Source organism: Copadichromis virginalis, linkage group LG20 (assembly GCF_057382275.1).
Source record: "Copadichromis virginalis isolate Kocher_CV1m ecotype Utaka linkage group LG20, C_Virginalis_male_GT1.1, whole genome shotgun sequence".
NCBI classification, from domain to species: Eukaryota; Metazoa; Chordata; class Actinopteri; order Cichliformes; family Cichlidae; genus Copadichromis; species Copadichromis virginalis.
The window spans coordinates 8,523,468-8,767,990 of NC_140637.1; the positions used below are offsets into that span (position 1 = coordinate 8,523,468).

The 244,523-nt window shown below is 39.8% G+C and overlaps 9 protein-coding genes and 1 non-coding gene across 18 annotated transcripts; 1 reads left to right on the forward strand and 9 right to left on the reverse strand.

Annotated features, from left to right (window-relative positions):
• Window positions 1-69,675: 69,675 nt before the first annotated feature.
• On the reverse strand, window positions 69,676-77,732 carry apeh2 (acylaminoacyl-peptide hydrolase 2). Of its 3 annotated transcripts, XM_085443964.1 has the most exons (21): window positions 77,357-77,732; window positions 76,049-76,184; window positions 75,696-75,771; window positions 75,537-75,612; window positions 75,275-75,387; window positions 75,028-75,162; window positions 74,806-74,897; window positions 74,582-74,619; window positions 74,373-74,494; window positions 74,211-74,271; window positions 73,890-73,984; window positions 73,666-73,717; window positions 72,995-73,101; window positions 72,729-72,861; window positions 72,563-72,646; window positions 72,374-72,454; window positions 71,139-71,227; window positions 70,735-70,928; window positions 70,535-70,637; window positions 70,106-70,212; window positions 69,676-69,991 (listed from the first exon to the last, which is right to left on the reverse strand). In XM_085443964.1, the coding sequence occupies exons 1-21, from the start codon at window positions 77,472-77,474 to the stop codon at window positions 69,892-69,894; spliced, it is 2,112 nt and encodes a 703-aa protein (XP_085300090.1). In that variant the 5' UTR covers window positions 77,475-77,732; the 3' UTR covers window positions 69,676-69,891. The 3 variants fall into 3 exon arrangements, with proteins under 3 accessions (XP_085300090.1, XP_085300092.1, XP_085300091.1); XM_085443966.1 differs by lacking the exon at window positions 69,676-69,991 and having other exon boundaries at window positions 70,124-70,212; window positions 70,826-70,928; XM_085443965.1 differs by lacking the exon at window positions 69,676-69,991 and having other exon boundaries at window positions 70,145-70,637; window positions 70,826-70,928.
• Window positions 77,733-78,220: 488 nt separating this feature from the next.
• On the reverse strand, window positions 78,221-87,830 carry ifrd2 (interferon-related developmental regulator 2). 2 transcript variants are annotated; one of them, XM_085443967.1, is made up of 13 exons: window positions 87,348-87,830; window positions 86,708-86,764; window positions 82,736-82,852; window positions 82,467-82,551; window positions 82,207-82,331; window positions 81,842-81,999; window positions 81,565-81,618; window positions 81,266-81,444; window positions 81,024-81,132; window positions 80,782-80,916; window positions 80,512-80,640; window positions 79,601-79,693; window positions 78,221-79,479 (listed from the first exon to the last, which is right to left on the reverse strand). In XM_085443967.1, the coding sequence occupies exons 1-13, from the start codon at window positions 87,388-87,390 to the stop codon at window positions 79,399-79,401; spliced, it is 1,365 nt and encodes a 454-aa protein (XP_085300093.1). In that variant the 5' UTR covers window positions 87,391-87,830; the 3' UTR covers window positions 78,221-79,398. The 2 variants fall into 2 exon arrangements, with proteins under 2 accessions (XP_085300093.1, XP_085300094.1); XM_085443968.1 differs by lacking the exon at window positions 86,708-86,764.
• A 531-nt stretch (window positions 87,831-88,361) lies between these two features.
• On the reverse strand, window positions 88,362-99,513 carry amt (aminomethyltransferase). Of its 2 annotated transcripts, none has more exons than XM_085444143.1 (9): window positions 99,111-99,513; window positions 97,655-97,822; window positions 97,296-97,376; window positions 93,486-93,617; window positions 93,328-93,406; window positions 92,894-93,039; window positions 90,811-90,991; window positions 90,268-90,423; window positions 88,362-89,919 (listed from the first exon to the last, which is right to left on the reverse strand). In XM_085444143.1, the coding sequence occupies exons 1-9, from the start codon at window positions 99,246-99,248 to the stop codon at window positions 89,744-89,746; spliced, it is 1,257 nt and encodes a 418-aa protein (XP_085300269.1). In that variant the 5' UTR covers window positions 99,249-99,513; the 3' UTR covers window positions 88,362-89,743. The 2 variants fall into 2 exon arrangements, with proteins under 2 accessions (XP_085300269.1, XP_085300270.1); XM_085444144.1 differs by lacking the exon at window positions 99,111-99,513 and adding an exon at window positions 98,299-99,076.
• Window positions 99,514-100,470: 957 nt separating this feature from the next.
• Window positions 100,471-104,567, forward strand: LOC146684297 (uncharacterized). Its single transcript, XM_085443837.1, has 4 exons — window positions 100,471-100,824; window positions 102,799-102,944; window positions 103,021-103,239; window positions 103,322-104,567. The coding sequence occupies exons 2-4, from the start codon at window positions 102,809-102,811 to the stop codon at window positions 103,462-103,464; spliced, it is 498 nt and encodes a 165-aa protein (XP_085299963.1). The 5' UTR covers window positions 100,471-100,824; window positions 102,799-102,808; the 3' UTR covers window positions 103,465-104,567.
• Window positions 104,568-104,632: 65 nt separating this feature from the next.
• Window positions 104,633-114,940, reverse strand: hyal3 (hyaluronidase 3). Of its 2 annotated transcripts, none has more exons than XM_085443833.1 (7): window positions 114,877-114,940; window positions 108,330-108,620; window positions 106,373-106,808; window positions 106,103-106,250; window positions 105,806-105,932; window positions 105,616-105,705; window positions 104,633-105,533 (listed from the first exon to the last, which is right to left on the reverse strand). In XM_085443833.1, exons 2-7 carry the CDS (start codon window positions 108,591-108,593, stop codon window positions 105,273-105,275), a joined length of 1,326 nt encoding a protein of 441 aa, XP_085299959.1. In that variant the 5' UTR covers window positions 108,594-108,620; window positions 114,877-114,940; the 3' UTR covers window positions 104,633-105,272. The 2 variants fall into 2 exon arrangements, with proteins under 2 accessions (XP_085299959.1, XP_085299960.1); XM_085443834.1 differs by lacking the exon at window positions 114,877-114,940 and adding an exon at window positions 112,360-112,446.
• naa80 (N-alpha-acetyltransferase 80, NatH catalytic subunit) lies at window positions 109,742-114,940 on the reverse strand. Its single transcript, XM_085443836.1, has 2 exons — window positions 114,877-114,940; window positions 109,742-111,334 (listed from the first exon to the last, which is right to left on the reverse strand). Coding segments are annotated over exons 1-2 (837 nt in total). The 5' UTR covers window positions 114,879-114,940; the 3' UTR covers window positions 109,742-110,499.
• Window positions 113,585-113,698, reverse strand: LOC146684300 (U5 spliceosomal RNA). The gene has a single exon (XR_014917348.1). It is a non-coding gene; the product is annotated as a U5 spliceosomal RNA (small nuclear RNA).
• Window positions 114,941-115,611: 671 nt separating the features above from the next.
• Window positions 115,612-164,414, reverse strand: prkar2aa (protein kinase, cAMP-dependent, regulatory, type II, alpha A). Of its 3 annotated transcripts, none has more exons than XM_085443650.1 (11): window positions 164,351-164,414; window positions 161,827-162,098; window positions 131,088-131,123; window positions 125,298-125,434; window positions 124,606-124,712; window positions 119,974-120,115; window positions 119,415-119,516; window positions 119,111-119,185; window positions 118,942-119,007; window positions 118,480-118,618; window positions 115,612-116,976 (listed from the first exon to the last, which is right to left on the reverse strand). In XM_085443650.1, exons 2-11 carry the CDS (start codon window positions 162,071-162,073, stop codon window positions 116,852-116,854), a joined length of 1,176 nt encoding a protein of 391 aa, XP_085299776.1. In that variant the 5' UTR covers window positions 162,074-162,098; window positions 164,351-164,414; the 3' UTR covers window positions 115,612-116,851. The 3 variants fall into 3 exon arrangements, with proteins under 3 accessions (XP_085299776.1, XP_085299778.1, XP_085299775.1); XM_085443652.1 differs by lacking the exon at window positions 164,351-164,414 and adding an exon at window positions 162,895-163,556 and having other exon boundaries at window positions 161,827-162,094; XM_085443649.1 differs by lacking the exon at window positions 164,351-164,414 and adding an exon at window positions 162,895-163,555.
• A 2,459-nt stretch (window positions 164,415-166,873) lies between these two features.
• Window positions 166,874-216,915, reverse strand: mgll (monoglyceride lipase). Of its 2 annotated transcripts, XM_085443654.1 has the most exons (8): window positions 216,686-216,915; window positions 214,594-214,729; window positions 202,952-203,058; window positions 194,921-195,057; window positions 181,663-181,773; window positions 181,134-181,223; window positions 175,260-175,475; window positions 166,874-173,538 (listed from the first exon to the last, which is right to left on the reverse strand). In XM_085443654.1, exons 2-8 carry the CDS (start codon window positions 214,719-214,721, stop codon window positions 173,407-173,409), a joined length of 921 nt encoding a protein of 306 aa, XP_085299780.1. In that variant the 5' UTR covers window positions 214,722-214,729; window positions 216,686-216,915; the 3' UTR covers window positions 166,874-173,406. The 2 variants fall into 2 exon arrangements, with proteins under 2 accessions (XP_085299780.1, XP_085299779.1); XM_085443653.1 differs by lacking the exon at window positions 216,686-216,915 and having other exon boundaries at window positions 214,594-215,444.
• A 2,196-nt stretch (window positions 216,916-219,111) lies between these two features.
• On the reverse strand, window positions 219,112-242,306 carry slc26a6.2 (solute carrier family 26 member 6, tandem duplicate 2). The gene is made up of 20 exons (XM_085443372.1): window positions 241,969-242,306; window positions 241,656-241,785; window positions 240,146-240,285; window positions 239,866-239,976; window positions 238,604-238,779; window positions 237,911-238,075; window positions 237,621-237,773; window positions 236,338-236,420; window positions 236,026-236,173; window positions 235,829-235,942; window positions 234,549-234,626; window positions 233,842-233,937; window positions 230,432-230,538; window positions 229,892-229,961; window positions 228,544-228,636; window positions 226,011-226,133; window positions 225,714-225,860; window positions 225,428-225,482; window positions 222,810-222,946; window positions 219,112-219,763 (listed from the first exon to the last, which is right to left on the reverse strand). Exons 2-20 carry the CDS (start codon window positions 241,781-241,783, stop codon window positions 219,740-219,742), a joined length of 2,148 nt encoding a protein of 715 aa, XP_085299498.1. The 5' UTR covers window positions 241,784-241,785; window positions 241,969-242,306; the 3' UTR covers window positions 219,112-219,739.
• Between the last annotated feature and the right edge of the window lie 2,217 nt (window positions 242,307-244,523).

The following is a 244,523-nucleotide window of genomic DNA, read 5'->3' on the forward strand; positions in this document are numbered from 1 at the left end:
CTTGTTATGTTGTGGCTCATGTCATGATTTCAGATGATGAGATTAAGTTAAAATAAACCCAAATATGCTCTCTCAGAAGGCTTTTAAAAATATTTGGTGAAATTCTGGTAATAACGAGCCCAGGCTCATTTTAAATCTCAACACGATTGTGCAAATCAGCCACTGCCATCACTTAAACCCTTGGGAATTTTTCGTTATCTCCAGTCCTCGCTGTCTAACACTTATGGAAGATGCACACGTCGGTGTTGTCTAATCGCTAAATTGTTAGTGGAAAGAATCTCAGGGGCACAATGATAAATATAGAGGAGGAAGAGAAACTAAGTAATACTCTTTTTTTTGTTAACCATTGAGTCTACACTTAAAGTTAATGATGTACTTATACAACAACCGCACTCCTCACTAAAGCCCTGTTTTAATATTTATATCAAGGTAAAAACCAGAGAGGAAAGAGAAAGGGAAAACATCCTGAGTGGAAACCTACATCTCATGGGACATACTGACAAAAAAACATGGACTAATTCACTGTATTTATAATCAGGCTCCAGACAGTTGGATGCAGCATGGTATCAGTGTGTGTGTGTGTGTGTGTGTGTGTGTGTGTGTGTGTGTGTCTGTCTACGTCTGTATTAGTTATGTAGACACTGGCAATATGGGCATTCCCACTTACACCTGGAGACACAAGCCCACACATAAAGTATGCACACAAATACACACTCTCATTAACACACACACACAAACACCTGCTGATGGTACATTCATCTACGCACAACTGCATGCAAACAACCTCACACAACACACACACAAACACGCTGTGCAGTCTGTCTGGCGTCTAGCTGGCACCATTCGGACAGCCATCTCTAGAGGCTGCTTACATAGCCAATCACAACTGCCAGTCAGCAGCTTTCATTATCACACACATGTAATACACACATGGCAGGTCCTTAGAGAGTCCACACTGGGGGAACAAGTGTGTATACACATGTTTTTGTGGGTACTCAAATGCAAATCTGCAAATCAGTTTGTCGAATAAAACGAAACAAATTAGACAACAAAACACAACCGAGTGTGATGTGATAATGAGGCAATGCAATCACAGAAAACTGACAAATGCTAAAGATTATAATGATGTGGTATCAACAGATGTGCCCCCATTAGCTGATGCTGATTTTGTCTTTCTACTGTAATCAGTTTTAATGCAGCTGCGCTGAGTTTAACTAAGTGTTTCTACTTTTTAGACAGAAACCAGCAGCCTGGACAACAGTTCATTTTATACATTAAATCTTAAACACCAGCCAGAATTTCATCATTACCTTTATAGGATTAGCAAAGACTTGTTTGTTTTCAGGTAAGTACATCGCTTGATTAACAGATTCAGTTCGTCACATTTAATAAAAACATTTACTTGGACTACAGGATGAACTAATTAACCCTGTAAAGGCTGACCCATTAAATAATTTATAGAAATTCTTTTGGTGTATATTTATAATTTGCATTTACGATTTTGAATTTGTTTCATATAATTTTGTCGTTGCTACATTCTGTATTTTTTTTTTTTTTTTTTTAGTTTATTGCGTAGAAATGGATTGTACAATTTATTTCGGGTTTTCAGAGAAAAACAAATCACAGTGATGTCTCAAAAACTGACATAAACTCCTGTATCAAATATGATACATTTGGCATTATAGGGTTAAAACCTGCTAGTCAAAGATCACTGTTGCCTCATAATTCAATCAGTCATAATCTAATGACAAAATCTTGCAAAAATAAATAAATAAATAGTAAATTAGATCAAATGAAGAAAATTTAGATGAGCGAAGATATTTTGCTGAGGGTTTCATGAGGGTTGAAGGTCAGTGTCACTGTGGGGCAAATGTTGACCTCATTTCTTTGAAAGTACACAATATTAAACTCCTTTAAAATGTTTACAACATGTGCTTTATGAGGCCAGAAAGATATTGATGTAAAGATTTGGGCAGGAATTTTTGTTAACCATGTTTCACTTCAAGTTTTTGTTTGTTTGTTTGTTTCTTGTCTTTTCATCCTTGTTAGTTTGCAGTTTCCCTTGAAAACGGATCATACAAAACTCAAGTGAAATTTTGATTTAAAGAACAATTATAACTGTGCCATTTATAATTTTGTGTAGATATTTCAAAACATGTTTGCTATTGTGCAATGAACTAATAGCATGTACAAAACTGTAACTGTTTCTCCTCATGCACACCCGAGGTTTGAGTCCACTTGGTTCTGCAATAAAATAATCTTGTTTATGTCATTCGGTAAGACAGCAGATGGTCTGTACTCTCAACAAAGGATGAAACCTGCCCTGGTAATTGTTCCTTTCTATATCAAAACTATAAAAAATATCTCACAATTAATGGTGTTTAACAAATAAATGTACCCATAAGATAGATGACTGAAAATATAGTGCAAATACACAGTAACAATTCTCCCTGCTAAGTTACAGTAAAGATCTGGTAGCGTTTTACTGTGATTTTACAGTGTGCCTACTGTAAACTACAGTAGCATTATCTTCATGTGTAAACAGCACAGTACTATATATTGTGCCATTTATGAATAAAAGCTGTACAAAATAATGCTGTCTGCTGTTTAGTGGGATTATAGTCATGCTGTTATTTGATTGTTACTACAATAATCTGCGTCTCCTCACCTATGGAGCATGAATTCAGTGTCTGACCCTGAAGATGAACACTAGCCAGACTTAACTAATCACTACAGGAGTGTCAGTCATGTTGGACTGTTCCTAGCTAAAGCTTTGCACTGTTTGGGATCTGACTGGAAATCACATCACACTGACAGAGCAACCAAGGTTTAAGCACATCAAAAAGTTTAATATTTACATAACCATAAAAATGTACATTTGCCAGAGAAATGATACAGTATTGTACCAAAGACATTAGCTTTTACAGCAACTTACTGTTTTCAATAACAATTAATTAGCAGCATTTTTCTTGCTGGCATTTTTAACCTCTTTTTGGATTTCTTTAATTCCCTGCTTCCTTTCCTTTCTTTTGATCATACCAGCAGCTGCATGTTTTTGAGTTCTACATTAATTGATATAGGATGTCAGACATCATCAATACCACCACAACAGAGTCCCCCATATTTTTTTTCCACTGCAACAAAAGATACACAAACAGACACACACACACTGAAGATCAGCTCTCCCGCTCATCTTTTCCCTCTTCTAGCTCAAATCATTTGTTTGCTTGGATCATTAGTTTTTGCCGGTGCCTTTTGAAATTTGTGGCTTATAATTTATTTATCAGTTATTGATTCCTTCTACAGCAGCCCACTCTCGCGCACATATCAGCTTCAGCCCCTTTCTCCCCCGCCAAGCCTTTTCTTTCATACAGAAACAGATGTGCAAAGTAAAGCGAATTCTCCTGTGTCTTTGTGTTTCTGTCTCTTACTCTTTCATTCTCTCGTTCTCAGACTCACACACAGACTCGTGCTTGACCCTTTCCTTGGTCACAGCTAACGTTTACTCAGAGAAGATTGTGGTTTTTCTTTAGGTTTCTCCTGCCTTTATCTAAAATTGCTTTCTCCATTCCAATCTTCTCACCTTTGGCTCTCATTCACCCCACCCTTTTTTGCCCTCCTTCTTCCTCCTTATTTAACCATTTACGTTCATATTTTGACTTCACCTGCCTCCTCTCTAGCTCCCCTTCTCCCACTGCTTCCCACTACCTCCCTAATCCCCCCCTCTGCCTCCACTTGTTTGGTTCATTTACTCCTCTATCAATCTATCCTCAGTCCTATTTTTCACTGCTACACACCTCCAAGCCAATATTTACTCTTTACAGAATTTTCCAAAATGCTGAAAATTTACGTTTCCCTCATTTGCACCGTTCCCTCCCTTTTCTACCCTCTCTTTCTCTTACCCCCCACCAAAGGTTGCCCTTGCACCATTCCCTCCCTCCCTTCCTCTATCCCTCAGTCTCTATTCTCTGTCTGTTCAAGGCCTGTTTTAACAAAGTCAGTCTCCTCCCAGGTCAGCCCTTTGTCAATACTGACGTCTGGCCTGCAGAACAGAGACAAACATGCACACTGAGACTCATGTGTGCTCAAACACACAGACGCATGCATTTATAAACATGCGCCGGAGAGTACACATGGCTCTCTATAAAGGTCTCAGCCTCCTGTGTCTTTTGTCATGTCCTCTAATCGCTGGGTTTAGTTTTTAATACTCGCTTTCAATTAGACTGGAGGGAGGGGAGCAGCATTGACAATTGAAATTCACCAAAGAAATGTACATTTAGAGAAGCATCTCAAGATTAACTGCAATTCAATATGAATACATACTCTTCATTGTTATTAAAACCAGCCCATATAACCGTGTCTTGAATCTGAAGTTTATATTTGATTTTATTGAAAGGTACTGATATTGCCTGTGTGATGCACTGTCAGCCTGTGCAGGCTGTAGCATGTTTCTAGCCCAGTCACAGATCAGATAGTCCACAGCCTCCTGTGACCCTGAATTGTACGTGTATCTATGGATAGATGATATTGTGAATCGATCATCTTTGTGACACTTTATTCAAACAAATAAAAAATAAAATTGACAAAAGCAAAAAAAGTGCTTTTTAATTCTTCAAATTAAAATTAAAAGAAACTGGAATATTAAAAAAAAACAAATACAGTGACTTCATGACAACGACTGAAAAAAGGAAATAGATTCTAATCCTAAAACCAATTAAAGTTGAAGGTTTAAGTCTGAGACTACTGAAGAGTGAAAAAATTCTTCCAATGTGAATAATTAGAATTCATTCTTAGGGAAATACAGGAAATACAGAAAGCTGGTCTAACAAATAAGTGAATTCCAGTGTAATTTTAAATTCTTAAAACCTGTCACAATGTTTAAAATAATTCTGGCAATGAGAAAGAATATAGCACATACGTAACAGAACATGAACAAACTGTTTTAATGCAATTCATTAATGGACCTTTGCTTTTTTGTTTAAGTTTGTCTCTCTTTTCTCTTCTTTTTCTGCCCCGTTCTCCCAAAGCAGCACTCTTGCCCAAATAAATATTTCACATCCAAAAGTTAAAAAGGCCTGTTACTTTACACTTCAAAGACCCCAATGTATGTATCCCTCCTACACACACACACACATACACACACTAAATACTGACCAGGCAGAGGTGAAGGCAGATACACACACCCCATTAATGATTCATGTCATGAGGATGAGAAGAGCTGATAGATTCTGCTCTCCAAAAAACTCCTGTAGCTCCATACTTAGCCAAAAGATATCTCAGAGGGTCTCATATATATATTTATGTATATCTAACATGAGACCGTGCATCATCAAAATATTAACCATCACATCTAATGGCTGGATTACATTTGATAGGCGAGGAGCATAAAATTTTAATTTCTTTAACCAAATTTAAAAATAGATCATAGAAGGCTTTTACAGTAGTTGAATCAACATGTGTAAATGGAAATAGATTTTTTAGATTATTAAGAAAAATAAAGTAACTGACTATATTTAGGACTGAGGAAAATAGAAGTTATATTATAAAAGTTCAGGATGTACTTCTTTTTTACACGGTATACTTATATAAAACTCATCTTGACACCAGCAGACACTAAGATTGACCATATTTATAACTTCAGTGATTCTTTTCTTAGGGTGAGGTGAGGTGTTGTGTGGTATATATTAGAGATGGCACGATACCACTTTTTTATGTCCGATACTGATACCGATATCATAAATTTGGATATCTGCCGATACCGATATGAATCCGATATAGTGTTTTTTAATCAACAAAACTGTTTTTTAAATATCTTGCTGCATTTTGTATAAGTTCATACTCAAGTTTAAAACAACAACTACACTAAAGCTATTCTGTTATACCTGTATGCAAAAAAAAATATTTCATAGTTCAGCAATACTGATCAATCTAATAAACTTAAACCTACACCATCCTCCCTATTCTGGTATTTTAAAGAGTACTTAGCATAAATATTAAGCAACCTAACTATAGCTTACTAGGGTATATATATATATATTAGACTTAATAGTTACTATATACAGTAATGGACTTCTATTCATTTTGCATCAAATTAAAACTTTGGCTGTCAGATAATTATTTATTAAAAGCTAGACATTTTAAATGAGAATAAGAAAGAAAAGTATGTCTTTGTGCCCCCTTTTCCCTGTTAATGCCCCTGGCTAAACTTTGCTAGATCCGCCCCTGCACAGTTACCAGCCGTCAGCTACGTAGAAAAAGATCCTCGAGTAGAAAGTAATATTAAATAAATTCTAACAACAGCTTATCGAGCTTAAACGTGCTGCTGTTGTTCAGCCGCTGGTTTTCTCTTTCTGGTGCAAAGTGGGCCAAAAGCAAACTAGAGACACGGACTCGCGACAGAAAAGCCGATCAGCTGATCGTTAAGCAGTTTCATGATTGAAGTAGCAGCAGGAGAGGCAGTCGTTTGTTAAGCTTAACGCAGGAATGCTTTACAAACATTCAGAGATGGACTTACACACTTGCTTTACTTCTCTCGGGGATAACTTTGTCGGAGATGAAATGCTGGGTTGCTAGCGAAGCTCCAAATGCTATCCAGACCACCGACAGGTCCCGCATGCCACAGCCGCTCTATCACGTGATGCATACTGCTCCGACTGCTAACGTTCTGAGGTGAGTTACGGCGTGTTGCAAGTTTTGTGAGGTGCTTTCGTGATATTTAATGGATCGGATTACATTTTTTATTTTTCTCCGATATCCGATCCAGTAATTTAGGTCAGTATCGGACCGATACCGATACGTAATATCGGATCGGTCCATCTCTAGTATATATACACACACACGCAATTAGCTATTAATGTGAGCCAAACAACAGCTAAATGATAACATTAGCACGCTAACATGCTTAAAATGCAAAATCAATACCATAACGTTACTGCTGTTCCCCATCTGAGTTTGCATGTTAGCACCAGTGATGGGAATAACGGCGTTACTAATGGCGTTACTTTTTTCAGTAACGAGTAATCTAACTAATTACTATTCCTATCGTTACAACGCCGTTACAGTTACTAACAAGAAAACGCGGTCCGTTACTATTTTGCTACAAACAGACGGTTGAAGCTGTGTTCAGCTTATATCAGTTGCACGGAAGTAGCTGTCAGTAATCTGAACGCTACAGTTTTAAGCAGCTGGACGCGCTCCCACGGACGGTAATCACGATCACTTTCTAGCACAACACCTGGGCAAAACAATCGCATGAGTGCTGCTGTTTGACTGAGGAAGAATAAAGTAGTTGTGGTAAGCCAGTCACATGACCACTTAAAGAAAAAGCAACAAGGTGATATATACCAGTTTTTAAATTGTGTTGATAGGCCACGTAAAACCAGAGTCATGATAAACAATATATAGTTTTGTCTTGTTTACTGTCTAAGGACAGCGCTAGCAAGCACTCTCTGCTTATGAGCAAAGAACCAAAAAATAACGGGGTTTAGGTTTTAAAACATAACTTTTTTTAGGAGTGACGGAGAGAGAGAGAGCAGAAAAGGAGAGAGAGAGTTTTGAGATGTGAGAGATTTGTGACGTTTAGCATGTTTGGGGTGTGTAGTTAATGTGTTGTCTTGTGTAGTTAGTGTGTAGTGTTGTGGATAGTTTTGTGTTGTGTGTCAGAACAATGAGGCAACTGCTGTCTCCAGGTAGAAAAAGGAGTGATACACCTGCTGCTGTCAGACCTGCAGGTATCAGCCTGTGATGTTCTCCTTTATAGTGGACAGAAATTCTTTTTTTGGAGTGGCACAAATAATTTGTGTGGCATCTTATTTAATGCAGAACAGCTGATTGTTCTGTAAATAGTTTGAAATGGTTATTTAAAAAATCAAGGTAAAAGGTTAATGGATGCAAATAACTTTGTTGTTTGCAAAACTTGTGCATTTTAAAATTGACAATTTATATTTGCATTTAAAGTTATGAAATGTGATTCATTAAACGTGTTTGTGGTTGTTACAGTAAAACATATAACTTTTTCTACTCTGATTCAATGTTTTTTGTCTGATTTTAGATCAATTGTGTTAATACAGTATGTCAAAATGAAAACATAACTGTAAATTTAGACACGTGAGGTTGTGCTGAAAAGAATGACACCAAAAAAGGCAAAGTAAATAGGTTTTAAAGGTGAAATGTGGAGGGAAAATCAAAAGTAGTGAAAAATGGCCAATTATACCCTGGACCCCAGAGAGTTAAACGTTTTTTTAATGTAACGCAATAGTTACTTTTGAAGTAATTAATTACTTTTAGAATACTGTAACTCAGTTACTAACTCAGTTACTTTGAAAAAGTAACTAGTAACTATAATTAATTACTTTTTCAAAGTAACTTGTCCACCACTGGTTATAACCAGGGTGATGTCACATGTTTGGTATGTTTCATGAAGCAAAGCACTGAACAAACTGAAATAAATAAATTCATAACTTGATGAGGATCTACATGGACCATTATAGTATCACCAGGTTCATGAGTAACAATCAGTTAAAGAGTTAGTAACATATCTAGATGATGACAAGCGATATAGAAGTATGAATCGATCATATCAGCAGAGTAAAAAGAAAATATTCAGACGCAGTGTCATGTTAATTTTATCTGACAGTAAACTGGCCTTCAGTTTCTTACAGAAGAGTTGTTTTCTTGCCATTCAAGACTTGAACAATCAGTCATTTCAGCAACAGCTGCAATTGTTTTCATATGGTGGCTTTTAAACCTCTCTAACCGTTTATTTTCAGAGGATTTGTGGCCTTTTTTTATGTCTTCTCTGAAGAGGCCAGGGTGTTTTTAAAGAACGCAAGGAAAAAACACTGAGAACACTGAGGTATTCTCCTGTAATCTGTAAGTGTACATTATAAAATAGCTCTTGATGAGTGTGTGTGTGTGTCTGTGTGTGCGTTCTCACACATATCAAGCAGGTGCATCTGCAGTGCTTAACAACAGTCGACCAGCCGTCTGTCAGAGCCTTTGTAGGCAGATAGAATGAACCAGAACGCACTGGTGTGTTAGACCCATCAAAGTCTGCTAACAGTGGACCTAAAAATCATTTTACTGCTCTGGAGAGCACACAGCAGCTTTGATGGGAAAACCACCTGACCGCTGCACTGCATGTGTGTGTGAGTATTGCAGGCCTCCGTATGAGTGACAGGTGGCCAACAGGAAAGTATGCGCATGGTTAGACATATGGAAATTGTATTTTTTTTGGGGGGAGGGGGGGTAGACTGCATGCTTGTATGATGTTGATGTAAACCTTCGTGTATGTGTGTGTGTTGCTGTGTGTGGTACTGTTGTCCTGCAGTCTGTGTAATTGCTTGGCTGGGAAACCCTTGACTTTTTGACATTTGAGCCCACAGATTTCTCTCTCTCTCTCTCTCTCTCTGAGCTCTGAAAGAGTGAGTCGTGAAAGAGAAATGTACAGAACAAAGAGACAGAAGAAGAAGCTGGGAAAAATTAAAATGGGAGGATGATAAGAAGAAAAAGAGAGGACAAAGTGTTCCCTGTGCTCCCTTATGAATTCCAGAGTTCTGGGCGATTCTCCCAGGATTGGGGGTCAACCAAGTTACCAGAACCGAGAGCCAGGACAGGACTGAATGACAATGAAGCTTAGGGGAAAATACACACTGCCAGAGCACATTAGGTCCAAAGCGCCAGAGCTGAGACAATATTTTGAGGTGAATGGCTTTGGAATGCGGTGGCACAGTCCCATGAACGGAGGAGCTCCCATAAACAGGAGGAGCAGACAGGTGAAAGATATATGGAAAAAGGAGAAGGGAAAAAAAAACAAATGCTTGTGAGCTTCATCAATTTCAGAAGAATGCATTACTGCTGCACAAAATCAGAAAAAAGATTCACATCAAATGTGCCAGCCTCATTTTATTTCTAACCCTCTCATTGTGCCTTTGTCCAGACCTTTAAGTAATGACAGGAATTCAGAATTGTCCAAAGGTAAACACACTTGACTGATCATTCTTCATTCCCGCCATAGTTCACTGCACAGGGCCCCTTTAATTAGATAAACTGCCTGTCCAAGCAGTGAAATTGGTAGCTACTGTATCTAAACGTCACCCCCCCCCCCCAGTCACCAGCTCCTCTCCTCTTGCTTTCTCATTTTTCTTTATTGGTACTCTGTCAAGTTTTCTGTGCAGTGTGTAGTCTAACACCTCATTTCTTACACGTTACCCTCTTCAGGAAAGTCTCTCAGGGATCAACAGAGTTTAAGTTTAGCTTAAATCATGCAATAATTACAGTGGCAAAGAAAAAAAGACAGGTAATGGTATTATACGTAGAATTACACAGGGAGGAGGTCACGGTTGATGGATGGTTGAACATAAAAATAAACTCCAACACAGGACATCACTGTTCATTTTCTGTTTACTGGAATCATTTACCACAATCATTGTCCAATTGTAACACTATATGTACTGTTTTGTTTTTTTAAAATGTACCAACTATAACTGACCCACATATATAATCACTCCTCTCTTAGCGAGTTCTGCTTTGGCTATCTGACTTTTCCAGCTCTGTTAAACTGGTTGGCTCTTTCCATCACGGTACACCTCTTTATCTCTACCACTCCTATCCATCCATCACTGGCGCCATCTTTTTCCTTCCACTACTGACTACTTGCCTTCCTTAGACCATCTGTTTTCCAAAGTCCTTATTAGTGCATTTTGACTTCAAATCAAATAACGTTCTAATAATTTCAGAAGAAAATTTGCTTCTATTTTTCTCTAAATATTTCTTTTTTGAACTTTTGTTTTCCCAGACCCATTGTCTTAAGTCTTTCATTAATTATACATGTATTTTACAGGCTGAAAAGTTCTTTTCATTTGAACGCTGTTTTTATTTTTAACTACAAATAAGTAAAAGATGCGGAATGTGTTTTACAGACACATGATGTCCATACTCAGCAAGGAGCTTTTTCTTTTTTTTTTAATTTACGTGGTTTGTGCTACTCTGACGCTTTTTTTTAATCAAATGAGACATCTGTGAGTAAAACTCTTCATTTTGTCACTTTGCACATGGATAATTGTACTTGTCTTGTAGAGACAAATATTACACGGCAGTATTTGCAGCCCTCTTTTGCACACCTTAATTTTGTGCTGGTTTTTTTTACATTTAACTTCCTTCTTTCCTTCTACCTCCAAGTAGGACACTGACCTTACTGGCAGTGCAACATGATCCTAAGGCAGTCTTTCCTAAGGCCTTTTTTCTTTCCTTTCTTCTTGTAGCCTTGAGTTGCTTTCCTCTCCTGATCTCTTTGATTTGCTCATACATCGTGAGTGAGATAGAAATCAACGAAACTCAATATTAAGTGAGAGTCAGAGGGAGGAAGAGCATACGAGCATATCATCCAAACTTTCTTTTGATGCTCGGGGTTTACAGCTCTCTATGCAGCTATGACCTTTTCAGTAACACAGTTACCAGTATTCAAACTGTAAGTAACCTTCTTTCATTGTAATGACAAATCCCACAGCCATGTACAACATTTCTACACCTACATGTATTAAAAAAACAAGATAAAACAAGACAATTTAGCTATTTGGGTGTGAAAAGTCTGTTTTGTATGCAAGAGTCATACCTTTTCTATCAAACTGAACCCATGGTTGCGTGTCGCTTGGCCACCAGATTGGTCCCAAATTTAAGCAAAGACACATCTGCATCTATAAAAATGTTTCAGCACTTCTTTCAATGAAAATTGATACCATGTGGCACCAATTTCCAAATGTGTAGAGGGTTAACGGTTAAAAAAAAAACCTCATTCATCCCTGCACATACATTTCTGTGAAAATTGGTCACAATCGCCATTAAAGCTGCAAGCGGCGATGAATGGGTCTTTGTAAGGTGGAGCATGCCACTGCGCACCACACTTCCGTGGAGCAGCAATTATAAGACCTGAACTCTTATGGGAAGGTGGACTAATGAGTTACATACCACTACTTGCATCTACAATATGTTAAATGCTCAGTATGTGATGTTGCCATGTGAACCCCATGTAAATCATATGATGTGAATGTGCAGATGCATGAGAAATCACACTATGCATTTAAGTTATAACACCTTCCTGTTTTATGATAAAAGACAGTTTTTATACAGCAACAGATTTCAATAAAACTGATGGTGAAAGTGAAAGCCTGAAGTTTGGAAATCACACAGTTGCAGCCAGTACTTGTAAACCAGCACATGTGCAAGACCTATAACCTATAATTCTTCATCACTTCTGACAAAAACATTTCTTGACCTCTGAAATGCACAAACAGTAAAACTGTATGTGTGTGTACGTTTCTTGTTGAGGAGTGCTGCTATTAGTTTCCATATCACTGCTTCCTGTGTAAGGTCTCTTTGACCTTTTCAGAGGCCAAGTGCCCAAGTCTTTCTTTATGTGTGTGTGTGTGTGTGTGTGTGTGTGTGTGTGTGCGTGCGTGCGTGCGTGCGTGCGTGCGTGCGTGCGTGTGCGTGTGTGTGCTGTACCCACAGTGTCACAGCATACCTCTGTTAGGACAGGACAAAGAGATAAGTCTGGCGCTCACAGACTAAATACACTCGTCTACTCTGTGGGAAACAAGTGTGTGTGTGTGTGTGTGTGTGTGTGTGTGTGTGTGTGTGTGTGTGTGTGTGTGTGTGTGTGTGTGTGTGTGTGTGTGTGTGTGTTTGATTTTATGCCAATGTTGTTTTGTTTTTTTCAACAAAGTGTATTTATGGGTTTGATCATTGAATGTCCTCACACACATACTTGTCATCTCTACTTTCTTTGTGTGTCACATTCTTTAAGAGCGATTGTCTGGATGTGTGTTAATATGTGTATGTTCTTCAGTTTAACTCAAGGACGCTTAAATGCTGATAAGTTGCATGGCACAACAGACGCACATGTAGGAACCATGGGAGCAGTCAGCCAAGATGTCTCACACGCTAACAGATAAACATACCTATATATACACATACACTCGCACACACACAGAAACTGACTCCTATTATTGTTATAAAATAGGCCGCTACTGGAAACTGAAGACAAATGAACATGATGTGGAAGATGAGGTGCAACAGCAATAAACAGTAGAAAGCAGTTAATGTCTGAATACACACCACAAACACACACATTAGGTGACATTCTCCTTTTCCCTTCCCTCTCTGTTAATTCACTCTCCTCTCTGTCTCTGTCCTGTCCTTGTCTTTTATGTTTCCCTCTGTTCTGTCTTCTCTCATACCACTTTCTCCGTCACTTTCTCTCTCACTCTCCTGTCCTTGGCTCTCATCCCTTGATCCCTGTTCTGTCTGCTCCTATTATCATCCGTAGCTTTTTTCCTTTTTTTGTATCTGTGTGCCTTTCCTGCTTTATCTCCAGATACAACTGCCATCCTCTAAGAGGCTTCACCGCACTGTGTGCTGATTTATTACAGGAACAAAGGTTTGTGTAGATGTATGCGTGACTGTGGAAAAATCTTTGGGTTTCATTCATTTAATAAAATAAATAAATAGCGAGAAATAGGTGTTGGAGGAGAAAACACAAGGCACACAGCAGAAATGAGACAGAACAGTTTCATTAAACTGAAAGACTTCACTAAAAGATTAAAGGAAAAATCTTTGTTATCAGGAAGGTTAAGATCTTGAGTACACACCCCATAAATCTAAAATGTTTTTGTATTTTATGTTCAGTGTATTAATATTCACAACTGGATGTTTAATTTTTTCTCTTCATTTTCTCTGACTGCCACGCCCATCCTTACAGTTACACGAGCTTAACTAAACCTAACCAAATTAACAAGATTGGGGCTCACTTAAGTTTGACTTGTTAAATGTTCTGCATATGTGTTAAAGCTTTTAAAGCTTTAAAAACTGAATTACATTGTTCACAAAATAACAAAAAACATTTAATTTAATTTAATTTAAATTGAATTAAATTAAATGGTTTAAGCTCGAACAGTCAGGTAGATGTACATTAGGTGTCTATTCTTCACATGCAGGATTTCCTTCTATCTAAATTTTCTAATCTGACTGTTTTTTTTGTTTTGTTTTTTAAAGTAACATTTTTTCAGCTTCTCCCTTATTCACAGACTTCACCACACAGGTGGCATGTTTTACTTGGCAGGTTTTTTTTTTATTTTGAACATGACCACAGTTTTTTTTTAAACTATGTTAAGTAAATAAATCAATCATTTGGATTTAGCACGTCACCAGAAATAGCAGATCAATTTTGGAAAAATGGAAAAGTACCTAGTTCCACCCTCTCAGCTGTGAAGGTTTTTTGCTTTTCTTTATTTTAGCAACAAACTAACATTTTACTTTTTTTTGGTCCTTTTGTTTCTTTCATTGAATATTTTGTTTGTCATTTTCCTCAGTAATGAAAACAATATTTAATGCTTGGCTTTGAAATTGAAGGACAGACAAGTTAAAGTGATTTGTTGAACAATTTTGACAGAAGACATATGGAAGACAGTGAAAGACAGGAAAACAAAATATGGAAAATAGAGGGAATATCCTTTAATAGGATACATACAAAGGCTACATACATGCCAAGCTATAAATAAATAAAGAATAAACACGGATTCACACAATCCTTAAAACAAATGAACTAAAAACAACAACAGAAAGGCAGCTGGATGAAGGGATTGAATGGGAGCGCTGGGGGGAAAGGAAGAAGGTACAGTAAATGCTGGGTGGGAGTGTGAGGAGATAGCAGCAAGGGTAGGCTGAATGGGTTTTAGGGAGGATGGGAGAATATGAATGTGTGCAAAGGGGATAAGAAAGTGACCCAAAGGGGAAGAATGGATGCCAGATGGATCAGCTGAGCGATTGGGACAGAAAGCGATAGAGAACAGGGAGACGATAGAGGAGAGACAAATAGATGCAAAGGTACCGGGGATGGGTATCGACACTGGTGAAGACTGTGAACTTGTGCCAGACATGATTAAAGTCTCGGCCAAAAACCCTTAAGCATGGGTAAAACTCTTTGCTGAAGTCTGTGCGCTAAAGGGATGAGTGGGTGGGTTAGCAGGATAAAGAGTAAAAAGAGAGAAGACGAGCAAGAAGGTGAGAATCCTCTCGGGGGGCAAAATAGGCTTATGTAAGGCCGAGAGACATACGAGAGTCATCACTATTTACTTCTGTTTAAATGCACATGTACACACATGCAGACCCACTGACACACCGGCCAACGTCCCAGACATTTCCCCTAAGTATATGAACACAATGACACATTCAGACAAAGGCCAGGGTCTGAGGAATGCACTCTTTGTGAACAGAAATGCTGATACAGAGAGACAGACAAGAACTAGAATATAAATCCACAGCAAGATAATAAGAGGGATAATGCGATAATAACAAGGGAACAAGAAGTCCATGGAGATTAACATTAAAATGCAGCCTTTGGTCAGGAATTTGGTGCTCCATCAGATAACTGGCTGAAGATAAAGATATTCAAAGGCCAGAAAATGTTGAATAATACATGTGAAGGTTAACAACTCGGTCGTGTAGAAGAAGAAGGTATACCACTGTTGTTAGGAGGAAACATAAAGTCTTTTTAAAGAATTTCTGCAACACCGCTGATATCACTCCACAAAGTGGTCAGCCAAAAACCAGAGCATATTGGTATTATATGCCCTGGGTATTAGTTATATACTAGTTATTTATTTTTGACTAGGATTTGAAGTAAAAAAAAAATGGCTTCCTTGTTTAAATTCTTACTAATGGTCCTACCTGATTTCCTCACAGGCACAGCCGATTTGACAGGGGAAACAGAGCTGTTGTTAAATCGTTAATCCCGTCGTAAACTGGCACACCTGCAGAAGCCTTAGCGAGAGAGAAAGAAAAGAGCCAGAGAAAGGGAAAAAGAGAAAAAAAATGCGGGTGTAGCTGTTAAGACCAGGTCTTAATGATGGGCTTTGAATCCTGCAAAATCCCACAAAAATTCACCAGATTGCAGCAACTAAATCTCTAGCACAGTCCTCATCTGCGCCATAGATTATGCCTGCAGTCTAACTACATGCGTAAAGTTTCGGCGACGGTTCAAAAGCACAAATTTTGTTTGACAGTTTTTAAGGAACACATATTTGATTTAACAGAATTTGACTGAAACTGTTTATTTAGTTAAAAGGCAGCTATACAACAAAATATACAAGCCAGCGAGCACTGCGACGTTCCAACAGAACATTTCCATCAGAGACAAACAAACACCGACATCTTTTAAACATCAAATTTCAAACACAAACACGCTGCCATCTGAACAGCAGACCCTCACAGAGCCTAAAATTAGCCACAACAGGAGTGAATGATGTCACTCCTCGTACATCAGGGAACGCTGTTCATTAGTTACTGAGCCCATGTGGAGCACTGTGAATAACATGAGAAGCTAGATGATGATTATCAGAAATGGCCATCACATCCATTCACTCACTTTCTTCATATATATATATATCCTTTTTCTCTGTCACGCACTCACAGACTATATTTATCTTATCCAAAGGCTGGTAGATGGAAAGATAGCAAAGAGCAAATGCATGAAATTATAACAGAAAGAGGTTGTTGTGATGAATAGCAGTGAGCTCACCCATTTACTTTTGTGAACAGTGAAGTCACCGGTGAAACACAACTGTCAGCTGATGACAAAATAACCACGTCTCGTGGCGAATGACAAAGTAACACCCAAGATGAATTAAAGGTGTGAGCCTGTGAGGAAGGAAGTAATTATTCTGAACTGGTAATTTTGGACAATACAGTCTCTTGCTCTTGTAAACATGATGACTTACTAAAGCTACCAAACAATTTCAGTTTGATTACGAGGGAAGCCGGAGATAAGGGTCCTACGAATTTCTCATATAAATTCCCATCTCTCACATTATCCCGCATTTCGGAGTAATCTGGGCCGCGTATTAACCAGAGCCGCCCACTTCATTTGTGACCCATGAGACCATCATTTCTGCCATATGACCTCAGCAAATGGAGAAAAGAATGATTCTGTCAAGGCTCGGCTGTGTGGCAGGCAGGAGGAGGACCCAAACGCAAAACTCACAGACACGGGGATGAACTCAAAATCACAGCTTTAATGCTGGAATGGCAGAACACAGGAAATACAAAACTAAACTGGGAAAAGTAAACTGACATACGCAGAGAGACACAGGGAGATCCACACAACATGAGGGACGACGTCACGCTGAACAGAGGGAGACGCAGACAGAAATACACAGAGGGTTAACGAGGGGAGTGGGAACACACGGGGAACACAGGTGACACTGATAACCATAACGAGACAGGGCGGGGTGAACTGAACACTGACGGGAGAGGTGAAACAGGAAGTACAGGAGGAGAGAGAGCACGAGTAGAACACCAACGTAACAGGCAGGGGAGACATGGAATAAACACGAAAGGGGACGAGGGCTCATAAATACATAGAGGGCACACAGGGGGAAGAGAGAGCACGGGGAGAACTTAGACATAAAGGGCAGGGGAAGCATGGAATAAAATACAAACATACAAGGAAACTAAGAACACTGGGCCAACATGGCCCAGGACCATGACAGATTCATTTCAAGACATCCAAAGGGTCTTTCTGTCTTCTTCTATAATTCTCTCAAAGTCGCTCTTTTGCTGGTTGCATCCTGTCACGGAGAGAGAAGAGTGTGCGTCCTTGTGCATATGTGTCATATACGCTCACCACATAAAGGTGAAAGCAGCTTTCAATTCTAAAATTGAATTCCAGATGAGAGATTTGTAACAGCTTAACAAGACCTCATAACAGCCATTTCCTTTCGGAGTTTGATGGGCCAGAAAATTTGATCCAGACCCAACCAAACACCAACACCTCCTGTATGAACCTATGTGGCAGCATACCGCTTTTAATGAGCCCTATCCAAAGGAATAATTTCCAATTAGTGTCATAATAATACTTTTTTATTATCTCAGCATGGCAAGATCATCACGTTAGTTCGATAGCCTGACTGCAGTGTCTTTTAGCAGCAATGGCAGAAAGAAAGAAAGTAAGAAATAAAGCAGTTAAACAGCTTTTGTGCAACAAAGAATTGGGTTCTCACTAATTGGCATTGCATGATATTAAACTCTGACACAAAGCCTCAGAGATAACAAACAGTGGGGGGTACCTAAAAAGTGAGAGTTCCTTCAAAGCTTAACTTCAACAATTATGTCATCGAAACCGCTTAATTAGAAGGAAAAAGCATGAATAAACCACAAATGCCATTATAACTATTCCCTGACGAAAAATTGTGTGAGGACTCCACTGTATAAGGCGTGATCTAAAACTTATGAGACTCTAGTCATAAAAATACTACAGCTTATTTAAGTTTAGACGATCTCCTCTTCAATCCTGTCTTTTAGAGCACCTCTGGGACACTTGGGTGTCCCAGACACAGTCGAGCAGCAGAGGGTTTCTGCTGTGGTGGCCTCCAGCTTGCACTGAGGTAGGTCGCAACTGAATGTAAAGTGGCAGGAAGGAGAGTTAGCACCTCCAGTTCTGATTCCGGTTCTCAGCTGGAAAAGGGTGGAGGTCCCATTTTGGATATATGATGAGTTGGTCTTCCAAGTGGAGGAATTTAAATATGTCAGAGTCTTGTTCCCAAGTGAAGAGAGAGTGGAACAGGAGACTGACAGAGGGATTGATGCACTGCTAGCTGCTATGCACATGCTGTAGTGATCTGTTATGGCATACGAGAAAGATGCAAAGCTGTTGATTTACCAGCCGATCTATGCTCCAACCCTCATCTATGGTCACAAGCTCTCAGAGGTTGGAAAGCTGTGGAAATGAGCTTCCTCCAAACGGTGTTTATATTCTCCCTTAGAAACAGAGTGGAGAGCTCAGTCACTTGGGAGGGACTGATACTGGAGCTGCTACTTCTCTACATGAAAAGGAGCCAGGAGGCATCCTGGTCAGCTGCCTGAACCACCTCAACTGGCTACTGACGTAGTTCAACAGCCAGTGCAGGCATCAGACCGGGATAGTTCCTGGATGCCTCCTAAATGAGGTGTTTTGACGATGTCCTTCCAGTAGGAGGCCCCAGGGCAGACTCAAGGCCAGCTTGTGTATCCCTGTGTCTCCATGTTATATTGTCTGCTATCATACCAGTATAAATTTTCATGTGATATAAAAAAGACATATCGGAGTTTCATTGCTTTGGTTGTTAAGTGATGATATCCCAACCCTGCTTCTGGGTCCAAGGTACTACTGGGTTCATTGAGGCAGTTGTCTTTTTAATGCGTTGTAATTCTTTGTATTGTGTTTTATTGATTATAAACAAGCCTCTAAAATTACTCAGTGGTTATTGTCTGCCTCTCTGGCTTTTTATTAGCACTATTCCCGTCCAACACTACTGCAAACCTCATTTTTCAAAAGCTTAAGGTGTACCTACAGCACATCAGTTCATAGTTTAGCAAACATCAAATATCTGAACACTGCAGGAAATAATCACTCTGAGGCTCACTAGGATTTCAATTGAGAGATGAAGCTCAGGATTACAGATTTTTCATACGCAGCAGCATACTAAAGACTCATGATGAATAGTTTGATCTGTTTCCTCTTCCTGCCATATGATTGAATTTTCTCTGTCGACTGGGGAACCTCAAATTAACTTTTATTGAGGGGAAAAAATAACACTTCATCTTCACTGTGCTAATGCTTCACTGTATATTACCACAGCTATAGCTCAGTCGGTAGCCACCAGGTAATTTTGATATGTCAGCTGGCCCAACTTCAGTAATTCTACAGATACTGCTTGTGTTTGTTTTACACCCTTATTAATGTCGAACGTGATAGCAAAGCTGTATATTTTAGCGTTTTAGAAATATTTTAGTCAGAATACAGCACATCATCTTTAGATGGAAACTAGCGAGCTAACCTCTAAGTCAGTTAAACCTTGTAAATCCTGTTTTTCAAAGATTCTTGGATGTTAAACTTTATTGAAACACCTGTGAGCACAGCCACACTGATCCTGTAATTGGAGACTAAAAAGACCGTTTTTGACTCTCAGTGATGCCACAGTGTTTGTTTGATTTTGGAAAGTGAAGGAGCGTTTGGACCCGGAAATGGCTAATGATGTCAAAATTAAGAAGCAGATAGAAACACCATGCATTTACATTCCCTAGTTCACTAAACAACCAGATAAGCCCAGACACATGCGAGAGCAGGAGCAACATGTTAGCCACCGATGAGGATTTAGCATCTATAGTGAAAAGTAAGCTAGTTAAATAACCTGCAATAAAGCACCGTACTTTGAAAAATCTGAAATAAATCTGAAAAAGGCTGTTATCACTAAAAACAGAAACAAGCATATTTCAACACTTAGGGTAAAAAAAAACAAAAAATAGATGAGTGCAGTCAAGCTACGAAGAACGAGTTGCTAGCAGCTGCCAATATGTGTCGTAAGACAGAAAGAGCAATCAGTGGATGGAAATTACAGCACTGTAATACTATTGCTGGCACCTTGTTTCCGTAGATTAACACTTTGTAAAGAAGGATGAAAAAAAACCTCATTTATTTACCCTCATAAATGCAGTTATTGTCATTACAGCAAAATGTCTTGAAATATTGTGACATAATATCGAAAGTATACCAACAGTGCGTGGTCATAATGGGACTTCCACAGAGCGACCTGAACACAGCACCACAGTCCTTGAAGTGGTCAAAAGGTGCAGAAAGATTGTTTTTCTTTTTAATTGGTGAAACTTTTGAATCGCACTTCTTCAGACTTGATGATCAAAATGTAACATTTAAGTAGGTTTAAGGAATGGATGTTTAGAACAGAGATAACAAGTTATGTGTCTTACGTGCACGTTGGTTTTCTCACATCAAACATTTTAGCTAGAGTTACAATTAAGCTGAGTTTTTTTTTAATTCCCATTTTCTCTTATCAGCCCGTCTTCTCCCACCATGTGTCCTAAGAATAGCCTCTCTGTCCTCATCTCCCCCTGTCATTTCAAATTGTTGCAACTTTCTTTTGTTCTCTTTAACTTCTCGCCTTGCTTTCTCGCTTGCACCTTTAAAAAAAAAAGAAGGTGCAAGCGTGCCTTTCCTTCCCTGCTGGTTTCATTCTTTCTTTGATTACCCTGCATGGCAAGTTTTTTTTTTTCCTTCTTTTATTTTCTTTGATCTTTACCTGCTAATCTCTTCCAGAGGGGATATGCTGGCTGTTTTTTCACAGTTTGAGATCTGGATTTTGGATTAAATTCTCCTAGCCTAGTGTGATTCAGCAGGTAGGGAGAGCATCAACATTGGCCAGCGCCTGCTCTTCATGCCGTGTGGCTGAAATTTGAAACACGGGCTGAGCATTCATCCAAAAGCTGTAATAAAAACAGATGGAATTGGTTATGTCTGAGTAATTATTGCCTGTGGTGGTTTAAAGTCCAGCTGGAGAAATCACGCAGTAATGTGAAGTTCTTAGAGAAAGATACAATAACTTGCTAAGTAATTTACTATTTTTGTACTTCAGGTTAACACATAAAAGCAAATAATTAAAGCATCAAGGCAATACAAGTGATGATTTTCCTCATTTATATAACTCAAACATATAAATAGCAAAGGTCAGAGGTCAAATGATCTGTTTTTAGCCAAATCTCCATCTGAACATTTTCCTGATCATAGCTTCAGTGTAGCGTGCTTGTGCCTCCAGTGTTTTAGGTTCTGTATTTGATCTGCTGCTTTGCTCCACCTGTTCTTCTTGATCTCAGCTGTTAACTTCAAAACTTGTCTGTTCTTTTACAGTCTGGTTTTTCCCAGTGGGGCTGTTCTTTGGATGCTTGTGTTTGGTTTAATTCTGTTCAGTTTTGTTAGTCTTATTTACTGAAAATATTCTGTGGTAAAACAAAGGTTGCTCTTTATGATCTTGGATTGTTTCCTCAGCATAGACAGCCTATAAATTACGAAATGCTTACAGCTCCTTGCCAAGGACAAATCATTTGGATCTTCTTTTTTGGTAAATGGTAAATGGACTGGTTCTTATAGAGCTCCTTTCTATTCTTACTGAGCCCTCACGCACTTTTGGCCACCTGCACTGTGTTACCTGAAAAACCGAACATTAAAAAGTACTACAATGCAAAGCAAAATAAATATCAATTTAACTTTGAAGGTCCTCATCTATGCGTGCTTTGCCAGCTTGTTCCATACTGTTAGCTGCTATGTTTAGCTGATCCTGTTCTGGAGAAATTTCACAGTCAGCAACCTTTCACTAACCTTTCTCCTCCCTGTTTCATCCGACCGGCTCTTTTCCTGGTATCTTCCCATCAGGGAAGCCACTTTGTCTTTGCCAGTATTTTCCATGATGTGAGCAGTGCTGCTCTCCTCTGGAAACTACTCACTCAGCATCCTCTGCCTCACCCTTCTTTCACCCCGTCTCACCGAGCGGTGGAAACGAAATAATTAAAGCAACTGTAGTTGGGGATATTTTTGGCATTTTGGTCTTTTTGGTCAATTTTAACTGCTTGTGGAATATCTCAAATTTAGCGTGACAACAGTGTAAATTACTATAAATGTTGGGTCTGTGTTTCCACAAGCCCCGCTAGTTTAGAGACTTATTCATCATGAAGAAAACAAGTCATAACAGAACATCTTCAACCCGCTAGCGAGGAAAGTCTTTGGTCAAGAACCAGCTCTTGGAGCTCACGCTCCTAACCTGTTTCCAGCCCAAAGTCCTTCAAAGAGCAGCTCGCTGGCAGCTATTTATTGACAACTGTTACAATACACAATACAACACAAGCACCTCCCACCGTAAAACCCCCAATGGTTCTAAGACAAGGCACTATGTGTGTGTATGTGTAAGCATCTGTATGCATGTGCAAGAACGTGCGTGTGTGTGTGTGTGTGTGTGTGTGTGTGTGTGTGTGTGTGTGTGTGTGTGTGTGTGTTTGAGTGAGTGTGTGAGAATGTGTGTCTCTCTGTGTGCGTGACTTCCAACTGTTTCTAACAACATCCTTAGTCATAGAATGGTAATCTCCCCCACACCCAATATATGGTTCAATTTCTGTATTGGTTCACCAATACAGAAATTGCACAACTGCACAACACAGTGAAGCCATACAAAGGGCAGGAAGCTTACCAAACATCAAACAGAATCTTCACAAGGGATGTGTCTACAATAATCCTCCCCCAGCACAGAGTGGCTGGAGAGGTGGTCAGAGACGAAGGAATGTCTTGATCCTATAGATTGAACTAAGAGGTTACAAATTTAAGAAGCACAATGACAACATTCAACAATTAGACTTAACAATAAACTACAAGTTTGCGGATGTTACAGCTCAGAGCTAATGAGGATTACAAGAGACAGTTTAATGTGTGAAAGCCTCTAACAGGGGTAGGCAACTCCAGGCCTCGAGTGCCGGTGTCCTGGAGGTTTTAGATGTGTCCATGATCCATCACAGCTGATTTAAAGGGCTAAATGACTCCTCAACATTTCTTGAAGTTCTCCAGAGGCCTGGTAATGAACTAATCATTTGATTCAGGTGTGTTAACCCAGGGTGCGATCTAAAACCTGCAGGACACCAGCACTCGAGGCCTGGAGTTGCCTACCCCTGGCCTATAACGAAGTAGTTCTCTTGTGGAACTTTAGATGAATCATTCATGGATTACTGGGTGTAACATACTATAAATCTCCACTTATAAGGAAATCATCCAACTGTAACTACCTGTCTCCAACTGACAAATGCGCAGTAAATGTACATGACATTGTAAGATGACCTTAACCCTCACCCTAATCTGTTGTAGTACAGTGGTATTTCACACTCCAGTAACTGGAGAACCAGAACTTGTCCAGTCAGCAGCTTCAACAAAACCTGTTTTTTTAAAAGAATATATGAATGTTTCCCTACTTCCTCCTGAAAGTGTGTGTAATCATACGTACATTTGTGCACGTATACACAAAAGTCTGTGTCCTGTGTCCCCTCCATCACTTACAGATTCTCTTCTCCAGTGAGCTGAGCCCAGCCCAGCCCTACCAGGGAGTTCACCCCCCACCCCTCACTCTTTCCTGTGCAAAGTGTCTCTCTGTTCTGCATATTTAACTTTGCAGATGTTTTGGCCGAAGTCGGGTATTCCATCATTATGCTTTTCTTGGATCTTTATTTTCAACCTGTTAAGCTCGTTCCTTGTTTTTTTTTTTTTCTTCTGTCATTTTTTCCATTTCTTTCTCCTCTTTTCTTCCATCAGGCTAAAGCTACACTGAACATAGTGAGAGCTTCGGGTGCCACTTGCCACACTTGGCCTCAAACTGCTGTTTAGGCTCACAAATCAAAGTGATTGGTTTAAAAGTTGCGTCCTCGTGTTGTTTTAAACATGACAGATCGTGAGTGATTTATAATAGCCACATGCTTTTGCCTGTGTCTGACACCCTGTGATTCTGCCATCAAATCCTGCTTTTTCTTTTGTAGCACAGCATAACACGAACAAAGTACCGTGGTGAAGAAACTGTAATGACAATTTCCCGAGAATACCATGAAGGGTTCCCGAAGTATGAATCAGCCTTTCCTGTCCTTTATTTTTTTCGTCTGTCTGGTTTCTTATGCTCTCTCCTTCTTTGGTCAACCTTCCAGAGTTCATGTTTTTCTGTTTATTTTTCTCGCTTTAACTCGATGCATCACTGTTATCATTCTTAACCTGTTAAAACAGCGAGAGACAAATACAGACATGACCTCAGTCTTCTTTCTCTTCTCTCTTCTCTGTTTGTTCCTTTTTCCAACAACCTGGTTCCCATTAATCTGACTTAACTTTATGATAACACTTTTTCCCCCCAACCTATCACTTAAAATTAACACATATGCCATCCTTGGTTCTTACAGGGTGTCGGTTTGAGTGTTGCCAGTTGTTTGATGGTGTTTTTTTAATTTGCTCTCACCTTATAAACGTTGTTTCCAAATCCTTATAATTTTCAAGCACGTCTCTGTTAAACCTGCATTTACTGGCATAGCACATCCACCACCCCCCATGACTAAAGCGTGCCTGTTCCACCCATTAACAACAATGGTAATATTTCCCCTTTCTGTGAATTTCCCCAAATTCTTTTTCTTCCATTTCTGTCATATTTTCCTTTGTTCACCCCAGATACATCTATTTGAGTTTGACCAGTGACCATGTGTTGACTATTACAGGAGTGAGTCATGTCCATTTGGTTCCATAGTAAAAAACTCATTTTTAAATGGGTGAATTATGAGTCCTAAAGTTACAGGGATATAGTCAGTTTAAACTTCGGGGCTCTCTGGAGTATGAAAAATTCAGTGCTGAAATCAGGCCCTTGGATGGATGGATGGATGGATGGATGGATGGACTAAAAGACATAAAATGTAACTGAAACTATGAGATTTAAAAAGGAAAAACAAACAGACTCATGAAAAACCCCAATATTAGATGCTATTCACTTGTGACACGCTTGGTTTTGACTATATCACAGCAGTTTGTGATGCACTTGTGACCCGTTGATTTGCATTACTTGATAGCATTTTCTCGTGGATTTTTTGTGTTCTTCAAATTTCCCAAATGCAATTTTTCACCAGGCCGCTCCTACATGTTCTTATCAAACGGCATGAAAAAGTCTGCATTTGGAGGCGTGGTGGGGCAGTAAGTCCTGTTAACTTTTATGCCTTCGAGTTAGCCTATTAAGCCCCAACGCCTAACCGATCTCCTGCCTTTTGCCCCCGTATCTGTGGGCATTGGGGCTTAAGAGGTTGAATTGAATTAATTTGTGTTCAGTTTTAACAATGAACAGATAATGAGGAAGACAACGACGGCCAGTGCCCAACACCTGCTTCAGGCTCAGCAAGGAGGGAAGACAGAACTCTGGGTTTGTTAAACCAAAACATCTGTTTCAGTTAACTCTCCAATAAAGAGTTTTTCTCACCTCAGGGTTAACAAACTTAGAGGTTTGACTAAACACCACACCTCTTGTTAAAAAGCGTGCTACAGTGTGGATGTAATAATAAGCATGAGGCTTTAAAAAGCACATGCTTGCTGCCTGATTTGAAAGCTTGCCTGAGTGCGCACACACATGCAGACACACTCATGTATGTGATAACTGAATATTTTATGCCGAGAGAATTCTTTCCTGCAAAAATCCACGTGTGCATTTACAACTGAACAACGACCCCTGACATTCAACAAACAATCTTACAAATAAATAATTCCATCTCGACTTCAGAGAGAGTGAGCATGTGTGTGTGTGTATGTGTGTGTGTGTTGGCTCTGCAGCAATTTTAATCCTGTTTCCTTTCCCTTCGATAAGGGTGACTTCCTTGCTGTATTGCCCTCAGCCCAGTTTCACATTTTCCCCGTTTTCAGCTCTGAAATCACTTGTTCATTGCACCTCTAACCCCACTCTTACTTCCACGAGTCCCATTTGACTCTTTCAGCTGTACAGGTTTGAAAAACTTCTTTTTACTTCTACTTTCCATTCCATCATTCAGCCTGTAACCTGCTACCCTTTCAATGATGTATACTCCTGTATCTCTACCACTTCCACATTCAAGGCCAAGGCTATATTTGTGCTGCATGTAGAGCAGACATAAATTAATTATTAAATCACATTAATACACGGGAATGGTGGATACATGTTTGACTGCCCACGTCTCATTTGATAAATTCATCTTTTTTAAGGCTCTCTTTTCCGTGAGGCTTTAAAGTTGGACTGCCACTCACTTTGCAACTACATGATTAGCAATGACTAGCAGAAGAGGAAACCTCGAGTAAACTCTGACTGGAAATCAGAAACAAAAAGAAGGCGCTGGTTTGCTTTAAGTTTTTTGTAACGGTGTAGTGGAGACAACCTCCGTCTGCCTCTGTTGCTACAAAACGTTTCACATAATTGACCTTGAATAGAGACACTGCTGCAGTGAGAGCGCTAACACAGACATATATATAAGCAGGTGTCCACAATGCATGCGTGCTCAGTAATGTTCATTCAGTGTTAACTGCCCATCGCAAAGAGAATGAATGACCTGTGCAGGTGTAGATATTCAGACCACACACGATGTATTTGGGAAGATGAAGTACTAAATTGTGTGTTTTCTTAAAATAGAAGACTAGAAGAGGATTTACTGCAACATTAATGTCAATAATCAAAGGACTCAATGTGTAGTTTTCAGATGTAATTATTTTTTTAACCATTAGCACACAAAACAGGTCGCAGTGACCTGCTAGAAAGAAATATTTTAGATGGAAAGTTACATATTACAGAGAGAAGGAAACAAAGTCAGCACTTAAAGTAGGCTGAACAACACGAAGAAAACTTTACGTTTAGATCCAAATGTAAAGTCCGAAAGTCTAGTTCATAACAAAGGATTAAATGTGATTAATCAGATCCGAATTCTTACAGGCAACAGGCAAAACTGTTGCAGGCACAGAGCTAAATACATAGATACCAAGAACGAGACTAAGGGGAAGGACAGCACCATCTATGCACGCAAGTAATCGGGAATTGGGAACAGAAGGGAAATGACACAGCTAAACTGAATCAAGACAATCACAGGGGAGGAAGTACAACTCAGAACAAGACACTCTTGTGTCAAACTATCAAAGTTAAACCTTAAATAACCCAGAAGATAACCTGTAAACACAGAGACAAGGAACTCACAGTAAAACATAATACCGAGGAATATGTGGGAGGCAGAAAACATAATTAAATAAAGGAAAAAAACTGTGAAGTATTACCAGAACCAAAATAAAACCAACAAAAGAATCAAACCCTCAAACCCCATAAGAGTGTGAACTATAAATATTAGAATAAAGACAAACAGCAAGCCAGACTCAGATATTTTAGCTGAGGACACAAACTGAAAAAAAGACCAATCCCATCACATGTGCATAATGCTCATACAGGAGGAGGAGGTCCACCAAAATCTCCCTGAACCTGTCTAGTACAAGCTCAAGCACCAATGGCAGCAGCAGTAATCATATCTATAGTAATACAGATTAATCAATTACATTAATGTGTAATGTTTTAATATAGTAATCTAGCAACTGGTGTCAATACAATTAGCCATTGTGTATCAAAATATACAAAAATGTTGTGTTTGTTTTATTTGAATTCATTTATTTGTTTTTAAATTTTCCCTTGTATTCAGTATGACGCTCCGGTTGAGACTGACCAGTTAAAAACGGTGAGTATTAACTGCTGTAGGGAAATCAGACAAAAGAGAAAATACTCTAAGTAATTTTCTATTCAAGGCTGTATTGTTAAATCTCCTTCATCCAGACAAGCTGCACTGTATTTGTTTCAGCAGTTTCTTTGTTAGAGAAGAAAGAAAGAAGTCAATGAAGGTTTTTATTTAGAGTGAAGCCAAGCAGGCACTTGTGACCTAATGTGCCCTCCACTGTAGGCTAAATGGTACTGAAGGAGTCTTTGAATTATTCTCCTACTCAGGCAGCCTCAGAAGTAAAAATACCGCATACCAGGAGCGCTAAATAGCCAACCAGCTCATCCATTTTTGAAACTGGAAGCAATTTCAAGGATGCGATTTGTCAGGATCTACGTGTGGTCGATAACCATCTGCTTGCCCTGTGCTCCTGTTGTGTAGCATTCGGGGGAGGTCTGACCCTGAGCTCCTGCTCTCACCCGTTAAACACACATCTCTGATTCTCCTTTATCACACGCTGTTTTCCTCTCCTGTCGTCGCTTTCGCCTCTCCACTCTCTCTTTTCTGTTTTGCTATTCAGTCTGCAGTTCTGCTCGGCTAAGTTTCCTTTCCAAACAAACAGCGTTCATTTCTGCAAAGAACCTTCGCCTATTCAAGGTGTGTGTGCACCCTGCTGTGTGTATGCCTGAGAGAGGAAGAGAGCAGTGAACCGCAAATGGCTCACAATATGTCCAATTAGTAAAAGCTACACCTGCGTGCATTCATGCTTTCATTGTTAATGTTTTTGTGATTATTTTACAGCAAAACAGCATTTCTGATCCTTTTAGGATGCCAACCCCTACTGTTTATAGACTGAAGTCTTAAACACAGATGCTTTAAAGGAGCAGGTGAAGATTCAGAACTCAGATTCACTGGAAGTGATTGCATTACACCACACACTGAATTCCTGGGTAACAGATGGAGAAGCTCAAACCTGAAGTTGAGCTAAACTCTTGTGAAGTTCTGACCGAGCCTTCAGTGAGGTCCAGTGAGAAGAAGCGGCCCGTTCTCATTTAAAAAACATCTATTGGTGGGCAATATAGTAGCAATACTACACCAAAAAAATTAATAAATACTGAACCACCGATAGAACATACCGTAGTATTATCACAGACGACATGATACAGCTACTATGATGCTTTTTAAGGGAAAGTCACGGCGCACTGGTGAGCTAAACCACTGCCATATGGACACTGAAGGACCCTATGTCCTCAACACATTGCTTAAACATCATTTTTCTTTCAACATGCAAAGTATGGCTCTGCAGGTTTGACCTGCAATAAATGTAACCAACTGTATTTAAGTATCAAAGGCTTACCAAGCAGCAAAAAGAAAGAGATGGTAAAAAAACAAAAGAAAATAGAGCAGACTGCCACCCTCCTAATACCTGCTGTACTGGCTACAACATCACAAGAAATTCCAGAGCACTCTTCTCTTTTTCTTTTTTTTAATAACATTTAAAATGCCTTTGTTCTCACGGCACAGTCACCTGGAAGAAGTCCAACACATTTTGATGTACAAGCTTCCATCAGGGAGTTAAACAGATTTCATTAAAGCACTGGAAACCTTCTAGTGGCGTTCTATTAATACCACCTAGAGTTAAAGTGGAATATTCCACCAGTGATGCTCCCCAGTAAGAATCTTCAAAACCATATGGAAAGAGGCCTCTGGTCAATTCCAAAAGCTAGGTAGTGTCTATTTCAACTGGTGGAACATCACTGGAAAAGAACCATTGTTTCATGATGAAAGCTTGCACGACAAAACACTCTGAAGGTTTTTAGCTTAAACATGAACATGCCATTAGAATAAAGGTGCCTCCTTAAATCTCACTAATAATGTTAATTAGGATCAGATCTGATTAAAGGATCCTCAAGAGGTGGATGGGCAGGATGAGGCACCACAGGCAGGTTTGTGTTATATACCACAGTGAAAAGATAACAGAGCAACGGCCACCTAATAAATAGGCTCCCTCTTCAGGTTCTTGGGGGCTATCTTTTTGTGATGATTATGTTCTGAACCATCATTTTAAACTGATCTAAGTTCACTAAGGAGAGATCACTTGGAAGAATTTGAAGCTGATTTATTGAGATAAAGAAATTAATGTATGACCCATGATGGCAGAACAGGATCCCAGCGGTGATAGGATTTAGGACAGAATCCCCTGGAGTCTAAATGTTGTTGGTGGTGAAGATGAAGACTGAGGAGGTGAGGTGGAGGTGGAGATGGGTAGGAGGTGCGTTGCACAAACAAGAGTCTGAAAGGGAGAATGACAGAGAGCACAGATTTAAACCATGGAAAGTGGAGGCTGATTGGCCCAAAGAAGGCGAACAGCAAGATGATTGGACAAGAGTAATGATGACAGTATTGAGATTGACAGCGTGGGAAAGAGGTAGGGATGTAGAGAACAGAAAAGCAGCCTAACGCCCAGGAAAGCAGGCGGATGAGTCATTACAGATCTTCTTTATTGATCTTACACATAAATGGAAAACTGTATCAAGCTAGAAAACATCTTCTGAATACAAAGAAATGCTTATCTTCCCTCCACATTCCAGCTGTGTGCCACACATCTTTTGTTGTCAGGGAAAGAAACACACCCAAAGGATTCACCTGTGCATCTTTAATTACAGCTCCTCTAGTCAGCCTTCTCTCTCCGCTGACCCCCAGATATATGTTTAGGAACGGATACATCCTTTAACATGGGGTACTGAGGTTTATTACTGAGGAGTATGCACTGGACGCAAATTGTAAAGCTCAGAAAAGCCCAGAAGCCCACTCTTTCTGTCACAGAACCTTTTTCTCAGAGCATTTTCTTCTCACAAAATCTGTATGAGTACCAGTTCCCAATGAAGCGTTGTACTCTGTCTCCTTTGATATTTAAGGTCAATATTTGTGAAGATGGGAGATTGCTGAACGCTATCATTAGTACCACATCAAAAAATACAGCCTCCCTTGCATTTGCATTGCAGTGGTCTAAAATTTCAAGGACAATAAGTATGTAAGAGCAAAGAGGAAAGAGTTGGAAAGAATCTGACAATCTGAATGTTATACGTTTAAATGATATCCTGATTTCCTAAGCAAGAAACCACACACTCACTGGTAAGTCTGGTTTGGTTTGGCATCACTCCTTATGACTTTAAATATAGGTCAGGCACTTCTAGCAGAGTCAGCACTGAGTTCGCTCTATCCCACACACACACACACACACACACACACACACACACACACACACGCACAAAGATTTCTGGACCTAATGGCGATGGAGTGGACAGGCCCTCCTGTGTAAACATGTGTCACGAAGCACTTTACATCAAGATTCATGTCAGGTTATTTTTCCTCCTATACTTTTCTCGCACTGCGACAGCTCGCTGTACACAAAGAGTCCTGCTGGCCTGGCAGGATTAAGCACCGAGGGATTTGAGTAAGCTTAGTTATTTCTATAAGAACTCCAGAAAAGTTGTGTGATTACCTGATTGGAAACTACTTTTTAGGCCAAACAAAAACAGCCAAAATGTCATTTTCCAGGTGTGCATGTGACGGTTCTGGCAACAGTCTATGAATCAAAATGTCACTCTCTCCAACATGGGTGTGTTTCTCTTGTGTGAGCATTCATCCAAGCTGGCTATGACCTCTAATGCAGACTCTTCTGTAGGCTCGGCTCTGATTAACACTGACTATTCTGAACTGTCTACTTTGACTAGGAAGTTGCTGGTTGTTGTTTTCACTTTTTTATTGCAACTCATAATTAACCCAATCCTTTTCTCTCACATATTATGGCTCCGTCATACTGTAGTAAAAATAGGAACTAGGAAAAATGGGTGGTTGCACATGTCAGTAAACTGCCCCGGGCTGCACTGATGCACCTGTGATGTGTCTCTTTGCAACAGTGGACTTTACTCAGCTGGTTGTATTCAGGTTATACTCCTATATAAAAGCAAGGTTACCAAGTGCCTTTGTCATTTTGCAGCAACAACATTACTCTTTGTGGAGGAATTTAACAATTGCTGTCTCAAATCTGGTTCTGGCTGAATTTCAGTTTAATGTTATCATTTGTTATCATTTTATAACAATATTAGCATGTTTACACACACCTTCAGCTGTCTGTGTGCAGCAACAAATGATTTTTAATTCTAAAAGTGTCACAGTTCAACTTTCCTCAACCATCAAGAGTCCCCTGTCTGAACTTTGAAACTAAAACTATAGTTTTACTTTTCCTGCTCTCATTTCCTCTCCCTCTGCTTCCACCGCTTTCCTTTATTTTCTTTCTTTTCCCTTACTATAAACCCCAAGGTCAGTCGGCCCAGCCTTTCAAAAATGACAGACGGAAACAAAATGGAGTAAGGGAAAAAAATGAAAAAGAAGGAGGCACAGAACATCAGATGAATACAGGAGCATTTTGGGGTATAGCCTGGATTAAAGAATAAGAATCAATATAGAATTAATAGGGAGACACATACACTCACTCTAAGGAAAGCAAATATGTACATATCCATCCATCCATCCATCCATACACTTCCGCTTATTCTTATCAGGATCATGGGGGCGTTAAGCCCTAACCCCTATCCTAGTTACCTTAGGGCGACACGCAGGTACACGGTGGACAGATGATATATACAAATATATCCATCCATTCGCTTCCGCTTATCCTTTTCAGGGTCGCGGGGGGCACTGGAGCCTATCCCAGCTGTCATAGGGCGAGAGGCAGGGTACACCCTGGACAGGTCGCCAGTCTGTCACAGGGCTAACACACAGGGACAGACAACCATTCGCACTCACGTTCACTCGCACATTCACACCTAGTGGCAATTTGGATTATCCAATTAACCTATCCCCACAAGCTGCATGTCTTTGGACGGTGGGAGGAAGCCGGAGTACCCGGAGGGAACCCACGCAAACACGGGGAGAACATGCAAACTCCACACAGAAAGACCCCGGCCTGATGGTGGAATTGAACTCAGGACCTTCTTGCTGTGCGGCAACAGTGCTAACCACCGTGCCACCGTGCTGCCTTATATATATATATATATACAAATATATTTCAATAAAATATTTGAAGTAATTAAGCAATATGTCATTTCAGTTATCATATCATTCATACCAGTTCTGTACAGAAAGACTTCTACATGTGTAACCAAACATGCTGCAACATGTATGTGCGTGTGTGTGTGTGTGTGTGTGTGTGTGTGTGTGTGCAATGGCTATACGTTTTAGCATTTGTACAGTATGTGAGCATGTGTTTAGGCACCTTTGTGTTTATGAGAATGAGCATATCTTTGCCTGTGTATACCTGCATAAGACAGGGCCCCTCCTATTTTTCGATGACCCTGTTCAGATACACCCTCTTACTCATCCAACTTCTTTTGCTGTGGAATGAACCGGGCAGAGTCATGAGGCTCCATAAACCTGTCATCACTGACAGTACTATAAATCCCACTGCAGTATTGGGGGGGGGGGGGGGGGTTGAAAATAATTGATAGCAGTGATGTAGTTCTTGCTCAAGTACATTAACTTAAAATCTGCATGTGTAATCACAGCCAAGATGTGTCAGGCAACAAACCAATGAGCAGATTGTTTTGGAAATAAAAGATGTAGCAGAAACTGTAGTAAGACAGAGAGAAGCATATCACGTTTTGAGATGAAGTAAATCACCTCTGTTACTTTCAGATTGTGGTTTTACTTTTAGTTTAAAAGATGAATTGGAAGTACGTTAAGAGTTCATCCTGATGCTTTTGTAAGGCACATGTATGGCACAAGCAGATATGACTACTGGTTTAGAGTTGTTTCTAAAGAAAAGACACAAAAGTCACCTCTTAGATACACTGAGTTAACACAGCTATTTAGTTTTTTTTCTGCCTATAATTCTGTAAGAAACTAACAGACACACATAATTAAATAATTGATTTCTATTTCTAGAAATCTCTCAGGCTATGATGGACTTTAAAAAAAAAACCGCTTGACTGGGTGCAAAACACATTAAAATAGTAAACATGTGATGTCAGACTCCTGGGGCCCGTTCTTCGTACGTCGCTCACTACATCCAAGATCAAATGACACATCCAAGACCAAACCATCGCGCTAACCGTGAGCTCGCTAATCCGGTTCCCCGAACACACCTGCTGTTGACGATTAGTACAGCTGGACGCAGTAATGTGACATCACTGGGTGTCGTAAAAGGGGCTACGCATCGATAGTGGAAACATTGATCGGCAACCCTCTGATTAGTCGGCGAAAATGTCGACGGAGCGCGCTCGGCTCGGTATTTTTCGGCAGCAGAGCAAGAACTCTTGAGTGAGGGATTTCAGGAGTTTCAGAGTTTAATCAGAACGCAAGGGAACACTGCAAAGGCTGCAAAAGCAAGGAGAGAGGGCTGGCAGAAAGTTGCTGACAAATTAAACTCGTAAGTAATTTAATAATAACAATAATAATGGAGTGGATTTATATAGCACTTTTCAAGGCACCCAAAGCGCTTTACAATGCCACTATTCAGTCACTCACATTCACACACTGGTGGAGGCAGCTACGGTTGTAGCCACAGCTGCCCTGGGGCAGACTGACAGAAGCCAGGCTGCCATATTGCGCCATCGGCCCCTCTGGCCAACACCAGTAGGCGGTAGGGTAGATTTATCATATCACACTATATTACCCAATATTATATTACATTATATTATATTATAATATGTTATATTATATCCCCTTTCACATTAGAGCCACAACAGGACCCACTAGAACATGGGAACAGGTAAAAGTGAAATATAAGAATATTCTACAGAATGGTAATATTTATCACTTATATTGCTTTTCGTCTCTTGGAAAGAGACCCTGAAATAATCTGTTTGTTCATAACAGCAACCAAGAAAAGGGCAGAGCAAAAAAAAAAGACAGGTGGTGGTCCTGCACCCCCTCGTCAACAAGTTGGTTAAGTAAATAATATCCTCACGGGAAAATCGATATCTCTCTATGAGCACACTGTCGCGCTGAGCTAAAGGATCCTGTCTGTCCCGCAATATACGCTGGATTCTGAAAACTCTCCTTATCAATCTTGCACCTTCCGCAATGGGTGGCTCGCGTATACGGACAGGACATGGCTGCGACAGGCTTCCCAAATCCACCTTCGCTTTTATAGCCGTGGTCTCTCATCTTGATTACACAAAGTAATTTGCAATTGCTACTCTGAAATATGAATTACATCTGTAATAATCACATACATGTGATAGAATGTTAATAGTACATTTCCCTTTTTTAGGAAATGACCTGTATGTATCTGTGTGAAATCAATAAATGGATCAAGTGCTGCATTGTCTTTAGTTACATTGATGTTATTTATTTATGGTGAAACAGTGGTGGAATATCGTTGTTGCTTTCGTATAAATGAAGCGGACATACCTGCGTGGCCGCGATCTAATCCTGTTTATATAAAGTAAACCTGCTCCCGAGCAGGTTTACGCTTACGGCTCTGTTGCTATGACAGCAAGTCCCGAGGGTGTGAACAGTTGGTCACTGTAAGTATTTGCTATTAGTCTCCAACAGAAAAAACTTTCAATGTCATTACTGCACAAAAACTAGTTTGTCATTGTCATAGCATCCTGTTTTTATTCTTGTGTGAGTTGGACAAAAGTCCAGGACATCAGAGATTTGCGTAAAAGGACGTATTGAGTCCAATGTGGAAGCACTAGCATATTTGACACAAGGGCAGAATTTTGGGTACGCAGATGTTTACTGATAAGGTTCAGCCTTTCAGCAGACACACATGTGCATTGAAATATTGTCCCTCTTTGGATAAATAATAGCTCACTGTACTAATTAGTCAGTAAACATCTAGAGGAACTTGTAGATGGTCAACTGTTGAGACAAATCTTGGAACTATTCATTCCCGGTGCAATCATCTAGAAAGATGGTTGTTAGAATATTAGCATACTTATTTCATAAACAGCATTATTGTGTGCATGATTTTCCTCCCAGGCTTTGGGTTTTTTTGCTTTATTTCTTAACTTATTTTCTTAACACTGCCATTAAAACAAAGCGCACAACCGGAACACAGGAAATACATTTTTTTTATTACCTCAATCACTCAAAGATGTTACTGATACTCCTCTGAATGAAGTTTGAGCTCATGTGAAACAGCAACCAAGAGTGGAACCAGTGAAAGCAACAAAAAAGATTTATAACACTTTTTAGTTGCAGACATGGGTTATTAAGGTAGAGTGGGGATACATTTACACATAATTTACGTCACACATCAGTTGGCAAACATATATCTAATTGCACCGTTACAGCCATTGTGAAGCAAAAGATCTAGTAACAAGATCTTGAGCACAGCTAGAAAATAGATTTGGAAACATAACCCCAGGCTTTTTTAACAAATAATTAAATAGGGAAAATATCAGGTTATAATCTTGGAAAACTTTAATAGGAGGTTATACAAATTGCTCCTCAGACTCAAAAGCAGATCGGAGGAAATTGGCCACTGTTCTTGAATTGCAGTAACTTTATGTGAACAGTTGCTGACTACAGTCTAAAAGCAGCATAACCAAGGATAAAACGGTAATTACACTGAATGCTCACCTTTACGAAAACGAAACAAATCAAAACTCAAGTGCAAATGAATATTCTTATTTTTAATTATTATCAGAAGGTTCAACGAACACTCCATTTTCAAACAAATGTAATTTTCTTATTTCAGGATTCAGGCTTTAAAGGGTTCTTCTTGCCTCTATTTTCTGACATTACCAGCAAGGGAAATTAACGATCTTAAAGATCACCCACGTGAAACATTACATTACTAAGTATACAGATGAAATACTTCAAGCCAAGACCATATGCACGAAGCTCTACGAGGATTTAAAAGTATTGTGTAGGTGCAGAAATGATGGGGCTCTTGGCTCACCTGGACAGGTAGAAACCTGTTTTACTAACAGGAAGGAAAGAAGGAGAAAGAAAGGAAGGGGTCTTAGGTAACCCATGACCTCATCTTGCCTTAGGCAACGTGGTCACAACTCATTTCACATGAACCAGGGGCTGTGTAGAAAAGATGATGGGATGAGGGACAGTGTAGAAGAACTGGGAAGAAAAAAGTTTCAGGTCGCACTCGACATTGGATCCATGTTGTGTCAACATTGCAGTCGATGCTCATGTTGCTCAAATGCGGGCTGAACGCTATCCAGATTTTGTGATGTGAAAAAATAAATTGAGATCAGTGGTTTTGTTTGAACGTGTGATCATAATTCATCTAAAGCACAGAATGTCCCGAAATGGGAACAAATTTCTTTCTCATGTTTGCCAAGATGCTTAAAATATTCTGTCTTGGCATTCACTCTGTAGTCCCTGAGGTTAACCCACTGTGTGGCTGTCAGCGCATATATTGTGAGGGGATAAAAGGTCAAAGGTTGAAGGTCAGGGGCCAGAGGGATGAGCAGTGCTGTAAAGAGAGATGTGCCCAAGCCTGTCGCTACACCCCAAGGGCATGATATCATGTTTATCCTTAAAACACAGCATGTGGAGCACAGACAGAGTACACACTGCACGACCCAGTGCCCAGACGCACACAATACAAATGGGTATAAACAAAAAAGGGAAAGTGCAAACACATAAGCCTCATATTCATACAGCCACATGACCTCTAACACAACTCCATGACCTACATCACACTTGCTATAGTGTTACTTGGAGGAATTCAGCCCTTGTCTAAGAATCCGAAACACCTGTGGCTCTGTTTTCTTTAGTCTCTACTTCTCATTTCAACTTTACTCACTCTACACGTGGCGCTTTGCGCACAACCAAAATGCTGGTTCATTTTATGTCCCACATGGTGGGACATTTTATAAATGTATATAAATTATCTATATAAATTATAAATAAAGACGAAGAGAAACCTCCACAGTGTCTTTTTCCTGATCCAGAAAGGCTTCCGATCTCCAGTAGGTAAGGTCATAATAGGAAATAGCAAAAACAAAAATAGACTTTTTAAAATAATTTTTCCATGGAACAGCTTTCTTGCATTCAGTGAATGGGAAGCATAGGATTCTCATTAATATTCTACTGAATATTGTCTTTCTATTCTTTTATTTTGTGTATTGCTAGTGGTTGGAAACAACAGCATGACCAAAGCTATTACGATTGTGTGCAGTAAACTTGTGTCTGGGTCTCAGTGAAATTTTTTGCTTCTTTAAAAGCAACTTTGGTGCATCAAGAAAGCGATATCAACTACGGTAACACTTTATAACCATAACACTGTTGTTGGTCTGTGACTGAATGGGGTCAAGTTGGCAGTTGCATGCAATGTGTTTTTATCAATTTAATTTCACATCATCTGATTACGTCCAGATTACAGGCACAAATTTGAAACAGAAATTCAGACATTGATCCACAAATAGTGACGTAATTGCGGTAGGGTGGCAATTTAACTGCAGAATGACATATGTGCTGAGCAACTTTACTTTTAAATAGGAATATAACCAAGATACAACCAGTTGGCACCCAGTTTAGTCAATTCCAGACAGATCTCAACTGTGTGTAGACAGGTGGCTGCCCAGAGCTTGATGATGTTGCACACGGCTACTTGCAATCTGATAACCGGTTTTCCCAATTGCATCTAGTGTGAATGAGCCACAAGCTTCATAATAATATATAAATGTATATAAATTATCTATATAAATTATAAATAAAGACGAAGAGAAACCTCCACAGTGTCTCCGCCCTTGCAGAGTGAGTGTTGTTGTTGGAGCCTGTCAGTAAATCAGCAGTCAGAACAGACCTTCTATACATGGAACAGACATACCCATACTGTATATGCACAGACATCCACCCATACATTATAAAAACCCACACAGTATCAACAATCTCGCTCATAAAACTGACAAGTTGACGTGTGTAGCATTAACCGCAAGAAGGTCTTGTAGCTACAAATGTGAGAACAAGCCAAGAGTGCCAAGAAAAACCTTACACATTTCATTTGACATAGATGTACAAGACACACCACTCAAAACAGATGTTTAAAAGTATTCTTATAGTTAACCGAGGCAGACTTTACAAGTTTTCTTTTTTTTTTAATGATTACATAAATAAAGTTCTACATAAACATAAAAAAGTTACTAATCTGCCCAAAGACACAACAAATAGATACCAGAAACATGTAAAAACTTCATTTGTTTTGCTTTAAAACATCTAGGATGCAAAATGTCAAAGGTCACCGTCTCTAGGAGACCATAAGGGGGCTGTAAACACTTAGTCTGATCCCCATGACTGAGAAAACAGCAGTGACTGACGGGACAGCAGCACCCTAACTGAGTCAACTGACAGGCGTAGACACCATCACCACAGTAACTGCCACGTGGTGATAGACAGGCTATAAGGAAATGTGAGTGAGTGAGCCGCTCCATGCTGAGATCCAGAGAGGGATTAAGCGCACAATGAGGCTAGGATTAGTAATCAATCCACGATATCCCTCCTGCTTGATGTGTGATTATGCAGTGCTTCGCTTCAGTGTATACTCTGAGTTGTTCAGTGTGTTTATACATCGCTCAGGTTGATGACTCATGTGGCTTCAGACAAGAAGAGAGGAAGATGGTGGGGATTATAAAAAGCTTTTCAAAAGTCAGTTTATAAGCTGCCAATCACATTTTACCATCACCTCCGTTTTGTCTCAACAATGGCTGAATTATTAACTATAGCATCTGCATCCATGTCCTTTTTCTCTATACTTAAACAATGACAGGAATAAAATATCTCTAAGAACAACATTTGGCTCAGATCCACTTTTTAAAATGTAATAACCTCCTACGCACTGTACTTTTAATTTTATTGGCTGTTATGGTGATATTTGCTAAATACTACCCAATTACCACTTGTTAGAAAAGCATGTAATGTTGTGAACTAAGAGCTACAATAACACATGATTTAGGAGCTCCTAAATGTGCTAACTGTGCTAATTTAGAGAGATACAGGGTGGAAGCCAAAGTGTTTGAACCGCCCAACATAGAATTAAGATTAAGTGTGAGGCGAGTGATGGGTTAAGGCACGTACTGGTTAGGACTTATAGTTTCGGTTCGAATATACAAACATTAGTCACTGTGTGTGTTTGTGTGTTGGTGAGGAAGAGTGAGTGCAGTATTTATCATAAGGCGCAGCGAGCTGCATGAGGCTTCGCCCTTAGAGCACACAGACCACAAGCTGGCTCATCTCCACATGTAGCAATCTCTGCCAGTGCTTCCGCACAAACACAGCTGTCAACCCGCAAAAACACACACAAAGGCCAAGTAACCTAGCAGAACAGACACACCTGAGAGTGATGATACAGGCCAAGTAAACTAAAATCTGACACGCACACACTGCAAACATGTTGGCTGACTGAAGCGAGAAGGTAACGTCAGGTTTAACACAGGGTTTTAATGTTTGTAAGGTCAATTGTTAATGGGCCTGTTGTTCATGCAGCATACCTGAACTACTAAAGAAAAGGTGATGTCTGAGATAAAGGATCAACAAAACACGAGCCCATAGATCTCAATGGGGAGATTGTAGTGTTCACCAGCAAAGCCCTGGTTTACCCTGACCATGTATCCATGCCATATCTTCAAACCTTGTACTTGAAAGACTGTATACCAATATAATCCTAAACAGGCAGATAAAAGCAGTAAAGCACCGTTTGTTCACTGCTGAAGTTCAAACCAAGCATGAGAATGGGGAAGAAAAGTGACTTTACAAAATGCAGTGATGTCGAGTGGCACGGGTTTGTTGGTGCCAGATCAGCTGAGCCTTTGAAACTGTGGATCTACTGGAATTTTCCCACACAGCCGTCTCTATGGTTTACAGACACTGGTCTGTAAAAGAAAAAATAACCAGTGAGTGACAGTGGCCAAAAATGCCTTGTTGATGCCAGGGGTCAGAGAAAAATGGCCAGATTGCTTCAAGTTGATAGGAAGGCAACAGTAACTGAAAAAAACACTCCTTACAACCAAAGTATATGAAGAGAATCTCTGAATGCACAGCAGATTGAACCCTGAAGCACATGGACTATATCAGCAGACAACACCAGTGTTTAGACATGAACCACACTGAGGCTACATTTCACATGAGATCACCAACATCAGACAACAGAAGATGAGTCTGAATTTCTGCTGGAGATGGTAGGAATTCAAACATGGAAGCATGGACCCATCATGTCATGTATCAGTGGTTCAGGCTGATAGTATTGGTGTAATGTTGTAGGGAATATTTTCTTGGGACACTTTGGGCACCTGACTGAGCATTGCTTAAACACCAGAGCCTTCCTGAGTATTGCAGCTAATCATGTCCCTCCCTTTGGGACCACAGTGTACCCATCTTCTGATGGCTCCTTCCAGCACCATGTCACAAAACTCAAATCATCTCAAACTGTTTTTTTGAACATGTCAGTGTTCACCATATTTCAGTCCAGTAGAGCACCTTTGGAATGTGGTACAATGGGAAAAACCACATCATGGATGACCAGCCAACAAATCTGCAGTGTGATGCTACTAGCACCGTGTTGAATGTATGCCATAAAGAATTGAGGCATTTCTGATGCTTTGTTTAGAAACACGTTTTTTGTTTGTTTGTTTTTTTAGTATACTGCACATATTTTATCTAGCCTGTGTACCCTACATTTCACTGTGCTCTGAGGTTCAAATTTTAAATGAAATGCCTCTGTTTTATTTACTTCTCTCCTCCCCTCCCTATCCTCCACTGTCCTTCATTCTCTGTCCAGCCTCTTTTTTCTTTCCTTCCTTCCTGTCAAAAGGGAAAAGGATCATGCCACACAGAAAAGGATTATTGGCTGGTTAAAAATCCTTCATGTCTCAACTAATCCCAAGTGTTTAAATTCTACTAAGCTCTATGAAAAACGGAGGAATGACAAGAGTGAGTTAGTGTGTGTGTGTGTGTGTGTGTGTGAGAGAGAGAGAGAGAGAGAGAGAGAGAGAGAGAGAGAGAGAGAGCGAGAGAGAGTGAAATACTTGTTACTTTGATCCGAGTCCTAATGAAGCTCAGCTGGTGGTTTCATACCTTGCGTCCCAAAACTGACCAGTAGCACACAAGGTCACCGTCCAGCCAGACGGTGGGCTGATCCAATCAGAGGAAAGTACAGCATGGGAGCTATGTGGTGGCCAGAGGACACGAGGAGAACGAGGAGGAGGAGGAGGTGAAATTGCTCCCAGAAAACCTCCACAAACTCTTACGATGGAGCATAATCGGATTCTGAGAAGCTTAGTGAGAATTTGCCCAAAGAAACTGTCTTTATGTTATTATGACTTCTTTGTTTAACGGGTGCCCTTATCTCCATGCTGAATTAGACAGATAATTCCTTTATTCCAGCTTCCATCCAGTAATACTGGGAAAGCACTTTCTTGGTAATTAGGTTATTAAGAGCGCTTGACTAGTTTGCTACATTACTACATTACTATTACCACCACAGCACTGTAATGTACCTATCGATGGGTTACCACATTTTGGGAGATGAAGAAAGAAGACACTTGAAACATTTTGAATTCTTTTATAGTAGGAAGATTTTGTACTGTGGGAAAAGTCTCTTCACTGTTTCCCTAACGGACAGCATTCATTCATAAAACACACAAATTACTTTCAAGCACAAACATAAAGTCAAAAGTAAAAAAAAAAAGCATAAAAATTTCTTTTTAAGTTTGTAATCCCTTCAAAAGTTCAAAAAAATCTTATGTAGCCTATGGCTATACGCTGGAATAAGTGGAGTTCAGCAGATTTATTCACGAGTTTGAACACAAGCATCAAGTACTAAATCTCTTCAAAGTGCATGTTTGTTCATGTAATTCATATTTGATGCCAACACCGCCTCTGTTTTTATGTTTTTTATACAGTGCAGGTGCACTTATCATCCCATCTGTTTGACTGCTGTTTTCATTTATCAGTAAAAAATCTAAAAACAACAGGTCATTCTTTTTGCATTGTACAGACAATATCAAAATATTTCATAATTGGCCTTGTAATAATTATTTTAATGTAATACACAAAATCTCTGCCTGTCTGCCTGTCTGTTTGTTTGTTTGGCCGCCAACTCGTCCTATATGGTCAAGAATTAAGCCGCCAAACTTGGCACACAGTATATCTTAGGCCCTTGAAGGTTCTTATCTATGTAAAATAAAATGATGTTATCAGGTTGCCCAACAACTACCTATCAATGGGTTAAAATTCCCTCTTTTTAGTGTTATGCACATTTAACATGTTGTGCAATCATCCTATCTTTTTAATATCAAGGAAATAAAATCAAATTTATAGTCACAAAAGCTGAATACACAAGCTGAATATTGCCTAGCAACCACCTAGCAATCAGCTACAATTATCTATTTTTGCTGATTGTACTATTATTTTTATTTCAGTCAGCAGCATGAACAGAACAAATAACTGTGTAGCATTAGCATGTACTAGTTTTAATTAAAACATTAATTCACCATACATCATTCATTTTTATATTCAACTGCTGTAAATCTGATGCCTAGTTAAGGCTCCTGAATAGTACGTGCATGACCCCATGGTCTACCTTTCATGCTTTACTCTTATACTTATCCTCAGCTTTAACATCATGGTTCTGACACAGTTGTTGAACAAGGCTGCTTTCTCTCTCCACCAGGACAGCATCACGTTAGTCTGAGTAGACAAGTTCCTAAATCCTCATTTTCTGCACTGGGTAGATAGACTGACCAGCAGCCGGTGCTGGTTAAGGTTGAGCTGCACGCTGGTAAAGAGAATTCTGTCAAAGCCTCTGCATAAGCCCAAAAAAAGATGTTGATTTTATTCAGTCAAACTGAACTTCAACAGTTAGGCTCAATTAGTATATTGAATACTGGAAATCGATATATTCCAATACTTTTCAAATTGAATTAGACAACGGTTATGCAGCCGTAATTGTGCGAGTTTGTGTATTGTTTCACATTACATGCAGCTTCCTTGCAAAGACTGATGCTTGATCTGGGAAAAGGAAGTGAAATTACAGTAAAGGTTTCAAAGATTTATGAAACTGAAAGAATATGCTTTTATAATATATCTATCTATCCATATAACTTATTACAACACAAATTTATTTAATTAATTATGTATAAATTTATGTCAATATAGAGTTGAAATGTGTGCAACAGTGTAGTATGGCTTTAAGATGTTTTCCTGAGTGTAAAATTAATGTAGCAAGAAAGCAGGAGAGAGAAAAATGGAAAGAAACTGGTTTTCCTGCGATAATACCAGCCATCAAACGTTTCATCTCATTTCTCATTGTCTCTGAATCCCAAGGACAAACTGTGGCAGGCTGGTCACAGTCTGTTAACTAAAGCCTTGTTCCTCCACTAATGTCTTTAGGTTTGACATCCATCTCTAAACACACCAACAGGAACACACAAACACAACTCCCTGCCTTCCCATCTGTAACAGCAAGCGTATGAATGCTTGTGTGCACGCAAACACGTGATGACACCTTTCGCCTGACTAAATATGACCATCAGTCTCCAGGTGTTTTTCTGTCTACCTGTCCTTGTGCTCCACCAGCCCCGACACAAAGATGCAGCAACAACTGTTTTCTGTTTCTGTCGCATTCCTCTTTCTCCCAACACTTTTCCTCCTTCCTCCTTTCATTATCCCACTGCCTCTTTCAACAATCTCAATTCATCTGCTTAACTGAAGTCATCAGTTTGATTGCCACAGCAGATTTTTAAGCTGGAAAGCAACATTGCAAGATTCTAAACCTTTGTTGTCAGTGACTGCATGTTGTTCATGAAATTAATTTTAGGTTTAAATTCATTATTTTTAAACATCTTTCTCATTTTTAGTCCTCTTTTAGATGTATCTCTACATTTTTTTACATCCTTCTTGTGTTTGACCTTCTACTGATTTCCTTCACTGACTGCTAACCTATCCAATTCTTTGCCACACTCGCTGTGGTGCTTCAAGGATCCCAGTGATGGTGGGTTAGAGTAACATGTTTCAAAGTTGAATAAACTTTCCTTGATAATACCGCGGTCACCCCACATTTGAGGTTGTTATTGTTGGAGGATGCCCATTGTCATGTAATAATAGGATATTCAGTAAATGTTAACATCTTATTATCTTTGTGTGCTATAACCTTTTGTGAAGCACTGTGGGATGCATAGCAAGATCAACACAGACAGCCTATTATTTTGTAGCCAAGGCAAAGTAAATGAAACCAAATTTACTGAAGCAGTGCTGTTCCCAGAGAGAGAAGTTGTGGTAGATCTGGTTTCACTGCTGAAAGTTCATCATGTGCATGCTTGTATTCCTGAAGCTAAATAATTCTACTCTCTGATCTTGAGTGTTTTTATTTTTAAAATGATGAAAAAATGACAGATGATTGGCTGATTGGCTGATGATTTAGATATTAGACTGCGCTGCATAAAGATCAATGACCAACAACTAGAATTTGCCACATTTTTTAAGTACGTGTGAGCAAAAATGTTAGACAAAGGCTCTAAACATGAAGTTCTGGCACATATAGCAAAAGCAACATCAGCTACGGACAGACTGAAACCCATCCAGACTGATAAGAAGATGACTCTCAAAATCGAGATCAGACTAATGCTGTCGCTTGTAATCTCCACTCTGCTTTATGCCTTCAGAAAGCTGGGCATTAACTGCTGAAATGGAATAAAGGATCCAAGCTTTTAAAAAAAGGTTTCTTCATCCAATTTTAGTCATCTGATGAAGAAACTAAAAAAGGGAGCCAAAAGAGAGACAATCTCGCCACAGATCCAGGAAATGCATTGAGTGAGTGCTGAAAATCAGACAAACATTAAAATGGGAACTGAAGCCATGCCACCTGCCCATTAAAGCTTGACATGGCCATCTTGTTAGGCTCTGTATCTGGAGACAAAAGAAGAGGTGGGTGGACATTATCACTCGGTGGACTGGAATCAAACTAAGCAAGATGCTACGAAGAGCCAAGGATCAGGAGGGATGGAGAGCACTGTTTCCAAATCTCCCAGGTCACCATGACAGTCTCTAATAAGACTGCAGTACTGATGATGATGATACACTGTAAGCTTCAATAGATTGTCTTAATTTGCACTTTTAAAGTCACCAAAGGGAATTTTTTTTTAGTGTTTAATCAAGAACTTTAACAAGATTTAAACAGGGAATTTTCATATATAATGCACAGGGAAGCTAACGTGGATCATTATGTTTATGTGCTTCTTTTAGAGTTTCCACAGTCAGTGTGGCCAAGTGCCTTCACGAGAGCAGTGACACAACTGCTTCTTGTAAACACGATCGCTTTAGTCTTTTTTTTGTTGTTTGTGTAAGGTTCATGTAAAGTTTAATGAAAAACATGAAACCTGATAACATAATTCTGTTACACACTTCCCACCCACCAAATGCGCACATGGTATGTCTAAGTGCCCACACATGAAGTCAGCCGCAACACAAACAAGGTGTGTGATATGCTACAAATGGAGAAGATAAAGTGGAGCTGAGTGACGGTAGAAAAGCTCCTTTCCTGACTTGGCAGGTGTTCCGTCTCAGCACAAAGAGCATCTGTCAGTAACGTAGAAAATAACTGGGGAAACTCTATACAAAATTACTGTATGGAGTCAAGTTACAGTGCTCACACGCAGGTGGGTATCAGAACCTGGAAAACACGGAGATCGAAGTCGGCAGACATAAAATTACACAGAAACGCGCATTTGGCGATACAGATTTCACGTGGTCATAAATAGAAATGAACGCACACATCTTTAATCAAGCCTTGTGCATCAATGATGTGAGCACAGAAGAGTGGGGCCCTATGTGTGTGTCTGTATATGTGTGTGTGACAGCAAACAAGACCAAACACACCCCTTCATCCATCACATCTAGTGCACAAAAGAAGTGGAATTGTATTTTAAATAAAGGGAACGTGTACTTTGGAAGTCTATTATGAGTCATGTGTGCACAGATGCCAGCAAGTTATTTCCAATTTCTCCTAAAAAATACCAAAAACATACTTTAGATCCAGTCAGGAAAGCACTGCTCGTCCTTAACCACATGAGCACATAGATGAATGGAGGAAACGAGCACAATGTGTCTGTTGGCACGACGTCAGATGCAGGCGGAGATAGTGCAGACAGGCTTTGATGTGGAAATGAAAGCAGTGGTGAGAAGCTACAAACAGAGAAAATACATTAAGCTGTCATGGTAGTGTATATTTAAAGTTGAATCTGTCAAAGTATAAGTGTAAATAAAAAATGAATGGCTAATTGATCAGGCATCAGTCAAGCTCAGATGTGTACCTGAGGATCAAGGTTAAGTGGGCATGCTTTGAATTTCAGTAGGCTGTCGAGGAATTTCATCAAATAATGAATGTAATGAGCAAAATCAGCAGATCAAAGCAAATATTCAAAAGTCGATACATTTTCACGCGTGGAGCCTGAAAAGCGAAATAGTGTATGAAAAAAAGAGCAGGTAGTTGTGCACAAGTGGACAGGTTGTGCAGTGGTTGCACGAACAGTGTTGTAATCAGCACTATGTGGGTCAGCATCCTGTTTACAGCCAAAGTGCTGCATTCCACTTCTGCTACAGGCATCTGTGATTAGCATGAGGGTGAGCCTGCAGGGTGTGGTTGTGTGCGTGAGTTTGTATGCATGCACCTGCCTGTAAGCCTCACTGTATACACTATACTAACCTTTCATTTCTATATGATAGTGACAAAGTATGTTGATCGTTTTCCTGAGGCCCTTATCATTCGCCGCATTTTATTGAATACATATCTTTAGCGATTGGTTGGTGATTTCAGTGAACACTGTACAGCTGCGCTTTTATGGACGAACTGGTGTTGGGTTTTATTCCCGTTACAACCACTTTTCTTGGCCTTGATGTTATTCAATTATGCTGCACTTTGCGGTGTTTGTGTCTTTCAGGTGGTTAAATAAGTCAGTTGTGCGGCCTTGCCCTGTGTGTGATTTTTATTCTTTTTATTAACATCAATGGCAAAGTATGCAGCACAGTGGTGCAGTGGTTAGCATGGCTGCCTCACAGCAAGAAGGTCCTAGGTTTTGGTCTTTCTGTGTGAAGTTTGCATGTTCTCACCATGTCTACGTGGGAGGTACTCCAGTTTCCTCCCATAGTTCAAAGACATGGAGTTAGTGGGGTTAGGTTAACTGGTCATTCTAAAATTTCCCATAGGTATGAGTGTGAATAGTTTTCTGTCTCTCTGTGTTAGCCCTGCAACAGACTGGCGACCTGTCCAGGGTGTATCCTATCTCTCGGCCTGTGATAGCTGGGATGGGCTCCAGACCCTGACAAGCATAAGTGGAAGAGGATGGATGAAGCAAAGTATTTCCAAAAAAGAGCTGATGATCTGTTTCGATGGTTTTGATGGATGCTCTTCACTTCCTGCTGTGCCAGATATTTAAGTTTTGTTGCACATCTGTCTTTTAACATAGTTTTACTCATCTGGACAAGTCCAGCAAATTTCAAGCTTCTCTGCAGTACAAGGAGCATCTGTGCAATTTAAATGCCACCCAGTCATGCTCATTTAATTGTGGTAAGTCAAAATCACGATCAAGACTGGAATTCGATTAACAATATACTTCCCATATTTGAACAAATAAACTTCTGTAACAAATAAAAATGAACTGACGAAATTTTAAACAAAAAAAAATCAACTCTATAAAATAAATGACTCTAAACTGTACTGGAAGCAAAAGTTGCAGATGAAACAAAAATGAAATGTAATACACAAAACCTTTGGCTGCTCTTGGTCTCTGGCATTTACAGTGTGGGAATACAGAAATTACTTTACAGCTACAATATAACTTTCATCATTAACCTTGCATTAATAATATAGCCCACAGCATTGATATTGCATTAAGATGTTTATTAAAGTTGCTGGCCTCAGATTAACCTTTCTCTTACAGGTACAACTATAATCATTGTATACACACATTGCATTTGGGCTTATTAAGAAGTGTATTCTGCTCAGTCAATAAAAGGTCTCAAGCTTTGTGGAGCGCGATGTTTTTACAAACTATTGTAGGTGACTTGGAGCAATAGAAGGTTAAGCAGCATTCACGCTTACAGACATATATGGTTTAAACATAGGCCAGGCCGAAGGCCTGAAATTTCTTTCACTTCTAACTGCATTTGAGTTTGCTTAGTAACAGATGACAGAAGACGAGTCAAGAAGAGGACAAGCCCCCAAGGACCATCTGGGCTTGAAACTAATTGCCATGTATGGAGAATGTGATAGAAAAAGGAACTTCTTTGTCTGTTTTTAGCTCTTTTAAATTGATTATTTACTGTAACTGATGTATGTGATATTCATTTGATGCATAGGAAAACTATTAAAAATACAATTTCTACTTGATAGGAAATGGCAGTCTCTAAAACCCATCCATATCTGTTTGAGGGTCCAAATATCCACATCAAAGCTAGCAGCAGGACTTTGCTGTTCAATAACTATTACACTTATTAGAACTTTTTTTTGACATGTTGATTGGCAGCTTCTAAAAAGTATATCTCATTGTTAATATATCTAAGGATGGAAATGCACTGGAAAGGTCCACTCAGGCTCTTTTATACAAGGTTTAAGTAGCTTTGAAGAAAGCACCTTGGTTAGAAACTACAGGTGGGAATCACCAGACCCGCTTTTTGTGATACGCTGAGTACTGCACAAACATATGTTGCAATTTATTGCCTTTTTTCAATCGCAAACTACATCCACAAAGTTCAACTTTGTCATCTGTTTTTTCCAATAAGATGAAGTAGACCTCATTCCTAAAATTCAACTGCAGACTGATAGCGTTATAGAGTGATTCTGTCTTATGGGAACAACCTAACAGTTACATGCAATATGTTTCTGCTAAAAAAAGCAATTACCAGTGATAAATTGTTAAAAATCATGTTTGTTGTTGTCTACATAGACAGAAATTAGGAGGTAGTTTTGTCAAGCTAACTGTGTCTAATGTGAGTCACTATCTCTGGATGGTGGTGCATGAGATGGGCTCTCTTGTAGTATTCCCAGCATATTTAAATTAATTTAATAAAATATGGATATTTGGTATCCCTGCATCAATACAATATTGACACACAACATGTTGTGACACTATTTTGTATCAGTCTTTTTCCCCTACCCTGTTAGAAAGAGTTGTTCTGGCCAAGAAAAGTGTGACAACAACTGCAAGAATTATGGCAGACAGTGTCTGAAGCATCAGTTCAATGTCTCTAGAAGATCTGTTGTGTATGACAATCAGCTTCAGTTAAGGTAAAGCTTTGTGTTCTGTGCATCTGAGGATTACCTGTATGGCCCTGACCTGATTCCTATCACCTGCACCAATTCTCAGACACTCTACGTAATCTGTATCACTGGCAAGATGAAAGATACTACATCTGGTGCACTTTAGCAAATTATCTGCATACCACAGGACCACCTAAAGGCACTGTTAGAAAAAAAAAAGGGGGGGGGGGGGTCTGAAGCCCATAAATTTAAAAGATGGGCATCGTAAATATGACAGGTCTAAAAAAAAATGTATCACATCATTTGGAAATTAATCACGAGAGTCTAATGACTCAGGTTGCTTTCTGACTTTTAAAATCACATATTTATAAAGTCTTTAATTTACTGGATGTGATGACTTTACAATTAAACTGCCCCTGGCAGGGTTTTGGACTCCCAGCCTTAAGCTTATCTTCTGGGAAAGATCATTGGGAGTAAGCAGGAGTTCACTGAAGGGACAGCGTGCAAAGGAGCAGTAGCATCAGCTGAATTAAACTAAGAAAGAAAGGGCATCATGAAAGCAAGCGACAAGCAGGTTGGGTTCTCTCATAAATCTAAAGCCTTTTAGATAATAAGCTGAGTCAAAAAAAAAAAAGAAGAGTGTTGAGTTTTTACTTAACCTCACAGTTAATCTGTCCTCATACAGGATGGCTGCCCTTCCATCATTCAGTCTCATCTCTTATTTTGGATTATTACAACCATATTGGACAAGACTGTGGGATGAAATAGAAAAAATAGAAAGAAAGTGAAGTTGGGGAGAAAGTTACCAGAAAAAGAGGAAAGAATCTGAACATCTCAACACCTGTTGAGAAAACAAAACAGAAGAGCGACCACAGCAACAACCAACATATGCAACATATAACAATGGCAATGTTAATGAACAGCACACAGTACTAATAATACAAGATTTTTTTAGAGGCAGTAGCAGCCCAAGATAGTGTGTGTCTGTGAGTACTTGTGTGCATACCTGTGTGCATAAGCGTGCTTGTGTTCACAATTAGACACCATGTAAGTGTCTAATAGTAGGTGCCACAGCCCCAACACCCAGGACCCGAAGAAGGCAGGGGTGGTGGGACTTGTCTCTTAATATATCCATTCATCTAAGACAACTTCTTCCACCTCTGTCAGCCATCCACTGGGTAGTGGTTTAATTCATTAATTCATCTGTCACTCTGATAAACTGATCTCTGTGTCTGTTCTCTCAGGTGTTAAAAACAAGTGCATCCATAAAAACATCCATGGATGCAACATTCATGAAAAATAGAATTTACCAAGTTCAATTCTGAGCAACTAAAGTATTTTGTAACTTAAACTATAAACAGAAAATGCAATATCACTGTCAACTTGAAAGTTAGTAAAGCTGGGCTAGTTAACATACAATCATCCTTTTTGATCAGCATAAACTCATTAACATACAGGATTGAGCGTTAAACTGCTCTCAGTAACCAGAACGTCACAATCACAGTTCACAAGTTATAGTATTGTGTGGAACACTGAAAGAAAGTGGTATGCTTTCTTATCATCTAATGAGAATTAAAAATCCACTGATAAGTCAAGGCTCCCATTTGGTCTTATTATAACGGTGAAAGGAAGGCCCCAACCATGCCTTCAGGACCACTGCCCACATGATCATGACCAGTATGATCACGATCATCACAATAAACAATATTTCCAGATATCACATCAGTTCATTACAGTTGTGTATAAGTTTATATCTATCTAACAGACTCCTTGTTCATTTATTTTGTTTCCAAAGTGTTCTTCACACACTAAGGTTAATTTAGGTTTCCATGCTAGGACCAAATTATTTACATTATACATGCTTCCCTTTAGCCAGGGGTGTCCTGCAGGTTTTAGATGTGTCCTTGATCCAACACAGGACACATCTAACATTTAAATAGCTAAATTACCTCCTCGACATGTCTTGAAGTTCTCCAGAGGCCTGGTAATGAACTAATCATTTGATTTGGGTGTGTTGACCCAGGGTGAGATCTAAAACCTGCAGGACACTGGCCCTTGAAGCCTGGAGTTGGACACCCCTGCTTTAGGCAGTATCATTAAAAGGCTTAGCATACATTTTCATTCCTATGCAGATGACACCCAGTTTTATCTATTCATGAAGCCAGACAACACACAATTAGTTAAACTACAAAAATGTCTTTAAGACATAAACACCTGAATTACCTCTAATTTGCTGGTTCTAAATTGAGATAAAACTGAGGTTATTGTAGTTTACCTTAAAAATCTTAGAAACATGGTGTTTAACCGTAGTCTAGCCTAGAAATAGATGGCAGTACTCTGGCTTCAAGTAACGCCGTCAGGAATCGTGGAATCATTTTTGACCAGGATATGTCCTTGATGTGCACATTAAACAAATATGTAGGACTGCTTGCAGGTGTGAGTGCATTTGCGCAAAATTAAAAATTAATCCTCTCAGAGTGAAGCTGGATAACTTTGTTATGCATTCTGCATATTTGGGCTGGTCTGCTGTAATTCATTATTATCAGGCTGCCCTAAAAACTCCCTGAATACCCTTCAGTTGAAAAACTGCTGCAGCAAGAGTACTGACAGGGACTAGAAAGAGAGATAACTCTTTTCCCCGCTTGTTTTCATTGGCTCCCAGGTAAATCCAGGACAGAATTACTTTCTACTTCTTTTCACCCCCAACCGGTCCTCATAGATAGCTGCCCGTCTCTGAGCCTGGTTGTTTCATCTTTTTAAAAGGAGTTTTTCCTTCCCACTGTTCACAGGACAATGTCTGATTGTTGGGGTTTTTGCAGTGCACTAAGCCTACAAAACAGGGTACCCCTGTAATCTAAGGGTTATGAAGAAAACCATGAGTCTTGCCAGGGGCTTGTTGTCTTGTCTCGCTCTCTCTTGTTTCTTGGCATCCTGTAATTCATGGGTGTCAAACTCAATCGCACAGGGAGCCAAAACTCAAGGCACATTTTAGGTCACCGGCCAAACAAGATAAACATTTATTGAACACACTAAAACCATGTTTTTTAAACATAAATATGAATAAAAACAGACAGGAATTTTATTCCAGATTAAATAAATTTAAAAAAAAAACTTTAACTTTAAATATTTTGCTCTTCATAAAACTATATCCAGTCAAAATTATGCAAGTTAGAAATATGAACATGCTGCCAAAAACCCCAGAAAAAATAAATGAAAGCATATACAAGGTTCGAGCCGCTGCAGCATTGCTTCAGGAATGGAACTAATAAACTGTGCAGGCCATTCAGTGTCGTACTTTCCCTTGAGTGTATCATTACACTGCAGCTCCATCTTTATCTGCACGGGTGCAGTTCAGCAAAGTCCGCTGACTTGGTTCAGCATTACTTGGCAACAGGGAAAGTGAGGCAGGTTGTTCTGGGAATCCATCCTACCTCAAAAAACATCCTACCCAATGTTTCTGCGCAGACGCAGCGCATGTGCACAACACCAAAGCCGAATTAACTTCTTTTTCTCTCACCCATCCGGAATAATTCTTAAGGTTATGGTTATGGTTAGGGTTATGGTTAGGGGTAGGGTTAGGGTTAGGTTTAGTCACAAGTCACCGTAAAATTATAATACAGGTAGGACGATTTGTCAGAGTAGGATGGTTTCTCAGAACGCCGGGCCATGCATAACAATAATAATACATCTATATAAAATGATCTCCCACATAAATGTACGCCCGGCCGGATGTGGCCCGCGGGCCTTGACTTTGACACATGTGCTGTAATTTCTCAAAAGAAATACTTTGGAAAGAAAATAAATCTAATAGCCCCTTGTTTCGGGTAAGTATTAGCTAAGCATTATGAAATGTGTGTTTATAGTATTTATCAAAAGAAAAATCCAAACATAAAGGAACATGCAGTAGATCATGTAACTCATCAGAAAACACAAAAAATATAGGAAACACTCACACAGCTGTTCTTCTTCTTCTGTCATGAAAAACAAGTATTTAGAAAATGTTTTGTGTTACCCTGTGTGAAACACTTCTGAGTAATATCTGTCAATTCTCTTGCAGCTCTGAGTGGATAAACACCCATGTGCACGTCATTCCTTTAGGGTTTCACTGCAGAGGAGATAAATTCTACTTATTGTCAGCTGAAGTATAATTTGTCTTCTCATCAGTGAATTTTGCAGTTACACACCAGTCCTGTTTCCACACACCTGGTGTCATAAGTCACAGGGCCAGATTTACTAATAATATAGGTGCACTTGGTTTTAAAGGTGTTGTTTTCTGAACACAGGTGCAGTCATTTCAATATTATGTCCAACAAATAAAACATGCTTTTTGTTTTCCTGTGTTAAATATTTGTGCAATTTGCAGTAAATTGCATGCCACAAACATTAGTAAATCAGTTTGTGCACTCGATTCAAATATTGTCCTCTCTTTATGTTGTACCTTGAAAGAGAAACTCCCAGAAATTCATATATAACACGATCAGTCGTAGAAATGGTAAAAAATCATCGCAGTTTTATCACTGCACTCTCTTTGCAACTGCTAAGAGTCATTTTTTACACCAAAATCCAGTTTGTGCTGGTGGTACATGTTAATGAATTGGGCCCATAAGGTCATAAAATCAAAATGTCATAAAGAATATTTTCATATTTATTTTTCAAGCTGCCAAGTTTTTCCATAGAAGGCTGCAAGTGAAAATGAGCAAATTCTAAAATCATTAAAAAAGAGGAAGAAAAACGGAATTAAAAATTACAATTTGAAATAAAATAAATGTATTTCAATCTAGATTGTGCTCCAGGATAGATGTCTGCTTATTAGAAGAGATTTAAAAGATGAATCTGTTAATCCTGCTCTGCTGGGGCAGGTTGTTCCAAAGCCTCTGGGCCAAAAACTACAAGAAAACTCTGCCCTTCCATTTCTAGCTGACAGGTGAAAAACACGCCTGAGGAATTAACACTAGCCTACATACCGGCAAGTTTCTAAAAATGATCAGTATAAAAACTTAAAAATACTTTTGTTCATAGGGGCCATGGAAGGTTGGAACAGGTGAGGTGGGATCATATCATCCAGGTTTAAAGAGGTCAGCAGGTCACAGACTGACTTTGTGTGGTCCTGTTGGTTGTACAGGAGAAAGAGCAGAGTAGTGGTAGAGAAAGTAGCAAAAAAGAAAAAAAAAACAGTACAAATTCGGCTATAAGTGTGTTTGTGTGACCGCTCCGTATCCAGCTGAAGCACTAAGAATTTCGTTTCTTTCTCTTTTCTCTTTTTCTTGTACCCCAGTATACTTAAGAAGTGGAGTCATAAGAAGCTGAAACAATTTAAACTTTAAACAAAAACATCTCTGCCACAGTTTGCACTGCCAGACAGAAAAACTGCATCTGTTTACTTATTCTAATATTTTGTCCTGTCATGCTGTCGATAAAATCTGCACAGCATTTGTTCCAGACACACTTTCACATTAGTAACGTGTAACAGACCTTTCTTCTGCAATAAAAAAAAGTGAACTATTGTAATGACAAACAGAATGCTCAGGAGACTGTCCTCTTTATTGCTTACTGCACTATTAAGACATATTTATTGAACCCATGCTGACTACTTATGAACAACTTCTTCTGTGGCCAAACTGTGCCACTTACATTTCAGTTTATTTGTTAGAAATGTGAGAGGTTTCCAGTTGTAGGCACCATTAAAGAAAACATTAGCAGCGCCATAAAGTTTCCTTTCAAGGCATATCACATTTTTAATGCTGTTTATAACTCTTAATTGTTCTTAAAATCCCAACTGAAAGGTATCTGGCAGGTAGTCGTGTGGATGGGCATGGTTGTGCTGTGAACCTTGTTCGTGCTTGTAGGTAGTAAGTCCTTTCACTGCTTGCTAACCTGACAGAGGAAGGAGACATGATGGATGGAGCCAATAATGGAGGAAAAGATGGAAGGATATGAGCGTGGAGGAGAAGGTCACCCCACCTCTGAAAAGAAACAGCTGACCCGGGGGCAAAAGGTAGAAGCAGGATACTTTATTTGTGGTGAATATGTAAAAGTTGGATATGCAACTTGTAAATATCCAAAGACCTCATAGAAAAAATATAGTAATAAAAATTAGCAGTGGAAAAATGTAGGTCACATTAAGTGACACGTGGCAGCCTGGAATAGTTACTGGTTTGGCGTGTTTGGAGTCTGTTGTTGCTTTCCAAAATCACTTTAGAGAAAACTCTTATTCAAAATATTTACATAAAAAACATCTGCATACAGTGAACAGTGGACTCAAAGCAAGAAAAAAATGCAGATTTCAGCAATCAGCCTGTTTTTGATTGTGAAATACTAAAACGTTGGCTGTAGACAGAAAACGTACTAGTTAGATCCTAAAAGGTTCCCTGAAATTTTGCTGGAATAGGGGAAAATTTAAGTGTTGTTTTCAAAGAACGTTTCACCGTCTCACGCAGGACAAATGTAAGACCTGCACCACACTCAAAATAAAAAGGTATTATTATCATATTTTATTTTATATATCATTTTTGGGGGGGGGTTGTACAAAAATATAAAAATATGAAGGTAGACGTGATGATTGAAATTCATAATTTACCCTCAAAGTAAACCATTGTTTGCTTGTGGCCTCTAACATAACACCTAAATAATCAAATAATAATCCAACAAATGTCTAATCAGCCAATCACATGGCAGGAACTCAGATGACCTGTTGAAGTTCCAACATGAGTGCCAGAATGTGAAAGAAAGATGATTTTGTAATTTCGAGCATGGCACCGTTGTTGGTTTCAGGACGAGTGTCGTGGCCGAGGCGGTCCATTATTTTTTGTTTTCTTTGTTTTCTTCGTCGCCAAGTAAGACTGTAAATAACTACTTGCTGCAACACAGTTGTGCAAAGCATTCATCCCAGAATGAATATTTCCAGCATCTTGTTGAATCTGAGCCATGAAGAATTAAGGCAGTTCTGAAGGCAACAAGGGATCCAACCCAGTACTAGCAAGGTGTATCTAATAAAATGGCCAGTATATGTGTCTACATTATGATTTGATTAGATTTAAGCAAATGGGCAACTCATTTGGTTTGGGCAAAGATTATGTTTCAGGTTTACTTATTTAAGGTTCACAGATGATCGGGTCACACTGCAGTAAAAATTTTGTCACGCTCGAATAACAACATCTCACTTCTTCCCCTGCTCCCCTCGTAATACAATCTACAGCCAAGAGAAGGCTTTGTTAATTGAATGTAAAGCTGATTTTGGACACTTGCTGAGAACAATTGCGGTGGTGTTTTCTGTGGGAAAAAAAACATGTTTGCAATAACCGTGGAGGAGAATTATAAATCAAGCTTAAATAAGGCTTCACAAACCTTAATTGTATCCGTAATAATGTGCAGATTCAACCTTTCAAAGCAGATGAAAAGCACACCACGACAATGAAAGTGACACAAAGATTTGTAAGGCCGAAGCATGTGACAGAAACACAACATCTGTTTTTTCCTCTGAAACATGCATCAGTCTGCTGGAATTATTTTAAACAAGCTGCAGAAGAGGACGCTTCAGGCGCTATTATCTCTTATTACGTGGACTTGTTTATCTCGCGTTCTCTCTTTTTTCTTTTTTGAAGCACAAACACAGAGAGGGACGCGTTCATCAACAGAAAACAGAAGGCTTGCAGGACAGAGTCTGTGCTGCAGCAGGGGACAGATTTCGCTCTGGGCCTGATGATGGCTGAGAAACATGGGCCAGTGCTCCAGAAGAATGTGCCAGCAATACCATCATCCCCAACTGCCCTGAAGTACAGGAGACATGTTTGTTCAACTTTATGACTCAGGACTGTTTCAGGACAAAAATATTCCTTGATGTGTTTGTTTCTGTTATGCGTCTACTCCACATATGGTTTTTGCCCTGCAATACATAGAGATTTCCATCTTTTTACATGATATCAGCTTAATCTATTTGCTTTTGAGGAAACAAACACACAAAAAATATATCTGTTGAAATCACAAGTGTAAACTATTAGACCAGCCGATATAACAGTTTAAATGGGGCAAACAGGACACCGAAAAGGACAATAAACTTGAGCAGATTGACAATTCCCACATTAAACTCTCTAACAACACAATACCGCATTAATCCATCCTCTATCAATATTTATTTCTCATTACAGCTGGACACCATGAGCAGCGTGACCAGGCGAAACAGGGAAGCATCTTGCCGGAGAAATGAGACATCTGTGTCACAAATGAGGCTCAAACCCGAACCATATGTTCTCAGGAAGGATTATTTATTAACCGTTTGGAACTCTTACCATGCATCGCGTTCACTGGCAATTCATATTCACATGCCACAGCTGCTGTTTTCTGCTGGAGCAGGTCGGTGTTTAGCCCGGTTGATTGATTACTTTGTGAGGAAAGTTGGAGCGCCCTTCACAAATATTAGTATCAGCATACAAGTACTGCAACGTATCAAGTGTGCATGTGTTTGTGTGTGCCTGTGGAAAAGGAAAGAGGGAATGTTTTGGTGCTGAGCGTTGTGTTTGCCAAGCATGACGGGCACCTTTACTGAATGCCCAGACAGATGAAACTCACACCAATATTCTGATGGCACAGGGTCTCCCGTGCCAGCTGGCAGGGGCCCACCGCGCCCTGAACACAAGCTATCACAAACCCGTTGCCTGCTTCAGCTAACACATGCACAAACAGTTAGCCCATGCAAATAAAATCCTGTGCAAACATGAAAGATCAAAACCCACACTGATAAAAATGCATGTAAAGACATGAGATACCACATAAGATTACATTTTAGCGTGCACTGTGGTGAACACACCCTCGGGTGTTTGGCAAGGAGAAATCAGTTATAATACCACTTTGGTTACTCAGAGGTCTAGCAGGCATGTAGGATAAAAATAGACTCTCAACAGACACAAGGCCATCAGTGAAACAGGCCCTACAAGTGGAAAGGTCCAAGTAAGGAAAAGTCAACCTCAGCACTACACACTCACCGGCCACTTTGTTAGGTACTGCACATTAACACAAATATCTAATCAGCCTATCACAAGGCCACAATTCAGTGCTTAAAATCTTTTGATGGCTGCCCTCAGCAGAATAACACACCATGTCACAAAGCCCAAATAATCGCAAACTGGTTTTCCACAGTCATCAGATCTCAGTCCAGTAAAATGGTAAAATGGCCTGCATTTGTATAGCGCTTTACTCAGTCACTAAGGACCCCAAAGCGCTTTACACTACATTCAGTCATTCACCCATTCACACACACATTCACACACTGGCAATGGCAAGCTACATGCCCTGGGGCGCACTGACAGGACGTCAGTAGACGTCTAATATTGTGTGGAATGGAAAACACACATCATGGATGTGCAGCCGATGAATCTGCAGCAGCTGTGCGATGCTATCATTTCAATATGGACCAAAATCTCAGGAATGTTTCCAGCATCTGGTTGAATCTGTGCTATGAAGAATTAAGGCAGCTTTAAAGGCAAAAGGCCCAACCTCTGACAAAGTGTATCTGTTAAAGTGGCCAGTGAGTGTACATAGAAGCAGTATATATACTGAGAATATATACAAGCAATGCATTTAGATAACTAACTTCTAACTGACACACTAGATACCTGGGAAAATGATGGTATAGCACGGCCCCCAAATACACACTGAACAAAACTGGATAAACTTCTTAATATTTTTATTTTCAACTCTTTCTGCACTAATACAAATGACAGTAATATATTATGCTCCTTAAGGGAAAGCTAGCGTCCAACAATTGTTACAAAAGATGTACTGTAGAAAGTTATTAACTTAGTAGTCACACTATAGTAGCTTGGAAACAGGTCCTTTAAAAATAAAGAATAAATGTTGTCTCTGTTTCTAATTTCTAAGTCCAGTTCAGCACTGATTAAATATAGAATTTGGACTTATCCATATTTAAAAGAAACTCAGCAGTTCTAGATGCATCATGAAGCTGTTTGATTGGAGATCGATATTTATGCATATGGCTTGGTTGTGTGTGTGTGTGTGTGTGTGTGTGTGTGTGTGTGTGTGTGTGTGTGTGTGTGTGTGTGTGTGTGTGTGTCTACAACAAGTTTATTTGTGCTGTTCTGGTGTGTCCACGTTCAGTGTCTGTGTTCAGCAGAATGTTTGTGTGTGTCTTTAGCTTTTAGCTTCTTTTTTTTCTTGCTTTTTTTTGTTGACTCAGCTATCTGAGTGATCCGGAGATCAAAGTGTGCAGAGTTTGTCGAACGCTGCAAAGAAGTTTGAGGAGTTGATGAATAAACATGAGGTGGGACATTTATGCAACATGCACATGCGCGCATCCCTTCAAGTACAGCAGTAAGTCTTAAAAAGAAAGCAATGCTGCTGCACACACGCCGCCTGCTGCATCTTAATATAAATACAGAGGGACGATTAGACACACACACACACACACACACACACACACACTGGGTACTGAGCAAGGTTGACATTTAGACCACATTCGGAGTCACTGCACTTTAAAAAATAAATAAATGAAAGGTCAAACAAAGCCAAAAACGTGTGTAGTTTACCCACCGTGGCTATCTGTGTGTGGCTGTTTGTGTGTTTCAGAAAGTGGGACTTGGCTTCTTCATGTGTAAAGGTGGGGAGGAGATGGAGGAGAGGTAATCCAGCATTTATGAAACACAAACACACACACACCCTCGCTGTCTGAAATCCCTACTGGATAAACCAAAAGGCTCCAGCCAAAATTAAAACACCCCCACACTCGCACCCTAACTTAATGTGCATGTGAATGTACACAACTGAGCAAACACAAATCCAAACAGTCTTGCCTCATTTCTCGGCTTCTCCATCTGCACCTCATAAGGAGCAGAGACTTCTAACCAACACCCCTGACTCAGGAAGTATAAAAGTAAAATGTTTGTCTGCAGCTATCGGACAGCTACCTAACTAGCATCGCTACATCCCAGGAAATATATGCATTCTTTTTCTTTTCTTTTTTTACACCTATCCAATTCAGTCATTTGGGTCATGTGTCCTAGGAAATATAATGAAAATTTCTCTGAGACTCTGAAAGACTCTGAGATCACCATTGATGCATCACCGATGGTCTATCATACTCCAAAACACATAACAAGTGATGGGACATAACATTTAGAATCACATATTCAGATTAGATGTAACATTTAAAATAAAAATGCATAAAAATTTTAACAGAATGCACAAAAATGTTTTCAAATTCATTAAAAAATATTGTACATTTATTACATCAAAAGGCAGTTCTGTTTACATTATCATTTTAGATAAAACATAAGCCTGGAACTCCTTTGTTTACAAATACTCTCCGACATAAATCTAATAAAAAACTATAGTGGCATCACTATACAGTAATTGTAGATTTAAAAAAAATAGCTACACTACAATTTTAAACAGCAAATACTAAAATTATATAAATCAAGTACACACATATATACATACACACGCCCACAAACACACAGAATATGAATCAGTGAGCAGTGTAATGACAGGTGGTAGCCGCATCCCATTTGACTAATGAAAGAACACCCCATCACTTGTCAATGAATTATGCATTACACGTGATACAAAACGCTTCACTGCATAGATCATTAATACAAACACACACTGCGCATACATGCAGGCAAACACGCACACATGCTGAGACAAACGCAGGAAAGAAAGAAAGCTGCTGACGTGAGCAAAACAGTTTTTTGAATAAAAACTGCACAAGCAACAAAGTGCTCAAAAACAGTTCTGAATGGGGGGTTTAATATACACTACATTCAGATCTTCGTTGTTAATGTTGCAGTTTTGGGGCCTGGTAGATCTGGCATGGATGAGCTTAGATTAGTATAAGTGATGCTCTGGGGTGTAATTGACTCTTTTAAGACTTTAATAAAACTTCTGCACAAATTGTACAGTGAACAGTTTGTCCTGTACTGAATAGTTTATGCAACCAAGTCAGTCACATAAGTCAAAGGCAGCAGGGTTTACTGAGAAAAATCTAGCCTGGTACTTACAAGGTAATAAGCAGCAAAAACTATTGATCCAGAATATGGTTTCAGTAGCTCTCTTCAAAAAAAACATAAAGAGCTGAGGCCTCCTCTCCTAGTTTCTGTTTATATAAAATGCCTGTGTTTCTTAGCTTGGAGAATCCTATCTTTGAATGCAGAATACACTATCAGCTCTCTGATCTGACAAAGAAGAAAATCAAAATATTGTCAGACCCAGGTTTTAGTAATTCATGTTTAGCTTATGTGCCCTTGGTAGGAATTAATGCAGACTTGATGGTGGGGATCAAAAACCCATCAGACTTTGTGATGGGGCAAGAGGCCTGCCTGGGGAGTTATCTATAGAAGCATGTGTGTCTGTATTTAAATCTCCATTTAAAACCTGCTTTGATAAAAGAAGCTTTTTATGAGGTGATCCTTACTACGGGCTTTTACTCTGTTTCGTTTAATGTGATGTTTTTAGATAATTCTGCAATCTGTCACCTATAAAAGAGAAACAGATATGTCTCTAGGATAGTGTGTGGCTTCATCTGCACATGTGCATTAATGGATTTTAAATGGTGCTTGGAAAAAGGTTTATTAGTTTTCGGTGGCTTTAGCAGTTGCCCAAAAGGGAGTTGAGTTTGGGAAAGGTGCTTTTTTAGTGAGAAGTGCAGTTCTGCTAGCAGAGAAAATATTAAGATTTATAAGTTATGAACATAAAGTAAATGTTTTTTATTAGTGAAGAGTCAAAAAAAGGTATTAATGCCGGGAAATGTTATGAACACCACAAGGCCAGACCCAAAATATTTATATATGTTTTTAGTGTTTAGACAAAGTGAAAGTTTCCTGCGCACTGGCAGAACATCTGACAGCAAAATCAGGTGGTTTGAATCAGCTCTGAGTTCAGAGAGTTAGATGGTCAGGAGAGCTTAAAGGGTGAAAACATGTTCTTCTGCAGTTAAAATGGTTATAGTAATCTGCCAGGGTCATGCTAGCTTTGCCACAGATGAGTCTGGTGTGAGTTTAAGAGTAAATGAACACTTGAATAATGAGGATAGGCTAAAAAGAAAAAAATGTAAAAAGTTACAAGCAACAAAAACTTGTCAGAAAACAAACAAGTTATTGCATAATTCATTTTTTTTTATTCTTAGGCAACAGTAAAGTGAGGAGCTTGTGTAATGCAAAAGTTTCTCAGAACATTTATTGGGAGGACATAAAAAATGAATAAAATAAAGTCCATTCATCCTTCCTGTTATTCGTTATCAAATTTAGGCTGGCTTCTCAATGTAAGTAGTTAATATGAATTTCTGTGTATGTAGATGGCAACAGATTTGTAATTTTTACCAATTTATCACAGTCACTTTGTGTTATCACCAACAGATTATGTATAACCACCATTTTGATGCTATTAAACAAAAAACGTATATAATAAGGTTAATAATAATGATAATAATATATTATAATTAACTTTATTTCTGGAATTTTGGTCATGCCATGGGCCCAAACCACTGTTTTTTCCAGTGTGACTCTAGCACAAGTTTAGGTTCAGACTATTTGAGAAAAAAATAAAGAAAGTATAACTTCACTGCAGGAGTTCCTGCTACCTGCATCATAGCTAAACTCCATAATGTGTCACTGTCTTGTCTTCCTCCCCTCATACCCAACCCGTTATTGCAGATGGCCATCCTTCCCTGAGCCTGGTTCTCCTGGAGATTTCTTCCTGTTAAAAAGGAGTTTTTCCTTCCCACTGTCACCAAAGTGCTGTCTCAGAAGTGGTCATCTGCCTGTTGGGGTTTTTTACCTCGAGGCAACTGTTGTAATTTGGCGCTATATAAATAATACTGAAATGAATTGAATTATATTACCAAATGTGTCCATTCATCTGCATTCACACTTAATATTCCTTTCTTATATATAATAATATAGTGTTGGTTCACCCTTTGCAGGAATAACAGCTTCAACTCTTCTGGGAAGGCTTCCCACAAGGTTTACGAGTGTTTATGGGAATTTTTGACTATTCTTCCAGGTCAGACATGTGATGTTGGATGAGAAGGCCTGGCTTACAGTCTCCGCTCTAATTCATCTCAAAGGTTTTCTGTCAGGTTGAGGTCAGGACTCTGTGCAGGCCAGTCAAATTCTCCCATACCAAACTCGCTCACCATGTCTTTACTGACCTTGCTTTGTGCACTGGTGCATAGTCATGCTGTAACAGCAAGGGGGCATCCCCGAACTGTTCCCACAAAGTTGGGATCATGACATTGTCCAAAATATCTTGGTGTGCTGAAGCAGTAAGAGTTTGTTTCACTGGAACTAAGCAGACGAGCCCAACTCCTGAAAAACAACCCCACACCACAATCCCCCGAACTTTGCACTTGGCACAGTGCAGTCAGACAAGTAGCGTTCTCCTGGCAAATGCCAAACCAAGACTCTATCAGACTGCCAGATGGAGAGGTGTGATTCATCACTCCAAAAAACACGTCTCCACTGCTTTAGAGTCCAGTGGCAGCATGCCTTACACCACCGCATCCGACACTTTGCTTCGTCTTGGTGATGCACGGCCTGGATGCAGCTGCTCATCCATGGATAACCATGAAGCTCTCTACACACTTTTCTTGAGTTAATCTGAAGGCTACATGAAAGTTGGAGGTCTGTAGAATTTGACTCTCCAGAAAGTTGGCGACCGCTGCGCCTCAGCATCCACTGACCCTGCTCTGTAAATTTACATGGCCGACCATTTCATTGCTTAGTTGGTGTGGTTCCCAGTTGCCTCCAGTTTGTTATAATACCACTAAAAGTTGACTGCGGAATATTAAGTAGTGAGGAAATTTCAAGACTGAACTTGATGATACCTTTTTACTCGTTGTAAAGGTATCATCCTATCACAGTACCACGCTGAAACTCACTGAGCTCCTGAGAGACTCTTTCACACATATTTCTAGGAGTCTGCATGCTTAGGTGTTTCATTTAAACACTTGCAACAATGCAAGAGATTGGAACTTTTGAATTCAACGATTTCGATGGGTGTGTGAATAATTCTGGCAATGTAGTATAGTTTGGCAAATTATTTGAGAGTGTTTAGGCAACAACACTCTAACCGAGCCTTGAAAACATTGTATTCCTTCCTCAGAGGCTAAAAATCAAAGTGTTTAGGCATTCCAGCCAGACCAAGATGTCTCATCCCGACAACAATGAATCCTTTACATACTATTAAAGCACTAGTGTCTTAATGTCTGCTCTGCCTAGTAAACAACATCATCTGCCAAACCCCTTTCCCCTAAAAATGTGGTCAGATTTCCAAATGCTACAGTCAAGTATTTCTAGAGGACCTACAAAACAAGCAAGTAAACTCTTCCTTAAGTGAAAAAAATCAGTAAAATGTCTTTTCAATTACATAAATATCAACTTTCACTGTTTTTCCCTTCTTCTTTGCCAGATAAAGACCATTATGCACTGCCCCGGCCTGTATAATCAAATTCAGGTGAAGGAATGCTGCATCTACAAACACGTTCCTACCTTCAGTTCAAGCAGATTCTCTAACCAACAGGTCGTTCATGCTCACGGTAACTACGACAACAAGCCACAACAACAATAAGAGATATCAATATATCAGCACCACGAGGGGTTTGCAGCTGTCCTGTCATCCTTTGGTGTAAGTTGTTCTCAGGATAACAGCGAGCCCCCTCCCACCTACCCACCCTTGCTATTATCCTGCATGGCACTGGTACAAAAGTGGCTTAGGATGCAGCATGGGAATAAGAAGAAAGATAAATGTGACAAAAGAAAGATGGAGCCGAGCCAAATGGTTGGAGGAGGAGAGATGAAAAGAGGTTTGTGTATGATGGAGTCCAGACAGCTCCCACAGCTAAAGGGGGAATATTCCCATGATCTGCTGGAGACTTTGATAATACAGTAGATGTAGATTTACTGCTCACTCAGAGTGGGGAGAAATGTATTAGCTGTTCAGAATGGCTCAACACTTAGAAGCTCTTTATCTCAGGTTTTATTGCCCATCATTAAATTCTAAAAACCTTATTTTCTTACAACACACCAAATGATTTCCTCATGTTGCTGTTAATTCAATTTGGGGAAATTTCTTAGACCAAGACAGATCATCATCCTGGAATCAAGAAAAAACAACTGATTTGCTTTGGAAACAGGTATAATTACACTTGGGTCTTTAATGCACTGGCACATATATGGAAAAATGATCCAAAAGATCCCTTTTTAGACAAACAGAAACACTTTGTCAGCTCGCATAAAAACACTGATCCGAAAGCAAACAAGAAGCAGACCCCAAAAGTACTTACTGTGCCCACATAACCACCAACCTTACCTCCCAGACTCTACAGACAATGGCACAGCTTGTTTTGTATCGATGACAAACCCAAAGCTATCCCTTCATGAATCCCAGAAACAAAACGGCTCTGTTGTGACTCAACAGCTCTAAACAAAGCTCACGTGACAGAAAAGGAATGACACCAAAAAAATAAAAGTGAAAGGTTGCAATCCACGTAGCGCTAACACAATGGAAGGTCTCTCCTTTAGTGACTGGGGCTCTTCCTGTTCAAACAGCCTTTTACAGTCAAAGGGTGAATCAAAAGGGAGATGGTAAAATGCTGCTTCCCCTCTTTAAGGCCCGTTTTAATAGGCTCCTGAATGAACACTGTGTGTGCACACAATCGCTCTTTCATGCTAAAAAACAACAAGACAAAGGAAATAACAGGGACTAAGGACTATGCTGAGGGACGTACTGTAAGTATGCTAAGGAATAAAAGGCCTGGGATGCATTTTATTAATTTGTTTAAAGTTAGACAGTAAAAGGACCAATTTTTTTGTACTGGCTCTTTTCAGCAATGCACACGTAACACCCTGGCACACAACCAGTGTCCACAGGTGAAGGCCATGGCTGAAGGGTGTGGGTGAGGAGATGGGAAATTCCCACTCTAAAGTGGAAGAGCAACAGATGTTGAAAGGTTGCGGCTGAGAATTAAACTTACTCACCTTGTGAATCCATTGTTTTACATTTGATGACTAGGAAATGAATGTTGGAACAAACTTTTGCAGCCAGAAGAAAAGTGAGACAAATTCAAAGCCCGTCGACATCAAATGCCATCTCATTCACCTTTAACACAGTTTGCAGTTTTTGTTTTATTATGTGGATTTGAAAATATACGGGGCTTCTAAACCGCAGCAGTGAAAGAGTTATTTAGGCCTGTTTCCTCTGGCATGTGTATGTAAGTATGTGTACAGTGCTGTGCAAAAGTATTGATCCCGTCCTCACTTCTTTACTTTTTGTTTGGAAAATTTAAATAAATATTGTTGAAACATTCAAACACATAAAAAGCATATTCTGCAAAAATGAGCTTAAAAATGAGCGCTTGATATGACCACCTTTATTCTTCACACAGCCTGATCTCTCTTAGCTGAGCTTTCTTGTCCTTTCTTCCTTGTAATTTCTACTGTTCAGGAATAGTTCTCCAGGCTTGTTGATTTCTAAGAATGGCTGACTGGGAGCCACGTTCCACTGAGGCAATTTCTAATGAGGCTTCAAACTGATCAAGTGAAAGGCCAAGTGTATCTCTCAGGTCCTGTGTCGGATCTTTACTTGATTTTCTTCTATTTCTTAAGGACATGTCTTTCAGATACTGTTCATCAGCTAAAGATAGTGATTTAGGACATCTATCTTTTTCTTTTGTCTTCTACTCCTTCAGCTCACTCAGATTTTAAGGACACACTACATTTGTTGCTCATGCTCTCCAGAGGATGCACTTGCAACACTGCCAGATTGATTCCCTTGCTCGTTTCCATCGTCCTCTGCTGTTCTCTTTTACTTTACTTGTCCTGCAGCCAGCTGCAGCAGGGAAGCACCAGAATGAACCAAACACCAAAGGCTCTTTGTCCACCAGTGTCGGACAACACACTTTCACTCTTCCCTCTCTTTGTCTGTCTACCTCCTACATTCACCCAGCATGAGCATGAGTCTTTTCCCTGTCTCCAGCTTTCAACAGTGCTTCACCTCTGAGCCCCAGCCCACACAGCAAATACCGCTGAGAGGAACTTCTCCCTTCTATCTGGCTCATTCATTGTCTCGAACACCGGCTCGCTTCTGTCTCACTCCTCGTCTTCATTTGTCACTTCCTCATCAACGCAACCTCCGTCTTTCACTCAGAATTGGTGACCCCACCCAACACCCACGTGGCAGTGACTTCATCAGGCGGCAGCTGCTGCAGTCAAGGCCACAGGAGCAAAGTGTTGGTGGGGAGGCCAATTATCTCCGCCACCGTGTCTGGGACACCAGCGTGAGACCTCTGGAAGACATCGCCCACCTCGGCGTCTCGTGGTACTGTTCAAGGCCACTATCGACAAGGCCACCAAAGTACTGACAAACTGGCTCTGCTTTCCTCAGCCACTGTTTCAGCACACCTCTTAGCCAAGTGTAAGGTTTGCAAGTGGAAAATTACAGCTTTATATTAAACACTCCGGTGTTTGTGGGGAAGTCATGATTGAAGCACCCCAGAAATAAGGGAAATTCCAGCCTAGTGCAAAATGGATTAAAGACAAGTTAAACAACCATCTTTTTTACCAGATATCTAGGATTTCTTTCCTGCAGAGTTCATCACCATTAAATCTAAACACGTTTCTTTCCCGGAGTTGCTTTATCTCTTTGCCTGTGCTTAAAGGTCAGCATTACAGTAGACTATTTGTTCAGGCAGCCACATGAGGAAGCTGCTTGAGAGTCTCATTTAAAGGCTCCAGCTTAAGTTTCAGGTGGTTTGCAGCTCTGCAGCGGGTCTGTGTGCTTACGAAGACTCAAATGACACTTGGAGTCCTGGTTTGCTTTGATTTTTCAGTTTTTCCACTTTTCATTTATTTCTGTGTTAACTTGAACGCAGCAGATGTGATTACAACCACCTGTTTGATGGCTACTCATTTAAGTTGGCTAATCTCATGCATCTGAACCGACACATGCATAGCCAGCTGATGTCTATGGCTACAATATGAAGAGACCGCCATCTGCTGGATAGTTCCTTAAATTACATGCCCCATGTGTGCTGGTAGATCTTTGGCCGCCTGGACTGGGAAGTGACCACATAGAGTCACTGGTCCTGAGGTGGGCCGGACCAGTGCATAAAATTACAGAAAAAGTTTTCCAATAAAAAAATATACATTTTTTCTATCTAGTGTAGAAACAGACATTTCTTTCAATAGAAAAAGTTGTAAAAAATATGAAAATACAGTTTAAAACGTCACAATCTATACACTCGCCAGTGGGCCGTATTGAACTCTTTACCGGGCCCATTCTGGCCTCTGGGCCTTATGTTTGACACCCCTGGCTTAGATAAAGTGATGTATGATAAAACAAACAAGACATGCACACATGATTGCTGCATTGTAAAAATGTTCTTTATTTCATGCTTTTATTTTTTTTTACTTTACCTAAAAAAGCGTTGTTTAGTTATTAAAAAGTCTGCGATGTTTAAGATTCTCAGCTTTGATCAAAAACCAGATTTCTACCACTTTTCTCAGAGCGTCGAGCTGAAGCAAAAAAAACCAACAAAAACGGCCTCGTGGCTGTGCGTGCGTACGTGTGTGTGTGCGTGGTCAGAGATGCTGGTGCAGCCACAGCGCTGTGTTGAGGAAGCAGTCAACCTGTGTGTCCACTCTGGACAGAGAATGTCCATCTTCAGGAAACCACAGCAACCTGATTTTAAAGAAATAAATGACAGGAATGACTGAGTTGAATATGAGTAAAACCAGTGTGGCAGGGCTCACACTGTCAGATTGTCTTTATGTAGTTTGTTGTGCCCCGTCGTACCTGACAGGTGAACCTCGGCTCTTCAGTGCTTTATAAAGCTCCATCCCCTGGTGTGGAGACACCCTCCTGTCTCTGCCTCCCAGCATCAGCAGCACCGGAGCCTTGATCTGCACATTGTCACACAGCACATTTCTTTACCCACATTTTTGACTCAAAAAACATCACTATAAAAAAGTCCTGTGTTTACAATTGCAACGACTGAACTTTCACAGGGCGGGCTTAGTTTTTAGAGACACAACTGAGAGTATAAGAGCGGTAACATCATCTCTGAGGCACCTTTGTCTCGTCATTGTAGAGTCTGGGATTTAATCAGCATTGTGAGCTCTAGAAGGGTCTAAAGAAGATTTCCTTATTAAAGCAGCTTTGTAGCTATCGCTTCTGGTCGTTTCATTAAGGTTATCACATGGGATTTTTGTGTTTGTGTTTGACCTTGGCGGCATGTGCGATGGGTGACTTCTGTAACATAGCAGCCAGGGCCTCAGCAGTGGGTATCTGGTCGTACGAGTAGTGAAACCCAGCACTGGTGTAACGCCTGGAGATGGGGTGACAGAAAGCATTCACGTATGAAGTGGATTTGATCTGATTCAGCAGAACAAAAGCTCTGATCTGTCGATGCATATCTGCCTCACCAGTCCACTATATCACTGGTTCCCAATAGAGTAGCAGCATTAATGACAGGGTTCCTGGCTGCGCACACTCTGTAGGACTCAGGATACTGACCGAGCAGGTGACAGGCCAGGAAACCGCCGTGAGAACCACCTATTGCAGCCAAGCGATCGGGGTCGAGGTTCGGGTCACGCTCCAGCGCAGTAAGCACAGCCCTCTGGGTGAAAGACAAGGAAGCCAGGACAGATCATTTCCTTACATCTGCAGGGGTGACTGTGTAAGTGATAGAGCTACATGTGCAGATATGGTCAAATATGGGAAAAATAATTATGTTTTTGTAATTCTGACAAACTGCGTCACTGGCAGGATTTGTTGCTGACATCACTCTTTCCTGGATTTGGGAGCAGAAAAAACAAAAAGGACATACCTGCACATCTTTTACATCCTGGCTCCCAATCTGACCGATCAGTGACAAAATGCTGTGCTGGCCGAACCCCGTGGATCCCCTGTAGTTCACTGGGTAGAGACACAAAATTAGAAAGGGAAAAACCACAAAATCAAAACTGAAATGTTAAAGAAATACTAACAATATCAATATTAATAATATTAACCCTGAAAGGCTTGTAGTTGTTGTAGATGGCGACTGATTTGCTTGTTCACCAGAAGATATTAAGTTTCTGTATTTTCTTTCTTTTATTAAAAAAAACCAAGATGACATAATGTATCTGGTAATGGTGGGATGATCGTGTATTTATGTATATATATGTTTTTTTTTTTTTTTAAAGGTTCATATTTAGAATAAAAAGAATCAGAGACACACTTGGGCCGCGGTTCTCAGCTGACAAAAAAAAGGTGTGTCGACTCCGGGTCAGGGACAGGGTACTGACCCAAGTGGAGGAGTTTAAGTATGTCAGGGTCCTGTTTATGAGTGATGATAGAGTGGAGCAGGACACCGACCGACTGACTGGTGTGAAGACAAAGCTTTGACTTCGCCTATGGTCACGAGCCTCTGGGTAGTGACTGAAATAATGAGATCACAGATACAAGCTGCAAAAATTAACTTCCTTCAAAGGGTTGCTGGGCTCTCACGAGACAGGGTGAGGAGTCACTGAAGAGGGACTCAGAGTAAAGTTGCTGCTCCTCCACATTGAAAGGGAAAGCTGTGGTAGTTCAGGCAACTGATTAGGAGGGCTCCTGGCCCTTGCATAAGAGTGGTATTTCAGGCATGTCCTACAAGAAGGCAGCTCTGGGAAAGACCCAGGACACACTGGAAAGATTATCTCTTGGCTGGCTTTCAAACATCTCAATGTCCCTGAAGGAGGTGGCTGGGGAGAGGGAGGTCTGGGGTTCTATGATTAGACTATTACCCCTGAGAGCTGGACTCAGATAAGCAGCAGAAAATGGGTAGCGAATCAGCGCCTTTACTCCATTGTTTCACATGTGTACTTTTTATGGTCTGTTTAATTATTACTATTAACTGAATAAACCAAAAAAGAAACAAATATACCGTTTGCTGTATTTATAACTCTCTGAAGACAACAAGCTAATCCAGTTTTGAATCTTTACCTTAAATTAAATTAAATCCACTTCATTTTCCAAAATGTTAAACTTGTGTGCACGGCATGAGAGCCTGACAAAATCTACGCAGCACATGTATCTCACCCATGAGCACAGCAAAGCCGAGTTTAGCCAGCCCAGCTGTGGTGCTGTTCCACTCTGCAGGGAACTGAGAGTGAGGGCCCCCTAGTGGTGCAAACAGCAATAACAGGAAAACGATTTAATAAATCACTCACACAGTAGACAGAAAAAAGGCAATAACACGGCATAACAAGTAGGGACATGAATACAGACCATGGATGAAGACCACAAGAGGTGTCCTGGTTTCACCAAGGGGACGAGATGGTTTAACCAAGACTGCACCAAAGTCTAAGCCAGCTGTATAAGACAGAGAGGAAGTAAGAGGACAATGGAGCTGAAACTCAAAACACGTCTACTGAAGGAGAAACTGAAAGCTCACGGTAGTTTGCGTTCTCCTCGTCCGATGGAAGAGTCACATCTAGAACTTTCCAGTTGAAGTCAAAGGTCATGAGGGGCTCCTGCAGAGTTTGCCAGGACACGGCCTCACCTGCACGCGGGACAAACCCCACCCTCTGCATGCACGTCCATCCCCGTGGAAACAAGAGGCAGATAAACAGAAACATATTAAATCATTTTAAATAACTGAAAACATTCACACATGAATTGCATGTTTGTGTTCACATGTGGCGTTGTGGTTTGTCCGACCAGAGTGGGAGGGGTGTTCGGGCTGGAGCAGCAGACCACCATCAGGTCTCTCTGGACTGTCAGCAGTTTCCAGCTGCCATAAAGTTGGGAAGAAGAATCCGAGAGGTCTGAAGAGGAGGAAACAAAGACGGAGGTGAAGAGGGTGAAAGAAGAGATGAAGAATAAACACACAGGCTCTTGACAGGGGTGAAACAAACAGAGAGAAAGGTCAACCCTTAGAGAGGTAAGATGTGCTGTTCTTTTTTTTGGTCTTGTCATACCTTTCTGTTCTCCCTTGTCGTCCTGGTGAAGATTAAACAGTGGAGGAGGAGGAGGGGGAGGTTCAGAAAGAGAATCAGAAGGAAGTGGAGGAGGAAGGGGAGATTCATGAGGCAGAGGAGGAACTGGAACCGGAAGAAAAGGAGAAGGCGGAGGTGGAAGAAAAGGGGAAGGAGGAGTCGGAGAAACAGGAGATGATGAATGAGAAACAGAGGGGGAATCGTCTGGAGGAGGGAAAAGAGGAGATGGGAGAGGACAGGAAGCCCAACATGGGAAAGGGGAAGGGGGGAGCAGAGGAGAGAGGGGAGAAGGAGGAGGAGGGAAAAGAAGTGATGGAGATGAGGACAGGAGGGAAAGAGGAGGAGGAGGTGGTGGTGGTGGTGATAGAGGTGGAGGAGAGGACGGACTCTTACTATCAGAGAGGGAGGTGACTATCTTTGATCTTCTGTCAACTAGGAAGAGACCCTGAAAGAGAGAAACGCAAAATGAGCCATGGAGAAGTGTGTGTGTGTGTGTGTGTGTGTGTGTGTGTGTGTGTGTGTGTGTGTGTGTGTGTCACGAACACAACATGTTATAGACAAAAAAATAGGAGTTGTTTCAGTTATACCAGGTTGTGCCAGAGAAATGTGTTTGTTACCTTCCAGTTCCTGCAGGCGCTGCTGAACATTACTCTCTGGCTGTCTGCAGACCAGCAGCAGGACGGCAGCGCTTCATACATGCCTGCAAACTCACCTGGAACAGAAAGACGTGCAGAGGAGTTCAACTCTCCACCGAGCTCCTCAATCTTTACGAGCAATCACAAGTAACACTTAAGTTCTCTTGATGCATTAATCTCTTACTGTGAGAATTTACAGTTCTTCAAATCTGAATTTTGAAAAACTCATCCATCATAGTTACAAAATTCTAATTGAAACTGACACGAGCCTCTCTTTTGGCACCTTCAGGAACTGTAACGTACCAGCCTGTGGCCTGCTGACAACATCCAGCAGCGTAGATGTCTCCCCGCTTTCCAGATCCAGCTGTGGAGGATGATCCATGAGTCAGTCCGCAGTCAGCCATTAAGAGAAAGAACACACAGACATGCACAAAAACACCACATACATGAGCACACATACAGCACCTGCTGCAGACTGAGGCACTGGTTGTGAGGACCAAACACTGCACCCTGCAGGTAGATCAGCGTGGACCCATCAGGACTTAGCCTGGGATTAGACACTGAAAGGTTTTCCCCCGACAGACGTTCTGGTTTGGAAGACGAGAGGGGCTAGCTGAGCAAAGTGGGGGCACAACTTTAATATATTAACAAACAGACAAAGAGAATGCTCTCACCACAATGTCCACACAGATCAATCTTGAACAAGGCTGACCTGAAAGAGTTTAGACCATCAGAGACATAAAGTGAAGAAGTACATTTTAAATGTATATGTATACAGAAATCGTGTATTTGCTTCAGTCAAACTAGCTACATTTTCTTTTCATAGTGTCTGAAAACATTCACAAGTTTCAGTGTCATTTTGCTGTTTCTGTAAGCGCATTTAAAGCAGCTCTCTAACCTGCGGTTGGAGCAGAACTTCAGTCCGAGTCTGAAGGGTTCGTGGTACCAGCCAATGAAAAACACTGCCTGACTGCCGGGAGCCCACAGAGCCTGGAGATAAAAACACACAAATGTACAGAGAGAGAAAAAAACATCCTCCTGTTAGTTTGTATGAAAGTTACTTACAGAATAAGGTGTTTGAACATTTAAGGTTCAGTGCCGTAAACTTCTGCATCCTCACCTGTCCAGGTGAAACATCAGGCGGAACGCCCTCCAACACGCTGGCCGTGCCGATCTCCAAATCCACCACACAAATTGCCGGCTCGCTCCTATTGGTCAGGGCCTCCCCCCAATCTTCACAGTACAAACTCCTGTCCTGATTGGGCATCGGAACCCACGTCCCCCCAAAAAAACAGAACAAGAGTCCGGCACTCAAACACTCTGCTGTAAGGTTAGCAAAACAGCACGAACATATGTTTGCATCATACCTTTCTCCACGCGTGTCCCCCATCTTGCGTTTCGGCTGATGCGTTCTTGCTTCTCTCCGCTACGTACAGCAGTTTGTTCTCACACGCTGACCACGACAGGCAGCCAAACTGGGCTGAAAATAAACACATGTGAGAATAAGTGTTTGTTTGTTTTAAAAATACAGACGTAAATGGATGCAGAACAATATGGCAGCACGGTGATGAGACCGTGTCCTTGATTCTTATCGGTTTCTGGTGGCGATACGTCAGGATTTCATCTCACCGTCATCATACACTCGGCCATGTTTGTTAAGAGCAGTCAGGTTGAGGCATTTTCTGAGGCCGTGGCAGTTCCATATCTAAACAGACACGACCGTAAACAGCAGCCTGTTAAGATGCGCGAACGCAGACATTACAAAATGAAGCGTCCCGTTTTTCTTACCTCGAGGAGCTGGTGACCGCTTGTCTCTCTGATAACAGCTCTCAGGCCTCGAATGGGAGAGAATCCACTCAACAACCTAAAAAAATAAAAGACAAAGAAAAACTGACTCCAAAATTTGATGCAGACAGAGGGATCCCACTGCTTCTCTACTGCACCTCAACCACACTCAGTGGATTTCCAGCTTTCTGAGACACCCTGTGGTGCACTCGTACATCACAGCAGCAGGCGGACAAGTAAAACCACCTGAGATCAAGTCAGTAGAGATTTTCAGGCACTGTTTTTTGCCAACCAATTAAGATTTTACATTAGAAAATGTGCCATTATGATTACTATTAAATTATGGCCCAACTCACTCTCCGGACACAGACACACACGGTCCTGGTGGAAGAACAGTCCTGATGCTCTTGTGAGTGTTGCTCTCCGAGATCAGCGTGAACTCCTGCAAGTATCTGAGTCTGGAGCATCGGACCAGTTCGCTCTGACTCCACTCTGCACATGGACACAGTGAACATAGAAAAGTTTATTACTTGTCACAGAACAGAGAAAAAGCCATATGTGTCTGCATGACATCCTGGCAAGAAAATGTTAATATAATAAAAGATAGTGTTCCCCCGTCAGATTAAACCAAAATATCTGCTCATTTTCTTCACTTGTTATTTTAATGATCCAGTTAAATTATTATTCATGGTTGCACTATTTTCTCCGATAGCTTTTCTCCTCTGTGAGATGGACGGTGGGGGTTGCTGGCTCTCCTTGCAGAGTTAAAGCTGACTCGAGCGTCGATCCCTCAGCTTCACAATCCCGTTTAAAATGAACCAGTAACGTAGAGGCTGAATGGAATTCCCCCGACACAGACGGGTTTACGCTGCAAAGCCTTTTAAACCCTTAAGACAAGGTCACTGCTCTTGTACTCAAACGGCAGGCTCTCACAAAAAAGCAAACAAAAACGGCCCTCCACATGGAAACATCTTCTGATTGCTTATGCTGAAATGAAAGCAAGTAGTGAGGAGCTCTTTTAATCTTGCTTGTTGATTCCAGTTAACATGAGGAGAGTGTGAGCTGGATTGGACAACTACTGGACTGAGTGTTTAAAAAAATAACTTCCCCCCAATCCCCAAAACAACTCCATAAACTGTCACATTAAGGTGCAAATTAACAGCTTCATACAACCATGGCACGACGTCCCAGTAGTTACTCCACTAGATCATCAGACCAAGATATCAGGTCATATCCAAGACCTACTGACCAAGCGATCACGTGGGTATTAATCACCTCATAGTCACTCACTTATGTACTTACTTATGAACAACTGCTGCTGAAAAGGAAGTATTCTTGAATGTAGATGGCTAGGATCAACTTTAAGTGCACACTAAATTTAAAAGGACCCTAAATGGAAAGCACTTCCTACTATGAAGCATATGTACTAATAATAAATCGTGTATTTTACTTAAAGAAGTTTCAGTTGGGTGCATTTTATTCCCCCTTTCTCCCACTCCTCTACATTTTGGGGTCAGTACTGAGCAGGTTTTCAGTTTGTTTTTTCATGAACTATCCATGCAGTGAACATAAATTAGCTGACAGTGGGAAGCCGGGTGGTAATAAATAAATAATGACCATCATCATCATCTGTGCACACATGGGGAGGGAGGGGGAGCGCTCACCTGCTGTCACCGTGTATATCCGGGGCTCCTGGAGCTGCTCTTCTCTCACATGGGCTGAAACAGGCGCAGGCAGGCCGCTCACCTCTCCGTACACCCCGGTGATTTGTCTGGGCTCCATCAGAGCCTGTCGTGGTTCACTCGTAGTTCCTGTCAAGCCTTAAACCCTGAAACTTCAACAGTCGCTGCAGTCCGCTGCACGGTCATACATCGTGCATTAAATGTTAAAACTATATGAAGTCTGAGGCTCACTGCAGCTCGACTCACGAATACCTCCACACAGCTCTGTTAGCGTTTGTATATCGCTTCTTTGGCTGCAGCTCAACATGTCAGAAGAATGATTTTCGCTGCACCAGCGACTCCATGTTGAATTCATGAATGGGCGATACCACTTGGCTCAGGTTGGGGGGGTGGGGGGTGTAGTTGAGGGAAATGACCACAGAGAGGCAGCAGAGATCCGTTGAAACATTTACAGTCTGAATGAAAGTGCGAAGAATTTTTTAAAACTAAAGTGACCAGGACATACTTTTTAAAAACATTATTTTTTTAGTGGTTACTCGCTGTCCACGGTGATATATAAATAGGGATTTTGGCAGCGTGAAATCTGTCTCATGATTAATGAGGTGTTTTCTTTCTGAAAACACAGACTAAACTTGGCCAAACTACACTGTACAATTACTATGCTTGGAGCTTGGAAAATTATTCTTAAAGGTAATTAGAGCTTAAATTACAATAATTTCACATATTTTAGGATTTTCATGTAAAGCACCTGTGCTCACACTAACACTTAAATCCGCTAAATATCATGTTTCCGGGCAGAAACTAGACCTCCTTTCTGATGTAACTTTATGAACTTAGGAGAAAACAGAGTGCTTAAATTCTCTTTATTCAAACTTTTGTCAAGAAGCACCGATAAGAGTTTGGTGAGATCATAACTTTTATCCAGGGTGAGGGGTCAAAGCTGTTGGCTTTGACCCTTTAGAAACCCAAACTGCTCACTCATCAGCAGTTTTGATTAGTGGTGTGTATGTTATCAGCCAACATTTTATAAACACATATCTCCATAAACCCCAATCTTCACTTTATCTACAGTACATACACATGGATAGATGGTATGAGTCACCAACCTGCAACAAAAATACAAGGGAAAAAAAAAAAAAAAAAAGAGGCAGCAGATTCATTTTACCATCTTTATCCAATAATTCTGTCTGTAAACAAGTTGTAGTATTTTTTTTAAGTCTTAAAAAACCACACACATTATGTCCCCTTTAATAAATTATTATTAAAATACAATTCTTCACTATAAATGGTTAAAATGAAATACAACTCCAAAAAATATATGAATACAAACATGACAATATTACCTCTTATTTGATTTCCCCCCCCCTTTTTTTCCTTTTTAATTTTCAATTGTCATGATTGAATGAATTTCCAATAAAACACACCCCCCCACAAAACACCACACACATTTTCCTTTAGGTTGCATTGTTTGTAAAGTTAGTTTCTGGTTTGGCAGCTGAAATGTAGCGAGGCAGTGTTTTTCCAGAATACGTCCTTGGCTCTTTTAACATCAGTTCATTATTGGATAGGTTAAGATATTAAATGGGACCATAGGTATCAAAATGTAAAATACCTGCCTCACCGGTCAGATGACAGGAAAACAGATTGAACTGAGTGTGACTCTGTAAGTGAGATTTTACCTTTTCCTCTGTATTTGCACTGAATTGAGTCGTTATAATCCCACTGAAAGGAAGTTCTGCTTTGTTTCACAGCTCATGTTCACTGTGGAGAATCAGAAACGCTATGGCAGCAAAGCCGGCGCCTGATTTGAAAGAACATCGGGACCTGTCCTCCGCAAACTGAGAATAAACGCTGGCCGCCTTAAATTTGGAGAATGACACTGCATGTGAAGAGCACAAGTGGCAAAAAAACGAACAAACAAACAAAAATAACCCTGTTTGCTGAGTGTATGCTTGCGAAGAGCTGAAGGCATCACGTTGTATCCATGAAAGGAGTTCCTCGGTTTCTTCATTGTGGCCGTGCTCTTACATGACATCGGCACGTTTGTCCCGGACCTTGTTCCTCTGTTTAGTTCTGGCTTTGAAGGCAGCCGAGTTGAAAAGATGCTGTTTAAGCCAAAAAATAAAAGCAAGGTTGTAATCACACACCGGTCATTTCAAACGCTACATTTTTAAAGAAAATACTCAAAGGCAGAGGTCAGATTGTTTCAGCAGAAGCTGCTGTTACCTTCTCAAACCGTGAGATCTTGTTGCCTTTGACCGCAGCGTCCAGGATGAGTGGTGGGCCAAGGCCAAAGATGTCTCTCAGTAGTTGGTTGAACTGCACCAAAACAAAAATTAGACGATAAAACCGATTTTCCTTTGTTGCATTTATGCTATGCAGACTGCGATGCAGGAGGATGGGCAATAAATGTATGTTTTATTCCATAAACAAAGCTATTTTTGGCAGCTCCCTTGCTACAAGGAGTCGTGAGAGCGGGGAGCTCCGCCTGTTTGATTTGGCAGTTTTATGCCGGATGCCCTTCCTGGGATTTGTATCTCTAGCTGGAATCAAACCAGCAACCTTTCACTTGACAAGTCCCACTTATATGCAACTCTCACCTGTACCACAAGTGGAGGGTACATACAAAAGGCATCTTAAAAAATCCAGTTAAAAAAAACAAAACAACAAAACATTAAACTTACTAAATTAAGTACCACGTCATGCCTTCTTAAAGGTATAGTATCTCATTCTAGTGGATTTTTGCAGTAGAGGCGTCACTTTAAACATTGGATCATTTAGTTCAGAGTGTTTGTGCATCATTTCATAGCTTATTTGCCCTAAATAAACCTAACAGAGGCAGTGGGATTTGCCCACACAAGCGGCTCGTGTGTAGGTGTGCTCATTGTGTGCCGACTGGCATATCCTCCACACAAAATTACATTTGGTATCCTCGCAGCCTGCTGGCTGAGCAGCCAGTACCAGTCTTCCCACTCAACTTCAGGTTTTTGTTTTCTGCAGTCGGTGCAAGACATGACAGAAGACAAGACTGAAGAGACAGAAAGCACCGAGCAGCGGCAGTAAATGAGGCTGTATGAAAACAAGCCCACTCTGGTGATCAATGATAAAGACGAAGGCATTTTGTTCCGTTTCCTCACCTGCAGATGGTCTCTGACTCCAGACTCGAGGATCTCTTTGAAGGCGTCGTAGATCCTTCTCCTCACCCAGCTGTCAATGTAAACGTTCTCCACTCCAAACCTGATTTTCTCTTCTGTGAAGTCCTCGTTCTGGAGAAAGAAATGAGAAGTGAGAAGCTCAGATGTGGGTAAAGCGATGTTGAAGAAAGCTACTCAGCAACTTAAAACAGAACATCGGGCACCTAAAAACATTTGTCAGTCTTTACACGGCTTCAACATGAGATAACATACCTCTATGTAATGCAGCACCTCTCTGAAGATGGAGCGTTGTTTCCTTCTGTCGTTCTTGGCTCTGTGCTTGTTGCCGTCTGTGGCCAAACTCTTCAGGCATTCACACAGACTTTCACCGTCCTCCACCTCAAACTCCTGCAGACATTCACACGCAAATATGTAGTGCACTAACACAGGAGACGTTTAAACCTATACGCCTGTAAGTGAGTGTACTTGTCTGTTCTTATTGTTCAGGTGTGTACCTCGTCTATCTCTCGCCCCAGCTCCACCAGCAGGGCGATGGTCTCTCCTACTGCGATTCTGTAGTTCACATCGCTGCTCTGAAGACACGCCTGTAGTTTAGGGAGGTGACTACAGCAAGAAAGAGGCATACGATTACCAATTAGCTACACTGCTAGATACTACTGCTGTCGCCTCTCAGTTTAAAACTAAAGTCAGTTGCCAGTCATAACAGAAGATGCCATAAGAAGGTTGTTTTACTCACTGGCTGAGCAGCACAGTCAGTCTAGAAGTGGGACAGATGGTGACCAGCAGTGACCAGGCCTGCAGGGCAGCAGTGTGCAGACCTGCACTTCCAGGTTTTGGTGTAGGCAGAACTCCCTCTCCATTAGGGTACGAAGACATGAACACACTCTCCAGAAGAGCCAATGACTTGATTAAGTCCTGTGAGGAGGTAACATCAATGCATAACAGCATAAGTTATTTAAGTCTTTTTCTTTTACTCTGAAAACGTCCAGCTTATGCTTCTTAGAATTAAACTGATAAGCTACAAAGTGTTCTCACCTCTCCATCTTCAGCAGATGAGACATAGCAGCACATCCCCAGAGTCCTGGCACACTAACGGGGACACAGATGTAACAACGGTCAAACTAACACACAAGCATCTGAGGACAGACAGCGACACTTCATGTGTGATCCTAACACAATCTGGGCTTGGTTAGAATCTAAATCATGCAGATAACATTTAAGCAGAAAATAAAAAACACCCCTCCCCCCTCCGAATAGGCCATCCTAAATCCAGATCTGCATTAACGTTCACAAATTTCATGTGATTACTCACACTCTGGCGAGCTGCTATGCTGGCACTGCTGTCACTCAAGGTGGCCGTGAGAGGCGGGCGAAGCATTTTGAAGCCCTCCTCCGCCTCGTCTCCGCCCCCCAGCTGAATGCAGAGCAGAGCAAAAACCGTGGCCGACGCCGCCTTCTCCTCCCCGCTGCCTGGACACACGAGGAGAAAAAGTTTCATCAGTACCTGCAGTTTTTAAATCATTCTCACGCTTTCGTTCCATTTAAAAAAACCAAACAAAAACCAAACAAACACAGTTTTCATAAATCTTTTGAATTTCTACAAAGTGGCATCAACAGGTTAACAGAAAGCAAGATTAACTGAAACAATCCAGACCCATTCGTGTTGTTTTGCATTACCTTTTCTGAGGCTCCTTTCCAGGCAGTCACTGATGGTGAGGCGCCTCTCTGTCAGGAAGTCGTACAGCACTCTGGAGGAGAAGGCCTGTCGCAACGACTCAAGAGCAGCTAGACGAGTCTTTGCACTAAGACATGAGGAAGAAAACAACAACAAAAGGTGTTGAAGCCATTTTTTTTGCAGTTAATAATGCCATTGCATGCTCATTTTTCTTTCTTGACACTTCTTGATTGATTTAAAAAATAAAAAAAATGTTTCTCACCTCTTATCAGTCAGGTTGTCTATACACAGTTTGAGTTTGTCTTCCGTTTCTTCCTGGGCAGTTTGCTCATCCACCTGCTCACTTCCTGTGTCAGATCAAACAACACAGAAAACTGATACGACTGCATTAAAAGGCAACTGTTTGAAGTTTTGACTGGAGACTCCGGCCACAGATACACAGATCGTTTAGTGGCAAATCAATTAGGAAATAATGGTCCTAACCCAGACTGAATGCACATGCAGAGGGAATGAATTGTGTAGTGTATTTACCCGTGCCCTCTTCCACCACCGAGGTGCTCTCGCTGGCACTGCTGTAGTGGCTGAGAACGTCCGACGTCAGCTCATCATCGCTGGCTGCCGCTTCTCCCTTTACTCCATTTTTAGCACCTGGAGACGGAAAAGATAAAATAAGAAAAAACAGCAGAGCAAAAGGATTTATATTTGGAAGAAGATGGATGGAAACTGTATACACTGATGCTTTAATGTCTAACATAAGTCCTTTTTTCTTTTTGTTATAAAACACAACAGAAGTTAGCCCAAACCTTTTGATTAGCGCTCCCAATTATTATATGATTAAAGAAGATCTGGATGACACTGAGGCCCTCTTATGTCACTATAAGCAGCTCACTTCCAATCATATGCAAAAAAAACATTACAGTAAAACTTAAACCTGTTCTGCCATTTACCAAGGCAGCAGGACGTGTTGAGTAACCCATCACTTATATTACCTGTTAGCACAACTTCCTCTTAGTGTGAAGCTTACCAAACTAACAGGAAAAAACACAAACCCAAACACATCTGTGATAGTTGAAAAAAGCTGCGTAATTCTTCGACTTTTCCATAAACACCAGAAAGCAGCCAAACTCGCACAAACACCAGAACTGGTGTTAGATTCAGTGGAACAAAAAAATTCAATGCTAAATATTTTAGTCTGACTTTAGTGGTCAGAATCGCTTCATTTGTATGCACATGGTATAGCAAAGAAAAAAAAATGTTTTCAAGCATTTTTCTTTTATGCTCGGTTTTTTAAGACCACCTTACATCTGCTGCATATTAGGAATCTTTTTTTTTTTTTTTAAATTAAAAACAAATAAATAACAACAACACACAAACCAAGAGAAAGGAGCCAAAAATGTAATGACATGCTGCAGTGGAATATAAAATAAATAAATAAACAAAACACAAGGAAAGTGAAAAAGTGCATCACACCAAGCAGCCTCCTATTCTACTAAATGACAAGTAAGCCGAATGTTCCACAGAAAAGTGCTCCATTAGGATAACATGATACTATGAAGTCTCTAACCACAGCAAACACCAGATAACTCAAGGATTTTCCGTTGGGTAATGCTCCGTCATCTTTTATTTGTTTATTAGCGCCAGATGTTCTGTTTCCACACAGCTCTGCCGTGTGTGTATGAGAAGGGCTAAGAGTGAGGCATGCCGAGCTAAGCTAACACTCCTGCTGGCTCAGGACTTTCTACTGTTGTTGGGATTACTGAAGACCAGTGTGGTTTTCATTTATTCGTTCATTCAGTGTGTGGGATCCAGAACGGTCAGACTGTGTGTGCGCGAGTATGCGTGTGTTTAGGTGTTCGTGTCGAGGTCAAACAGGACAGCTGGGGTAGCCCAAAGGTCACCGGTGTTGGAGCAATTCGAAATAGGAAAATCACTCCATTCTGTTCAATACCAAACACAAAAGCACAGCAAATACACAAACTTTGTTGACACATTTTGCAATATCTTGTAGTTATTTCCACCTGTTTTCCCAGATAAAAAGAAATGAAAAGAAACTAGGACCATGTTTGACCTCAGAGTAAAGAGTGTAAACTAGGCTAAAGTTCAGCCATTTGACTGGAGTGGACTCAGTTGTTGAGCCACTGTTGTCAGATCTTAAGTTTTACCTTTCCTTTACAGAGTTTCTTACCTGTATTCACAAGCCAAGCACTGCTTAATTCCTTTGTCATCATTGCTGATTAATTCCTATCCATCATTTAAAGGCTCTGGAAACAGTACGAGCAACAACTGTTACACCTAATATTTGAGCGTAGCAGGTATTATTGCCACTACACCAAATGTCTCTACCAAGAATCGGTTCATGATTCCTAGCAACAACTGCTCTCTACTTAATAGTTAATAATCATATAACTCTTTTCTTTTAAATAATTGTGAAACAACACATGAGGAAATACAGGAAAAAATGTAAATTCAGAAAAAAAGACGATGATCGAAACAGCGTTCCTTGAAGTGCGCTTTCCTTATGTGATGTTCTGATTACTCTGACAGAATGGCCCGAGGCAAACATACTGTTGGTAGCTGAGATAACACACTCTGTGGGCCAATATCAGTCGGCAGTTTCCCAGTCACCATCCTTGAACTGCTGGTCACTTCACTGGTTACACAGAGCTCCACACCTTCCTACGCAGGCCTGCCCACACACAGCTCAGTTAGTGAAGTGTGAGCTCCCCGCCAGGACTCACGTGTCCTCTCCACATTGCCACTTTATGCTTATGTAGCAGTCACTCACACGGCTCCAGCAGTTGGTCGGCCACTTGGAAATAAGGCTCTGCTGACAGATTTGAGCCGAGGAGGTGGGAGCTTTTTAAAAAGCCCACATGCTATAGATGGAGGACATAGGACTCCAACGGCTAAATTAACCTGCATTCTCCTTGCAGGCACTTTGCTAAACATCTGAATGGATCACTACCCCTACAGTTGGAGAAGTCAAGCAGCACAGCTAATATTCAGACATCTATTTTTCTCACCGTCAGCGCTTGTTCTAAAACTGCAAGGCCTATTTGAAGTCATCCAGAAACAGACCCTGAAGGAAAACTAAATTCTTCAACTTAAAATACCACACCACGCGGAGTGTTGCAGGAAACCGATGCATAAATCTGCATCGATAACAAAAACTACTGTTTTTAGAGTTTAAATAGTCTGTTTCTACTGGAATATGTAGAAGTATTCTCTACTGGTACTGCTGGTTGTCAGTGCTGTCTCCATTCACAATCATTTATTGCTTGAGAGGTTAAAGATAGCTTTAAAAGGTTGTCTTTGTATCTCTCCCACATAGGACTTTGTCAGTCATTTCTCACAATTATCCATCATCAACTGAATAATATGAGGTGTTCCACAAGGTTGTATCCTGGGCCCCATCCTGTTAGCACTGTACTTGCCTTTTCCCTGGCAAATAAGTCATTTTAATGATATTTATATCTGCATATTGTCAGCTTCGCACTATTTTTAAGTCGATTATTTAAAACGCTGTACTACTGAATTATCTGAATAAAGCTAAATACTGACAATACACGTGATTCTTGTTTCTGCCCCTGTTGGCCTCTTCCCAAAGATAATGAAATGCTTTGGTTCTCCTTCTTCTTTTCTTAAGCCTATCCTCTGTAATCTGGGATTCTTCCTTTAGCCACACTTACACTTTGGACCAGCATGTAAAATACTTGGTTTCCCCATGTTTCTACCAGCTGGGGATTATTGCTGAACTGTGGCTCATAACTTTAAATCCTGTTATCCTGCATAAATTAAACAACTTCAAAAATTTACACTGAAATTCTCCCCGTCCATCCATCCCGTACATTAAAGTTTGCAGAAAGCTTTGGGTTTCAAAGGAAGCTCAAACATTAACATGATTATATTATGTGTTAATAAGGAACATGTGACAGTAAGTTAGGGATTGCCACATAGAGCAATGTGTCACCAGTGACTTTAACTCAGCGTCCAGAATGTCACGCTGACCTGACATTGCTTACTCATGACATAGTCGCACAGGAAGCAACAAATAATTGTTTATGGTATTAGTGCAGGTAAGAAGAGGAAAAATTCCAGTTCAAGATCAGAGTAGATGGTGATAAAACAAGAAAAGTTTTTTTAAAATAAATAAACCAAACACCTGTAAGTGCAGCAGGACGGGTGGATGAAAAGGTCCAAAGTCATTAGATGACATTCATACTTCTGTAATGTCTATCTTTTAATCTTGCCTTAAAGCCAGGACAAGTGCATGGTGTTCACTTGAGACGTGCACACAAAGAATGAGAACATTCAGATATAACTGCTACATCTTATTAAAGTGAACAGCCAAGGCACGCAGAAGGAAGAGTGCAGCTGGAATAGACGACAACGACATGGTCGTTTGATTTGCTGCATGCACTATCATGAGGTTCAAGAGCTTCTGGACAAGGTTAGAACCAGATGTAGAAGCTGGGGTCGGGAGTCAAGAATCAGAGGAGTTACCTTTGAGTGACGCCTTTGTCGACAGCTGCAGCTGAAGAACCTCCTGACGGAGAGAGCCTGGACATGATGGAATGAACGGATGGTTGAAATAGATTGTATATTTGGAGCAAGAGCAGTGGACAGGTTCATGAACGGAGGGGAAGGTGAATGTAATGCAAGAATGGCCATGATGGAGAAGAAAACATGAAAAACGGGCATTCACTTCTGTATTGCAACCTTTTTTTGCATTTATTGATGCATTCATATGTAAATGAGCTTAAATAATAATTCTCAATGCAGAAGTCTGCAGCTATTAAAAAAATGCATCAAGCTTTCCTGGACCGCTCCTCGCGCTTATTAGAGTGTCAAACTGACTTTAGCATTAACGCCAAGAAAATGCAGACTGCACTGCTAAGCTGTAGCACTGATTATACCCACATGGATGTGCACGACAGGGTCCAAAACAACTCGCATGCTAAAGTTAGGAAGCAACAGGCTGCCCGTCTGTTAGCGTCTATTCCATATGGCAAAAATACCCCTGCTTCAAACTGCTAGTCTTTCTTCCAAGTGTACTGCTAGATCTGTTCAAACCGTATTCAGACTTCTATTCCCTTATATTCCTGCTTGAGCTCGAGTTAGCATGGCTGCTATTGCTACTTACCCGGCTTACCGGAGCCACGTTTCCCCGTCTTATTCCGCGGCATTTCGAGCAGCTTTGATCCTCCGTTTCACAACAAAGCTAGCTGAGGTTAGCTAGCTCAAGGATTTGAACGACGAGCGTGAAAACAGCAGGAACTGCAGCCTGTTCGTATTTACAAGGGTTAGGGGGGTTGTTGATGGTTTTTAAGCCACTTGCTTTCGTGTTATCGCTGGCTAGCCTCCGTTACGATCACCAACCAACACCACGTTCCGTAACTTTTCGCTTTCTTCAGTCTATGAATAAAGAGTTGTCTGTTGGCGGAAAAGTGGCTGTCTTTAGCAGCTGCCCCGGTGTATTATCTATGATTTTCCCCGGGTAATCTATATCTAATATTAGGGTGAGATGGTAAGTATTTTTCAAAGCGTTTGGGACGGAGTTTTGAGCACGCTGTAGTCGCCAAGTCCACCATCTTCCCCTCAGTAGCTACTGATAAAACCGGCAGCCGGGGTTGCCAGGTTTGTTCAGTTAAAGTCCCTCCTTTCCGGTTACGTGTAAAGCCAACGTCACACGTCGTAAATGAAGTTCCTTTGTGGACTTGATATGATTAAATAAATTGAGTCATGCATTTGTTTTGAACTGAAGTTGGAATTTCTGGGGTTTTCATACCAAACGGCTCGCCTTTAATCGTGTTTTATTGATTCAAAGGTGTGAGCCATGAGTCGAATTTGGGGAAAACACATTTACATCCCTCCAGACTCATGCTTGGAGATGAACATTTTACCAATGTAATCTTGAATTTAAATCTTTTACTGTATCTGATTTGGGTATTATTCACAACACAGTATCGAGACCTGACATTTGGAGATGGTGGCACTAACAATAAATACAGGATACAGAGCTTGAGGTGGGGGAACCGCTAACTTTGTCTTTAAACCATGGTTTAAAAACAAAGAGAGGCAAGGCTTAGATGGACCTGTGCATAACAGGATTAATGGATATTCTGCACAAAGGGTGTTGAAGTTGACAGAAGAGGACTGAACAAAAATCACCTTTATTAAAGAAGAGACCTCATATCAATAGAAAATGTTTACAAAAACTCCATAATTAGTCCAAGTATTAGTACAAACTCACAGCAAATACTCAAGAGAACCTAAGAGTCAGTAGTTTTGCAGACATACATAAGTCATAAGACAGTGTCCCATTTGATAATTAAAATTTCATTAGAAGCAGACAGAAAACAATTACAATTAACATCTTTTCAAGTTAGTCTTGTACCACATGTTGCCCAGGTGCAAAGTGTTTTTATCTTAAGATTTCTTTATGAATCACCAAACCAAGAGTAAAAAAGTAAAGTAAAAACTACAACACTTCAGACAGAGACATTTTGCATTGAAGGACAACAAGTCGCCACTGTTTACAAATCAGGCATTTTATAAAACCATGGTCACTGGAAATTTGGTTTATAACATTCACAAGTGTGCAGTTTCTGTTTTGGTCCAACAGTGACAAACTGAAATGATTTCATGTTTTGTTAGCAATAAAAAGTGAAATGCTAGTGTTTACATCTTTGTTACTCCCACTGGAAAAATTAAAGTGCGGCAAAGTATTTCATTAAACAAACAAAAAAAAATCCAAAATAACTTGGTCTCGGAACAACGTGAACAATGTCTCAGCCCCATCATCCGCAGGGGAACCCATGTTAGTGCACCATGAATTTCTTAACCTGATGCATGCATAATACTGAATTATTAAATAAGGACTGGCAGTCTGTGCAAAGTCTTTCTATGTAGGGTGACCCGATCCCAAAAAAAAAAAAAAAAACGAGACGATGTGGAACTTTTTAGCTGGACAAATTGAATTTCCCAGTTTAACATAATAATTTTCTTCGTGGCAGTTTCCATCACATTTCCGAAAAATCATCTTTCCCTGATGGGCAGAGCTACATGACTCTAAGTGGGACTAACTTCCACTTGAATATAAGGCCTTCCCTGCTGTCTTCAGACAGTTTGATTACAAGCCAGACTTTATAGACATGCACATCCTGCAGAGCCAATCAAAATGTGGGACACACTCTTAATATGTGGGACGGGGGGGACAAGGGATAAAAATGCTTTGCAATACATTATGAAGAGGGTCATCTGGACACCCTGTTTTCTACATGAGCTCCTATAATGTCCATTCTCAAAGCAGCAGCCCTGGTGACTGAATATGAACACTGAGTACTTTAAACTTAATATATTTGTGACCGATCAATAGTCAGTAGTAATTTTTGGACTAATTTTTCCTCTGTTGGACTCACCAGTGAAGGTTTGTACATTTTAAATAGTGAGCTAAGAATGAAGGGGCAGTGCTGGCAAATACGGGATCGTTTGAAGGAACGCTCAGCAGCACCTATACTCGCTATAAAAGTGTCTCTCCTAACCAGTATAGTACTTGGTGGGCACAAAGGGCATCTTGCTGACGGTGGCCGGCACTGCCTTTTTCCTGACCTCGACCTGGATGGCTGTTCCATTTTTGGCGAATGCCGCATCCACGTAACCCATGGCAATGTTCTTTTTCAGGCAAGGAGAGGGGCAGCCGCTGGTCACCTCACCTGTACAAAACACAAAGGAATTTGTCTTTCCAAGGAAATCCTGTTGTACAGTTTTTTTCAGTCATTTATTTCTATATGACAGGCACTGTCATGTCTGCAATCATGCAGCGTGTGAAGAAACACTTAACAATCATCTCACTGACATTTGATATGATACCACAGAAATACAAACATTGCGATCGTATCTATTTTAAAGCCCTAACATGTAAGATTTGAAAATGTCTGAGTCTGGAGACCCCAATTGGCAACATCATAACAGATACTGTGGCAAACAACAATACTCTCATAATTGTTTGGGGGGGGGGGGGGTATGTTTTTATGTCTGTTTGCACTTTGGCACATTCTGACCTATGACCTTTCCATCAGGGCTGAGAATAGGGGTGTGCTGCCGGACTGGGGGGCCGGTGGACACCAGACCCACTCTCTTCCTGGCTGTCTTGGCTTTGATCTGAGGTATGATGATGTCAGCACCGGGAAAATCTTTGGCCTGGCGTCTGCGCTTTCCTGTGTGTGAGACACCAGCAGAGTTCGTTGACAGACTGAATGAAAAGGCAGGCGTGCACAACAACATCTGGGATCCTCTAATAAAAATTTTAAAAAGGAAATAAAAATCTTATGTGCAATTCCAAATTATCAGATGGTGGTATCTAATTGGTATGCAATTGTGACACTATTAGGAAAAGATCCTAACACATGTGCTGCTTCTCGCCTTCGGAGACCAATCAGAAGAACGTTTACCTTTGAGTGACGCCTTAGTCGACAGCTGCTTATTAAGTGGCAAATAAAAACAAAATAATTTAAATGTTTTTAAATCACAAGTTTCATGACAGCCTCACACAAAAGCAGCCGTTAGAAAAAAAGAATAAACGACCAAAAAAATTAAACCCCAACCTATGGTCCAGACAAGCGTGGCCTCCACAGGTGTAGTGGTCTCATCGATGTCATTGCCATAAAGACAAAGCCCCGCCTCCAGTCGTAGGCTGTCCCTAGCTCCCAGCCCGGCCAGCTTCACCTCACTGTTGGTCAGTAGCTTCTCCGTCAGCTCCACCACTCTGGACTCAGGGACGGAGATCTGACACACAGAGACACAGGCAAACTGTAGAGCCACGTCTCTATCCAAGTACCTTTAATGTCAATAAAGTTCAGAGATTTACAAATTTCACCTCAAGATTACATCTACGCATGTCATGATACATAGTGCAATTTATACCAGTTTTGGAGAAGTTTATTACAGATCTGTCAGCCACAGACCCTGGTGTGTGTGTCAGTCAATGTAGGAACTATTTTATATGTGCCAATCAAAAGACGTGCAGCTAGCTTGTGTAATGAAAGCTTCACAGGATGCAAACCTTCAATTACACAATCTCTTTATTGTATTGAGTGATACAGCTGGCTGCTGTAATTCAGCCAACAGAAAACATTTTCTAGATTAAGTGCTCACAATAAGGTTTCTGGATGTTTTGAGTAAGAATTTCTGGAACAAGACATTGAGGAGTCTTTTTGTCTTGGAAAACGATATAGCAGAACTAGATGGCGCTCTAGCTACAAGAAACCAGGCAGATCTACAGCTGATGGCACCAAAAATTAAACTGAATCTTGTTGTTAACAATCAAAGCAGCAGTTTGCAGAGACGACGTTTCCTCAAACATGATTTGCATCAAATGAATGCCCGAATAAGTGCAAGTGTATTAAGCCTACTTCAGGATGTTGATTACATATTAAGAAGCTGTTGTCAGCTGCTCCCTTATTCACAAGGGGGTCACCACAGCAGGTACCTCTCTCTGTTTTATTTGTCAGATTTTTTATTTATTTTTTCAAACAGCAGAATCAGCTTCCTGACACAAACTCAAAGAGATTTGTGTCTCCTCCTGGACACAAAAACCAGCAAACTTTAACTTGTTCGTCAAATGTTTAAGCCGCCTCTATGGGCTCAAATTGTGGTCATAAATATTTTGTACTTGTAAATCAGGATTTGTATGTGTAAAAAGATTTGTGTGTCAGAGATAGAAACGACAAGGAGCAGGTGCATCTAGTACAAGTAGAGCTGCTGCAAAAACCCACAGAGCTCAGCAGCCAGCGCAACAAATTCCGGATCCTTGCCTTTTAGCTAGCATTAGCAGCACATGCTGCCGCCAATATGAAAGGACCTTGATGCTGCGCACTGTGACTCCAGCAATGGTCCCGGATCAGCACTAACTTTGTGTTAAACTAATCCTAAAGTAATAATGGTATTTCTAACCACTGATATACCACAACTTTATCCTTTCAACAGCTACTGAAAGTTAGGGAACCTAGCTTATCGCGGATATTTATATAGAGATCCTCCAGCTTCAAACTGTATTACCCTTCAAGGACCTGCAGTTCCCTTAAAAAATAAAAAATAAAAAAATAAAAAAAATTCACTTCTTTTAGTAGATCATTCATATGAAACCGGTTCTTCCTTTTTGAGCGGGTGCATATCAGCAAGTAACTAATCTTTTTTTTTTTTTTTTTTAAAAGACAACTTGTGAATCAACAATGGCAGGATACAGAGTAGTTAGTCCACAGCCTTTTGACTTTGGCCTAACATTTGGTTTTGCATTTGTGGTTTCGATAGGACACATATGCCTCTTTTAGAGCTGCACTCTTTTCCATAAATGGCACTGTATCTGAGAGTGTGGGCTTTTGCACAAGTCCCAGTGGTTAGCTCACTAAAGACCAGGCCTAATAAGAGTTACACACCGAGGTTAGAAAGAAATAACACACTGTCCAGGCAATAACGGACATTCGAGGACTTGCATGGGCTTTTGGTTGTCAGAGGGAGTGATGGGGGACAGGGCCAGCAGAGAGGCGTGGGACCCCACAGAACTGCTTGCCAGTATAGCTTTTTTTTTTTTTTTTTAATAAAAACACTGTCCATTAAACACAAGTTATAATACAAAACTAGTTGTCCCGAAGCATGAAAGAACCTGCAAGCACACACATATGTGCTCACCTCCACCCCGTCCTCTCCAGTGTATCCACATCGAGTTAGTCTGCAGTCAGGAACACCGAACACTGTGGCCAGGGCAGAGGTCATGAAAGTTAGCTTACTGAGGTCCTCCTTCAATCCCGCCTGGAGCACCTGAGACATAGTGGGACCTGGAGACATGCAAATAAATTCTTATCTGCAAGATCTGAAACACCTAAACTGCAGGAGTTCAAAAAGAAAAGGAAAAAAAAAATAAAAAAATAAAAAAATCAGAAGCAATAGCCAAAATTCATAGATGGACAGAGAAAGAGCAAATGAGGGAAAGCAAAACCAGAGGAAAGTAAATTAAGATGAAAAGGAAGCAGGAAGAGAAGTATAAAGGAAAGGAAGTGATGAAGACTATAGTAAGAGCACCGATGAAAAGAAAAAGAAGGCGGACTGTCACACAAATATTCTACCTTGCACAGCAATCAGTGCGCAATCAAGAAACTCCAGATCCACATCAGAACCTGCATATTTGAACTCTGCCAGTCTGGCCTGAAAACAAAACACACCCACACACATCAGATGCTTTTTAAATCTCGGTCTCTTTGCTACATACTTTTCTTGAATTCACCTTCATATGAACAGAGTCCTTGTCAGCACAGCCGGCATTGGAGACAACGTAGAGGTAGCCCTGGTCCGTCTTTGTCACAATGAGGTCATCAATAATCCCACCTTTCTCATTAGTGAAGAGGGTCAACGTGCCCTTGGAGGTGAGGCAAGAAAGGAAATGAAGGAAACAGAAAAAAGGACACTGTGGACATCGTGTTTATGTTAAGTTTCTCATCTTTAAGTCTCTCTTGCACTCACTGGATTAGCCAATACTCAGAATAACTGAAAACCCAACTCAGTGAAGATGCCTTAAGAGAAACTTCAGATTTAGACAAGCTGGGAAGGTCTCTTGGGGCCATTTCTAAACAACTGCAGATTCCAAGATCATCAGTTCAAACAACTGAAGGAAAGAAAAACAATCCAGGAACCACAAGGACTCAAGCCTGTATAACTGTATACTGCTGGAACGCCATCATCACTGTCCACAGTGAGGTTTTACGTCGCTGTGAACTAAAAGGGTACCAATTAAGAAAGAAGCACACACTCCAAAATCAGCATCTTCAAGCTTGAATGGAATTTGCAGCTGTTCACATGGACAAGAAAAAGTTTTATGGTCAGACAAGAAAAGCTTTTTTGGCCACAACGACAGGAGGTACGTTTGGAGGAGTAAAGGTGAGGCTTTACTAGCAGTGACACTAGTACATTACACAAAATAGTTTGAATAATGAAGAATGAGGACTATGTGCAAATTCTTCAACTTCACCTCAAGTCAACAGCTAGATCAGGGGTGGGCAACTCCAGGCCTCGAGGGCCGGTGTCCCTGCACATTTTAGATGTGTCCTTGAACCAACACAGCTGATTTAAATGGCTAAATTAGCTCCTCAATATGTCCTGAAGTTCTCCAGAGGCCTGGTAACGAACTAATCACGTGATTCAGGTGTGCTGACCCAAGGCGAGATCTAAAACCTGCAGGACACCGGCCCTCAGGGCCTGGAATTGCCCACCCCTGAGCTAGATGGTTGAAACTTGGACACAGTTGGGTGCTCACGCAGATCTTGGAACTAGGGGTGGGTTTTAATTACCAATTTATCGATTAAAATAGATTCTAGCTTGGATAACGTGATATCGATTCATTAAAATCTGAATCGATTTTTAAATATAAATGTATTTTGCCAGAAACGCCAAAATCTCAGGTTAAACCTCACAAAATTTTCAACAACCACCAAACAGCTTAAACAGTAAATGAGAGCAGGTACACAGACTCTGAACAAAAAGCAGGCAGCCGCCGAAACATCAGAATCAGTGAGATGTCGCCTTTCTCACCCGACGGCACGGGCACGGCCGGGGCTGAAAGTGTCAGTGATGTGTCAGCGGGTCCGCGCTTTGCGTTTGCGCTACATTCTGAAGCTGCAGGTTTTTATCTCTTTCTCCAAACAATATTGACTGAACCAGCAGCAAAAGAAGATCCAAACTACGCTTCACATAAACATCGTCATGAATTCTCTCTGACTTATCGCAAAATAAGCGCGTATTCTCAGAAAAGTGGTGCCTTTTATATTATATAAAAGGCACTGTTTTTGTCCACTAGAGTGAGACTTTCACGGCATATTCTGCACCGCATCTCAGTGCGTTCATCATTTGTTTGAAGCCAGCTCACCTCCTGCAACCACTTTTCCGAGAATACGTGCTTCTTTTGCAGTTCGGACTCCTGCTGACATTTCTTTGGAGGTGGAGGAACACCAAAGTAATTGATTAAAAGGAGCTTGCTTCTTCGACATCTTTAAGAGTGCTAAACAAATGTCTGTCCTCCTCCAAAAAATCTTATGTACGCAAACGCGCGTTGCAACTTCTTATCTGGTGCGCGTCTTTTATTTTGAAAGCGCATGCGCACCTGCGGACCACTTATGTGCAGCCCTGTGTGTATACATACATGTATGTACATGTATGTACATGTTTGAATATGTTTTTTAAGTTGATTAAAGATATATCCTTTATAATCATTCACACAACAAGAGTGAACTGATGCCCTCATGCTGCAGTGGATACAGTCTCATTGTTTGTCTCTAAATACAACCGGCAGGTGATTTAGAGGAAACCCTCTCAGTATAAACTGTGTACACTGCCTGCTCAGCACCAGACGATTATATTTTTGGAAGGAAAAAAAAATTGATTAAAGTCAACATGTCTGATCTGCTAGTTTTGTGTTCACAGCTTCCCCTCACTTGCCTCAAAGTGAACAAAAAGTCAGTAAAAGCAGTTTTAAAACGAAACAATGGTTAACGTCAGGGCCGGCCCGTGGCATAGGCCGTATAGGCAAATGCTAAGGGCGCCGTCCATCAGGGGGCGCCACGCCAGTGCCACAAATGTTGAAGAAAAAAAAAAGTTGGTACTATTATTTCTAAATACAAAAAATAATCCCACGTTAATTAAAATGCAAAGTAAAGCTTATTTAATAGAAATATTATTTGTTACAACATTACGCCCCCCCCCTCCCCGCACGGTGCGCCCCCTCCCTTCCCGTATTATGGTTCCTTTTGGACGTCACCACATCAAAAAAAATCAACACAAGATGTCAAAACGGCCAAAACTGTCAGGTGCCCAGGGAAGAAAAAAGAGAAAAGAAGAGGAGGAGAAATTTCGTTTTTTGGGTGTAATAGTAGATGAAAATTTGACGTGGAAATCTCATATTGAGTATATTAGAAAGAAGATGGTCAAAAGCATTTATATTTTGGGAAATTTAAGAGATTTATTAGATCATAAAACAATGCGCATTTTATATTTTTCATTGTTTTTCTCATATTTTAGTTACTGTGTTGAAGTTTGGGGGAATACATATGAGAATACTATAAAACCTCTAAACTTATTACAGAAGAAAGTGATACGAATGATCCATAACGTTAAATATAGAGAACATACAAATAAATTATTTATAAAATCAAAATGATTAAAATTAGGAGATTTAGTGAAATTACGGACACTATTAATTATGTTTAAGGCTAAAAATAATATTTTGCCCTTTAAGTTACAAAGAGTATTTTTAATGTGTTCAGGGGGAGAAGATAGCAGAAGGAAATTTTATTTTAAGCATCAGTTAGCTAGGACTACACAAAGATTAAGGAGTCCAACCGTTAGGGGTATACGACTGTGGAACTCTCTTCATTATAATTTAAAGAATTGTATAAGTTTACATTGTTTTAAAAAGTGTTACATGCTTAAAACGATAACTCAATATGAAGAATGCGAATGAAATTGGAGTTCATTGAAAATGGATCCATTATAATTTTTTGTTTTATTTATTTAATTTTATTTTTCTCCTTGTTACTATGTGGAGTGGTATATTTGTTGTTTGGTTTGGGTTAGGACCGGAGAGAAATGTTAATATTAGTTTGTTCCCTGATTTTTGGTGCCCACTTGTAATATAAGTTGGAATGTAGATAGGGGGCGGGGTTTAATAAGAATATTTTCTTCTTCCTGCTCCTTTTCACACATGGTTGTAGTGCTTTATTGATAGAAAGTGTGGTTGGTTTGTTTGATCTGTTGTACCAAGTGTGAAAAAAATAAATAAATGAAATGAAATTTATTGTATTTCATATATTCATTTTTTATTTTTTGTATTCATTTATTTATTCATATATTTTTTTTATCTTGTTAATTATTCTGATTGTGAATTTGCTTTCTTTAAGTAAAAAAAAAAAAAAAAGGTCAAAGACAAAGCTATTCGGTTTCTTGTGAGTACATACACTACACTGCCGATGTAGGGGGGGACCACCTAAAATCTTGCCTAGGGCGCCAGATTGGTTAGGGCCGGGCCTGGTTAACGTTAAATCGTTACCTGGTTGTCCTTGAGTTCTGCGATGTCTGCCACCACCAGTGACTCCATAAACTTCACCCCGTCTTTGCCGTGGATGTTGGTCTGACAGAGAAAAACAAAAAGTCTGTAATTAAATCTTTAACAGCAGCAGTTTCCTGGAGAGTTGGGTGGTGGATAAAAACAACAGCCAGACACTAGACATTTTTACTCTGCCATGATGTGACTAACACATACATTTCTTCACTTGACACACACATTGCTTGACACAGGGGTCACACTCTGCTCCCAATATTTACAGCAGAATATCTCAGAAAGTCTCAAATCCAAGTTGCGATGCTCTACTTGAAATCTGCACCCATGTTTAAGAGCGCATGCCTCACCTGCAACATGTGACTGACATCAAAGATGGAGCAGTGCTCTCTGGTGTGCATGTGAGAGGCAATGTGACTGTCTTTATACTGAACGGGCATACTCCAGCCTGCAAACTCCACCATCTTTCCCCCCTGCCCCCTGTGGAAGTCAAATAGTGGAGTCTTCTTCAAGGCAGTCTGGGGAAAAGAAAACATCAGGCTTGTAGTGAAAGTCCACAGATGAAATACTGTGACTGCTGAGTTCTTGCATGCTATTAAATCTATTAAAGTGTTTCTAAAAGGTTTAGTAGTTTAGCATGTTCTGCAAATAACACAGTGAGCAGGAACATAATAACAACACATCTTTGATTAATAGACAGCTCAGCTGATAGGCCTCTCTCTCGTGCTCTCTTCAGTCTGACCTTTGAACCAGCTGAAGGTGGGCTTATCAGCCACAGCAACGCATTGTGGGACAGAGTGTGTCTGCACCTTTCCAAACTGTCCACAGTCAGCCGTTATTGCAAACAAACCGAAGGCATGTGGCTGCTCTGGTTGCAGACCCATATACTCCTAAGTCGTTGTGGATTTATACTGCTTTGTACTTGAAAGTGAAAGAACAAGACTGATCCTATATTGATCAACTGTTTTGACCCAAACCCTCTTTGCATACAAACCTACAAAAGCATAGGGATGTCATGAAGGAGTAAAAAGATGGATGAAAGGGTAAGTTGGCCCTGCGTTAAACCTTGCTGACAGTACTGCAGAGTCAGTCCCTCGTGGTTTTAATAAAGCCATTTTGTGCAGCTCAGTGAAGTGAAGCAGGCAGGGGGGGAGGGCCACTCTGCAGGGACAGATATACATTATGTGTGCATGGGCGAGCCATTGCTGTCACAAACTCACATGTTAATACTGTATTAATTCAACTCAGTTTTATTAATACAGCGCCTTAACCCTTATCACAACAGTCACCTCAAGGAGCTTTATATTGTAAGGTAAACCCCTACAGCAATAAAGAGAAACCTCAACAATCAGACAATCATACCAACCCCCCAATGAGCAAGCACTTGGCGGCAGTGGAAAGTTAAAAGTCCTTTTTAACAGGAAGAACCAGGCAGGCCTCTGAGGTGACCTGTTGGGGGTGAGGGGAGGTAGACAGGACTAAAGACACACACAGTAGGCAGTAACAATAATAGAGCAAGATTTCTTCAGCGAGTCAATCAAAAATATCATTTAAATCTCATTAAAGTACGTGAGTTACAGGCCTGAAATTGTCCTTTAAAGTCTTATAAAGTAGGATTAAAATACCACAGGACCAAAGTTAGAGTTTAAAAAAAAATTAATAAGTAATATTGAACACGTGACAAATGAAACGAGTGAAAATTCAGCAAATAGATAAATAACTCATAACAACAAAAGGTGCGTGTGAAGTCTGATGCCAAAAGCCTTTGGCACACTTGCAAGGACTGAAGTTCACGGCTCTGCTTACCTCTGTGCTGGCAGCCCGGCTCTGTTGCTGCCTCCTCCCCGCACATCCAGCTCCAACGAACCGCAGCAAACCGTCCCCTGCAGCCCGCAACCCGAGCCCCGAAGCCCCGGCTCCAACCGTCAACCGAGCCCACATCATGACACCTGAGTCCCCGCTAAATTCAGCACTCACTCTCGCTGCTCCTGACGGGGTAACACTTCCGCTGTGCTTTTTTTTTTTTTTTTTTTTTTTTTTTAAACTTTATTTATCACATTATAGACATACAGTCAAGTAAAACAGGGATCACATAAAAGATAACATTGTGGTAGTACAATGAGGAACAGAAAGAGTGACAAGGACAGTGAGACAAAAGTTCCGCTGTGCTTCTAAACTCTTCAGTGCAGTGTGCGTGCGCTCACCTAGCAAAACCACATGAAGCGCAACGATTAGCTGCAAGGACTTGTGGGTTATGTAGTTATTGGACCGCTGGCGCGCAGACGTTTGCTGGTTGGTTCAGCGAATCACGCTCAATCTTATAAAAGAAAACACAATGTGGGTGTTACCTGAGATATTACTGGCTTCCCACTTCATTCATAAAATAAAATAAAATAATTTAAAAAAACATTTGTTTACATCAGCTTCATGAAATTCTGTTGTTTTGCACATAAACAACAAATCCTTAAAGTTCTCTTTCTTTGGGAGACTAAATTCAAAATAAAAATTATTATATGTATATCAGCTCAGTTTAATAAATGTGGAAATGTTTAGCTCTGGAGTGTTTCTGCTCTCACATAAAGTAAAACCTGATTTTCAGAGCCTCGTGCAGTGTCAATATTTTTATTCAATACCAAAAATCTTTTAGCATAACTAGCGAAGAAAAGCCTGAAAAAAAAAGCATTGAATCTGAAGACTATGCAGATTTTTTGCTCTCGTTCAATGATCAAGAATGAAAGAAACAGAGAGGATATTAAATGGGCCCCATTGAGCCATTGCTTTCATTGTTTTCAAAGCACATTTTGATGATTTTTCATAATGAGCCTAACATCCTTTATCAGCATTCAGTTTAGCATGACACACAGTTACTCCACCCTCTACGTACACACTACAGCATCCATTCTTGATTCTCACACTTGAGAGGATATTTTGGCCAGGTGAAGCTGCCAGACTGTGATATTTGTCCTTGTGAGTATTTATGAGTGTGTTTATCCCTCTGTACCCCCATCATGCCCTCCACCCAGATCTTTGAGTCATCCTTTTGGCTGAGCAGCTAATAATAACCCCGTGTTCCTTCTGCTATTTTAGGCCTTTAAGGCCTGGAAAGCTGGGGCGTGTGCACAAGCATGCTTGGAGCAGGGGTGAAAAAAACTAGGGTGGGCTAAATCAGACACACAAACATAGTTAGTAGTAGGAGGGGTGGCTCTGGGGCATCCTGCAGTTGCTCAGTGACACTCAGGAGCAGAAGGACCCTTGGGAAAAATCTACGCTTTCCCTTTGGCTTTAAAATATTAAGATTTTACTGCTGGGATTGAACGGGAGTTTATTTGGATTTATTTTGTCACAGTGTGGCCCCTGAAAGACCCATCGGGAGATTGAATTGATTTAACTGCTGCGCCACTGGGTGCAGCCATATGTTTTGGCCATCGAGTGTCTGGATGTGTGAGAACTGGGGGAGCAAGAAGAGTGACTGACGAGAAGAGACAAAATCTAACACAGCATTTGTTTATGGTGACACAAGGTAGGTGAGAAGAAAATGTTACTTTTTTGTACTTAAAAAGTAAAAGAAATCTGCTCAGGTCCATGAGTTTACATTATTTAGGTAGGTTCATAAAATCCTGTATCCCACTTAGAATTATGTTAGTCTCTAGATAGAAACATCCTTTGGCCCTTGTCTGAAATTCAAGCAGCACTGTGCCTTTATCGGTTAGGCAGCCAGCTTTAATAATAGCTCTGATTAATCAGCTGCCCATTTGACCTGTGTGTTTTCTCTTCAAATAGGCAACCCTCATACCCCGAGCCATCACCTGCTGCTTTATTCCACCAGCAGAATATATCACAAACTTCTTCCCTCCAAAAAAGACCTAATCTGTGTTTACTTATTTAGTATCTGTGTCCTCATTTCATTTAACCAGGCTCCAAAAAGACTGGGAATTTCAGTGGCATGAGAGAAACCAGGAGAACCAGTCATGTGATAGTCCAGGAAGTCACAAAGCAATGTAGGATATAGCATCTAAGCCACTGAAGGCTTCTCTAACAACCTCTGTGGAGCAAATGTTGTGTTTGAGTAAAGGTTGACACATTATTCTCCTATCTACAGCATGAAAGAGGGTGGTGTTGTTTAACCTCAGGGATGTCAGTGTGTTCATTTAGTAGGTATAAACCATTATGAATCCATTTCAAATCCTTTCACTGAAAGTGACAACAGATTCACCAGAGAAGCAAAAACAAGACAACCCCCAAAAAGGAATTGTTTTGCAGATGTTATAGACTCTTTCTCTGTCCTTATCCCTTTTTTTTTAGTTTTGCTTTTTTTCCTAGTGTTCTTGTGACTACATGTGTAATCCAGCTCCTCCGGGATGGCACCTTCATAAATGCCATCACAAAAAGGTTTGCAGGTCAGCACAGTCTCCAGAGTGTGGAGGAGATGCCAGGTAACATGCAGTTACTTAAGAAGAGCTGGAAATGGCTGTAGAAGCGCTTCAACCCAGCAGGAGGAACAGGAGAAGCACACAATATCATTGATTGGGTTACTCATGTACATGTTTCTGAGCAAACTGTCAGACGTGGTTGAAGCTTCCTAACTGGACAGAGTGATATCCCTGGAGTTTAACTAACTCTGGGTTATGAATTTTGGGGGTTTGAGCAGTCAAAGTCCTGACCTGACCTTAACCCAGTAGAAATGTTCCTGAATTGAGCATCCGAGGAATCCCACCAACATCCTAAAGCTTTTCTGTATGGGATAAAATTCCTCCAAGATGGTGTGTAGGATTAAAGCAATCTACAGATACTGAAAGCAAGGGCTTAAAAATCTTCACTGAAAGTTGTGTAATACTGGCACATTTTCACTGATAAATAACCCAGTCTGAATCTAATGCTTCACTTACTTAATCTGGGCCTATTTTACTACTTTAAGGACTTGAAAAATCGTACAATGTTTTTGGTCATATTTTATGAAAATCTTTTTTCATGCAGCTGTGGTCCACTTTCCAAAGGCAGTGACTGAGATCAGTTTAGTTAAAATTTACCTACATACCACCAACGCGCAGCAGCATTCACTTCAAGAAGGAAAGCAATATTAGAAAGGAAACCTCAAACATCAGATAATCCCCTGTGAGCATGCAGGTGACAGTAGGAAGGAAGATCTGTGTTTTAACAGGAAGAGATTTCGGTAAAGCCACCTTATCGAGAGCACAGAGAGATGAGAACCAAACACAAACTATGGGAGAGAACAGACGAAGGTTGATGACTGAGTTAAGGGCTGAGCTTGTTCCATAGGAACAGAGCTCTGGTAGAGAAACATAATCTTTACAGACCCAAGCTTCAAATGTATTATTATTATGGAACTTTAAAATTGCACAGCCTCTCTTTGCATTTCAGAACTATTCCAAGATTGCAGCACCTCTCATTTAAATGATCAACAAAGGAATTGCTCATTAGTTGAGCCTTTTGGAGCAAACAGTGAGCATATTTTCCTCCTGATTTTTCTCTCAAGACAAGGAGACATGTCGAGGCCCTCTTCCACCCAGACCACTCCTCAGTTCTACAGAGTCAGCGACAGAGATCTCACCGAGATCGAGCTGCATTCTGTCGATTCCATCAACGACCTCCACCGAACACACCCCGAGCACAGCCACAAAGGTAAAATCACCCCAAACACACCATCCACAGTGCGATGACGCATTAAAACACTGACTCTGACAAAATGCGATTTCAGGAATGAGGGCTCCTCGTCCGGTGTACACACCTTCGCCAAATGGGAACATTTACACCTGCGACACGACAGCTGCCAATCAAAGAGGCCACCCAGGCAGCAAATCCTGGCAGAGCCGACTGCAGGACATGCTGACGCCAAGTTCATCCCGGGCCTATGCCATGGGCTGCGCTATCATCACTTTGCTTCTGCTCACAGTGTTACTCATTTTTTACTTCTTAGGTGAGATAAAAAATAAATAGAAAAAAATAAAAGAAATGTGCAAACAAAAGCAAACATTTATTGTTGGCTGCTCCTCTTCCAGTCCAGCAGGGCGGCGCAATACGGATGCTGACGGAGGCGGTGAGAGAAAAAGAGGCTGCAGCCACAGAGCTGTCACTGCTGATCCAAGAGCTGCACGCACTCAGGCACAACCTGACAGCCAAGAGAGCGACAGGAGGGACGTGAGGAAGATATGCACAGAAAACAAAACACCGACAGCGTTTTCAGATTATTACCGTAGAAATATGAGATTGGAGTTTTCTGAAAAACAACTTCTAGGCTTACTAGGATTATTTGAGAAGGACTTTTAAATAAAGCTTTTGTTTAATGGTGGCAGTGTGGCAGAAGGGAAGTGGTTGATCTCACATTGCTTGAAATAATGTCAGACCAGGGCCGTGCAGAGAGGTTTAAAGGGGCGGATGCTTAAAGCTAAAAAGGGGCACATTGAGCCAGGCTGAATAACAACAACACACATTCATCAAGAATCTAATATGGGCAACAAGGCAAAGCAAACGTAGCCGATGTTTTACCTGATGGGTACAATGTTGCTGTTGAGGGGTTGCTGTGGATAGTGCTGGAGGGCAGGGCTGTGTTGATCTGAGACTGTAGACATTAAAAAGTCCATAGGAGAGATGGTAGCTGATTAAACAAGTGTCATGAGATAATAACTAAATGCAAAGATTGGTGACAGCACTTAGGCTCTGCCTGTGAATCACTCTTTGCTTCTCTTCTTCCTTCCATCCCATCTTCTCATATATCACTCTCCACTTGCTGTCTTTCTGAGAACAAGGCACAACTTCCTATTGCAATAAACTATAATTTAATTATCCACACCTAACAACTCCAGCACTTAATCTATAATAAAATGATGACAGAAAAATGTTATAGCCCTGCCTTTAGTAGCCTCACACAGCTCTGTTTCCTCCTCATGTCCTTACCAGCCATGTCTGGACAATGTTATATCATGAGTAATAATTTAAAATAATCCATATACATAAAACACACACATGCACGCACACACAGTGACATTTTAGACCTTGTTCAGAATACTGTATATACTATGGGCATCATGGTGCTGATCCAGAATCCTCAAGCCCCTCTAGCCCCCCCCCCCCTCTGCACGTGCCTGTGTGAGACCATTATGTCATTGCCACTGTGTCTAAAAACGTACAAGCTGTTTTTATACTGTGCTGTCAGTCGTTTTGGGTGACTCACTGTGGGCATCACAGGAAACACATAAAGTACAAACGCTGTGGACGGCCAGAAAATTAAACGGACTTCTGATTTCATCAACTTTGTCAAGTATGTATTGTATGACTGGGTAAATGTATAGTTACGTGTTTTCACCAAGTCGTTTATTTACAGTGTTCTGTCGTTCATGGTGATGTTTGATTGGATTTTTCAGTCAGATTTTATGTACACATGTCAAGTTTAAAATGTGTCTTTTCTTCCATGGTAACAAGACACTATTTTACTATTGGTTGAGAAAAAAAAAATCTTGCAACAGTAAAACATTACACTTTAGTCTTCCTATGCAAAGTCCATTAGAGTCAAATTTAAGTACAGGTCCCTTTAATGTAGCCAAACACAGTTTCTTTTCTTCCTTTCATTTATGACACACGACCACAGAAACAGCCAAAAAGTCTAAACAACTGAAAGACCACAGGAGACTATTAAAGTGCATGATGGCAGAATTATCTCCATGGGTACCAACTTCACAACCTCTGCGGAGGTAGGTGTATCATTGTTAAAGTTTACAATCAAGAGATGACTCCATAAATAGGAATGCAAAGGATTTACAGCAAGGTGTTAACAACTGGTTGCACTGGAAAACAGAAAGGGCAGAGAAGATTTAAAAAAAAAAAAACAACAACTTTGGACTAATGAAATTAAAATGAACTTGGACTACATTGCTCAAAACTGTAACTTCCATTAGTAGTATTATTATCCCCATGAACTCATAAATGGACAGCACCGTAACAAAAAAGCTCAGGTCAATCTTCCTCCTCTCTGCTCTCGCTCTTCTTGTCTTGGCACCCCTGCCCTGTCCAGCCTTGGTAGCAATGACACATGAAGTGTTTCTGGAAATGTTTGGAAGAGTCACTGAGCCGGTGGCCAGAGCCCAGGTGTCTCCTGGTGCAGCGTCCATTGCCGTGGCAAACCTGGAGGCTGCAGCGCTCTGCGTCAGACCTCAGAGATCGAACGAAGGGACCCAAGACATTGTGGACGTAGTCTCTGAGGAGAACGCACTGTTTCTGGATGGTTTGGGAAGATCAATATGGTTACACATAGGCGCACACACACACACACACTGATAATGTTTTCTCACATGCACACCTTGTTTTTGGCGAATTTCAGTTCTCCCCACAGCACAACTCCAGCTGCCCCCAGTGATGCACTCTCTCCAAGTGTGTGCTCCAGGTCCATCTGCACACGCACGCACGCACGCACGCACGCACACACACAGTTTGTCATGCCACATATTTAAAATCTTAATATTATGTGATGTATGCTAAAAAAGTCCTACCTTACTGAGAAACTTGAGTGAGTGTGTGAATGCTAGCCTGGCGTAGGGGAGGACGGGTGTGGCGTGGTCGGTGTTGTTGTGATATGGCCAACCTGACGCCACCCTCAAAACCTCCAGCAGTCTGTGTCTGGTTAAAGAAGACAGAGCAACCCGTGAGTAAGCGAAACCACCTGTCTGGCCATCATGGCTAACAAAAGCTAAATGACAGGACTGCTCATACCCTTGTCATGATTGGATATGTGAGTGCCTGAGGCAGCAGAGTGTAAGTGAATGCATTTCTTGCTGATTTTCTTGTACCTGACCATTAGAGCTGCATCTGCAGACCCTGCCAGTTTCTGTGGCAGGTAGATGCTGGGGTAGAGAGCGGAGGACTTAGTCCAAAGCCAGGACAGCTCATCATTCTGCTGCCTGGTCCCCCTGAGGCAGCGTCCTGTGTAAGTTTTATCTGATCACACAGAAATACAAATAAAAGACAGAGATCAGCCTGTATCATCGGTACAAAAGGAGTTGTCATTATTGTTCAGATTGCTAGAAAACCAACGTGTTCAACGTTAGTGTTAGACCAACCTGTCTTTCTCTTGTTCTTGTTAAAGCAGGCGGGAAAACCATAAAACCCCCAGAAGCCTTTGGGGCGTTCTCCGACCGCAGACTGGAGTGTCTCTTCCATGAACTTCCGAGCGCTCTCCTCAAACATCTGCCTCGCCAGCAATGTCACTGCCCGCTCTGAAAGATCTGGTTGCTCCTGTTTCACCAGCAGTTTGGACAACCTCCGGTACTCCAGCTTAGATCCAAAGTTCGTCTCCCACAACGGTCTCCATTCCTCCCAGTCGATGACAGCTAGGCCGCTAAAATCTGGTAGCAGGAGGTCGGACAGCTGCGTCACCGTGAGGGAGAGGTGAGAGGCCAGGTCGCTGAGCTGAGGGAGTCCTCCATTCACTTTCTTGCCATTTCGGGAGAGGTATGGATATTTTCCCAAGTGGTCGCGGTAGAAGATGGTCATTTTCTGGAAAATCAAACATTTTCCCTTTTTCACTTGTTTTGGATTTATTGCACATTTAATTAGAGATGGACCGATCCGATATTACGTATCGGTATCGGTCCGATACTGACCTAAATTACTGGATCGGATATCGGAGAAAAATAAAAAATGTAATCCGATCCATTAAATATCACGAAAGCACCTCACAAAACTTGCAACACCCCGTAACTCACCTCAGAACGTTAGCACGTTGGAGCAGTATGCATCACGTGATAGAGCGGCTGTGGCATGCGGGACCTGTCGGTGGTCTGGATAGCATGTGGAGCTTCGCTAGCAACCCCATCTCCGATAAAGTTATCCCGAGAGAAGTAAAGCAAGTGTGTAAGTCCATCTCTGAATGTTTGTAAAGCATTCCTGCGTTAAGCTTAACAAACGACTGCCTCTCCTGCTGCTACTTCAATCATGAAACTGCTTAACGATCAGCTGATCGGCTTTTCTGTCGCGAGTCCGTGTCTCTAGTTTGCTTTTGGCCCACTTTGCACCAGAAAGAGGAAACCAGCGGCTGAACAACAGCAGCACGTTTAAGCTTGATCAGCTATTGTTAGAATGTATTTAATATTACTTTCTACACCAGGATCTTTTTCTACGTAGCTGACGCTGGTAACTGTGCAGGGGCGGATCTAGCAAAGTTTAGCCAGGGGGGCCGATAGGGCATGAACAGGGAAAAGGGGGCACAAAGACATACTTTTCTTTCTTATTCTCATTTAAAATGTCTAGCTTTTAATAAATAATTATCTGACACCCAAAGTTTTAATTTGATGTAAAATGAATAGAAGTCAATTACTGTATATAGTGACTATTAAGTCTAATATATATACCCTAGTAAGCTATAGTACTTTTTCCTTTGGGAAGGTACCATCTGTGCAGTCTGCAATTTTGTTGAAGAAAGATGTTGAATCTATTTAATATTTCTTGAAAAATAATTGATTTCTGTGCATTTTTTTTTCACACTGCATCAAATTAAGGTTGATTACGTCGATTAAGCATCATGAGGTGGAGCGTGAGGGGTGGTTCCCTATTTTTTATTTATTTATTTTTATTGTTGCTGGGAGTTGGAACTCTATTAGTTAGGTTGCTTAATATATATGCTAAGTACTCTTTAAAATACCAGAATAGGGAGGATGGTGTAGGTTTAAGTTTATTAGATTGATCAGTATTGCTGAACTATGAAATATATTTTTTTGCATACAGGTATAACAGAATAGCTTTAGTGTAGTTGTTGTTTTAAACTTGAGTATGAACTTATACACAATGCAGCAAGATATTTAAAAAACAGTTTTGTTGATTAAAAAACACTATATCGGATTCATATCGGTATCGGCAGATATCCAAATTTATGATATCGGTATCGGTATCGGACATAAAAAAGTGGTATCGTGCCATCTCTACATTTAATCCTTGTTACTGTTACAGTGCCCTCACCAGCCCTCTTTCTATGGTTTTAAAGTAGAATATCAGTAAAATAAATGGATGAGGGACGATCACCTGTCCCTGGAAGCGCTCCTTCTTGTTCTCCACAATATGAAAGTCTCCCAGGTCCAGGTGGATGTTGTATCGCTGTGGACAGTTTGCCGTGGGCATGTTCCACACCAGGATGAAAGGCTGGTTCTGCAGGATGGGATGAGCTGCAGCCACAGCTTGCAGCGAGGTGCCGATGAAGGCATCCGCCTGGGGGGAATTCTGTGGCAGCGAGTTGCAACGGAGGGAAGAGATGAAGAAGACGGGGAGGAGGAGGAGAGACAGCTCCATGGCTGCTCACCCACAGATGTGTCCTTCCTGGCAGGAGAAAGAAATCGTCCTGATGAACTTTTCTGCATTTAAATGGTTAACTTTGTATATACAAGTACGGGCTTTTATCTGACAGAAAAACATGATAAGAAATGCAAAAATAAAGACCAGTCAAAGCTATAATGATAAGAAAGTCTCTTTATTCCAATCATTTTTCACCCACTGTAAGAAATCTTTAACATTTCAATGAACCAAATAAAAACAACATGAGAAAATAACAGCAGCAGACAGATTTTTGGAAGACTGATGGGCAACAAGTTACTTAAGTGGTTGAGATTGGTTATATCTGCACTGGTCCAAGCTGTCACTGCAGATATGAAGTATTTATCACTGAGTGCAACAATGACTGTGATTCGCATTATTCTGCGAAAAATTCTACATCAAAGCAGCTCAACAAACGCAGAAAAGCTTATTTTTTAGTTTTTCTCACTTCAAACCTTTCTCAATGTGAGGAAACAGGAGGGGAGCTGGCGCTGCTGGTGTATCCGCTGCAGGGGAAGCAGTCAAAGCCGACGCGGAGCTTCTAGTTCCTGCTGAATGCACAGCCAGCTTACGGCCGAAGAACTCCAGATGAAGCGATTGGAGTTGAGACATGGACAGGTGGAGGTAGACGGTGTGCATCTTTGGGCTAAGAGCTGCAAAGATGAAACTGCAGCCTCGCACCTGTTGCGCATCGAGCTCCGCCCCCTTTCCTTAAACGTTACACTGATGCCGCCATTCAGACAGTCCGGGATAGACTGATATTTCACTGAGGTGAGAGATGTGAGTCACCCTCTCATCCGATTAGAGCTCAGATTAGATTCTGCTTGAGGGATTTTTTTCCCTCTCCCCAGCGCTAACCTGGATTCTCCGCGCGCACTCGGTGCCGAACAGTGATAGGCGTGCCCCATCGCTGTAGCTGTGTGGCCCCACTGATGTGTAAGGCTAAACGGTAATTGGACTGATTCTTACATTGCGCTTTTCTACTCAACGGAGCACTAAAAGCGCCTTTAACATGACCACCGCGCTGCGCTTTTGCGCATGAAGCGGCGACAGCGCCACCTTTTCTCGACATTTGGGGACCAAAACACATTTTTATGGAAGTCAAGCAGTCTCACAGCAATAGGAAATAGTCATGATCTTTAATTTATTCTTGTTTCAATCAAACCTCAAAACCCGGATTACAAAACACATAAAAAAAACAACAACAAGGAAAATATGTAATATTTATTACGATATAACCATAATCTGCAGCGAGTGTGCGCTCCTGCCTGCAGTTAATTCGCTTAACTGCCAGAAAAAAAACACATAACACACTCTGGGCTGTAAATTCTGCTGTGCCAAGGTCCCGCATTGGAAGCTGGGAGCAGGGGAGTCACGTTTATGCTTTGCTCAGCTGTACTGGTTGTAATAATTACAATTATTTAAGCTCTTTTCAAGTAAACACAGCAAACTGAACCGATGAGTTTAATTCTGCTGCTGCAGATCCCGTCTGTGTATCACACAGGCTACACTGTACAGAGTTAGGCTCAAACATCAGTCACTACAATAAAAAAAAGTACATTCTTGAGTGAAACTGAAGCATTAAAGTTTATCCCCAGTTTCTTGCTGGGTCCTTATGTTCACCATCATTTCTCTTTTACTCAGTGCAGCGATGCAGACGTACAGGTACACATGCAGCTGGGTTCACACGCAGCATCTGTTCACAGGTGTTGGGAAATACTTCTGCAAACTGTGACGTGGAAAAAGTAAAAGTGTTGAGTGCGAGTGTTTACTTCTTTGGTTTGCTAGCACAGTTCTTTCTATGTCACACTTCTTCTTCCAATATGTGTGTGTTTTGTGAGTTTGTGCTTATTTCTGTCTTTTGGTGTGTATCTGACAGCGATCATCAAATGTCCTTGTGCATCCAGTAGATGGGAAGTCCTTTGGCATCTCTGTACGGAGTTTCAGTCAGAGTCTGAACTACACACTGCCCTGCACACTGAGGAGGAGGGGGAGGACGAGGGATAGTGGGAGGAGGAGGAGGTGGTGGAGGAGGAGGTAAACTAAAGGATGGAGGCGACCGTACAGCACAACCACCTCCTGAGTCTCTGTCCCCTTGAGCGTGCATCTTTGTTTGCGTCTGCACGCTCGTTTCCTCACTCGGCATTCGGGAGAACCTCAGAAGCGTCTCCATGGGAATGAATGCCGTCATGGCCCCCGCGTTCTGCACTGGTGTCGACAGCACATAGCCAAGGTGGGCGTAGAAGTGCTGCTTATCGTGGGTGGTCAGACAGAGACGCTTGAACCCTCGACTTCTGGCGTAACGTTCGGTCTTCTCCATCAGAGTGCGGCCATAGCCCTTGCCTCGCTCCGCCTCGGACACAACTACTGACTCGACAAAAAGGCTGCCGCTGTGACCCACGACCCGAGACAGCCTGGCGTGGCCGAGTAGCCTCTCAGTCTCCCCGCGGCCCTGCAGGAGGACCAGGTTGACAGGAAACTCTGAGCAGGATTTTTGGAGAGAGTGAACCCGGGCGGCCTGGCTCCTCTGCCACTCGCAGTTGACGAGGTCTGCGCAGGGAACGAGCAGGTCGGGACGCTGGTGGATGGGAACGGCGTGGACCTTCTCTGGCTGCTCGGAGACTACATGTAGCTTCTCTTTAACGTCTCCATCCAGTGTTGAGACCTCGTAGAAGTTTTGTCGCCTCGGATCGTCGGACGTTGACGTTACGGGTTCAGACCTGCGACGATCAGGGTTTCAAGTCAGTCTCCATTTACCTTCTATGGTTAAGTGTGAAAATATCAGGAAGTGTCTCAAGCATGCAGTTCCTCCTTAGCTGAGTGGTTAAAACACTGTGTCTGTTACCCAACAGGCAGTGCGAGCAAGGATTAGAGATGAAGGCATTCATTTGCTTTCAAAACCACACCAGAAACAGCAAATGTATATATAGTAATATAATTCACTAGACACCCTCATCCAAAAATACATCTCTCGTATCACTTACCAAGTATGATGTGAGAGATGTGATGTGGGGGTGTGACTGAACCGACTTTTAAGTTCCATTTTATCTACGACATGCTGGAGTATCATATGCTGAGATCTTGTCTCACTCTCCTTTAAATACTACAAAGAGCTCAAACTTCTGATCTGGAGTGTAAGTGTAAGCCTACGTGTGAAGTCCATTTGGTTCAAATCCACACTGTGGATTTAAACTGCCTCACAATTAATATCGCAATTCTCAAATACACATCAAAGTGCAATCATAGCCGCGCTCATGCATTTTTATGTGCGCTTGAGATGTGAGAGCGTTTAACTGATGAATAGATTCTGTTCATGTACGCTGAGGTCCTGATGTTTAATAGCTGTTATCATTCTAAATGGGGAAGCAGTAGTTATCTGTCACAGTTTCACCACAGTGCTTCTTCAGAAAGGCTGAAGTGCAGTTTAGTCAGCACAAACTGACGCTGAAACGAACTAATCCAGCTAATTCAACTCAAAGCCAAGCTGTACTTGCTTCTTATGTAAAAAACCCAAATGCATTCACACTGCAGTATATCTCTATATATATGTTATTTTAAATTATAGTCAAGTCGTCCACATTAGAGTCACAAACCAGTAATTAAAGTGGTCTTAAAGAAGAAGCAAAACTGGGTTCACCCCAAGTCGTGCATGCAAAATGTGAAAAATGACTGACAGTGAGAAAAACATTGCAGTCGTTTTTAATTTAAGTTTTTCTTGGACTAAATAAATAAATAAATAACTCACCAAGAGAGAAATGCTGAAACGAAACAGCTGACTGTCAAACTGATTTGAATGTGTTACTGGCTATGCAATGCTACTTCACATACTCTCCTTCAACAGGAAATGGGAGTTTACTGAATAAGGCACTGACTACCTTCTTTTTGATGTCTGACTCTGCCTTTTAAACTTTAATTATATTCAGTATTGAAGCCACAACACTTACATCGGGTATGATGAAAAACAGAGGTTGGAAACTTCCTGTCACTGCTCGAGAGTAAAAGAAACCTTATTCTTTTTCGGATTTTGCATTAAAATGACTGACATTTCCATATTATGTTTAAATCAACAGCAGTGTTTTGTGTGCTCTATGTATGTTTTGTTGTTTCTGTAAAGAGGTCCACTTTTATCTGACTGTGTGTGTGTGTGTTTGCGAAATTCAAATTCAACTGAAGTCACAGCTTATGCTGTTTTTGGAACGTATGTTTAGAGACTAATGCAATCGTCTTATAAACTTTCACAATATATGCTTTGCAGACATTCCCTACCAAAACAGGAATAGGTCTGTTATTTGATAAGGAAAATGACAACAAAAAAACTAACATTTATTAGTTAATTTTAAAATACAAAACAAATGAACCAAAACTACTTTATTTAGTAAAACTAGTACAAAAAGACAGCCAAAATCTGGGCTTTTATTGTGAAGGGGGTGGACATGGAAAAGTGACGTTTTGAAAGTAACACTTTTATCTATTACCAAGAACCACACTAGAGGTTGGCAGTTCGATTCAACTGTCAATAGTATTGCAAACCCCCCCTGGTATTGGGTGATACTAGTGCAATAGGCTCTAGCCTATAGCACAGTTAAACAACATGTGCTTTGGTTTAGAGACAGGCACATGCATATTTCTTGTCTCCAAAAGACCTAGTATCAAAATGCAGGAAAATCTGAAAGGTGTTTTTTTTATTGTGTTAACTCATTATTGAAGAATCACAGTGATTTAGTGGTTATTAAATATGTTCAGAAATGGCAAACCTATGATGATTCATGCCATACACTGCAATCTTGTGCATAAACTGCCTTTATGGGTTGCAAAGTGTCAGTATTGGCAGTACTGGTCCTATATTTACTTGGTGTCAGATTGATACCAAAAACAGCAGTTTTACAGACCACTAAACCACACTGAGATACTGCCAACAGAACTTATAGACCAACATTTAGAAACAAACATTAATTTTTCACAGTGAAACAAGCCCCACTAACGCAGGGCATCAAAAAATTAGATTAAACTCTTATTGTTCCACTCCACGGAAATCTTTAGTAAAAGGCGAAAGATTTATACGATCTGAAGAGAAACAAGAGTGTACTGGAGACTAGACGAGCGGCAGGCCGACCCCATTCTCCGACATAGCAGTCTCTATTACGGTTCGCACTTTAACGTTTAATAATGCCACAACTAAACAGACACAAACTAATACTGTTCGGAAATTTCACGCTACCTTTTAGGAAAACACAAACGCTACATGGTAAATTATTAAATATACTATAAACGTTTACACACGCGCAATGCATTATGGGAACACTGCGATCACAGCCACGCCTCTAACTTTAGTTGTGTGTTTCCTACGTTATTTTTCACTAAAGCTCCCGCTTCTTCATAAAACACTGATGTGATTATGTGACGTCTGAATGAAGCGAGGATGTCAGATTTTCCAACAAGAACAGTAATTACTAAAAACGTTACTTTCCGTGCTCAGAGGTTTCGCGCATGCGTAATAGACACTCAATGTTGTCGCCCTCTGCACATGCGTAGTATAACCGCGTTTCATGTCTGCGTACAGCAGTGTACATTCATTAAATACAACAATAGAATACTAAAATATAGCAATATCGTTAATATTATTACTCATGTATGATTTAAAAATAAGGGATTACTCCCTTTTTCTAACCTCTCTCACTTATAAGATGCTTCTTTTTATGTTTTTCCTTGGCCAGATAGCCCAAAAACCTTTATAGTGGGAAATAACACGGGGTGGGAGGGCAACAAGATAAATATCGGGTACCTTAAAGAGGGAAGAAAGTAAGACGCTAAACTAAACGTGGTAATACCGTTTTAATGCTCTCGTTAATCAGAAAACAGATTTATTACAGACAAAAAGTTTTTTTCCCCCCAGGTAGTAGCAAGAGCAGAAATGTATGCTTTGTGGGAGTTGTAGTTATCCCCTGATCGTAAAATAATTAAGCACATTTGAGATAAAATATTGATATAAAAATAAGCTGGGTATTTTTTAAAATATATATATATATTTGTCATCTACTCCTCCCTTATTGGCGTCCACTTCTATGCAAGTTAAATGAACTCTCATTCACAGCGACATGCTAGCATGCCCATGTGCTTATTTACAGCTTTAGGCGTCAATAAGCAGTACCCCGTGGGTGCGTAGTGACGCTAGTTAAATATTAGTAAGAAACTCATTTTAAGTTTATTCTAAAGCAACAAGTTCACCTTTTCGGTCGCTTCCTACCACCACAAAGTTACCTACATTTTTTTAAGTCTCGTGGTTGGTTGCCGTTTCTGGTCGTCCTCTCACAGGAGTTTGTTTCACAGCTGATCTGCGGTAAGCTCTAAATCTGGCTTCACGACTGTATAAGCTTATGGCCGTTCATAGCGTCCGCTCCTGTATCAGTTTCCCCTACCATCAAACCGGTACGTCCATAACGGGAGGAAATGCTGCTGCTCACGTCAAGAGTGCGTGCTGTCACGTCTGCCCCCAGCGAATGGGAGTTGTATTACATATACACAAAAAGTGACAAATTAAAGGAAAATCTGTTCCGTTGACCTTTTCAGTGAGGTCATGAGTGGCTTCTTTGTGTTATATAGTAGGTGGAATATTTTGGCTATTATTTAAATAATGCATAATGTATGACTATTATTGTAACTTTAAAAAATTAATTAAAAACAGTGATCTGCAGTAAGTATTGTCTAAAGTTGAGTCACAGCTGAATCATGTACAAGCACCTTTAGGAAAGATGAAAATTGACACATGGAAACAAAGGGAAATGACGTTAACAAAGCAGTGCAGTAGTGATGAGTAGTCTCTTACTACATAAGCTGAAGGCTAGAACATAATGAAGGACCACAAACTGCCTGTGAGAATCAACCAAAGCTCAGTGTTACATGCACTGCATTTGAATCACCCAAATACTTGCATTTACATGTTATTAATATGGCACTGAAAAAAATATCAAGTTGCATTAGAAATTTAACAGAGGCAAGATTTTTTAACAAAATTTTTTATTTATTTTTTTTCCATTTTTAAATCCAGGACAACTTATTCAAGGATAATCAAGGCGAAATAAGCACTAATGTTATATTAGATGTTTTTTTTTCTTCCTTTTTTTTCTCTTTACATTGTGTCAGAGATGATGGTGAATTTTATCAGAACTGGTCAAAGTAAAACAAAACAAAAAGCAAAAAAAAGAATATAACAATACATTATTAATTAATTCAATACAATGATGTGTGGAGTCAATGACGAATAACAATGGCCCAGAAAACATAGGGTTGTTTTCACTGCTTCTTCTGTGGTACTGCAATAATCACCAGCACTAACTCAACTCGATCAACAACAGTAGAGGAAGAAACGGAGCGCGCTCACAAAGTTCTGCACCCCAGCCCCCCCAAAGAGGAAACACTCTTTTTTTGTTAATTTAAATATTTTATCAAAGCTTCTGTTTTGAATCTTCATAAAATGTTACTAAAATTTATCTTTTTTTAAACTCTCTTTTTTTTTTGCCTTTTTGAATTTGAAGTTTTCCTTTTCAGGGAAGTTTTTCATCTCCATTTTACCACAGTGTATCCGTTTTTGCAACTGTGGTTGCCTATATGTTGTACCCGCGTGTGTGTGTGTGTGTGTGTGTGTGTGTGTGTGTGTGTGTGTGTGTGTGTGTGTGTGTGTCTCCATGGGTTGATGTGTCCTTGGCTGAGGCTTGGAACAACTTGGAGTTGTTTAAGTGCTCACATGAATGCAAAGCCTGCACATGTGAAGCTCTGTGTCTTTTTGGACGTGTGTATGGAGTGCTTGTGTACTATACGTCCTTACACTGCTTTTACCTGTTTTAGGTCACTGCAGCAAAGGCATTCATACTGAGAGGTTGAAGCTGGCTCAAGTAACAAGGTATGTGGCCTTCAGCTAGCTCTGTATGTGTATATCTAACCAAAGTCAGCTTAACAAGGGGTCTGTTGAGCTGGTTGTGCACGAGGGTGAGCAGACTTAAGTGAGCGTCTCTCAGTGCCTACAGAGATCAGTGAATGTGTGTGTGTGATGGAGTGTGTGTTCATACTCTGATTTATATACCTGGAGGTGAGCCAAGTACACTTTCATGCATTTGCACCATCTGTGTAAAGCTTATGAGTCTCTATAGCCACTGCATGATGTGGGAAAGGACATATGTCTGTGTGTCTGTCTGTCTGTATGTGTGTTTGTAGTAGAAGGCACGGAGGGTGGTATGGGAGGCTCAGTCTCTCAGGTCCATGCTGGAGCCAAACAGAGCCACCAGCTGCTCCTCATAGTGGGCGATGTTCCTCTTCATGATCTCCTTACAGGAGCCCAGGAGGCGCTCAAATGCCTGGATGTCTATTACTAAACAGAGAAACAGAGATGGATGTGAAACACATCTGAGGATTAAATTCAGTTGTCACAACACATTTAAACAGTCTACAAGGGGTACTGTTGAAATGTTTCCCCACATAAAGTTACATATATATGTAAACACAGGACTTTGTAGATTGGAGGGAATGTAATCATCTCCATCTTAACATCGCAAATACAAGGGGATGGTTGTGGACTTTAAGAGAGGTAGGAGGAGGACATAACCAATACCGATAACCACCCAGAAGCAGAAGTAGTCTTTAACCACAGATACTTTGGTGTGCAGCTCAACAGGAAGTTGGAGCCATGAGGAATAGATAAAGTTTTTCTGTTTGGGATGTGAGGCATTATGTCTGTGCTGAAGCTGTCTGCCTTTGTGATGTAAATTTCCTGAAAAGAATAAATAAAGGATTGGCTTTCCCAAACATCTACATTAGAATATCAGGGTAGACGTATTTCTGAGGCGCAAGTGCAACGAGTAGAGTTGCGATTAGAATCATCTGAAGCTGCCAAGCTGGAAACACATCTCACAAGAACCCCACTTGAACCCCGAGGTCTCCAAAGTACCAGACAAATTCACCTCCATCAGGACAAATGCGAGCATAAGCATTCATCCCGAATGAAACAACAACTTCAGTCATCAGTGAAATGTTTCTGATGCATCATTAATACATTTAGCAGACTGCTTATCTTATCTGTCACAGATGCACTGTGACAGATATACATGTTCATAACAGCACTACAGGCACCAGGGGGCCTTTGAAGTCCTGCTCATCTTTAACAACGGTGGGAGAGTGACAGGAGTACAGCAGACAGAATATGCCGCTGCAGTACAGATTAATGACACTTCCTCTTCTTAAAAGATCAAGCATTTGTTCAAGACAAGCTGGGGTACCGTCAGGGAACAGAAAATACACTGAAATACAAGATGGATAAGAGTGTATACTAACAGTGTATTTATGGTTAACACTAAAGAGGAGTAAACAGGGGAACACAGAGTGGAGCTAATACACCATTAAAACAAATAACAGAGATGACTGGAAAACTAAATAAAAACCACAGGGATGCTACAAAAACACAACCAGTTATTAAAAAAAATAAAAATAATAATAATCCTGTTCATTTTCAAAACTGAAGAGCTGCTCATACACACTCTGAAGAGCCTGAATTAGTGTACCCACTTTAAAAGCAAAATAATGACACAATGACCTTCAATCAAAGAGAAAAAAAAAAAAAAAGGCGATGAACAGCCGGCCGTGAATTAATCAAAATTCAAATGCCACTTGATATCTCAGGCCAAAATGCTTGTAACAGTTCAATTAGTAGAAAATGAATACCACAGACCTGTTGAAAGTTTGAGTGGTTTAAATACTACTCATTCACAGATTTTATATGATGCCCAACTATATACAAGGGTTACACACATCTAAGTTCCTTATCACTATCCTTGAGATAGCAGGATTGGCATTGATGTCCAAGTATATTTTGTCTTACCCAAACACTTGACATCTCCCACTGCGTAGGCTGAGGCGGCCCGGGGCTTGTTAGTGACCAAGGCCAGCTCCCCGAAGTACTGACCCCTGGTACAGCGTGTTATCTCCACCTCCGCATTGTCTGCGTGGTCTGCCTTCGTCTGCAGGAGAGGGGGGAGGAGAAAAGGGAACAGGATTAAAGGTTAGGAGCCTCAACCCCGAAGCAAGAGGCACTCAGCAGACTGAGCAGACAATCATGAATCCCATAGTTGCTAGGCAAATAGAGGACACGCTTTTGTGTTGTGATGGATTTCAATGGAGAGTGTGGGTTGCTATTGTGCTGTACAGAAATTACCTGGTGAAAGAATATAATCAGGCTTTTGTCTAACTGCATACTGTTAAACCAGTAAGTATGATCCTAAGTTTTCTGCTTATAGAAATGCACATTGAAAATACATTCATTCAAAGAAGTTGAGCTTCTTACTTTACTCTTCATCATGATCTTGACCTCCCCAGACTCTACAATGTAGAAACAATCAGCTTTGTCTCCCTGAGGAGAAAGAAAAGACACTTACATATATATATGCTCTATATGAATGTAAAGACCTTCAACGCTGCAGCGTGAAACTACATCTGATAAATGCATCTCTCACCTGTGTGATGATACGTTCGGCATCTGTGAACTGCTTTGCTCCTAATACATCAACTAGCTTCATCCTCTCTGTTGCCTGGAAAGAGAGAAGACAAACATTTAAGGGAAAATGGCAATATTGTAGAAGAAATGCGTCAAAAATGTTGCAAATACCCCCAAAGTCAATCCAGCTCATCTCAGATTCATCAATCACATTCTTATACTTTCTGCTGAACTTTAGACTCTTTAATATGAGGGCGTGGGGGTGGGGGGGCCTAAACTGAGTAAGATGAGGCTTATTTCAAACCAATCCAAGTATAACTCACCTCCAGTGATTTGAGTAGGGGCACTGACTCAATGAAACACTCGTACATCCTCCTCTTCTTGGCATTGTTCTTTACAATGAGTCTACGAAATGTAGCACGGTCCTAGGAGAGGAAAAATGTCTCTAATAAACAAATACCTCATATAGAGAAAAAGTCACATTGTTCTTCCTCTGCTTGGCCAGCAGGTGGAGCTGCAGCGGCAAAAGACATTACAAAGCCACTGGCTCCATTCATAGATTACAGGAGTCCATTCTTAACATGCTTCAGCATCACAGCCTATTAAACTGTGTTCAGTCACAGAAACAGCTCCCAGCCTTCACAGTGCAATACTCTTGAGACAATTTTCAATGAAAACAGTTTAAACCTGAGCTTTACAGACCCGTACAGGCTGCTATACTATTACAACAGATGTACAACAGTTGATGTAAGTTCAAAGAGGTCATAACTGAAATGTTACTGAAAAACAAAGAACAAAATGGAGTTAGAAAATGCTTAATAATGGAGTTTCATGTAGGTGGTGGCTTTAGAAAAGGATTTAAAGTGGATTATAAGTTCTTACCAGTCCCCATAGCGCTCCGTCCTGGGTGGCTACAATGGTGGCGGCACGTGGCGTGTTGTACATGAGTGCCAGCTCTCCAAAGCTGCCCTTATTGTTATACTGACCCACGCATTTTCCTGAAACCACTATGTCATACACACCCCTGGAGAGAAGGCGAGAGAGCGATTGACAGAAGGTTAGAAATAACAAGAAGTCAGCAGCAGAGTCTCAAAGTGAGAAAAGTGGGGCACTTGGACAGAGCTGCAGTTTCAAAGAAAGTGATTCAAGATCTGCATAAACATTTTATGGCTTCTTCCTCTGACTGTGTTCAACCTCTCCACAAGCTTTGAAAAAATTTACCATTTTAGTTGCTATAAGAGGTTTTTTGATGACAGTCATCACTGATCACCCAAAATGAGTAATGTTTATTAACTACAAAATGGTGTACATGGTTATCTATTTACAGAGCATCTCTATCCTGTGGATAGGACCGTGATAGTGTGGTACACTTGGTGACTTGTGTTTATTCTTAAAAAGAAAAACAAAACAAAACAACAGAATGCATTGATTTGCAAATCATTTCAATGCTATATTTCAGTAATGTAAGCACATAAAGATGCTGCAATGTTCTGTGAAGCTATCTAAAATGGATTGATGGGCGCGCACAGGTATAACCAGGGAAAACGTATCACTGCAAAAAATACCTGAACTCACTTAATTTGAAGAGCATCTCAGAGAGGAAGTAAAGATGGAGAAGTGTCTATTTCCCTGAGAAATACTGTGTAAGAAGAAGCTCAATAATTTGTAATACATCTCTCAGTGTAATATAACAAGGAAAATCTTTGTTTCCAAGGGACAAGGCTGAAAACTAATAGGGAACAGGCAGAATCATAAGGCCCCGAGGAGGCACTACATTTAAAACATAAAAGATTTTATAATGGAAAAATCAGTGGGTTCATACAAGCTCAGGAACACGTGTGAAAAACACTGTCAGCAATGAATAAAAGTGTAATTGACACATCCTCTGGGCACAAGCTCATTTAGGTACAGAGGTGCCATCAGGACTGCACCATTCAAAATAAGCATAGGCAATTTCTATGGGCTTTAGGCATTAGCTCACATATGTTTGTGGACTACCGACTCTGAACAAGCAATGCAAATTTTGAAGTAGTACATGCTGCTGTATCTATATCAGCCTGACTATAGCAAACTACTTTCTTACAACATTATAGCTCCACAGTAAGAGTGTTGGGGTGATAAACTGATCTGACTGCAGTCCAGAGCTGTCGCTTATTAAAAGCATCTGGTACAATATGAAATGCAAAATACCACGGAGGATTGCCGAACCGCTCAAAAATATTTAGTGAGAATGACAACACATTTCACTATTATAACTCCAACAGTACCATTAACCATGTTTGAAAGAAAATGTGATTAACAAAAGTCTTAACTTTTCTAAAATGTGGTACTGGCATCAAATTTAAAATGATCATATATTTTTCAAACTCAAGAAAATTCCTCACTTTTACCATTTTCTGTTTTGTCGTTGTTCTTCTACCAATTAAATGTACTTCAAATGTTTTGCAAATCATTCCAGTCAAATTCTTTCATTTTACAAAGCATCCTGTTTTGCAATCCACTATGTAAAAGATTTAATAGCAGGAAAACATGACAGGAAAACAGTTGGATTTGTTATATTATCCCACTGTCTAATAAAAAAAGGTTATAGTGCCTACTTGACTCATTGAGACTAATGCTTCAGTTGAGAAGCCCACTCTCCCTCTCTGTCTGCACGAGGATTAAACCTGGAGTAGGTAATTTGCAGCGTTGTTGCTTGGCAGGATTAACCCCTAATTTTGTAGGCTAGCCAGTCTTCCCATTGGCTGCGTAGAAGGGATAAAACCCTATCGGTGGCGACTGAGTATTAGCTTACGTCGACTGGATTATCATGACAGAGGGAACAATGATAACCTGTTTCGCCAGCTGCCTGAAGTTAAGATGTAGCTACAGATGAGTGAGAAAGTTAAGCAGTGAAGGATCTGGTGGATCTGTTCATTGCAAATCAATGCAAACTTGTTCGATGTGGTCACCTTCATCCTATGGTGAGACCATTCTGCCATTCATAGGGCAAGAGAAGTTAATGAATGGCTTTATGATGTGATTCAAATCCATTGATAAATTAAAATTTAAAATGAATTAAATTTAAATGATAGTAGATATGATATGAGATCCGAAAGCTGTATTTGCATTACATGTGTTAAATCCTTCTGGTAGAGTTTCATAGATTTGTAGAATCCATGCCAAAGCGGATTAAAGCTGTTGCAAGTTACTTCGACAGTTTTATAGCCTCTCTTTTCTTCCCCCCTCTAGACCCATCTGTATGTGTTGTTCACACATTATTCAACAACCAAACAGGTGTGAAACCTGGTGGCCACTGATAAATTTCATGCTTGGATAAATATGTCTGGGTCAATATAAACAAAGAGCCATGATTCTTTCACCACCTCTGTTTCTTCATTCAACCACTAGGAATAACATCACACTAGCGTAGTTCAGTGCTTTTGAACTCAAAGTGTTTCTAGTGTTAAATGTACTTTCTTGATAAACTGCAGCAAATGAGAAAACGACGAGTATATTTGTGGAACTGCTGCTCAAGGACAAACGGATGTTTCTTCCTGCACTTAGGGGATGTGTACATAATTTTTCTAAGCCCACCCTTGGGCACAGCCTTCAGTGATGTTTAAACTAGATACACGGTGCAAATGCTCAATATCAGTAAACAGAATTAAAAAATTATTTTGGGCACTGAGCTTCACAGTGATTTGAAAATATATAAGACATTACAGCTTTCATGAGAAAAACCCAGGCAGGAGAGAAAGATTACGCAACTTAATGATTTCAAAACTGAAACTTTTAATTTAATGATTACAGTAATAACACTTTAAGTAATCACAGCTGAAAGCAACAATGATCCTTTTTCACATCTTTCACGTCACTCCTCCCATTATATATTTACTCCTCATCCTTGAGGAGCTCTGAAGGATTTCTAGCCACTTCCTGTCTTAGAGGCTTTAGAACTGACTGTCTATGATTTTGTTAAGTGGACATTTACCATATAGTGGCACACACGTCAGCTACACAAACCCATTTAGTTATGCCATTCAGAATCAGCTGACAGCAGAAACAGACCAATCTGTTTAAGCTGATTAATAATATGACACCATAAGGAAAGCAGGAGATGTCTATAATACAAATATGCCTCAGTGACATACGAAAAAGATTAAATGGGAAACAAGCAATGTTGCTTTATCCTATTATCCTCACTGCTTTTCTTTTCTGTTTATCCCTTCGTCTCTCTGTGTGTCCATGTTCACACCCCACCCTGCTCGTGACATTAGCTGCCACCTACACTTTGCACAGGCTAGGAAAAAAACCACAGGATAGTATATGATCAGGCAGGCATGCTGCTCATAAAGGTCACTGCATGTCTCATGTACAGGGAGCACGCTGTGTTTAAAAGTGTGTGTGCAGATGAAACGATAGCACACGAGTGGAACTACACTGCTGTACTGCACTGATATGAGCCATGCCAAGAATGAACTGAGGCCAGGGTGGGACAAACGTTGGCAGGCCACCAGAAACACAGTGGGAAGTCTGTTCTCTCTTCAGTGGTAGAGGTTAAAAACTGACATCTTGAGGTCAGGCTTTTTTCAGTGCAAGTAATCCCTAAGTCATTCTTAAGTAATCACTTTGGTTAGAGTAATGTAAGCGACAAAGATGCTATATCCTACAAGAGCACTGTACTCTTCGAGATCACCATGGAAACCTTTCAAGTTGCATCTAACATATTTTAAAGTACAAAACTCTTGAAATGAACTTAAAATGTTTGTATTTCACCAAGGCCTGAGAAAGTTAATGCAGCAATCAGCACAACTTCCTGCAGACGAATGAGTAATTATAATTTTCCAAATCACAATGTGTTCATTTTTCCATATTACATATAACGCAGAGGGTATATTTAATGCAAGTCAACTTTAACCTGGCATGTAAAGACCTGTGAACGCACCATGTGTTTACATTAACAATACAGCAGGTGAAATACACAGCTCCACTAATACCATAAACACAGATACACACGCCTGTCAAACCTGAACAATGCACAAACCCAAGCCCAACTGTTATGACCAGCAGTCACAACTTATTTACTGATTCCTAAAAGAACAGCCGTGCTTTTTTAAACTACCTTCTACTCATTTCTTAATTACCATAATATACTTTCTAAGTGATATCACTATGTCAGATCTAGTTTGCAGTTGTTTAGGATGTAATGGAAGGATTTATTGTTTTATACTTTATGAGGCTCATAATTGTCCGACTCTTTTCCATACAGACTGATGCTACATTATGATGCAGGAATATGGCACTGCATTGGTTTAAATAATACAAATGTATATTGTCTGGTCTTTCAGTATAATATAATAACTCAAATATACAAAACAGGAACTCTGGTCATCACCGTCTTTTGCAACAGTTATGCTGTAAAACGCCATCACTGGCCTTTTTGCCATCCAGCCTAGCCTAAATAAACAGGCTGTATTTGAATAAACAAACAGTCCCAGTTTTAATGATCTGACACGGGCATCTGCTTCTTACCTCTCTATGACATAGAAGTTGTCTCCATCATGTCCCTGGTCTATGACGTGCTCCTGAGGCTTAACAATCAACTCAAACATAGCGTCCAGCACCTGTGAGAACTGCTCCTTCATACGGGAACAGAAAAAGGATGTCAGCCACAAATGAGGAAGATGAGTAACAGGGAAAATATATTTTGTGTGCGCATGCGCTCGTGCATCAATAATTTCAGTTAGCTTCTGTGTGTGTGTTGCTCCTGAAGGGAGACAAGAAGAAATTTAATTATCCCATCAGGGAAATGGTATTAGAAAATACACAAGGGAAAGGAAGAGGACCATTTTCGAGTCCACAATACAATATTTTTTTTCACAATGTCAGATTTACCCCAACAGCAATTGACTTTAAGAAACATAATTTACCTGTGCTGTTTATGTGACCCAAACGAGTCAGTAATTCATTGCACACACAAACACCACAAGTAGTAATATAGCATTATTTGCATGTAACTCTACTGCACTGTACCCAAGTTAATAATAAATATTGTTTCATGGCCTCACTGACAGGTTTAATGAGGAAGGCATCCCTTCAGGAATCATTCTTTGTTCAACCTTTCTTCCCCCCCCCCTTTTTTTTTTAATAGTTTTATCCATTGCTAACCATCTGTGTACACATCTCTTCCTGTTTTGTTTTGTTTGTTTGTGTGACTGATTTACTTGATCTAGTGTTTTGAAGAGTAGGATGTCTCGGCAGGCCTCTTGCAGTCTGCAGCGCTGTTCGTCTGTTTTTGGGTGAACCACTCTGGGTTCAGTGTCCTCGTCATCCTCGTCTGGGTTTAATGGTTCCGCACACACTACAGACAAAGAAATCCAGGTAAAAAATACAGTTTTCTACTACTCTTTCTGAGTAAGCATTAAGCCACTTCAACTAAAAAATTAATTACAGTATGGTGCAAAAGTTTGGACCCCATCCCCATTCATTTATATTTTGTTAGGAAAATGGGAAATACATGCAGTGATTTACTGAAACAAGCAAACATACATGGAAATATTCTTCAATACAGCCTGAACTCTCTTATGCAATCTTTCTTGTATTTTTTTTTTTTTTTTTTTTTAAGTAGTCTTCAAGGATAGTTCTCCAGGCTTCTTGAAGGACATTCAAAGCTCTTCTTTAGATGTTGGCTAACTTTTGTTCTGTTTTCTGTCAAGATAATCCGACACTGCTTCAATAATGTTCAGGTCCCAAAGCCACTGTGACTGATGGCATTGCACTATGGGATTTTGTATCCAGGGATGCTTTTATTCCCTTGGAAGTCTGTTTGGGATCATTGTCATGCTGAAAGATTAATCTGTTACTAGACACTTTCCAAATAGTATTGTATGCTGCATCAAAATCTGATGGCATTTTTCGTGACTCTTCATAACTTCTTGTCCATTTTGACAAGACCCAACACCTCTGGCTGAAATGCAGCCCAAAACCACTATTAAGCCTTCACCGTGGTTTAAAGATGGCTGCAAACTCTCACTGCTGCACCTTTTACCTGTATGGGGAATGCTCTCTCAGCCATAGTGAGACACCTCACTCATGTTATCAGAGAACAGGGGTTACGGAATAGAGTAACCTCAAGTTATAAACATACCAAAAACTTGCCTTAAAAATGACAAACCTTGTCAAAAATACACTACTCTGTCCCTTACATTGTAAACTGGTACCGGTAAGCTAATTTACTAAATTAACTTCAAAATGAACCACTCTTAACAGCCCAGAGTCCACTCAACAAAAAGTGTGTATGTAAGATAATTATGTTTGTAAGATAATTCAATTGTATCACATTCTTCTGGACAAGGAAAAACAAACAAATGTTTCTACACACAAGCGTAGGGAAAGAGAGGACCGCAGGACACTGGATTGAGGAAATGACACATGTGCAGCGACATGTTTTGCTACAGTGCATGACAAACACTGACAAGGTAATTTTAGATAGTCACTATTTATCTGTTTCCTCCCTCTCTGTAGAGAGAGACACCACTTCTCACAAAACACATTGATGCCTCCGTGTGTGTGTGTGTGTGCGCGCAAGAGTAGAGTCTTCTCTTCCAGCAGTCATAACAATGATGTTTGAAGCAGTGTGATCTCTAGAGAGTCAATGTGCTAACTCATTTGTTTCAGTTTGAAGAAATAAAAATGCAAAAGTGTGAGTTTCAGTGCTCTTTAATTCAGAATATGGTAGTTAATTAGGAGTGAGAACACAATCTTAAACAATGAGGCATCACACCCAAGACCCACAAAGGTAATGGACATATTGATCATCCAAATAGGTTATTCCTTACTTTTTCTGCCCCAAAATACAAGTGTTTGGACCAAACGCTGTATTATTAAAAAAGAAAATAATGATGATAAGTGCATTTTTTGATTTAAAGCACAGTTTAAAAGCTCCAAGGCTGAATTTTTTGTTTAACAATTTAAACTACGTCATCAGAAATTCCTTTACTTAGCACGTCCTTGGAAAGCGGCCCTCTCCCCCCCAACTATTTGTTCTTGCATTAGAGCGGACAGAAACTCTGAGCAGATCCTCATATTAACTGCTACAATACAAAACAGGACTCTCATAATATCACTGTACAGAGAGGATAGTTTGATTTATAGTGCCAAGCCACAACAAACAATGCCCCATCTTTGTTTAATTAACTTATTTGGAAGTGTTGTCGAACACTGCACTAGACGGTCTGAAAGTGAAATCACGCCTGTTACTAAATGAACCAGACCAGTGGTTTAATATCACAAAATAATCTAATTATTAAGGAATCCTAATTACAAGACAATGCCAAGAAGGTTTTAGGCAAACATCTTTGTATCTAAATAACAATCTCCTTGTGAAATTAGTCACATATTAAGTTTTGGATGCTACACCTACCTCACCATTTAGAAAAGCAAAGAGTAAATGCTTTTGTGTAACTGTTGGATGACATCATTACACCTTTTCTGGACAGTATTCTACTCCCTTTTCTTCTCTTATTCATTTAAAGGCAGACCACCCCTTTATTTTTAATGAAACACACAGATAACTCATTTCTTTGGATTTTGGCTGCCTTTTAGATATATTGCAAAATCTGATCGTAGTTTTCTGGGTTCATAATTTCATCAATTTTGACAAGATCCTCAACACCACTGACTGACGTGCAGCTTGAAAAGCATGACAGGGCCTCCACCATGTTTTACAGATGGCTGTAGACATTGTTGAACCTCTTTTTCCTTCTCCATCAATACCAACAGAAATTTTAAACAAAAATTTCAAATTTGGATTCATTACGCCATAAGACCTGTCCCCACTGACTTTCAATCCAGTTCTTGTGAAATTTGGGGATTCGTGGGATATTTGTTCATCTGGTGTAAGTTGTTGTTTGTTTGTGTGTGTGTTTTTTAAGGCCTATAACCTCTTCCTTTATCCTCCACTTCTACAGTTTTCCAAATAGCTCTTCTTTGGGATTTTTTAAAAGATTAAACTTTTTAACTGGAGCAAATTTGTTTTTGCAACAGGCTGTTAGTAACAAATTGCCTCAGGATACAATTGAAAAATGATTGTCTGCTATGTGTAGATACTAGGGGTGCAACGATATTCGTATCGATATTGAACCGTTCGATACAGTGCTTTCGGTTCCGTACGCATATGTATCGAACAATACAACATTTGTAATTTATTTTATCAACTTTCCTTCTGACGATGCTGTCTGTGTTGAGCGCTCAGTGAATCTGCGTTCGACTACTCCGCCTAGGCTGCACTGTCGAGCACAGATCCACTGAGCGCTCAACACAGACAGCATCGTCAGAAGGAAGAGAGCAGGGCAAGCTAGCAAGACAGAAGTTAAGCTCTCCTTGCAACATGGACCTCCCCCACCCTCATTCAGATCTGGCGTTTGGGATTATTTTGGTTTTCATGTGACGTATGACCCTGAAGGTAAGCGAGTCATGGACTAAAGTAAAACAGTATGTTGGATGTGCCATGCAATGCTCAATTACATGGGTGGGAACTAGTGTGTTAGCGCAGTTAGCTCGTTAACGTGTTGGCCGTCTAGCCCCATGCACAGGGCGATCGGCGGTAGCTCGTTAACGGAGATTTGCCGTGTTGTGGCGTTAAGGTCATTTCAACGAGATTAACCTGAAAGCACTAGTGGGAACACAACGAATATGACTGCACATTTACGCCGACATCATCCTAGTGCAAAGACAAGTGGAAGCAGACAAAAACAAGCAAGCATGCTACTAACTTTAGCCGAGTCATTTAGACAGCTGTTAGCACATGATTCTCCTTATGCTGCTGAGAATATAGCCCAGAAGAAGCGGATAGTATAGCTTTTATTTTGGAAAGAGACATTTCTCTGTAATAAACTCTCTTTTCCAAAGATGAGTGATTCCTCAATCAGATACAGGGCTTGCAATATCGCTAGCCCGACGTCCTGGAGCTAGCGATTTTTTCAGTCGGGCTACCAAAATCTATCTCTGCCCTGCCCGTCGGGCTATTGTAGGAAGGAAAAATATATGTCAATGCTTTTGCATTCTTTCAGAAATGTAGCTGGGTAATTATGTCATTGGCATCGGTGAGCCACTGTCAATATGTGACATATTGAAATCGCGTTTGAATTTGCGCTTGTTTTTTTGCTTTCACTTTGCAATCGTGCGAACTGTGTATAGAGAGCGACAGTACTGATCTGTGAGTGATGATAATTTGTGCACCAATTCCTCTGACATCGTCTTATTAATCGTTAGCTTACTATGCAAACATGACAAGTGAAATCTCCCGCAGCAAGCTTAAACATGTGAGAGGTTGATCGCGCAGAGAATCGCTGAGCTTATGTGAGTGCGTGTGTAAAAGCAGCAGGATATATATTTTAGTTCTGCTGAGCCAAATAAGACAGGTCAGGGTGAAGAAGTGACAGCCAAAGAAAAGCTTACCGCAAAACGGAGAAGTTATGACAAATCAGACTATAAGGCAAAAAGAAAGTGCAGCTTTATGGTTTCATGGACAAAAGAATTTCTGTGGCTGCAATATGATGAGCTATATAACCAGGGGTGCACATAAGTGGTCCGCAGGTGCGCATTCGCTGTCAAAATAAAAAACACGCACAAGGGTTAGGGTTAGGGTTAAACTTAAAAACTGTACTTTTGAGTTAAAATATATATTTATAATTTTAATAAATGACAAATTAGAAAGGCATGAACATTTTATTTTGCATCGGAAAAAATATCGAACCGTGACACCAAAGTATCGAACCGAGCCGAACCGTGAATTTTGTGTATCGTTGCACCCCTAGTAGATACAGAACTGATTAATTCCTGAGGGATTTCTAGGCAGGAAAAGAGAGAGAGAAAAAAAAAAAGAAAAGCATCCTGTGTAAAAGGCCAGGTACATACGTTGGACTAAAAATGCGTGAAAAAGCAGCCAAAATCCAAAGAAAACCTTTGAAAGACCTTTAGAAAGAGAACTACTGCTCAAGACTACTTTAAAAATAAAAAAGTGTGGCTCCTCGTAAAATATAAAGAAACAAGGGGAGCTCAAGACTTTTGCAAAGGACTGTATATCACAACCAAAATGCCAAAAAAATAAAAAATGAAGCCATCATTGAATATACATACAAATGCCTGAAAAAGAAAACTACAAACATGGGCCTTCGTTTCTGAAGAATCTTTGCAGTGACATCTCTGGGAAACATGACAAGCAGCACAGTGACGCTCCATCTTTGTTGTTATATTAAAGCAATTCTTCCTCATGGATCAGAAGGGATCATCGTGTCTTACAACATTACCACAACAAAGGTTGTGGCACCACACAGTATCTTTGTCAACAAAGAATATTTGAACAGTTTTGTTTACCAAATCATAGCAACAAGGACCTCTGGGCAGCAAAATGTCATTGTTCTAAATTAGCTTTTAAAAAAAGAAAAGAAAAAACAAAGAAAATAAAGTTGCTAAAATGTGCACTTTCTGTTAAAATGTGCAATTTCTCCAAGGAAACCATAAGACTGGGGTAAAGACAGGAGGTCAGTAATGATAAAAAGGCAGTGCAGATAAACATCAGGGGACACACCCAGAGCCTAATCAAAGTGCAGCGCTCTGTGACGGCTGACGACATTCAGCCACTCGTGTAAACACTACAGAAGTATGACGGAGCGTGAGAAAACAAGAGCACAGCGCACACCAAACCACAGACGCTAAAGCACAGAAACAGAGACGAGGCAGACACACAAGACCCAAAACACACCACAGTGAAGCTTCTTAACACTGTTGTACATTTGTGACGTGCACAAATACAGTGATTACCCCCCCCAAAAAATGCCTAAACACAGTTCTACTGCAAAAGCAGATACTAATCAGCCCCACAGGCACGCACACACACAAATAAACTGTTGGTAAGCTGTTTTGGCAGTGATGTATGTAATGTCGCCAATGGTGTGGTTTACACTTGGGGGACATGACGTCAAACACACACAAACACACGCCGGTGAACTTACCCGACACTCTCCTGTTGAATCTGCTTGGTGGTGGAGCTGTGAACAGACAGAAAGAAAGAATTCTGTTTTAATGTGGTGACATTTAATACAATTTCATGATTATATGGAAGAAGAAAAAAATCCATATAACTATTGTGTGCTCTGAATAGACGGTGTTCATAATTGAAGGAGATTGGACAAAAGGTAGACAGACAGAAATAATGAGACTAAAAGTGGGACACATTCAGAGATGCAGGTGGGCAAGAAGATTTAGAGAGAAACCAAGTCCAACCAGGAGAGATTTAGAGATAAGAGAACGCCACAAAGAGCATTTTCAGATTAGCACAGTTATCAGTCTCTTTATACACATTAATGAGCAGTGACACACACACACACACACACACACACACACACACACACACACACACACACACACACACACACACACACACACACACACACACACACACACACACACTTTCCCTGAGCTGAAGAGATGCATTTTTTCATGACTACAAAGTGGAAAAATAAAACAAAAGTTGATCACAAAAAACAAAAACAAAATAGAGATATGAATATGCAACAAATAACTTAATAAGGAAGTCTCAGATGCATGTTTACAAGTAAAGCATATCCAACTATTCGTACGTCTAATGAAGGTTATGCTGGAATAAAATCTAGCTGACAGATCACATTACATGTAATAATCATTTGGTTGCCTAAATAAGCAACACAATTCCCCCCCCCCAAGTGTTGACAGGTTTCTGCGTTCAGAGGTTTGCGGTTTGTTTATATTTTGTTTCAACAAGACGACTTGTATGCACGCCAGTGTAGCCAGCTTCAAGCTGCTGCATAGCACTGTTTGGATGCACAGATGCTGCTGGGGCGCTGTTGACATTTTTTGAGCCGCCAGGGTAGCACATGTCTCTGCTTTCAAATTCAGCTTTCAAGGACTCAAAACAGCATGCACCTCCACTACCAGTATGTAACGGTAATCGCTGCAGATCAATGCAATGTGATGAAGAAAAAACAAAATATGAGGCGGCATGTTGTGTTTTTCTGAGTTCTGCTCATCCTAGATTCGGCAATAAAAAAAATCAATGTATTCCTGAAACCCAAGCTAACACATTGTACTCTGTACAAACTAAACAAACACTGAGCCAAATGTTGGTCAATGTATTTACATTAATAACTGCATATTCACAGAGATGCTTATCAACTTGCGTCATGTTCATACAAGTGGATGGAGTGCACTATGAACTCAGATTACAATACAGTTTCAGATGTGGTGACATGTGTAAAATAAAGTGGAACAACCCTTCTTTTATTACACTGCCCTATAATTTATAAATAAGAGCAATCATGAAAAAGTCCCCTTATGGTGTCAATCATGATACAAGGAGCAATAAAACAAGAAATGGACTTTGCCTTCAGTCTTGATTAAAACACCTAGTAAAGGCCTTTCTCCTTAGGGACACCAATAAACTTGCATGTATTAATACTGAACTTTTTATCATGCTACAAACGAGCTATCCACAGTGCATACCAGACATGAAAAGTAGGGCTGTAGTCTTAGAGTTAACTGGGTGAGACTACAGCCTGAAACTGGTCTAGTTCTGCGAGTGTAAGCTGACCATTTGGGCATGGAGCAGCTACACTCACTGCTGGTGCTGCCCCTTTTTGTTGTTTTGGGTTTTTTTTCCCCCAGACTTTTCCCAGCTGAGCCACAGGAATACTTGCCAGGAAGCCATCCTTTTGCTCACAATCTTTTCTCCTGGCTTTATGGCCTCTCAAGATCAAGGACCGGTGAGGCCCTGTGGCAAAGAAATTATTAACAGGTCAATGAGCTCTTCAAAGGAAATAAAACAGCTTTAACATTTCTAGCCGTTATTATTCAGAGTTTGGACAATAACACATTAATTTCCTGTGTTACTTTGATAGTTGATTATACAGGAGCTGGCTTTAGCCAATGTTAGTAACAACATTAAACCCAAACACAGGAAAAACATCCTACCTAAATCAGGGAATGTTTCCTGGAAATGTTTCAACAACAACTATAATCAAGTTTAATATGTGGTCATGATTTCAAGTCCTGCGCACTTGACAAAAGGAAATTTTCAGAGCTATGGCAGCCCGGAAGAACACAGCTGGGTATAAATAGATAGCAGTGTAGATGAGAGCATATGTACAGTGAAACAATGTCTCAGCAGTGTGTGTGTGTGTGTGTGTGTGTGTGTTATGGCTGGGAAGTATATCTACTTTAGTGCATTGATAGGTTTTCAAATGAGATACAAAATGAGACAATATCACTTCTACCTGGACAAACTAAAGTTGGTTACATAATGTGTTTCTTCGGTAAAGCCAGTGCAACAGCTGTGCCCTCGAGTTTGTATGTGATTGTGAGTATTTAAGTCTGTGTGCAACATGGCCTTCATTTACGCACGCAGAGGGTAAGTTTGAGGTTCTAAACACCTGCTTTCTAGCAGTGGGCTGTTACAAGCCAGCGTGGGTATGGTTCACGGCTGAAATACAGATACACACACACACAGCATGTGTCTATTGCTACCTTATTACCATCCTGTCAGAGCAAATTAGATCTGGACTGTGAAGACAGGAGCTTGGGGAAAACTCACATACACACACCACTTTACTGCAGTCATCTGGGGATATGGAGAGGGTTTAACAATGCCTGCTCTCTCTGGAGATCAGGCTTACTTTGGCTCAACAGATAAAGCCATAGAGGGGTCCTAGTTAATAGTACACTGACATCTGTGTCACATCCAAGAGTAAATGATACACAAGTGTGCGTGTGTGTGTGTGTTAGCTCTCACATATATACCAGATAGTCAGGTTCTTGTGATCTCCTTTACTTGAAATCTGGATCTGCCTGCTTGCATGTTCAGTTTTAATGCCATGCATGAGTAAAACAGTGTCGGAGCCTCCCATAAAAGTTACAAGCCCAACAGAAGCAGTCCTTGGCAGATTGTGATTTAACCATTCAAATAAAAGCAAAAACCTAGCTCTTGAAGAGGCTCTACACAAAGTAGAGGCAAATAACCTTGTGTTTTCTCATAAAACTGGGTGGGTAATGTTAATGAACATTAGCCAAAACAGGAAGTAGATTAATCTTCATTTTGCCAACACTAATACATGAAGGGGGGGGGGTTGGGTTGTAAAATAGCACTTTGACAAAATGTTTGTCTAAGAAACAAAACAAAAACACCCCACAAATGGCTCATAGATACAGATTAAAAAAAAAAATCCAAAAGTAGTCTTTTTTATCTACAAAAGGGTCACTGTTTTGTTTATCACATGAGCAGTCAGTGGTGACACACAATTACACTGATATCCTATTTCACTTATTTAACAGGGAGCCTAATATATTTCATGTGAAATTAGAAAAAAATCTCAGTCCGGGCACCTAACTTGTGTCTTACAGTAGTGATGTCAATATGGCTTCATAAATGCACACTGTTTTCTGTATTGGTAATTACTGTGATGAGCTTTAAAAACATCTTCTTATTGATTTTTACAAGCTACAATGGGAAAGTCTAACAACACTCTGACTTCAGATGAGTCGTCATGCAACCAAAGTCAACAAGTCTTAGCTTCACAGAGAGCAGTAGTATACTTTTGCCCTTTTTTCACATGTTTAGTTGTTCCTCCACCTCTTTCACTGGAAATCATGTCCATAAGAAATGTGGTCAGCACACATCACTCGAGGTGAAGCCTGCAGAAAAGCAAGGCTGGAAAACAACCCACCCATTAGTTCAGGGTTAAAATTAAATGGTCTATCACTGACTGTAAGTGTTCTTGAATAAACTAGAATACTGTTTTCTATAACTAACAAGATGAATATGTGCTGTAGTTAACTTGGACATCAATGCTAAAATACATAACAATGTACTATGCCTTTAACACACATGCACATAGCACTAACATTCTTCCATCAGTGACCTCAGGTTCACCTGCTCATTCATCTATCAGCCCTTCCATAAGAGCTTGGTAGGTCTGAAGATATACGATTTGTGATACACTGAACGAAAAACATAACATAAGCTGGTTTCTTAAAAGAGGTGCATTGAGAAAAATCCCGACACCACCTGGGAAGATTTAACTTCAGCTTAACCTAATTTTTACCCTTTCCCAAACACACTTTTCTCTCCCTTCAACACAATCCCCATTTCCCTTAAGCGCTACCATTCACCCACCAACAGGGAGGACGCATTCCAAACTGCTTAAAATGATTTGTTTTGATCCGACTCAAACTCACGAACAGGTCAGATCGCTGCAGGTACCGCAGGCAAGAGGCACAAAGACGAGAGAGGAAAAAAAAAATATATATTCTCACACAGAATTTAAGATCCACACATAGACCACAAAAGGCCATGCTTGGAAACACTGATGCACTTTGTTCAGCAAAAAGCAGCAATAATGCCCACCTCACTGCTCTTTGACTGAATATATGCAGACAATACTTTGTTTTACGGCTGTTGTCTGTACTTTTGCCCTTTACATTTAAAGCACACACTGATTTCCGGACCACTGTTGCTTAGGTTTCACGTTCCTTTATATGGTCTATCTAAAAGACTAACTAATCACATATTTTACAAGTTAATACTGTCCTCCTCCGTGATTTTACTGTATCCTCAAATGGTGCCTAAATTCTTTTGGGTTTTTTGGTGTTTTTTTATTTGAATGCAAAAGATTGATTCCCTCTTCTTAGAGTCCAGAAGTTTTCAAAGGCTCATCTAGTTTCTTTTGGGCAGAGACAAGTCCATAAGAATTGCTTTTAACCTCCTAAGACTCGAACTCTTCCATGGCATGCATTTTTAATTTCTCTTTGATATTTGGGCATATTGGGACCCGATGAATATAAAAACAAAGAATTACCAGATTTTTTTTTAAACCAGATTTTTGTTTCTAAAAAAAATAAAAAAAATAAAAAAAAAATAAAAAAAAGAGCGCCATATGAGGACATTCGTTTAAAATTTCGATAGAACAGTGGCAGTATAATGTCCTCGTAAGTGGATATCAGGCCCTTGTAGAGCTAAATTTAGTATTTTGGTCTAAATAACCCAAAATGTGATGTCCACATATGTGGACACCAGGTCCTAGGAGGTTAAGTTCCCGTTGGTTGTCTGTGTCCCCTGATTGTAGGCAGCATACTGCTTGATTCCATATAACACTGAGGGCTCTGATATATTTAGCGCTGCCCTGGGATTACTGCTGCTGTGATACTGCAACCATATTTCAGTGCTGCCATGAAGGTTGCACTGAAATGACAGTGGTATGAGGAGCTACACCCGCAGGATCTTATCACAAACTGCTGATCTGCAGCAGTTCACATAAGTGATGATCACTGCACTGGCGATCTGCTGCTGCACTGTGTTTACTTCAGAACAGACCATTTTAATGCGATATAAAGTCTGGGCAGTGACGTGAACAGTGAGATGACTTTTCTCTGGTCCTGTGGTTTTTTAGAGCTATGCACTTCACCACCATGTGTGTCAAACTGCAACCAAAGTCAACAAACGAAACAGCAAGTAGACGTGGATCTTTCAGGGTGATTTAGGTGCAGTGTTGAGGTGAGAAACAATTGTGCTGCAGAAATCTTTTCAGCCCCACCCCCAAAAAATCTGAAAAGTAGATCTCTAATATTTAAAAATAAATCTACTCTAAAAACCCATTGACTCTGGTCTGATGACTTTGCTGATCAAGTGTTCCAGTGTAGCCAGTAGATGTTTGGATAATTTTCAAATGTCCATGCTAATGGCTAAAAAAAAAAGTATATCTAAACCTTAACTGTAAAATAGTTTGTTTACAATAGTCAGTTTAAAAGTGATTTGGGTACTGTCACTCTGCAGAGTCCTCTGTTAAAAGGATGTAGATATAATAAAATTGTGTGTGCACATGCTTTTATGCATTTCCAGTGTGTGGGTGCATAAGGCTGCGCATGCAAAGCGTGAAGTGCTCTCCCTGCAGTCATGTGGCTGAGGGGGTTGGGGGCGGGGTAGGGTGGTGGTGGTGGCGGTACCAAGTGTATGCCTGAAGTTGCCTTGGCAACCTAACACAAAGAAGATCTCATTGCCATAACAACACAACCCCCTTCACAATCCCCCCCCCCCCCCACACACACACACCCACCCCACCCCACCCCAAACAATCCAGCTCGTAACAAGTAGAAGAGCACCCCCCCTCCTCATGTTTTTTTCCATTTCTCTCCATCCCTCCCTATACTCCCACGCACAGCTATAACAGCATTAACAGATGGAGGGAAGAGTAAAATAGAGAGGGGACCACAGAGGAAGAAACAAAAACACCAGAAGGGGTGATAGAGTGATTCTGACTGTGGAGGGGGAAACAAAGTGAAGGAAAAAAAAGAAAAAAAGACTATAAAATGCCTTGATAGCATTTGATGAGTGATGACTATTGAGCTACCTTGTATGACTATCAATACAGAAAAGGAAAAAAGGAAGGAAAAAAAAAGAGAGCACCCTGACTTGAGACTGTGCATAAATACAGGAAGTGGGCAAACTGATATGACAGGGGGAGGGAGAGAGAGAGATTCCCTGCTTGGTGTTTTCTATCGATTTCCCTTGCAACCTTTCTCAGTGTGTAACTGTCTGCTCAGCCCATCAATACATCATTCAGTTAGCTGGAGGAGACCAAATGAGGTATTTAGCCACAAGATGCTTCAAATTCCAATTCTGCAATGTTTGCTTCAACAACAGGCCTACTAGGTGATGACGCTAATAAGACTGACAAGTTTGAGAGGTACAGTTGAAGAAAACACAAAAGACAGATCTGCTACAGTTAACAAGGAATAAATGAGCCCCAACTTAAACTAAGGAAGCAGCGCTGGCTTTCAAAGCGTAGTGCTACAAGAAAAAAAGTGAAAAGTTTGGATTTGTCTGGTAATAGCTGCTCACACCTCCTAGTTTCCGTTTAACCACTCTTCCTGGAATAGTAACACTGAAATGGAGGAAATTTTTGGCTTTTAAAAGACCGGGTCAGTCCATTACATTAGCCATCCTGGCAGAGAGTCAAACACCATTTAGAGTCTTCAATCTATTAAACAGAATGAGTCTGGCAGAATAAAATAGTGACGGGGACTTAGGGCTGTTCGATATAACGATATATATCAGATGACGATGTAAAAACGTCTATCGTTTCATTTTACGCTATTGTTTGTTTCGTGGTGTCGCAAAATAAACTGTTTACAGCAATATTTTTTCATTATTTTGATGGTCACTGTAGTGGCTATATTAATTTCTTCAAGTTCTCTCTTTCTCTTCTATTTAATGTAACCAGTGTTGGGTAAGTTGCTTTAAATTAGTAACTTAGTTACATTACTAGTTACTTCTATCAAAAGTAACTCAGTTACTTCAAGTTACTCGTTACTTTCAGAGTAACTAGTTACTAGGGAAAGTAACTTTGGTTTTACTCAGAATTCTCTTGTTAATGTGTTGCTTCCGTAACTGGATACCCAGCAAGATTGCCAGTCTTCTAGCTTGCTTACTTGCCACAAGTGCACTGTGCCACCTACCAATAGAAAGGAAAAAATTATGTGCACATTTCCACGAGAGAAATCCCACGCCTGATTCTATCCTAGCCTGCTTTTTACATCCAACACAAAGACTGCAGTCGTGGTGCTTTCGATTGTACTCAGAACTCGGAAATTCTGCCTTCTGAATAGGAAGATGTAGGTAACACCAGACTGCATATGAGCTGCATACAGAGCTGGACTGGGACAAAAAAAAAAATTGTCCCGGGCATTTTGACTAGAGACCGGCCCACCATTATAGGAAAAATCATAAAGCCTTTGAATGAAAATAAACACTGTTGTGACAGTGATGTACACTGTTCTGATGGTATATATGTATCAATCAATTGTTTGTTGTAAGACTCAGATAATTATTTTTTTAAAAGTGACATTTTAAATGAGAATAAGAAAGTATTTCCTTGTGCCCCCCTTTCCCTTTTAATTCCCTACATGGACCTCTGGCAGCACTTTGCTAGACCCGCCCCTGCACAGTTACCAGCTGTCAGCTACTTAGAAAAGGATCCTGGTGTTATTTGTCTCTCAGAAACAGTTCATAACTTCTCTTCAACTCATTCATGTCACCTAAAAGGTAAACCTGTTTCTCCATCACAGCTCTGATGATTCAGTAAGGACATCTCCTGGTTTCATCTTCATGTTTCCCTCTCACCACATATCCAAACCGACATAATGACCAGCAGCTTTTACAGCTGTGGCTCCAGCAAACATCAGCTGATACTAGAAATTAATATTAAATAAATTCTAACAACAGCTGATCAAACGTGCTGCTGTTGTTTACCGCGACATCCGCTGGTTTCCTCTTTCTGGCGCAAAGTGGGCGATAAATAAACAAGAGAGAAAAGCCGATCAGCTGATCATTGATCAGTTTCATGATTGAAGTAGAAACAGCAGAGGGAGGGGGAGAGAATGAGAGGAGAAGAGGCAGCTGTGCAGCAAAGACATAGAATAACTCCAGCTTTGTGTCTTTTTCATTGTAGCTGAAGTCTGGGACAAACTGCGTTCCTTCTCAGCTCAACACGAAACGCATAATATTTTCTCTGAATGAGATGATTCCGTTTTTTACGGGACAGTTGGCAACTCTACTAATTAACCTTATGAACAAAATAAAGTTCAACATCAGTAACATAGCACCCACCCAGCTGTATAGAAACTCCGTCATGCTAGCTAGCACGCAGTACGAAAAAGTCAGCATAACGAAAATAAACTCCACCTAAACTTGGTTCATATCTGACCCAGATGGACTGCAGATTATAACTTCTTACCTGAAGTTCAGTTCACCTGACACTCTCGGACCAGCGGCCGCTTCAGGTCTCTCCTCTTGCCTCCCTTTTCCTTCATCCACCTGCTGGCCTCCACCACTTGCTAATGTTATTGAATCTGTGGAAGCTCCGCAATAGCCACCACACGAAGTAACGAATAACGAGCCTATCTAAATCCCAGTAACGAGTAACGCATTCCTGGTTTTGGCATAATAACTAGTTACCGTGTTCGTTACCACAATAATAACGTAGTTACTGTAACGCGTTACTTAATAACGCATTAGTCCCAACACTGAATATAACCACACTACAGACAGACAAGTGTTGGTTTTTATGCGTTGTCATCAGCAACAACAACGGTAAAACCACCGCGTGTTCACTTGTTCCACGTAAACCTTTCACAATAAAGCTCAAAATCTTGTTGAGACTTTTCAAAATAAACTGATTCACGTGAAAGATGCAGAGTGTTTACGGATGAGAAGCAAAAATGAGCCATCAGGTGCTAAAAAAATAAACCTTGGACTCAAATGTTAGAACAGGCTTTTCCCCGCAGCACGCTGTGTAATAAATACTCAAAGAAAACGGCGGCCGTTACAACCTATGTCTAAAAATGTATAGTTTCATGCATCAGTTAAAACACTCGACTTCAGGTTTGTGACACCCAGCTGGAAACACTTCACGCAAGTCGAGCTGCCCGAGATTCACAGAATTTACAGAAAATGTTACATTTTTGTGATTTATACCGTTATCGGACGATAGATGTCTTAATATCGGGATATGAGATTTTGGACATATCGCACAGCCCTACGGGGACTTGATCGTGCTTGGCATGTATGTGCTGCTGGCAATTTTTCAGAACAACACTGAAAATAGACTATGTGTGACTATTTGACACCCTCTATTAAATTAAGAAAATTTACCTTAAAGTCTAACCCTAACTCAAGTTTAAAAAATGATACACATGCACAGGTCCTATTACAGGAGGGGGAAGACCATTATTTTGCCAGCATATCAAACATAGCTGAAGAAGTGTAATGATTGATTGCTTTTTCATCTCTAATTCCACAGTAGCAACTCCCAATTACTGAGAAATTTGTATAGTTTCATCCCTACAACTTGGCTCAACCTGCAAAAATGAAATGTTAGTATTATTGTTTTGATATTGTGGCTTTATGTCTCATAGAAAAAAACAACAACTGCATCTAAAATGTTCACAGCTGATCTATGAATACATCCAAAATATAAAAACACACATTCAATAATCTTTCAATAAATGCAAAAAAACAAATATAATAACTTAGTTGGTACTAGCCCTGAGAATAAACTATGACTTTACAGACATTTGTGATTTGGAGTATTCTATCTATTCCTCTCTCCCCCCTCACCTAAAGCATATTCCCTGCTCAGCAACAATTCCTGCCATCTGTTCCTCCTCTCTCCATCTTTTTTCATCCAGTCCTCTCAGCCTCTATGCTTATGCCTGTTCCTCTTACTTTCTCCGCCTCTCAAGGCCTGATTGATAAGAGCGTCAAGGGTCAGGGTCAGATGTGGAGCTTCCCCTCACGTGTTACCTCTCCTCCAGAGCTAGCCACCAAGGACTTCAGCAAGACTCTACTGGCACGATCTCACATAAACACACTCGCATGCATTTACAAACAGTAGCTTAAACAGGCATTTGGACCCACAGCAAGACAGAAAGAGCAATCCACACAGATACATAAAGCATAAGAAAGGTGTTCATATAGGCACACAAACAGGAGATGTAGACACATAACTGGCAAGCTCAAAAGCAGACTCAATAAAGCACATCATCAGCTTGAGAAGTACTGCACACTCCCTTGTACACTGAATACAAATCCACTCACTGGAGGGAAAAGTACAGAGGATTGGCAGACTGGTCTGAAGTGGGGGAAAAAAAATTCTCTGCCATTACCCTGCATGTCCTCCTCCACAGATAACATTTACACATGTACCTAGAGCTGGGCGATATATCGAGTTTTTAAAACATATCGATATATTTTTATACGAGATATAAGATGTGACAATATCCTTTATATCGATATAGTCTATGTTACGTTATAATTATAGTTGTGGAGCCGCAAGTTTGCCTCTCTTTCGTCCACTTTTGTCTCTACGCAACGTTACTCCGCCTCGCCTTCACTGAAGACAACTCCCCCTCCTCCCCCATCGCTTCACATGCAGGCAGCGACAAGACGGACACGGCAAATCTCCGTTAACGAGTTACTGCGCATCGCCCCATGCGTGGGGCTGGACGGCGTCAACGTGCTAACGAGCTAAACATGCTAACGAGCTAACAGCGCTAACCCTAAAATCCTTTCATTCTCTCAAAAGTTGATAGCGCGCCTTATGTATGAATTCTGGTTGTGCTTGATGGCCGCGAACTGATTTTATGTGGTACACGGCGCTCAGCAATCTGTCAAAAATGTTTGAGTACAACTTTGGTCAGCTACGGAGCTGCACCGCTTGATAGATTGTCGGCGCATTACGGCTACTGAGGAGCTTCGCGGAGTGATACGTACTGTGCATCAACGTAATATTACCGTATTGTGTGTGGATAAGGACCATAAATGGCACCTGTAAGAGACGTGGTTATGAAGCGGATTTCAAACTCCAGGCTATCAGTCACACAGTAAAACTTGGGAACAGAGCAGCTGTGAAATCTGTCTGTCTTTGTTATTACGCTCAGCGTCTTTTAGTTTACATTTTGACTGCACAATTGTGAGCTCTTTGTTTAGCACAAAAACAACCTTGTTTTCTTTTATTTATGGAGCATTATTATTTAATGAATGCTCATAATTTAATTTTGAGTAATTTTTCATGTACATCTGTGCTGTATGTTAATAAAAGTGCCTGTGTGACATCTGGGACACAGCTTTGACTAAGAACTCTCTTTTTGTTCTTACTTTATGGCTAAAAAAAAAAAAAAAAATCGAGATATATATCTTATATCGCCATCCAGCTAAAAAAATATCGAGATATGAATTTTGGGTCATATCGCCCAGCCCTACATGTACCCCTATATATCACCAGTCGGCAACAATACATTTTTTAATACAATTTTTAACAGCGATTTTTAATGAATACAGTTTTATTAAATTTAACTAAATGCATAGTAGGGAATAGGGGCAATATACCCTCAAAATTATATCACAATATTTCAAGAAGATTTCTGAATCTACAGAAAAAATACAGAACAACATTTCATCAAAGCTTGCAGCTTGCAGGCAGCATTATTTATAATATCCTTTTCTAATGAGCAACTGTCACAAATGACCCATTACATAATTTGAAGTGTGAAGCTATTGAAGCAAGGTGCCAGCACCAGGAGCATTACAGTGCAACAGTAGTGACACAGCAATATATCAAGCATAAAGATGTAAGCACTAAAGTAGCCTAGGTAGTATTTTCTCTGGAAATTTTAAGTAAAACTATAATATAGTTGTTTAACACTTTAGTTTAACAGCAACAGAAGTAAGAGTTAATCCTGTAAAATAAAACTGAAAAACATTTTCTAGCTGGTATGTTGTATATCTTGGGCCAAGATTTTTAACCACTTGCTTTAAAACCCTGCCTTTTTACCATGTGACCATCCACTGTTTGCTCTTCCTGTCATATGGTGTGCAGCTAGCAAGTGAGTCGTTTGTTTACTTTTGGGTCGCATATCACCAGCTTCTAGCATCTCCTCCTTTGTATCCTTGTACTCACTGGTATGTTTTTGAAGTGGTGAACCAAGTTTGCCGTTTCCATCTTGTTCCCTAGCAGGAACAATCTTCTTGCAGATTTCCCAAAGTACTACGCTTTGTTATAGGCTGTTAAGCTAGTTCTCTTTTTAGGTACTAAATCTTCATGGGAGGCCTTACAGGCAGCTTTGCTCACAGACATACCTAGTCTCGTCTCCTTAGTGCACACAACTACTAAGGTAAATGCATAATGTTGCTATAGCAATGATATCATGATATGACATTTTAATATCATGTAAACATTTATACTTGTATTATTGGGCAATATGACACGGCACAGCTCTAGTAGGGATACAATAGGTGGACATGGTGGGCGACTGGGTCGTCTCAGAGTCTTAGTCCCAGAGTAGTGAATGTTTGTCTTTTTTTCGGCAACAAGAGAGCTACAACAACTTATTCCTTTTAGACTGGTCTTGTTGACCAAATGTTTTTTTTTTCCATAACTCTAGGTGAACTAAGCAGCAAGTGTAAAAAACTGAAGAAAAAAAAAAAAAGTGGTGACAAAATAGCTTTGCAGTAAAAATTAAATAATTTGATCTCAATTGTCTTATCAAGAACAGTATTCTCACTGTTTTCTGATAAATCAGTTCAGTGTGTGGTTTCTGAATGTGCCAACACATGTGGTTGCTTTACAGAGAGGAAGCAGATCGATAACAAACCTTGTGGCATCTTTTTGTGTCATACTGGGTTAAAATGTGTAGTGCAATGCAGGTATCAAGAACGCTGGCATATCATGCCTGCTGGTTGCAGTGCGTCATACCAGAGTCAAATTATGAGTGTCAAGCAACCTGCCAATTACTGCATCTAGCAAATTGGGACCTTACCAAATAGACAGAGCACACTCTGAAAATGCTTAATATTTCAACAAAATTATAGTTAACACCAGTTCATAACTGCACGTTCATACCACCAGCAGGATGGAGACTACAAGGATCAAGCTTGTGAACTTTGGGCTCTTTTTTTAAAGTTCAACACCTAAAATAAGCAAGATAAGTCACAGCAGCAAAAACTATGGTGGTACTGTTGAAAAATACATGACATCAATCTCACCTGTTAAGCCTCAGCCCAAATAACCAAAAACAACTTTTCAATATAACTCTTTTTAACAGTTGGAAGACTGTGCAAGAAATAGTTCTTTATGGATGCAGACTAATAACATAACCTGTTAATCAGGACAGCATAGAAATTTAGGAGATTTTAAGCAGCAATTCTTCAGGAGTTCACGGGAGTAAAAAGACAATTGAGTGGCGAGATATGAGGTGCTACTGCAATGAGCCAAGCAGGATTTTGGCAAGTGCTGATATAGATTTTTAAGGAGGAAAAATAGCTTTTATATCTCTATAAAGAGCAGTAAATCTACCAGCGCTACACTGAATGGTGCAAGAGCAATTTTACTCAGTAACTGGGCTATATCTTATACCCCATCTTAGGCAATTCGGCATAAAACAATAGCTTGTACAGTCACTGTGACATGCTGATGCAAAAACTAATGGTTGATGACATGTAATATAGAAAGTATGGATATAAAGGGACAAAGAAATTAAACTGGCACAGCCTATAGTTAGCTGTAATTTACCATGTGTTCTGGAATTTATGACTATGTAATAATTTATTTTTGTTTTATTCATCTTATCCTCCACATTGTCTTTTCCTATACTTTTGATATGTACATACTACTTTTTTCCCCTTCCGTTTATGTTGGTCTTGGAGGATCTACCTTGCTTGTATCTTTACACTGCCCTTTCCTTCCTTGTCTACAGTACTGTGCCTGCAGTGACATTTGTTGTAAATGTTGCATCCTACTGTTCACCGATTCAGACTATTTCGATTCGTCCTTGCCAAAACAAACGTCTCAGCAGTTCTCAAAGCCTATACCTTCATCTTTTTTGTCATAATGCTTCCTCTTTTTGCTATTACACTTAGTTTAGTTACTGTTTCAGTCTGTGTTTCACACCATACGACTTTCTGCTCACTCCACATCCTGCCTATGATTTAACTCTTACCATCTCTCAACACAAAAAAAAGTCTCGTCCTCTCCCTCTTTCCCCTTGCCCCATATGTGACTCACTCATTTTCCCAGTATCTAACTCCCTCTATCACACGCTCCCTAAGACTTAGGTCCTTAAAAGGAAGTAACCCTGTACTGCTTATAGCTGCATTGGTGTTAACCCTTTCCCATCACCACAGCCATCAGGTTTTCCAATGCCTCTAACGTCTTTAAGCTCAAATTGACTATTTTTCTTGTGTTTATTACTTCAATCTGTCACAAAATGTGATATTAAAGTAATATTGTCAAAACATTCTCACTAATACAATTTCCTGTATTACCCGTGTTTATGGGAACTTCTGGATAGTTTTTGACCACTAAAAATCAAATGCACTCCAAAGTGAACTTGTAGCAAATAACCAGAAAACCAAAAAAATGTGCCCTGCCACTTCCTAGTTAGACTCACACAGGGAGCAAAATGTTTTCTTTGTGTCAAGTAGAAGGTACATTCTGGCTTTTTAAAATGTGCTACTTTCCAAAGTCAACTTGTAGCTGGCTGTAATATAACAAACCTGTCATCCTTTGTTTTTGGTGAGAAAGATAACTCAAAGAGTCATCTATGGAGTGGAAAGCTAAACACATCCCTTAGGAGATGGTTTACTGTGTAACCCAAAAAGCACACAATTCACACAGAGAAAAAAATAAATTGGCCGCACAGCTTACATGTGAGGTGGCTGAAAAGATCGACAACACAGCTAAAAATGTAATGTTTATTTTGATTACTCAGTTATCTGAAGTCTGACTTAAGTATATACTCCAAGTTATCACAAAAGTCTCACTAAAATTTCAAAGTTTGTAAGCAGCAGCAATGGCAGCACAGACACAGGCGTACGAAGGCTTTTGCAAATGATATTCAATAGGGGTGGGTTTTTATAATCGATTCATCGATTAAAATCGATTCTGGCTTGGATAACGTAAAATCGATTCATTAAAATCCTGAATCGATTTTTTAATATAAATTTATTTTGTCCGAAATGCCAGAATCTCTGGTGACATCTCACAAAATTTCAAGAACCACCAAACAGTAAATGAGAGCAGGTACAGGGATTCTGCACATAGACTTAAACACACAGCGCGACCCGCGGATCAGAATCAGTTAGATGTCGCCTTTCTCACAGTCGGGGCTGAAAGCCGACAGCTCGCTGATCCGGGTCCGCGCTTTGTGTTCACGCCCTTTATGCGCTGATTCTAAAGCTGTTAGTTTGATCTCTCTCCAAACAATATTGACCGAACCAGCAGCAAAAGAAGATCCAAACGCTTCACATAAACATCGTCATGAATTCACTCTTTTACTGTTTTGCTTCCATTGCGATGCGCAGCTCTCTCTCTCTCTCTCCCCCCCCCTCTCTCCCTCCCACCCTCTCTCTCTCTCTCGAACAGTTTCGCTTTCTTCATTATTCGCTTGCTTGTTATGCACAAGTCTACTGTTGTTTACAGCGCTGTCGGCCGCTGTTTTTTTCCCTTTTACATTCTTCCGAAAAGAAAACCTCATTTCTGCTGTTCAATACTGAACAAATTTAAACTTTTTAATATTATTCAAAATGCAAAATGCTTAGCCGTGTCTCTAATAAAACCGCTGTAACTTCAGAGGTAATGTTCATTAATTAATGGTTTTCTTTCGTTTTTGATGTACTGCAGAATATTTTTATAAAATCCCAGGCCAGGAAAATCGCCTTCATGTTTTTCTGTGTTTTATCTTCAGCTACTTTGACACAAAGGCATCTGCTGTGATGCTCACACCTTGGATAAAGTCTTGCGAGTGTCAGCTTCCTTTTTATAGATACAAAAATATGTAAATGTTCTGATCTGAATTATACTTCTGACTGTCAAAATTTCCCAGATTTAAATCGAATCAAATCGAATTAAATCGAATCGTGGATCGAATCGATTTGGGACCTTGTGAATCGGAATTGAATCGATTCTAGAAATCAGTGACGATACCCAGCCCTAATATTCAAGCACCACAAGAAAGTGCTTATTTAAGGTCTTTGGAAATCCCCCATGCCCCTGGTAGTGTTAATACTATGCAATTCCCAAGTATTTACACAGGGTAGCAGTTAGTGCAGCAAAAGAAGCACCACTCTTTTACAAACATCATGAGTGTGCTATCTTTTTCAATTATTGGACATCACATAGCATCAATGAAAACAAACAAACAAACAAACAAACAAACAAACAGGCACAGACAAACTATGCCACATGACACCAAGACTAATCAGCGTCAAGTGTCACTTTAATCCAGCAGGAGCTACTTGATGCAATCCTGACCATTCTGAGTAAACTAAGAGAGGTTACAGTTCACTGATGATTGTCTACTCAATAAAATACATATTACTGACTCATAACCTAGTAGTTATGACTTGATTATGGGAGTGACCAAGCTAAATGACTACACTGTAGTTTGTTTTCCCAGACTTCTTCTCTCAGGGGGGCAATACACTCTCTCTAATGACCAATATGCTGCCTACTCCCAAAAAGAAATTCTTAGAAACACCACATTCATGAAGACAGCTAATAGTTACTGGTGACCACTGATGACAGCTTTATGCTGATGTCAAAGCTGATGCACAGTACTTGTGCCAGTATCAAGGAATTTGTGTAATCTTGCACAAGAAAAAGGATGATAAAAGATGGTTAATATTACAAAAAACAGGGGAAGACCACAGGAACAGTTTAAATTCCTGCAGAAATGGCGCTGAAGGATTCACCTGTGTTTTGGAGGAATTAGGACTACGGGATTATGAGGTTAACACGATGCTTCTAACACAATTCAGCCGAGTGTGGCTGAGTATTGGCAGTGATAGCAGCCCAAAACAAGCTGCCAGCTTGTCAGAGACAAGTAACAGCCAAGATATGAACACGAGTATAATTGCAACAATTAAATTTCCATTTAAAAAAAACGTTTAAAGACCAAAAAAGGTTTGGTTTGTAAGTAGTGTTTAGTACGTTAATGTTAGCAGAATCTGCGATATAACTGACAGTTTGCTGGATTATAAATCTGCACAAGTTGGGCATTATTATCAGTCACCGGTGAAAACTGACGCTGCAGAACGTATATGACGGCAATCCCCCTTCTGACTTTATCTGGTACTAAATTTATGAACCTAGCTGGTGTAGTTTTTCTGCAACATTTATCATCTGTAAATAGCAGGAAATAATTTATAGTCCTTAGCCTCAGGCGCCTGTGTCATGACCAACCTCGATTCCCTTTTTGGTGACTCTGATGTCGTGCAGAGAACTCCCAGATTATGGTCCTGCAGTTTTCTGTGCTTCTGCTTTTCCATTTTTTGTGAGCAAGACTTTAGTTGAAAGAGATGCACACAGACCTCTCCTACATTGAGTTTTTCTTCACTCAAGTTGCTGTATTAAAGACTGAAATGTTTATGGAATAAAACTTAACAGTCTGAATGAAAACTGTGACGTGTCAGACTAGAGATTCACCAGTAATGAAAATAATCTGAGCTTTGGCAAGTACATTAACAGGAACTAAGGTTAGTTTGCAGACTACAGGCATCATAACCTTCTACAAAGTGAGAATGTAGTGTGAATTTATGTACAGGGTGCCATAAATAATATCCCCAACATAGAGACACAATTTATATTTTTTTTGTTGTTGTTGCTTAGTTAATTTTAGTAAAGTGTATATAGACGCGTTTTCGTAACCGCATGTAGGGCGAAGCATCTTTAATTATGTCATCATGTGAAGTGTACAGGTGCTACACAAGCGCATTACAAAGCATCCGATTTAAAAGTAAATAACACACACAATTTAGCACAGCAACATACCTTGCCATTATGAATACTGTTACTTTGATAGATTGATAAAGATTTATGTATCCCATGTCAGAAAAGGGCTCAAGGGATGACACATCCTTCATATGACAAAGGCAACCAAAGCAAAAAACATGAATAGCTATAATGAATCATGTGCCATCTGGCCAATATCAATATTAGTACCAATATTACTCCTCACACCAGACAGTGGCATTACAGCCAATGACTGGTTACTGCTCAGGATGGTATTTTGTACTCTTATTTATGTACTCTCAGGACCCGAAGGATCTTGCACATTTGCAAATGTGAAAACGTGCATTCCCAGTGCACCAATGTTCATACATTGAATGGTAAAGGCTACTTTGGGGGTACAAAGCAGATCTATATAATATTAGGGAGTTGGTGTTGTTACTGTGGCTAACTGATGTAAGATTACTTGTACCCATGATAATGCTGCATGCATTTATTTTAATCTGCAGGATGACAAAGAATGTCATTAACGCCCAAGTTAAAAAAAAATAAAAATATATGACCTTCAACAGTACTGTGTGGTGGTACAACTATGAACTGCAGAACGGTCAGCCTGCACAGCCTAGAGCGTAACACATTCTGATCAAAGCACTGAAGTATAACATAAACAAAGCCAATGTGGTTTCCCATTACATGACCATTTACAGTCACAAAAGTGGGTCAAAATTCCAAATTCTCAAGCTTATGTTTACAGTTAAATGTCAAATGGTAGTGAATTTAATTACCTAACTCATGGGTACCACTTGTTATGCCACTGAAACAGCCAAGTGTGTTTAACCTGGTCCTTCAGTCAAGTCAACAAATCCAACCCAGTACACATAATTAGTTTGTGTTACTATGGAAATGAAGGAAGTCTATAAGATTTAGAAAGATAAATTTACAACAAACAGCAAAAGCAAACAAGTGACAGGTTGCACTCATCCTCCTTTTGTTCTTAATTAATCACTCTTATTTTCTTTGATTCTCACTTGCAGCTTCAATTCTTACTGACTGCCAATGAACAGAGCAGCTACTCTTTTAAGAAGAAAAACAGTAATAGGGTTATACAAACCCACATTATCAGAAGTGCAACGCAAGGACAGGGATATGAAAGTCAGTCATATCAAGGCTATGCAAATATATTGCTACAGATACTTGTTATGGAAGTGAGGGCTGTGAACTACCTGTGACCTCCCAACTTTCTTTATCTGATTCACAATTATGTGAGACCGCTCCCTTTCACTGTCATGTCCAGCAGCAATTGGCTGAGAGTATTTTCAAGGACAGTGGTTTCTATGGTAACAATAGCTGCAACAGTTTAGAGCGCCATGTTAAAGGCAATCTACATGTCTTGAAGCGAACCATTTCATTTTTATTTTAAAGGTAGTTATTTAGACCCCCTATTGTCAGGTAAGTGGTGAAAACTACTGGTGGGTTTTGGGATTCACCATTTATCATTATCAACTGTTAGCAAATAAAACAAATTTCTTTCACCAAGTATAGTCCATTCACATGGTTTTGTTAAAAGCAACCTGCCATTTCCTCCTACAAGGTGGTTGTGTTTTCAATCATGTTTGTCTGTAAACTAAAAACATCCCAAAATTCTAGGTGCGGGGGGAAAAAAAACAACAAAAAACAAAACTGGCTTTGAAATTAATGCTTACCTTTAAAGTGGCGACACTGATCCATCATCATCAAATGAGAAACAAGGCAAACTGCTGGATTTTTTCCTTAATAGAATTTTTTTAAGCTAGAGAACAGAGTACATTTGTACATTTCGGTAGAAATACAGACAGTAGATCTGTAGGTCCAAGGTAAATGAGTAAAGAACCAGCGAGTGTTACAAGTTGCTACTGTTATAGCTGCTCAGCATAGCTGTTTATCTATCCACTTACATTAACTAATTATGGTAGTCTAAATCAATGAGCATCATATGTTAATGTTTAAACTTTTCTTTATGCAGCAAGTGAGAAACTCCAGTCTGCGTGTTTCTCTCTCAACAGGGCCACACATTATGCAATATGGAAGGTGGATCAGGAGGCCTGTTCTGCTGCCTAGCAGTGACGCCAAATAGTCGATAGACTATGGAGCAACTTGTCCAACCCTGAAGACCATTTTATTTCTTTTATTACTGTGCTAGTAAGTATTTTAATTCCAGATGTTGCATTCATAAATGATCTATAACAGGCTTACATCTTGTTTTAAAATGAACACTGGAAGTCCAGAAGGAATAGCTCTAGTATTGATGTAAACTACCACCATTCCCTACAACCCTTCCCTCCACACTAACCTATAGTGTTGGTTGGTATGGAAGGAAGGATTTTTGGAAGGCCGAGGTTTGAGGAACAATTTGCTATAACCTATATACTTCAGGTTCATCTCTCCTTTTACAAATCAAAGGAGTTTAGAAATTAAAAAAAAAATCCCCAATGACTTTTGCCTAACACAAAAAAAAATAAAAAAATAAAAAAATGGCTAGTTTCATATGTAACAAATTACACAAACAAGCATTAGTGCTTGTCTACATAAAGCTTTCTCCTTGTGCATTCAATAAAATCCCATGAAATATAAAGTTCCAGGATGCCCAGTCTGAATTTTGTTGTGATTGTTTTTATTTGAACAACAAATTTATACAAATACCTGCTGCCTAGTGGCTCCAATATTAAAATGTTATTTGATGAGTTAAAGAAAACAAAAACCCTGCAAGGTTAATTTTTACCTCCTCAGCAACACTTGATGGAGGCCACTGTGCCACTGATTATTTAGGTTGATTATAACAAATCTCCTTTAAGCAGTTATGCAACAAAATATTGTATTATAGAATACTTCTGAACAGTATTTACATCCTGTCAGCTAAAGAGGCTGAAAGAGCAGATAAAGTAAAACTTTAAAGATATTTGGCTGATATTAACCACAGCTTTCTCGCTCATTCAGTCTCCTCTTCTCATTCATGCTTTCCTTCTTTCTCAATACCTCGAACCCTTGTTAATTCTCTTTCTTACTGTGCCAAAGATGGTTCTGCTAAACCGCCCTAATAACCTCTCTCTCTAAGCCATGTCACCTAATGAGATTGGGCAAGTACATCAAGACAAACACACGCAGGCCAAGGGAGACAGGGGATCGTGAGAATGACACAGTAGGTTCCAGTGGAAACAGAACGGCAAGCTGACAGACCGATTGAGAGAACAAAGGGAGCACATGACTGTTGACATAAAATCCAAATTCAAATGTTTAAAGAGTGTATATATCAATTTCAACATGATGATGTCATCTTTGTCCTATTTTTAATTAAAATATAGGATTTACATGATTTGCAAAATATGAATCATAAATTTCCTTTTACACAATGTCCTACTTATTTAAGAACCAAGGTTAAAATGATGTGTTCTGTCATGGCTAACACATAGGTAAACAACCTGCCAATGGCGGACATTAAATACTAAGTTACTATGATATCTTTTATTTTTTTTAATAAATGCACGTATTTTTGGTAGAAATTAAAAAAAATAAACTGATAACCGACCAGGTTTCAGGTTCGTCAGTTCATTCTTATCTCACATCGCTAGGTTGTGAAACAGAACTAAAACAACAACTGTTGGTCACAGGCTTATCTGAGTTTACTGCATTGAACAGGCAGCTGACTTCATACTAAATGAATTATTCAAAATGTGTATATACATACTCAGACAACCAAGTTTCCCTTCAGCATTCACCTTTGAACCTTATGTGAACACAATTTTTCCTCTACACCAGGGGTGTCAATCATAAGGCCCAGTGGCCAGAATCAGCCTGGTAAAAACTCTAATCCGGCCCACTGGAAAGCTTAGGGAAATGGCTATTCATACTTCAAAAGTAATTTTGTAAGAGATAAAGAATTAAATGACGGAAAAATTCCTTTTTTATCACCATCCACTATAGGAATTTCTGTTCAAAACTTTTCAATTTTGTAATTACAGGAGTCTGGGCTACCAGGATTTTCTTTCTGTAATTGTACATATTTAATTTGTGCTGACAGCTTTCTTCCATTTGCTGCATCAGCATTTCTTTATCATGTAGAAAATCTGAGATGTACTTTTGCACTTTTTTCTGATCTTAAGATATCTCAAGGATTAAATATGTAGTTAAACTTCCATCCATTGTCAGGAAGGGGGACTTGCACTGATGCAGCCCACTTAAAACTGAAGTGATGTAAAATGAGTTTGACAATCCTGCTCTGTACTATATGCGCTATAATTTCCATTTATAGATGTTTTCTATATGAATATATGAGAGCAGCATGAGCTAAGAGAGAATAATCAACAATGGCTGCTCCATGAAAAGGAAAAGCACTTGTTCACACAGGAAGCATGTTTGCAGACAATTCAATAGTGGCTAAGAGTGCTCAAAAATGACAAAACAATATAAGACATATGGATCTGATACATTTCTGTGACGATACATCTTTGGTATAAATCAGGAATCAGAGTGCCATGAAAATGTGTGAAAAAAAGCAAAAAAAAAAAAAGCATTGGTTTACTTCTTAGTAAGGACCGGGATTCCCAAATTCCAGCCTGGAGCTATGGCCCACATTACTGGCGCCACATTTGTCTCAAAATGTGGCGCCAGTAACAACCCTAAACGCTGGAGGAATGAGTCCCACATCCTTTAGTTGTATTTGTTTCTTTTTATAATTTCAATTCAGGTCTTTGTCATCCTCCTTAACTTTGTTGCTATCCCATGCCCTCATCTGTTCACTCCCCTCTGTAGTTCCCCCGCTTTTCTCCCAGGAGAAACATCAATAAATGAGCATGTTTCTGATACCTAGAATATTGGTTTAGTGTTAGTTTTATTGCCTTTATTTGGCCAGTGAATTGAAACTAAAACTCTTGCTTTGTGGATTGTCCAAATTGGGAGAAAAACAACTGGTTAAAACATTTTCTACAAAAAACATTGATGCTTCTCAGCTCTTTTACTTCCTGCTCTCTTTCTTCTTACTTTAATTTGCACATCTTCATATACAGTGCGTATAGTAGGATAAATACAGCATGTTTTGTTAGAACACTGGGGTAAGCTAAATAACTTTGAGCCTTTAACTTTTTCAAAAAAAAGACTATAGTTTTATTTTTCAAGAAAGAGTGAAACCAAATCAAACTAAAGTACAGACCTGATCATTTCCACTGATGGGAAGTCTGGCTTATACCACATTATCTATTGCATATGACAATCAAAGGTGAGACATAACACATAATGAACTGAATTCACAAAACATCACAACTTCTTCTAATGCACCAAAGAGATCAACATGATGACATGACAGTAGTCTGCACTGGTCAACCTGACCCTTTTGCACGACTGGGACAGAGACAGTCTCCTGAGAGGGTTCCAGCCTGGATTTAATGTACACCAAGAAGGCTGGCATCATACTCAGATCTGTTGTCCAGAAATATGTAATCTAGATGCCTCTGATGGCGGTAATAAATCTACATATATGTGTCACTGAAGGCTTTAACTGGACTGGCGAGGCAGGGTTCAGACAGCATTATGATTCACAAGAATAGTGTGCTAGAGACACGGGATGCATATTAACTTCAAACAGGAGCAGCAGAAGATAAAATGCAATCTCTCTCTTTAAGCCAGTCATCCCTCACCACTTCCTTATTTTGTTGCAGGGACTAAGATGGCTAGAGGATAGAGAACAAGGAAGTACAAAGGTTCAAATGATGTCTACTAGCAAATACATGCAAGCCAAGTTGTCTCATAGCCTGCTGTACCAATAACCGATGACAATCCCTTAAATGGACAACGGAGATTAGGACAGCTACATTAAATGTCTCCTGAAATCTAATTTCCACATAAAGTGTTTGAGACTTGAAGAGTGACTAAAGAACTGACACTATAGCCATCTCAAACTATTTTAGTGTATTGTTATTTTAAAAAGATATAGATCGAGAAAATGATGTAAAGACAAATACTTCAAAAAGTCAGAAATATACAGAAATATACAAACAGGACAATAGAATTAAGAAAATTTGTTGGTTTCCATATACATTTTTTTTAATTCAAAGAGATGTGAAGAAACAGGGTGAAGAAAGGTAGAGAGATAAGGCTACAAAGACATTCAAACAAAGAGACACCAAGATAAATTTTTTTAAAAAGCTGATAACGAAGTTTAAGCAGATTTAAAAAAAACAAAAAAAAAACAAAACACCACACACACAATCTGAAGAAATCAAAGGAATAACACAACAAAGAGACAAATTTAGAGTTCTACAGTCTGATCAACAGGCAGACAAAAATTACATACATACATACATACATGCATACTACTCCCCTGGTGCTAAAAAGGAAAAGAAAACGCAGAGTGCACGAAAGAGATTATGACCTTAGCCATGTTTAAAGACTCCACCCCCCATTAGACTGGCATGCTTTAACCACGAATCATTTAGCAGCAGTACAAAGTTATTTAGCATAAGCAAAACAGTTACATTACTAGTTAATTTATAATATATGATACAATACTGAAAAAAAATTTCTTAAATGCTTTTTCTCAGCTTTACATACATAAACTTGTTATTGACATCAGCACAAAAAGTGGGCTTAAAAATTAGGTGCTTAAAGACGTATTTGACCATAAACGTGGTTCAAATTCCAGTATCGTGAATTTGGAACATCACATCTTCTGCTATGTACTCTACACGGTATTTAAAATAGATGGATAATGATCTCTGGTATTAATGATTAGTCAATCCAGGCAATTTTTAGCTTATTTTCCAATTAATGCAGAAAATGAATATCATTATTAAATGTATTGTAATTGTGTCTGCTGACGCACAACTTTGCCACTACTCCTCAATTTCTTGATTAAAGTGGTGTCACTGTCACACTGAAACTGCTGTGTGTAGGAAGGGCATGGAGAAGAGCAAAGGTGAGACAGACCCAGACAGATTTTATGACTTAATAATTGGTAATATCACGTATTGTCACCAACTGGGATAGGCAAAATTTTTCATAGTTGTATCTGAAGACTTTTCAGCTAGTACAGCCTACTCCTTCTTCTTCTTAATGCCATAAGTGTGGTATTACTCCCCTCTGAATATCCTATTACCAGCACTCCATTATCTTACAGCTGGTTCAGTTTATGTGTTTGGGCTACCGAGTTTAGATTCAGTCAGGTTCAGTCTATGGAGGTAGCCAATCCTACGAGGGTCACACAAACACCATGCTGGTAATTTGATAATTACTCGCCCTGAACATGAACAAAAACCCTGTTTTCATCTGGACAGAAGGCTAAAAAAAGGCATTTTCAAAACTTGTCTTTTTTGCATATCGTTAGCTTCATAGCATAATTGCCTAAGTCATTTGACTAAGTCAATGACTTAGGCAATTATGCTATGAAGCTAACGATATGATAAAAATAAGACAAGAGTAAAGACAGCAACTGCATTAGTGAACTATCAGCCAGGCAGAGTAGTATGAGCCGTCTGGGGGCTTTTCCACTTAACACCATCAGACTGCCAGTCCAACTGGTCTCCATAGTAGGCTGGATGAGATTTGCCTGCAGGCTAAAAGCACCCTGGACATACACTGCTGTCTACTAATCAGGTCACCTGTTGCACAACACTAAACTGAGACTAGTCACAAGCACGCAAACCTACAGATATAAAATTGTGCACACTTACAGTGACAAAAGTCATTTGAGTGTACATGTACTCCCTCTTCCACTAATCACTGTTACCACTGTGCACAGACACAAAGCTCCTAGACGAAAATGAAAACTGACATCTCAGCTCGTCTTACTGAACCAATTATTAGTGTCTTTAGAGACAAAGCAGTCTGTACTTTCATCCCAAATAAGTGAAACTAAAGCACAAAGCAATATTAAGGGGGGAAAATGGTCCAGTAGCAAATGTATGAATTAGAGAGGGATAGAAAAAAATGAAAACAGTAGCAGGATCACAATTTACATCAAAGAAAACTATAGGAGTCTCTCTGTTTTCTCTTTTAGAAGCAGTTTGTTCTGACAATCATGTTATGAGTTAATTTTATCTACTAAAAAAAAAAAAGCCAAATCAAACTGCTTAAGAGACATAGGAAAAATATGGAGGGAAAAAAAGAGGGCCATAGAGGGAGAAAGGGAGCAAAGGAAGAGACTGGGGGGAGCAGGGTGTAAACAACACTGAGGTGGTGGTGACAGAGCAAGGGTGGAGACAGAAAGAGGTCACAGGCAGAATTTCATCACATTGTGTGCGGCCATACTCCGAGCTAAATTACGCAGAGCCTTTGACACAAACCAAACATGCAAGAAAGACATTTTATCTATTCCACACAGAAACAAACTGTGGTCTGCATTGACAAACACATCCACACATTTGTCAGCTCATATGCCAAACTTGGACTGATAAATTTTGAGCTCTGATGAAGCTTTCGGATTTGGCCAGATGATGAATTCTGGGACTGGGGGACTCTTGTGGCCATGCAAAACTAGAACACAACCACATCTTCAATGCAAATCTACAAGTGCATGACAGTGTTTTTCTATCATGTTGGACAGATATGACAGAAACTAAAACACTTGACACTTGCAACACAAACTCAAAAATATTTTTTTTTCCAATTACTGGTGTTTCAACCATAGAGCTTTAATGTTTCCTGTACATTTTCTTTGGTAGAAGAACTTAAATACATAAATTTCTAACAGTATTTACTCTTAACAGGGCAAACACACTAACTCAAAACATTTACTCTAGGTTTAATCACATCAAAACAAACCTGATGACACACTGTCACGTTTAATTTGCACCTAAGTAAAACAGCAAATGAGTTTGAGATCTGGAAACCTTTTATTGCACTTTATTAAATTTTTGTAAGGCCCTCAATCCTGTTATTTAATGCGTTTCATTTTGATGACATTTAAAGGCTGGTGGACACCCTTCTTAGAAAGATGTCTATGTATCATTAAAAAAAGAATATAACAGACCTTATCTCTTAATCTAATGGTGTGTTTAACAGCAACAGAAGATTTGCAGTCCGAAATGGATACCAACCATCTGGGAAAATTTGCACTTACTGTTGCAAGAGAGCTGCTGCGATGAAAAGGAAACACTGATGACGTTATGACTCCTCTCAAGATATCTGTTTTCAAAATACCAATGCTTATAAATAATCAAAACAACACACGGAGGTAGAATTTTGAAAATATGGACCGATGCTTTTAAGGAAGGAAAAAAACTTTAAAGTGTTACAGTTAAATCATTACTAGACAAACTGGCTAAGACCTATTAATCTATGGAAAATCTGCACTCTGAAGAGAAAAATCTAAGCTAGCATTCTGTTATGAATCCATGCAGCACAACCATCTAGCTACAAAGCATTTCTACAAAGTTTTGTGCAGCTTAGAATAATTACATAAACCCATTCTCTTCTCCTCCCTCAATTATTTTTTTAATACAGCCTCTGCTTTATCCCTGCTGTCTTTCTTATAAAAACACTTTTAATTAGTTTCTATTATCATCTCTAGAAGTCATCTGTCCCTCCATCCATCTTTGACTAAAAAGCCCTGCTCGTTTCAGTCAGAGGCATCCATTCATCCCCTCCTGTTTCTCTTAGTGAACAAGCACTGCTAAACTGACAGTAGAGGAGGCAAGGAGAGGAAAACCACATATACAAATTAGAAAGATGCCCTTGTGTTGCACCCTTTTTCTCATTATCACTGTATTTCTGAAAATTGAGTAAAATGGACGCATTTGTTCTGGATTCAGCTACTAACCATTAAAGGTAAGTATGATGCAATCCTAATATTCACAGAAGTGAATTTTACTCCTGCCAAATACAAATCTTAAATTCACTACCAGAAACCCAGTTTGGTGTCCATGTCACCCATTCAGCAAAAAGAAAGAAGATTATAAAATTGTCAATAAATGACTTCTTAAAAGCTCAGCCTCAATATAAAAAGGGTTACTTAAAAACCTGAATATCACCAAAATATGATGGATGTATAACTAAATCCTCTATTGTTAACCAGCTTAGACCTGTGTGGTGAGCCCTAAGTGGATTCAGGCAGCAGGAGTTACAGAAACAAGACAAGTAAATTACCACAAGACGTCCTGTTTTTAGGGATACGGTGTACCATCCATGGAAATACACAAGCAGCTATCTAGTTCATTTACATGTTAGGCCTTTAGCCAACACACAATGATTTCCTTCAGAGCAAAAGAAAGGTTAAGAGCACACTGGTGAGTCATCGTAAATGTAAGTAGCCTATTAAAACAATAGAATTAACGTCTAAAGAATATCCAGATACCACAGATTCATGAAAAAAAAAAATCAACCAAAACAACACAACTGGAAAAGCACCTTGAACTTCTTTCAATTTTTTCTTGAATTCAGGGCCAGCTAAACAATATTTATATTAGACTGCACAGCTCAATACTATTTCAGCTCAATACTAATTTCACAACAGCCATACTTTATAAAGAGGATAGCAACTCAAAATACCTTACCTGCCAACTCAGCAGTAATACAGTTTAATCACTTGTGCTCTAAATGTGAGAAAAATTACTCCTAGTCTTGAGCAGAAGGCATGCAAGAGAGGACATGCAGCAAGTACCAAATTCAATAAAATGCCCCAAATAACCAATCATAATTCAAGTAAGTAGAAGTATGACATTTGTATTTTACCAGCATAGTTTGCAGACTGTGCTGATAGTTATGCAGAATGTCCCATTTATAGCTAACAGAACCAGGTTTGTATTTCTTCAGTACTCAAGCAACTGTCTTAGAGCACGTGCTAGTGAACTAACTGAATTAGATCACTCTTTATACTTATAGGCTGCAGCAGTGGTCAGGCAAGAGCACATGATACCTTTCATTATGCAGGCCTGTGTTATTACCATGAGAAATAATGTTAATGTTCCCTGGGGGAAGTATACACAAGCCTACTGGATAATCTAATGTCATGGAAGTCATGTGTGTGAACTCCAGAATCCAGATTTCTCCCTGGAGCACAACTGTTGCAGCTCCCTTTCCTTTATTATCCCCTAGAATGAGGTGTGATTGCTAATCACAGTGTACTTGGACACATTTTTTTATGTCGTCACCAGGCTGGAATTTGAACGGTTGTGAAAGAATGCCATAACACAACTGCTTACTTTCACAAGTATGCAAAAGGACTCACTGAAACTCAAATACATCTGGCGCGTGTACACCAAAGCGTACGCACGCACACACACACACACACACACAACTCTCTCAGCTGAAGTCACAGCTGTTTTACAGCGGGCAGAACCCATTTTGTATTAGCAGAAAAAGAAAACATAATCCCTGTTCACCATGAGCCAGCTTGTACCAATCTACAAGGCTGGCCAACATTGCTTTCAGGAGAGATTAAAACTGTATATTTAAAACTGTATATTTGGCATAATTGTTAAACCACAAAACTAGAATAGAAGCTCAAAAAAAAAAAGGAATACTAACAACAGGCCCAAAAAGAATAGATCTCATGAAGCCCAAAATTCACTTTAGTGCTCCGGTACCTGCTGGTGATTTGACAAAAGCTGTGCAGCCAGCTAGGTTGCAGCATTTGGGTTCCAATTACTATTTACAAACAAAAAAGGGGCTTCAGTTTTTATCTCCACATAGTTTCACATATATACATGATAGTTTACAGATGATGCCAGTGAACATACTGGTGTGATCTAGGTCACATTGCTCTCAGGAGCACAGAGGACAGCTGAGTTTGGGAGCAGCTTATATCTTATGCCAGTGTGCCAAACACAAGGGATTGATGCAAAAGAGGCCCAGTATCACTATTGAGGTACAATTTAGAGTTATATATACACACACATTCACTGCTCTGGGAAAACATCATGCCGATTTTGTTATTACAACATTATATGTCGTTACAGGACAGCTTTACCTTGTTACCTTTCGCATCTTGGGCTACTTCAGTTTTCTGGAAGTATAAATTTAATTTAAGAATATGTTAAAGAGCACATTGAATCTACATTTAACAAAGACGGCTCTTTCAGATCCTTAGACATGTAAATAATAAATTATTTCTGATCCTGAAAGTCAGATGATGAGAATGTAGTAGACCCAGATTAGATCATGTCTGCTTTGCCAAGCTGTCTGCTCAGTGGGATTTTCTGAGAGCACGTGCATGTATGAAAATATGGCAGACGTAACACGCTAAAGAATCTCCCAAGAAGACGGATAAATTCTGACCATATCAGTGACAAGTCTTTGGGCCTCACCTTCACTTGCTCTTTCCCTAACAAAATCAAACAATCACTCATTGTGTCCCATTTCACTCACACAAGCACCTGCACCACAACAGCTGACAATCTCAACAACAAAAAGATCAACCTACGTTCAAAGTCGGAGTCATCATCTTCATCATCCTCTCCATTGGACTCTGTTTGCATCGGCTCCCCGTCAAACATCACTCCTTTTCCCGTCTTGCCGCCTGTGCTGGCCCCATCCTGACTTCTGGTGTCCCGCAAACGGGTAAAGTATTGTACGGCAAAATCCACCAGGTCTGACGGCCTTTGTCGGAGCACCTCCACAGTGTAGCCCTGCAGCAGTTCTGTCAACCCAACCGGTATCTCAATACTCATGGCTGTGTGTGGCTTGATGTACTATCTAAAAGAGAAGAGAATATTTGTCACAACTGATCTTGGTACAGAATCATAATTGTGTTTAAGTGCAGGGCTGTGCTGTTGCCTATTTGCTGATTTACACAGCTGTGGCTTACTATAGACTACTATAAACGTGTGCATGACTTGTGAATGCTAAGTGACTGATGAAACCTATACAAATGAGAAAACTGATTAACTGAGTAGTTTGACAGCTACAGTCATTTATAACCAAGATAGTGTAATGTCATGTGAACTCTGCATGACATTGACAAGTTTATCTTTGGTTCAGCTCAGGAACACACAGTTCCCACAGCTGCACGTAATAGATATGAGCCTTGTGTTTTGTAAAGGGGCGATAAAAGCTGGGTTTCACTACTATTCAGGTTTCGTGTCGTCAGAAGCTGAGCTGTCAATCTGAGTGGGTAGCCGGCAGGAATTAGCTAGCAAAGCGGCTAAAAAGCTCCCACTCATGACAACTAGCTGGTACACGGTGCTGTTCAAGCCACACATCCAACTTGTCTAAACTCCTCTATTTAACTGAGCCTTAGTTAAGACGGAACGAGTGAAGAAAGCGTAGTCGAGATGTGTTTCAAGCACATTTTCACTTTCGAACCATTCAATTAGCTGTCGTGCTAGCTACTAAGCCACCTTCAAGGAAGCCTGTGCAGCTAGCTAACATTTGTAGTATGGCGTACTGGTTGTAGGTGCTAAGCCGCAGAAGAGTAGAAGACTTGATAGCCGCAAGCAGTGCAAGTTGTACAGGTTAAGCCATTTGTCAAGCTAACTTATGAGTCACTTACGTGCGATTCAGTCTCACCGGCTAAACTAGCCAGTCCCCTCCTTCCTGGTGTCTTCCTTGTTCGCTCTTATTTCGCGTCTTCTTTTAGCCAGTCTCTCTGCCAGTGTATGATCCGTATCCCTCCACAGAACACACTTGTCGAACGTAAAGCCAGCAATTTTACGTTACCGTCTCCTAACCTATCTAACCTTTGTGGGGGGTATTTCCCGTGCAAACCAACTGTATAGGGATGCTGGCTATTAAGTTGATAGGAGGGGAGTTTAAAAAAAAAAGGAAAAGAAAGAAAGAAAAAAAACACTCGACTTCACCGTCGCAGCCAACAGCGTCCACGCACTTTGTGAGGGAGGGACTTGCTGTGGCAATAAGGCAAGAGCTAGCTAGCTAGCAGGCTAACTGGCTGAATTGCTAACTAGCAATTGCTTGTTTTCTTTTGGGAACTGTCGCCACTCTCCGCAAGACACCAAGTCAGCTGCTGCAGCCAGGTGACAGAGCCTAACCTAGTTGTTCGCAACGTTATGCCACGCCGCCGTTAATTACAACGCAAAGTACCCGCGAAAATACTGTTTAAAACGTTACTGTAGTAGCAGCACTGCTAATGACAGCACGAGAACCCAGCAAAATTAAACGAAACACGTTTCCTCCCTCCCGGCGAGGCAATCCACGGCTCTACACGCACGAATGAACCACTGGCTCCGGAAAGCATGAGGAGGCGTGGTTACACAGTGAGCAGAGAGCGTTTGACGTAGAGTGACAGAAAACAGGGCCAATTAAAATAAAAAATTCCAATACCACAGCCAATTACATACAGCTCTTGGGTTAGACGCGGTAGAGAAGGCAGAACCATATTTGTACAGTCACAAGAGGACCACACCTACAGAAGTGGCCTTGACAATTTGGTAAAGATGTGTGTGTGTGTGTGTAATAATTTAAACATTCTTTATATATGTAGACGCTGCTGAATGTGAATATCTGCCTTTGTCCAGCTGCCAATGAGGTGTCTCTGAGAATTATCATTATAGTTATGAGGACAATGGTCAATTTTGTTTCACTGTAACCCAAGTAACACACATTTTCCTGACAAATTAATTGCTGAAATGGGATGATATCAAATAGTAAACTGTATAAAAAGCTGCAACAAAAAACCTTTCTTGAACGGCCTTAACCTCGTTGGTGTTCACATGCTCTCATCACTTTCTAATTTTCGTCCTTAACCTGGTATCTTTTATCCTTTCCTTCTTTCCAGACTCTCTGGGCTTTCATAGATATGTTCAGATTAGGCAACAGTCTCTGCTATCACCCTCTGAGCCAATACATCAAATCTTCATGTAACCTTCTGAATATCATCTCCTTAAATGCACCAGTCTATATTTACTTCTATTTTCATACACAGAGCTCTACTGAATTAGGGTACTACTGAAGGTTGCTGTTTCCCTTTTCATATTCCTGCCTTTGTTTACTTTGTTTTACTGCAGATCTTCGGGAGTCCACCCCCTGCAGAAATTAACCTGTCATGGTGCAGTGGGGTCACTGAGGGTGGATCTGAAGTATTCTGAGAGTATTGCTCAGGACCATTACAGCCCATGTCGCATCTCTTCTTCCATTTCTATTTCTCAGCTGTCACCAAGGTAAATCCGTTGCCATGGCCACAACGAGCCCGGATTTAATTCCTTGAACCGATTTCTGATTGGCTCAGGTCTTTGTTTCCAACAAACGGGAAAGTCTACCTCCAGGCTCCCCCTGCTGGAAGAATGAACTCCATAAAACAAGTAAAACGTTTATATATAAAAAATATACCTCCACATTGTCATTGAACAGGTTAGATTGTGGAAAACGATACACTGTGGAAATTAGTTATTGTTAACCCAACTTCCCTATCCCTTATCCTGAGAACTCACCTATGTATAATTTGTATATATAAAATGGCCCAGGGTTAGATTGTGTATTTCCTTACTCTCATTCCCCTTATTGTATCTGTAATATGCAACTGAATTTCCCGGAGGAACCTACCCGAGGGATTAATAAAGTTTCATCTATCTATCTATCTATCTATCTATCTATATCTTATCATGGTGGTATAATATACAGATTTAGAGTGTGGATTCTGGCCATGGTTTTCCTGGAAGTATCATCCTTTGAGAGTTACTGCTAATGTGGTCCTGACAAACTCTAAAAATGTCTCAAGGAGAGCTACTAACCTATTTACTGGGTAAAGAGGAGGAGGAAAAGCAGAGAAAACAGGGAACCAGAAGAAAATTGGACAGCTTTTGTATTTTTCCTTTCCAAACACTTGAGTCTTGGACTTCAGACATACAGCAACTTTGATGGATGAGGAGGAGAGAAGAGTGATGATAGGTCCCATCTGATTTGCTTCCATTGATGTGCTTTGCGTGGCTTATTATGCTTCTAGCAAACTTTGTGTCACCTGTGCATTAAGACAAATAAACTCGAAGAATGTTAAATGACTCTACGGCTGTACTTTACATGGCAAAAATCTTTGAGCAGAAAAAAAATGGTAAAGGAGGAAAGCCAAAACAATTATACATAAGTGATGTTTTCATGTTGCCACTCTAAGAATACAGTTAAATTTATTAAACAAGGTGTTGTGTTTTGTTACCAAAAGGACACTCAAGAAAGGGCTCAAAGATTTTAATGTGAACATTGCCAGCAGAAAAACTCAGAATGATGCAGAATGAAATTCAAAAATATTTCTATCAAGTTTAGTCTCTTCCATTGGATAAATCTGCAATGATCTGCCTGCAGATTGTTCATTCACAAGTCTGAGTATCAAACCAGATCAGAAAGGAGATTTCTAAAGTAGTTAAGACAGACTAACAAATCAAACCTCCCCCAGACTGATTAATCTGAAGCTCCAAACAAAATCCATGTCCAGATGTCTAAAAAACTTGACTCCCAGGGTTGATGCTGAAACACTCCCCAGACTCTGCTCTCCAAATGTTCACTCCACCTGCTGGTAGTCCTTGGAGATGGGCTCAGGGCTGGCTTCCTCCCAAAACAATCAGCTGACTCTTCAGGAATGAATCTAAGGCAGTGAGGTACAGGCAAAGCTAAATAGGACTGGAATTTTAAATGCTAGCAGCAGTGTAGTGCAACAGTCTGGCAGTGAATGATAAGCAGAGCTGGTTTTAAGTACTGTAGATGAGGGTGATGAAGGTAACGAGTGACAGGTGTATCATTAGAGTTTAGGTGGCCATGCCTACTCCTGAGAGGAAGTAAGAAGAGTTATTATGCACATACACACACGCACACGCTGAGGCTAGGGAGAGGTAGACAGAGCAGTAGCAGAGAGACAGAGAGAAAGGTTGGTCAGCACTTGGAAGACAAGACGGCACTTAACACAAGGACCTTAGCTTGTGGAAAAGATGTCAGAGTACATTCATGCTCCAAGACTGAAAAAAACCCTAGAAATCTCACACCAGTCCTCGGTTCATTCATGCTTTGCATGTGTGTGTACCAGTTCCAGTACCACATTCATATAACCAAGCCTGTCTTCAGTGAATTGTATGAGCCAGTACTGCCACCTACTGCCTGATGCGTACTTTTCAGCCTGGCAAACAAATGCTGATTTTTTTTCTCCCAAGGTAAGTCTTTAGTTTTGCTCATGAAACACTACTAAAATCAGGTCGACCAAGCCTACTGACCTGTGTCACACCTCACTTAACCCTGCAATATGTATTACTGTGTAAAAAAATCTACTTTCCAAGCTTCATTTCACCTGAAGTAGGAGCTGAATCCAAATGTTTTTTCTTTGTTTACACTCTTTGAGAAATTTGAAAAATTCTCACATGTGATACTCTGTTCTTTTTATGACCTTAATCGTGACCTTAAATGTTAAGGTCATGAGCTACATGTGATTTCAAAATAAAATAATAACAATGAAGATGACTGATAACCTCCCCTCTTTACGCATACCCAGCCACATAACAGAATTGAGACAGCAGTAAGTCCAGCCAGCCAGCCTGTTCAGTTAAACAGTCATTTATTCTGTAAGAGAGTATGGACATTATCAACAGTCTAGTAACAAATAAGTTGCCATTCAGCCATTCAGAAGTATTTCCATTATTACATATTATATACAATTTTGTGCCAGATTTGAAGTAAAATGTCAAATGCTGACACTCAACCTATGATGTGACTATAATGCATCAGTGCGAAGTATGAGAAGTATAGGACGATGTTAAATGAAAGTGTGCACTACGGTCTTTAGAGGTGTAGAAAATGTTTAAAAACTGGCATATTTTTCACATCAACACTGTTAACATAAAGTACATCCAGTACTACATAAACTGAGAAAAAAAATTTAATAAGGAAGACTCAATAAAGTTTTGTCATAAAAAAACAAAACAAATCCTTTTTTTTGTAGGTTGTGGTGTATGGTCTCTAAACACTAACCATTTGATTGATTTGACATTGCAAATGCACGATTACGAAGATGACGTTAGGGTTTGTGTTTACAATTTTGTCCGCAGTGCCAAAATTCCTCAGCTTATCAAGATGTCGAGCTTTTCCTACCAAGAAGGCTACCGTGCCACCCTTAAAAATCAAAATGAAATACTGACACAAACACAGATTAAAGTAAATGTTGGACTCTCTAAGACAGACGACATAACTGTGAGACTTTCTAGAGTTATAATTTTAACCTCACAGCACTTAAATAATGTAGGCGTTCAATACACAGCGGTCAGAATGGAAAAATCTGCATGTTATTTCTGTTGTTTTACAAACCCTCGTATCATTATTATTGTTATTATTATTATGTGATTGATTGAACTTCCTGTTTTTTCTGTTGAGTCCCACTGGGAGCAAAATAAATAACTTTAAGACAACCCAGCAACACTGTTGCCATATTAGCAAGCCAAATGCATCAATTTTTGTGTTAAATATTGCATTTCTCTAAATGGCTTAGACAAAACAGGTCTTTAAAGAATCTGGGAGGTATTTATGTGCTGTAGCTGAGCCTGTACTGAAAGACTCGGAAACAGTTTTCAACCCCAACCTGCTTAGACCTACGATAAAGACAGAAATTTAGACAGACATCAGTGAAAACAGACAGACAGGAAGACGATAAGCAGAAAGACACAATTACTCAACCAGGAACGGAAACAGACGTGACCACACACACTCACTCAGAAAAGAGTAAACAGAGAAACAGATGCTTCAAGTGCAGAAAACACTCACAGACTCACAAGTGAGCATAAAACCACATTCATTAGCATAATAAGGCACAGACAACAACCAGAATACAATTCAAAAATAAATGTACAAAAGTTATTGTCACAAAAATCTCTTCAATTATATGAAATTAAAAATTTCCCCAAATTGATTAGAGTTGCTTTTTTATCTGCTTGAAAACCTGATAACTGTTTTTTTTTCTTTCAGTAGTTTGCGTGGTGTATAAATTGCAGGTGTTACGTAAATGTTTTGCACTCATGTTTATTTCACCTTAGATAAAGATCAAAATGAGAAAACAACTTCCTGAAAATCTAATTTGATAAAGAAGTACAAGGCAACAAACCTTTAGCAGTAACACCCTTTGGTTGTTAATCATTTTTTAAAAATATATATATATATTTTAAAAAGAACAAAAAAAAAAGTCAAATTAAAATCTGGAAGTTTAAACAAAAATCTTTGACAAAGACAGTGTGTGACGTTTTTCAAGACATGAACTTCAGTAGACAGAGTCTTTTCAGAAACACTGCCATACATTTTCTGGGTTGCTTAACTGTACAAACATACAACCGTCAACCAGTTTCCATAACAACAAAAGTGTTATGAAGTCTTGAATAGATGGGAAACTCAATGAGCGATTGGATTGTGGTATAAAAAAAGTGCCTTGTCGTGATGTGTTATCAGTACTTTGATGCCTATACATTAAATGAATTTCTATAAATACAAGATAAATAAAAGATATGTAAAATACAATGTAGTCTTCATTTCTTCATTAGCATTTCTATGTACAGAGTATTACAATTGTGTTCAGCAACCAAGCAGCGTGACGGCTGGAAACAAATCAAGTTTGTCAAAACTGTCGGTTAGAACAGCAAGATTTGAGCTGGGGCGTTGCTCCAAAACACAGTTATGACGATTCAAACATTTAAAGGTTTACGTGTTAACAACCTGGAGCATCTGTTTTTGTTTCTACACACATGATTACGACAATAAGATAAAACCGTTTTCCTGGATTTACATTCACTTTGGAAGACGACCCCTTCAATTCTTGCTGCTTTCTTCAGCATTCACTCCAGAGCCCCATTCATGCGAACTGAATCTTTCAAGTGCACTTTAATCTTATAAAACTACATAAAGACTGGCCTTTGCACCTCAGGCTTATTAGCATAAAACAGCTCTTCTCTTAGAAACAGTCATACAGTCGAAATAAAAAAATGACAAACATTAAACTGAAGTGGCCTAATTACATCACCCTGTAGGCCAGCTGTGACACATTTCTTTATGAAAGCTGCAGCCAAATTAGATTGAGTGGTTTCCTGCCCTCATTCTTTTCTCTACTTTAATTTCAACTTCCTAAGCCTAAAAACTGAAGGACCTTAACAGTCAAGTGGATTATCATTTATTAATAGAGTAATATATGTGCACATTTATGGCATTCCTTCTCTCACTCCATGCTTGTAAGGATACATATCAGGGAAAAGGGAGCATGTGATGGCTTACAAGCCTTCACAAGATGTAAAGACAATATAAGGGGACTACACTTTATTAAGAAAGGACTAAAATCCAGTGAAAAGGTTTTGCTTCCATAGGGAAAATGCACAAACCTATGTGATAAAAGGCCTTGTTATGTCTTCGAAATCATTCAATGGGAATAGTATGTTTTTGGACCAAACAGCAGACTAGACAGTCTTTTTTTTTTTTTTCAAATTCACTGAGTGTGCGCAGCTCTTATTATTCACTGTGAGCTGATGATGCTAATTATTTGCTCTCTTATCTCAGTGCTCACACAAAAGGGAATCCTCAGAGCAGCAAATGGACAACCGGCCCTGAAAGCACACAAACGTCTGGCACACTTCCTGTAGCATTAATGAATCCACATTTTTACTCTGAAAAAAAAAACAAAAAAACAGTGCTGCCATGGTTACTGACAGCTTCTCTCCTCTCCTTTTTCTTTCTCTTCCCCTCTCACCATATCTCCATCTCTCTCCACCCCCGTAGCCAGCGACAGCAGTATTATGCACTCATGTAGTCTGACAGGTACAGCTTTTTGAAATTACGCAGGATCCTGCGAGGCTGAAACAATCGCGCTGATGCGTTGCAGCAGGGGTGCTATTATGAGTTTGAATAAAACTGGGACCGCGCGACACTTGTGTGCGCTGTTCCTGCTGCAGCCTAATCAGGAGCAGATTGTGTTTGAAGGGCTGGTGATAAAAACCCCTGCAGTTCAGTTGAGGTTAAGGGTCTGACTCCCATCGGGACTGATGAATACATTTACATCTCCATCTATGTCTGCACCCGCTGCAAAGTAATCCAATATTTGTTCTGGCAAAGTATTTTTTGACGTCTGTAAAAATAGAGAAGAGGATGCACTTACATCCTGAAGTTCCTTCTATTTATTCCCTCTTCTACACTGATTTGTTTGCTTTCATGTCTCATGTTGTATTTTGTATTCAATGCTATTTTTTTCACATTATGGAAAGCACTCTGCCGATAACGATTAATTATTTTATTTTCTAATGCAACTCGATAATACAGCTGACGCAGTTCAGTCTGAAAACACCAGGAAAGATGTTAATAGAAGAAGAAGCCACATCAACGTTTGTAAGTAAGCGACTTCAGGTCACATTTAAAGTTAAAGTATGTGTCACGCTTGACTTATTTCAAAGCAGGTGGGCAAAAAGCTCTTAAAGATATCAGACCTGGAAGTCAAACTACTGACCTTATGATAACCTCTCCTTCCCACAACCCCCTCCCAAAAAAAAAACACATGGTCTACTGCCTAAGCCAGTCCTGATAATAGAGCCTTTTCCCTCATCATCAGTCATTTTATGTAATCTTTTCATACTGGGAGCAAAACAACGTCAGACTAAAATTCTTTAATATGACATTTTAAATTGCTCCTTCTGATTGTTTTGCTGCGATGTAAAAGTCTTTCTTGTTGGTTAATGTTGCAGAAACCCATTTTCTGATTTAAAGCACACCAGCTCACCTAAAGAAGAAGCTGAAGAAAGAAAAAAGATTTAATGGCCCCTTCCTCCCACCTACATCTAGCACCCTTGGTCTCAGCCATATGGTCCAAGAATGAGAAAAAAAGAATAAAAATAGTATCTGAACACTTTACAATATAACCTGTTGCAGCTCTGATAATTGGCCACTAGGGACAGTGTGGGTGGCTGAGGGTACACAATGTTTGAGTATGTAGTAGAACAAAGGCTTGCATGATGGATGGAACAAAGAGCACCGGTTACTGTGGCTAAAAAATAAACAAACAAACAAACAAAGAAAAAATAGTATGGGTGAGACAAGGCGGGGTGAAGGGAAGAGACATAAAGACAGAGAGGCCAGAAATTGCTCTCATTCTGTCAGTCTTTTAGTGGTCACCGTGGTGACAACACATGTCAAAAAGAAAAAAAGGACTCTTCTGCCACACTGCTGCTGCTATGACTAAACAAGAGTAACCGTGGTTACAGCAACAAGCTTCCCCCTTCACTATGTGCATGAGTCTCTTTGAACTCCGGGTAATACCGAAAAAAGAAAAAAAAAGAAAACAGGCTGGCCAGTTGAATCTCTATCAAAGAACTGCTTACTGGATGTGTTCACCACAGAACGAGTCACTAAAAGCGGTATCACGGATGTCTGGTGTCAAAAATTAAGCACCACAAAAGACCCTAATTGCTTTCCAAGTTGTGAGCGGTGCACGTTTAATAATCTGAAACCTCATTGTGCTTGACGAACACGTAAAAGCTAAGTGTATGTGACCAGTAATTACAGTCTACACGACACTATCAAATAGGTAGTTCAGAGCGTGTCTGTCTAGTTTATAATTACTGACAAACCACAAATGTAGGCTGCTTTGACATTATTGCTGTGGTTCAGCTGAAAACCCACATCGAGCAAGAGCTGATTTTAAATGCTAACCCTTTGAACGGCCCCTTGTCCTCACCTTTGATGTCCCTATACTTTAAGAACATCAAAGGTTAGTTTTACAGAACAAGATTTAAAAAAAACGAAGCCAGACTGGCTGCTTCCTGGAATAAAGTCATGTCATGTTCCCCTTTCACTTTATAGCTGGCCCTCTAAGTTTGCAGCCTGAACTTAATCAATCAAGGCTTGGCCTCAGTGAACAACTGACAGTGAGCTCGACTACGGCCATAAAGGTCAGAGAACACTTCACCTTTGACCTCCCACCTGCAGAGCGATTCAAAGCAGTTTCATCTGAATAATTTAGCCCCATCTTACACTCTTGACTAGGATCGCATACATAGCACCTATATGGAAAACTATTTTAATAATCGGTCACTCAGTTAGGCAGATAAGAAGTACTTATATCGTCATTAGGACAAAATTTATGAAGCTAGATCATCATCTGGATTTAGACTGACTACAGTACCTTATCCTCATATGATGTATCACTGTCAACCATCTGTCTTTAGGCTAACCATCTGTCCTCAGATCAAGCAAAGAGGAAGTCAGGAGAAGACTATTACATATAGAGTGCTTTCAGTATATGCTTCTGATCAGCTCTATAAAAGCTGCCTTTATCAGAAATGTGATATTACAAAACAGCGCAGTCAGTGAGGAGGCAGGAGAAGAAGAGGAGATGGGATAAGGTCAGAGAGTATGGTGGAGTAAACTAAGGAGACTTTAAGATGGCTATTCAGTGTCGCTAAATGATATGTTATCTATTAAGTATTCATGCATCCCTGAACCGACAACAGCTCCAAAGGTGCCAACCTCCTTCTGTTCCTGACCTCTAACCCAGTCTGTTAATGGTAGTTGAGGCAGAAAGAAATGCTTCTGTATTCTGCTGCCTCTGTTATTAATATTTAAAAGATCTGGCCTGTTTATAAAATGAGAAAATGAAAGGCCATACCCATTATTGCACTTCGAACCCTTGCTTTTAGGGAGTAAAGTTTGTGACAGTCTTTACTCTCTAAAAGCTGCACACGAGCAGTTCAGTGGAGATGATGTGAAGCATATAAACACATGAGGCACATCCCTGATCAGAAATTTTGCCATGATGCTGACCATTGCTACAGAGTATTTACAATAAGAACTGACCCTATTGCCCAATTTATATCAGTGGCCTGATGTACAGATAGGAGGAAGAGTGTGTGTGTGTTTTTTTTTTACAGTAGCCCAGAGGATTTGCTAATAAACCTGTTATACAGAGACTATAATGTCCATCAGTATGCCCAAATAACTCCCAGACAGGAAAGTGCAGTAGTATTATTACGCCTGACGCACTACAGGAACGTGAGCAGGCGTTTTATGACGAGATTGGCAGTTTCCTCAGAGCTTCAACAGAGGTGTGCAGGCCATACATTTAGGAGCCTTGCGCTTCCTGCGATGTTGCAGCTGGGATGTGCTCTGTGATCCAGGTGGTCAGCTCCTTTAGCACGGACTCAGCCACCTCAGGGAGGTCATGGTGAAGAGCGTGGTAGCCTCCTTCGTAGATCTGGGATAACATTTAGAAATGATAAGAAACGATCAGAGGGATGTATGTAAAACCATTTCATTTTTGTTCTACAATGCTTTTTAACAACTTGCAGTGTGTTCAAAGTTGCAACGGGTTCTTCCTGCTTTGCCAAACCTACAGGGATTTAATACAAAAGTCATTTGATCACACCAAACATTTTGCTGGGATCAAATGACTTCCGTTTACAGCTTGAACTAACGTGGAAAGCCCCTGCATTTGGTCCAATTATTACTTTGATAAAACATGTGATAAAGAAGCATCTGAGCCTCACAAGCACCACTTGATTTTCTGCTCCCTGCACTATCTGTCTCACTGTGCTGCACGAAAACAGAACATTCGTTATATCTGATTTCACTTCTCATGTGTCTCATTCTCATGTCTCTTGTTCATCCTCTTTTTAACCTCCGTGTGATGAACCATGTGACAACATAGTGTGTGAAACTTCCCTCTTTACAAATACCAGTGTTGAAGCTCTTGGGATTTAAGAGGTTTAAGCTGCATTTCATAATGTAATACAGGTATAGGCATGTGTTGCATCACATCACTGTAAAATGCTTCACAGCATTGTGTAAAATCCCTGACTGTAAAGTCAAGGCTTTGTATATTTTTCCTTTAGTTTGCCACCCATCTCTATGTTATATTTTAATAACAACGAGTTTTAATGACGGACAGTCTCTGTATTAATCAAACACAAAGACCTCAGCTTTGTAATCTCGAATCATCATTTTTAAAGTGTCAGAAGACACCTTTAATGCTGGAGGCAACGTTATTCACCATATTTATGCACTGTGTCACGTTCAGTTGTTGCACTTTATAAACGCTCATCTGAAACTTTATTAACGCAAATATTTAAACATATCAGTGTATTTAGACATATAGACCTGCTGAAATTCAGGCCAACCATCAAAATGGGGAAGAAACATAATTTAAATGACTTTGAACGTGGCATGGCGTTTGGTGTATTTGGAGTATTTCAGAAACTGCTAATCTACTGGGATTTTCCTGGACACTGTCAGATGTCACGGTAATGGTCACACTGCTTTGAACTGACAAGAAGGCAACAATAAGTCAAATAACCAACTAACCAAGATATGCATAACAATTTCTCTCAGTGCACAATAGATTGAACCTTCAAGCAGCAGAAGACCACCCCAGTCCTCTCAGCTAAGAACAGAAAACTGAGTCTGTGTTTCACACCTGCTCACCAAAATTGGATATCAAAAGACCAGAAATTGTGTTGTTTGGTCTGATGACTCTCGATTTCAGCTTCAACGTTGAGATAGTAGGGAGAGAATTTGGCATAAACAACATTCAGTTCAACTCAACTCAATTCAATTTTATTTTATTTCTACAGCACCATTAAAGCATGAAGCAGTCCTGCTTCGTGCTAATAGTTTAGTGTGTTGCTGGTGGTGTAATTGGGCTCCTTAGTGCCAACTGAGCATTGTACCCAGCGTGTACTGTTGCTGACCACCACCATCCAACCATCCATCTTCTGATGGCTGCTTCCAGCATGGCATGTTTTATTCATATCATGTCAAACTGGTGTATTGAACATGACAATGAGTCAACAAATCTTCACCAACTATGTGATGCTAATCTATCAATATGAATCTAAATCTTAGAGGAATGTTTCCAACACCTTGTTGAACCTAAGGCAGTTCTACAGATACAGTTTTCTGTAAATTAACCATACACACCTTGATTTTCTTGTCTGTACTCGGTGAATTGTCATACATCATCCTGGAGCCTCTGATGTCACAGAGTTTGTCGGCGTCACCGTGAAGGAGCAGGAAGGGCCAGCTGATGGACGGGATCTCCCTCTGCATACGCTCCACTGCCGCCATCAGCTGCATGCCGAATGATACTCGCATCCCGCCGTGATAGTTTAGCTCATCAGCGTCATATGCCTCCACCTGACAGGAGAGAAACAAAAGAGGCCAGGGTGGAGATGCTTTGGTTTATCATCTCTCTCCACCGGATGTTGGACTGATATCAATGTAAGTTCATTCCTGCTGTTCCTCTTTCTAATTAAGCTCAGAGAAATAATTTTGGTCAGGCTTAACTCAACTCAGCAATCCTTTCATAGAGCACAAATGCTCCTTCAACCCTGTAATGCCAAGTTTTTAAGTTTTTGACACCTCTACATCATCAGTGAGAGTCTGTGTACAATTAGATGCATGCAGCGCTACTGTGGGCAATAAATTGCACAAACGTGTCAGCCAGAAGAAAAATGGTACAAATTAAAAGGGAAAACGGTCGCTCATGCACAGATGGCCTGGAGTCTCCTAAGAGCAGATGAACAATAAAGAGTCCTTTCTGCATTTTAAATGTTGAATCTAACAGCTAGTACAGTGATCAAATATTCACTTTGTTTCTCAAACCAAACTTATAACAGAAAACTGTGAGAAAAACTTTTCAAAAGTACACAGTGTGAAATGTGGAAAATTGTATTTTACAGTATCTGCAAGAAACAATATTAATATATAAATGGTAAATGGACTGATTCTTATATAGCGCTTTTCTACTCTCTCAGAGTACTCAAAGCGCTCTATAACAGATGTCACATTCACTGACATTCATATTAACTGCCTTGCCTTTTTACGTCTGTTTTTTACAGGTTTATTTAATGTTCATTATATGTCCCTATATATCTCTATGATGGATATTCTATTATTTATCAACATTAAAATTCCCTTGCCAACTTATCAGAATAAAATAAATGTGCAGGCCTATGTGACCTTAAACTGATGGAGCCACGTCTAATTTAATTTCTTTCACTTAAAACATAAAAGACCTAGAAGTTAGGCAAGGTTAAGCCACTCCACTTCACTTGTTACCCCCTTATTCCTATGCATCTATCTATTTTTTGTTCCATCCATCCATTCATTTCCACTTCTCCTTTTTCAGGGTCATGGGAGGGGGCTGGAGCCTATCCCAGCTGCCTTAGGGCGGGAGGCAGGGTTCAACCTGGACAGGTCGCCAGTCTGTCGCAGGGCTAACACATAGACACAGACAACCATTCACTCCTGCATTCACACCTATGGGAAATTTCCAATTAACCTATCCTCACTAACTGCACATATTTTGAATGTGGGAGGAAGCCGGAGTATCCGGAGAAAACCCACTCAACCCACACATTTTTTTGTTTTCCTGCAAAATTACTACTACTACTACTATTTCCCTTAAAAACCTGAGTTGTTAACCCAATATTTGTAGCTAAGTATAATAACAATTTACTTTTAGATTGTTAATTTACTTTTACTTTACAATTTACTTAACAATTTACTTTTAAATAAAATACACTTACATTCTCTTTAATTATGCCCTTAGTCGCACACACACACACATATATATATATATATATATATATATATATATATATATATATATATATATATATATATATATATATATATATATATATATATATATATATATATATATATATATATGTACATGTATAAAATATTTTACCTGATACTGTATCTGCAAGAAACAATATTAATATATAAACAATATTTTGTCCCTATTGGCTACATTTAAATGCAACAGCTCTGACAGCTTTTCAGTCATTTCCATTGTTTCTTTGAAAAAAATTATACTTATAATGTGAAGTATTTCATGCAAACTTCAAATGTATCAGGGAAAATGTGATCTTCTGCTAACCTTAACTAAAGTCCTTGGTAACACTTTATAATACAGCCCACATCTATGGATGTAATTCCCTTGTAATTAAATGTAATTTCAGTGTATCTTATTTGAATTTAAATGTAATTATATTTACCTACAAATACCTAAGAACATAAGAATGAGGGGAAAAGTCAGGTTTTTCTTTTTTTTTATTGTACTGTAAGTAAATTCAAGTAATGGTTGTGAATTTTAAGTTGTGTAAAGTTTCATTTGAATTTTTTTATTTTAAGGTGTTACCCAGTCATTTTATTGCCCTAACGTATTCAAAATGTTGCCCCAAAACTGTGCACTCATGTTGTCACCTAAACAAAAGCACAAGACTGAAAGGCTATTTCATAAAACACATTTATTTATTCATTTTTTAATACAGACTGACAGATGCCAGTTAAGAAAAGAACCTAAAAGGCCAGCAACTCCTCTTCCTCTCTTCCGACTCTTGTTCTAACTCATTGATTATAGACGTGAGTTCCTCCAATCTCTTCTCCATGTCCTCTTGCTCCTTCAGAGTCTTTAGAAGTGAGGCCTTCTCCTCCTCTTCTTTTTGCAGTGCCTGTGTGAAGTTAGCATTCTCCTTCTTTTGCTCCTCCAGGAGTGCGATGTAGGAAGCTTTCGTGTCGTTTAGCTCTTTCTCTAAACTCATCAGCTTCTCCTCATTTTGTTCTTTGAGGCCTTTAAGTTGCTTAATTTCAGAGCGTAAAGCCTCTTTCTCATCCTCGTGTTCCTCAGCTTGCTTCTTCAGTTCTTCCTTAGCGTTTTGAAGCTGCTGCTGGAGTTGGTCAATGCACATCTGTTGCATCTCGCAGCACTGGTTCTTTGAAGGAGCGTCACTGATCATCGTTTGGGTGTCTATAGAGTTTCTGTTCGGCTGCTGCAGCTTCTTGTTGGCATCGCCCAGGTTAGAAGTAAGCTTATGCATGATCTTATCTGCTAGAATCAACCTGTTTGCATTGTTGATTCGTTCAATTTTAGCTTCACGAAGCTCAAATTTGAGCGTGTGAATGTCCTGCAGGTAAGACTTGGTTTCATTACTGAGCGCTGCGTCCAGCTGCTTTTTCAGATCGTTGATTGTCTTCTCAGTTTCTATATCCAAATCGTAGAACTTTCTGCGATACTCATCCACCTGACTCTCAAAATACAAGGCCTTCGTGTTTGCTTCTCTAAGACTGGATTTACACATGTGTAGCTGACACTGAGTCTCTTCCAGTTGGGCTCTGAGTCCAGCATTATCCTGCTTCAGATTGTGCCTTACTCTTGGTGGAAAACTGGGCCTGCCATGATGATACCAAGTCCCTGCAGGTTGCATGTTGTTTGGCCTTGGTCTGCCGGTCATTGCTGGATTCTCACGACGCTGCATATCACTTATCTTTGGTTTGACAACTGTCTGCTTCTTTTCCCTCTCTTTCTTCAGCACGCAACTGACTGAACATAAACAATTCTCCAGGTTGCTACCACAACATTCTGTACACACTAAAGGATGTGATGACAACAGACTAAATGAGGATTCAGTTGTTTTCATTCAAAAATTAACATAATATATGGCGGATTTCATTTTGCCATCACCCAATCACCCTAAAAGTTAAAACCACTGATAGATAAAGCGAGTTAAACTGGCCATTTTCTTACTCCTCTCCTTTACCTGGCTTAAATCACCATGGTAACAGATGCCAAATACATCTGGCCAGGTTGTGGTCAGTGTTTTGATTTAAAATTAGCTGGAAGCTACAACACGTTTGAACTGCATTATAGATTACAGTATATGCTGGAGAAATACATTTTATGTGTTCAAGTTGTTAAAACTCATACAAGTAAATTAATATTTAATTTTTTTAATTTTAATTTGTTAGAATGCTCAATAAAAACCCCACTTAAATGTTAATACAACTTGTAATAAATGCAAGATCTTGCAAGCCTAATCATTTTCTAATTTCTCGCAATATACAACTATGAGAAGATATGTGTTACACATTTAGAAAGGGTGTGCACAGCCTAGAATGAACAAGCAAATACATACTGTAGTTTTCTCCAAATATGGCATAACGCTGAAGGGAGAAAAGTTGTTCTCAGGGAGAAAATATGGGCATGAAAATGAAAAGACTCCTGGGAAATCTGTGGCAGTTGGAGGGGAAGCGGGAACAAATGGTCGCTAATAAATGGACAGTGAGTTTTATTTAGAAATAAAAATGTGAGCGAAGCAGGATGATAAAGTGGAGTTATGTTAAAAGGAAGCAGAAAGGAAAAAGGAGGAAAAAGGAAGCTAAGGAGGTAAATCGGAGAGGGAATTCCCTGTTTCTCTGACATTAAACATGTAGTTACAAGTAGCTGTCACATAAGTCATACAGTTACTCATGTCTATTCAGCATCTATGTAAGCACAGCTGTGGCTGACTTTGACAGAAAGAGCATTCCTCTATTGTCACAGGTGGCTTGACTAATGACACCACATCAGCCCAGGAGACTGTGAAACCTCGTGCTGTAGACGACATCCTTCCATCTAATCTATCATCGAAAACTTTGGGCTACAAAATGAAATAAATTAACTTCAAAATGTTTTGATGAGAGTAATAGTTTATTATTTCTTTTCAACCTATTTTTTTCACTGTTTTTTGTATTAAATGTTAAAGATTGTATTTCACGTTTTAAAGATAACGTGCAAGAATGTAACTGCTGCAGGGTCTTGTAGCATGGTGGACTTTGTATCTTTATGTATGTGCATCAATGCTTCATTTATGGTTCTGCATCATGCTTTATCATCCCTCATTTTAAAATTAGTAACATTTTGCATTTGTTTGTTATGCGACAATCAGCAAACTGATCAGTGGACACTGTTGTGTGCATCTTGAATATTACACAACTAGTGACACAAGTAGTGTCACTGCATGTTCACTAAATAACAATGACTTGCAGTTACAGGAGCAAAAAGGACCAATACAAAAAAGTATTCATTAAGCTCATCATAAGATCGTTTGTGAGCTGATTGGTGGTAGATGATGAAAAAAGAAATATAAATCCTGCAACAGCAAATTTCATTTAGTTTTTTTACTTTTCTCCTGTCTTTTGGTGAAAGAACATCTTGAGGCCATGAACATTTATGTACCGAACTTGACTGAGACGTTCATTCCCACTGATCCCCGCTCACAATGAATAAAACAACATAAGGCTACCGAACGGTTTCATATTCAGTTGTGAAATTGAGCTTTCTACTTTACTGAAAACACATGAAGAAAAGGTTACAGTGAGAAATCAGAGCAAAGTATGATCCACCCCTGCAACTTTCCTTCTAGTAACAATATCGTATCACATAGTCTCATTATGCAGTTGGATACCTGTGTGCCTAGATTACCTGTTACATGATTACATCCTTTGATTCAGTATTTATCTGCTATTGTTTATTCTTGTATCTGGAAGAACACAACTTCCTCTGACTGACTGTAGGAAGCAGAAGCAGCAGGATGTAGGAATGTTGATGTAAACTAGGCATACACACATACACACACACACACGCAGACTCAAATTCGTGCAAAATTTAGGCGTGGTGACATGCCATGAGAATTTGTTTCTGTTTCTCCAGGGATGTCTCTAGGGGCACTACAAAGTATGGGTGTGTAGCATGTACTGTGTTTACAAAATAACACAACCAACAAACGCACGCAAACCTGTCCTGCTGTTTGGAAAAGGCGTACAGTGTCTACAAAGATGTGGTGTTTTGGCATGGGATTGGACAATAAACATAGTGTGACTTGACATTAGCGTAGACAATCAACCGCGGACAAATTTACACCTTGAAAATTCTATTTCCCACAGTCTCAGTGAGTGATATTTCAATTTCAAACAACAAGAGTGCTCAGCCACCCAAAACACACATTGCCAGCATCAGTCTCTCACCTGCCTCTTGTCCCGTGAGAGCCATTTGGACTCGATGGAGCCCATAGTGAGGCTGGGCAGCATGTGGTTCAGCAGTTTTGCCATGAAAACCTACAAACAGAGAAGAGCATAGCTTATTTTCATGTGACATCATTCATGAAGACTGTTTCCTTCTCCTATTTTGGTTTTAAATATTGCACTATTATGTATTAGTGTTAGACTTTTAATTCATAAAATAAGGAATAAAAAAGTCATTTATTTCTGTTAAAACAGCCTCCTCTATGAGATTTGTCAGAGATTGGCCACACTTGGGACATACTTGTATCAAAGACTCAGTGAGAGGCCATTTATGCAGCTCTAGTGATACCTGAACTGATTGTTGCCTTTGAAACACACAAAATAAAAGGTGCCAGTATTATAAGTATTATAGACACCATCCACAGCAAACCTGAGTAAAGTAAGATAACTGCCTCTTGGGTTGGGAGAGGAGAGAAAAAGAACAGAAAGAAGAGAATAGTGGTTTAAAGGGTCGGTGATTGGTATGTGGTACCTTGAATGGTGTGGCTGACTCCGGGTTCATCTGGACCAGGGGAGCTATCAGAACCACTCCAACAAAATCACCAGGTCTTTCACAGGCTGTCAGGATTGAGATAGCACCACCCTATAAAAGAAATGCAGAACATATTAGCTTAATGAAACTAATACAAATAATATTTGTCAAGCTATTTCTTTAAATCTATTGCCCGCATGTCATGCTTCTGTCACTTAATTTTGAATTTTCCTCTTTAATTTTATATGCTGCTTAAAGATGTCGTATGTAAAATATGATATGAAGATTCTTGCGGTTACCAAACTTGCTTACATTATTTAAAATTATCTAGAAAAGTAAAACTTAAAATATTTTACTTTGGGCATGTACAACATTTTTTTTAACGTGTGAAAATCCTGGTTTGGGAGAAATCGACTTTCTTTTCTTAAAATTATAAGACTGAATGGCAGCTGCCTGGTGGTGTACAAAAAACACATTTAATAACGCCAACATTCATGTAAATTTCCAGAAATCATAGCCTACTTGTTGTGCACAGCTTTCTTTATGTAAGAACTAATTTTTCTTTGTACTTCTGTCTTCATCCGCCTATCAAAAGAAGCAGCTAGCTAACAACACAGCTGAGCAGAGGGAGGATGCTGTAATCTTTATATCCTGTCATGCTGTCACGAGCATGAGCCTCCAGTCATGAGTAGATGAAAGATTCTGCGGTGCTACGGTCGACAGCTGTTGTTTGATAAAAAAAACTATATAACACACCAAAATAAAGGTGAGAGCACTCACTAGGCCAAAGAAAAAGAAGCACATATATCTAAAATAAAAAAGAAAATGGCAGTCGTGGAGATTTCACCAAAGTGGATGTTGTCACTGGTCGCTGTGTACTGATCAGTGCAGTAGTAACCTCATCATGTACGATGTATGATATCTTCTTATTTAAAAATAAAGCATATTGTTCTCAAGGGACCCAAAATAAATTGAAAAAATGAGAAAAAAATTAACAAAACAGAGAAAACCACAGATAACAGCATTAGTTATAAAGACAGGGTTTCAGTAAGGAGACAGACTCGGCACGTCTTACTTCTTTAGACTCCAATAGAGGAAAAGGAGTGTCTTTTCTAATGTGATCAAAGTGGAAAGGTCCTAAAGTAGGTGAAAGGTCTTGATGCAAGGAGCAGTAGGAAAACTATTCAGAGGTCACAGCTAACATGAAACAAGCCATCTTTTGTGTAGATCTCCAACCCTATTTTTTCTTACTATTGTTCCACACAGAGAAATGTCAGTGTGGGACCATGGGCCCCGGGGGCACAACACTGCTGAGCTCCACAGAACATCCGCACCAGGGCCACACTATAGCACCCACGCTGACATTTTTTCATATTGTGATTTCAATTCTGTAACGTAGGGCCACGACAATTAGCAGCTCCATGGCAGCCAAAACCTAAATCGATTCGTCAGGGTCGACTCTGGCACGGTTTCTCCTCTCGTATGCAACAAGTGCATGACACACACACGCACGGGAGCACAGTGATTCTGTGTGGGAGACTAATTGGCTTCAACTTTGTTTATGTGGGGAGCTTTCTTTGTCACCTACGTGAATATTCATCAGCCCGGGGGCCAATCACAGCCTCGCTTTGTTGAAAAAGGGTACCGAAAGGAAGACAAAACCGTTCCCACCAGAAAACTTCACTCTGTAAAGACACAAGTGCACGCTTGCGCATCGCCGCCTGCATGCAAACACACAGGGAGTATGAAAAAAAGAGGGCAGCTGCCTGAATCTCCCCTTTCTTCTTATTTTTGTCTTTCGCTAAAACATCTACATGTGAACACCAGGACGCACTGCTGCAAAAACAGAAGTAATGCTCAACTTCAAGTTGCATTTTTTTTGGTGGTGGTGGGTAGTGGTGGGGCTGCTAAAAGCTGCAAATTGGCTGATTGGTTCAGCATATTTAGTGCCTGTTAAATATCACCAAAAAATGCCAATGAATGCAGTTGTGTCAAAGGGTCTGCACTGATAGAGTGAGATAAGTGTGAATAGGGAAGGGAAGAGAGGGAGACAGAGTGACAGATGGATGACTGGGACAGAGAGGCTCTTTCAGAAGCTGATAAGAGGCCCTATACACTCTTCTACCTCTGAACTAGAGTTCACAAAATGAATGCTGGTATTGTACACAGTGCTACACACTGTCAGTGGGTGGACTCGAACTGTCAAAAAATAGCCCAAGGAGCTAACACTCTGATATTATATGGACTGTACAGCTGCCCCACTAACACTGCATGGTGTACACAGAGAGTACACCACTGACATTTTATGGAGTAGAAGTCTAAAATAGCGGCATTATATGATGTAGGCTTAATAAACATTATATGGCCAATTAGTGAACACCTGTTGCATTCAGTATGAACTCACCACTAAAAAAAAACAAAAAAAACAACAAAAACAACTGAAGACATTCCCTTAATGCAATGGTGTTGTTCAATGGTGCCAAGAGGACAAATTAGGGAGTGCACCAAGAGATGTTTAACTTGAACTAATGTCTCACATTAAAAAAATGTCACCCATTATATGTAAGTTTTCCAAGCCGATTAGAAATGAAGAAGCGTTTTTATTGAAGCCACGGTGCATCACAAAGGGAATTTTTGTTTACTGTGAGTAATGGATACTGAGGGGAGATGAGAGAGAGGGCTTAGAAGCTGAACAAATAGTTCCTAAGCACTGCTGAACCGTTACATAAAAGGCTGTCACAGAGGAAGGACAAGTAAGCCTCGGCCAGAAATACTGATGGAGAAAGAAATAAATGAGTACGAGTGGGAAGACGCCAAAGCTGAAGGGATTTTACAGCATCCCACGAGCAGATACAACGTGGACAAACTGCTAAAAACTTCTGTGTCACTGCTCAACCAAAAGAGATACAGCGGAGCCCCTGAAAAAAGTCGAGTGTTTGGTTTTGTGTAAATTTGCAACCGTAATGTGTTTTTTAGTTCTTGCTGTCGCACGTTTAAAAGTTCTCACACATGTTTATGTGTTCTGGAAACTGTGAAAATGAATTGTGGTAGTTTTTTCATCAAGCTGTAAATAGCTTGAACTAAAAACTTAAACCCACGCTACAAAAATGCCCATGTTCTGAGGTTTATATGATCATCAGTAGGTCGCAAATCACTTTCAGACTACTGTGACATAAATTACACTATAAGATCAAAGAATCTGAAATTTAACAGACTTTTTCCTGTTTCACAGGTCTTAATAAATATAATAAAATATAAAATATTATGAAAAACATGGTTCAATTGTGAATAACTATAAATTAAATTAACATTTTGATCAGTTAGAACTGTGACTTTCTTTACAGCGTCACTGCAGCTTGACTCTGCCGACTACATTACAGGATGTTATCACTCGAGCAGCCTCTCAACACACACAGCAGAATACCCAGGTTGTCTCTATTGTGTTGTCGTTTGGAGTTTTTGTGGCCTGAGAGATTTATAAAACTGAAGAAGCAGAGGAACAGACTAATAGAAACAGGATGCAAAGTGAAAACACCGGGAAACTGGGAAATGAGGCCTGTAAAAACACAGTTGCACATCACTTGACCCGCGGCAGGTTTCCTGAAAACTGAGTTTGGGTTTTTATTTGTTTCAAAGGAAACAAGAATGTAACAGAGGATGAAATGAAGAGAGATGAAAATGAAAAAAAAAAAAAAGTTATATCTAGGGAGAAGGATATGAAACTAAATGGAAAGGGAAACTAGTGACCAACTGACATTAGTGACACCAGTGAAACCTCAGACACACCCATTTCTACACTACACAGTCAACTACACAACTGACTTCATCTTCAGGGTGTTTTTTAGGATTTTCCTCTGGTTCCAGCTGTAACCTAAAAAAACTTACAAACTCCTCTGATGTTGTCTAGCAACAAGCAACGGGGTTAAAAATAAAGCTGACTTTTATAACTCACACCATTAAGTTGATTTAATTAAATTTTAGCACAAGCTAAAAGTTGTGCACCATTATGGGTGTGGCTGCTTCCAGCCTGCGATGTATTACCTCAGCTGATCTGAGTCACTGAAATGGACGATGTTTGTGGTCTTTACACAAAAACACAGCCACCCCCATAGACCATAGAGCAGTGACTACTTCATTTTTACATGTATACTTGTATTTATGGGTCTAAAACACAAATGAGTCATTTCCAAACTTGGCTTTAGTTAAGTCTCAGTTACGCTTGTGAAGTTTCATGACTGTTCGACAGGGATGTCTAACTCATTTTACATCGTGCGCCACATACAGCTCACTTTAATCTTAAGCGGGCCGGACCCTTTCTGTCTTTCACTGTGCAGAAGTTTACCTGCATTTTTAATCCTGGTGATTTCTTAATATAAGAAAAAGAAGAGCAATTATAACAGTATGTCATTTTTCTACACAACATTGAAATGCTGTTGTTGTAAATGAAATTATTTTGTCAGCATCACTCTTTGGGCTTAAATTGTAAGACATAAAAGTGTAAAGATTGAGAAAAAGCTAATTGCCCAGACTGCCCTGTAATTAGAAAACTGAAAGTTTTTGTCAATTAACAGAAAATATTCAGATATTTTTTTGTTACTGTGGACCCATTGTAAAAAAAAATGTGAAAAAATAGGAACTTTTCAGTCATTTAATTGTTTTCCACATAATAATTATTTGTAGTAGTAACTGTAGTTTGGCCATAATTGAGGTCATAGTCCAGTGAGCTGGACTGGAGTCTTTGTCAGACCAATTCTAGCCCCTGGGCTTTATATTTGACACCCCTGCTGTTTAGTTTCTTGCATTGTTGCTGTCAATAGACATCAATGCAGATAGACAGACACAAGCCCAGGTACTCAAAACTGCCTTTGAGAAAGTTAAAACAGGTTTATCTCCAGCTGGGGCCTCTCTGTGCTTCGAGTAGTCAGTCAGATGAGAAAAAGCGACATAAATCCCAGTCGATTTCATTTCCATTGCTATCACAGGTGGTACCAAAAAAAAAGAAAAAAAAAAGAAGGACCTGAGTCTAACCAATAACTTAAGAGTCTTATGATTTTCAATGTCCATGAGTAAGTAGGGTCTGCTTCAGTCTGAGTGATTTAATTTTCATCACCAGAAGGGGAACAAGAAGCTCCCTGCTGCACAGACTTACACGCTTCCCTCAGGCAGATTTGAAGAATATCTAGGGTGTCCACAACTGTCCATGTGTACACACACAAGCATAATCCTTAGCCAGCAACAGAAAAGGCCAAAGGAGACACACTGAATGGATTTATTAGAAGTCCAAAAGAAGCAGGAAAGTGAGGGATGATGAAAAATAGAGAAAGAAGTTGGAAAAGAAAGAGATTTTGCTGTGACTTTGCTCAGCTGTCTCTTAATATTTACAGAATCTGCTGTCTAAACAAGCACTCTGCCTCAGCCTGGGATCCCACAGTGGAGTTTACACAAAGTATGTACTTCTGTGCTTCTAAGATCCCTTCATCACAGCCTCAGTCTGTATACAGTCCTACTGCACTGAAGCGCATGAGCCATAAATGGCTCGCCAAGGCGGACCCATTAATTAAACAGCATGTTGTTTGAAGCAACTAAAGGCCCAAGTGACGACAGTAAATATGACCTATTTAAAAGAAAGACATCAAAGAAGGAGGACCTGTTATCTCTAATAGAGGACAGTTAGATGCAAAACATAGCAATTAAAATCTTTATAGCAGAAAATAATACAAAAAAGTATATCCTGAACTTAGCTAGTGATTGTCTGAATGAACTAAAGGGCCTAATCACAAAAACAGGCTTCATGAGCCAGTATTTATACACCAGCATGTAGAGCTTTGCTGGAAGGCATGGCGAAACAGTTCTGCAATGAACTCACAATTCTCTGCTTGATACCTGCAGCTGTGCACTAAAAATGTTTGAAAGCATACTTGGGTTCGTTTCGAAGCGTTCTGACTTGCACAGCGCAATGCTCAAAGGACTTATTGTTTTAGATTTTGACTTCAGTGAGTGATGTCAGTTTCCTTATGAAACATAAAGCCTCACATATGAAAGCATAAAAAATGTTGGCATGCAGAATCGGAGCGACTTGCTCATCTAACCGAAACAAGTTCACGGGAGTACAAAGTGACTCGACCTAGAAACACTGACAGTAATCATTTATTATATAACTCATCACTACCATTTGTGATCTGTTAGCTGTGCTGAGAGTTGGGTCGCAGAGCACAACAACGAGAGGCTGTGAAAACAGAATAAACCAATCAGTTAAAAATAGCTCCAAAGCTGGCCTTGAAGCTTTCCAGGCGTTGTCTAATTATTTTTAATGAGAATTCTGGTTCAGTTTTGTGTCTGCCGAATTCACAGAGCCACAGTAAAGGCTATTTGAATTTTCTTTTCATGTTCGCTGCACTGAAGTTTAAACCAGCTGAAGACCCAGCATAACTTTTTCTGCTGAACTTAACTGTTACGGTTAACAAGGGATTAAAGCGAAGCTTTAATTCTTAGTTTAGGAATTTTTCTTTGCATGTGTCAGCGTTGTTTAAGAAAGTAGAGCAACTTTGTGGTGCACTGCCCAGTGAACCTCCTGGTTTGGCCTTTCTGTGTGGAGTTCACACCCTGTAGCTCTCCCTCCACAGTCCACTGTGAAGTCAATTAACGATTCTTAACTGGCCATAGCTGTTTATGTGAGAATTAAAGATTTTATGCTTCTCTGAGTGAGCTATGTAATGAACTGCCATTTCAACTAGAAAAAATTGCATTTCCTGCGAAAATGCTGTGTGGATGCCTTAACGCTGAAGATGTCTGCAGAAAAAAGCTGAAAAAAAAAGGTTGCCCTGAGCAGGATTCAAACCTGGCCCTCCTGGTCTAAGGGCAGCTATTTAGCTCACTGAGCCAAAGTCATTCTCACAAAGAAGAGGTGGAGAGATTGACAATTGTGCTGAAATGAGCAGAAGCTGCTGAGAATTGTGCTGATAAGAGGTGGAAAGGCTGAAAATGTTTCAGAAGAGGTGAATAAGCAGAATTTGGGCAGAAAAGAGGTGAAAACTCTGAAAATTTTGCTGAAAAGAGTTCAATCAGCAGAATTTCTTCTGAAAAGAGTTCAATCAGAAGAATTTTGCTGAAAAGAGTTTTTTTCTGAAAACAGCAGAAAAAACTGAAAATCTTGCTGAAAAGAGTTGAATGAGCAGAATTTGTGCTGAAAAGAGGTTTTTGCTGAAAACAGCTGAAAAAGCTGGTATTTGTGCTGAAAAGTGGTGAAAAAAACGAAAATTGTGTTGAAAAGGGGTGAAAAAGCTTAAATTTGTGTTGAAAAGAGTTAACAAAGTTTAACTGTTGACTGAAAGAAATGTTGCCATAAGCGGGATTTGAACCCAGGCCTCCCAGTCTGAGAACGGACGCTTATCTCACTGAGCTAAAACACAACTCAGTCCAGCATGCAAAATCAGTGAGGCCATTGATAATGTGTTCCATTCATTTCAATGGTCAAAAGTCATAACAAACATCAGCAGAAATAGCAGAATATTTTAAAGTTTAAACATAGTATTTCTGCTAAAACTTAGTATTTAAACTAAATAATATTTTTTTTCCTGCCAAATCATAGCATTTGTGCTGGAACACAGAATATTCTGCCAAATCCTACAATTTGTGCTAAAACATTATTTATGATTTAGTAGAAACACTGGGGACTTGGTAGAAATACTATGATTTACATGAAATACTTTGACTTAGCAGAAGTACTACAATCTAGGAAAAAAGTACTACAGCATAGCAGAAATTCTATCATTGAGCAGAATTACTAGGATTTAGAAGAAATACTAAGATTTGGCACAAACACTGATGTGGCTCAAGAACCTTTATTGTGCAGTTATACTATGATTTGGAAGAAATACTATGTTTTAGCACAAATACTATGATTTGGCTCAAATACTATGATTTGGAAGAAATACTATGTTTTAGCACAAATACTATGATTTGGCTCAAATACTATGATTTACCAGTAATACTATGTTTTGGAACAAATACTACACTTTGTCACACATACTATAATTGAGTACAAGTACTATAAGTTTACAGAAATACTATGATTTAGCAGAAATGCAGTGTTTTTGCAGAAACACTGTAATTTCGCTTAAATAGTATGAAATAGCAGTAATACTATGATTTGGCAGAAATACTACTTTTTAGCACAAATACTATTGTACAGAATGGTGTACGTCAGTTTAATGCTGGGTGGTGCTGCAATAGTAACTATCCTCGGTCAGAAGGAGAGGCTGACATCCAGGGATTAGATTACCACAGGTGGAGTTTATTGCGGTCAGATGGATGGTACAGGGAGGTATGGCATACAGTAGGAGGATGTGGAGAGGTGATATGGTGTGGTTTCTATGATTAAGAACAGGGTATGCATTACAACATGCATACAGATTAAAGATTAAGAAAACTGGCAACAAATTCCTCCACTACAAATCAGTCTGATACCACTTTTTACAGGGTTCCCGTTTACTAAGGCACTACCCAAAAGGCGCCACAAGAGGGCACTCCAACACAAGAGATGACCTATTTACACTGATGCACTTAGTAAACAGCCCCTACTTAGCCACTACATAATACAGTGATAATGCAGTATTCAAATTCAAACAAATACTATGATTTGGCACAAATACTATGACTGAGTAGTAATACTATAACATAACAGATTTCCTAAAAAAACTATGAAATTGCAGTAATTCTATGACTTGGCAGAGATACTACGTTTTAGCACAAATACTATAACAACGCAGAAATACTATGACTTAGTAGTAATACTATAACATAACAGTTCAATGTTCTTGCACAAATACCACAATATGGCAGAAATACTATGTTTTAGCACAAATACTGTGATTTGGTATAAATACTATGATTTGGCACACATACTATATTCCGCAGATACACTATAACATAACAGATATTCTAAAACTTAGTAGTAATACTATAACATAACAGAATTATTATTTGGGCACAAATACCACGATTTGGCAAAAATGCCATGATTCAGCACAAATATGATGACATGGCAAAAATACTATGATTGGGTACAAATACTATGATTTGGCACAAGTACTATGATTTAGTACAAATACTATGATTTGGCAGAAATACTCTGATTTAGCAGACGTACTATCTTTTGGTAGAAATTCCTGCTAAAAGGTAGTATTTCTGCGTTTTAGCAGAAATACTGTAATTTGGCATAAATACTATGATTTGGCATAAATACTATGCCTTAGTAGTAATACTATAACATAAGAGATATACTATGGTTTTGCAGACATACTATGTTTTTGCACAAATACCATGATTTGGCACAAATGCTGTGATTTAGCAGAAATACTATGATTGGGTTCAAATACTATGATTTGGCAATAATACTGCGTTTTAACAACAACTACTGAGATTTGATTGAAATACTATGATTTAGAAGAAATACTATGACTCCATACAAATACGATGCTTTGGCACAAATACTATGATTTGGCAGAAATACTATGACTTAGTAGTAATACTATAACATAACAGATTTCCTAAAAAAAACTATGAAATTGCAGTAATTCTATGACTTGGCAGAGATACTACGTTTTAGCACAAATACTATAACAACGCAGAAATACTATGACTTAGTAGTAATACTATAACATAACAGTTCAATGTTCTTGCACAAATACCACAATATGGCAGAAATACTATGTTTTAGCACAAATACTGTGATTTGGTATAAATACTATGATTTGGCACACATACTATATTTCGCAGATACACTATAACATAACAGATATTCTACGACTTAGTAGTAATACTATAACATAACAGAATTATTAATTGGGCACAAATACCACGATTTGGCAAAAATACTATGATTGGGTACAAATACTATGATTTGGCAATAATACTGCATTTTAACACAACTACTGAGATTTGATTGAAATACTATGATTTAGAAGAAATACTATTACTCCATACAAATACGATGCTTTGGGACAAATACTATGTTTTGGTTCCAATACTATGATGTGCAACAAATACTATGATTTGGCACAAGTACTATGATTTAGTACAAATACTATGATTTGGCAGAAATACTATGCCTTAGTAGTAATACTATAACATAAGAGATATACTATGGTTTTGCAGACATACTATGTTTTTGCACAAATACCATGATTTGGAACAAATGCTATGATTTAGCAGAAATACTAAGATTGGGTACAAATACTATGATTTGGCAATAATACTGCGTTTTAACAACAACTACTGAGATTTGATTGAAATACTATGACTCCATACAAATACGATGCTTTGGCACAAATACTATGATTTGGCACAAATACTATGACTTAATAGTAATACTATAACATAACAGATTTCCTAAAAAAAACTATGAAATTGCAGTAATTCTATGACTTGGCAGAGATACTACGTTTTAGCACAAATACTATAACAACGCAGAAATACTATGACTTAGTAGTAATACTATAACATAACAGTTCAATGTTCTTGCACAAATACCACAATATGGCAGAAATACTATGTTTTAGCACAGATACTGTAATTTGGTATAAATACTATGATTTGGCACACATACTATATTTCGCAGATACACTATAACATAACAGATATTCTACGACTTAGTAGTAATACTATAACATAACAGAATTATTAATTGGGCACAAATACCACGATTTGGCAAAAATACTATGATTGGGTACAAATACTATGATTTGGCAATAATACTGCATTTTAACAAAACTACTGAGATTTAATTGAAATACTATGATTTAGAAGGAATACTATGACTCCATACAAATACAATGCTTTGGAACAAATACTATGATTTGGCACAAGTACTATCATTCAGTACAAATACTATGATTGGGCAGAAGTACTATGTTTCAGTACAAATACTATGATTTGGCAGGAATACTCTGATTTAGCAGAAATACTATGTTTTAACATAAATACTGTCTTTTGGCAGAAATTCCTGCTAAAAAGGACTATTTCTGCTTTTTAGCAGAAATACTGTAATTTGGCATAAATACTATAATTTGGGATAAATACTATGATTTGGCACATATAATATATTCAGCACATATATTATAAAATAACAGAAATATTATGATTTGGCCTCAAAACCATGATTTTGCACAAATACCATGATTCTGCAAAAATACTATGATTTAGCAAAAATACTATGATTTAGCAGAAGTACTGAGATGTAGCAGAAGTACTTTGTTTTAGCAGAAATCCAGCGGTGATTTTGAACAAACTCTCCATTGAGTTTATATGGAGAGTTTTCTGACTTTGTGTTACTCTGAGGAGATTTGCAAAATATCTATGAGTCCCACAACAATGATAGGGACATTTTCTGAAAGCCAGCAAAAATACCTACGTTTTGATGTATAATTTGTGGGGCTTGAGTGGAAATTGAGCGAGTAGCAAGAAGTTGTTTGGACATGAAGAGAAAATTCAAACAGTTTCACTGTCCCCTCTGAGTTAATTGCATAGCAACCATAGCAACGCATGTATTTTCTGAAAAATCAAAATTTTGCAACTGAAAACTCAAAGAGGGATAAGATTAAAACGGTAGAAGATCTGAAAAAGCTGAATCATACAGGAATAGCCAAATCATTTGAGAACATTTTAAAGTTTGAATGGAGTTTCTAGGTGAAAGTATGAGGCAGTAGTTAAGTTTCAAAGACAAGAAAGTTTTAGCAGAATTGTGGAAGTTTCCCATTCATTTCAATGGGACAAATTAAAGGAAAAAAGTGTAATATTTTAAAAAGTATAATAGTAATAAACACCAAAAGTCATAGTCGGCATTAGCAGAAAGAGCAGAACAGTTTAGAGTTTGAACGGTGAAAATAGCACAAAAATTGTGGAAGTAGATCCACGGCGAAAAGTGTACGGAAACACCCGGAATAATAAAGAATAAAGAGAAACAGGAACTCAATAGTGTGGATGCCCATTGAGGGCATCCACATAATTAGCACTAGCCCGGATATTCAAGCCTAGCTGGATAAGCTTTGAGGAAAACAAGTGGTCTACGCTTAATTGGTTCAGTTAAATGAACAACTAATACTGCATTTCACTGAATTTTCTTGTAGCAAAGAGTCTTTTGACCACTCAGAGTAGAAAAGTACAATATAAGAACAAGTCAAGGAGTAATATGTTTAGCTTCGAGAATGACAAGCAGCTAGCATAACGGTCTGTTAAGTTTAAGATAGGGTTTTGAAAGTTAGTTGGCTGTATTTAAAATGGGAAAAAAACCCCAAAACGAATAATTCTGAAGGACTGCAAGTAAAATACAGCAGCCAGTAGCTCATTACTTAGCACCAGCTCCTTGCTTGTACAGCAGCTAGCTTTAGCTTCTATTCAGATGTAATGTAGATGATACTGGAATCCGTAATGCTTTCATTTTGCTAGGTAAATCTGTTTCATTAGTGGATAATAACAAATAAGCTAGTCAATGATGAGGCAGGTCAATAGAAGATTTCTACGCAAACTGACGAAAGTGAACACTCTCTGTCTGTGTCTGTCATGCAGCCACATTTGCCCTTGAGCAGGTCACTGAACCTGCGACTGCCCTGTTGGAGGTTTTCCGTAGCAGCTGCAGGCTCTCGGGAATCTGTGGCACTGTGTGAAAGGTAAACTGGGGTTTACCAAGAACAGCGAACTTCGCAAGCCTTCCCTGAACTGTTGGTCTGTTATACTTTAGATGATAGGTAAAGTTTGACCATTAAACAGAAAAACTGTAAGCGGTTCTCCTAGCAAGTCAATTAATAATTAAAGGTAGCAAGTTACTAAGTATTTTACTTAGTATATTACTTAATCACTGCTACTTAAAAAATGCCTGATTCTGCTGATATTCAACAACCAGTTTATCTAGACTTGCATGTCCAGAGCAGCAGTAAACCATCCAACTAGACGAGGAACACTTTCCCCATTTACGTGTCAAAATGTCACAGGAAGCCTCATCAAATATGTGCTTGAGTGGGACTTGTACATTGGTTTTCGCCAGCTCTCTCGCTCTATTTGTGTCAAGCATACTGTATGAGGATCTCAGGCACATTATGCAATTTAACACCAAACAAAACAGGAAAACCAACCTGATCAAAAGACAACACTGCTCCCAGGACACAGAACAAGACAAAAGCCAAGGACATCATTGTGCAAACAATTCCAAAGACATGCATGGTTTATTCCAGGAACTGACACACATTCATGGAAAGTGTCTTACCATGGAGTGGCCTACAATAAATACAGGTAGGTCAGGGTGGCGAGACTTCATCAGGTCAATGTGCTGAAGGGAGTCTCTGATATAAATCTGAAAGTCCTTAATGTTCATCCTGTCACCTTCGCTCTGGCCATGGCCAACTGTGGAAGAAAGAATCAGGAAAGTTTAACACATTATTTAAGACCTTCAAAAACAAGAAAACTTCAAATTTTTTTATGAAAAGAGGGCAAAGTAGCATGATACAAGGGTAATTATAAGCCTAGAGTTATAGCTTATAGCAGTTCAACAAGTTGAATTAAACACAAAACTGTTGAAAGGGTAACTGCATGAGAATAAAAGGCAAATCACAGGCATACTATAAAAATATGTTTTACATTTATTCCTTAAACTTTTTAAGGACTGACTGCATCCACATACAATTCAACTCAAGGGGAAGCCTTCTGCTTTGGTGATGAGAGACGTAAAGAAAAATAAAGGAAATGATGGAAAGGGAAACAGAAAAAACAGGGAGAGTAAGAATAAAATGGACTAGTAGAGGAAAAGTATGGGGGAAGAGTTGAAGTGAAAAAAATGATGGTTTAAGACAAAAGAGGAGGGAAAAGGGGGCAAACAAGAAGATGAAAGCAAGAAAAGACGAAAACAGAGATGATAGAAGCGAGCTTGACAGATGGAGAGGAGGGAAAATATCTGAATATGTATGTGCACATCCATATATTATATATATGTGCTGTCCTCAGGCTTTCCGCACCAATAACTGAGAGGTGAGGCTGGCTGCCATGGTAACCACCAACCCAATAACACTAGCTAATAAACATTCACATGTGCATCTCACACCTTCTCTCGTTGGCTCTGTAATGTTGAAAGTGTGTCAGTGTTTAGAAATGCATGCTTCCTATAAAACACTCCAAAAAAGATGGGACGCATTCAAAAAATGTATGCTTATTTTGAATTTCAAGATGTTTTCAAGTAAACATGTGGAAGGGTTTACCACTTTTAAGAAGTTTGTGATGTTTCTTTTTTTTCTTTTTTTCTTTCTTTTTTGTTGTTGTAAAATTGCAGAGCATTGGTGGATGGTTATGTAGATAATGGTTTCATTATCTACATAACCACTACATGACATGGGATTAGAAGAATTCAGAGAAGTCTCTAAGCAAGAAAAGGGCTATGAAACTAGAACTCAGTGGCTACATATAAGCATCCATTATGGTATGAGAAGAGTAGTTTTTTTACATGGCCTGGCTAACCATAAATGCTGAACAGTATGTGAACATTCTGCCATCATTCCTCTCTAGGGCCCATACGACCATCCCAGGTAGGCAGGGCAATCCCCAGCAAGTTGGAACACAAGTGTCTACAGGCACTGTCCCAAACTTCCATGTCCTATTTCAGAGGTGTGTCATCTAAGACAGTCCCACAGCATCAAGAGCTTCTCATCTACTCCAGTCCCTGATCCTCTACGTGTCATGGTCCTGGGCCATGTGGGCCCAGTATTCTCAGTTCCTTGTATTTTTGTATTTCATTCCTTATTTAGGTCATGTTTCCTGAGTTGTCCTGTTATGTTGTTCCTTATTTGACTTCCCCTTGTGACTCTTATCCCCTGTGTGCCCCTCTATGTATCTGTGAGCCCTCATCTCCCCTCGTGTTTCATTTCCATGTTTCCCCAGCCCACTATGCCCGTGCTCTCTCTCTCCTCCTGTTTGCACCTCTGTGTACTTCCTGTTTTACTTTGACAGTCTCCCGTCAGTGTTGTTTACTCCTGCCATGTCTTGTTATGTTTATCTGTGTCAGCTGTGTTCCCATGTGTGGCCACTTCCCCTGATCATCCCTCTTGTGTATTTAGTCTCTGTGTTTCATGTAGTCTGTGTCGCGTCGTCTGTGTTTCCACCCTCTATGTTTCCATGCCCGGTCTATTGCATTCTTAGTCATAGCTTTACCTTAGTTATTCCCAGTTTAGGTTTCTGTTTAGCCACGCTATCCCTGCTGTATTTGTATACCTTGTCATCAGCCACAATAAAAGGCTCGCTTTTGTTTAAAGTTCACTCCCGTCTGCTCACCTGTGTTCGCACCTGGGTCCACCATACACACCACCGCACGGTCTGTCACAGCGGACCGTGACAGTACGAAAGGCATATAAGTTGGATTCTAGAGCGCCACTGCCCGACAATGTCTTCATTTCAGGTCAGCAGCTCCACCCTACTGAGTAGTTGGACAGTTTACCAGATTCCGCTTTGGCTGACTGAAAATCATATTCAATCTCCTCCTTAGCACAAGCCACGCATGGCTTGAGTTGCAGGTACCTTCCAACCTTCTACGAATTCCAACCAACCAAGGTCGACAGGACTCTTTCTTTCAGCTTGATGGCTGGGGTCCAGCATCTCATTCGGAAATGGCCACCACTGCAGGCACATGCCCCCTCACAGCTGTAGCTCATCTGAGGTGTGGATCTATTCAGGCTCAATGTCCACAGTCTCCCTCAGGATGCTGTTGAATCTCTGCTGATGGTGGGAGTTGAAGATCTCTGGGGTAGGGGCCTCTGCTATGTGCTCGCAGCACATCCTCAAACTAAACGTTTTGGCACGCCAGGCTTACCCAGCATCCTTCTGCACCACAAGATCCAACTCACCACCAGGTGGTGGTCACCTGACAGCTCAGCTGCTCTCTTATCATGAATGTCAAAACACATACAATATATCCGAGCTCTGAAATACAGAAAACATCTTTTCCAGGAAAGGGTTTGTTTATTTATTTAGTAAGACAATGCCAAACCACATCACCACAGCATGGGTTCATAGTACAAAAAAAAAAAGAAAAATCTAGGTGCTAAAGTGGCCTGCAAGAAGTCCAAACATGTCACCCAATTTTTCTAAAAAGAATAATATTTCCTTTTTTTTTAACATCTGATAGTTTGTCTTTTTGTCCTTTTGTTTTTCATCATTCCAGCTTCTTTGGAAAAGGGGTTGTACAAGAGCACGTCTTCACCCTCAGTGCTTTCCTGTCCATCAATAGCATCAAAAGCAATCATCACTGTGTGCAAATCAATGTCCAATCACAGCTTCAGTGATGGAGTGGTGCAAACTTGAGATCAATGCACAGTAAACCACCACCGCTCTATTCTTTCAATGGCTTCTCACCCCATTAAATCCATATCTTCTGTTAGTACAGGTAATAACAGGTATTCCTGGAAAACACACATATCCCCGCACACACCTAACCTTTTAGACAACTGATGGTTATGATAAGGCCATGAGAACATTCCAGGACTCAGATCCAACAAACCGTTTCATTACAAAAGCTGCAACAGGTAAAAAGAAAACAACCAACCCCCACCACCAAAAAAGTCCTATTTCCTCATCCTTTTTGCTTTGAACAAATGTGCATGTTACATACAAAGATTTTAGAAACAGTTATGAATCAGAGGAGAGTGAAAATAATGAATGTCAGCACGGCATTTACAGAATAATTATGAACGGTACCTAAATAGATTCAGAACTTCAGAACCTTTGTCGAGCTCAGGGAATCTGGGAATTTCTTTCCCTTGTTTACCAAAGTATAGACAAATGGAAAACTGCTTTGCTTCAATGACTTTTTGTTTTCCTGTGGAGGGATCCACCTCTGGTGTGTCACTGCTCTTTTTACCCACATCTCTGCAAATTTCCAGACAGGGAAGGAGACAAACCCTCACACATTTACTGAGAAACACAGCAGGCTTTTGGACTCTCTGTGGCCATAACCAGTCAATAAGTATCTGAAAATGCCTTGTTGCCTCAGTAATATGGTTTACAGCATCGTGGACTTTAAGTTCTAACCTGTGATACTTGCAGTGAATGAGTCAGGTTACGACTGAGCTTTTCATGTAGGAGAGAGAGAGAGGTCCTTTTTATTAGCCCATCATAGTATCTGCATTTGCATTATGAGATGCAAAGTCAAAAAGCCGTGAAGAGCATTTCTTCAGAGATACCCCTTACATAAACGATTTCCAGTAAGCGTTACAGCCCCCAGAGCATGGCAGATCAACAGATCTCACGCTCTCAGAGATCTAAGATCCAGATCAGGAAGGTGGTTAAAATCGACACTCACTAGTAATAAAGCATATAAAGATAATAAGAACTACAAAGGTTATTATTAATATTTGCTAGCTAGCTGGTTTTTGAAGTTTGCATTTTGCTTTTGCATTCTGTAAATCAGTAACTTTCAAAGAAACAACAGCCATCTGCAGCTTGATCTGTGAATATTGTTAACTGGTAAAAAAAATAGATGCAGCCTGTTCTAGATAGAAAAAAGAAAAAAAAACACCAGTCAATGCAGGGTGTGAATGAATGAAAACCTTACCGGCCCACAATTAGAAAGAAAACACAAGAGACAGAAAAAAGGAGAAAGAGTGAAACATCTCATCTGCGAACTCTATCAAGAGCTGCCCAAGGCGCTGTGTGTGTGTGTAAATGTGGAAGAAATAGATGAAAAACTGGAGTCTACAGGGACTTGTTCCAGTTCAGTATTTTCCATTTAACAGTGTGACATTTTACTGCGAGGCATTGAACAAACTGCTCCTCTGCGAGCAGCCTCAGCCGTCCTTATCATTCACTGCAGTTTATTATCTGTCAGCTCTTTATTAGGATCTTCACCTCTGTAAATATTTTCACATTTCTGCCACTGAGACTTTTTTGTCATCTCATTCTCACTCTTTTTATGTTATTATGGAGTTTTATTGAGTGCACAGACTAATGTTCAACGGCAACTGCTGCACAGTCACATGGATTTAAACGTCCCTGCTGTATTTAGCCCACGAGCACATCGTTCCTTGTTGATGGAGGCATCGGGACAGACATTTCCCTTTATCTAATTACTACTGACTAACAAGCCATTACCTAATTACTATCGACTAAAAAGCTAACACTCTGTGTCCTTCTCTTTCTACCCAAAGCTTTCATTTGAAAGAATTTTACATTTTCTTTTTTAAGTGAACACATTGAACATGTAGTGACTAGATTATGCTTTATAAACTATATCAAGTGCTTTTAAGGTGAAGTCAGTTCCATTTGAGAACTGCTCCCAGATTGTCAAATCCATCTGAATTGCATTCCTCTGAGCTTGGTTATTGGTTGCTGGCATGGATTTCTGATGGCTTTGCATAAAACAACTTTGCAAAGGTGGAAAGTAACGAATTACATTTACATGCGTTACTGTAATTGAGTAGTTTTTTTTTTTGTTTATTTGTACTTTTTAAAGTCATTTTTCAAGTCGGTAATTTTACTTTTACTTAAGTATATTTTTTAAAAAGTATTGTACTTCGCTACATTTTCAATCACACCCATTACTGAGTAAATTAAAAGAACAAACAACCCCCCCCCCCCCCAACATTGCGCTTCGGAAATACTGCAGGGAATGATGGGTAGTAGAACAAATTGGCGTTGGGTCACGATAAAGATGGAGTCTGACATCGGTGGTACGGATCCAGCAAAAAAAGAAACCCCGTCGAATTCTGCTGACCCTGAACTCGAAGAAACCGATGTGAGGGACCATTTCGGCTTCAAGTGCAAGAAAGGCAACAGCTTTATTATAGAATAGAATAGAATAATCCTTTAATTGTCCCACAAGGGGAAATTTGGTTGTAACAGCAGCCAGAAAGACACATATGCAAACAAATATTATGCAGTGTACGCTGTGTTTGCCCAGAGAGACCGAGTTAGCAGCTTTTAAAAATTCCACATCAAACCTGCACAAGCATGTAGAGGTAAGTTAAATTAAACTTGTACATTTATTTTAGCAAAAAGGCTGTGCTCAAGTTAATCACATTAAGTTAAGACATAAGCTGTTATTGGGTTATTTTTTTCTCCTTCTCTTTCCTCATGTTGTGCATTTTCCATTGTTATACCTCTCTGACCTGCCTTCCCCATGTGATGTTTGTGTAATGTACGTATGGTCAGAAGGGTAAGATGGTGCTGGCAAAGGTCGGCAGCCTTAATCCAATTTCCTTCGGGGTCAACCTTCAGGATCAATAAAGTTTTATTGAATTGAATTGAACTGAATTGCTCCTCAAAATGAACAGAGCAAGGCCAAGTTTAAAAAATTAAAACACATTTTTATAGCAGCTGCCATACAGCTCAATTCAGTACTTGTTCTCTTATTTGACAGTTTAGAACACATTCTCATGTAAAAGAATTATATGGTTTTGACAGTTGGTTGGTTTGGTGACCATTATCCATTTTGATGTATAGACTTGCAGTTTAACTGCCACTGCACTTTAATTTGTAAAGATTTTCTTTTAATTAAATAACAACTACTTTGAGATTTATCCCATTGTCTTTTTTGCACTACTCAGAAGAGCCTGTCCTCCTGCTGACAAAAAAGTAACTATGTAACTTTTACTCTGAGTACATTTTAAATGAGCTACTTTTTACTTTTACTTGAGTAAATTTTTAGACAGGTAATTTTACTTGTATTTGAGAAAAATTTCAGCAAAGTAATAGTACTTTTACTTGAGTAAAATATTTTAGTACTTTTTCCACCTCTGCAACTATGACTTCAAATATAAGTATCTACACTGGGAGCCCAAAGTGTACCTGGGTTCATTCCTTTTTTTTTTTTCTTTTGTTTTTGAGGAAATACAACCAAGGTGGGGCAGCACGGTGGCACGGTGGTTAGCACTGTTGCCGCACAGCAAGAAGGTCCTGAGTTCAATTCCAACACCAGGCTGGGGTCTTTCTGTGTGGAGTTTGCATGTTCTCCCCGTGTTTGCGTGGGTTACCTCCGGGTACTCTGGCTTCCTCCCACCGTCCAAAGACATGCAGCTTGTGGGGATTGCCACTAGGTGTGAATGTGCAAGTGAATGTGAGTGCGAATGGTTGTCTGTCCCTGTGTGTTGGCCCTGCGACAGACTGGCGACCTGTCCAGGGTGTACCCCGCCTCTCGCCCTATGACAGCTGGGATAGGCTCCAGTGCCCCCCGCGACCCTGAAAAGGATAAGCGGAAGCGAATGGATGGATGGACAACCAAGGTGGTCACTGTAGTCTGTCAACTGATCGTTTCAAACAAGGGTGGAAATGTGCCGTAAATGTTCAAAGGTGTTGATCAGGGAAATCCCAAAAGCTTTCACTTCCCCCGACCAAGTCACTACGTGAGTGATTCCTGAAGTTCTTTTTATGACTTCTGCTCCTAAGTATATGTGGCGATGTCTCAGTCTATAGCAAAGATTTACTGACCTCAGTAAACCCAAACCCACAGTGTATCTACACAATTACAGGCGTCTTTCTCAAAGGCACAACATTTAGTTGCATAATGTTTAACAGGTAAATTTCAAAATATTGGTGGTTAATTTAAAGCACCACCATAGCCAGTTTCTGTGTGTCATTTCACAGTCCACATATTACTCAAAAAGTTCACAGTTTAGTACCATGATGAGCCAGTTTTTAAACTTTGATGAATCCACTCAATCAGCCTTTTCAGCTGATGAACAATTATGGAAAGTCTTCATGATTTTTGATTGAATAGAATGCGTTAAAGTACCAAATACATCTTTTCACTCCATTAACAACGGCCCTTCTGTGGATGTCAACATGGGAATTTGAAGCCTGTGCAGTTCTATCTATCGCAAGAGTTTCATAGTTTCCTTAATGAAAAGATTTCGAGAGTGCTATTAAGGGTGATCTTTAACAGAGATGTTGTTTCATTAAACCGAAACCCAAAGCCTAAAGCATGCTGTGTCTTGTCTGATTCTTGTGTGGGCTCTTTTCTTTTGCCAAGAGGTCAGTTGGATGTTTCTAAACCACAAGTCACAAGTTTCATTATTACAGCCAGCCTTGAATGTGAAGTTTTCCTCGACATGGCATTAAAACAACAAAGCAGAGAGGCAGTGCCGTGGAACAACAGGGGAAAATGAAAACTAATTAATTCTCCCTGATAGCCTTAGTTCTCCTTAGTGATGGATTTTCTGTGCCAGTTGCTTTGCGTGCAAACTACCGATAAAAAATGAAGGCAGCCATATGTGTAAATGCATGGATGCAAAACAGCACTGTGATTTACGTGTTTGTCACTCACCGTGGTCGTGTGCAAATACCAGCAAGGAGAGTTCTTTCAGTCTCTGTGCCATCTCATCATATGGGCCACAATGTTCCCCAGCTCCATGGGCAATAAATACCAGAGCCCTGAGAGGAAAAAACACACAAAAAAATAGTTTAGCTCTTCACAAACACAGACCTTTATCCCGTTTTTTGTGCAGAACCGTACTTCCTAGATTTCCTGATAAACTCCTACACTGACCACTTAAAATGGGGTTAAAGTAGAATTGTTCGTGGATGGAAAAGCATCATCTAAATGTAATCTAAAAGAAACCTATTAACAGTAGGATTTAATTCACGCATCTGCCCACCACTTACTTGACTGGATGTGCATCAATGTATTTGCGTACGTGTGTCAAGGGGGGATTGTGAAGCCAGACATTGGGAAAAAATGGCAGATAAAGAATGGCAGATAAAGAATGGGCAGGCTGTGTTTTCAGAGATAACAGCTATCGTCCATCTGCCTGCATGCCTGCCTCAACCAATCCCTTCCTCTTCAACTCAAAACAGAATCAGAGGAGTCCAGTAAAACAAAGAGTGAACCATCACTGCTCATCCATTTTCATCTGTTTCTTTTCTTGCTGCTTATCCGTTTGGAGCAGGACACAAGTTGGAGCCTGTTCTAACTGACAATGAGCAAGAGATAAGGTACACACTGCACATGTCCATCACAAGGATAGCATAGAGACAAAAGATTCATTAGCTCTAGAAGTTACACAGTTGACAAGTATTTCTACTGCATCCCTGCACACTGTCAGTGATGTGTAACACATTTTCAGAATCTTACACCAACATACTGTTCTTCAAGCATGTAGAGACTTGCTTAACGCCTCCCTAAATATAACAAAGCATCATTTCTTCTTCTACACCCAAATAGACAATTTTATATTTCAAACATTAAAGGTATTTTGTGACATGAGGCTATTAGTTCCTGTGTACTCAGAAAGGGATATCTTTTGCTAATTAACAGTCTAGTCTTCTCCTGTCAGACAAGTTTCTTTTAAAAGGTTTTGCCTCTGCTATCGGTGCATATTAAGCAGCGGAGCGGCACCGAAATGCTCAAGCGTTTTTTTCCACTCTAAGCAGCAGCAGCAGCAGCAGCACTGAGAAGGCTGTGAAAGCTTCAATCAGCAGCAGACAATTAGCCCAAATGTATTCAGAGGGAGGGAAAAAAGGAACCAAGTGAAACAGGAGGAAAGGAACTGAAAGTCTGAGGCAAGCTGAGGGGTGGATGCAGAGGAGTATAATAGAAGAAGATGTTCATCAGGCTTCATTAGCAAATTTCACTAACAGCTCTTTTCCTTGTTTTTTTTTGGGGAGAGAGCCGTCGCTTCGGGCTACATGTTCCTCGGCTCGCAAAAAAAAGCATTTGTGTGAATGACCATCTTTGTATGAGAATAATATTGTGTAACACACATGCCAAGGGGCAGCAGGGGATTATTGGGGTTAGTCTAAGCTAACCGTAAAGACAACTGCATGGTGAACAATAGGATACACGCCCTCTTTGCTAATTTGCTGTCTTTGCTTTTCAAATGCCTCCTATGTCTGTGGGATCTTATCATTTTCTTCCTCTTTCTTCCAGTGTCCTCCGTCTTTCTCATCCTTCAGTAGGTTTTACTGTAGCTTAATGGCGCTTCATCTGTGTAGCTACTGTCTGATGGCAGCTAACAGTAAGAGATGTAAGGATTTAACTGAATCTTAACATGTGTTTCTATTCATTCAACAGCAGGAATCTCCAGAAGAATCATTTTCAGAAATATTCAGGCCGCAGTGATGTGTTGGGTCAGCCTTGCAAAGCAAGCAATTTCACTTTGCTAAATGTCTCCTAGGAAGAGGCAGGAGGAGTTCGCTTGAATCAATTACTTGCAAATAGTTCAGAAGACTGTGGTATTTTGACATTTGACTCTTTGTGAAATACAAACTTTACCTTTAACTGAGTGGACGAGTTCTCGCTACAGAAGAAGAACAATAGGAGTTTCAAAATATCAAATGTTAGTCACGTGCACTTTTGGATAACTGGATTAGACGATATCTGGAATTTACACTTTACACTCATACAACTACACGAACCATTCAAGCCATAGGTGCATATTGTATGTCTGAGAAGACACACATGCGATATACAACTTTGAATTGGAGTTTTCACAGGACTCTGTGCAGTCCTGTTGTACGGCCCAGATTGGGTCGAGCTTTAGCTTTCGGACAGATCGGCTCACATTAACTCTAGAATACGTTGGTAGGGAGGAGCTCATAGTCAATTCAGTGACTGCAAGGTGCCCACATGCTGTAGCTGCACAACAGGTCCAAATCATCCACCCTCCACCACCATGAGTTTTTTGCACACAAATGCTATGTTTAATTTTTTGCCAAAAATGGTGCTGTGCACTATGGCTAAACATCTCTACTTTGGTCTCGTCTGTCCACAGGAAAGAAGTCTGTTGCAGTTCTGTATGTTGAATCTGTATGTTGAATTAATGATGTTTAGAATTGGAAGTTTTTCTCTTGATGTCTTGAAAGCTGGAGCAGCTGCAAATGAACTCTAAGCTGTATCCTGGTGTGGCTCATTACACTTGCATGATGAATCTTTTGCATAATGAATTAGAGCTCACATTATTTCATACATGAAGCTGAAATACTTAAATCATACAAAAAAAAGAGACTTTTCTCACCCCTTCTCATTATTTCTTTTTATTCTGTCTTTTCTCTCATGGGAACCAGAGACCCACTTGTCTCTCACACAGTTTTAGCTGCTGGAACAGCATGGCTTATAACCAGCCTTATTAAAACACTCATGCCTCCCACTGGCTCTACTCAGAGCTACTCTAAACAACCACAGGCCTAAACAAAACCAAGGAGCTAATCCCCTTAACACAATGCTGATGGACTACAAGCAAGATTATAGAACCTACCAGCAGAGCTCAAATTCTCCAGTTCAAATGCAAAGTTAAATCATTTCTGGCATTTTGATGCTCGCAAACAGTAAAACAGAGGACACAAATAAGTCCTTGTACATTTTTCCACAGGAACTCTTGCCACAGGATTATTTATGCTGTCTGGCTCTAGGCATTTAAGCATGTCACAGAGCTTAATCTGAGAAAGCCTCACAGCGATGAAATGTCATTGGATTAAAAATAATGCACAATACAAGTACTATATGGGGTTTGCAGTTGGTGTCCTGTCAAGTTCTACATTTTTGTTTTTAACAGTGGTCTTTATAGAGAGCATGCCTTTTGCACAGCATGAGATTATTTTTAATGCAACAGGTGACTGGAAGAAATCTAGGAACCAAAGCACCTTGCACTGCTATACAAGTTCTTTAACTCTGCAACATGAAATGCAGTGGTAGAAGACACACAAAGACTGCATTGTAACAAGTCTGCTCGATTCAAAACATTTCAGACCTTCAGACTTTCGTATGAGTCAGTAACTTCCAAGGTGACAGGAAGATTTGATGCAATCCCAGCAAAACAAAGTGGATATGACAGAGAAGAACGATGTGACAGGCGGAAAATGACAAGGAGGTTTGGAGAGAGAGAAACTGTGACAAACTGCTATGGAAAGCTACGCTAGAAATGGTGGTGTTATTATAGAAGGTGTGCAAGGGTGTGCTTGACAGTAAAAAACACACACGCAAACAGACAAGAGAGCGACTGCTGTGTGATGGAAAGAAATGGAGGCAGACAGACTGCAGGCAGTCTCATCAGAAACCCAGTAAACATGGTTGAGACAGCAATGTTATCTTGAGGGTAAAAACTGGTGGCAGTATGATGGCAAAACACTGCAAAGTGCACGTACTAAGGACTGGGCCCCTGTCATGCTCATGGGCTCAAATATTTTTAATTTGGCTTTCTTCCACTGATCTTTATGTTTCTGTGGATTCTTTCTGACTCTCTTACTCCAGACGATGTTGAAGGCAGACTTATATCTCAGAGGCCAACGCTGCCGTTTTTCCACCAAGATTAAATATTGAGGAGAGACGGTCAGCCGACAGTTATTTAATGTCAAGATGTTTACCGGGAAAGTTTACACCAGTGAAATGAAAACTCAAACCAGAAAAAACAGCTAAATATTTACGGTCTTTAGATAAATAATACTCTTCTGCACCGTGAAACATTTCAAATAAAAAAACGATCAGTTCAACTAAAGAGCGCACATGCTGTTGAAATTCCAACAAATGGTATTAATTTAATGTCAAACAGCCCGTTGTTTGTGAAAGGTTTAAAAATGAAATGTCACAGTACATTTGCCAGCTGTCTACTTTCAAGCAGAAGGACATCAGCTCAGGCATGAGATGCACACGTAAAGCAGGGCTTCATATCAAAAGATAAATGAAGTGAACTGGTCTGCACAGTCAGCGTCCAGTGCAAAAACATCCTGAGAGGAATGACGTTACCATACATGAGTTATGGGCAGCGTGTGTAATAATGGCTTCACATTAACATGTTAACCTGTTCCTCTGTTTCATACAGTAAACAGGAATAAATGAACCACAATTGTTTCACCTTCCACTAATCATGTTACTTTTAAACTGAGTGAGCAGGGTTACAGTTTAGAGCCTGTGCATACAGGTGGATTAACCATTACTGAAACATAAAGAAATTATTTTGGTAATCACCAATACTAATTCAGGACAGCTGTAGCATAAACTTTGGTGGTCTAATAAATTTGATAAGCACTCTATATCAAAATAAAAAGCAGAAAGTTCAACTTTTAACACTAATCCACAATGTAAAAACACTGATTACTGTAATATTTTGTCATTGGCACAGAGAGTGTTAATGATGGATTCAATCCCCCTCAGCATGGAGGACACGAGTAACGCACACAAAAGCGTTTTTTCCTATTGCACAACTTTTCTCTTTAAAATAACCCCAAATGGTTGTGGCCCAGCCATAATTTGATTTTAGCCACATGCTTTGAATTGTTAACAAGCTGGAATATTCCTCTCCTGTCAGGTTTCTGGAGACTGAGAGAGTCAGTCAGTCCCTATTTTGGTATACCCACAGGCTCCTGTGGTGCTGCCTATAAATGTAAATAGCCATTACATTATCACACTCCCACCTCTTAAGCATTTACTGGAGCTTCACACCAAACATGCTGGACACCGTCTGAGCTGAAGAAATGTACTGAATCTGAATTGACCAAAAAACTGTACTTCCGATATTAAGACTTTTACATCTTCACATTTACACGCATACTTTGAGCTGTCACAAAATTCTCTTGTGCCAAGACTGAAGCACTTCCCCAGAGTTTTATGGGGCTTGACTGCTCATGAGGTGCACCATCTCTGACATCGTTTTAAAAGCAGAGCCACACAGCTACTGTGATAAACTGCACTGCGGCAGCTCGATTGTGATTCATTCTTATTTTGTCACTGTTCTGTCTGTATCCTTCTCCATTTTTTTGAAGTGTCTTGTTCAGATTTTTTATTTAGTAGAAATTATTTTCCCCAAGGAGCCCAAATACAGACATGCAGATAGACCAAGAACACTGGAAATCATTGGAACTAATGCATATGTCTGAAATATGAAGCTATTACGATTTTGAATAATTTGACATTTCAGTCATATTGCACAGGTATGCACTTACACCTGTTGCATATTTGTTCTTGTTTATAATTTAAACCAATGGTGATGTAATGCTATAGCACTTCATTTACTATCTTACTGCATTTTAATATGTTTTTTATCACTACTTGCTGTTACAATGCATCACTGTTATCATAAGTGTTACCAAATTACCTACCATAACCACCTGAAGTGGCTATTTATGCTTTCAATTGGAAAATCCATGGCTCAACTCATTTTAATGTAAAGGCTGCTGGAGGTGATAATTATGCAAAAATTATTACTTACTGTTTAGTAGATCACTTGGAGTCAGTTCTTTTTTTTCTCTCTTTTCTATATTAATTTACAGTAAATTATCCCAGCTGGCACCTGGAATCACCCATTTGGGAAATTTCACATGGTGCTCATATTTTATACTCAATTACTCAGCCTAATTTCCCCCCAAGCTCCAACACGAAAAGAAATACGATGCAGTGCATCTTTTGTCTTCATACTGTATCATGGATACAGTGGAAATGAGCAGCGAGGAAATTAAAGAGGCTGACCCCAGAAACATGAACACACAAAGAAGCTTGTTTAGAGTTTATCAGCAAAAAAGGCTGATAAGACCATGGCCTGTTTACACAACCTGTGCATACACCGATCAGGTATAACATTATAACCACTGACAGGTGAAGTGAATAGTCCTTACTATCTTTTTATCATGGCACCTGTTAGCGCATGGGCTATATTAGGGGACAGGTGAACATTTTGTCCTCAAAGTCAATGTGTTATAAACAAAAAATGGGCGAGAGTAAGGATTTAAGAGAGTTTGGCAAGAGACAAACTGTGATGGCTAGACGACCGGGTCAGAGCATCTCCACAACTACAGCTCTTGTGGGGTGTCAGTGTCAGTCTGCAGTGGTCAGTATCTATCAAAAGTGGTCCAAGGAAGGAACAGTGGTGAACCATCAACAGGGTGATAGGCAGCCAAGGCTGACTGATGCATGTGGGGAGCAAAGGCTAGCCCATGTGGACCGATCCAAAGCACGAGCCACTGTAGCTCAAATTACTGAAAATTTCACAGACCCGGCTCTGGAGGACTGGGGGTCCGTGAGCAGTTTTGACTGTTGTTGTTGTTGTTATTGTTGTTGTTATTATTATTATGATGATTATTATTATCGTTATTATTTGGTGATGTGTGTGTCTTTCTGCACAATGCTGTGTTAGTCTGTGTTCCACTCATTATATGTATAGGCAGGGTGTGGGTGTGTACATGTGTGGCTGGAGGATGGAGAACAGCCACATGCAGGCCTGACGGGTGTGGCCCTGCAGGAGGACTGGCCACACCTGAAGTTCCTGCCACACACCTGTTGGTGATCAGGGCTCGTCGGGGGAGCTACTTAGGAGAGTGTTGGAGCTCCCGCCAGGGTTGGTGTTGATGGCTGTTTCTGTGGTTTCCCCCCCAGGTGGAAGAGTGGACCAGAACAGCAGCATGCACAGGGTGTGCGAGAACACAACAGCGGGGAGCACGAGCGCACACACACGGGATTCAAGGGAGCAATGGGGAGTTATTGTGTTTACAGCCTTCACTGTAAATAAAGTGCACTGTTTGCATCGCAGAACCATGCGTTTTGGGTCCTCATTCCCCCATATCCCCACAGTCTGCCAGCCAGACCGTGACAGAAAAACTGTAGCTCAAATTGCTGGTTCTGATAGAAAGGTCATAATGTGATGCCTGATTGGTGTACGTGTGCTGTATTCTGTAAAAATACAGGTGTACAATGTATGTGTGTGTGGTATACTAGTGTCCATCCGAGTAGTGGAAGATCTGTCAATCATTGTTTATATCCAAGTAGTCCACCCGTCGACTTTTCACCTACTTCCTGCTTCTAGGGAAAGAACTTTCAGAAGCCTTTGACCTTTGGCCTTTCCTCTAATCCTAATGCAAATAACAAATACTGAAAAAAATAAAGAACTATATAATATGGCTTTATGTTGTATAATAAAAGATAAAGCCAGTTAACAGCTTGTGAACATAAAAATCTATTCTGTACATCTGCATTCTTCATGCATCATTAAATGAAATGGCAACAACAGAGTGAAGGTAACAGAGCCTTATTTAACTTAAGAATGAAAATGTCTTATTTAGTACAAGTTAAACGTGAAATAAGATATAAAAACAGAGGAGCACTGATATGGTTTATAACAGTAGTCAGTGTTAGTGTTTATGAAACTAGTTTCACTCTGGAAAATGTTGAACAACAGCAAAGCCACCCTAGAAGTTACCTAAATTTCGTATATGTCCATCAGTCAGAGCGTGTGGCTATTGCTCCAAGCAGGATTATCTTGTTAATTAAACAACAATAATCAATGATTTGTGGAAGCTTGATTCTGTACAAGCTCTACAAAGGTGCGTGGTGCTGGCTGCCTGGTAAACACCTGCATGGACATGCTTTGAGGAGCTGAAGTTTCCAGTGCATACATTTGCTTTCCAACCGTGTGCTCAGTTTCTGCTTCGTCACTAATCAAACATGACATGCAATAAACTACATGGCCCACACAGATATGAGTCATTAATTGCTGGCCTGCCACCATGGTTACAACACCTCTCTTCATAACTTTGGTGATGTTAACAGCCGTGGTGAAAGTAGCTGTGAGGTCACTTTGCCTTCATGAAATTCTCATTTTTATCATTGTCTGATTCACTGGCAAAAACAATGATAAATAAAATAATAAGCTGTAGTCCTAGATGATCACATAATGTCATTATCATTGCTACACTCTATTCATAACCACAGAAACCCTTCGCTGTTTTTAATAAACTGTCAAAAGGAAAACACCCTGTCTGGAGATTCCTTTGATCCTCAGAGTTTATCTCTACACGAGGTGCTACTGAGGCCGACGTGAAACTATTCTTATCACAAAAGTGAAAAAGATAAATACTCCTGCTGCTGCTTTCAGGAACAATCTATTAACCTATAACATATTCAGCTTCCCCTAGGTACTGTATATACCAGTTCAGATATAGTTCTACTTAGATTACAACTGTAAGCCCTTTCTAATAACACATGAACACATAATATTGTTAAAAAGTTTCTGGCTAAGCTGCACTTACAAAGACTTAGACTTCACAAATTGGACACACTGTGTCACTTTGTGTTAAATTACTAATCTGATTACTGCAGTGAGTGGGTAGCTGTGAGCCTGTGGATCCATCATCCAGACTACAGAAAAGTCATTGTGAAACATGTAAAAACAGGAGAGAATTTCTTAAGCGTAGGCCGTACGACAGACAAAAGACTGAGTGCCGCTTTGTCCTCGGCAGTTGTACCTTCACTGTCCAACTTTGATTTTACAACGTGAGATTTAGATCACACTAAGTTTTGGGAGACGCTGCTTTTAACTCTGAACTAACAGGGATAACGTTTGGATATCCTGAAGAACATATGGATATCTTGGTGGTCTATTCAGTTCACCAAATCACAAAAATAATCCCTGCAAGCTGCTTTATAGTTTCAAGGTAAAGACCCTAAAGTAATACAGAGAACAGTTAGACGACCACCTGTGATCATTTAAAACTAATAAACCTACCTCGTCTAACGTACGGGAGCTGCTGTCTCAAATAAAGAATTTTATAAGTCTGGGTTTCACTGAAGAGTTTAAGCATCCTGTAAACATTTTAATGCAGCTTCTGGGGTTTTATTCACTTTACATTGCTAATAAACTGCTGATTAGGAGGCTGTAAAACGTTGCCCACAAAACACCAAGAAAAATAACTGAATTCAGCTATATAACTACGCATTATTGTATCAGTCTTTAAGTAAGAGTTGGGCAATACACATTACATCATTAAACTGACTCTTGCATGTCTCCCTGTTACCATCCCTGCATGCAGTTTTAGCGTGCTCATTGGCTGGCCCTCCAGTGAGAAAGCTCTTATATAAGCCAGGCAAAGCTCTGCTCTAAAAGTGTTACAACACAGAGGACTCTGCAGCTATTTTAATTCTGCAATGATTCAGCTTTTAACTTCTCTTACATATGATTAGGAGGAGAAATCATCAGCTGAGATGATGAACCACTGGAATTAATTTTGTTATTTATGTATTTTTGACACTGGGGACATTGGGGACCACAAACAACAATCATACTGCGTATTTCCAAAAACTCTATTGACAAGGTGGCTCTGGTGGCTTGTCCACCAGTCAGAGAGTTGGCTGTTTTATAGCTCTACTTGTTAAATGTGATCTTGCGAGACACTAAACTCAAATAAACTCACCTAGCATGTGCAGCAGTATGAGCCAAGACCAGATACCACATTTACAAGCCTTACAATATTGTTGGGTGATTTTGGTGTTTTCATGTGACTACAGTGAGGCTTTAGCTTTAGCCGTACAAGCAGTAATTTTTGTCCCACTTGCACATTTATGTTTTAGTAAAAGCTATGATATAGAGCTATCTAGGCTTTGCTACTCACATACACAGCTATAAACACACAAAATATGTATGCGTGCAGGGTAAACATGCATACATTCACACATGCTGTGGTAAACTATAAGACGAAGATTATGGAGCAAATACACAATTTTACAGCAAGGGTGTAGACACAGTATGAGTTAATGAGTCGTTGCTCCCCTGAGACGTGTGGGTGAGCAGTAATAACTTGATTCCAGATGTTTGGTGGTACTTCCACATCTGTCTTTTTGTGCTCTCGTCCAGCATGTGACAGTGTGATTTGTAAACGAATGTGACCTCTGCGTTCTGTTTCATGCCACAGCCACATGTGCAGAGGCTGCAGACTTCAAAATGTTCGAAGTGTGTGAGTGATAGCGAAAGGGCCTGCAACAGCAGACTGCGGAAAGTTTCACTATCGAACCAGTCAGTGTGTTTTTTTAACAAACTCGACCCATTAATCAACCAGCTCTGTTGTCTGATGTCTCTTTGGCTAAGAGGCAGGAGTGCCATTTACACTCTTTCACACACCAGAATGCCGGATGAGTCAGGATTTGAGGCCTTTCGCACATGAACTATGATGCCGTTCACTGTTGCTGGGAAGGCGAAAGGAAACAACCTTAAAAACTCAAGCGTCTGCGATTACGGGGTGGACAAATGCCGATGCTGTAAAACCAGTAATTCCGCTGGTTTTGAAAAGGAGCTGTCTGGAGCGACACTCTCAGCTCATTCATCGGTTCTCTCATGTGTCTCTACGAGCAGCTGCAGCTCAGATGGAAGACATGCTTGGCTCCATATGAGGTTTCTTAAACAGAGATGATGTATGCAGTCTCTGTATGGTTTTACATTTGTGTCAAGGGCTTCTTCTTACAAAAAACACTTTTGATGTTGTCAAATGAAGCTTCTATGAGGAGAGATAACCGTGTGATATTTTAGCTTTGTTTAAAAAAGATCAGCTTTGCAGGCTTATATATAAATTCAAATCAACTGATCTTGGATCTGCTTTTTTGTGTGTGTTAATGAAGGTCACCATGGCCCAGTGTTTGTCACTGGTGCATCTGGTCACCCCTTTATGAGGAGATTAACACAATTAAAATGTCTCTGAGCATGGGTCAGACAATACTGCACACAGCCTGTTTTTAATCTTGGGTGCTTTTCAGACGATGTTAGGCCTCATATCACATCTGCAAGTACATATTCTGGTTTCTTGTACTAGCGTAGAAGATGGCGAGTTGTGATTGGAGAGCTCTTGAACTTGTTTAACCAGTCGCAGAGTTCCTTCTGGGAGGCGGTTTGAAAGTGAAACTTGAGTGAACCTCTCATTTATACAAGTAAATGAACTCAAACTGTTTGCACTGGTGCCGGTTTTACACTGAACGGAACAAACTCTGTAACTGTAGCTGAATAGTGGACTGCGCGCATGTCTGAAAATTAAGCGTCAAAAAGTCATCATGTGACTCACAGGAGAGCAATCATGTGAACACAATTACTGCACGTTTTAGATATTTTTATTTTCATTTTAAATGACAGCCGCACACTCCTCTGCAGACCAACAGATTATGGGCTAACAAAGGGACACACAGAGAGGGAACGCAGCCACACATTTAGTTGCCGTTTCACTGACCTTGGCTGACCGGTGGGTTCCCAGTAGCGGCAGAACAGGTGCAATCCGTCTGCGTTGACGATGTGCGGCAGGTCAGAGTAGGGGACTCCCTGCGGACTTCGCCGCGGAGCAGCTCCCGGCTCGGGCATGGAGGAGTCTGTAACAGAGACACGGAGCAGCGATGACAACACGTCGCTGCCGTAGAGGTAGCAGCTGAAGCCGGCGACGAGCAGGCAGGACGCGGCGGTCACGGCGTTCATTGTTGTTTTTGTTGTTGTTGTATTATTAGGGTGCCGTTCTGGATTCTAAGCAGAGCGCGCGCACACACGCACACACATAAACACACACAAGCAGAGGCTCGAGCGTCCGGCGTTACGTCGCGAGACCATATGGGCTCTCTCTCGCTCTCTCTCTCCACGTGCTCTCTCTTTCTTTAACCCTTCTCTCTCTAATTGAGTTTAGACACCTACACTGCGCCTGCGATGTCACCGAACTGCGTTACTACACTGTCGTGCACGAAAACGAGATGACAAAAAGCGCGGGAAAGCTCTGATGAAATATAAATGAATGTTTACTTGTTTAGTTTCCACAGGCTATAAATTATCAGGCAAAGTTGGAGAGGCAAGGCTGGGGTGGTTTTGGCACGTCCGGAGGAGGGATGGTGGATATGCTGGACAACAAGTGTCGAAGATGGAGGTGCCATGTAAGGAAGAAGAAGAGAGGAAGACCACCGAGGAGACTGGTGGATGTAGTGAAGGAGGGAGAGGGTTAGTGTGACAGAGGAGGATGCTGGTGATGGGATGAGATACAGGCAGGTGATTCGCTGTGGCGACCCCTAAAGGGAGCAGCCGGAAGAAGAAGATTTTCCGTAGTTCTAAACTGTATAAACTGGATTAGTTATGCTGTAAATGCCGCAGGAAAAAAAAAAAATTCAAAAAAGAGGGATATGCCTTTCCAGTTATTCTACCTTTTCTACTGCTCTACAAATCTTATTGTATCCTACTTCTTTCTTCTACACAACACCCCTTCCTCCTTCTCTCTTTTCCTTCATGTCTTGCATCATTGAGGCTTTTTTTTCTAGGTCTATCTGAATACACTGTGTCAGTCTGCATAGTATTGGTGGTTTACAACGAAGAGGGCGGCGTGTGTAACACTTGGCAAATCACCTGATATAAAAATAGCTCTGGTGTGAAGCAGTTTTCTGAGATATCGCGTCGTCCCTTTCAGTTTTGGTAAACTGTAACCCAACCTTTTATTTATTTATAGATTTAATTAAATGAAAGAAATACTTAGCTACAATGTGAGTAAACTCTATATCTACTTCCGCTCAACATTTCCATTGTTAATTTAGGTTCAATACCAGTAGCCAGTGATGTCCGGACATCCATATTCGGGTGTAAGAGAATGGATTGTGATTGATAGTTTTCCCTCAGCAATGCGCTCCGTGTCTGTTTTCGTACCCGTTTCTATGCGGGGAAACGTGGCTCGTGCCCTCTTTTGACAGGATCATAAGAGGGCAAATAAGTCAGTGAGTAACAGTATTCATGTGTCGCACACAGGCGGAAATAAGCTTCCGTTCGTGCGGACTTATCATTACTGGAACACATTGGCGACATGTGTGTACAACCCCCCCCCCCCCCCCTTTTTTTTTTTTCATTTTGTGCTGCAATCAAACATTCCCGTCTCCGTGCGCCAATAAATACGTAAAATAACTGAGATGCGCGACGACGGGACATCAATTGCGTGCCACCAGTAAGGAGAGCAAATGATTGGTTCCTGCACGCATCTCTGATACCTACTAGCTTTTAATTCATCGATTCCTCTGCTATGCGCAGCGTATCGATACCAGTGCCCGGCAGTGGATCTGTGCGCTGCAACAGTACCACTCACATTTATGATGAAATGATGAATGAAAGCCTGAAATGTTATTGGATGCGCATGAACCCACCACAAAACAAGTTTCACTGGTTAAAGCAATAACATTGTGTCGATGCTGGAGAAAAACAGTAGAAGGGTCCCGTATTGCCCCGCACTGTAATTCCCCATATGCAGAAGTATTAAAAGAATATTCTAAGAATATGAAGCGTTCAGTGTTCAGCGTTCAGGAGCTGACCTGTTCAGGAGCGTCTGCAGAGAAGTTTCAGCCTTAATCTCTCTCTTGCTCTCCTTGCCTCTCGCTTCGACGTTCTCCTCTCGCCGCCCGTCAAGAGAAGAATGCAATCGGCGGCGTTTGAGGGAGAACCTAAAGTATTCACACACGCCCTCTCTCTCTCTCATACATACGCACAGAGAGCCGATACTCACACACACTTTTTCCCCAGACGCGGGGATGCGCCCTTTCTATTTAGCCTCATTTAGCACACACTTAAAAAAAACAACTCAGCCCACATGGCTCACATTGGAACATACCAGACCCATTAATATTTACTTATTAATAGTACCATGGGCATCCCCCATGCATTCTTTGCAATGGAGCGCCTGCTCCATTTGACACCACAAAACAAGTTGGTTGTGCTTGTCCTCCAAAACAGCCCCATGTTACAGCTCTAGGGTTAGGTTAAAATACTTCTCGGTATACAATGTTTCTTCTTGGCATGGTATATATAGTCTCTGCATTACTTTGTGAGCTAAAATAAATTTGTAGAATGTAGATGAACATGTTCTCAAACAAAGCCATTGCAAGGCCGTGCTCTTTTACGAGAAGCAGAGTATACTTGCTTCCGCCTACCTTACTTGAGAAAAGTACAGATACGTACAGAAAATGATGAAAATCATACAATACAGGAAGAAGACATATTGTGCTTACATCTGAAAATGACAGTACTAGCCATGGGTAACTCACAGACCTGCAATGGTGGAAAAATAACAACTGCACGATTTCTGTCACATACCCGATTCTTTAGTATAGTCAACTGTACTGGCTAGTACTATAATAGTACTACAATCACTATGTCATATATACAGCCCTGTTTCATATGTTTCATGCAAAATTTTCATATATTTCACATTAAGACCTGAATTACAAACAATACAGTTCTTCCAACCACACGCTCTACAGTTTGCATTTTTGTGGAGGTGATGTGAACAATGTACACAATCTTAAATACACACACATATATATAAAAAATATATACATAAGCTGAAGTAGATGGGCAAAGATTTAAAAAAAATAATCTCGGTCCAGTCTCTCTTTAGGATAAACACTGGCATTCCATTAATGAAGCACATGCTTAAGGGCAACTTTATTTAGGTATGCCATAATTCTTCATGGCAAATATTCAGCAAGTTACTGGAAATGTCGCTAAAAGATTTTATCCACACTGATCACATCACCTAATGAAATGTCCCCTGAGTTTATATTTGGGCTACCCTTTTAATTTGCAGTAGTGAATGTGTCACAAATTCCTTTTACTCATTAAAGGTAAGGAAGAATATGAAAGAAACAAAACAGAATATTACCAGAAAGTTCTGCTTGGACACTTTAAGTAGGTGTTTGCATATTCTGTTGACAAAGAGTAATATAAACAATCACTTGTGTTTCTAACCACCTCTCTGTGGGGCTGACATTTATAGTGACCACTGTAACACTGCACACAATCATGGCAGCTCTTATTTATTTAAAATACGGATTAGTGCAGATTTAATGTTGGAAAAAGATCCTGGTTTCAGAACTTATCACCACCCACATGGTAATAGTAGTTGGTTTAGGCCAAGATTCATCCTCACCCAGCATATATACATCTGACGATATCAAACCTGACTTCTAGTGGTTTAACTTCTTACCTGGTTACAGTTATGTAGAAATGTCATGGTGCAAATCTTTAACCCGAGAGGACTTCAAATCATTGCTGTTTTTTACATGGCTGCTAACCAAAACATGCTCTAAGTGTTAGAGCAGAACCATGCTGTTACTTATTTAATATGTACAGGCTGTATGTTTTTTGAACTCTGAAAGTAAACACACAGAAAATAGGAGGTTTGTTTTTATGCCAAAGAACAAAAAGGGCATTTTAATGGAAACCTTTATGGGAAAATGGACTGTTTTGTTACAGCTAAATATGATTCACTGTTTTCCTATTGCAATAAACAATGACTCATTATACCCGGTTTTGCTTAACAGCAGAGGCACATCTTTTTTGGGTGAAACACTGGATATAAATGTTTTTATTCTTCACTCACTTCGTGCAGACATGTATGCACACCCGTGACCAACAGCAGACATAGGCAGATCTAAGAGTGAAGACAGCTGGAATCTATTCAGTCACATGCCTTTCTTTTGACCATGCCTAACGTTAAAGAGTCAAAATATGATGAATGGTGTCTGTTTATATTTAAGCAGCCATCAGGCAGCCAGTCCCAGTTCAGAGAGAACAGAATATCCTACATCCACAACTGCGTCATCTGCCCAGACTGTTTCAAAAGCGTCGAGAGATTTCCTGTTGTTGTGACACAGAATGAAACGTCTTCCTTGGAGAAAAAAAATGTAATTAATACTGCCTCTGTTCAGAAGGGAAACAAACAAAAGCGACAGACAAAAAGTATCTTAAAATAATATTTATTTTTCCATGTAAGAGCAAGAACACTGCCTTCATAAATAATCTATCATGGCAAGCATTTATGTAATGATTAACAGTAAAAAACTAAACAAAACACTAACACAACACAAACAAAACTAAAAAACACACGCAAGGTTCGTCTAAAAATTACACTGGAGAAAAACAATCTATACATATTATTTGATTGACTGATTGATTGATTGATTAGAGTCTATACGTCTATACACAGAGCACCATATAATATGCAGACCATTACCTATATGGATGCACACATACTGGAAGGATAGTATACTTTTACAGATAATGTGAAATTAAATTAATCTAATGCACTTAAAGGTTTAAAAAAATTGCATATAATATTGATCAGAAAAGTGAAGCTTATTACAGTGACTTCTATTACATACAAACTCTTATAGCCATATAATCGTACACATATAACAGATAGCTGTGCATATGCATACACATGATGTGTACTGTGTTTGTTGTACTGTGTGTAAATGTCTGTGTTTGAGACAGAAGGTAGATTCAGTTCTGAAGCTCCATGGATAACTCCTCCAACAGACAGAGTGTCTGTCACTTCTTTATAATATCATATTGTTTCCTCCGTGGACTCAAAAATGTGTTGCAGCAGTCTCCTGTGAAATAAAACAGGAGTGATCAAATATAGAAGAAGCTCCACAATATTGTTATATTAATTTTTTCAGTTAAAGTTTACCTTAGAGAGAGTAACATGATAGATTTCAAATTAAGTGAACTGGAGATTCACCATGTTATCCCTTTTTGAATTCAGGTGTTTTTAGTCCCATTGCCAAACCCTAGCCATGCAGTCTGTCACAAACATTTGTGAAAGACTGGGTTCTCCTAAAGCTCCTACTGAAATTGCACATAGTGCTGTAACAGTTTGCCACTGTTGCAAGACATGGGTCTAGATATTCAATGACCGGCTGTAAGTGGTGTTGTTGTCGAAAAGGGGAAGCATTTAGCTGTCACAACAACCCAGCCACAAAGTGGCAGACAATGTAAACTTATACGACAGGGTAGCAGAGATTGTAGATTTCCGGAAGAGGGGTCATAACAACCATCTGCCTCTCTTCATTGGCAGTGAGGCGGTGGAGAGGGTGAGCAGTTTTAAATTCTTGGGGGTAACTGTGACCGAGGACCTGTCCTGGGGCAACCATATCACCTCAGTTGTACGGAAGGCCCAACAGCGCCTCTACTACCTGAGGAGACTGCGGAGCGCACACATTCCCAGATCTCTGATGTTGAACTTCTACAACTGTGCCATCAGCAGCGTTCTGACGTATGGATTTCTAGTGTGGTTCCCCAGCTGCACCAAGGCCGATCAGCAAGCACTCCAGCGGGTGGTGAAAGAAGCTGGCAGAATTATTGGAACAAGTCTGCCAGAGATCAGTAATATCTTCCCCACTCGCTGTCTGAGGAGGGTGCACAGTATCCTGCGGGACCAACATCACCCTGCGCGCCACCTTTTCCATCTGCTGCCCTCAGGGAGAAGGTACAGGTCTATACAGGCCAGAACATCCAGACTGGCCAACAGCCTGTATCCACAGGCTGTGAGGCTCCTGAACTCTCTGCCCCCCTCTCACGGACAATAACCATATCCAACTTCTTAATAGCAATGAACTGGTCTGCATTGGTGCATCATATCTTTATTCTCTTCCCCCTCCTGCCCCCCCCTCTTTCTTAAATAGATAACTATCATATCTGATATCATATCTCACAGTACAATAATATTGAATGGGTTGCATTGTTGTATTTTGTCATGTTTCTCAGGTCTTTGTCTGAATTTCTACGAACATTATTGCTAAGGATTGTCTTATTGCATTGGAGTCACACTGGGTTAAATATGTACACTTGGGTTTTAAGGGGTATTTATTATTTTCTTCTTTTTTTTGGGGTTGTATGGAAGCCCCAAACACAATTTCATTGTTCTTGACAATGACAATAAATAAATAAATACTAAATACTAAATACAGAGTGCTGAATCACATAGTGAGTAAAAGTCTCCAACACTCTTCTGACTCAATAACTGCAGATCTCGAAGCCTCCTCTGGCATTAACACCAGCACCAAGTCGTGCACAGGGAGCCTCTTTACACAGGTTTTCATGGCAAAGCAGTTTGTTATGTGCATTTGTCCATGTAGTGTGGGAGATGCTTCCTATATTATCACCTTCCAAAAACCTCTCATCTGCACGTAAACCCACAGTATGGATCCATACTGGTATCAGTATATAGTATAGGCTGTTTATGTGGATTCAAAGGGAATTCTGCATGCACATGACTATGTGTGATTTTGTTTTGTGTTTGCTTTTTGTGTGTGTGAGACCAACGGTCGACTTTTACATCACAAAAAGCAAACACAAAACAGCATGTTTGTGTGTACTTGATCAGCTATCCCAGTTAGGATCACAATAAGGAACAACATTAGGGAAAGCTGCTGATGTTAGCATTCATCAGCCCATCAATATAATTCACAATGCTAGGTTAAGCTAATAGCAGTGGAAAATTAGACAGCTATATGTGAGCGTTTTTGTGTGAGCTTCCCACTTCTTCTGTGAAAGGGCTTTGCTTCTGTTAATTGTATTTTACACCCTGAATAGTCTTTGTTCCTTTGTCTTTCTACAGGAACAGAAACATTAAGACACGTAAACAATTAAATACCGAGGCAGACCAGGCAGAAACAAAAGCATACACGCCGAACAATTTGCGGACATGCATGGAAGCACAGGTGAATAAATGAGATTAGCTCACAGACGTACACACACGTATGCACACGCGTGCGTGCACACACACTGGCCTAGTGTAGGCAGAATATAATTTGCCTTCAGACAGAGACTGATGGTGTGTGGTGGGTGTGTGAAGCATTTCTGATACTTAAATGTATACATGAGGTGAAAAATTCTGGTGTTTTAAATTGAACTTTGAGTTAAACCACATAAAAATACATGTAGATACTCAAAAAATTTCAAAATAAAGAAAATGTTTGCCTTGTTTTTCCAACACCCATCTGCCTCAGGTTGTGCAGTCAATTTGAGGTGCAGGTCACACTACTTGGACATATTAAGGATCAATGAACCAATCCCGAAAAAACATTTTAATTATTGTCTATAAAGATTAGCTTAATGAATAATTTCCACACCACTGACTGCAAGTGAACTCAATCACTCCTCTAATATAATTAGCAATGAAGTAAGGTAATCAGGAATGTGGCTTCACATTTTCCACATGGTGATTACAGCAAGATGGAAACAAAGTCTTTAAAGTTAAACATTACAAGAAAACAAAGCATGCAAACATAGATATAACCACTCCCACTGTTCAAAGCACGCTATAATAAGCACCTTCCGGCTCCTTCAACTTCTTATTTAATGGACAGATTTGAGAGTATGCCCATATAACTCATAGGAAGAAACATAGTAACACCAGCTTCCTGCAAATTTAGCCACCCACAAACATCAAATTAGAGGTTGGGTGTTTGAGAAAGCAACAATGCTGTGCAGCTTAATGACTTGCAACAAATAAATATCAAAGAAAGTTTCCTGCTTTGGAGGTTTAAGTGCAAAGGATTGATTCTTTGCATTCTTCATCACTTTATATAACATCAAAGTGCATTTTGACATCCTCCATCATGTGCCATGATGTGCATGCTTGAGTGCTCATACCTTATATTCCATGCTTTGGCTCTGTGCTATGGCAGACTGACAGTACAGAACGGCGTCGTGGACGGTGGTGAAGAGACAAGACTTTGTTACTTTGTCATTAAAGAAACCTGCGGTCTGCAGGTTATCCACCACACCGCCTAGACAGACACAGAGAGAGGCAGAGATGAAGACACAAAAAGAGACGTGCGAAGAAAGCTGGAGGAAGATGAAATGGGTAATTGAGCATGTCGGTGTAGGAAGAAAAGCAATAGAATAGAAACAAGAGATGGAGGCACAGAGTGGAGCATGGAGAGCAGAAAAAGAAACAAGGTCTTAAATGTGAAAAGGAGAGAACAGAGAAACAGGAAGGGCTGCTCTTGTATAAAATTCCTACTTGTGTAAATATTAACTAACAATAAACTTGTTATGAGCTCCACAATTTTCTTTGGCTTTCATTGTGCTCTTTCCTAGAGTTCACTTCCCCCCTCCTTCCGCGCCTTCCTGCTTGTGTCTTCCTTTCTTTATTTATGCGTGTTCATGTATACTTTGTCCGTCTTTCAGTGACTGAGACTGTATTCCTCATGGGACTTGCTGTATTTAAAATGTAATATACTCTACTATTTTTAATTCTTGCATTTGTTAATTGTTTTCATAGGAAACATTCGAATAATAGACAGGATCAAACATGGTGGTAGCTTCCAGGTCAGAAAAACGAAGTCACTGTGGAAGCGCCTAAAAGCTGCATTCTGTCTGAAGCCCACCAGATGGCGATAGCTGTTGTCGTAAAAAGACTGGTCGTATAGAGGTCAATGGAAAAATGGCTTTCTGATGGAACCTTTGGGAACAATTTCCTGTCGAGTTTGTGGGCTTAGTCGCACTTTTTGGATCACAGCGAATCAAAAATAAAATCGTGGTTACATTAAATCTTGGTCATAGGCTAGCATGTTTCAGGACAGACGAATGTCTGTGGTAAGAAACCTCATGGGCTTACGACCTGTCAGTCAGGAGTCATTAGTCAATAAGCATGCAGTTTCACAGTCAGACTTGTCTTTCCTCATCACATCAGTAATTTTGCAATTATGAGGCCTTTAATTTGAAAGAAACAGGAAAATATACCCCACAAAATGAAATAAATCTTCTTCTTTTTTCTTTTCTTTTTTAGTTCTGCTAGATGTGATCTATTATCCTCTTTGTCTAGGATTTCTATATCTGAAGTAAAATTCTCTGTGTTCACCTTTTATCACAAAGGCTCAGACATATATGGACTGGTTCTTATACAGCGTCATTCTGCAGAACTTTAGCGCTCAAAGCACTTTATACTCATTCACCCAGTTACACTAGGGTTTTTTTTATGCTTAAGTGTTTTCCATCTAACTTTCACACACATTCATACTCCAATAGATGCATTGAAGAGCAACTTGGGATTATCTTGCCCGAGGATATTTGGGATGAAGAGTGGAGCAGCCAGGGATTGAATCACCAACGCTCTGCTTAATAAATTACAGCCACCCTATTTCTCATTATGTTCATGATCATCCCAAATTCTGGAAATACAGAAATGGACATTACAAATGCAAGCTTTTAAATACATTTTAAATGTAATTTTATCAGGTAATATAGCCCATTATCTTAATTTGGAGAGTTTATATAAATTCACCATTGGGTGGTAAACCTACATTTACATGATCTATGCCACTTAATCAGGTTAGTTAATTGTTTTTATGAATGGCTGGATTGTTATTGCTGTGAATTATGAAATGAAATCATTTCTTCCCTTTCATAGAGGATGGAGCAATGTGTCATCTGCTAGAGGAAGTAATAAACGAAGCGCCTTTCCTTGGTATTTCCAAGAACTCAAACAGCTCTTATTAAGGCTGTCATACAAACACTTCCATGTCATTTCTTTCTCAGTTAAACTGAAACGTTCTAGAAAAAGCGAGGAAAAACAGAATTTGTTTTGGTCCTTAGAGCCATCCAGCCATTTGCCCTTTGCTTCCTGTCCTGTGTAATTCTTTTCCTTGCTTTTCCTTAGTTGTTTTCTAAAGTTCAAAGTTCACTTTAACACTTTCTGTTTTTGTCTTGTGTCCTTTTTGGTTTTGTCTAACTGCTAAGTCCCGAGCCTGTACTAAGTGCAGGCGCTGATCCTGTGAAATAAGATCCCCCACCTCCACACAGCCGGGTTCCAGAGAAATGTGTTTTGTCCACATACTTCAAGTAAGGCCTAAATTAGGAGGCTATTATGTCAAAAAATAAAAGCTGAGAGTAAAGGCTTTAAAACACATTAGTTAGACCAGATGTCATTTTAAAAATATGTGTTAGCTTGCCATGAATAGGGCTAATTACATACATCTACTGTCATTGAACGCTTCAGATTGCATGTGGCCGAGTAGATCAGGACTGCATGTGTAAAAGTAAAAAGACATAAGAAGAGTAAGAGTAAAAAGTAATATTATTTGGGAGTATTTCTGTTCCACCTTAATGGTTTTCAGAAGGTGTTTTTAGATCACTACAAGGCAAAAAGACAAATGGGTTCTTAGAAAACTGCACAAAGAAAATTATATCTACCAAATCCTTATAAAGTCACAATAAAGTGTATTGCATTTATTTCCAGTGAGAGTGTTGAAAGTAACTGGACTTACTTTGGCAACCAGCAAGAAACACCTCCACTCCAATTTCTCCGTAGTCTCTCCGAATCTGAAACACACAAAAAAGCACAGAGTGAGGGACAAACTGCGAATGATCTCATTATTCTCATGATTCGATTCATAGAAATTTACCACCTGAGAGCTAAATTATAACAAAAGGGACAGAGGGATTGATTTTTGCAGTTTGCAGTTGTCTTCAGTTTTTTTAAGCATTTGAAAAAGATGTTACATTTTGCTCTTTTTGTATATATGCATGTAAATGTGACTGATCTGTCCTTACACTTCGTAGTGTCTTGACCCCCACGGTGTCCAGGAAGTTGACAGGGCCAAGGTCGAGAACAATGGCTCTTGGGAGTGAGGGGTCCCGCTCAGCATCTACTTCAATGACAGACACATGGTTCTGCTCCTCCATGTTTAGCTCCCTGTTCTGGGTAGATATTAATCAGTGACATTTAAGACGACCACAATCGAAGCTATAGGGTCTGGAATGCTGAAACAGGTATTTGTGGAAGAAAGCTCTTGCATTCGAATGTGAAATAAAGTCCTCTAAATCTGTCATCTCTTAGTTTGTCCTTACCACGTCCACCCCATTCTTCTTGAGCTCTTTTTTGACTCTCTTGGCTTCTTTTTTCTCGTGTCTCTGCTTTTTGGCTTCCAGTTTTTTCTTTGCTGACAGGAGCTTTGTAATGTCAAAGCCAGACTACAAAACAAAACAAAGAACAGTCAGATCAGTTACTTAATACCACTGCTAGTTACCCTGTCTGATAAAAAAAAAAACTAAAACCTTTTGTTAAGCTGTAAACTTAAAGTGTTTGGTTGGTGTTTTAATAATGGGAAACTAACATTTCCCAGAAAAGACAGGACTAGGAGAACATGCTACACAAAAATCTTTTACTTCATATGACTTTGGAATCATCCAGTCATTTGTCTCCAGTTATCAGAGACGGGGTACACCCTAGAAAGTGAGTCAGCGTGTCACAGGGCTAACACAAGAAGAGACAAATTACCATTCACCTTTAGGTGATGCATTATGTTGGGTGCTTAAACTTTTGTGCAGGGATTCTCAGCCAGTTTGGCCAGTTCAGTCAGTCCAGTTTCTGTTTAGCACCAACATAATCTAACCACAAAAAACAACCAAGCAAGGTGTGGTGGACAGCAGCTTGAATGAAAGGAGTCACTGTTACAATACAATGACTGATTATTAGGAATGGTAATGGATTTCTTTCTTTTACTTGACTTACTTGTTGTAAGTCAAGTTCTTTGACTAAAAGAAGCGCGCTCATCCACACAAGTGTGCACACAGGTGTTCACTGTTCACACACACAAACAACACCTTTCTTGGCTGCTACCACAAAGCACATGGTGCGCCGTCGGTCCTGCGTGCTGCACAACTACTTTCAATATTTAGTATTTACTGTTATTTACACTTAGCTAGATTAATGCGATGGTGTTGTGTTTATTATGTTGCTCTCTTTATTTTTGCTTGTTTTGTCTGTTTTTCTCTCAACAGGTGGTCTGGGAGTTTTTTTTTTCTTTTTGAGTGCCCTTTCTCAGTGTCCCTCTTCCCCTCTGTTTTTCTTTTCCTTCATCTTTCTTTCTCCCTTTTCTATCCCCCAGCCATGTCTGTCCCATATGTAACAACTGAAAATAAAATAAAACAAAATAAATAACAACAACAAAGGTCGATCAAATGGACCAATATGGCAAGGCCGTGATGATCCACCTAATAAAGTAAATCTGTTGGGTATCTTTGTTGGCCTTCAGACAACAATTCTGACGCCTGAGGAGCCAAACGGGACAGGCAAAAAAAAAAAAAAAGAACTTGTTGTGGAGAAAAAGACAAAATTGGGCATGCCTGATCCAACTTTATTTTTCATTTAAATTATGATCCTTTATATTTCTAGCAAATTGTAATTCGAATGCATGGCAAAGAATGTAACTTAGTGCGTACCTTAGTGTCATGCACTGCATTTTTATGAGGCTTGGTCTTTGCTATATATGACTTATTTTTACAGTCAATTGTAACATTCATGTTACAAGCCTGGCCCTAATTATAGTTCTAACATCAAGAGTAAAAGTGAGTAAAAAGTATATAAGGACATACTTTGGCTATTTCTTTCCCGTTGTTGGCAGTGTAGTGTCCAGTGGTTAGGACTGTTAGCCTACAGCAACAAGGTCCTGGGCTTGATTGCTGGGGCTTTTCTGTGTGGAACTTTGTGCTGAATGACATCACTAGTTGGAGCAGTAACAATCCTGTAACAGCATGGCTCATGAGCTTCGTTAGTGCCGGTGAGGACACGCAGGGAGTAATCGTACATTTCTCGAGAACGCGTCAGAACTGGTGTCACAAAAGCACCTGAGTCTGTCTCACCTTGCAAACAAACCTGCAGCCTCTGCCAGACTGCTCAGCAAGAGCTTATTTGTGCATGAAAGCAACCCTTTGACTTTGACATGCTGACATTTTAATGAATGAAACATTTCCATTATCTCCTTCTCTTATTCAGTGTCTGTGCCTTCCCTCTCCGCATCTTTTGTCATCCTATTTCCAACTTCCCTCTGTCTGTCTTCCCACTGACCCCAAAGCGGCGTGACAGAAGAGGAGGGGCAGGAAGAAAGCGTAGGAGCGAGTGGGATGGGGTGTTTTAAACAAAAGCTGAGCGGGGAAAAAAATGAGAGAAGAGAATGACATTGCGAACAATGTCTGTCACAGTTGTGATGTGTGAATTGGTGACAAGTCTGGTTGGCTATTAGTGTGTCAGAAATCATGTTTTTAAAAGAGGAGTTAATTGCACGGAAACGGCGACATGATGTGTTTGGCTGCTTCTTTTTCTCCGTGTGTGTGTAGCCGTGGTGTGCTGTTTCTGTGTATTCATGTAAATCTGAGCTTTTAGTATGTCATGCTGTGCTTTGTAAACTGATACTGTGTTTTGTTTTTGGCTTTATGGTCTTGGTGGGGGTGAATGCACCCACATAAGTTAATTTGTGCACTTTGTGAGAATTTAAGAGTAATGATGTTTTTAAAAGACATTTTCTTGTCACTTTGTAAAAAAAACTTTTTTTAGGATTAAGATTTGGTTTGAAGCTTTGATTTAGGATATCTGTGTTCTCACCTTTGAGTTCAAGGTTTCCTGGTACATCTCAGCATTGGCAAAGTAGAGGGTGGCAGAGGAACGGAAGATCAAAATCCCTGGCACTTGCCTCACCTAAAATCGAATGGATTAAACAGGCTAATCAATCAAAACATTCCATTATGGCTTTAGTATGAAGTAAAAGTTACACCTGACCAATCAGATATATGGATTTTTGTTCATAATTTCATAGCAATTTATCTAATATCAATCTATCCATCCATCCATCCATCCATGCCAGTGAATTCTCTCCAGTGTGTTCTGGGTCCTGAAGCTTGCCTAAAACACCTCACTTTATCATATGTCCTGAAGGCATCCTGGTCAGATGCCTAAACCATCTCAACTGGCTCATTTTAGTTAAGAAATTCCCCTAAATGTCGCAAAACCTCATTTCCATGTCTAAGAAAGCTAATTTCCATGGCTTGGATCAGTGATCTCATTCTTTTGGTCACTACCCAGAGGTTGTCGCCATAGGTGAAGGTGTGAATGTAGCTTGTTTTAAATAGTCCGCTTAACCAAAACAGACTGGTACAACATCCAACACCGTTGGATGTTCTACCCTCTATCGTGAATGGAGTCCAGCTCCACCAGGAAATGGTCTGATTTGTTCGTGGTAATTCAGGCCAACCTCTCACTATTATTGTATGAGTACCAAATGTCCTGCATCCAAGGTTCGACTAATGGATGAAATCTTGTCTCCAGTACCCCGGCGTAGAGCTTCCTAGGAAGGCTGTTTGTGATGCCCCTATAACTGCAGCATACCTCATTGTAAACTGGGCCTCCACCCCTGATCACCATCCACTGGGCATAAGCTACCAATGGTAATGGTAATTAATTAACTAAAAAACAGGAAGCATCTTAAATTTACATCCCAGCCAATGAGGAATTTGTAGTTTTTGTCAAACTGTCTTTGTGGAACTACAAAAACTAAAATGTTGTGAGAAAAAAGTTCATTGTTTCATCATTATTTCATCTGTTACATATCCATGCTTTCCTCATCAATGACCAAACCAAGTAAAATTCTGACAGAATAAAAACAACACTTATTAAGTAATTCACTTTTGAAAAATTATATTTAAAACTTGATAATACAACACTATTTAAAGTACAGAGATGTAATGTGATTAGAAAACGTATTTCATGGCCGACTGCTGGGACTTGCTAAACTGAAATTTTGAAATAATAATAAAAGAAGACATTTTATATAGTATCAGTATGATATAAGAGTAACTACACTAAAAACATGCTGTTCATTTCTGTACCAGTGCTCATTTTCCATTCCATTTTCAGTTGATTTAAAAAGCAAAAAAAAAAAAAAGCAGTTCTGTACCTGATGGTATTCGTCCAGTGGCTTGTAAATGTCAGTTTCAGGGACCTGCCCTAGTATGGAATATTTAGGTCTGAAATAGTCACACACAGAAAACCTTAATTAATCATTTCTAATGCTTTAATCCATTAATAGGCCATTAATCAGTTTGAATTGTAGTGAGTTTCAATGTTCAACTGGACACTTCCCTATATATATATATATATATATATATATATATATATATATATATATATATATATATATATATATATACATATATATATATATATATATATATGTATATATACATGCAGGCCATGTTTACAGAGGGAAGTGTATATAAGATAGTGCTGTGTATGGCTGTTTGGCAAGCGGAGGACCAAACCAGTAACAAAAAAAGCAGCTATTGTTTTCTTTTGGTGCACATGTCTTGTTTGCGTACTTGTAGTGAAGTTGTGCTGACATGCTGACATGAACACATGGGTCAGGACAGACCACATGGTTGTGAAAAAACATAATTAATTGTGAATATATATATAACCCAACGCAAAGTGTGCCTACAGCTGTGTCCTGAAGATGACAGTAAGCAAGGAGAAACCAATGGATGCAGCCAGTCCTATGTCAGGGTTTAACAGCAAGGTGAGGATGAAGGTGGCCACCCAGACCAGCTGCAAAGAGAAACAGAGAGCATAAGGAATAGCTTACGCCTGTGTTCTGCTGTAATAAAAAAAAAAAGTGCCTCATTTGTTGCATACTGTACATTGTTTCCCTGCCTCTATTATATTTGAAAGACGTTAGTCTCGGTCTCTTTAACGCCCCCTACCTGTGAAGCCCAGAATAGATTTGATAGCATGAAAAAAAGAGGGCAACATTGCCAGAAACACTTTATAATATGGCCCCAGACCAAAGACGTCATTCGCTTAAAGTTAAATGAAATTTCAATGTTTCAATTTTATTTGAAATTAAATGACCGATTATTAAAAAATTATATTTATTGTATTTTTTAAAATTATATTTAAATAATAAATGTAATTAAATAAATAAAAATGATTACTTCTAGTACTTTGTATAAGTATTTGAAATTATTTATACTACAATTAATCATGGTACTGCATAATTAATTTTAGGTACTGTTTAATTTCTTGATAATTTTACTGAAAAACAACAATACTTCCCCATTTTACACTGTACGTGCACATTACTTTGGAGGACCCGGATCATATTATGAAGAGGCTAAACCTCTAAATCTTGAGTATTTCACAGTAAAGGAGACACTTCTTTCCTTTACAGTCCTTTTAAAAGTTATGTTTGAACAGGGATTGTAGGAAAAAAATTAAGACTTGTCTCTATCATTATGAGGTGACATAGGTCTGAAAATTTTGACAGTTATTATTTTTTCTAGTAAATTGGTAAGGGAGAACAGTCACTGTGACATTTATATTGGCAAAGTAAAGGGCCAGTGGAATAAAAGAAACTCTATCACACACATCACCATCACAGCATTGGTTGGATGTGAGATGGGGAAATATAATTAGTATTTCTGCAAATTTACAATGAAATTGCACAATTTTAAAAAATTACTTACACTGTACTTTAATTTACTTATAGTATAATTATTTTTCTATATCCTGTAATAACCTGACTTGGTACCATCTCATTCTAGCGTGCCTACCTTTAAGTATTAGTAGATTATACTTATATAGTATTGCATAGTATTAAAACACATACATACAATATACAGTATTTGTAAATATAATTACATTGTAATTTGAAATAAAAAGTCATTGAAGTTTTTTCTGCATTTTCCTCCCTGTGGTGAAATGTCGCTATCTTTCTTGTTCAAGTCCACTTTTCTATCATTGGCCATTCTACCTGTGTCAATGCCACTGGGCTCTGCGCTGTTGGTTTTTATTTCACACAAGCCTGTCTGCCTGCATACTTGCAAAGACCTACAGTGGGGCAAAAAAGTATTTAGTCAGCCACCGATTGTGCAAGTTCCCCCACCTAAAATGATGACAGAGGTCAGTAATTTGCACCAGAGGTACACTTCAACTGTGAGAGACAGAATGTGGAAAAAAAAATCCATGAATCCACATGGTAGGATTTGTAAAGAATTTATTCGTAAATCAGGGTGGAAAATAAGTATTTGGTCAATAACAAAAATACAACTCAATACTTTGTAACATAACCTTTGTTGGCAATAACAGAGGTCAAACGTCTACTATAGGGCTTTACCAGGTTTGCACACACAGTAGCTGGTATTTTGGCCCATTCCTCCATGCAGATCTTCTCGAGAGCAGTGATGTTTTGGGGCTGTCGCCGAGCAACACGGACTTTCAACTCCCGCCACAGATTTTCTATGGGGTTGAGGTCTGGAGACTGGCTAGGCCACTCCAGGACTTTCAAATGCTTCTTACGGAGCCACTCCTTTGTTGCCCGGGCGGTGTGTTTTGGATCATTGTCATGTTGGAAGACCCAGCCTCGTTTCATCTTCAAAGTTCTCACTGATTGAAGGAGGTTTTGGCTCAAAATCTCACGATACATGGCCCCATTCATTCTGTCCTTAACACGGATCACTTGTCCTGTCCCCTTGGCAGAAAAACAGCCCCATAGCATGATGTTTCCACCCCCATGCTTCACAGTAGGTATGGTGTTCTTGGGATGCAACTCAGTATTCTTCTTCCTCCAAACACGACGAGTTGAGTTTATACCAAAAAGTTCTACTTTGGTTTCATCTGACCACATGACATTCTCCCAATCCTCTGCTGTATCATCCATGTGCTCTCTGGCAAACTTCAGACGGGCCTGGACATGCACTGGCTTCAGCAGCGGAACACGTCTGGCACTGCGGGATTTGATTCCCTGCCGTTGTAGTGTGTTACTGATGGTGACCTTTGTTACTTTGGTCCCAGCTCTCTGCAGGTCATTCACCAGGTCCCCCCGTGTGGTTCTGGGATCTTTGCTCACCGTTCTCATGATCATTTTGACCCCACGGGATGAGATCTTGCGTGGAGCCCCAGATCGAGGGAGATTATCAGTGGTCTTGTATGTCTTCCATTTTCTGATGATTGCTCCCACAGTTGATTTTTTCACACCAAGCTGCTTGCCTATTGTAGATTCACTCTTCCCAGTCTGGTGCAGGTCTACAATACTTTTCCTGGTGTCCTTCGAAAGCTCTTTGGTCTTGGCCATGGCGGAGTTTGGAGTCTGACTGTTTGAGGCTGTGGACAGGTGTCTTTTATACAGATGATGAGTTCAAACAGGTGCCATTCATACAGGTAACGAGTGGGGGAACAGAAAAGCTTCTTGCAGAAGACGTTACAGGTCTGTGAGAGCCAGAGATTTTCCTTGTTTGAGGTGACCAAATACTTATTTTCCACCCTAATTTACGAATAAATTCTTTACAAATCCTACCATGTGAATTCATGGATTTTTTTTTCACATTCTGTCTCTCACAGTTGAAGTGTACCTCTGGTGCAAATTACTGACCTCTGTCATCATTTTAAGTGGGGGAACTTGCACAATCGGTGGCTGACTAAATACTTTTTTGCCCCACTGTACATAAACGTTCCACAGCGAATGGGGGACTATTGTGAGGAAGCAAACATATGATTGTTATTAGCAGGTCACATGTTGTACATGTACACATGTTGGCAGAAAACTGTCATTAATTTTATGGGCATTATTTGCTTAACACTTTTTTTTTTGTTGTTGTTTTTTTAGCTAATTCCAAGGAAATTAGTTGAAACATATGAAGCCAGGATTATTTCTTATATGGAGTTGCTCATCCAGGTAGTTTGTATTCCAAATCATTTCTATAAAATGGCACTGTGAAGCAGGATAGTACTTAATCTAAAAGTCAGCAGGTAAGGAAGATATGCAGTATATGCAGTACAAGATATGCTATGTTAACACAGTAAAATACCTTTGCTGCATTAACCACTTCCTTGTGGCCTTTTTAGTGCACTCACCATATCCACTCTGTTGGTTTTCCACAAAGCAGGGATGTCCAAGAACTGCTTCATCATGCTATGGAGGTTGACATGGATGATGGCAGCCAAGACCGCCTGCAAAATCAGGGAAACGGTTTAAGTGGAAACGTTTCTCGAAACAGTCGAAACAAGTTTCATTAGCCTCTCACTGAAGTACTGTTTAATAGCAGTTATTACATCATGCTCAGTCCATGTTTGGGCTTAAAAAAACTATTTTCTAAAAGTAGCTGATAACTTTAGCCTGAGGCAGAAGAAATACCTGTTTGTGCATTTTGACAACATAACCTCAGCTGTTGTTTTTTACCTAAGAGATTAGCATGCGTATGCTTATGATTGCGCGCGCGCACACACACACACACACACACACACACACACACACACACACACACAAAACCCCGTTCAGCTATCTTAGTGAGGACCTTCATTGACATAATGGTTTCCCTAGCCCCTTACCCTAACCATTAAAAATGAATGCCTAACCCTTACCCTAAACCTAACCATAACCTAATTATAACCCTGACACTAAAACCACATTTTGAGCCTCAAAAAGGCCTTCAAACTTGTGAGGACCGGTGAGTGTGTCCTTACAAGTGACTGTTGGTTCTCACAAGTATAGTAGAATGCAGATTTCGGTCCTCACAAGGATAGTTAGACAGGAACACACACACACACGCACACACATCTACCTTGGGCAGATCTTCAAAGAGTGATCCAATCCACAATGTGATAAAAAGGATCACTACTGCTGACAGAGCCCCAGCAACCTGGAGCGAAGAGGCAGGGAAATATGCACACAGTGAATGGCAGTGAGATCGGCGAAACAGTTGCTTGATGTCAGGATCATTAGTTTGAATATGATTATAAAGCGAACTCACATCGATTGAACCCTCTCCTCTCCTCAATAGCCCATGGCTGATTAATGGTGTTGTCAGACTAAATCAGTTTAGCCTTTCAGTAAATTTGTACTTGTGTAGGTGGAGTTTGATGATGTGAAAAAAAATCAATTCCCTAAGTGTTTTTTAATCATGCACTGTATCAGAGTAACGTTAATTATGATGTGTGGTTCATTGCATTTAACCTTTGTGATCTTTGTTTTTCGCTAGAGGCAGAGTGAAGTGCAGGGATGAGAATGTTTATGCTTTCAATGATCTCATGAAGCATCCCTTTAGAGCTTAAATATGGCAAAGCATTAAACGTCATTAGCGTTCAAATATCAAAGATAGCAGAACAAAGATGGGAAAAGCAGCAAATGTTACAGAAGACAAATAAAGAAAACCGTTCTATCTTTATTGGATTTACTAAATCAGTTGAAGGCTATGGCAAGGGAACAGAGTTTCATGATATTTTGTGGTTTGTTTAGGGCAAAATATCAGATTCATACATTACAGAGTTTGTGGTATAATGTGTGGAGCTAAAATAGTTGGTTCTGGGTTGATTTATGTGGGGCAAAGGTCTCCCAAGTAAGAGATTTTGATCTCTAGAAAAGATATTAAACTGTCTAAAAGATCATTTCAAATTGTTTTTTCTCACTTAGAGCTACATGTAGAATCCACCAAAAGTAAGTCAGTGCATCTGACGTCACATGGGATTTGAGCTCCTAATATTGGCTTCTTCAGATGAGAGTCATCTACAACAACATTTTTCCCTGTTATACATTTTTCATACTGTTTTATACTGCTCATTGATTTGGTTTGTAAACAAGACTCCTGTCATGGCCTAGATTTTCTAAAAGGTGAACATTGAACCAAAAGGAGGTGCAAGAGTGTTTTTTTTAGATCAATTGAGTTGCAAGATGCTGGATAATTATCCTGGGGTTGTTTTTTAATTTCAAACACACCAAAAACAGGTTCCATATCCCAGCTTTAAACCTCTTTTGGTGCTTGCTGGTTAGGGTGTATTCTTTAACATGGATACTAGGAATGATAGGTGAGAAAACAAGAGAAAGTTTTTTGAAGTCTCTACTGACCTGAGTTTTGCCCCCTGCACTTTCCTGAACCATAGTGCGAGACATGGAGCAGCTGACAGTAAAACACTGAAAAATTCCTCCAATGGAGTTACTCAGACCCAGAGCAACTAGTTCCTAAAACATGAAACACACTTTTTATTTACAGTCGGTGTACTAAAGTATCGCTTCATGTTTGTGTCCACCTATAATCATCCTACCTGGTTGCTGTCAACCTTGTATCCATATTTTAGGGCAAAGATTCGTCCCAGAGAGATGGCAATGCCGTAGCCAACCACAGACAGAGCAAAGCCATCACCGATCACTTGACCAAAGACAGAGGTGTCTGGGAAAACAGGTGGCTGGAGACTGATATACAGGAAGAGACAAGAGTGAAGAAAAGCTTTACTTTTCATAGTGACTGTCACTTTTCAAGTGACAGATGTGTGTGTGTGTGTGTGTGTGTGTGTGTGTGTGTGTGTGTGTGTGTGTGTGTGTGTGTGTGTGTGTGTGTGTGTGTGTTTGTTTCTCACCCTGAGGGAATAACTCCCACTACATCCACTCCATATTCCTGCTGCAGGTAAAATTGCCATGAGATAACTGTAGCTATAACGATCTGGAAATAAAATAATAGTGATTTTCAGGGTACACATTCTGTATGGTGCAGTACAAAGTCTTGAACAATACTCAGTTTCTGTATATTTTACTTGGAAAATAAGAATTAAGTGTAGCGATTTATTGTAAGGTGCAAACAAAAATCTAATCAGTACAATTCTTACAAACTTGAGGGTCGCTATTTTAATATTCATTTTAATTTTTTTGAAATTTTCAAGTAGTTTTGAGGAATAGTTCTCCAGGCTTCTTTGGATGTTTCTGCCTTTTATTCCTTTCGAGTCAAAATGATGCTACACTGCTTCAATAATATCGAGGTCTGGGATATTGTTCTCTTGTATGTATGCTTTTCCCACATTGGGAGTGTGTTTGCAATCATTGCCATGCTGAAAAATGAAGTTGTTGTCAATCAGATGCTTTCCAGGTGGTATTGCATGGTGCATCAAACTCTGATGGTACTTTTCTGTGGTCATAAATCCATAAATTTATGACCACCAACACCACTGGCTGAAATGCTGCCCCAAACCATGAGAGAGCCACCCCGTGTTTTACAGCTGGACTGTAGACGCTGTTGTCATCTTGACAACAGAATTTTCAAATTTGGATTACTAATTCATAAGACCTGCAGTTGCTGACTTTTAGTCCAGTTCTTGTATAAATCGGCTTCTTGACAGCCACTCTTCCACTGAGACTGTTAATGATGAGGCTTCAGTGAGCAGTAGAGGTCAGATGCATCTGTCAGCTCTTTGCTGACATTTGTGTATGTGACACATATTGAAAATGCATTTTTGTTGTTGTTGAGCCAACCATATAAATAACATATATACTTTATTGATCCCCATGGGGAAATTCCTCTCTGCATTTAACCCATTCACTCAGTGAAGCAGTGGGCAGGGAAGGTACCTTGCTTAGGGGTACTTCAGGGTACCAAATAGGTGCACCACTGGCCAATGATTCATAGGTTGGTGTTAAATGGGTTAACAAACAAAACACAATTCTGTGAAATGGTCGGGTACAAAGACCAGATTGAAAATGAGAGAAAAAACAGCCAGTGTTTAAAAAAAACTAACAAAAAACCTTGACCTTGAGAAAGACTAGAGAACTATTGTTGAAGACATGTTTGGCTCATTGGAAGTAATATAGAAAGATATAAAGTGTGACTCAAGACTTTTGCACAGTACTGTTTGTATTCTTGCATACTTACAGCAATCAGCTCCACGGGTATAGGAACAGGTATTTTCTTGCCCAAAAATGCATTGAGCTCCTTAGCAGCGATAAGGCCGAGTATGGTAATAACACTGGTCACAAGAGTGCCGATGTTTGACTGCGGGAGGAGATAGCATATCTCCAATACAGTCTAGGAAGACAGGAGCAAGAAAATGACTGCTAAAATAGGTGAATAATTGAATAGATCTAAAATACAAAACATTCAAAAAAAACGTACATAAAATTGCCAGCAAGAGCACTAAATGGTTAAGTTAATGTAATTCTTACATATATCAGGGATAAAGGTCCATTATGTCTCACAGGGTTAACGCCAAAGGTGTATTTGAGCTGAGACACGATGACATGGATAGCAGCTCCTGTGGTATAACCTCGGACCAGTGGCTCAGACAAGTAGGTTACCACAAAACCAAACTGGACCAGACCGAGTAGAATCTACACACACATCACATGAATCAGCAGAGATTAACATGCAGTAGCTGCAAAAGTGAATGCTCAGATCACTCATTTGCATTTCACATTCACGACACAGGAGCTGTGCAAATTATTAGAAATGCAAAAAGATAGTGTTTAAAATTAATGAAATAGATTAAATTGACCCTTTTAGCCGTTGGACTCAAAAACATCATCAGTTTCCAGGCTGAAGTTCCCAGAGTCCCTGCAGGCTCATGCAGCGAGAAGCTTCTTTTCATTCTTTTGAAGTAATCAATAACGTATTGAAACTGAAGTCTAAAAGCATTTGCTGTCAGGCAGATGGGCCTCAAAGAGCTATGTAAGCTTATTAGCATTTGCACAGCATTTTACTTTATTCACTAATGTTTGAGCAGCAGCTGCCTGTTGATGGTGACAAGATATTTCCATTTGTTCAAAAGAAACGTCCAAACTCAGTGAGACAAGTGCCCATTTATGGCTCCAAAATTTACGAATGCAGGGTGGAAATTTTGAGTGATTTCAAATATTTACTTGAAATAACCCAGATACAAATGTGACAGCTGCAGCCACTCGGACCCTTTCGTCATCACGGGCAACTGTGTCAATTATACTGGTGTTGGTCACATTGTCCCATGTCATAAACTTTGAGTCTGGGGCCAGTCGCTCAGTCACTCCTCCTATCATCACGCTCATCACTGCATATGTTCCTAAAAAACAGAGATAGAAAATGATTTCTATTAGGCGGCGTTATGAAAACATAGTGGAGCAACATGTTATTCCACTGATTAATAATTTTATTATTACAGATTTTTTTTTATTTTACTGATTTATTTCAGCCTGGAAACTGATGGGTCCTTCACAAACATGAAGTCATTTGGACTTTGCTCTGAGGGAATCATATCACTAGGGTATAAAGTCTCCATTCGTTCTGATTAATGTTACTTCGCTTCCAAGTTGTTTCCTTTTTGATTAGCCAGTTTAAAAGGCAACTTTTCCAAGTGTCTTTTAATGTCATCTAGTGATTTAGGAAACAAATATTATATACAAATATTATATAATTACAAAAACTTTTATTTTAGACAAGTGTTGATGTGTCTCTACAAGAACGTCTTACTGAATATTTTCTAATATGTCTACAAATGCGCATGTAAGCAAACCTTTAGACTTTAAAATATATAAATCAGACATTTTCTGGCCTTAAAGCTGGCCGACATAATAAACTTGTAAAACTACGGCACTCTTCATAGTGGTTGTTGAACGTAGTTGTCACACGTTTCCAGGTAATTATCACACAACATTAAAAATAATGCTGAGTAGTGTTAAACCTTTAAACACTAAAGAATGCTGGGGATTTACGATGGAATTAATTTCACCTTTTTATTTGTTAAATATAAAAGAAATCACCTAATATCACCTTTTTAATTTGGGGTCACCATCTCGTCAACTTTGCTACTAATGTCAGCATATGAAAATTCAAAGGTGTAAAGGTTACCATTTTATTGATATCAGGTCATCATTAATATTTTAATTATTAATATACCAAAGTACTATTACTCTTCATCTTTTTCTCTCATAGACATACGTTTGTATAAGTATGAATAAGTATTATTGCCATCACTTTCTGTTGTGATACACACATTTCAAGGTAATATTACTCATATATAACCACTATTGAGGCAAGATATTTACCTGTATGTTAATTTGTAATTAATAGTAGTAACTATCTGTTGCCACATTATTACTAGTTTAATACCAAGCTGTAATAGAACACGCAACCATAAACTATTACATACCCACTGAGATGTGTTTGGATGTGCCAAAGATGAAGTAGATAAGGACTGGGTAGAAGGATGAGTACAAGCCAAATACTGGAGGAACAGATGCCAGCAAGGCATAGGCCATACCTGCAGTGATAGGAACAGAGGATTTTCTACACTTTTTATAATAAATAAAGAAACATTTTATTATTTCAACAATGGAGAAGAAACATTTTTGACCGCAGTTTATGATAAACAAATTAGAACATTATATCTATATCTAGCTCTCCTACTATCTCTTGAACTTTCATCTCACCCTGTGGCAGCTGCATGATGCCCACACTTATCCCAGAAATCAGGTCACCCAAGGCATTTTCTCTGATGGGGTAACGGGGAAGCCATGACAAAATAGGAACAGTACCCAGCAGGCAGCTCTTCATCTGGTGGCCAGAACACCTGATGTGTTTTGTGTCAGCAGAGGGTAAAAATAGATGCAGAAAGTGATATTTAAAAGAAAATACTTCAGGGATAAGCTTTTTTATTAATCATGAAGTTGATGCCAAACCACTTCTGATGTCTCCAGCTTTTTTACTGAACTACTGAAAAAGTTAATAAGTAAGACGAAAACCAGCCACTACGTGCTTTACAGAGGCATTCAAAATGAGCACACCTAAATCAAGTAAAACCACACAAAACACAGAGACATTACCCAAGTGCCTGTCTGAAAAGATGTGTTTTCGGATGTTGTATGCCACAGAGTCAAGGGTGAGAATAGAGCGATATAAGCTGTTCCACAATTTTGTCGCAAAGGTTTGCAATCCCCCTTAGTTTTCAGACGGGTACGTCGAATCACCAGAAGACCTCTATCTGCTGACCTAAGGATCCGGTTTGGAGAATAGGAGTGGAATAGACTGATGTGGGGGAGCTTTAACTCTTAAGGCCATAAGAATCAAGATTTTTAACTTTTTTTAAACTTTTTTTTAAAACTTTAAAATATCTTAACCTAAGTGTAGACCAGTGCAGACGCTTTAACAAAAGTGTGAAGTGAGACTCATACCTCAATATGGCTTTTGCATGCAATAATTAGATAGAGCAAGACTTAACACTTTTCTTTGAGTTTGATTTGGTTTATGTGATCAAGAGCTATGAATTCAATCTATAATTGCAGTTCCTAGGATAGCCACTTGAGGCTGGTCCCAAAAGTGAGCCATCGCCCTTTCTACACAGTCTGACAGCCACATGAAGTTAAAGACTTTACAGCAGATATATGCATGTGTACAGCCAGCTTGTGGTCTTTAGAAATAAATTTTTTTGGCATAATACCTGTGGTGATGCTGATGTTACTCGTCTATATACTTTTTTTTTGTTCAGTTCATTGATCTCATCGTTTCTATGATCAACTGTAAAACTGGAGTATGTCTGCTGATATCATTCATCAGTAGAACGCTTATTGTTTGTAGTATTAACCTCCTAAGACCTGAACTCTTTCACGACATGCATTTTTAATTTCTCTTTGATATTTGGGCTGATTGGGCCCGATGAATGAAAAAACAAAGAATTACCAGATTTTTTTAAACCTTATTTTTGTTTTTAAGAAAAATAAGAGCCACGTATGAGGATATTTGTTTAAAAGTTTGATAGAACAGACGCAGTATAATGTCCTCGTAAGTGGATATCAGGCCCATGTAGAGCAAAATTGAGTATTTTAGTCAAAATAACCCAAAATGTGATGTCCACATATGTGGACACCAGGTCCTAGGAGGTTAATGTCATTTGTGAATGGGATGAGATATACAGTTGATTAAATATACTGTAAAGTGCTTTACCTTACTGACTTTTTGACCTTCTCACGCAGAGATGTTTTTGATACAGACTTTTGTCCCATCTCATCCATTGCTTCTTCATCCAGGACCTCCCTGTGGACGCTGTAACTCATTCGCCTTCTCTCTGCCATGGCTGAAGTACAAAAATGCTTCTTATCTTTGCCAGTACTTTAGACATTGTTGAAAAATTATCATGATAAAATATAATTATTGTGGGGGAAAAATAATGTGTTTTTGAAAATCTTTAAACATTTGTCAGTAACTACCTTGTTATGTCTGCAGCTGTATCAAAAGCTAGTAATAAAGTTGTACATACCTATTGGGATAAATAAATCCTTCTTGTGGACAATGGTGCACAGGCATCAAATGAAATCTTCTGCATCAGATCCAAGTGGCTGCAAGTAGTGACGGTATTTCTAAGTATTCCTATATTCTTTTTTTTTTTGTAGCAAAGAGATAAAGGCAAAGTTTTATTCTGAAAGCCAAGAGAGCTCCTGAGCTCCTCTCTCCCCAACTTGCCTGAGGATAGTTGCTGTCTGTCTTGTGATCTGATTGCTTTGAGACCTTGAAGACAACTCTAGATTTGACACAGCACATGTCAGTCGAGGAAGAGGACAAAGTTCCTTGTACGTGCTGTACAAGTGAAAACAGACATGGTAGAAAAATGTTCAGAACATTTTTGTTTTATGATTTAATGAGGGATTTCCGTCGCTCATGTTGTACTTAAAATTATTTATTTATTTATTGTTAATCATGGTTTGTCTCAGAATGAATTTGTACTCTGGCATGTTATGGTACTACCATAAAAGACTTTGTGGTATAGACAGCAGACACACACAGGTTAACCTATGAGATAACTACAGACTGAATTGCTGCGCATTAGTTTCCTTTATTGCACCTTATCTGTGTTCTATGTTTTATCTGTGCATGATTAAAGATATTGGTCCTTTCAGCAGAGTCAGATTTATTTGATTTATTTGTGGTCACACTGAAGGATAATCACAGATCACTGGATAAACTGATAGCCAACCAGAAATATAGTCGGTTTTATTTTTGGACTTGGAGCTTTATGTGTGTGTGTGTACACACACACACACACACACACACACACACACACACACACACACACACACACATGTAGAAAAATATTTAGTATACACATCCAGAAATGCATATACTATTATATATTGTACATATATTTATTAGTTTCAGATGTAGCCATTCTTGTATTTTTCTTGTTTACATTATTGTATTTTGCACAACTCTGTTGCTTGTGAAGCTCGCACACAAGAATTTCACTCACATGTGCTGTACCAATGTACCTGCACATGTGATGTGACAATAAAAGTGATTTGATTTTGATTTGATTTGATTTATGATCCTGTCGTTGCTTATTCATATTTGTCCTCCCTCACATTACACACTAAATCTTAGAGATTTATAAATATATGAAATAAATACTCATATACATAAAAAAAAACCTCAAATACACACATCCTTATCGCCCCTCTTACACACTAGCTTCACATATAATCTGTAACCATATAGATTCTATAGCTAAATTTAATATTATTTGGGGATATCCACACATCCCTGTCATTAAATACAAGCTGTATTGTTAACCTGCATTATTGTGTGCATTAAATCATTGTACAATCCAGTCACATAGTTCATGGCAGTATGGCTTTGGTGCATGTGTTACAAACCTGACCAACCTGGATTTTTATCACATGGTTCCAAGTCTTGTTGTTTAGTCGCCACAGCGACGTGATAATGTGAAGCTACAGGAAATAGTACACTAGCTAGGCTGTTCATTACTTCTTGAGCCAGTGTCAGGGATTGAGTGAGTCAACGGGGTAATCCTGTCAAAGTTAATGATAGTGAAGGTTCATAGACTTCATCCTGACCTTTTTCCAACATGGTTCGACACACCACACACGCATTTGCAATGTCACGTCAGCAACCTTGAAAACTCACATAGAGATTGTTACATACATTCTTTTAAAATCAATGAAAACTTTGTAATGCACAATTTTATTATGTTTCTAATAAGATTGTCTTTAAGTGATACTGACATTGGGAGTGTGCTCAAATTATTCTCACAAAGATATATGATTATTCAGTGTTTGATGAGAGGACTCGAATAGGCGTTTGGACCAGTGACAATAGGCATATATTGTCACTGCTTTTTGTTTTACGTTATGCTAATGATGGCTCATGGCTAAATCATGTATGTCTTTTTCCTCTTTAATAAATCCAACAATGACATTGATCAGAAAGTACTGGTTCTTTCTCATCCACATGTCTTTCATCTGAAGAAGAGCTTTGAATGCTCTTCAAGAAGCCTAGAGAAGTATTACTTAAAGAAAGTATAAGAAAGCTGGCTAAGAGACTTCAGACTGTGTTGAAGAATAAAGGTAATTATACCAAATATCGATGATTATTAGACTTGTACAAGCTCTGATTGTGTTATATATACTGTATTTCTATGTATCTATACACATCTTTCAATAAATCACTGCACATATTTGCCTTTTTTTTAATAAAATGTAATAAAATGAAAGATGACTCCAGACCTTTACTTTGTATTGTATATACATTTATTTTACTCATCATTGTCATGTTAATAGTAAACGGAGCATATAGCATTTCAAAAAGACTGAAATTCAACACAGTTTAAACAACAGCAACAACACTTTTTACTGTATTGATTTTTTGACAGGCTGATATAGAACTGCTTTAAACATAATGCACCATTTAAAGAAACTAAAGAAGGTTTTGTGTTAGCATTGCAAAGGAACTCATGTTAAAAAGAAAATGATTACGTTTTTGTTAAAATCATTTGAATTTATACATTTTTACACAGTAACA

Bases quoted from the DNA above. Each gene is read 5' to 3' on its own strand.
- apeh2 (XM_085443964.1), bottom strand. From the start codon at position 77,474: ATGGAGCCCAGACAAATCACCGGGGTGTACGGAGAGGTGAGCGGCCTG. The intron at 76,185-77,356 runs GTGAGCGCTCCC...GTCCATGTGCAG, and splicing joins GATATACACGGTGACAGCAG to AGTGGAGTCAGAGCGAACTG. The intron at 75,772-76,048 runs GTGAGTTGGGCC...TTATTTTTTTAG, and splicing joins TGTGTGTCTGTGTCCGGAGA to GTTGTTGAGTGGATTCTCTC.
- ifrd2 (XM_085443967.1), bottom strand. From the start codon at position 87,390: ATGCCGCGGAATAAGACGGGGAAACGTGGCTCCGGTAAGCCGG. The intron at 82,332-82,466 runs GTGAGAAACATT...CTCATGTCTTAG, and splicing joins GACAACCTGACTGATAAGAG to TGCAAAGACTCGTCTAGCTG. The intron at 82,000-82,206 runs GTAATGCAAAAC...TCGTGTGTCCAG, and splicing joins GGAAAGGAGCCTCAGAAAAG to GCAGCGGGGAGGAGAAGGCG.
- amt (XM_085444143.1), bottom strand. From the start codon at position 99,248: ATGATGTGGGCTCGGTTGACGGTTGGAGCCGGGGCTTCGGGGCTCGGG. The intron at 93,040-93,327 runs GTAGAATATTTG...GCATGTCTCCAG, and splicing joins CGCACTGATTGCTGTGCAAG to GTCCCACTATGTCTCAGGTG. The intron at 90,992-92,893 runs GTGAGCACATAT...TCTGTGTGTCAG, and splicing joins CTGGAGAGGACGGGGTGGAG to ATCTCCGTCCCTGAGTCCAG.
- LOC146684297 (XM_085443837.1), top strand. From the start codon at position 102,809: ATGTCGAGGCCCTCTTCCACCCAGACCACTCCTCAGTTCTACAGAGTC. The intron at 102,945-103,020 runs GTAAAATCACCC...ATGCGATTTCAG, and splicing joins CCCCGAGCACAGCCACAAAG to GAATGAGGGCTCCTCGTCCG. The intron at 103,240-103,321 runs GTGAGATAAAAA...CTCCTCTTCCAG, and splicing joins ACTCATTTTTTACTTCTTAG to TCCAGCAGGGCGGCGCAATA.
- hyal3 (XM_085443833.1), bottom strand. From the start codon at position 108,593: ATGGAGCTGTCTCTCCTCCTCCTCCCCGTCTTCTTCATCTCTTCCCTC. The intron at 105,933-106,102 runs GTACAAGAAAAT...TTCTTTAACCAG, and splicing joins GATGCAGCTCTAATGGTCAG to ACACAGACTGCTGGAGGTTT. The intron at 105,534-105,615 runs GTGTGCATGTGA...CAAACCATCCAG, and splicing joins TGAAATTCGCCAAAAACAAG to AAACAGTGCGTTCTCCTCAG.
- prkar2aa (XM_085443650.1), bottom strand. From the start codon at position 162,073: ATGAGTATTGAGATACCGGTTGGGTTGACAGAACTGCTGCAGGGCTAC. The intron at 131,124-161,826 runs GTAGGTTGATCT...GTCTGTTCACAG, and splicing joins TGATGACTCCGACTTTGAAC to CTCCACCACCAAGCAGATTC. The intron at 124,713-125,297 runs GTAAATCAGTCA...TCCCGTATGAAG, and splicing joins TCTTCAAAACACTAGATCAA to GAGCAGTTCTCACAGGTGCT.
- mgll (XM_085443653.1), bottom strand. From the start codon at position 214,832: ATGAACGCCGTGACCGCCGCGTCCTGCCTGCTCGTCGCCGGCTTCAGC. The intron at 181,774-194,920 runs GTAAGACACTTT...TTTCTTTTATAG, and splicing joins TTATTGTAGGCCACTCCATG to GGTGGTGCTATCTCAATCCT. The intron at 173,539-175,259 runs GTGTGTATGGTT...ATGTTATCCCAG, and splicing joins GTACAGACAAGAAAATCAAG to ATCTACGAAGGAGGCTACCA.
- slc26a6.2 (XM_085443372.1), bottom strand. From the start codon at position 241,783: ATGGCAGAGAGAAGGCGAATGAGTTACAGCGTCCACAGGGAGGTCCTG. The intron at 240,286-241,655 runs GTAAAGCACTTT...AAAACACATCAG, and splicing joins AAGGTCAAAAAGTCAGTAAG to GTGTTCTGGCCACCAGATGA. The intron at 219,764-222,809 runs GTATGAGCACTC...TTTATTTCACAG, and splicing joins GCCAAAGCATGGAATATAAG to GAGACTGCTGCAACACATTT.